Source organism: Acomys minous, assembly GCF_964271855.1.
Source record: "Acomys minous genome assembly, chromosome: 4".
Classification (NCBI taxonomy): domain Eukaryota; kingdom Metazoa; phylum Chordata; class Mammalia; order Rodentia; family Muridae; genus Acomys; species Acomys minous.
This window is the reverse complement of record NC_140486.1, coordinates 123532088-123779115: the sequence shown is the minus strand read 5'-3', so window position 1 is coordinate 123779115 and position 247028 is coordinate 123532088. Positions and strand designations below refer to the sequence as shown.

Genomic DNA, 247028 nt, shown 5'->3' with positions numbered 1-247028 from the left:
ACAATCAATTAAGTTGTGGTTAATTTGATATTCTTAAACAGATGTATCTCTAAATTCCAATTTAATGAACAGGTTGGTTTCTTTATAAGAAAAAATATCTAATATTACGTGATTAAAATTGCTTCTTAAAATATTATGTGCATTTAGGCAGCTTAAGAGTAGGGGATATTAGGATGATTTAAAACAGGGAATAAATATTCACATAATATTGTAAGAAGAAAGGGTATAAGAGCAAGTATTTTCTAGGTATATTAAAATTATTGCCTATTTCTCTTCAGTTCAAGCTTTTCTAAAATATAATGGATTAGGAAGCACAGGTAATCTTTTACTCAAGTCTGAATTGCTTCTTTTATAAGCAAGATAGAGGGACCTGGGAAATGAGCTTTGGACTTCAAATTTAATTCAAAGAAAACTATGGACCTCATTATTATGTCCATGTTATGGTGTTACATTTTATTTTTATGAGGTAGTTTGTCTAACATACTTGTAATTGTATGTACTGTGAGTAGTGGTATATGTCCCCTGCTCCTTTAAGTATTTATGGAGTGACCAGTACTTGCTAGACAGGACTGGAGACACAGATAACACAGCCATGAATTGAAGACAGATGAGGTCTCTGCATCATAGAAGCCACTTTCTATGGGAGAGATAAATAACTGTGAGTGACTAAGTGGCATAGGAGATAGCTGTACATGTACAGAAATTTTAACTGAACGGTAGAACAAGAGTTCCTGTAAGGTGGCTACACGGTGAGTGACCTGGGAGATGTACCAGGGTTTAGCACACGCATGTCAAAATATGGAACACTGGAATTTCAGAAATAGTAAAAGAAATACTCTCCACTTCTTGTCCTTCTTGGACCAAATCATGAAACTTGATCGCTTCATAACCCTTTCCTTCCATTTCCCCCTCAAGACCCTAATACACCTGGTATCCTCCGTCACACCTATGGAGAAGGAACATCACATAGGAATGCCAAGGAGACTGACTAGACAGCCCCTGCTGAGCTCTCAATTTTCATGCAATTAGACCTTAACACAGTTCCTGTTTGCCCAAGTCTTCACTTCCAAAGACTCCTTTTGACAGAACATTTGTGTTAAATACATTGTGATGCTTTTATCTTGTTAATCTGCCTTTTGTGGAAGGAATCTCGGCCAGAAGTCTTGCATAAGCCACTACTTCCCCCTTGCCTCAACTGTGATATCAGGAAAGAACTGTACACATATTAGAGCAGAATCTATGAGGAAAGAAGAGGCACAAAGGCCTGGTGATGAGAATAAACATGGCACTCAAGAAACAGAGGGGGGCAAGCTTGTTTGACTAAGGCATTATTCACTAGAACTGTCTTTGATTATAGAAATGAAGTCAGCATGTCAAAGAGACACCTGCACCCCTGTGTTTATTGCAACACTATTTACAATAACTAAGACAAGGAATCAACCTAAATGTTCCTAGATGAACGGATTGATAAAGAAAATGCAGTATAATTACACAGTGGGGTGAATAGTCATCCATAAAAAGGAATGAAATCCTGTGACGTGTGACAACACAGATGGAGCTGGAGGACATTTACTAAGTGAAGCAAATCAGGGACAGAAAAACAAAAGCCGCATGATCTCACTCATATGTAAAAATCTAAAAAAGCTGATCTCAGAGAAGTTGAGAACAGAATAATGATTAGCAGAGATGGGAGACATGATGTGGAGATTAGGGCCGGGGAGCATGGTCAATGGGTAAATGCTGTGTTCAAACGGAATGAATAAGATTTTGATTTCCATGGCACAGTATAGTGAACACAGCTGATGGTAGTGCCCTGGGCTACTCAAAATAGAAGAGAAGAACGCAACTGCACTTATGACAAATAAATCATGGAAAGTTGAGGTGATAGAAATGCAAGTTACCTTAATGCAATCATTACTCCTTATATGCACATGTTCCATTGTAACTCAAGAATACTATCTGTCAATCAGCAAAAACAAAAAAGAAGTATCTGAGTTCCCCAACATTTCCTAGCAAGTAAACTGGCAACATGAATACAGAAAGGTGAGTTAGTTATTATTATTCTCTTGTGAAAAGACACCACCAGCAAGACATTTACAAGAGAAAGCATGTATTAGGGTGCTTGCTTACAGATTCCGAGTGTTAGTTCGTAGTTGTCATGGTAGGTAGCATAGTGGCCAGCTGTCATGGCAGAGTAGCTGTGAGCTTACATACCAATCAGCAGGTAGGAGGGAGAGAGAGAGAGAGAGAGAGAGAGAGAGAGAGAGAGAGAGAGAGAGAGAGAGAGAGAGAAAGAGACAGACAGACAGACACACAGACAGACAGACAGAGAGACAGGCAGAGAGAGAGACAGGGAGAGAGAGAGAGAGAGAGAGAGAGAGAGAGAGAGAGAGGACCACAGAGAGATAGAGCCTCTAGGCATGGCATAGGCTTTTGAAACCCCAAAGTCCACCCCCAGTGAAACAACTCCTCCAACAAGGCCATACCTTCTAATCCTTCCTAAACTGTCAACCAACTAGGAATCAAACATTCAAACATGGTTTGAGCCAATGGGGGCTTTTCTTACTCAAACCACCACACTCCACTCCCTGTAACAATACATTTTAATCCATTTAATCCATTTCAAAATGCTCTGCAGTCATTCAGTCTCAAGACAGTTTAAAAGCACAAAATCTCTTCTGAGACTCAGGGCAATCTCTTAACTATAACCCCTTTAAAATAAAAAAGCAAATTATGTACCTCCAACATATAATGGCACAGACTATACACTGCCATTCCGAAAGGGAGGAAAAGGGACATAGTGAGAAGATACTGGACCAATGTAGGACCTAAAACCAGGGCAAATTCCAAGTCCTACAACTTCATGTCTGATGTTAAAGGACTCATTCAATGGCCCTTGCCTTCCAGTTTTGCTGACTGCAACACACTTCTCTTGGAATTGTTCCACATTGCTTTCAGCACTACTGTCTTCCAAGCTTCTTAGAATGGCCTACGGGAACACACAGTATTCAATCACTTTTCTAGTCCAAATTCGAAAATTCTTCCATATATTTCCAAACAGGCATAGTCAGGCCAGTCACAACAACACCCCAAATCTTAGTACAGACTTTGGTCTTTAGCTCCTGATCTGCTGCTTTGAAGAGACATCATGACTAAGACAACTCATAAAAGAAAACCTTTAACTGGAGGCTTGATTACATTTTCAGTGTTAGTTCATGACCATCCTTGAGGGAAACATCCTAGCATGCATGGCACTGGAGCAGAGGCAGAGAGTTTATATTCAGGCAAGAGTCAGCAGGCAGGAGGCAGAAAGAGTGAGACTGAGCATCATCCCATGTGCCTAGCCCCCAGTGACATTCTTGTGCCAACAAGTCCACATCTAATCCAGCCTAAATAGTCCACTAACAGGGGACTAAACATTCAAATATATGAGCTTATTCCATTCTTATTCCAGCCACCATATTAATATAACTCAAGGAATTAAATTTTTAATGTTAGTTTGTTAAACTGAAATTGAAATTCCAGCAACCACATACCCTTAGTGACTGTGGGCAGAGGTGGGCGGGGGGGCAATCTGGGAGTGCTGAGTCATAGGCTTTGGAAAGAATTGGATCATGTAAGACTTTATGGGGAAAAAATATAAACACTTCTCTCCAGACACACTATCCCAGAGAGGTGAGAAGAAAGACACCCAAATGCCTGCTCCAGCACCATTATGATGGCCTCATGTGTAACAGAGAGATAGGAAAGACAGTGTATGTGGTGGAGAGATCGAAGAGAAAGTGAAGCCAAGGGGTTCATAGGCTGTGGGAAAAGGTGGAGCTGGAGACTCAATGGTGATGGGCAACGGGCAAATATGAGGAGGCCAAGGTGAGGTCCTGGCCCAGGCTGCTGCCAGGGTTACTTCTGGGACTGTGGTCCTGCTGCAGCCTAGGTTTATGTCAATGTCTCTGGTCCATGTTACCACCAAAGGGCAAGCTGATGTCCTTGGTCTGGGCTGTCATCACTGACCATGCAGACATCTGAGAGTTGTGCTGCCGTGGGAGACATGCTGATCTGAGTGGCATGAGCTGACATCTGAGACCATGGGGACACTGGGCCCATGCTGCAGCTGGGGGCCATGTCTGGGTCAGTCTTTCTATGGCACCTGGGGTCTGTGTTGGTGTCCCAGTTCTGTGTTAGCACCAAAGGCCATGCAGATGTTCCAGGTCTAGAGTGCTGCCTGAGGCACTTGCCAGATACCATACCTAAGAGAGTTGTCCCCACCTCTTTTCTGGGCAGCACAGTAGAGTCAAAGCCAGCCCCCAAGGGCATGGGCACTATAGAGTTGGACCTGCCTTTTACCTGCTGTGGGCTGGCATAAGCAAGGGAGAGATGCCCTCTCCACCTCTGCTCCTAAAGCCTGTGGCAGGTGGGTAAACTGGCCTTGAGGTCAAGAGAGCTGGCTCTTCACCTCTCCTGGGCAGTACAGTAGAGCTGGCTCTGGTGGCAAAGGCATACGAACTGGCCTGGGGGACACTAGAGCAGGAGAACTGACCCTTTCCAACTGCAGCATTGGATGAGGTGGCTGAAGCAGTGCTGGAGAGCTAGTCCTGGTGGTTGAGAGCCCAAAAGAACGGGTGGGCTGACCAACTCAGCTATCTCCCTGGCCCAGATTTAGGGATTTGGGTTGGCGCACCCCAACATCTACCCCATCTATGATCTGCTGGAGCACTTGATAGGGCTGGTTATGAAGATCTAAAGCTGCAGGACATCCACCCCACATAGGGGGACCACAGGATATCTGAGAGGAGTTCCGTGAGGATCCAGTATTGATAGTGTAGCAGAAGCCAGAGAGGCCTTGAAACAGACCAATGACTCATTGCAATTAGAGTGTGGGACACAGGTTTTTGTTTGTTGTTGTTTTGTTTTGTTTTGTTTTATTATATTTTGGGAGGGAGGTTGCAAGGGTGAAAGGTGATATGAAAGGATGGGAGATAGGTGGGACTGGGGTGCATGATGTAAAATCCACAAAGAATCAATGAAATGTTAAAACACATAAACACTTGACTGGTTTTTCCAAGTGGGTTACAAATTATCTGACTATTTTAATATGGCAATGACATGTTCTGGTTTTTATATTAAGATAGTATTTTGGTTGCTCAGTGGAGAATGGAACATAAACAGTGAGAATGGAGAAAGGAGATCTGGTAGAATAGCATCATAATAACTCATGGGGATTTACTACAGTGCCAAGAATTAGAATTGGACACACATGTTCTAAAATTAAACATCTAACAGATGTGCGTACACACACACACACCACACCTTTTTTTCCCCAGTGTTGTGTACCAAACTCAGGCCTCATGTATGCTAGGAAAGCTCTTTATTGCTGAGCTATATCCTCATCCTTACTAAGTCGGCTTGATCTACATTTATATTGTTGTTATTTGAAGCCACTCTCATTATGCTGTCCACATATTCTCCAGTGGTTCTCCTATTTCAGGCTCCCAAGTTGCTGGGACTAGAAGCATATGCCGCCATGCCTAACTAGGAATATCATTTTATGTCTTAAGCTTTAGTATGTGCTGGCAGATTAGATGTGAAATAAAGAATAAAATGAATAAAGAAAAATATTTAGTGTTTACTTAGCTGAGTTGTCATTGTTGCTATAAAATGAGGAGGTATGAAGTTGTGTTTCTGTCTTGTTTCTTTATTATTAATTTTATATTTCTATGGCCGTATTCTTTGAGATTTCTCTCCTAAATGGAAGTAGAAATGATATATAGTCAAATATACTACATTTCTACCATCTAGCTTCATCAAGAGGACATAACTAAGAAGATGAGGTATCACATATTTATCACTTTATAGGTATATGTATGCATGTTATATTATAAACATTTGATCTATGTGCATGTACATAAATATAATCATGACATTTGAAGGGAAAGAAGATGGACAATGGAATCCATTCCTATAAAGACAGGCTACTTCAGCATAGCTGCTGGAGTCAGGATTACTTACAAATGAAGAAGCAGCACTTCCTTCTACTTTGCTTTTCTGTCGTTATGGTTATGATTAAAACTGACCAATAGCACATTGGGGAGGAAAGTGCTTATTTGTCTTACAACTCCCATGTTATCCCCTGTCATTGAGGGAAGTCAGGCAGAAACTTGAGGCAGAAACCTGAAGTAAGGAACTGAAACACAAAGCATGGAGAAACCCTACTCACTTGCCTGATATACAACTTTGGACTGTCTAACTGATGATGGCACTGCAACAGAGGGCTAAAAAAAAGTCCTACGAAGAAAGACTGGGCTCTATATTTACCTGGAAAATTTTAAGAAACAGATATTGTGACCTATGGTTTGGAAGTCAAACAACTCAAAACATCTCTTATTGCCTTTCTTTCATCTCCCAGTTCCTTGACCCTCTCCACATGTGTTGTATCAAAGCAGTCCTTGAAATAAATAAAATATTATAGAGAGACCCTATGATATAAATCTCCACGGTTCTATACCAATGATAGAGCCAAGGCACTGTTGTGAATAGCTACCATCATCTGTTATTGCAAGGACATCCTTTCGGTGTCCTTTCCTCAGTGTTTAGTTGAACTAAATTCTTCGGTCTACAGAGTCCAAAGTTACTTATCTCAACTTTGCTAAGCACTAGAAATCACACCAACATCAACAAGGTAGATTCTGGTGTAGTTCAATTGTATTAAAAAGTTGAAACTGAGTAAAGGAAATTGGACTTTAATATTATAGTAGATTAGCTTCCTGTGACCTTAAATGATCATTACATCTTCTCATTGGCTGTAGTCCTAGGAACAGCTGAACTTTGACTAACTGGCCTGCTGTGATCTGTGACTTAAACCCCAAACAGGACTGTTAATAAAGTTACTAGAGAAGGAATTGCAACATATAAAGAATGGGAAAGCCGAAGAAGTAAGACGAAATTCAGCTGGCATCTTGGAAGGTAGAGTGCATTTCTCTGGAACTTGTATCCAAAGTTCTTTGAGTGACTAAGTACTCCTTAATGGAGAGAGAGAGAGAGAGAGAGAGAGAGAGAGAGAGAGAGAGAGAGAGAGAGAGAGAGAGAGAGAGAGAAAGTGTGTGTGTGTGCGTGCACGCACGCATCCCTTAACTGGATACATCTAAGCCCTTAAATATAAACATAGCCTTAATTATAATAAGTCGAACTGTATTCAGGTCTGAAGATCTGGTCAACGTGCTGTTCTCATAGTTTCACACTCATCTCTGGTTATCAACACTGGTGTAACTGTGGCTAACTAAATCATGATGTGGCAAGAGCTCAAAGCAGCAGTCTGAATTTTCCTTGGTCAGAAGTAGCTCCTTAGAGGAGCTTTCACGTGAATAACACTTCGAGATTCACCAGCCTCCTGTCAGCCTCTCTCTAGTTCAGGCATAAATATTCCTCCCAAGATAATTGCAGCAATCTCCTAAGCATTTGCTTTACCCGATGTTGGTCTTCCCTCTGGATCATTGCTCATTTTACGAAACAAAATGATCTTTGAAAATGTGGTTGCTGTACCTCTGACAAAATTCTCCACTGACAAAATTCTCCAAAAAACGAACAACGGTAAGCTAAATAAAAGGAAAGGTACTTTAAAACATTTTCGACCCCATTTCTTGACACTGTGCCTTATATTTTTTTGGCTCCATTCACACTCAGATTCCTGTGAGTACATAGCCTCTTTCTTCATGATGCATGCACACACTCCTGCTTTTCATCTTGGAGAGATCGATTACTCTATACAATGTATGTTTTCTCCTAAGATATTCTGCCTTCTTTGCTTGCTACCTCACTCCATACACTACACTTATACCTGTGTATGTGTTGTAACCATCCCTTGTGTTTACTATTTGTTTACTTTATTGCACGTAAAGGTTGTGTCCTTTTTGAGCTCCTTGCATATAGGGACACTGGCTGCTTTTTTTCAATGGACCCCGGCACCTAGGGCCGTCCTCACACAAAGCAAGTTGTCTATAAATATTAGCTAATTGAATTAGTAAATCAGATTCTATATTTTGAAAAGGATTATCTGAAGAAGCCTTGCTTTTCCGGGAAAATGGCAACTCCTGCTCTCGCGCCAGGGTCGCCGTGGGCCCCCCACCAGGGAAAACTGCCCGCTGTGCCAGCCGCAGCCCGTGTGCCATCTGCTCACTGCCCAGAGCCTTTGAACCCCCAGCTCCCGAGAACTTGGGGCAGCCGAGTTCGGCGGAGCTGTGGTAGATAGAGGTTAAGGCGCCAGCAGAGACTTTCGTGCAACGAAAAATTCGTTTGTAAATTGCCTGGCAAAGGTAAAAAAGATCTCAGACCCCATGCTAACCTGAAAGCTGCCATTGCAGAGCGTTAAGAGGTTGGAGGGAGACGTGAACTCTTGAACCCTGTTAGTGTAGACTGTAAGCTAAGGCAAAGAGCAGCCGCAAGAGCTGATACTGACGCGGACAAGGCCCAGAATTCTGACCTGATGCCTGGACCTTCGCCATTAGTTCCTGGATGTTCCTCTGCAGACATTAAATCCCCTAAAGCAAGCTCCGAAACCCCGGGCCCTGCGCATCTCACTCACAGAGGGAATGAGGAGACTTTGGACGCTGCTGTCCATTGAACACAGGCCCAGCGTCCAGCAGCAGAGCCAGGGCACGCTCGCCTGAAGTGAACCAACATCCTCCCCAGCGCCCTGTTTCAGGCCAAACGGAAGACATTTCCAGCAGCACTGACAGTCTGTTTATCACTAATTTGCAGAAGACCACAATCTCAGCCCAGCCTGAGAAGAGAGCACCAGCGTGGACAACATTCCAGGCCTCAGAGCGAGACTCCAGAGAAGCCGAGAACACGGAAGTGCTAGAAACGCGAGCCGGACACCAGTGCCCCCTCCTCATAAGTTTAAGACCAACGTGTTCCCCACACAAGAGTGACTCACCAAGTCTTTGCCAGAGGGGCGAGTCTCCCGCTTCCTCAGAAGGGCGAGTCTGATGCTTCCTCAGGAGAGCGGCAACGCAGACTCAGGGCTAGGCAGTACCTTTATGACGTCACGGCTGCCGGGCCGCCTACTTGTGCTCCACCACCTAGCTGCACAGCTGCTCTCTCAGTCCTCAGATGAATGCTGAAGATGAGCGCTGGGAGACCTCGAAAGCTGACTGCTGAGCCCTTACTGTCTCATATCAAACTTGGTAACAAGGATCAAGATCAGTGTCAGAGCTTGTTGAGAACAGCATTTTTTAAAGTTACACAAAAGTAGCTGTAGAGTAAGAGCCCAGTTTGTCCTTCAGAAGATGATCTTCACGTGCTTGACCAGGTAAATATTTGAACACTGTGTTTGACCGTATTGTATTACAGTTTTACAGTATGCCGTGCATTGTTCTGATAGTTTAGTGTGGCAGAGCCCACTTTTCTTTAAGATAACTGCTTTTTCCTTATTCTTACTCTCATCAAATAGCATTGCTTACATCCTCTCAGGTGAAATCCTTTGTTATCCCAGGCACCTACAGTGAATTAGGAAGACCTGGTTCCTTCTAGGGAGCAGACTAAAGAGTGGTATGCGTGATTGCATGGAGTTCCTGAGGTGCTGGGTGTGAAATACTGATTAAGACACTCAGAAATGTAACAAAGGTGTATATTTGCTGCTGCTGTTTTGGGGTGATGGCTGTCTTCCTGAGATGAGGATGAGGAGCTCTTTGACGAGGTGTTGGATGGGGGAGGGTCTGCACTGGTTTGATGAATGTTCTTGGCTTCCCGTGGCTTGAGCTCATTGCTGTGTTGGATGGTAGGTCCCTGTACTAGACTCTTGGGTTTGGTAAGGAAACTGGTGTTTTTCTAAGTGTTACAGTTGAATCGTCAGTATGTTGCCTTTTTCCTTTTTATTTTATTTATTTTTTTATTATTTTTTTTAACTTTTTAAATTTAAAATTTATTTTTTTCCTTTTTTAAAATTAATTTATTTTTGTTACATCTCAATGGTTATTCCATCCCTTGTATCCTCCCATTCTTCCCTCCCTCCCATTTTCCCCTTATTCCCCTCCCCTATGATTGTTCCTGGGGGGGATTACCTCCCCCTGTATATGCTCATAGGGTATCAAGTCTCTTCTTGGTAACCTGCTGTCCTTCCTCTGAGTGCCACCAGGCCTCCCCCTCCAAGGGACATGGTCAAAGGTGAGCCTCCACTTACCAGGAAACTGAGACAGAGGGGAGGACATTCTATTGGGACTCTAGATGAGAGAAGCATGGGAGAATGGCAAAGTAGAAGGATCCAGAGGGTCCTAGAAACCTACAAGTAGAACATTATGATAGGCAGATTTGGGCCCAGGGGTCCCGCTCAAACTAAGGCACCAGCCAAGGACACTACAGGCCGTAAAACTTTAAACCCCTACCCAGATCTAGCCAATGTTCAGAACATTCTCCACAGTAGAGTGGAGAGTGGGATATGACTTTCTCATATACTCTGGTGCCTTTTTCCTTTTTTAAACCCAAAGAGGTATTTATAGGCTACAGAAAGCTCAGTCCATGTATGTGCACATTTGTATTGTTTAAAACGATTATATGATCGTTTCCAGCAAAGATAACAATATGTTATCAAAATAGCCCTTTGTCTATTATGTGTAACTTGTAAAGGAGAAATAAAATACCAATCAGAGCAACAACAAAAAAGAACCCCCCCCAAAAAAAAATAGAAAGAAAGAAAGAAAAGGACTATCCTGTCTATATGACAATTACATTATCCCTTTAAGGACAGAAACATGTACAGTCTTTTCAAGGAAACACTCATTCTTAAAGTAAAAATTTCACACAGTTACCTTGAGGAATTACCTTGAGGGCTTGTTAGAACAGATTGTTGGACTAACGAATGTCTAATACGGTAGAAGTTTTAAATATGACAATTTCTTGCTAATGCCAATTGTTAATCCCAAAAGGAAACTCTGAAAACCACTGTCCCAGAATAGTCACTTCCATCTCGGTCTTGAAACACATGCAGTCTACATCCTGTTTTGTGGTTAAGAAAAGGGACTGTCAATCATTTCCAAAAACGTACTGACGATTCTAACACTGCTGTTCGACAGTCTGTTCCTCAACAGGTCTTGAATGCTAAGACTATGCAAATGCTCCAAGTGAAAGCAGTCTAGGAATCATGTCTTCCTAATGTTGCCTGTGATGTAGCTCTTCTTCTTTTTTTTTTTAAAATTAGGGCACTATTTATTTAAAAAAAAAAAACCTTCTAAAACCCAACAAAATAATTTATTTCTAGCAGAAGCACAGTTTAAAAGTTCTTTACATAATGAATATGGCTTTGATTTGGAGTTAAAAACCTATACGTTCCCAATTTAGCAGTTTCAAAATATACACATTAATATGTAATAATAATTATTCATTTAAATGAAAATGCAAATAGGCTAGATGGTCTAGACAACATTTCTCTGTAAGTTATTTTAGAGTTGAGAGTGGTGGTGTGGCCTCTATTCTACCACCTGGGAGGCTCAGATTGTATGATACTGAGTTCAAGGCTTGCGTAAAAACCTCCAAAGACAAAACTGAAACAAAAACTATTCACCATTAGAGTTAGTTCTTCAGTGGTGAAATAGACCATCTAGAACAGGACCAAAAACGAACCCAAAGAAAATAAAATGATGGAATGTTGATCTTCATTAATGTCAAACTCTCTATCATCCTCAGTAACAATAATTTTCAGCTTGTATTTACTTGGACAAGAGCCAAGCCTCTTCCAACTCAATCACTCGTTCAAGCCTCCAGGTTCTCTCACAGTCTAGGTTTGCTTCCGGTGGGAAGAGAGTGAGGCTGCCCTGCCTTCTGTGGCTGCGAGGCTTCTTTGTTCCGTGGCATCAATGGTTATCTGGAAGGTTCTTGAACTGCAGGTTTCTGGACAGGGTTGCAGACTTTCTGCTTACCTTATGCGGTGGGACCAGCTGACTTTCCGCATCACAGAACCCTACTCTCTGTGCTGCTGGGATGATTCTGATGGGATGGGTGTACACTAAAAGACCCTCACTACAGCTGCTGAGAGAAGTGCTCTGGAGATTTGAAACCTTGCGTGCATAGAAATAGAATCTCTTTCTCTTAGCATTCCAGAAACTGCCTAAACAGTTCCTCTTCTTAGTCTAGTACTCATTGAGTGTAGACTGGACTTCCTAGCTTGTGCTCTGTTCCTATCTGGACGGAGCCCTTCCTTGCATATGAGAGCAGGCTTTCTGCCATTTAAAACTCTCTTTGTAATTTGGCAAAATAACAATGTTATCTAATCTTTTCTTTTACTTTTATTTTGTTCTGATCTTTTAAAGTTCATCGTGAATAGAATTCTGAGATGTCTAGCATGCTTATAAGCATATAGGCCGTATTCTCAGTAAAGTATACATTAACAAGGCCTAATGAAATGTTTGGCAGGCCAGCTTTACTACTGTGGTATCCAGATCATCTCAGTCCATTCTTGGGCCCACTCCTCATTGGCAAACTGAAGTCTGAGAACACAGGCTTAAGTGAATTGAGAGACATGGAAATGAATCTAAGGACAAAGGTCAAATGGAAAAAGGCTTGTTCCAATTAAGCAGAGAAAAAGTTAAGAAAACAACAACAATGAAAATCATCAGACTGTAGTTAGTGTGGAAGGAGTTTTAAACTTTAAGCCCGTCTGTGCTCTTAGTCTGTGTGGTACTGAGCGATTCAGGTTCTACTTTAATTGCTTTAATTATTAGTGGCCTAGATCTCCACTGCTACTTTGCTAAGTGAATGTTACTTGTGGGTCTCATAAAATCCTCTCGTGATAATTCTTCCTCAACACAATGCAAGCCAACTGAGCAACTCATTTTTTGTCCATGTGTAACTGGGTGTGATTTCTCTTTCCAGGAGGTGGGAGAGATAGACAAAGGATAACTGTCTTTCATTACGATGAACTATCATAAAAAATAATGTGAAGCCAGAGTGATGCATAGATTTTATTTACTCTTTATACTGGTCTAGTTTGTGTTGGATCAGGTATAGTTATGATTAATATGATTTTTATAGTTTAATTTTCATTGGCCAAATATAGCTTTATTTTATTAAAGTGATATATTTATTAATTTTCATATACGTTCATAAAAAATAATTGAGATCTGCTAGATTTGGGGATTTTGTGGTTGCTTTAGCTTCCATTTTGCACTTTGCTTGGAATCCTTTTAGGCATCAGTATAATTGTAATTCCTTTACAATCTGTGATAGCTTCTTGCCTAATGATATAAAGTATATTTAGTTCCCCCTGAAAAGGCTGAGGCTCAAAAGCCTGACTAAGAAAGGTCTTCGGAGCTCCCCATTGTATTTCTATCCTCTTAGTAAATAAATGCCTTCCCCTTTATCTGTAGGGTAGAAGATGCCGTATGTATGTGCATTATAGTATTTGTTTCTTTCTATATTTGTTTCAAATATAAAGAAAAAGTTGAAACCAATAAAATTATTTCTGGCATCAGTCCAAATTGAGGTGATACACTAATGACATAGATACTTATGAAACTAATATGTATGCCTAGTTTACCATGCCTTGTGCTATTCAGGGTTATCATCATCATAATCATAGATTTTGTGGTGGATGACTTTGAATTAATTTCCACAAAGACATTAAGTAAAGGCATGTATTATTTTGCAATGGGAGAATGTTACCTTCTTTGGGGTTTCACGTTGGCCAAAGAGAAGGCACACTTGGCTTATAGGTAGTAGTCATCCAGGTATGCTAGTGTAAAGTTGTCTGAGCGTTTGAAGGGAGGCTGAGCAGCTTCACCCAATGCAGAGAGAGCTGTTAACTGCTTAGGCATTTTTTGACCTTTGACCTTTGAATGATACTGTCTCAAGGGTTGGCATGATGTTTTTGCATTCTCACTTTATCAGACTCCCTGAAAGTGGAGTTAAACCTAAGAGAGCTCCAGTTTTTTGCTGTAGTTGCTGTACCTTTGTTCCTAGTTTAGAGGTTACCGCCATACTTATGACAATAACACAGAAAGATATTGAAGTCTAATTGTTTCACTTTTTTTTAATCTCTGAACCAACAAACAATGTGAAAATCAATAACCACTGTCATGGAACACTAAGGCGTAATCACACTCTGGTTTTAAAGACCAAAGGGAAAGTTTCTTTCTCTTCTCTTCAGGGAATTTCCACAAGTACTTTACTAAGGGTCTGGTTGCTTAGAGCGCAAGGAAGTCAGTTCCAAATGAAATTATTGCTTTTCTTTCTTTAAGAAGACAAAATCTGCCTGCATCACTTTAGCTAGCAACCTGCCCCACAACAACCAGTCAGCTCTGAAACAAAACAAACAAACAAACAACTCACCTTATTCCCTTTTCAGCTAGAGATAAAGACATAAGTTGCAAAAATATAAAAATTTCAAAAAACTCATGTGGCCTGCACCAAAATAAAGCCAAGTCATCCCCACTTTGTCTGTACAAGCCCATCTGCTTGATGTCTTATTTCTACATTTTCCTGTTACTTACTGTGATGGCAAGTTTCTCACTGTGACAAACCTGTTGTTTAAGGAGTGAAAATTCAGGGAAGATTTTTCTTCTGTCTCCCAGGTCATAGCAGGTGCCAGGGCCAAGACTGTTCCTTCATACATGGTTCAGAGAAAAGGAATCAAAGACCTATTTTATTTTTGCCCATATTAATGTGTGAGGGTGAACACCGTGACTAGAATAAGTTGGATTTTCCTTACGTGAATACATGTGGGTGAGCAGTGCGGCTACAGGATGTTGGATCCTGGAGCTTGAATTACATGTGGTTTTTATTCACCTGATGTGGTTGCTGGGCACAAAACCTGGTGTTCTGGAAGGGCTCTTTACAGCTGAGCCATCTTTCCACCTGTCAGAGGAAAGCTTTCATAGCTACCAATTCAATGATAAACATTGATTTTGGTTTTATGTACCATTCTCTGATGGAATGTTGGTAATGACTCTCCCCTTTTATATGTGCATTGCCATACTAGAAACAAACAGCTTGAGTATACTCCTTATATCTATTTTTCTTATACCAACACTCTTATAAAGTAAGCTTGAGGAGGAGGCACTGTCCGGTGCCTCCAGGAGGGTGTGATCATTTATGCTCCTTGTTGTAGGCCTCTACCCACTCTCTTTAATGGAAACACCTGTATAAATACAGCAAAGTTAAATTATTTCCACTAGCGAGTGCATCTATTAGTTGATTTTACAGTTTTATTTAGAAAATGTTTAAAGGATTTGCAAATTTGAAATAATGCACCATTTAAGTTACGTTGTTCCAATAGAGTTTATTCTAATATTGTATCAATTCATGTCTCTGGAATATCCTAAGGTAGAAAAAAAGGGGAAAGGAGAGCCATTATATGAAACTAAGGAATTTGAACAGCAATTTAGGGAAAAAATAGCTTGGAAGCAGAAAGATTAACAAGGCAATAACGGTGGGTGGCCTTCAGGTCACAGGAAAAAGAAAACTTTTATAAGATGAATACATTAAAAATAATATTAAACTTTGCTTAGGTAAAGAAATACTATGTGTATTAGAGTGGGTGCACATGGCATATCTTTATTTTTCCAAATATGATTATTCCTCATAAGGTTCCTATAATTATTATTTTTTGTTTGTAGAAGACATAGAGCTGTGAGAATATAATTTCATAAATACCAATTAGTAAAGTTTGCAGCTCAAATTAAAGAACTCAGACAGATGTGTTCAGTCTATTTGAAGATTAGGTCTGCTTCCCTATCCCATTTGTGGGTTTTGTTTAGAAGTAGCTCAGTGTACAAGCCAGTCCTTTGGAATAGTATTAGTCTCCCTGAGACATTCATTGGCATATTTTCGTTTTTATGTACTCCACCGGCACGTGAAGTAATTGCTATCTCTACTTTAGGTCTTGTGCACAATGAATGTGGAGTAATTATGCACCAAACTGAAATCATTGTGCTCGACCTATTTATAGAGAACAGAAGTAAGCGATGACAACTCATCAAAGCCGAGTAGCTCGTGAGGAGTTTGATCTCATTCACTTATTTGCATTTAATTATTAAAGATTCCAAGACACATGTGGTCATCATATGCAGAAGCATCTAAATTCGAACTGACTGCTGCTTTTTAAACTTCAATCAGGACAAAGCGTATTCCTGGCATGTCTTCTACAGCTGTGAAGCAGAGGCGGCCGTTGCACACATCTATCTGCAATACTAAAGTCTAACTCATGGTCTAAGAATTTCCCAGCCAACAGCTTTTGGTCATGCAGCACAGCCTTTTCATCCCGTCCTTACCTTTACTTACTAGCTGTCGCTCTTCATATTTGTACACATTTTTTTGGTTTCAGATATTAGCTATGATTTACAGTGTTACATATTTATCAACTTCGTGATCCATGGCTTGTGACTCATTGTGTCCTCTGTGGCTTCCATCAGGTGGTTCTGTTTATATGAAGTTTTCACATAGTGAATGGATAAATAGGCATTAGCCACTGGAGCTATACATGGGAGACAGCACTGGGGAATAGCAAAGAAACTGAATTCTAGAAGTAGATCACCACCACTTTTGAATTCTATCTTCCCCACCTTCTGCCTGCACAGCCTTAATCACCAGATCCCATGTGAACTTCAAGGACTTGCTCTGAAGGGTCAGCATGATGCAATATGAGTCATTCCCGCCGCTCTGTGTCTACTTGTGTTCTTCCTTTTTTGTGTAATTTACCGCCGACTAGATAGATTTATGCTGATGGGTGTGTGAAAATCTGGAATTTTAACTTCCTTCCAGATTTCCGCCTAGAACTTTGGCATTAATGCCACATATCTTCCCACCATATTTTTGTTTGGCAAATAGTTCTTAGCTCCGAATGCTCTTCTGGTTCTCTTGCTCTCACTTCACATTTGATATGGAGTTTTGAAAATTGCTAAAAACTGTTTGTTGTTAAGATTTTCTGTTTCGTATCCCAATGAGAGAGAGAGAGAGAGAGAGAGAGAGAGAGAGAGAGAGAGAGAGAGAGAGAGAGAGAGAGAAGGAAAGTGTGTGGATTTGGGTGAGCGAGGAAATGAGGAGTTGGAGGGAGGGGAAACATAATAAGAATATATGTTACTAAAACTTTGTTTCAAGAAAAAAGAAATAGGAAGAATATTCCATTTTCATAAATGTTTTTAATTAAAGTCTCTCATAGTCTTATCTATGATACATGTTGACGAATACCAAAGGGAATGTTATAGTATCCTGTCTTACCCTTAGGGAATAGAGAATGTCTGAGCAGAAGAAAGAGGTTGCTCAGTGTTAAATAAAATATTTAAAGAAGGTCTTAAGTTCCATGCTCAGCATCCTCCAGCCACCCTCACTCACGGCTCAAGTGAAGTCCTGTCAGTCACTGTCTATGAAGTTTTTGAAGAAGCAGTGCACACCAGGCACACTAAGAACAATGACAAGTGAGGTGGCCTGGGCTGATTGTGGGAAGCTGGCCACCAGCCCGATGTTCTAAAGCTGAACTATCTACTCAGCATAGGTAGAGTGCTTGCCCGGGGCTCATGTATCAAACATCTTATGGCATACTCTTTGATTTCATTCTCACTCAGCTGTAGAGTAAATGTTGGTGAGAACTCCCCAGGGACCAAGTTTTCATGTAAAATGAGTAAGAGCATGATACTTTGGCTTCAGTGATCTTGGCTTTGTTTTCTTATTCCATTCCATGGAGGTTCACATGTTGTAGCCCATTGGTAAATGGACTGGAAGTCCTGCATATGAATAGCCAGAATAGTTTTCTGCCTTTCAGGAGACGAAATGGAGCAGGAAAATGGCAGATGAGGAGGAAGCCATTTCTGGTTTTAGAAACTGAAAGACATAATTTTCTTTTCAGTAGTGATTAAATGCACATCTTCTTGAAAACATTCAGGCTTTAGATATTTAAGTTGCTTAACCACACATGTTAAGTGAACAAATAATAAGTATGTAATTTAAGGAACTCATGAAGATTAAGCTCTCTCTTGTCATTTCTAATAATAACAAATATTTTTTTAACAGGTAAGTTAAGTAAAAGGGAATCTTTTATAGTTCTTAATTGTGGAAAAAAATCAATTAAAAGTATATTGACTTCAGATTCAACCACAGCATAAATTAAGTATCAGATGGGATGATGTTAAATATTTTAAGTTTATTTTACATACAAAATGACTTTTTGTCCTCACCACTTGTTCATAAAGTAGGCAACTTCTCTATTTTGGATGACTACACTAAGATTGAGAATAGTTAAGTAACTTACCCACAATCACACTTAGCAAGTGCAATTATCAGGTTGTGAAACCTCTTGGGGAAAGTTGCTTTTAAAGAGCTCTGAAGAGAAGACATGGGGTAGCAGAAGGAGCTCTAAAACAAGAGGACGTTTACAGTCGGGGTGGCTTGTCGAAAGCTGTCCAGTCAAATTACGAGCACCTGTCACTTTCTGATGGGGCAGGCTTTATTAAAAATGATGGACTTGGTGGAAATACCCTTGGTAAAGTTCAAGAAGATTATAGATTATATTAGAAAAGTGAGAAAGTCAAAATGATAAGGGGAGTTAAAGCAAGAAGAATATTGAAAAAGAATTCTCAACGACAGTTCTTATTTCTGCGTGCAGTATCCAGGCTGAGGAGTGCAGAGGGGTGTAGCACATGTCATTTTGACAGTCCCACCACTGGATTTAAGACCAGAAGAGTGGACATGGCTAACAGATGATAAAAACGATGAAGTAACTCAGTGACATTCTTGCAGCACCCATCATCAATCTGGATGCTTCCTCTTGGTCCATTTAAATTCATCTTGTGCACGATAGACTTAAACTAATTTTGCCTAGATTATTATGAGCAGATGTTCATGTCCTGTATTAACTATGATAAATTCACTTTGTCCCTCTTTCTCTTCCATCTTAAAGGACTCAAGGTAGTATTGACAGAAATCTAACAAGTTCGTAGCATATGAATGACCATGAGTTTGCAGTTGGTAATCCTTATGTTATACAGTACAAGCTGTCTTCAGTGCAAGCATTTCAACTTGAACTTTGCACACAGGAAGGAATATGTCCATCAGGCACGGCATATTTGGATCATAAGTACCTTAATATGTGTATAATGGCAGCTACCTTCTCTACTGAGTAACATATGGGTAGATAGTCCCTTAACCAATGGGTAATATGGCATAAACAAATTAAAAGTGGTGTCTATGACTTCACAGTCAAGTGGCCAGGATGTAATTAGTTTGAATTAATCAGGAATAGCTAAGACAGTGACTCAGGGCTCTGTGCTAAATGAACGAGATGTGAACTGTGAACGTTTGACAGTCAGTTTACACTGTGCATTTTTGTAAAATGCTCACACACAGAAGAAATGCCCAAAAACTATTTAAATTTCGAAATTAGCTTAGAAGTCTAGGTAAAAAGAAGAAAAATAAAGCAAATAGATTTTGTAGTAATGATGAGAGCTGAGCACTTACTCTATGGAAAGTAACTGTCCCTGTAGTAGATTTGTCTGTCACCATTAGTTCACAATCTTCCTTGCTACATTGAAGAGACTAATGATTTGGGTACCATGTGGAATAACTTAATGAAATACACATGTTCAATGGAAACAAATTCATTACAAATCTTAGTATTTTAGAATCTTATATAGAAACTTTCCACTATCAAATCTACTGAGAAAATACATGTAAAATTAAACAAAATAAAACACTAACTTTTACATTTCCATAGTAAAACATGATGATAAGAAGTTTTTAAATTTGTATAGTTCTTCATATTTTGATTGTATTTATGTACTGGCACATTTGATTTTTATTATACTAATCACAACACAGTGAGAGCAGAGAATTAAGGGTTAAATACCTTGCTTATGGTTATTCTGATTATAATTTAGGAAAATAAATTGAAAAAAAGGTTTCTGGTTTGGGCAGAATAATTCCTAAACTATTTTATATTGCTTCTTATTTCTGGAGTGAAATGTGTATTATGTTCACTTGATCTAATAAGAAAGAAAAGATTTACAAAAGAAATATCTAAAATTCGGAAAACAAATAGGGACATTCCTAAAATGTTGCTCAACCTCCAGTATTACTTTTGAACATACAAGCCTCATTCCAAAAAGAGTTTTCAATATAGAAATAAGTACATAATAACAGTAAAAGTAGAGGGCGTATATTTGAAAGATGCTAAGGAGGGGTCAATGGTAGGGTTTGGAGGAAGGAAAGGGTAGATAGAAAGGGTGTATTATATCACAATCATGAAAATAAAAATAAATTAAAAGTTATTGATGTAGATTTAAAACAGAATTTTTAAAAAGGATGCTACTTTATCGATTCTAAACTGCTGAGTGTTTATTTACTAGAGCAAACCAAATGTTTACATGTTTAGAACAGGGATGAAATCAGCCTTTCCAGGAGGTGTCAAGGCTGACCCATTACATCAGTGTCAGGTAGTTGCTTTAGAAACAACACATGAAAGGCAATCTATAACTGGCCACTGCTATAACATGAATGCTACATTTCCTGTGAGGTAACTTATGTGGTTGGCATTTAATACTCTTATTACATGAAACAATAAAACACTAGATAATTTACCAGAGAGTTCTTCAAATCAACAGTTTCTAAGACTCCTGATGACTTTGACCAGAGACTTTATTTTATAGCAGTAAGTCTATAAAAAAGTTGATGGTACACTATGGTAACTACTAAAACACTGTCATTTACAATATAAACTTCATTGTGTCCAATTCTGAACTCAGATAAACACTTGCTGTAGAGATTCATGGAAATTGTTCTATGGCAATGTCTCTATGTAAACAACATGGCTTGGAAATATGTTTGGCAGTTTGGAGAAAAGATTTAGGGCTATTTTGGGAAGCTAGTCATAGTAGTATATATATATATTGGTTTTTCGAGACAGGGTTTCTCTGTGTAGCCTTGGCTGTCCTGGACTCGCTTTGTAGACCAGGCTGGCCTCGAACTCACAGCTATCCGCCTGCCTCTGCCTCCCGAGTGCTGGGATTAAAGGCATGCGCCACCATGCCCGGCTCAGTAAATAAATTTTTTGAGGAATCCAAATACTTATAAAATTTCTACAGTCCAATCTGGTTAAGATATTAGCAATGCCATTGCATTCAGGGTTGTCATACTTTTTGTCTTAGTTATTTTTCTGTTGCTGCAAGAAAACACCATGATCAAGGCAACTTGTCAAAGAAAATGTTTAATTGAGCATATGGTTTCAGCGTGTTAGAGTCTGTGATACTGGAGAAAGTTGTGAAGGCAGGAATAGCAGAGAGGTCACATCTTTATCCACAAAAATTAGACAGACAGACAGAGACACACTGAGGATTTTGTGTGTCTTTTGAGAACTCAAATTCTACCCCCTCCCCCCCAGCCCCGTGACAGAGCTCCTCCAACAATGCCACACCTCCTAATCCTTTCTGAACAGCTTACCAACTGTGGACTTATGATTTAAAAAAAAAAGCCTATAAGGGGCATTCTCACTTAAACCACCATACTTTTCTTATGTATTTTATTTATTCCATAACAAGCACAAAGTCTACACCTGGAAAAATTCTTAAGATGCAGTTTCTCACATACTCTGGTGCCTCACCTTTGACCATGTCCCCTGGAGGGGGAGACCTGGTGGCACTCAGAGGAAGGACAGCAGGTTACCAAGAAGAGACTTGATATCCTATGAACATATACAGGGGGAGGTAATCCCCCTCAGGAACAGTCATAGGGGAGGGGAATAAGGGGAAAATGGGAGGGAGGGAAGAATGGGAGGATACAAGGGATGGGATAACCATTGAGATGTAACAAGAATAAATTAATAAAGGAGAAAAAAAAGTATTTTTATACATTTTTATTGAAAAATACAATAATTCATATTACATCTCATTTGCTATCCCATCCCATCCATCCTCCCATTCCTCCCTCCCTCCCGCTTTCACCCCATTCCCCTTCCCTATGACTGTGACTGAGAATTTCTTCATATAGTACTTACCAAAGTTAAATCAAGATGAAACAACTGAAGAGTGGATAAAGAAACTGTGGTACATTTATACAATGGAATACTACTCAGCTATTAAAAACAAGGAAACCTTGAGATTTGGGGGCAAATGGAACTAGAACCGTTCATCCTGAGTGAGGTAGTCCAGACCCAGAAAGACACTCATGGTATATTCTCACTTATAAGTGAATATTCTCCTAACATAGATGTCTTCTGAGAGACTCCACCCAGCAGCAATTGGGACAGATGCTGGCACTTGCTGCTAGTCTCCCGGTGGGGAACTGAGAGTGGTTTGGGGGAAATGTGGGGATGGAAGGACCCAGAGGGTTCAGGAGCCCCACAAGGAGACCAGCAAGGCTGCCAGATCTGGGCCCTGGGAGTGTGGAGGGGAGGTTGAACAAACTGTGGCACCAACCAAGGGCAATGCATGCAGTAAACCTAGACCCCAGTTCATTCTCCGGGGTTGTGGATAGAGCAGGGACTGCCTCTGACATGAACTCTGGTGCCCCAGATTTGATCATTTTCCCTTGATGAGGAAGCCTGGAGGCACACAGAGGAAGGGAAGCAGGCTATATGGATGAGGCTTGATAGGCTGTGGTCATATGATAGGGAAGGAGGTCTAGGGGTGGGGAATAGGGTGCAAGAGGGAGGGAGGGTTGAAAGGGAAGATACAAGGGAAGGGATAACATTCAAGATGTAATCTGAGTACATTTTAATTAATTCAAATTTTAAAAATTTTCTAAAAAGATCAGATAACTATTTTAAGCCGACTCAGAACCCCTAGTGAAACAGGAGCAGTGTATTAAAAGTAAATTAAAAGTATCTCAGTGAAAATTAGTCAAGGGCCACATGCATCCAGCCTAGTTTTCTATCAGACCATGAACGAAATTTTAATGCCTATCCTCCTCAAAGTATCCCATAAGAAACAGAACAAACATTTCCTAATTATTTTTAGGAGAGCACTGTTACTCTGATACCAAAACCACAAAAGGATCTAAAACTATTATTATTAGTCAATATTCCATAGGAAAATTGATAGAAAAAATTATCAATAAAATTTCAAATTGAATCCAAGACTGCATCAAAAGGATTATACACCTTGATCAAATTGAATACATCCTAAAGATGCAGACATGGTTCAACGTATGAGAATCAATGCATTCATTTGACAACATACACAGATTGAAAGACAAAGACAGCGTAATCGTCTCATTGGATATAGAAAAGGCCTTTGACAAAACCCAACACCACATAAGCTCACAGACTGTGGCAGCATGCCCGAGATGTGCACAGATTCAAGTCAGCCATGCTCCTGGAACAGAGAGGGAGATGTAGAAATGGATCTCTACCCCTAACTCAGAAGTGGTCTGGAACTGATACTTGTTGGCAAGTGGAAAATTAGTGTCTCCAGGGGAATCTTACTCAGGGCCTGCCCCACGGACAAGAGTAATTGGACGACACAAAAAGAACTCAGTGGTATTTCTATGGACATTTTATTTCATTTATATGTGTGTGTCTAGGTACCTTTTGTCGTACTGGTCTTTTGTTGGTTTGTTTTTATTTTTCATTTTTGTTTATGTGGGATTTTGGGTTCTTTGTTTTTTTGGGGGGAAAGGGGGTTGAATGAGAGTGAGAGAGAGAGAGGGAGAGGGGGGAGGGGGGAGGGGGGAGGGGGAGGGGGAGAGGGGAGAGGAAGAAAGGAAAGGGAGACCAAGATAGAGGCTAGAGAGGCAGGGGGACGTGGGAAGAATTAGAGGGGGGGGGGAACATGATAAAAAATATACTGTATTGAAACATTTAAAAAATCCTATTTCTGAGATTAAGTTTTGAAAATTTTGTTGTTGTTTGTTTGAGACCAAGTTTCTCTATTATTGAGTTTTGGCTATCTGTGCATCCTATACATAGTTTATCGCTATGTAAAGTAGGCTGGCCTCAGACTCACAGAGAGCTTGCCTGCTCCTGCCTTCTCAGTGCTGATATTAAAGGATTGTCGTCCCATTATGCCTGGTGAATCTTGGAATTCCTATTAAAAAGAAAACTAGAGCAAAAACAAACCCATAAGGTGGAGTCTGTAGAAAGCATGACACACACATCTGGCCAGTAGGTGTTCCATAAAGGGCAGCGCAAGGCTGGGAGGTTGTACTTTGTATCACCAAAGAAAAGCTGATGCTTTACCTTGAGTCTAGTTTCTGTGCTAAGTAGATTGATTGCACTTTAATTTTTCATAATCAGTGATTTATACATGGAATTAAGTAGACTAATAATCTATTAGCCAGAATATCTGATTAAGTGGAACACATCATTTCCCGGTACCCTAGATAACAGAGTTATTTATAGGCAGAAGTAAACAAATTAAGCCATGACTCTGAGCTGCTTTTTGTTACCCTCAATTTCTTGGAGGATTTGATGCTAAATCAGAAAGCTGCAAATGTATTTTGAAGGCACAGAAATCCTTCTACTTTACCTTCAAGTTATAGACAGTTATCAAGCACCCTTTTCCTGCCACTGGACCCTGGGAAGTGTTAAATGCATTTTTTATCTTTTGTCCAAACTTCTGCCAGTTCATCTGAAACATGCCATAATTGTACTGTATCATATAGTCAGTAATTATATGATAAACTGCTTAGAGGAATATGGTTTTGATGGAGAGAAGTAAATATTTATTTTAAATATGTATGTTGGTAGCGTAAGAAACATAACAATGCTAAATAAGCCTTAGGAGCACATATTTAACACACATTTGCATTATTAAGTATACAAAATTACATAAAATCATGACATAGAATTCTCAAAAAATTACCTGTGAGCAACTTAATCATAATAATAGCCCTACACAGACACTGGGCAGATCTTGCGAGGTACCTGTGCTAAAAAATAGAATTCCTAAGTTCCACACTGAGGCAGACACATTGTCTCTACCATTCTTCAAAAGTATTACCTTATCACTTCTTGTAGATCTAAAAATGCCTTTAAGTTATAATGCCAGTGTGCTTCACGAATGCCCAATATGATGCACTGGAGAGTGAACACACCTGCAGAGAGCACAGCACTCAAACTTGCAAATATTCCTTTAAGTAGAGTCTAGAACCCTGAAGGGGACTTCAAGAGGAACAAACCCTTAAAATCGAAGATGGAAGAGTAAGTGCCTTCATGTTTTTCAAACCTAGAGGCTATTACTTATGAATTATGACACAAAAGATAAAAATTGATAAGTTCAATGTCATTTTTATTGAACAATGTTTCATATGGAACGCCAACTTATTATTGAATATGTGCTCTTGTCAAATCTAAAATCCTCATATATGATACTTTTAAATTTAGTCTCTTGGTGTGTCAAGAATTCTACTAGTCTTTTAAAATAAAATATCTACTTAATAATGGGAGCATTTATCTTTAGTTCAGCATTTAAATTACTACTTTGAATGACTGCCAAAATTAGTTTAATATCAAGTGTATATACCTTTATAATTTTTTTTTATTTTGACAACACAGCCTCATAAGCTATGATTAGTTCAGGGATTTTGTGGGCGTAATGTACAAGATAAGCAGGTTGAAAAGTTTTTGACTTATCAAAGCCACAGTTTGAGAAGCGAGGAAGTGCAGCTCTCTTGACTGGCATCTCCATAATTATTTGCACAGCTTTCTGAGCTGTTTGACAAGTTCTCATTTGTCTTTGAAATGAAAGGGCTACAAGGAGAGCAACTTTAGACCTCTGAGATATTTTCAAATTCTTTCATGAATAAACAGTGCTCTAGACAGAGAGAAAGAATTGACACCTTCTTGGTTTTTAGGTCATATCATAATGCTACCATTGGAAATCCATGCAAATCTGGCTTTAAGGGACACTTTGACATCATTATTACATACTCTGAATTAACATTTAAATATTTATGCAGTTTCTCAGTGTAGAGGAGGAACTGCAAGACTTTCCTGAAAGAGAGGTTAAGCAAAGGTTATGGTGTTACAAATTAGAACTAAATAGGACACTGATACAGGGAAACTGAAATCCTGTTAGTTATACCAATAATGAATCAAGTAAATGAGACAAAGGGTCCCTCAAGGTGAGGCTTGCTAGACTAGGAATATAAATGGAATATTATTATTAATACATCCATTCACAAAAGCACTATAATACTAGTTTATAAGTCTTGAAAAAGACAGAATGGGTCTTTGTGAAAGCGTAGGTAAAAGAGAATTATTCACACCTCTCAATTTAAGGAGTTTAATACAGAGTTAAATAATTTTTTCCTAATTCGTAATGTAGTTCCCTATGGTTTTCTCATGAGGGATTAGAATATGTATTTCTTTTTATTTCCTGTTGGCTGGTATGTTAATGTGTTTTAAAAGTGAGGGATTATAAAAATAAAGTTAAAAATTCTAGAAACCATTTTAAGTTTTTTTTTTTAATGCTTTAAAAGTTCTATTAAGTATTTTAATTGTTCTGGTAAATTTCTGCCTATGAAGGCGGAGAGAGTGGCATGATGTAGAGAATAATGATGTTTCTTTTCTCTACACACAGTTTTTATGTCAGCTTCAGGGTACACGTGAAAATGTTGTTTTACCAACAGTCACTTTATAGACATACTGCAGAGATAGAAGTAAATTCAAGTATGTTAATTATATGTAAAAATGTCTTCATTATCTTTCATATTCAAATTTCAAAGAATGACTCTGTGCAACCGATAATTATAAAAATAATATATACTGATTAAATATGTTGGGAGCCACATATCTAAGATTGGCACTAAAGAGAAAGCAGGCAGCTAAGAGGACCAGTGTTGACATAAGTGTGTTGAGTGAAGTGATTTTATACAAAACTTAAAATAAAAATAAAACTGCTTAACCCCCAAATTTGGTTATGTTTGTAGTGCCGTAAGAATTCACACTGAGCTTAGAATGGTATTGCTGCACTCTCATGTAATGCTGTTTACTGAAATCTGAAGTTAAAAATTGAATTAGATCCACATTATTCCGCTTTAGCAAACTTTATAATACAATGCCACTAAAATGTCTACAAAGACTCACTTATACTTTTTGTTGTTTTAGTAAACAGGATTGAGCACATGTGAGTTTTAATACATATCAATTACTTATCTCACTCTAAAGTGAAACAATTAAATATATTTAGCTAGTGTGAAAATGGGTATGTAAATGAACAGTACAGATGATTCAACAACTGTACATATTTGCCATGCACTTATTTCACACACATCTAGAACTTGGTCCTCTGTCATGTCATATGAAACAAACACTGTATTGAACATAGAAGCTTTCTACTTCCATATAAAACATTGTCTAATATTATTGTTGATGTTTCACTAGATTATTTGTCTTGAAGAGTATAAAAAAGAGAGGATTTTTAAAAATAATAAAACATTTACACATTTCTCCCAATCCTATGATTGATACTCTCATTCTTTGAGAAATAATAAATTAAAATACATTTTAAAAAATTAATGCCTGTTAAAAAAAAAACACCATCAAGAAAACTGTTTGCTGGTGGCACACACCTTTATCCCAGCATTTGGGAGTCAGAGACAGGTGGATCACTGTGAGTTCAGGGCCAGCCTGGTCTACGAAGTGAGTCCAGGACAGCCAAGGCTACATGGGGAAACCCTGTCTTGAAAAACCAAAAAAGAAAAAAAAGAAAAGAAAAGAAAACTGTGTGCCAGGAGTGGAGAGAGTTATAGAGAGCCACAAAGTATCAAGTGCAGAGTGTGGCGTTCAGTCTCTCTAGTACATCTATAACACAATGTCTGTGCCCAAGGCTCCAGGACACTGTGGAAGAAGAGGTGGAAAGCTGTAAGAGTCAGAGATTCAGGATATTTGCTGTGAGATTGTGTCTCCTATAAATGCTAGGAGCTATACTCAAGAACTTGAACCAACACACAGACACACACACACACACACACACACACACACACACACAGACAGACAGACACACACACACAGACAGACACACACACACACACAGACAGACACACACACAGAGACACACACAGACAGACAGACAGACAGACAGACACACACACACACACACACACACACACACACACACACACTTATGCCATGATTTTGAATGGCACCAAGGGGCAGGGAGGCTGGCACATAGAATGGGAAAGGCAGAAATGATGTAATTATATTATAATTTCAAAAAACACCTAAAACTAAAAAGAATTAATAAAGAAATTCTGCTGGAGAAATTTACACTAAAATTAGTAAAATATATATTCTGCTGACAATGATTCCGTTATTATTATAAACATTTTCACACATATTAAAATTGATGAAGGCTTTCATTGGAAGAACTTGTTTATGTATTTGGAGTTTGTCCTTAAACTTCTCACACTGTGAAATATCTGAGTATTGCTTATAAGCTCTCAGCTCTTTTGAAAAGTGGCCCTCAGCTCTATTAGCAGATGTCTTTGCAACTTCCACGCCTCTTCTTTTTTGATAGAAAGGTTATTTCTCCTAAAACTTCTTTACTTCTGTCTCAAATGCTCTGCAATATTGCAAGATTATAATGAAATTTAAGGGAGTATTTTTCATTCCAGCCTTTCAGGAGTTTTGATAGAAGGAACAATTCCTAATCTTTTGAAAAATCTCTCTTCATGTAAGTCTGGTACTGGATGGAATGGCGGGCTTTGCAGAGGCTAGAGAGATGGTCTACCACCAAGCTATACTGACCCAAGACTTCACTTGAATAATTATTTTCCCATATTCATTCCTTAGTGTGTGTGCATATGTGTGCACATGTGTGTGCTTGTGCATATGTGTGCTTGTGCACATGTGTGCATGTGTGTACATGTGTATGTGTGCATGTGTGTGCGCATGTGCACATGTGTGCATGTGTGTACATGTGTATGTGTGCATGTGTGTGTACACGTGCATCCATGTGCACATGTGTGTGTGTGCATGTGTGTATGTGTCTATACATACACAGTGTTGTGTTCATGGAGATCTGAGGGCAATCTAATGGAGTTGTATTTCTTCTTTACCATGTAGTTTCCAGAGGGAGAACTTAGGTCATCAGACTTACAGTGGGTGCATCTACCCTTTGAGACATCTTGCTGGCCCTAACTTTTTTGAAGCAGGAAACTCAGCCCATTCCACCTCCGAATCCATGGCAGGCTCTGCTATAGATAGGGAAGACCCCATGGCCAAGGAAAATCTTGATTCTATAGAATTGAAGTCTAAATGTGGTATAAGGAACACAGTCTCCTTAAACAGAGGAAACGATTTAAACTGATGGTCCTTTCCATCCCTCATTCGGTCTGTCGCCTCTAATATTGCCATGAACACGTACTAACAGGTTTTGAGACTTTGAATGATCTGTGAAAGTTTCTGCCTGTAAAAGCAGTGAGTTCCACAAGCTCTCAGCACACAGCATGTGACCCAGTACACAACAATGCTGCCACTAGGCTTTGTGGAGTGAATTTATATGCTGCCCACTACTGTAACCGATGAAGCAAACTCAAATGTGAGTAATAATCATAAAGACAACCCTCACTGATGGATGGTACTTTTGCTGTGTCCTTTGTAAATACATGAATGTTATAAAAGGAGTGGATCTAGGCGAGACAACTATGTAGACATAGCATAAAGTGTCCATTCAGTAACTTTGGCCTTTTTGACGTCACAGAATCCATGGAGCATCTGAGCTCTCACTACAGAAGGAGCACAGTGCAGTGGTGCTATTTGGCAGAGTTAGTTATTTAATTAATGTGTTCCTGGATTTTGATATGACTATCTGCTTTCCTTACTAGGAATTTGTGGGAAAGCTTCTGTCACATGTGTTTAGTGAAATATTGTTTCTTATAGTCCATTTTATACTTCTTTTATTGGGTATTTCCAGCATTTGTGGATTCTTGATATTCATGAACAATTTGACTCTCATGTTATTTATAAAATATTCTCTAAATATACTCAAGAATTTTCTTCATTCTTTGTACATAGTTTTAATAATGGCGTCTCTAAGTAGTTGTTATTTCTTTCTGATAATTGTAGTTAACTTTGAGCCTTCTGCCTTGTTCTTACAGGGTTTCTTTTCATTGATAAGGGAATATTTAGCCTGGAAGAAAAAGTAATTTAAGGATCACCTGTATAAGAGTTAAGCTGAAAGAGCAATTGAACTGGGCAGAAACCTAAGCTGTGTCTTTTTGCAATCATACAATCCTGTCCTCTCTCCCCAGGGCATACTATATTACTATATGACTTTCCTCATCACAGTCACTAAAAGGTAAAGGAAGAGATTCGGAACATTAAGAATATCTTCAAACTGGAAATAGTAAAATTAATGTGATGTCGTTCCTAGAACCAAACACTGAGGAAGAAGGAGAAAGTTAAAGGCCAATGTCAACCAAAACCTCCACCTTGAGAGGCTCATCTGTTTGTATTTATCTTGTTCTTTTGTTTTTGGCCTCTAAATGTACCTACCTTCCGCTCACCCATTTTTCGAGATTTTTAAAAAATGTACAATTAGGAAAGACTTAACTTAAAAATGGAATATGATATGATGTGGAACTTGAGGGCACTAACCTGGCCAGAGTAAACAAAGAAGAGAGAATTAGGGGGTGGACATTGTGAAACAGCAGAGCAAAATCTGTGCAAAACCACACAGGAGCTTGTGGGGTCAAAGGTAGACTTGTCTACCAAAGACATAAATCTTGAGACAGGATATTTGATTATGCATATTTGTCAACTAGAAAGGGAATATTCTTCAATGATGCTTTGAAGTTTGAGATAAATAACTGGTTTTCATTTTTAGTCGTCTTATAGTTGAATTCTGCTTCCTTGACTTTTACTCTATGCAAGGACCATCTGGGACTGTGTATTATGTTTCAGTTCAATAAATATATAAAGAATACATCTTTTGCTAAGAATTGAATTGCAGAGAGTCAGGCATACCAATCTTTCACTTTCATCGTACTAGCTGAGCTGTGGATAATAACTGAAATAAAACAGAATAGAGTAGAATTGGGATTCTCACCCCAACTGGTAGATTCGTCACTTCTACTTAATAAGAGCTACCCAGTGAAGGAACATGTAGATATACATTCAGGACATGGGATAAACATTACTTCTTGTAAGTCACACCTGTGATGGCTAAAATCTTGCTTGTCAACTTGACTGCATCTGTAATTAAGTAAAACACAAGCTGTTGGACACTCCTATGACGGGTTTCTCACCATAGACCTGGCAGCACCTGGTGATGTCCCAGAGAAGAGAACAAAGGACAGTTTACTTTTTGCCTTTTTGCCCTCACTCTCACTGGCAAGTCCATCAATCTACCCTGTTCTGTAGCATTCCTTCACTGATATTAGAGCCAACTTCTTTGAGATTCCAACATAAACATAAAACATGCAACGCTCCAGGATCCTCTTAGACTTTTAGTGCCTGCTTAGGAATGCTGAGTCAGGCTCTCAGCATCTGTAGTGTGAGAAATCTATTGTTTGACTACCCTTCTTCTTCTTAGCTATCTTCTTAGCTAGTCTATTAGATCTCATTCCATTAAATGTTCCATTGGTTCTGTTTCATTCAAAATCTCGATATCAATTATTAGTTTCGGCAGTGTGTTGAACTTGGCCCTTCTGAAGAACAGCTGCATATATGCTGATGGCCACCCAGGGAAACCTCACCAGCAGAGTCTATAGGATCAGTTGCTCATATGTCAAATCCTCCCTTATAATATTCAATGTGAAAACAATCATTGGCTGTGATTTGTAAGTAGAAATTCTTCTTCCACACCAGAAATAGGAAGGTGTCCATGAAGATGATGGGAAACAGACGCTTGTCTGCAAATAGCTAATTGGAAATGCTAAACAGCCTTTGTCCTTATTTGAGCCTAGATTTTTGGAAGCCATGAATTTCCCCAAATGCCTCCCCATTCCTGGGTATAACCAGTTTTGGCCAGTGTTAAATGCACTTAAATATTGTTGGAACAGAAACAAATTTTGTTGTTTTTACAGGATTGCCTTAATTTGCATTATTTTATCAAATCAGATGTTGTGATTCAAGACCCTCTGGAAATACAAATAGGGACAAGCAGAAAGGTAATGAACCCCAAAGAAAAAGAGAGGAAAGTAAAGGAAGGAATGTCTGTTTGGGGTTAGTGAGGAGGCAGTGGGGAAAAAAGAACCTTCCTAATTCGATATAGAATAAATCCTATAAAACTATCAATCCTACAAACAAGTGGGAAAACATCCAGCTAATTTTTCTTCTAAATTAGTGACAGAAATGCTTTTATATTACAGAGTTTTAAGATGAGAATTTCTGTTTATGACACTTAGGTTATTTGAAGTCAGCAGGAAGACAGGAAGAATAGCCACCACCTCTCCCTCAATTCTTAATGAATCCAGTTGTTACACTGATAGGTAGATTTTAAAGAATTTATTCCAGTGGTTTCTTACATTTTTGAGATGTCTGAAACTAGTTTCTCATGTTTTAGTGGAAAGAACGGCAAAAACAAAGCATATATTATGTTACGTTTTTTCACACAGAGTTCATTTTACACATATAGAAATTCAGTGTTAAGCTCTGGTTTTCCAATTGAAAATAGAATCGTAGAATGCATGAAAAAGAAAGCCACACATTTTATTTAATTTGATCTGAAATCCATATGCTGTCGTTTTGGACAGACGAAGTATAAGAACCTGGTGGGTAAAAACTGTGTGCTCCACATGGGTCACATTTGGAGAGACGCCTCAAACGCGAGTTTCCACACGTTCCACAAAGCACATTGTCACACTAAATTTGACACAGGCATGTATTACAAAAATTCCCTGTTGCTATTTGAATATAGAACGGGAAGGTATCCCTCACATTTGTGTTCCAAGTACAGGCAGGGAACATAGAAGCTATGCTAACGCCTGGCATTTGAAGCTGCATGGAATTGGAATTTTTCTAAAGGCCTGTAAGAAAGAATACGACCTTCCTTAATAGACACCCAATGGAAATGTACACATAAGAGAGTCTATAATAAATCCTCTCATTAATTCTTTAAGTAAGTGTGACTTTAGCTGTGTGTGTATTGCTGTTATCCCTGGTGTACAGGGTCAGGAGGGAACATAACCAGCTGGGTCTTGTACCAATATAAACGTTCTGTTCATGTTGTACAATTCTAGGAAACTGATACCTGGATGAGCATTGGTTGCAGCCTACACATACTTTAGTTTATGTGACAGTATACAGGGAATCTCAGTCGCTCTTGGCTGAGTGCTGGAGTACCGGCAAGCCCTGCTCCGCAAAGGTGTTCCTACACCAGTGTTGGTGTATTTATTTATGCTACACTATTTAGGTTCTTATATCTATCACCTGTCTCCAACCCCCCAATACCATGCAGCACCCCAACACTCTGCAGGAGAGACAGAAGGTTAGTGGGGAGAGGGGGCACTGAGATCTTTTTAGACTACTTCCTGCTGACTAGGGGCATTGAGTTCCTTGGGGTAAGTCCAATCTTCTTATCAAGATGGCTCCAATTTCTTCTTATCATGTCTTTTCTCATGAACACTTGACAAAGAAGCAACAGCAGCAGGAGGAGCAGGAACCAGCAGGAAGAACAGCCGTGCCTCCTCTTGGGGCTCTGGTCATTATATACCCTCCCTAGAGTCCCCATAACTAAACTACCTTCAGCTGGCAGACTCACGCCCCTGCCCGAGCACGAATGAGGTGAACAGTTTGTTGCTGTGGACAACCTGAAGCAGCCCCATATGCTACACCTGGGATTGAAACAAAAACATGTTTACATAACTGGGTTTTACAGACACCAAAAGCTCTCACTACACACCAGCTCATTTACTGACATGGAATGTTGACTGATTTATTTTCCTCACCATAAGCAATTGCAGGCACTGCCTACATACATGTTGTTAAGATTGCACAAGAAAGTAGTGGTTTAAGTTTTTGTTTTAGGTCTTGAGAATTACTTACATAACTTCATCCAAAGACATATACAGGATAGCCTCAGGTAAATGAGAGGATCTTTTAAGCATCCTCACGCACTTCTAAATTGTTTTATCTTTGTTAAAAACAGATTTTAACTTTTTATGCTTAGGAGGCCAGACAGGTATGTATATGATGTGACTTCCTAGAAATCCAGGTTAGGTTCCTGTAATGGTGTGACAGAAGTCTCTCTTGTGGAGAAATGCCTCTGTGCTTGTGACTTTTAGACTAACACAGCTGTGTGTAGAACCCAGAACTCTGATGTGGACATGACTTGAGTGATTCATTGATAGCAGACATTGACATAAACCAATTAGACTTGAGGGTACACATGCTACAAAGCACAGGGTCGTGTCACGCACAGGCAGGTGTCTGTGAAATCACGAAGCTCTCCAAGGCATCCTGGAGGAGAGGTGCATCTGTTGCAGTGTCTAAGGTTTCCTCAATTACATCTTGGTTAACTAGCCAGCCATTCAGCAAGTGCTAATTTAGCATTCGCCAGATATCAGGAGAACAACTGCCTGGCTCAGATCCAGACTTTTACGTGGCTCACTCTGCATAATTCTCAGCCTTGTCAGTAACAGCATTTCCCCCAAGATGGAGATAAGCATGCTGTCCAGGCAGACAGCTGCTCTGTCCTTCATGGCAAGGCAGCTCTCATTCCAGTACTAGGTCCCAGTCATAGGCAAAGAACAGAGGAAGCTGTTTCCAGAACGGCACTTAGATATGTCTTCAAGGTATTTTCAGACCGAAACAATCAAAGACTTCAATCGGTTGTGGTCCCGTCGGATTGTATTGGGATTTTGAATGCCACCACCCTTGGAGGGTATAGGTTAGTCTACAGAGTAGGGTAGTCTCTATAAATGATTTGTACCTTAAGTAAATCATTTATAAAGATCAGAATCAGTAGAACAAGAATCAGAAGTCATTTCTAAATAGAAACAGTTAATTTAACCTCCCCCCCCCGAGAGTATAAAATATAACAATCTCATCTATTAAGTTTTTAGTTGCAAGAATGACGAGTCTCATACTGTAAATATTAGTTATATTGTCTAGTCTTCTCTCTAAAACATGCCTGTAGCTGTCTCTTTAATAGTTAGTATTTAAATTCTGTAACCCTGAAGTTTATGGAGACTAGTAGAGGCCAGGCTACTCAGATACTGCTAGTCATGCTCCTGTTCCCAGGTTATTACAGAGTGATGACTTTTGTCAGTCTAACCAATTCTGTAACACCTGAGATGAAAAACTCTCCAGTTCTACTTTATGTACTTGGCAGAGCCAAATAGTTTTTACAGTAATATGTCATGTGTGTATGTGTGTGTGTGTGTGTGTGTGTGTGGGTGTGTGTGTGTGTTTGTAGACATGTATATGTATATACAGGTGGACATACTCTACTTTATATTCCTCATATCTAAGGATGTGCCTACCTAGGAACCATGGAGCTCTTTCAGAATAGTTCATTTCCCTTGGAATTTGGTATGCAGCAGGTTCAGATTGCGTTTGGTTTCTTTTTAATCAGTAGTCGACATAGTACCTAGTTTTATTTTTAATAAGGCACGTTCATGTTACGTGAGTATGCACTTTACCTCCCAGAAGCAGAATCTCCTGCTAAAGGATTGAGTAGAAAGAGTGAGAATGCTTTTCTTTGATCCCAAGTTGCTGTTCATACTGAAAGCATAGACACTCACATTGTGGAATTTACCTTTGCTTGTACTAGGATTGGCAAAAACCTTATGTAAATAGGTACATTTCATGGACCTACTCTCTGAGTCTTCAGATAAACGATGAATCCTTGTCTTACCACTGTGAAAAGATCACTCACTCCAGCAATACTGTGCGGCTCACAACATGACTTACTCTCCTGATCTAGACAGTTTCTGATCTCAGATGACCAGTAGCAACCATCTTCTTTGCAGACACTGTGGTAAGATTTACTTACTCATGGCCTTTTCCAGATATTGAGTTAAAGCATATAGTTATGTAGTTAAGACTACATCCTTCACACATTGGTTGATATACTAGGTTTTCTGTACAGAGGAGCTAATTTACTGCTTAATTTAAAATGGATTTCTATCACACTTTGTACAAAAATCCAGACTCCATTGCAGAACACACACAGCCATATACAATGCCTCTATTACGAGCCTGTCTATTAGTGACTAAACTGTTCTTGTTTGTGCTTTAAATTCTGTATCAATTTAATCCTCGCAGCCACTATGCAACTGCTAGGATTAGTTCTCCAAGCACACGAGGAAGCTGAAGCTCAGCTAGGTTACACATACAACACACATACAGGAATTTCGTGATACAATGATTCATGATGAGAACAACAGTTTGGAAGAGTGAGTTGTTAATTATGAAACTAAGCAATGTTGTCACGTCTCAATAAGGTTTTATTTTGATAGCACCCTTGTCACAACACAAGGGTGATCTCAAGGGCTTCTAAGCAAAAAGTGGGGAGATAAGGAGGAGTCCTGTACCAACCCTGTGTAGACGGCGGCTGATGTGAAGGCAGATTACTGAAGCTGCAGCTAACGCAGTAACGGAGTCATTGGGCAGATGGAGCCAAACCTTTGGCTATTAACGCAGTTGTTTACAGGGTGAGCATTTGGTTGTGAATTACCCCAAAGGTTCTGTTGTCCCCTGCAGCAGTGTCCTTCACTTCGACTGAGGAAAGAAGAAGAAGGACCCAAGCTACCGTAAGTCATCTTTCCAAAGAAATAAGACTTAGTCAAGAAATTTACCAGTTATAATATAGTAAAATGGAAAGTAGAATTTTATACATTTGGAAGCCCTCAAAACAGAAGAAATATAATTTTCTATATAGTTTACCATGTCCCACCATAGTTCTACTTATGGTAGCATCACACAGTTTAACCACGGAACAGGAATATCTAGGTTAAATAAAATTGTGATAGTTGTTTAAAAAAAGTCTTCACTTAAAGAACGCCTTCACTGTGGAGTCTATGAGATAAAATCATTAACCCTATTTGTTAAGAAAATCTCTCTTATGCTCAAAATAATGTGACAATAGAATCCAACTACCTTTTAAAATAATGAACCATAGCTGGAAACATTGAAGATCTGGGGGAACAGAGTTCAGAATTTGAAAAATCCAAATCAGCTTTCTAGGAATCTGTCTTAAAACCACTCTGTAATGCTAAAACTGATATTAATTTTGTACAGCTAAATTTAACAATTTCACTATTTTTTGGTAATAATAATAATAATAATAATAATAATAATAATAATAATAATAATAATAATAGCTCATTTTTAATACATAGACAAGTAACGGAAGGATAAAATGACCTAGAGGTGACAAGAGATCCATAAGAAGACGAACAGAGCCAACTAACCAGGGCCCAGAAGGGATTGTGGAGACTGAAGCACCAACGAAGGACCATGCATGGACTGTTCATAGGTCCTCTATATAGACATAGTTGATGGGCAGCTCAGGCTTCATGTGGGTCCACTAGTAAGGGGAGCAGGGGCTATCTCTGACATGGATCTGTTGTCCGCTTTTTGATCACTTCCCCCTGAAGGGCCTGCCTGGCCTGTCCACAGAGGAAGAAGCCAAACTCAATCCAGACGCGACTTGATGAGCTGGTGGACTGCGTGGGTAGAGGGCTCCCCTTTTCTGAGGAAAAGGGGAGAGGAAATGGGGTAGGGAGGGTGGAGCTGGAAGGAGAGGAGGAAGAGGGCTAGGACCAGGATGTAACGTGAATAAAAAATAATTAATTAATAAGAAAAAGACATATACAAAATTACCTATGATAAATACTAAATCTTTCTGACCAGGTAAACCCAATCCCATTAACAATATATCTGCATAGACTTTTTTTTTTTTAATCTTCAAAGATGACATCAGTTCACCTGGCCCATTTCATCTCCTTATCATTGATGTCTTCCACACCACCAAAAATTATTCTTTGAATAATTTTAATGTCTTTAGAATCTGCTGTGTGTTTCACTTTTATTTTGAGAGCACACATTGTTGAGCATCTAATTGTCATCCTAAGCTTTTTCATTATAAAGAAGATTAAATGAACACTTTTATGGAAAACTTTTATAGACCTCTGTGTGCATATTTACTAGCAATGAATTGGCTGTATCTGAAATTTATGTACATTTTTAAGGCTTTTGAATCTGGCTACTAAATTTTCTACCATAATTCTTTGGTCTGCTCTTTGAGCATGATTGTTTTCTATCAACAAAGAATAGAGTTTTATCAGAATGCCACAGAGCTTATGGCAGGATGGAAGGAAATCAAAGTCATTTTGGAACGCTGAGTTACTTGGTTGAGCTGTGTAATATTACTCACATATTCACTATGTGCCAAGAACTATGTTAGCATCTCGAAGTTGCTATCCCATTTGTTCCTTTCATCAACTTTATGAATCTTGATTATCTTTTGGTATAAATGAGATATCAAGACACGTTAGCTGATGTATATGATACCATTTAAAGTGGCTTATGTGGGCTTTGAACCCAATGATACTTAATTGATTGGAAACATATCTCCCCAGCAGTACATATCCCAACTCTTCCCAATGAAGAGAGACTTGGACGGTATAATCAGAGTATAGTACCAGTGCCTGGTTGACCTTAGAGAGAGACAGGAAGTGAGACACTGAGAAATCACTGCCAGCTACAGTCAAGTTTTATCTAAGAGCAAACTTGTACTAATTTGAAAAAAAAATCCACTCTCAATGTCAAATTCATAATCAATCATCTCAAGTGATCACAGCTTAAATTTGTTGATCATTTTGTGTATATAGAATGTGTAAGCTCTATAATTTTTAAGTCTGTTCACTAATGCTAAATATACATCTCAACAGAGCTGGAATTAATGAGGGACCCACAAGAGACACTTATGCTTATATCAATGTTCTGTTAGTCTTTTCTGAGGTGATGATTAGAATGTGTCACTTAACATTGTCATTTTTGGATCCAACGAGCTTGGTAATGAATGACTGCTGGCAGTGAAAATGAATTCTTATCATATTTGTTTCCTGATGACCACTTAGTGGATGAGTTTAATAATTACTCTGTAATTTTCTCTACCTTTTTCCTTTTCTGTATCCTCACTCCTCTCTTGTATCTGAGTGATATATTAAACTCTTTGGAGTAAAAGACTGTTTATAATGGAAGATGAGGTTTTTAAGTTTGAATCCAAACTTAGCAAAATGTAAGCCTGTACCTTTAAGAACATCATTTAGGTTGAGTGCAAACTTGGCATGTAATGGATGTTTTACTCAAAGCCCACATCATGCCTCCTTATCTACTGCTACTTGATATGCTTTGAAAACATAAACCAGACATAAAAAATGAAAAATTGCATGACTCTAAAATTGCTTTTGGATACTACTCCCAGAAGATAATCTGCACTCATTTAGTTTTAAACTTGTTAAACTCTAGCTTGAAGTGTACTATTAGTTTTGAGCACCTGCCAGTCATTAAGTGCTTTAGTGGCCAATAAACTGTGTCTTTGAAACTTGCTGTTTAATTCACTAATTATTTGATATGATTTTAAAGTAGCAGCCTTAGAAAGAAAAATATTTGTAAATATGAAATAGCTTAATGTGCATAGTTTATATGAGTGACCAAAATTCTGTGTGGGCTGTAAGGCAAGCCTGTCTGTCCATGTGGTTTTATCATTTGGAGTTTTCATAAACAATGAATATTCTGACTTGGTTCACTTTTTTGAGACAGGATCTAGATTTGCAATTTATGCTGGCCTCAAATTCTCTCCAGGTAACACAGAATGGCTTCGGACTTGCAATTCTCCTGCCCTTTCTGCCTTAGCTCTGCAATTATGGATGGGCATGCAGCACTGTGCTTAGTTTTAGCTGATGCTTTAACGGTGGATCATTCATAATTGAATAGAACAGGAACATTCCTGCAGCCTGATTATCAGCACTCCCAAGCCCGTATTTTTTTTTTCCTCTAGCACTCAAAATGGATCTGTGCTCTCCTACACTGAATGTCTGGGTGTTTTTGTTTTGTTTTGCTTTTAAATAGTATGCTACACTTATCTGAACATGGACAACTTGCAATGCCCTAGTCTTGCCTGGCAATAGGTGGTGGATATGTGCACCCTCATCAAGCAGCTGCTTAGCCAGGTACAACAAATGCTTGCTAATTCTTTGAGATCAGCCTTATGGACAAGTTTTAATGTAGGAAGACTTAGAAGAATAGTACTCTCGATTTCCTTTGTCCTTTTAACTGCTCTACTCAGTACGGTGTGTACCACTCGATATTTATTTGTGATCAAAGGAACTTGAATTTATATAATTATACTGTTTTCTTTATGAGTTTCCCAGTTTTAGCTATACAGGCCCCAGTAACAAGAAGGCCAATTATCTTCTTTTTAATACCTTCCAAAGAAATTCAAATTTGTTTAAGAACTTCTAATTTGTTTAAGAACTGCAGGAATACATATAATTGGGAGTAGGTAGGCAAAATTTTGTCTTTAAAATCCAGTACAGTAATAAGTAGCGCATTGAAACTGTTTGGTTTCTGTTTCTACAGATGCACAGTGTGTGAAGAGTGACACGGTTTGTGAGTACTGGTTTGTTCTGCTGTGGCTGTGGGCCCTGTCGGGCTTCCTCATTATAGACCAAGACTACATAGCCTTTGTTCATGTTTCCACGTTAAGCATGCCTTCCACAAGCAAAAACACTATCCCAGCACCCTACGTCTATCAGGAGACCGTCACTAGATGCCCAAATAAGCAACTCACTTATATGAAGACAACTCCAGGCCTCACTTCTGTTCCATCTCTTTGCCTGTTTTGAGCCCTTTCCCATGAAAACACTTTTCTCAGGTCACAGTGACCTGTATGCTGGCTTCCTTTACATTAGTCACTGGGATTAGACCCCTTTACCTGATGGCCCTCTTCTACGTCAGCTCAAGGGCATCTTTGTACCCAACTTGCATGCCATCTTTGTCTCACTAATGAAAGTTTCCTAAAATTAACGGAGTCTCATTTTTGGTACATGGAAGAAATCTGAAAAACTTTTAAGTGCTGGTTCATAAAGAAGTCACTTTAGTGTCTTTCTATGTCGTTGCAGTCTCACAAAGTGAGTGGGGCATCTGAGAAAATCATATTCTAAAAGACTAACCATACAATGGTTAACAAATATTTTCCAAGGTGCACTGGAAGTGTTCCATTCCTTAGCCATGCCTTACCTCTTCTTTGCTCTCTGTATCCTATGTCCTTCTGCATGTATCTTCTCATTACTGTCTCATTCACTTGATCGTTTACACTGCCATCTTTGTGTATTTTTGCAAGTGTTTCTTAAGAACCCAAAACAAGGTTCCCTTCAGGCTCCTTGTCCTGTTGTGTTTTTACTATTGTTTCTTATGCCCAGCAGACACTGAGAATGCACTTACGCACAGTGACTCTCTGGCATTTATTATTCATGATTTAAGTTGGAAAGGTGTCTTTATACTAATACTGGAAAAAAAGAAAACAATGGAAGGTTCATAGAGACCTTTCCCAGGGTTAACGGGCTTGCAAGAATTTTCATAATGGCTACGAGTAACATGTCAATCAAGAACACTGATGAAAAATTCTAGCCTTGTTTACTCTGCTTTCTGAAAGACGTATATACACAGGATAAATATTATATGTTTGGTAGAATTGGTCCTTTTCTAATGACAAGCTGTTGATTAAGAACTTTATCGCCACTTGAAAATTTGCTAGAAAGCTTTCTTTGTGAACTACGATGTGATCAATTTTGGAGACCTGGTGGCACTCAGAGGAAGGATAGCAGGTTACCAAGAAGAGACTTGATACCCTATGAACATATACAGGGGGAGGTAATACCCCTCAGGAACAGTCATAGGGGAGGGGAATAAGGGGGAAATGGGAGGGAGGGAAGAATGGGAGGATACAAGGGATGGGATAACCATTGAGATGTAACAAGAATAAATTAATAAAGTAAAAAAAAAAAAGAAATGACACATTTGTTAGTGTCATGAGACAACTATACTATCCAATTATAAAAAAAAAAGAAAGAAAAAAGAAAATTTGCTAGAAAACAGAAAGTCTGAAGCTCAACGCTGTACTTCCGGAGTTAGACAGAGGTCATGTATTTCCCATGCTTCCTAAACTTGGCAACACAGTTGGGGAAAATCCCACGCACATCACTTTATCACTTCTGTCTCGTGTACATAACCATTAGCCCTACGCTCTGCCTGATACTAGGGAGACTAACTTGTAAAGAGTTGTATCTTCAAGAGAAATGCTTTCCGCGTGTCATTTAAGCACAGCATGTACAGTTTTCTGAGGATTCATCGGCATGAAAGAAGAAAAATGAAATGCAATATAGTTCAAATGATGTAAAAGAACATTATTGTTGCTCATACTGTGTTGCATTCTAGAATTCAATATGTTACTCCAAAGGTCAGAGAATATATCTAAGACATTCCCTAATGTTCTGAGGGAGGATAACAGCACTGGCCAGAAACCAATTCCAACACTCGCTGGTGCCATTTAATCAAAGAAACTTAGATAAGGTAACACTCTGTGTAATGTGTAGGCAAAACATTTCATATTAAAAATTCATTATCTGCTCAAATTAACCAAATGTCTTCATTCATGCTTCTCAGCATCAATTTAACATTTTATTTTAATAGTAATTTTCCACAGAAAAATGGAGATGTGACATCTCATGATCTTACAAGGAGCTTATTTGAAGTTGTTCCCATTAAAGTCTCTGTGCAAGGTACAGCTCACAGGCCCTGTTTTTCAGTCATATTTAGGGACATTTATCCAAAAGTTAGTGTCTGCATTAACAGGGCCCACTAGACTTAGAATCAAATTAACTGGAATATTGTGTTACCATACAAAAAATATTTAAACTTGTTGCTATATCTCAATTAAAATGTTTGACTGTTCCTGAGGGAGATTTCCTCACCCTGTATATGCTCATAGGGTATCAAGTCTCTTCTTAGTAATCTGCTATCCTTCCTCTGAGTGCCACCAAGTCTCCCCCTCCAGGGGACATGGTCAAATATGAGGCACCAGAGTTCGTGTGAACATAGAGGAGGGGAATAAGAGGAAAATGGGAGGGAGGGAAGAATGGAAGGATACAAAGGATGGGATAACCACTGAGATGTAACAAGAATAAATTAATAAAAAATTTTTTAAAAAGATGACAAAAAAAAATAAAATAAATAAAATGTTTGACCCTCCAAACCATTGAGTTTTAAGGCAAAGATGTTGTAGACTTAGCACTGGAAGGACACTTCTTAGTGTGCAGCACCTAGCCTTCTTGAAAAGTGAACGTCACTTAAAATGACTTGGTCTACCCGAGTCAGAATATGTTGATCTAAAAGAGTGATGTAAACACAGACTTTATTGCTTTAAGATTCCATTTTAAATTTCAGTAAGTAAAGTAAAATTCAATATCTGATACCCAGTCTAACTGGATGTGCTATAGACGTTACACAGTTTGCATGCATTCTCTTTAGTAATTTTGTGAGAATTTACTGACGAAAGACTGCTGCTTTAGTATTTCCTTATTTCCTAAAGACATGGAGGAACAGAAACATGACTATTGTGTGGCTGCTTAATAAAAACGTATCGTGTGAATTTCTTGTGGCAATGATTTTATGTCAATGCTGAAATAATTGGAACAAAAATATATGTATTTATACTCTTACTTATACATTCATACGATGTGTCAGACACAACTATTGGATACAAGTCTGAACTGCATCTTTTAGAAGACATTGTAAGCGTATCATAACTGCTTCCTGGGGTGTTGATCCAAGAGCTTTTGCTCCCCTAGGATGCCAGGGCCCAACGCACAGCAATTCCTAGCAAAGGCTTTGTGAAATCAAATGTCCTGCTCCTTAGCATATTCAGTTAAATGTTTCACTGCACTCTCACTGCATTTTCATTTGCTCAGTATTGTTTTTGCCTCTTGCTCTATTTTAGAGTAATGTATCTTTCCAAATCAGTAAATGTTTGTTTTCCTTATTGTACTTATTTTACCACTCACCGGCTTTTATTTATTTGTCACAATTTAGCAGAATTATAATATTTGTATATTATAAAATAGTTTTATAAGATGTTAAGATATTCATGTTACAATTGTAGTCCCTGTTTTCTCCTTATTTAGCAAACAAGTCCACAGGTTTGCTGTTGCTAGTGGACAGTTTCTGAAAGCTGGCTGCTCATTCACACTTCCTCTTTCTCTCTCTCATTCATTAAAAGTCTCCTAAATATAGGCCACATCTTAGCTGTTAGTGCACTTCTCCACCATAGTTGTGCTTCTGATAGATTGAGAGTGTATCTTCTCTGACTTCACTGTTTCATTCTTAAAACTCTTAGATTTTGTAGAAAATAGACAGCTAATCCCTCATCTGGACTAGAGTTTTGGGACAGTCTCAGGTGGAATGAGCAGAGTTTCATTGTAATTAACATCTACTTTTGTGTTACATGTAGGATTTCATTCAAAATAGATGCGAAAAAGAGGGGAAAAAAGGACTGGTAATAGTTTATCCTCTTTGAAAATATTGTTTGTTACTAATGGGCCACACATACTTTGGCCCATGTTATTTTGTGGTACTGGGAATTGAACTCAGTGCTCACACATATTAAGCAGGTTTTGTACACTGACACAGGCAATGTTACTGTTTCTTTAATGCTGAATTTCTAAGATTCCTTGGGAAGCGCTGAAATATCATGTGTTCCTCAAGGCTAGAAGAGGCTAAGGAAATAATTTAAAAAACATTATTGTCGCTAATAGTGGTATATTCTGTAAAGAAAACTATAGGTCATTATATCAGTGACCAATAGTGGTAGTTGTTCTAAGAACCTCACATTGTTTTGTTTTTTTTTTTATGTTGTTTGATTTCCAAAATTGCACAGTATTTATTTGTGCATATTTAGAACATATAGTAACACTTTCTAAGTGTATTATAAAAACCATTAAATACTGGAATATCAGCCTATTCTAAACATACATAATTCATGTAAATTTACCATTCTATATCTCATTATCTATTATTTCTACTTTAAGAATAAATATATGGTGATAGTTTTCTCATTTTATGTGGTGGGATGTCAGTGCTGACCCTGTCGTAACCTCACACATGATCAATTTATTCTAGGTACTGGTCATTTTTCATGATTATTACTATTAGTTGAATATAAATTAAAAAAATAAACACACACGGGATTTTCTAGCCTTCTGTATAAGCCACTAACTCTCTTCATTAATATAAGTAGTAAACATTTAGTGGGCATTATGAATGAATGACCAAGTGTGCTTGTCATTTCTTTATTTCTTATTGAAAATATTTGCCAATAAGTGTGACAGATATTGAATGACCTAACTGAAAAAAATGATACCATCATTTAAAAGCGTGAATTATTAAGTCGCCTGCAATTTAAGGTACGTGTGAAAGGAATCATATGGATTCCAAACTAGCTTCTAGAGTATAAATAAAGACAGGAAGAAAGTTGCAGTGCAGCGAAGCCGTAGGAGGGGTTGGACGGAGCGCAGCAGAAGGTGGTATTTAAGCTGATCATTTTTAACATTTATCATTTATTAAGAATTCAGAAAAATCTGTGAATAGCACATCGGAAGAACTTAGCAGCTTATGCTAAATAGGGAGTCATTGCAAACAACTGTTAATAAGAAATATAAATGACCCGACATAGGCATTGTAAACATAGAACACTTTATGAAGATTATAATGATGTACATGCCAGAGATAATAAAAATTAGCTTTTACACAAACAAAGTGCAGAGAATGATAAACAGATTTAGGGAAACAGATGGTATTTAGTATTCCTAAGGTGAGGGTTCAGGGGTGTTCATGGTGCCTTCTTCTGGTTATCTTCCTTGCTATATCGGGAGTAAGAGAGTTTGTCTTAAACCACCCCTTCCTTTATTGTCAGCTTAACCAAAAGGAACAAGGATTGCTACATTAGAAGTATTTGTATTTAGATATTCACAATATATTTTGGTTTCTAGGCCAGGTTGTCTGTTTGATTCTTGTCTCCACCAGTTAGGTATTCAATTTTGGCTAGATTTACTCAATTTTTCTGTGCCTCAGTTTCCTCATACTCACAGAAAAAATACTTATTAAAATTGTCTCTGATACTGCTGTGAAAATATGTGAGGTACTTGACATACAGAAATACTGTGTACTACTGTTAATTTTGCTTTTATGAATTTAGTTTCTGGAAAGAAATTGAACAAGCAACATCCATCACAAGTTCATGTCAAAGAGGACTTATATGACAACTATTAATTTTTCAGGCTTTGTGAGGAGTGTCCTCTGTGTACTAACCTTCTTCAGTGATGCTCTGAATTATATGCACGTATGTACCTCTGGTTGTATTAATATTCATTTTTGAATTAGGATATTTTAAACACTGAGTTCCCTTTCCCAAGTAGATAAAAACTATTACCTAAGTGAATATTGGGTCACGCTATCAGGATAAATGTCAAAGAGTTCATGCTGTTTGAGGCATGGCAGAATACAGTTTAACGTGCCATTGTTCAGACAGGCATGTCGCTGCCCTGACACCATGGTGTCAGGATGGGTGGAGAAGTAATAGCTCTTTCTCATGAGCATTACAAACAAAAATTAAGATGACCTGTCCTATTATTGCTGATCATTATGCACTAAAATGAAAACCTATCATAAAATAAATATCAAGATGAATCAAGTCAACCGTATCATTAGATATGAATGTTTGTTTACCTTAAATGTTCATGTGTTACCTTAAACACATGCTTCCATGAAGTAAAATATAAAAACAGTGTCTATCATGCTTTCAAACTACCCTCTAAATTCATTCTCTCTTCCCATATATTAGCACAACTCTTGCAATTAATCAGAGAAGTTTATGTAGTAGGATGCTATTGGTGCAGAGACTCATGACTCACAACTGGCCACAGTGCAGAAAATAAGAAAATAAATGCTAAGCCATAAATATGACATTTATATCACTCTCCCATCCATGGCACAGCACCTGCGGTCGCTTGCACAAGACTGGCAGAAAAGCAAGCCAGACAGCAGTCTATCATGGGGCTCATAAACCTCTACCCCTAGCTGAGGAGATTAATAATGGGTTTTGAGGGACAAATAGTCAGTTTCCTATAAAAGTATAGTCCCTGATAGGCCACATTCTAGTGATGGCCTCACACCCAGGAGTATGTCAGGAGCACTAATTGAACTGGAGTTTTAAAACAGTACAGAAAGAGGGGGTAGGAAAGCAGGCAGATCTAGGAAGAGTTAGGGAAAATTGTTTGTGTAGGTGAATATCATGACTGTGCGTTATGCAAAATTCTTAAAGAATTATTTTTAAATTATGTTAATGAAAGAAAAGTCAGTATTTCCTTTCCCTAGGATTCTCATGAACAAGTCACCATGTATTTAGTCATCCCTGTTCCAAAGGCACGGAATGTAGGATATATGTGTGCTTGTATGTGTGTGTTTCCTCAAAAAATGTCCTCAAAATATTTTTATACATTTAAGCTGTTAGTTTTCCCCCATTACGGTCTGGTTATCTCATTAGCAGATCAGACTTTCAGCCTCTCTTAGTGTTAGGTGTCCATAGCCTTGAGTTTAGGCTCTGCTCTTCTCCCTGTCTCCTTTCTGCTCACTGGAATAAAGGCAAGCTAGCGAGAAAAGTAGCAAGCACTGAGTCCCCGAAGCTAAAAAAAACCTTAGGTTTAAGAGTATAAAAGGAGACTGAGAGAAGTCGATCATTTGTCAGGTTTGTGGATGAGAATGTCCCATATTGTCATACACTTTTACGTGAGTGAAAGAAATTAGCTTTTTATCCTGTTCCTTGGTGTTTCATCTACATTCACCAGAGTGACATCATAAACAGGTATTCATTGCCGTCCATTCTTTCCGATACAAAACCAGGACAACATACTTCCTAGAGAAGTTAACAGCACATGGGAAGACGTGTCTAAGACACTCATCCATCCATCATATCATACCCACTGAAAAGATGCTGGTGTGTGTTGATCATAAGCTTTTAGGTGAGCATCTTCACTATCTCTCCCCTGTCTTGTGTGTTTAGTCTTCTAACTCTTAATTTGAGTCACGTTATCTATCTCCATGGTGCCTACAGTGTGGACAGAACAACTGAGTTATACAAAAGGACAGTGCAGCCTTCAAAAGAGTCTTTTAGACAGTTGGGATGGATAGCAATGTCTGTATATGTTCCCAAGTCTTCCTTTTATTATTTTAGGCACTGACAGGCATGCTTACCTACCAGAAGGAAGAATGTCATGAAAAAATAATCCTTTAATTTCCTTCCTTCTTATTTCCTGCTTAAATCTCTACACTCTGAAAGCTATTCTCCTTTGAGTCCAGATTTAATTATTTAGCCCCAGTGTGCTTCAAACTTGTGATCCTCTGGTATCTGTCTCCAATGTGCTGAGATTACAGGCGTACCCTGCCAGGTCCACCATGCCCAGCTGTCTTGAACCTTTCTTTTGTGTCATTTTGGAGGTAGAAGTCTTTTCCTGTGTTCATGGCCTTTATTTTTAATTTTTCTTTATTAATTTATGTTTGTTCATTTTTACATTCCAATTGTAGCCTGACTCCCTCCACGCCTCCCAGTCTGACCCTACCATCCACCTCCTTTATATTGCCTCCCGTCCACCCACCTGTGCACCAACCCTGCCTGGCACATCAAGCTGCATCAGGACTGAGTGTCTCCTCTTTCACTGAGGCAAGACAAGGCATCTCTGCTAGGGAAAAGGGATCCAGAAGGGGGCAACAGAGTCCAAGTCAGAGACAGCCCCTGCTCTAATTGTTAGTGGACCCACTTCAGGACCAAGCAGCCATCAGCTTCATATGTGTAGGTGGCCTAGGACCAGTCCCTACATGCTCTTTGGTTGGTAGTTCAGTCTATTTGAGCCCCCATAGGCCCAGGTTCGTTGACTATCTAGATCTTTTTGTGGTGTCTTTGTCCCCTCCAGCTCCCTTAATCCTTCCCCTAACTCTTCCACAAGACTCCCTGGGTTCTGCCTAATATTTGCCTGTGGGTCTCTGCATATATTTCCATTATCTGCTGGATGAAGTTCCTCAGTTGACAGAAAAGCCAAGTTCCTGTCTGCAAGGATAATGGAGTATCATTAATAGTGTCCAAGGGTTGTGTCTCTCCCATGGGGTGGGTCTCAAATTGGGCCAGTCACTTTTCAGCAGTTACCCCAATCTCTGTTCCATATATTATCCCTGCATATCTCATAGCCAGGACAAAGACTCAATCCCTCAATAAAAAAAAAAGACACAGGCTAACAGAATGGATGCGAAAACAGGATCCATCATTTTGCTGCATACAAGAAACACACTTCAACAAAAAAGATAGACATTATCTCATAGTAAAGGGCTTTAAAAAAGGTTTTGCAAACAAATGAACTCAAGAATAAAGCTGGAGCAGCCATTCTAGTATCTAATAAAATAGACTTTCAACCAAAATTAATCAAAACAAATGGGGAAGGACATTTCATACTCATCAAAGCAAAAACCCACCATATCTATCCATCCATCCATCTATCTATCTATCTATCTATCTATCTATCTATCATCTATCTATCCATCCATTAAATATTATTAGCACAAAAGCTAGGAATTCTTTTTATGAAAATCGTGTGTGTGTGTGTGTGTGTGTGTGTGTGTGTGTGTGTGTGTTGTGTGTGTGTTAAGCAAATTATTAACTATTTTTTTCTTCTAGGACTTTTTTGTTATCATTTCAGTCTTTTACCTCCCTCTATGTCTTATATCTTTTAAATACTGACATTTTTGTTTTTGTTTTTAGATAGCTTCTCTTCACTTCCTTGCTAACATCTCCTCTAATGCAATATGTTGTGTTTTACTAATATGCACCATGAGTTTCTTATTCATCAATTTTAACCTCATTCTAACTCATGGCAGATTGTCATACTGAAAACCATTCCAAACTCCATTTTAAGAGGCTCTATTTAGAGGCCAGAAATATAAAAACTGTATTTCTCAGCCACCTTTACAATACTTGGCACTTGTGGGGTTTCTGAGATGCAAATACACCCAATACAAGCTTCAAGGTCAATGTGAGAAAGAGTTTACATATGTTGTTCATCAAGGCCGCTGTACTTTTAATTTACTAGTGGTGGGTTTGGTATTTAGTCCTTAACTTCATGGATGTCTAAAGGTAAGACAGAGAACACCTGGTTTCAAGTAATTGCTCTAGTATGAATTGGCAGAGTTCTTCATCTGATATGTGTTCTGGCAGCTTTCTCTCTGTATTTCTTCTCCATTTTAGGAGATTAAACAGCTCCACCAGTTGGCTTTCCCCCCTCACTCAGAGCGTTGTTTTTAGAAGCTCTGAGTATAGACTTTCCAGTATGTCTGCTCTAGTTCTGTACGTGCTCTGCAATGCTGCCTGCTGCTTCTCTTTCTACTTTTAATTGTCCTAGCCAAGGTGAATTATAAGGTCTTCAATAAGAACCTTGTCCAGATCAACTCCTCACTCCATTTGTAGCCTGTACTTGTTATTTTCTTCTTGAATCCTTAGGTATAACTGATACAGAGTAATTCACCTTGCCATATCTATAACAATGGTAGAAACAATGAGCTAAAAGCTAAGCATATTGTGTTTCCTTATGTAGGTTTCTGAATTCCCAAGCATTTGATTGATAGCCATGCCTACAGAGCCATGGAATAAATAAGCCCATGAGACAAATTCCTTTATGTCTCTTCTAAATTTTCATGTCTTCCGAGTCCCTCATTGCTCTCATGCTCAGCTCCCTATTTCTTATTTTCATTATTTGTTTTAGGTTCTGATCCTGATTTGCTTTCAGGTTCCTTTTACCTCAGCAGCCTCAGCACTCTTACGATCTACAGAGCAGAGTCTAAAAGTCCCAAGACTTAGACACACAAGATTTAAACATAATGCTCTCCTTGAGCCAGCTTGTTACTGTTTGCTTAGAGTTATCATTGGCCCCTAATGCTGTAACTTTAGCTGTTATAATTGCTGATACTTCTGTGAAAACCCCATCCCTTCCTGTACTCATTTTTCTCTTCTATCTTCCTCTTTTTTTTTATCACATTTCTTGAACTATAAAATGAAACTTAACATTTATCATATACCAAATTATTTATAGACAAAAGTTAATATTCCTTTTAATATGTAGGCGAAATGTATTATTTGAACAAGTTACTGATAATTATATTATCTATGTTAGAGTTTTATAGTTTTTAGGTTGTCCACCATGGAAAAGCTGCTATAAGATATGAGTTTCTTATACAAACCCAGCACTTCTTTTTAAGAATACTGATGGGAAGACAAAAGAACTGAGGAGGGAGGAGTTTTTAAAATAACAAATTGAATATACATTCAATTCTTTGGGTATATAAGCTCTTGGAATATGTAGCATTTGCCTCTTTGAAATATTTAGAGTAGACTTCTCTTCCTAACTGCATGTAATACAAGTACATCTATTTTCCAAAGTGAAGACAAAGTCTCCAAAATATATTATCTTAAAGTTTTCTTTTAATACCAGGTGATGATTTAATTCAAGGACAGATAAACAGATAACTACTGTCACATTATCTTTTTGCAGAGATGGAGAAATTAAGGGAAAGAGAAATGACTTGTTCAAGGTTACAGAGGTAGAGTAGACAATAAAATTACTTTTCTTCAAGAACATTTGTTATTTGCCTTATATAAAAAGTGAAATCAACAGCTTCACATCAGCCACTGATCAGGTACCAGATGGTAGAAACTTTCCGATGCTACCACCTAGGGCTATGTTCAAACCAATGAAAGGCCTGTATCTCATTATCCGTCCCCTGAGCGCTCCCTTCTCCCACATGGCACTGTCCTTTTCAAGTAGAAAAGTGACATTATTTTAAAAAACTGCCCTTGTTTTAGATAACCAAAAGATTTGATAATTTAAACAGGTTTGTCCTTTTAGTTTTTCTTTTTATCTTCCACGGCATTATTAAGCTCATATCCAATACTATTGCAACAGAAATTAACAACGAAATGCCACAAATCAAACTATAAAACATCACCCCCAAATCTTGCTTCAGAATCAACGGTTATGTGATCAAAGTACATCAAATAACGTATAGAATATTCATCTGAATTTTCAGTCTAAGCAAACAACATTTTTACTGTGAGTATGGCCCAAATAATTGAATGATATATACTCTAACAACTCTATGGATGAATAAATGATAGCTTAAAGTATTTTTGCGTAGATGAAATTACAAGAATCTGCAAGTTGCTCAGGAAGATGTGTTATGATGTCCATGAAGCCATCTATTCAAAACAACAATGTCCTGTAATCATTTTAAGTTTGAAAATCTGTGTGTAACAAAAGGAAAGGTTACTATTGTTCAAAATGGGATTGTATTATGCTTTGCTCGTATGAAAGAATTTAGCAAAATGAAAATTTTGTCTGTCCCTGCTATAGCAAAAGAACAAATGAAATTGATCTGAAATAGTTTTCTGATTTTTCCAAGTAGCAAAACCTACTCATCCTAGTTGTAAAACAGCCTGGTATGTAAGTTTCAGAATCAGCAGTTTGTTTTCTGAATGAAAAACTCAGAACTGGTGTGTACTTACCTACACCAGTCTCCATCTGGTAACTCTGTAAAAGAAATGTGCATCTGATCATAAGAATGTTTCATACAAATTTGTAATTAAAAACTAATATACATATGAAAGAAATATGTATACATTTATGTATAATTTATTGAAAATAAAATACTTTATACAATATATTCTATTCGTGAATTCCCCAACCCCTACTTCTCCCATGTAGGACTGAGTGTTCCAAAGTCTCTTTACTCTTTGAACATTGTCCAGTCATGAACTTTATGTCATTTCTCTCCTTCAAGAGGGAGCTTCTCTGATGACGGCTGAGCAAGGTACTGGTCTATGGTAATCACAGAATACCTTAGGATTCATTTTCTTGTTATGTTCCTTGAGCAGAACAAGAGTATTTGGGGTTCCCTTAGGCCTGTGGCCTTTCTAGTCTCAGGGCCGTGGCCACCTGAGCAGTCATCTCATGGTGTGGGCCTTAAATCCAGTCAGGTGGTGCTTAGATATTCCCACAATGTTTGTGCCGCCATCACACCATCATATTGTATATTCGAGTCATTGTTGTAGGTTGTAGGATTAGAATCAGAGTTGTTATTCTTTCTCTACCTTTCAGAAATCATAAACCTAGTCATCAGGGATGAAGGAGTCACCAGCTCAACTGTCATGTTTGGTTAGATGTGTTTGGGTTATCTTCAGCAATGTGTCCTTACTATCAGTTTGTACAGTTTTGCCAGTAGCCTTGGCAGTGGCGTGAGATGCCTGATGGTTTCCATGGAGCCTCTATGGCCAACTGCTCAACTAGATGTAATTCCTGGCACTGGAGGTTTTACTTGGAGGTGAAAGATGTTACACTGGGGTTTTCTCTCCCAATTATTTGGTAATTCCATATAGATTTCTTTCATATATGTATATATTGTAAGAAACTTCTACACGAGTTCATTTGCATATGACCTCTCAAATGGACTTAGTGTTAGTTGTTCTTCCCCATGTTCCATACTTCGCATTTAATCCTCTCACTCTAGTCTACCCTAATATCCCCATAAATATATATTTTATTAACCCTTCCTTGGGAGATCAACATTTTACCTAAGTCACTTTCTCTTTACCTAAATTCTCTGGTTATTCAGAGAGTAGCATGGCTATCAAAGGCTTAAAAGCCAATATCCATATATAAGAGAATACACACCATATTTATCTTTGGGGGTCTAGGTTACCTGACTCAGGATGGTTATTTTCTACCACAATCCATTTACCTGTGAGTTTTATAGTTTCATTTTTCTCTTAACAGGTGAATAATATTCTATTGTGCAAATGTACCACATTTTATCTGTTTACCCATTAATGGTCATTTAGATTCATTTTAGTTCCTGACTATTATGAGTTAAAAAAAAAACCAAAGAATATGGATGAGCAAGTTCCTTTGTAGTAGAATTTGGCATCCTTTGGGTATATGCTCAAAAGTGGTACAGTCTGATCTTGAGGTAGGTCTATGTTCAGCTTCCTGATTAACTGTCATCCAGTAAAAGTTTATGTTTGACCAGCAGTGAATGAGTGTTTTCCTTATGCTACATCTTCACCAGCATTAGATGTCATTTAATGGACTGCTATAAGATGAATTCTCAGAACAGTTTTGATTTGAATTTCCCCAATGCCTAAGTATGTGAGCCATTTCTTTAAGTGGTTCTCAGCCGTTTGTGTTTATCTTTAGAGAGCTCTGTGTTTAATTCTGTGTTCCGTTTTTAAGTGGTTGCTTTCTTGACGTTGTTTTTTTTTTTTTTAGTTGTTTATATATTTTAGATACTAGCTCTCCATTGGGTGTGTAAATGGTACAGATAGTTACCCTTCTATAGCCTGCAGCTTGGTCAAAAAGGTAATGTTCTTTGCTATATGGAACTTCCAGTTTCATGAAGTTCTTTTATTAATTGTCCACATTAGTGTTTATGATATTGTCATTCTCTTCAAAAGTCTTTTGTTGTTGTTGTTGTTGTTGTGCCAATGAGTTAAAGACTATTCCCTAAGTTCTTTTCTATTGGATTCAGAGCATCTGTCTGTATGTTGAGGTCCTTAATTTTCTCTAATTATAAATAGACTATTTAAAATTTATCTTATTTCAAGGGCAATGAAAGAAATGGCATGTTATCTCTCTTATTTTAAAAATTAATTTATTTTTCAAAATGGATCCACTTTATATCTTGTCACTTCTAATATATACATATAACCTCAAGTCACATAGACACAGTAAGGATGATAGGATTACAGTACCCTTTATATTTATACTTTTATCTCTATCCATAGAGATTTGTACATCTAACGCACTTTAACATTGATGAATATAAATTGGTCACCGAGGAAAGAACACAAACCCCTGTAATTCAAAATATAAGTGTTTCTACCTTTAAATGTTTGTTTTATGAAACCAATAAAAGCAATAAAATGGAACATCCAGGGAGCTGACATTATGTTCTTAGCCCAAGGTAATTCAATCTAGATACCAAAAGATTTAGAATTTAAGCTAACAATTTTACTAATTGTTTTGTGGACACTGCTCCTATGAATTATGCTATATAGCCATAGGTAATATTTTAACTCAGCAGTTATTCCAAAAGTGAAGTTATTTTGTTGTACTTTTCCCTTTTCTTTTTGAAAATGTTTGTGGGAAATTTTTTTATTTAATGGGTATCTGTGTGCATTTCTGACTTCGTACTTAAAGTTAATTGTGTTTTATTTAAAGGCCAAGTAATTGGATTTATATCTGCAAATTTATGCTATATTTTAAAATTATATTTTCATTAATTCTCTGAGAATTCCATACATGTATACAATATACTAAATGGTGTTCTAGAAGCTGAGACACAGAGTGAGTGACTGGTTACAATTTGGGAAAGAAAGGAAACAGGGAAAATGCATCACTTCCTCACTGCTTCTCTTGTTACCAAATTGACTTGTTACTAAACACCTTGACATGTGAATCTTAATATTCATAGCAAGGGAAATTATTGTACTTCCAGAAACCTTTGTTTTTTAGAACTCAGTGATGCATGGACGGTGGGGGCAAGGTTTTGGTCAGCAGATGGGAAACAGTTGTTCTGTATTGACTGTTAAAGACCCAATGCTATGGTTTGAGTGTATCCCCCTCCAAAAAACCTATGCAGGAACATAAACTCCAGGTAAGGAGGAGGTTGCCAGAGGGACTCACCCTCACACGTGGACAGTGGTTTTTGTTTTTTGTTTGTTTGTTTGTTTTGGTTTTATGGTTTTTTGAGACAGAGGTTCTCTGTGTTAGCCTTGGCTGTCTTGGACTCATTTTGTAAACCAGGCTGGCCTCGAACTCACAGCAATCCACCTGCCTCTGCCTCCTGTGTGCTGGGATTAAAGGAGTGCACCACCATGCCTGGCTTTAGATAGTGTTTTTAAAAAGGCATGTGGCTGAGTTCATGCCTATTGGTTTCTACTTGTGACCTTGCCGCTCTACTTTCTAACACAACAGTAGCAACAGTAGCAAGATACTATGCATATGACAGTGATCTTGGGCTTCCAGTCTCCAGAACTGTGAAAAATAAATCTCTATTTTTTATTAGACGACCTAGCCTCTGCTGTTCTAGAGACAGCCATCAAAACTGAATCTCCTGTGACGTGTAGCTGAGGCACAGAAGAGCCAGGATGGCAGGACTTGTATGCACACTTCAAAATAATGAAAACTGGTTATTGGGAAAGTGTCATGTACTCACAGCTCGCTCTACAAGATTCTTCTAATCTTATTTGTACAAGTACAGGCAAAAATGCACTAACAACACATATTGTCTCGTTCTTTGGTTACGATTTAGTATTGATTACTGTGCAGGCGGGCTGACATGAATCCCAGAATGGGTTTAATTACAAGTATATACTGGGAAGTAAGTGACAGGGTGAGTAAGATAGTAGTAACGAGGTTTAACAGAACCACAGTGTACTACCTGATCGGTAGGAATAATAAAAATGAAGAAATAAAAATAAATAAATAGTTGAGTTGAGTTAAAATTCAGCTCCTCCTTCTCCCTTCACTGATCCCTACATGAGCATTTCTGTGGTACCTTCATTATCTCATGACACATCAGCACTGACTCAATAAATGCCTAACTAGAAAATGAAATCGAATGAGTCACAGAGTAAGAGTGAGCAGCACGTGTTTTCCCACTCAACATCATGAGGAGGCTGCCTCCCAAATGTGTTGAAGTACGTTGGGAAGGGCATTGAAATAATGGATGCTGATATTTTTCTGTTGGTACAGTTTTCAAACAGCAATTATAGTTTATCTCGGCGATACCTTCCTGTACTGATGGTTTCTATATCGTAAAGAGTGGGCATCCTGGCTGTAAGATTCAGAAGCTTTGTTTCATAATGTCTCTTTTTCCTCATTGGTCGGTTACATCTCCACTCTCTCACTTTCTTCCTGGGATGAAAATTGGTTTCTTGGGTCATGCTGTTATTAATAAGATTTTTTAAAAAAATAATTGAATTTAACACCAAAGTCAGTTGGGAAAACAAGCAAAATGAAAATGATAATTCTCTGTGTGAAAACTTCAAAAAAAAAAAAAAGGGAATAAGATACAGTGCTCTTTGCTTATTTCAAAATTTACTATGATATTTTGTGCCTGTTAATGGTATAATACAGCAGACATAGGCTTGCTGTGGCATTCCTGTTCATGAGGATGGTTCCTGAGAAGATATGCTAGGAAGACAAGATGTCATTAGTTACAGTTGGCTTTCATTTGTTCTAAGCTTAGTGTTTGGTGTTCTTTGAGCTACAAATTTCTTTCTTCTAATAAATTAATGTAATACTTTGTTATAAAATCAAAAATCTTCCAGTTATTGATTGCTATTTTCCCACCTTCCGCCATCTTGTGTTTCTTGTGGCATTATATGAAAAGTCCCCCTTTTCCTGGGATTGGGATTGGGATAAGTGATTCTAATCTCCATTTTGCACAACTAATGCAATTTGTGTATCCTTATAAAAATGGAGATTGGACTTTCATTTACACGTTAAATTTTGCTGAAAGCACAATAGGTATTTCTGAAACTCTTGATTAGCATGTAGAAATAATGGGAAACAAAGAACATTGTTCTGAGTTTTACCCATACAATATGTGGGTGAAGAGAGAGTACATGGAAGCTTCAAGACATTTTTCCTTTGAATACATAAACCTTAAAGAAAATGCTATTTACCTATATTTTAAAGTCCATTGCCTGAGAATTTTATGCATTTAGGTAGTTTGTTTTGAAAAATCCATACACAACCTCCTTCCTTACCTCTGCTATCCTGTTTCACCATTTCTCCCTTCCAACTGCATCTACTATATATATTAAAATAGTGAATCAATTTAGTGGCTGGAGAACGTGCATGTTATAGGGGCAACCACCAGAGAACCTAGCAAAGGATGTATCATTAAGGAAAACTGCCTTTCTCTTCCCCAATAGCAATCAACTGATGATAGCTTCTCAGACTGGAGTGGAACTTTGTAAGACTCTCTCTCATCCATGCTGGGATTTTGGCCATCTTGACTTTGGACATGTCTTGGGTATGCAGTCACAGATGCCATTAGTTCCTGTGTACAACTGTCTTATTGCGTTCAGAAAACACTGCCTTGAAGCAGCCCTTTACAACCTCAGGCTCTTAAAATTTTTCCATTGAGCCAGGTATGGAAGTAGAGGACTTGAACTTTGAAAATTATCCTCTGTGAATCTCAGAATAACTGATGAGCCTCATTGATCTTAAAATTATCTGATGGTTTTTGTTGTTTTTGTTTGATTGAATGATTCTAGGTCCAAAATCTGTTTTCACTATGATGCGTGCGCCTCTCAAGAAAGAAATGTGTTATATAACCAATTTATGGCTAACTACTCCACAATCTCTCATTCTTAGCATGGTCCAGTTGGGAGGACAAAGTGAAGCTTCTTTGATAAGGGTTTAAAATACTACAGTAATCTGTGTATATGAAGATAAGTGTTTAGATGGCAATTTGATAATACATCCATTTGCATAAAAAATGTAGTATGTTCTCTCTTTAGGCCTATGGTGTACCCAGCTGTGAGTTCTTGGTCTAGTTAATAGCATCAGGCAAAAGTTCTGTCTTATGGAGTGAGCCTTAAATTCGTTCCAAAAGTACGTGGTCACTCCCACAACATTCAGGCCACTACTACAGCAATGGACATATCTTGCCAATGTTGACTATTGTAGCTCACAGGATTCACAGCTGAGTAAAATTTGATTATTTTCTCCCCAAGCATCCTCATAGCAACTTCTGGCTCTATGAAAATCAATTAGTAGGAATAAAGATCCAGGTCAGCACCAACTTAATTTCCCTTTACCCTATGACTCATGTGTGGTATAGTAAGCAATAGTGTCTTGTCATCTGGTTCTGGTGAATAATCAAAAGCCATGACAATAGCTTATATTGTTCGGTGCAGGGATCCATGGGATCTCTTGACCCAACACTAAAAAGGATATGACCCAAACTCAGCATTGGGATTTTAGTTTGAGAGCCTATGGCATCTAGAAGATGCATTATTCTTCCATATGATATAAACTCATTACTGCGTTGGAAGTAGAGTAGGCATTTACGAAACTCTAGTAGTGGGTACGTGCTTACGATGAGAAACAAAGGCAATTGCTTTGAACTTTTTCTCTGTTGACATCATGACACTAGGGACAGAGAGAAAACAAACACATAGCTTTCCTTTGAGTAAATATACATCTTTTCAAAGAAAAATGTAACATTTTGCTTACGTTTTTAAGTTTTCACACAAATATATACTATATGCTGAGTTTATTTCCTCATTCTTGATGGCTTTCTGCTCCTCCCCTGTCAACTAGCATGCTTCATTCTTGTTTACTGTCAATTACAGCAATAAATACTAATGTGCAAGCTTATGTGTTGTGTTGACTTAAAGTCCTTTAGGTAACTCCCCTGGAGTGGTACACTTGGTTTTCTTTCCTGAGAATGATCTGTGCTGACTGCCACAGTGAATGCATGACTTTACATATCCTCCAGTGGTCTACCTGTTGGCCAGTATTTGTTGTTATTTTCTTCCTTAGTGACTGGAATAACCTTGGATCCCACTTTACTTTTGATTTGCATTTCTCTACCAACTAGTGTGATTATATGCTTTTCCTATTATCTTAGGTTATTTGAATTTCGCCTTTGAGAAATATCTGGTCCTTTCGTTAGCACATTTATTGACTCTGTAGATTGACTTCCTTTGTTTATCTTTTAATCTTTTAAAATTTTTCCATAATCTTGACTTTAATCCTTCATTAGTTGTAAAGACAACAGACAAGGAAAATTATTTTGATAATATATATTAATTATATAAAAATAATGGAACCATAAGGGCATTTTCATACATGTGTATGAAAATATTATCATTTATCTCCTTTTCTTTTATTCTTTCCATTTCTCCAATAGTTTTTCTTCTTTCAAGAGATTTTTTTAACCCTCTAGATGACAAATATCTTCTTGTTAGAGTGCTCAGTACTATAATGTGACACAATTAAAGCACAAGCCACACTATCTGGTTAAAAGTAAAAAAGGCTTTGACCAAGAAGTTTGTGCTGAGTAGATTGGGATGTGTATGACAGAGGAAACAGGAGAGCAGTGTGTGTCAGTCCTGCTGCCTGTCTGCCTCGGGCCTTCTGTGAACTCTGACAGCAGGCTTAGGTGCAGTGTAGTCAATGAGTAATTCAATTTTACACAGGAATAACAAAATGTATTTCCTAAATTTCAGCCTGTGAAGGAAGCCTGGTCAGGGTACCTTTCTCTGGAGGTGTAGCAGACAAATATTTAAAGGCATAACTTAAGAGAATTTGGGTTATATCAAATGACAACTTCCTAAATTGATTAGAACAATGAAAATTTGAAACACAATTAGAGAAAACATGATTCAATCTTATCCTTAGAGCCTAGTGTATTTACAGTTCATCAGGACTTGCACTCACCAAAGACAAACTGCAACATCAGCTGTCAGAAATGTTTTTATAGCCGCACCAGACAATTATTTTGGGGTACTCCTCTTGTGCAAAAGGATATTCAGCACTTGGCTTTTAAAAATGTATATAAGTAGAAAATCAAGATCATTTTATATAATGCAAATAAAAGATAATAGAAAAGTAATTTGTATAAAATTTTACATACAATACACACATAAATCCAAGTTACTTTAACTAGCAAAAGAGAGATCTTAATCCTTCCAATTCTCAAGACATTGTTTTGGCCCTGCTACCTAGGAGAGATTGATGTCTAGCAGTAGATTGCATATCAATCTGTGTTTTAAAATGATGTAGAGAAATTCATTGCTTAGTACTATTTATCCCTCTATAAAAAGCATGGATTCTAATTCCCGCTGTGGTACTAACCACGTACAGTAACCCTGTACTGCAGACAAGGCACTGAGACCCAGATAAAACAAACGAACAAAACTAATATAACTTTATAGTTTTTCTTGACTATTTTGAAAGCCAGTAGTTTTTTGGGTATATAAACATGAGGATTTCCTACCACATTTTTTTTTCTTCTAAGTGGACTATTGATCTTAAAATACACACAGTGCAAAATGGGTACCAGTGAAACATGGGGGATGGGAGATGGGAATGGCAGGATGCATCCAACCAATTAGCAAAGTACCGATGAAAAGCACGTGCAGTGCCAAGATGAAATCCATGGCTGTGCTGACTGACTGCTGGACCTAGAAAAGCAAGGCTTTCAGAAAGCTTCAAGAGTGAAAAGCCATTCAAATTGTTACTTTAGAAAAGTAAGGTTATTCAACTCATGAGGTTAAGTAGAAAGATTTGTGGTGCTGAAATAAAGCAAACTAAGAAACCAATCTTTCAACACACTGGCTATTAGGTTCTAATCGTATTTACTATGACTAAGATTTGCAGATGCCATTCAAGGTGTGCCAAATAGTTAATGGAAGATTTGAAGAAGGCAAACGTAAGACTGTAGTCTACTCTTGTATTAGAAGTTCATAAGGACTTTACCAGAAAACACTACTGAAGGAACAGGTGTTTTCATATGAACTTGAGTCGACCTCTTGGCAAATTCAGGCTTCATGGACATCTTGTTCTTGTTTTATTTCTGTATATTTGAAATCCTGAAATACTAGACAACATTCTACACTGTCAGATAGGCAATGAGTCTAGGCTGGATTAAATCTTGACAGTTTCAGATTATTTTCAGATTTATAAACTCCAGTTAGGACAGAAGTAACATAAGATGAAACAAGAAACAATATCCCTCAGGTTGTTTCACGTGGCAAGAGAACCCACAGACATAAAATGATTTTTCAGCACTCTGAATTTTACTACTTTGAAAAGGAAGAAAACTTGGATAAGGTCAGTCTTCAAGTTGAACAGTTCATCAGCCTGTAATTGCACTCATTATTACTGTAGCCAGCTCTGTATTGAAGTATGATTAATAACGATATGCACTACAGTAACGCTTCACGTTAAGTGGCTCTAATTACACTGTAACTGCTGTTCAACAACCAAGCAAGTGTAACTACAATGCCATTTTTTCGGAGGAACATTTGCTCCTTTGGGTACACTGATGACGCTAATGTGCAAGGGAAGTATCAAAGTGTGGTGACAACACTGTTATTGCTTTAAATTCCACAGACATAAAAAACATGGCATTCTGAGGTTTCCATTGATAGGAGAAACTTGATACAGACTCCGTGAAGCCCATTGAAACATAATTAGTGTCCATTACTTGCTGGGAACTACTTTCAGAACCAAGAAGCCCAGCTGTAATATAATTACAGCATTTAATGGGAGGACTGGGGTCAAACTTTTGCCAGAGTCTAGGCAAATTACTTATCGCTTTGATGTTACTGCATATGTTTAATGATGTCGATGTCATCTCCTATATTTGTGATGTTAGCCTGTGTGGTAATGACCAATTTAGTTCTTCATCCATAAAGGGACTCTTTCCATCTTTTATGATAGAGCGCTGCCACTCGTTCCATGGCTCAAAAGTCAAGAATAGGCCCTTGCTCTTTCGGTGAACTTTCTACAGGAATCAAAATTAAGTACAAATTCCTCACTGATGCACACATATTGATGTATATTGCAGAAGAACTTATGAAGTTGTAACAAAAAGACAGCAAATTGGTCAACTTTGAAGAACAAAGATGAAGAGTCACAGAAAAACCCAGACTGTTGACTCCCAAGGCGGGATAGTACAGAGAACAGAATCCATGTTAGAGAAGCACAGGTTAAAAAAAATGTCCTTGACATCCTAAGGAAAGTTAAATGTTTGAAAATAGCACAACACTGAGAAGGCTTGTCATTTAAGAGTGTTGGGCATTTCCTGTGACCCGTCTGTTCTTTGGACCACTTTCTGACTCACAAACAACAATTAGAAGCTATCTAGCAGAAATTGTTACTACGCAGAGCAGGAGACAAGCATAAGACCCAAGGAATCCACAGTGTTTTAGTGTACGTCACAGGATAAGGCATGCGAGGTTACCAAGTGAGTATTCTTCAGAAAGCTCTGATGAGTGGTCAGATAACTGAAGTAGGCTCACTGTATCTTTACATGTCCTGCCCCTCTTGCTTTTAGAGTTTTAATGAAACTGGCCATTTATTAGTCAAAGGCCCAAAGGCCTACGTACTGTCACTGTACAATTACTTCTCCTTGTTCTCAGGCTGGACTTATATCCTGGGTTTTCCACATGTAGGTATAGACTATAGGTCTTGTCTACACGGGGCCAATTTCTTATAGCAAATCACATTTGCATATGGCATTGGTTTTGTTCCTCTGGAGAAACCAGATCGATGTAACTGGTGACTTGGTAGATTAGTAAGAGAAAGTGCAAGGAAATTCATTTCTCATGGTCTAGATGCTATCTACGTACAGCCTACCTGGGACCACTTAGGGCTGCAGGGGAAGTGATTCTATTTAAGCAACTCCTAGATGGATTTTATAGTTTTATAGCTCTTTTAAAAATCTAATCTTTTCACCAATACTATAAAGCCAATACAATTCCAGTCTCCAGTGTCTTTTTTTTTTTTTTTAAATTGGGAAAGAGATTTTCAGAGCACTTCAGTTTAAGTCAACAACACTGGCATCTGTCTAATTCTAATTTTACTGCAATGGTGAATTGTGAACAGAAAGTGGACTAGTTTCAGAGTCTGAACTCTATACCCTGTGCTATGGTGTCTATGATATGATTTCCACAGTTGTGTGCTATCTAGTCATCTCTATTTCTATTTTTAATATAATGGATTCATTCACCATTCATCAACGGGAGCGTCTTTAAAAATAAATCATTCCATGCCATTCCTCTGCATAATTCACAGTGCTACCCATCATACACCAAGTGCATTTAAAATTCTTTACTGGTTTTTGTGGGAGGTAGCTCTTTCCCTGGTCCATTTTTTCCCTGTCACTACGGTTGTCCAGTACTCTTCAGCTATACTATCTTTCTATCTAGCTTTAGATGCCTCTGCTTTCTAGCTGCATAGTCTTGATTGGCTTTTCTTTTAAAATTGTATTTATAAAAATTTATTTATTCTGTTTACATGTCTATCGCACCACCCTCTCTCCTTTCCTCCCTGTCCTACCCTCCCAACTTCTTCTTCCTTTTCCCTCTCCCCCTTCTCCTCAGAAAAGAGTAGCTGCCCACCTTGCCCAACCCACTCTGGCACATCAAGCAGCTTCAGAACTAAGAGCATCTTCTTCCAGTGAGGCCTGGCAAGTCAGCCCAGCTAGGAGAAAATGACCCCAAGGCAGACAACAGAGTCCATGTCAGAGGCTTCCCCCGCTCCACTTTCTAGGGAACCTACATGAAGACCAAGCTGCCCATCAGCCATGTGTAAGGGTCCTGAGTCCAGTCAATGCATGCTTTTTGGTTGGTGCTTCGTCTCTGTGAACCTTCATGGTCTCAGTAGGTTGGCTCTGTTTGTCCCTCTATCTTTCCTCCAACTTTTCCACAATATTTCCTGAACTCTGCCTAATGTTTGACTGGGTTTCTGCGTCTCTTTGAGTCTGCTTCTAGGCGGAGCCCCTCAGAGGACAGCTATACTAGGATCATGATTGCAAACATCGCAGAGTATCACTAATAGTGTCAGGGGTTGGCTCTCTTCCACGGAGTGGGACTCAGGTTTGGCCAAGAATTGCTTGGAAATTCCCTCAATCTTTGCTCCATCTTTATCCTTGTACATTTTGTAGGCAAGGTAAATTTTGAATCAAAGGCCTCAACTGGCTTCTAATTGTGTTCGCCAATCAAGTTAATTGTCTCCCTTTTTCTGTTGAGTTCCCCAACTGCTAAACCGGAAGTTCTTACTTCACTAGCAATGATTACAAAATTCATACAGATAAAGCACCAAAATGTTAATTAATATTTGTATTAAAAAAGAACATGTCCAAAGTATAACAAGTTAATGCTAAAGCAAGACTGTTGAGAAGATCAGAAATGCTAATCATTGACAGAATCCTTCTTGTAAACAATTTAGTTAAAATTGGAATGATAACAAATGTGCATTTCTGGGATGGACAGAGGAAAGAAATGTGTGGATACTTTGAGTGTTTCTAATAGCATTTGAACCATTTCCAAGACATTCTTTGAATTAAAAAAGCCTTGGTTTTTTTGTACTTATTAATGATTATTTGAAAATCTGTTTTCCTAAGCACAAAAAGATAAATGGATAAAGAAGATAAATTGACATAAAAAGACAACAGTAACTATTAATAAATAATTTTAAACTTATTTTATCTTACATACTGATTGATTGTTTTATATTATCTCAAAGAAATACTAACCATATATTCCAAATTTGTTACAACACAATAACCCAAATATAACTGTAACTGTTGTTAGTTATTTGTGAATCAGTAGAAACTTCTGGAAGCTTGACCTCTTTTTGGTATTAAAAGGACTTGAAGCCTTTGCTGTATTTTACTATTTGTGCTACTCCTATTATTACATGCCATGTCTGTGTTTTAGTTAACTAGACTGATCTTCTGACTCATAAGGTCAGTTGGCTTTGCAGAGATTGAGATCTTTCAGTATTATCCCCTAAAGCTATCTCTGACTTGATACAGTGCCTGCTAACTATTGCTTATGATCAGTGAAAACTTGTTATTCAAGAATTGTGTTCTATGTTATCTAGGATACAAGGAATGACCTCCTTCTAGAAACTTTGTGCTCATGTTTCTTTCTTTCTCCTTTTCGTGCTGCTGGAGATTGGACCTTGGCACTTGCATAGGGCAGGCAAGCACTGTACCATTGACCTACATTCCTAGCCTGTTCATGTTCTTAAATATCTCTAATCCTTTGTGAGATGTAACACAAATCCTGTTGGGATATATGACTGTAACTATAAACAACTATAACATATGTGTCTGTGTTTACATACAAACGTTATACATAATTATATTCATTTTATTTGTATCTGGAAAGGAAATTACACTTATCTATTTGTAGATTGTATTTCATGTAGTTAAAATGAATATTGTACGTATGTACTTCTTATAGAAAGTAGAGGGTGAGAAAATATGTATGCTTAGCCAGGCGTGGTGGCACATGCTTGTAATCTCAGCACTTTGGGAGGTAGAGGCAGGTGGATCTCTGTAAGTTTGAGCCCAGCCTGGTCTATAAATCACATCCAGGACAGCCAAGGCTATACAGAAAAACCCTGTCTCAGAAAACCAAAAAAGAAAAAAAAAAAGATCTAGGAGATATATGGCCCCAAATATGTTCAAGGTTCACATGTTCACATAAATGATTACTCAAGCCCATCTCTGACAAAAGCAGCATATTTATAGCTAAATAGATACATACTACTTAGTAGATTATTCCAATTGTAAGCAATCAACTTATTTGTATTTGCCTTTATTTTTTTTTCCCAACAGTCTTCCATTATAACTTATTTTACTTAGGCTCATTTTCATTAGTGGAATATTTATCATGGATTTCCTATGTCTGAACAGGAAACTAGACATGAGATCTAAAAATGATGAATACAATAATCCTTTGTTCTAATGGGTTTTAGTCTTCTAATGTGGTCTGAGCACAGAGAAGCATAGCCTCAGGGTGGATGGTTTAAATGAAACTTAAATGAAGGATAAACATACTCATTTAAGTTAAACAATATAATTAAGTAAAATCTTAAAAGAGACATGGGAGCAACCATTCTGTAATGAAAACTGAAATGCAAACAAATAAACAATAAAAGACCTGCTCAATGCCAAATCCAATATTTTACAAGGCATAAGTGTACATATTTACATACATACTACTACCTTAGAAAATAGTGTGTGTATATGTGTGTGGGGTGTATATGCGTGTGTGTAATATACAGTTATTCTGTATATTGTGTATTACAAGTTGGATCAGTATCAATATTGAAAGATCTGAACTAAAACAGTAGAGCAAATGATATGAGCACCCAGAGGAAGCCATGGCAGGTGTACATTTGAAAGGTGAATGGTTTTGTTTCAATCAGGAACAGACACTTGCTAAAATGTAAACTGATTTGAAGAGAGGACAGAGAACAGAGTCCTTGAGGAAGTATACCAGTATGCTCTGTCTGCTTAGCAGAGTAAGATGCATGTGCAGCGGCTGTCGGCTCCTCCCCATTCCTGAGCTTCTCTATCGTTCCAGATGCTACTGAGGCCATTGTGTCTCCACACTCCATCAATCAGTGGCTGATTATCAATTTGATTCTATAATAATTTTATCCAGAATATTCTGAGATGTCCTAGACTAACTTGTCCAACTGATACCCAAGCTCCCATGAGTGGGCCTGGCCTTTTTTTGTTGGGGACGGGCTACATGGCCAATGTTCAGGCATCTTGTCAGAACCTAGGTTCCTATTACTCGAGAAGTCTGCCATTCACCAGAAACTAGCTGACCTTGTCATAGGTCAGCAGTTAGACACCTGTTGTGGTTTATTGTGTTGGTTGGTCATTCCAGACCACCGAGCTACTCCTTTTCCGGTGGGACTACTGATAAGATCAGATTAAGGGCCAGCTGCCTGTGAACAGCAGTTCCGGGAGCTTTTTCCTGACTAACCAGATCCTTCACGACTTTATTGGAATTTCTCTCCTGCATTTATAGCAGCTGTAAAGGTAGATACCTACCTGCTGGAGCATTCCAGAGTTAGGTATCCATAGCAACCCTTGCTTACGCAAATACCTATGTCTCTGTGCCTATATAAACACTGAAAATTTTCAATAAACGGGGTTTGATCAGAATGCAGCCTTACCCCCTTCTTCGTGTCTAGTGTTCTGTCTCCCTACAGGAAAATTCTCCTCCCTAGCTTTAGTCGAACCCCAGCAGGCCGGGGCATTTTTTCCCCCTGTAGGTATTTATATGTGGTAATGTAAAGATAGAGGTGACACCTACAAAGAACAGTATGATACAAAAATTGAATTATATTCAAAGAAGAGCACATGTGGGTGATGTTTAATCTCAATTGTCAACTTGCTGAAATCAAGAATCACCTGGAAAATAGACCTTGGGAGTACAGTACATTTCTTTGGAGTACAGTAGTCTTGAGTGCATTCATTGAGGGGGCAGGACCAAGCTACTACAGGTGACGCGCAACTGTAGAAATGGAGAGCAGGGCATGGTGGCGCATGCCTTTAATCCCAGCACTTGGAAGGCAGAGGGATGCAGATCGCTGTGAGTTCAAGGCCAGCTTGGTCTACAAAGTGAGTGCAGGACAGTGAAGGCTACACTGAGAAATCCTGTCTTTAGAAAGAAAAAGAAAAGAAAAGAAAGGGAGAAAGAGAACTGAGCACAGGTTTCACATTTACCCCTGTGTGTTTTGTGGTTGTCATGTGACCAGCTGCTTCCAGCTCCTGCTGACTTGACTGATGCTCCATGACAGAATGTACCTTGAACTTTGAGCCAAAGACACCTGTTGTATCTTAAGTTACTTTTGTCAGAACAACTTAGTGTAGCAATAGGAAAAGATACTGACAATGCCGAAGGCACAATCCAGAAGAAGCTGTGTAATTAAAAGGCAAGAAGCACTCAAAGTCTTGGATAAAGTCTTCCAAGAGATAAGATTAAGGACTGTGAAAATGGGTTCTAGACTACGGCTTGGGGTATGGGCAGAAGCAAAAACAGATAACGTTTTCACTTTAACTGTGAAACCTGGGGACAGAGAGCAATGATGCCTCCTTTTCATAGGCACTAAACTTGATGTCACCATAAGGCCAGCAGGTAACAACCTTTACTGATTACTTCTGTTGTGGTGATAAATTGCCATGACCAAAAGCAACTTCCTGAAGGAATAGTTCTTTCTGGCTCATGGTTTAATGGGGGATGGGGGACTCATAAAGATGAGGATGGGAGAAGGAAGCTAAAGGATCAGAGCTCCATCTCCTCACAGGGAGCAGGGAGAACAGTAACAGGAAGTGGAATGGGGCCATAAAGCCTCAAAGCCTGCCCCGAGAAGTGTCCTTGTTCCTGCAAGACTTCACCCCTTCAGAGTTCAGCAACATCCCCGATCATGGGATCATGGCCAGCAACTGAGGATAAACAGACCAAATACTTGAGGATACGGGGGATGTTTCTCACTCAAATCACCACACGTCCTCTTATTTATATTAATGTAGTGTGTGTGTGTGTGTGTGTGTGTGTGTGTGTGTGTGTGTGTGTGCATGTGTGTGTATCTCTCTGTGTGTGTGTATATCTACAAGTCCTCATCTTCAAGCCACAATCTGTATGGAGATCAGTTCCGGTAACCACTTGGGAGAGTGTCAGTTCTTCCCTTTCATCAAGTGTGCTCCAGGGATTAAGCTTAGGTTGTCAGGTATGATAGCAAGTGACTTAGCCTACTGAGCTTTCTTGCTGACCTAACTTCCTTACTTAAGAAGGACCATGTCCAGTAATTCCACTGAAGGAGAGTGGAGACCTGAAACATGTTTTCCTCCTGGGTGGACTAAAGCACACAAGAGAAACAGGTCCTCGAATAGAGGATTGGTCACATGAGAAAGTGGGTTAAAGCTTCTTTAAAATTAATTACCTTATATTATATCTACTTGCAGAAGTCATCTTTAGGAAGAAGATGGCAAATTCTTGTTATTTGTTAAGCATCTCTGTCTTTAGAGGAAGAGAATTTGACTAGTGAAGACTTCTGTCTAATTATACTAGGCATTTTGATGTGACACCATCACAACCAATTGCTTCTCCTTATGCAGGGGAAAAGACCCTGAAGGCCACTCAGCCTTTTGTCTTGGGAGTGCTTGTGTCTCAGAAGAAGCATCTTTGAATGAGATATATTGCTTATTCTCTGTCGTGGTAACAATAAAGAGTAAAGAAATAATCTTGATGAGGAGAGTGTTCCTCATAAGCAACACTGGGCACTCTGGAAAGCACCAATGTGATGCCATTCCAGATAAGGGCATTGGGAGGGCCTAGAGACAGCCCCCTTTCAGGGATCCTACTGAATACCAGTCAAATACTGTTCTCCATCCTGTTGTGCCTGTGTCTCATTGAACTGGATTATGCTACATTTCTTGTCTTCTACCTTTCATTAGATAGTTGCCATTGTGTTCCATATGGATGCCTGTTTCTTCATGCTCAACATTCTTCAAGAGGGAATGCTCACTGTTCACACCTAGCACAAGCATTCCCAGATAGTAACACTGCATCTCAGCTATTTGACCCCTAATAGCACCCGCCCAGTCCTGCCTTCCAGAGGACTGATGCTTTATGGTCCTTACTGTCTCTCATGAGCCATCAATTATTTGTCATAGGTTTTCTGTGATCCGTAATACTAAGAGTGAAGGTGAGACAATGAATATTCACAAACGCTTTAGGGCCAGGAGGAAAGAAAGTAATGCTAGGTTGCTTCCATTCTTAAGTTAGGCTCACAGAGGAAAAATTGGGACAGAATGGGTAATAAAGTTTGGAATTGCTCCTGTGAAAATATGGCAGGAAATCAACTAGTGATGAATAAGAAAATTGCAATAGGTTCAAGAGCTGATGGATAGCGTGCGTTATCACAGTGATTTGCAGGGCATTTTCCCCACTGAGTCATGACCAAATGTCCTTTGGCGGAAGTCCATGGACGAGAATGGAAAAATTTGCATCTTTATTTTCAGCAACCTTGAGCCGAAATTTACATTTCCTTCAGTTGTGAATTTAGTCCACAAAACACATTAGTATTAGTATTTCTTTTGACATTTTACCCAATTGAAATATTAGATATTTTATATTATATTGGAGAAATAGAATCTCAAAATATCATTATTGTGCTAGAAAGACATTGCTTTTTTATTTAATATATCAAGGCAGAAGCACATGCATTACTGAATTACAGTTTCAAATATTTTTGAGTAATTTTATTTTAATGTAATTGGCTTTCTTTATATTATATAAAATTATTTTCTGCTTGAATTTAAAATATTTTTAGAAATGTTTTATGATGTTAACCGTCATCACAAACCTGCAGGGATTCCTGGTGCATGAGGGGTTAACAGAGTCTGTAGTTTGGTGTTTCACTATTTGTCACACATTATATAAAACTTGAAAATGTGGGAAATATGGTACAATTGAGTAAAATATCATCATTAAAATGAACAGAAGATATGAGCAATTCACTGGGTTTGTCAGCTAAAATGAGATGCTGGTTTTGGTTATGTCATGTTTTCAATATTAGGACTTTAAGTGGTGTTTTTTCCTTTACATTTGTCTAGGACTTTTTGTTACAGTCAATTAAACCTGTCTCCTTAATCCTGTCTAACCTTCAGTTCGAATGCACACATAATGCAGCATTCGTATTTTAACACTGTCCATCCAATGGCATGATTTAAGGCTGATGAGGGCTTTTCTATATGGGTACTTTGCTGAATATCCATTGCTGCCCTTTAGAAGCCCTCTGGTTGCTTGCACAGGGATTTTTTTGCAGATGAGTATTGATTACATGCCTTTGCCTTTGGTTTTCTTCCTTTCTGTTTATATTTTATTGCATTGATAAATGGGTGCCTACGGGGAGATGGTTGGAGAGGACTGAAACCTTAGCATCGTAACAAAGAGGGATCATACTATTGCAATGGCCATCTGTTCTTGCTCTTTTAAATTAGAAAAAATTTTCAGAATTTTATCCATGAGTACCATGTTTACATCATTTATACCTCTCTCTCTTTTCTCTAGCTCCTGCTTGGTCCCCACCCACCGTCTCTAAAATGCATGACTTCTCTTGTAATTATTTTTATACACATATTTACTTGAGTTACTAGATCTACTTAGTGCCTCTTTTACATACCCGTGTGTTGGGCTGACTACATGGGATTGTTTAACCTATCACAGTGCTAGTCTCTGTACAAAATGGACTCTCCGTCTCTTTGCAGCAAGAGTTTGCCTACGGCTGTTCGTCCAGCTCTTCATACTGCATTGGTATGCTGACTGGTGTTGTCGTTACGTAGCTATTGTTTAGGTTCCCATACTGCTGAGATTGCATTGGTACCTCTTTCCTGTCGCGTCTGAAAGACACAGTGGTCCTCTGGCTCTTACAATCTTTCCTCCTCTTCTGCAATGTTCAGTGACCCTTAAGGTTGCGTTGTAGATGTACCAATAAGGTATGGATTCCCCACAACTGCTTATTAGGACTCTGATGAGCTGTGGGTCTCTGTAGTAGCCTCTATTTGTTGCAATCTGAAGCCTCTTTAATGAGGAGTGAGATGTTCATTTAACTATGGGTATAAGGACTGGCATTTAGAATGCTTAGAATTAATACTGGCTTAGGAAAGTAGCAACAGTTGGTTCTTCTCTAGAGTTTATATGCTCTTTCTTCATCCTCTCTCTCTCTCTCTCTCTCTCTCTCTCTCTCTCTCCCTCTCTCCTCCCCTCTTTATCTCCCTCTTTCCTCCTTCATCTCCTTTTCTCCAAGCCAATACCACTTCTTATCCTTTACCTGGAAAGAAAACAAATTTTCATTTTATCAAAATGCTCCATCTTTTATTAATGCCCATGATTCAGATGGGGGTGGACTATTACCCACTTTTAGGATAACAATGTAATCCAGAGCGAACAGAACTCATTTTGAGGGTCATTCACTGGGACTTCTATGGGGAAGTGTGATCCTGAGCCACAGAAAAAAACCACAGTTATCTTGTTGAATAGTTAACTCTTTACATGCCTTGGTGCTCAGCTAGCATGCACATTCCCATTTCTTTACACCTGCACATTTGGCACTGTGAGCACTAAGTCACTCTGATATTAGGCTACTTATAACAAAAAGCGTTTCAAGGAGCACAGAAACATTTGCCAAACTCTAAATTCTAATTAGCCTGAAAAATGATTATTAACCATGAAATACTTATTAGTGATGCATGAAACAGTCAAAATAAGAATAACAACAAAATAATTATTTCATACTGTTGAAAATCTTGCTTTAAATTAAGTCACAATTAAAAATGGAAGGAAGAAAAGAAAACTCTGAATATTTCAGGGCATCAGTACATTTCATACATATGGTTTATTTTGTTGAGAAAAGTTTTCATCTATTTTCTCACATGCTATAGTTTCGGAACTGGTAATTCTTGATCACTTGCATGCTTTGAAATCATTCTCATCAATCTTCCTCTTGGATGTGTACTCATACAGAAATGATAGCCTCTGCCAGAACAGCCAGCATTGCCCAGCCTATTGTCCTAGAGAATAAATGAGTAAGAGTCTTGATTACCTTACAAATAAATCTGGTTAACAGTTATATTAATTAAAATGCCTGGTTCTGCGGCTATTCTGAACTATTTATACGTGATTTAATTCATATCAGCAGCTAATTTGTATTTAATGCAAACTAATGGGTTTTATGTAAATGGAGCATGTGGCAGTCTATTTAAAAAACAAATTATCTCTAGTTTCATTTCAGTTATTTTAATTAAATTTAAAGTGTGTGTGTGTGTGTGTGTGTGTGTGTGTGTGTGTGTGTGTGTATGTGTGTAGTAGGGATATGAAGAGGAAAGTGATGTGTTATAGAGGAAGTAATGATCAAATCCAATTTAAGTCTACAGAAAAAGAAACAAGCTAATCTCTCAACAGACACATTAGCCTTTTTGTGAAGTTCAGAGAGGTCAACAGGGTTGGCATAAAGAGAAGCCAGGGAGAATCTAGTGTCAGCTTATGGTTTTCCTTGGGTCATGTTTTACACTATTCACAAGAAGCGACTACAAGGTCCTGGAGAAATGAAACTTGATACTTTAAAATTTTTGAATAGAAACTATGACATATATTCATACACACACACACACACACACACACTCACACACACACACACACAGACAGACACACACACAGACACACACACAGAGGTATATGGTTTATATTTTCTTTAAGAGTTTTGAAAGCATTGTATATGTTCATTCACATTTCTGTATTTTGCATCTTGTGAATTCCTTAAAACCGTATAAATTAATATCTTTAACTATAACACCATTTTCTCTAGTTCATGGGTTATTTCTACAAATAACCTTTCATCTAGATTTTTAAATTTTGCAATTTTACATGTTAAAAGAGCAGTTTTATTTTATTTCTGTAAAACAAAATGCTTTGGGGATTCTTTTGGATATGAGGAAGATTTGGCATTCGTTTCCTATGCTTCAATCTACTCCGAGAACCATTTTTTTTTAGCTTAAGAAACAACACATTTGGTCTGCTTATCACTCTCTGCTGCTTCTGTTCTTCACTTGATTAGAAACTCTTTATTGAGGCTGGAGAGATGGCTCAGGAGTTAAGAGCACTGGCGGCTCTTCCAGAGGTCCTGAGTTCAATTCCCAGCACCCACATGGTGACTCACAACCATCTGTAATAGAATGAGTCTCTATTCTAGTGTGCATCAAGATAGAACACTCATATGCATAAAATAAATAAATCTTTAAAGAAAAAAAGAAATTCTTTATTGGGAGGAACTTTGCACACTTACCTCACCTGTGCTGCATGTAGTAGCAATAGTGACTCAGATGCTGTGTGTCTCTTCAAATCTTTTACTCTGAGCAGAATGTAACATCTAGTAATCCTCCCTCTCTGGCTGTCGGCTACTTGATAAAAGCTAACTGTAATAATTTGTTTAAATCTATAACTAATTTCCAATTTACTCATTATTATGTCTGATTTGATGTATGAATCTTATGGAAGGATAATATAGCCTCTTAGCTTCTAGAATTTATAATGCCACTAAGGGCAAGCAGAGACTGGTAGTTTAAAAAGTCTTTCTAGGTAAACACTGGGAAGACTGGGTTTCTATGATATAGAGAAACACTATGTTCCTTATAGAATATGGTGAAGCATTGGTCCCCCAAATTTTGCCCTTGAGAAGACATTAAATCATAATTGAATTTAAAACTCTTTCCAACTTTGCCTTTGTTAAGCCTTTGCCATTTCAAGAGTCCCCAGAAGTTCCTTATTACTCAAAGTGTAATGTCAAATATTAATTGATGTTTAGAAAATGCAGTATTAGAATATATTCATAAGTAGAGACTATTGTCACAAGCTTGTACAGGAAAACACAATACATTTTTAAACTTTATTTTTGTCACATAAAACAAAATAAGCCAATTCCAACAATTGCTCGTGGATGTTAAACGTGCTAGCAGCTTCTGCAACTCCACTGGTCATCCAGGGAGCACAGATTCCACAACCAACTTGGTAATTTCTCCTTCAATAAAGCTGCTGGCAACTTGGAGCCATACACAAGCACAGCAATGTATATTTAAAAAATGTATGTGGGTATGCATGTATATGCATACACGGAGGCCAGATGTTCACTGTCATACACTTCACTCAAAGGCTCTCTAACTTATTTTTTGAGTATTTAATACTAAATCCAGAGCTCAGAGATGTGACTAGTCACCAAGCTAGACAGGAATTCATTTCTCTGTCCCTCCCAGAATTGGGAGCATAGGTATGTCTCAGCTTTTGTACGTGGACTAAGGATCTGGGCTCAAAGTCTCATGGTAGCATCACTTTCCTCACTAAATTTTCTCTCCAGATCTCCAGAGAGAAACGCTGATAAAAGTAGCCATATTTAAACAGGACTATTCCGTCTGTCAAAAACGATTGGAAGTCCACTTTTCTTTTTTAACAATAGAGTGATATTCTAACAAGCTATTAATTTCATCATAATTTACGTCAGAAACATTATAACTGTTCAGATAGAATAATGATGCTTTGCTCAATACTGTGTGACGCTAGGTGCTCTAAGATGAGATGGCCATTATTTAATAAGATATCCTGGCAAGTTGCTGTGGTACATAGGAAAGTAATCCTAGCATATATGGAAGATGTACCTTGCTTGCGTAAAGGGTAAATTTAGGGGCACTTTCAAAGAGAAGGAAGAGAAGAAATGAATGTACTCTGGACAGCTTCATGCTATGTTGTTTTTGTAAAACAAAAATGAATCAGTCATATGGTCTGACTAGTGTAGTTGCCAAGTCACAGGCTCTTTTTTCTCATCACCTTCCCGTTCTGGTCCTTGTCCTCTGCTTAGCTCCATTAGCGGCTACCTTCTACATCGATTCAATTGGCAGGTGATTTATCAGGCCTGCATTTCATCTTCCTTACAAAGCCAAACGTGCCAGTTCAGGCTGCTACAATGGGAAACAAATGGATATTACTTTGATGCCACATGAACACCAGACTGATAAAAAAAAATTCCCCCCTGCATTGAACTGGACGTGGGAGTAGAAGACTTTAACTTTGAAAAGTCCGCTCTGTGACTCTCAGAGTAATGGATGACTCTCATTGTTATTCACACTTCAAATGCAGATAGGCCCAACATCCTCCTTTCTATACATCTGTACTCTGGCAAAATCCTCTACCTGCTGAGTCACCCCCTCCATCCAGTTATTTACTTATATTTTTTTCCCCACAGGAAATGAATGTAACAGTATTGTTATTTAAACCAAAGTCACCTGCTTTTGGGCCCACTTGTCAGGAGAGTAATTTACAACTGACAGAAAATTCTGTTTAGAAAAGTGGCAAAGTGGTCCTCCCTTCCTTTGCCACAGTGAGGCAATAGAAAATGCGTAAGAAAATAAGAGGAATCCGGAGCTCTTGGTATCACTATAGGAACTGAAGAGGAGCTCACAGAAGCCAGTTCACTGGTGACTGAGCTTTGCAGCTGTTCAGTGCTTTGAAGCAAGAAGGACTCCAGACAAGATCGGGCGAGTTCAGGGTGTGATACCGTATGAGCATATTCAGGGGGAGGAGGTCCCCCTCAGACACAGACATAGGGGAGTGGAGGGAAGTAGGGGGGAAGTGGGAGGAAGGGAGGAATGGGAGGATACACGGGATGGGCTAACAACTGACATGTAATATGAATAAATTAATTTAAAAAAATAAAAATTAAATAATAAATAAATAAAAAAGGACTCCAGACTTAGTTTGAACATAAGCTGTTTCTCTCTAAAAAATGCATCATTTTAAAAAACCAAGATACCTATACTTCCATATTATACTAGACAATATGTAGTTAGTCTTTCTGATGGTTTGAGTAAAAACGACCCACATAAGCTCATATGTTTGAATGCTTGATCGTTATAGCATGGTACTACTTGAGAGAGATTAGGAGGTGTGGCCTTGGAGAAAGTGTGTTGCTGGGATTGGACTTTTTGGGATTTCAAAATCTCAGTCCAGGCCCAGGGTCTCTCTCTTTTCCTGCTGCTTGTGAATCAGGGTGTAGACACTTGGCTACCCTCCAATATAATGTCGGTTTGCCTGCTGCCATGATGACACCTCTGAACTATAGGCAATCCCCAGTTAAATGCTTTCCTTCTTAAGAGCTGCAGTGGTCATGGTGTCTTTTCCCATCAATAAAATACTAAGATAGGCTTGGCATGCTACAGTTCTCTTTAATGTGGCTGAAATCTTGAGTTCAAAACCATGAGATGTCATCAGAACCTTCAGGTACATGTTCTTAGCCAGCGCATACACTACAGAGCAAACAGTTCTGATCGAGTTATAAGGAATCCTTATGATTTCAAACATTACACATTGATCAGTTATATGTTGACAACACAGATTTTTCTCAACAACAAGAAGTAACTGATCTCAGTTATTGTCAAAAACTTTTATTTATTTATTGTTCAGGATACCAAACTGTAAGAATTATTGTCATCAGAAACAAAGTTGATTGACAATACATATTACTTATCTCAATTTTCAAACTTGTTATAATTTTCACTGCTATCTAAAGAAGTTTTTATTTGAATGGGAAAGTATGGGATAAAGAAAAAGTAGTGTCAATGTCAGAAAATTTTTATATAAGCAGCATTCAAGGAGGGACCATGACTGAATTATAGTTTAACATTTAGCTGTCACTATCCAGTATGTTCCATTCTGACTGGGAGTCACTGGATATTCCTGTCAGCTGCTTGTCATCAACCACAGCTTGATGTGTCTTCTCTACAGAGACTCCCCATTGGTTCCTCTCTATCTACAGGAATCTTCAAAGTGAGAGCATATGGCCTGCAGATATTGTCAACATACTGAAACGTAGAGAGAAGCATAAACAATCCTTGCATTTTGTTCGCTAAAAATAGCAAAGAGACCCTTAGTAATGATGTAGCATACAATTAACTGGAGGATGCAAATAGAACCATTCCTTTCCACTCAAGTAAGCAAAATAGGTGAGAATTACTTTAAAGAAACTATGAAAATGGCAGATTGAATAGAAAAGAATAATAGTCTCCCTTATTTTTCTCATGCATACACTGAGATGAGAAGTTATTTCTCATCCTAATGAGAGATCAATTGTAACATCCAGCTTTAACTATAGAAAGCACACATTGTATGCGGGAGTTGACATGCAATAGAGACTAGAGGCTGGGTGAGCAGTTAAGGACGTTGGCTACTCTTCCAGAGTACCTGGGTTCCATTCTTAGCGTGCACATGATTGCTTGGATCAATATGTACTTCCAGTTACGTGGTATCTGACTTCCTAACTTGGCATTCAGGGACACCAAAAACATACGTGGTATACAAACATGGAGGCAAGTCACTCATACACATGAGACAAAGTTAAAAAATGCAACTAGAAAGAAATTTTGGGTTGAAGGAATCATAAATAATTTAAGTGCACAAGAAAATAATAGTGTTGGTGCCTTCAGTTATTTTCGTGAGGATTTTTTTTTTGCCATTTTTAGAAAATAAGAATGTTTTCCAATACAGCACCTCAAGTTGCCAAATATTTAAAAATGTGATCAGTGAGATTATTATGAATTGAATTTAGATGAACTCTTTGAAATGACAGCCCTTATACCATAGATATTTACCTTTCACTAGTGCTAATGGTGGTTATGGCCATAACCATTCTCTATCATTATAAGTACCACACAAACTACTTTTAAAATTACTTTCAAAGTTTCATCAGTCTTTTAATTTTATTCTAATGTTCGTCTTAATTGAAAATACTTATTGAGGGTATTTGGTCAAAAATCTGTAGGCTCTTGACTCATAGGATGAGGTCAGAGTTCCTCGGTTTTCAGTGTTTCTGGTATTGGATCCTAACTTGATTTTCAATTACAATTTCCCTTTCCTTTTCCTTCACGCTTAGTGAGCTCCTGCTCCACGGAAAGAGCTGCTGGCTCTTTAGCTTGCCCAACTTCTCACACTTTCGGAAACTAATCTCAGCCAGGAGTCATTTCACCTTCTCTGAACCCCCATAATGAGAGTTGCTACTTTATAGCCCTTTAAGTTCTTTGAGGGCAGAATTCATTATCCAATTCATTTTATGTCCCCTGTAATGCATGGGATATACATTCCAAGGAAATGTGTCGAAGGAAGGAAGAAAGGAGGAGAAATATCAACTCTGTGAGAAAAAGGACATTTCTTCACCTTTGCTGTCTGAATGTCCAGGCGGATGGGGAGGCACCATGCTACTCAGATTAATTCTTTTAATAATCTCATTTGAAAATGTACTTCTTTCGACACTTTATTTCATGACTACAGCTAGCTTAGAGTAGCAGAGTACTGTTTTTATGTGATATCCTAACATGTCGAATTTTACCTTGGTCAAAAGAACATCCTCAGATTACAGAATGACTAAACTACAACAAACAGAAAAACCAGAGAGCAGGCATCAGACATAGGTGTCAGTCCCCTGCTCTGGTCTTTATTTGCTGTACGTTTGCAGCTTTTCTGTTATTCCATTGTTTAAAATGTTTATATAAATTAAATTGAATGAAATTTAAAAATATAGTGCCTGGACATAATGAATGTCACATACATTTCTTCTTCTTCTTAATCTATTTCAAGTCTTCTGAAGGCCAAATTACAATGACCTATATAAACAACATGTCTATCTTTATATATGTAATTGCATCTCTAACTCTTGAGGTTATTTGATTAAGGTTAGTACAATTACTTTGCATTTTATCCACAGCACAATAACTTTATAATTGGTTTATTTTTTTTATTATTTCTTAAGACTTTCTAATAAATTAAAACTAAGAGTCTGAGTTGATGATTCCTTAGCTTAAGTTTGCTCTGGAGCTCACCAGATTGATCGATAAATATTCTGGAAATTAATAAAATATGTGCATATTTACATATAAAAGAGCATACAGTAAAAGGAAAACACAGAAACAAGGGGTAGTGTCAAGTGAATAATGGAGAAAAATCCCTTAGTTCTGGAAAGTCATTTGAGAAAAGTTCTACTGACTGTCAGTAAAATAAAGTTGAAAAAAGAACCAAGAAGTAAAATCACATCAAGACATAACACAGTAGAAGTGAAGAGCTAGTTTTAAAAGACATAGGAAAGAAGGATGGAGTTCTGTTAGCGTGGCAGGAAGCAGGTCACTCATCTCTCAGTGTTAACTCATATCCTTTAATTCTTTTCATTATGCCCCTACAATTCCTAAAGCAGATGATTTGCAACAGGAAAGCTAGTAAAGCAGTTGAGAGTGTCATCTCAAGCATGTAAAAGCTCAGTGATTTTGCTGTCATGTAATTTGCCATATGAGGGTTTACACAGCATCCTGGAGGAAGCATATTTAAAAACACACACAGAAGCCATGCTCTTCAAGAAAGTCTAACCAATGCAGGCTGTAGTGGATTTTGTGTTCTGTGGAGAGAAGGCCAGATAGAGGCAATCATTCTCAAGAGTTGCCATTAGAGACGTGTGAGGAGATTTCTAAACATGGTTTGAAAAAACTGAGTAGTTTAGAGAACTGCCAGTGTCCACTAGGCAATGCTGAAGGCACATTCGGGTAAGTTCTAATGGGGATTAGAACCCAAGGAACATTTAAAACGGAAGAGATGTACTCAAAGGAAATCGATTTTGGGTATATTTTGCATAAGAGTAAATAAGAAAAAATGAATAACAAGACTTATATAAAATTGATTATTCAACTTTTAGTATAGTAGTGTTCTGAGATCTAAATTTAAATGAAAGAATGAAGTTAAACTTTAAATACAAACTAATAAAATACACTCAGCAAGTTGCATTTATACTTCATATATGTAAATGTATTTATATTTTTAGTCACACATATTTGTCTATGCATTTATATTTATGTAACAATGGTTAAAAGGGTGGGCCGTAAATTTGAGAAGTGGGGGTGATATGGGAGGAATTGGAGCAGGTATAGAAAGGAGTGGAAATGCTATAATTACAATTGATATTGCCTGTCTGCAAGTGTGGTTAGGCCGGGCCACCTAGAAATGAGAAGATCCTTTCTGGAAGAAAAGAAACAATTAAAAAGGAATGTATGTACTCAAAGGAAAATATATTTGGATAGGCTTTGGATATCAGTAAATAAGTAAAATTTGAATAAGTATAGTTAATCCAAAACAATCCAACCCCTATCGGACGGATGGGGTTGCCCTGTAGAAGGCTGAATCATATTCTCTCAGCATTTGCTGTCTGTCATTTCTCATTTGGAAAAGGGAATTGTAATCTGCCCATGCATGCTGGTCTGTAAATGGGTATTATCACTGTGCAGCTCTTCTTGAGAATCTATGCATGCAGCTTTCCTGTCATATAGAGAAGACACTATCTTGAAGCTGATGTCCTTGTCCTCTGGATCTTAAAATACTTTTACCCCTTCTTCCTTGATGTTTCCTGATCCTTCAGTTGTCTTATACAGATACCAATAGGGTCAAACAGCCTGGAGTAGCTGTCCTTTTCATTTTAACCAGTTGTTGTTGTTGTTGTTGTTGTTGTTATTGTTTAATGCTCTTTGTTTGTTGCAAAAAGTCTTCTTTGCTGAAAGGTTAAAGATATACTTATCTGTGGGTGTAAGGATACATATTTAGAAGGCAGTTATAAATTAGAAGGTACCAAACAGTGAGCTGGAGGGTTGCATTAGATACTGGGGGCAAATTGTATGATAAAAACTTTAAGACACTAGCCAAGTGTGGTAGTGCATTCCTTTAATTTCAGTGCTGCGGAGGCAGAGATAGGCAGATCTCTGGGTTTGAGGTCAGCCTGGTCTGCAAAGTGAGTTTTGGGTCAGCCAGGTCTACACAGAGGAGCCTTGTCTTGAAAAAAACAAAGCAAATGAACAAACCTTTAAGATACTGAATAAAGAAATTGAAGTACATATCAGAAGATGGAAAGATATACTATATTAATGGATAAACAGTAAAAATGACCATCCTATAAAAATCAATCTACAGGTTTAATGCAATCCACATCAAAATCCCAACACAATTTGTCTTAGAGCTTGAAAGGACAATTTACAGATTAACATGGAAACACACACACACACACACACACACACACACACACACACACACACGTCAAAACAGAAACCTGAGAGAGCTAAAACACTCCTGTATGATAAAAGAACAGCTGGAGGTCTCACCATTTTCATCCCAATAGTACTTCAGAGCTACAGTAATAAAAACAGCACGGCACTGGCAGAAAAACAGAAACACAGATAAAGGGAATAGAATTGAAAACCAACAGAAAAGTCCATATATCTATGGATACCTGATTTATATAAGACTAGAAATATGCATTGAAAAAAGAGACAGCATCTTCATCAAATGGTGCTGATCTAAGTGGCTAGCTACGTGTAGAAAAACACAAATAGACCATACTTTTCACCCTGCATAAAATTCAATTTCAAGTGGATCAAAGGCCTACAGATAGGGCCAAATACACTGAACCTGTTAAAAAATAAAACAGGGATAGTCTTGAAAAAAAGTAAGTTTCAAGTCTTCCAGGAACCAGCAACCATTAATAAATCAGACCTCATGAAACTGAAAAGCTTGGCAAAGGACAACATCATTTGGATGAAGTGTCAGCCTACAGAATGGGAAAAAAAGTTTTGCTTTTTACCTACTATACATTTGATAAAGAACTATTATCCAAAATAGATGAATAGTTAAACAATAAACATAAAGAAAACATCTCAATTAAAACGGATTACAGATTTAAATAGACTTTTCAAAAAAAAAAACTCAAATAGTTGAGAAACAAAGAAATATTCAACATCCTTACTAATCAGGGATGCAAATCAAAACTACTTTGAGATTTCATCTTATACCATACAAAATGGTCAAGATCTATAAACCAAATGGTGGCTCACTTGTGTGGAGTAAGAGGAAAACTGATCCATTGCTGGTGGGCTTTCAAATGCTTATGGCCACTATGGAAATCAATGTGGCAGTTCATCGGAAATATGGGAATGGATCTACCTCAAGTTACAGCTATCCCACTTTCGGAAGTACACCTGACGGATATACGTCCTACTACAGAGACACTTGCTTAGCCCTGTTCGTTGTAGCTTTATTCATAATAGCAAGAAATAAGAAACAACCTAGATGTCCATCAACAGGTAAATGGATAGAGAAAATGTGGTATAGTTACACAATGAACTATTACTCGGCTATTGAAAAATGAAATTGTGAAATTATCTAGTAAATGGGTGGAACAAGAAAAAATAATCCTGAATCATCTTCAGACTAAGAAAAGCAAATATGGTATGTATTCTCTTATATGTAGATGTCAGCTCTTGAGTCATATTATCAAGTCATAGAACTCTTGATAAGCAAGACATACCCACAGAAGTTGGGTATAGAATAAGGAACTAGGGAGCTAGGGATAGATCTCTACAAGAAAGGAAATAGAATATATGGTTATGGGTGGAAGTAGGGGCTGGAAAGGAAGGTTACACATAATGGAGGAAAAAAAATGGCCAGGGTAGAAATACAGGGAGAGACAGTCAAAACTAAGGAACATTGAAAGAGTCATATGGAAACCTAATAAAGTAGAAGCTTCCTTACATCAATACATATATTAAGGTGCCCTAAATGATGTGACCAAATAACTGAGGAAAGAGAGCCCAAACTGTACATCTTTTGTCACTAAATGAAGCTTCTAGTACTGAGAATGGGCTGCATCAAGTCTAGTTTTCTTCCAAAGGTATCCCACAGAAACACTCAAACAACCCAGGCTGTTGTCAAGGCTATTGGCGACCCTCCACATACTAACAGTAAGGTCTTGAAGACCATCCCTTCACAACTCATGGGACATGGAGAAGTAGAGATGGTACCTACTATGTAGAGCCTTCATCCCTATGGATTAGTATTCATGGTGCTAGAAAGTACTCTTCATGCTACCAAAGGAGAAAGACAAACATCAACCCAGCTACAAAACTTTCCGTCTCTAAGAGCTAACTGTCTACAAGAGGCACTGATATCATAGTGGCCTAGGGCTTGTGGGGGTTGTCAACCAAATCTGATCTGCGTTAAGGCCCACTTCAGGAGATAGAAACCATACCCAATGATATTTGGATGGCCAAGAACTTGACACTAAATAGGCCAGGGACCCAGGAGAACACCAAATATTGAGGTTCTGTTAAAAAGTCATAGCAATAAAATAATATCTAATGACACTTTGCAAATGTCTTTGCTCATGTGAGATGCTTCCTCTTTCAGTAGATGGGAAAAAATACAGATATCCACAGCTAGTCCATTTGCGGAGGGTGACAGGTCTTGGAGCACTCAGCCCTTAAAGAGATATATCTACATAGCATTCCTCTGGGATCAGGAAGTTTGGTATAAGAAGAAGTCGAAAAAATAGGGGCCAGAGGGCATGGAGGACATCCTAGAACTAAAAGGAGAAGCAGACACAGATGCCCATCCCTAACAAACCATGTTTACTAGTAGGCTCTATGGCCACTAGTAGATACCCACATAAAACTAACTCAATGGCATCCATGGAGGTTCTTTGTCTCCTAAAGTTAAGCTAGTGCATTTCCTTTTCTCTTTCTTTCCTTCCTTCCTTCCTTCCTTCTTTCTTTCTTTTTTTCATTATGACTTTCATTTTTAGATTTTTATGTGATGCTGTGTGTGTGAATGTCTGTGTATTTCTACCTTTATATATATTTCTTGTGCTTTTTTGTTGGCTCTTTTTTATTGTCTGGTTTGGTATTCTTTCATATTATGTTTTGCTTTTTTAAAATTTATCTTATTTTATTTTGTTATTCTCCCTTAGATGTATGTTTGTTTTTTAAGGAGAGACAGAAAGGATTCAAGCCTGGGTAGGAAGAAGTGTGGGGAAAAAACTGTAATCAATATATTATATAAAAATGTTTTTGATAAAAGAAACAAAAAGAACAGAAAAAATAGCTTATCAGAAATTCTGTTATATAGCAAATGCTCTAGTTTACAGCTAAGAAGAAAATTTGTGCCTATTAATAATTACATTAAAATATCAGAAAAGGGAAATTAGGGAGAATTAGAGAGGTGAGAGTAACAAGAACACATTATACATATGGATGAGAATGACCTAAATTTGATAACTATTATAAATAAAAGTGTGATGATATGTACAGAAGGAAAACATTCAAAGTATTCTATCTGATTTTGAGAAACAGGAATAAATAAAAATGAAGAGGAAATAGGCTAAGGAAAGTAAAATCTGTAATAATATAAAAATATATCAGAAAGAATGAAATAAGGGATATTATTAATTATACTAAGCATGAATAGATGGAAATCATCTAGTAAGACTTGTTCTTTGAAGTAGAACTTTAAACACATGCAATTTTCAAAATATATCATATGACAAACAATGGTATAGATAGGCAGAAAATATTAAAACAAAATGAAAATTAAAATTCTGATTATTTTAAATATGGGATTTGTAGTTGAAAGCACTAACTAAAGCAGATTACGAAGAAAAGTGCTGAAATTAAAATGAAGAAGATAAAAGATGTAAATGTATATAAACAAATAGAAGAACTGCAAAAGTTAAGACTGAAAAACAGTAAACATATATAAGTTCAGAAAGTGAAAGTACACTAAAAATTTTGCTGGTTTCTCATCATTCTCAAGGATCGTTCAGTATGGTCTGGGTATCTGTGTCTTCTCAAGACTGTGATATAAACACCAGAATATAGGAGGCACTATGTATCCCAAGCCTGTGGGTTCTCTTTAATGCTTTCAAATTACACTCTCATGTTTGCAAAAATCATAAAAAACATGCACTAGAAACCATATGTATGAAATTCTTGAATGAGGGGGAACATGGGGCCCTCCTAGGTTCAGCAGTGCAATACACAGTGCTAAGTGTGAGTATGGGCACCTGTGCATCCTGTGCCCGGAGAAGAGGATGGAGTCTGTCAGCCTTGTGCTCAGCCACGCTCATTGCAAATAGACACCTAACATGGACTTCATAAAATATTTTAAATTTTAACTTTTCATTACATTTGTGGTGAGTTTGTTTCAAATGAGAGATAAAAATTAAAACCATATTAAACTTCATATTTAACTTGATAATTATAACTTTATAATAAAAGCATATGAAACAAAACATTAAGGAGTTGTCTTTTAGAAGCATCTTATTTTCAGAAAATAGAATAATATGGTTTTTTTCTTGATAAAATAACATAATTTTTTGGAAATTTTCAATTCAATTATTCCTTTCTATAGGCAGATTCCTAAAATTTCTGCCAGAGTTAATGAAAGTGCATCTGTTTCTCCTCTGTCTATGTCTACATTGCTTGTGATGATTCTCTTTAAGCACCTAACATTTTCAGAAGTAAATCAATTTTCTATAAAATACAGGAACCGAAAGAAAACGCTAATTCTTTTGGTCGGCCTGACAGGTCTATTTTAATTGTAAAGTCCAACCACATATTTTGTATGAGAGGTATGTATGAATTAATGGGACTCTAATTTGATCCTTATTTTTCTTTATGACTTTTATTTTACAAAATTCTTCTCCTTAAAAAATGCAGTTTTATAAATTCAAACTGATTTAATGAGGATTTTAATTGGAATTATGTTGAATTGGAGAAAATTACCATATTTATAGCAGGCATAATTTCTATCCTGCACATTTCATGTCTTTATGAATTCAAATCCACTTTATATATGTTAGTTTTTCATATATCTTTAGGCTTAAGTAATCTTAGTATATTTGTGTATTATTATTGATATTTTATTAAATATAGTTTGAATTTGTCACATTAATGTTTCTATTTTTCATCAATGAATCAAACTTTTAATATCTAAATTTATTTTAGTTATATTTTATGTTTTAAGCAAGGAGATAATTTTGATATGTATCTTCTATTTTGATTTCTTGTCTTATTGCACTGGATAGAATGAAATTAAGTTTTAACATGGAAATCCTTGCTTCTTGTTTCTTCAATATATATAGTACCTAACATATCTGTAAATTTACTCAGGAGGTAACGTTTCACTGTTTTTTTACTTGTGACATATAAAATTTATCATTTTAAAGGGATGCACTCGGGTTGCTGTTTTGCTAAGCATCTTCCCTAGTACAAACCTGGCTTCATATAACAGTCTAAGATGGTCTAGACATTTAACCTGCACTCTGTATATAAGAAGAGGAGCTGAATGTGAGCTTGGAAGCAAGCCAGGAATCAGCATTCCTCTAGGCTTTCTGCTGCAAGCTGCTGCCGCAACTTCCTGTTTAGGCTTTCCTTGCTGCACTGTGAGCTGTAAGCCAAGAAAATCCTTTCTTCCCCAACTTGTTTTGGTCATAATATGTTATTACAGCAACAGAAAAAGCAAACTAGAATATCGCTAATTAGTTCTTTAGAGAACTGAACATGATTTAATAGCTTTACTTAAAGCTCATTTATATTTTCATTACTGGCTTCTTGATATTAATATTATGATGTAATATTAATATATAATATTACTAATAATATGGTATTAATAACATGTTTGCATACCTTGTATATTTGTACTTGTCAAGTTTTGTGTGATCATTAAATCACAAAAAATAGTTAATATGGATGAAAATTATATAGTATACAGGACCATAATGTATGTATTTCCATTTAAATTTTGTTGTGTTAACATTTTGCTTCTCTTTGTACATAGTATGTGTCTCTGTGTTTATGCACACACCTGTACACACGCATGCAGACACAGATGGAAGCCAGAAGCTTTGCAGGAGGGCGTGAACTGCCTTACATGTTACTGGGGACTAAACTCCAGGCATCTGCAGGAGCAAACACTCATAACTGCTAAGCCATCTCTCCAGCCCCATACTTTGTCATAGCTTACTATTGAAGAGTTAAAAATGGCTACAAGTGCTGTGTTCCAAGTAAAATCATCAAAGCCACAGATTCCTAATACTTTAGTATTCTGTGTCTACTGGGAATGCACTAGAAAACAGGTGTGGAAAAACTTGTAAAGTGGAATAAATTGTAATCAATACTATCAATATTAAGACAAGAATGAGAGATTCAATTACTTCAAATATGCAATGTGAAATATTATACTTATAAAAGAATAAAAATGGAAAGTTGTTTAATTAATAACATTTACTTTACTCCAATAATGCTTGTTCCAAGATACAAATAATAAATACAGCACTTATTTTAGAATTGCTGAAATCGAATTTTCAGATTAAATGCAAATTTTAAGTAATTGACATTATTCTGATTTATATTTCTGTGATTTAAATTTTCTATTTGATAGTTTTAGCAAATACTATATATGAATTTATTTTTATGACAGAGTGTTAATAATTTTCAACAATCTCTGAAAGAATTGGAAGAGTGAGCAGCCTTCAGATGGAGAATGTTTTTGTTTGTGTGATCTATGTATGTTACTGTTTATTCATGTGTATGTGGAGGCCATTGGTGGCTGTCAGATGTTTTCCTATTGCTTTCAGTGTTACTTCATGTTAGATGTATGTATTTGTGTATTTTTAACTCAATGTCTATGCATATGTGTGCATACGTGTGTGTGTGTATGTCTGTGTGTGCACATATGCTACAGTGAGCTTGGAGGTTGGAGGATAACTTGCTAGAACCAGTTCTGGTTCTCCGCGTGTATGACCCGGGGACTACACTCAGGTTGTACGTCTTGACAACAAGCCCCTTACCTGCTGAATGATCCTATTGCCTACCATCTTTGTTTTTGAGATAGGACTTCTCACCAGTTCAACGGGATTGATTAGCAAGTGAGCCTCTAGACTCCTCCTGCCTCTGGCTCTTTAATGTTAAGATCACAGCAACCTAGTTCAGAATGAGCCATCTCCCCAGCTTTTAAATAGAGAAACATGGGTGTTTAAGACAGATGTGTGTTCACTAGATTCTTAGAATAGTGATACAACAGTTGAAGCACTACATCGAACTAAATTATTTTTGTCTTGATTGTTTTTCTATCTTTCTACCTTTTAGTTCTTTACTCTTAGTCTCAATTAGTGAGAATGTGTGTGTGTTTGTGTGTTTGTGTGTTTGTGTGTGTGCCTGTGTGTTTATGATATGTCAGCTATGTATGTCAGAGATTGATTCATTGGTGCCACAAAATAAAAATCTTATTTGAACGTAAATTTGATGCTGACAACTTTTTTTTTGGGAGAATGATTTACACATCTGGCAACTAAATTTTACCCACACATTAAATTAGATATGAATGCTTTTTTTGCTCTTTGTATTCTATAAACTCCTGAGTGGTAATATGCCTTGATTATACAAATTATATTTTTTAAATAGAGAATCTATTTGTCTTAATCTATGATAGATTTGTGATAAGTTATCATAGGAATTATGAAGAGTTTGGTGGGTAAAAAAAAATCAAGTGATTCTCACTTCTTTCTGGGAACACACACACACAAAAATTACATATCTCAACACCTTGCAGTTAGTCGGGCCTATTTAATTAGCTCTAGCCAACAGACATGTAATTAAGTCACAGCTGCTAGCCTAAAAAATCTGCTCCCTAATAGTGCTTATGTAGTGGTTTTCTTTGCATGTGATAATCGTGAATAGTTTATACTGATGTGCTAGAACTACAGGGCTGAAAGATTATGGAACCCATAGTCACGACATGGATTTCAGGTGTTCCAGGAAGTGGCTTCCACCCATATGGACTTTATATAGATGAAGAATGAACTCCTTTGTATTCAATCATTGTATTCATTACTGCATTATGGTCACTTCTAAAAAAACGTACCATGAACTCTATCAGGCCAGGCTTTAACTGTACAGAAGTTGTGAATAAATTCTTATAGTTATTCAGATACTATTTGATTGAAATTACTGTAAAACTTACTTATCTAGGTCCATATGTCAACATTTTGTCTTTAGGCACATTGTCCTATCTCCTGTTTCTATTCATTTAATTGTTTTCAAATACATAAGTGCATGGTGGCAATTATATTTGACCCGTAAATGTTGAACTCATCCATTTTATTTGTAACACTTGTCTCAGGACATGATTGATTATGCAAAATGTGCTCCACCCGTTGAATTTTGTTGTTATATTTTGTACTTGTCACTAGAATATGTAACATGAAATATTTATGTCTCCTGAGGAGCCTTAAATATGCTTCTCAGCATCTGAAGTAGACAATGGAAGTAGTAAATATTTATTAATTGCAAGGAATGACACTAGAATTTGTGAGATGAATTGCACAAATATGGAATTTCCATACTGAATACCAGTGTACACATTGATGTGTAATATGTAATAAGTTTGACATCTCTGAAAATGATTCTAGGCTTCTTTGCAGAAAGAATTCTTAAATGTTTTGAAAGACACTATTGGCTTTTTCCCCCCTCTGCTTTTTGTTTTTCCTCTCAAATATTGGGGGCCTAGAAAAGTAAAAATTTTTGTCAGATATATTCTTCTTGAATGTACATATGAAATTATTCACTCATATGTTGAATAACTGTTAAAATTTTATTCTCTAAATACATAGAAAAAATATTTGACTATGTTCCTGACCTCATAGATCTTAGAATTGCTGTGAGATGATATTCAAAATGAATAACATGTAAGGTAATTTCAGAGAGTAACTTCTATGAAGTTAACATCACACAGGAGATGGTATTTGCCTTGAGATCCAACTGACGATATCCCATACCCATAAAGATCAGGTGAATACTTACTTTGGAGCCCACGGAACTAAGACACAACTTGATAGCTCTCAGCTGATGTTTCTCTTTACCTCCCGGATGTGGGGTCGGTGCTTTGCACTGAGCATACTCCTCTGGTAATTAAGAAGTAGAAAATATGCTTCAGTGCATATTTCTGGTGATAATATCCAGTTGAGACACACTTTTATCTTTTATTTTTGGTAGTACTTTGCATATTACAATAAATGCATATTGATATCAAAGATCAGTCTGTATCTTATTTAATTTGATAAGTTTGTAGTTTTCAGTGGGCTTGCTGCGAGGCCTTCCAGAATGATCACCCATACCATTGTTGCCCTTCAATTCATTTCTCATATCAAGGCTTTTAAAAATAATTTATTTATTTTTAATATATATATTATTTATATTAAATTTAATGCCTTTAAAAGAGTCAGCTCAAGGACTGGCATTAACCCTATAGTTATATGACTAAAGCTCTCTACTGTCTTCTCTTGGTCTTATAATGTAACCTATAACCTCACAGTTTTCGTAAGTCCGTCAAGGTCCCTTCACATACATGCATTCTTTGTTTTTGGCGTATCCCATTCCTTTTATTGTTTATGACATATTCCATTTATAAGCCGAGGACTGTTCCATTCCTTCTGGAATGCTCTTACCTCTACTCATTCCATTATGATTCCCTCACAGTCCTCTTCTGTGAATTATTTCAGTTACAAGAAAAGCATATAGAGGTTCCACAGCGAATATTACAAATTTTATGATCTATATATTGTTATCAAGTTAAATGTCTTGTTAAATTTGTTTCCAGGGTTTTTAAAACAATGAATGGACTACAGAAACATTTCAGTCCTCTCAACTGTTATTTCACTGTCCTTCTTCCTAACTCCAAATCAACCACTACCGTGAACGTGGCGCTTTCCTTCTAATGACCTTATACCAAACCTCCCTCTGCTCTGTAATTATAACATCTATCTGAATTTGGAAAGCGAGAGTTGGTAAAACTTTATGGAGCAAAAAATAGACTATTATCTGAATCTGTTTGTTTTGAGGATTTCAATAGCAAATAGAGTTTGGACAGAGAAAGATTTATATAAGAATCTCCCAAATTTCTGAAGTATCATTTGAGCAGAAACAGATATACATTAAGTATCTCTATGGTTTTATATTAATTTTGAATATTTTAAATTCATATAGTTTAATTTCTAGTACTTTAATAATAGGGTGTATGTTTGCTCACTTTGGCATGATTTACTACTTTTATAACTATATGTTATTACATGATTAAAACATAACTTAATGATAAGGTCTCATTACACACTCTTTCCTTATTTTATATATGTTCGCATGTAGGAGTTTCTCTAGATTTTAAACCTATGAAGAGATTCCTAAAAGAGATATTTAACATTATTATTTTATAGAAGATGATTTCAAATTGCTTATGTATAGTCACAACAATTCACACTCCCTTTATTGGAAGAAACCATTTCTCTACTTTCTTCCCTAAAATTGGTTAGTCAACATATTCTCTATGTTTCCATGTGCTTTTCTGTAATCACTAATGAAATTCAGCATTTTCATATCTTTGGGTTAATACTACTTTTCTGGGAATCTCTCTTTGCTCCCTCCACTCGATTTTTCCCCGAACCACCTCTCCCAAAACCTCTCTCTTCTGTTTTTGTGTCCCCTCTCAAGACTTTTACTTATTACATTTTAATCCACTGAGTGCAGTTAGTGATACCTGCATGCGCGTTTGTCTATATTCTGCTGGTTGTAACTGTATTTTACACCTAGACATGGAAACACTGATATTCAACATTGTGCTACCTTGGAAGCCACCCAATTTCATGTTTCCTATGACTGGATATCTCTATTGCATATAACTATCATGGATGCTATCCTTTTTTTCATTATTAATTAACCAAGGGCCTCTTTCAACAGCCTTTATACTAGAAGCCATGTTTGTTTCTAGCCATCTTCCTTATATCTTACAGAAGACTTTCATGTCAGTATTCTATACGCAATGGTTATCCCGTTTTTTGTTTTGTTCTTACTTTTTGAGTAAATGGTTGCATGAATAAACACGTGCTTGGTTTAGCTGTGTCCTTTTTAAAGCAAGTTAATCATGCTTAGATGCTTAGAGGAACTTATCTTCAGTCCTCAGTGCTCATCGCATACTCCAGACAGTTGAAGTTGTAAATTATCAGCACTTTAAGCTTGCCTTTATGTCCTCCCCAGCTCCTGTCTGCTAACCATAACAACTCTGCCGAAGCAGTACAGGACATAAGGACAATGATGCTGGGGAGCAACATCAGTGAGTGGATGCTGCCCTTCATTTTAAGTGTCCTTTCGCAGCAAAGCACTGTGGGGCGTTTATGCAAATCTATGAGTAACATAGAGAATCATTCTGATCACAACTCCCAATGAGAATGCTCAGTGGATTAATTGTAAACAATGTACAGCTCTTTATGGTGAAAGAACACGTAAGTGGTTGACTGTAGTCTGGTAAACTACAGACTGGTTTAAATATAACTTTACCCTGGTAAACTAACTAAAGTATTAACAATCTGTGCTTTAATTTGCAATACATAAAAGAACACATTAACAGCTATCAAGAGGATTGTTTACAACTTGTATCTATAGGTTTTCCAATGTGGAAAAAAAAAGACTTTTATTTTTTTAATCAAATATTTGAATAGTACATTACTGCTGAATATATGACATAGATAATATTGATTAACATGATTATTTTCTGGATCACTTATATTTCTCTTAGTGTTCTATCTCATATGCAACTTTTAATAATTTTGAAAAAGTCAAAAAATAGTAACTGAGGGAGAATTCTCAGTTTTGCACTTACCACAAAGTTATATACTAAAGATAATTTATGAATGATTGACAGCACTACTAGGAAAGTTAGTGAAAAGCTCATGCTCACTGCTCAGCCAAGGTGCTGCTATAGTTCTTTGGAACTCAATACACAATGGACATATGGCTCTTTTCCTCAATGTCTGCTAGAAATTTAAAGAGGTTTTCTGACAGAGTAGTGAGTTAAAGGTGAGCATCCTGACTTGAAAGCAGATACAACAAGATAAAGGAGATCAATGAAAGGGGGAGGAGCAAAAAATTGGAAGGTAGTGGAGTATGAGAGGGAATACGATCAATGTAAAATACATACATATATGAAAATTATTTTAGAAAGTTTGAATGGAGGCTCATTGTCTGGGATGACAAAGCCACTCTCAGAAATAATATAAGGTTTTAAATATAAATCTTGGTGCTCATAGATTAGTTGACAACTTTGGTCAAAGAAGTTTCTTTCTGCAGTGGGTAGAGATTACAGCATATATGAATATTCAAAGTGAAGAGAATGAATGTTGAATGCTCAGTTCTAAACAGCTATACACCTCTTGCAAGGTTCAGGGAATATCACTCAAGAGTCTATTGAAAAGGCTGGAAAAGAGGAGTTACGGAGAGTATTGTTTTCTGACCATGATCTGTCAGCAGCTGTGGTGCCTGCACATGATTGGGCCTATGGACATCTCATAGCAGGAGGAGAGGCCCTCATGGATGATTAAAATCTTTGTCTCTGTTACAGGAAATGGATAACTCGGAGAACCAGATGATAAGGCTTCGGTCTTTTAGGTCAAACTTATACTTCTGTTAGACATGAAAATTGTAATTCAATGGGTGGAATAGAGCAGGAAAATCCTTAAGAAAGGACAGTAACTTCAGAAAGATTTTCCACCATGCAGAACAGATCACTGCTTGGTTTGTAGTATGATCCTCCCTTTTAGCAGGATGCATGTGGGACAGAGTCTATCTACAAGAAAGAAAAGTGACAGGAAGAAAGCTGGGCTCACCCATGGACCTGGTCTACGGTAAGAGTACTCCTGTGTCAGTGGAGCCTTCACACAAAAACAGAGTCTGAAAGGGTGTTACTCAGGATGAAATGAGAGCAAAAGTGTGGACAAATAAAGGGTTGATAGAAGCTGGAAAGGTAACTAAGGAAGTAAGAACAATTACCCTAAAGAACCATTTGCAGAGGCTAAGAGGCACTACAGTGGCAGGAACGAAATGTGAAGAAACAGAACAAGCATGGCTTTGAATTGGGTTTTCTGGGCCTGGTATGTAAAAGACACATGATTTCATTGTCATGGGATAGTAGCAAAACAGCAGGATCATAAACGTACACAAACATATGAGACAGCACAGAGGGCACGCCACAGAATAAGATCTTAAGGAAGAAATTTGTGTTCTACATCTTGGGAGCTGACTGCATGTCAAACTGAGAATGAGTGATATCATTCTAGGTAGATGGAGCAGCCAGAGCACTGTCACAAAGTTATCAGTCCCCTTTGCCGGGGCTGTGGCTTGTCAGTTATTTCTAGAGGTACACTGTCTGACAAAGGAAGTTAAACTGGGAAGTTTACATATCTAATTCATGGGAGGACCTACATGTTATTCTGTTGGTCCTTTGCATCTAATACTTGAATGATTTTGAGATAAAAAAAATTGCAAAGTTACATATAAAAGTTAATCGTGGTAAACTGAAGAGATCTGAGTGTGACATGTTGAAAGAAAGCAGAGAGAGAAGCAAGAAGACTACACCAACAACCTAATGAGAACAAATCTTGGCCTGGACTAGGGAGTAATAGTGGGATTTCAGTCGGAGGAACATAGGTGAGGGGTTGGATTTAGGAGGCAAATATAATATGAACCACATCAGTGTGTGCTGGAATGATGAACTTTGTGCCATGGGAGAAAGTAAGGACTAAATATACTCCTCAGACATAGGGTGAATTCACACAAGGGCCATGCATCATCCTACCTAGAATAGGCTATTGCAATAAAAATAGCCAATACTTTCATTGGATTATTTAATATTTTCATTCATAGTATATGTCCTAAATAGATTGTGAGGGGTGTATGTTCCATTCAAGAACTCAGGGATCTGTGTGCCAGTAGTACCACTTTCCCACCACTGGTTTGAGACATATCCCAGCAATTTGAGGAGGTCAACCTGGATACCTGCCTGGGGACTTTTATTTCTTCAGGTAGGAACCACACATTTCCTCCTTCACATTTCCTTGGTTAAAAATTAGTAAATTAACCTATCTATAATTTATACAAAATATTTTATATTCAAATATCAAGATAAGAAGGAACACACCCAGCTCCCATAGAACCTTAAATATTGAAAAGTATAAGTAGAAAAAATGTGTGTGTACAATGTAAGGAACCTACACATTGGAATGCAAATTTTCTACAGTGATTCTTATACAGGAAACTAATATATCATGAAGACATCTGGTCTACCTAATAATGACTTACATAGAGACAAGGACAGTTTTCTTCCCACTTGCAGAACCATCTACAAAAGTCAGATTAGGAGGATCTAGAAAGCGTTTTCATGTCAATAAGAAGGCATTACTGACTTACGATTAATGTTTTTTTTTTAACATGTTCATATTATTCACTTGTATAATTTAAATGTTTAATTATTCTTTCAGTTTTTTTAAGAAGATTTATTTATTTAATGTGCATACAGTGTTTTGCCTGCATGTAAGTCCTGAAGATCGGAAGAGGGCACTAAATCTCATTGTAGATGGTTATGAGCCACCATGGGGTTGGTAGGAATAGAAATCAGGACCTCCAGAAGATCAGGCAGTGCTCTTAACCTCTGAGCCATCTCTCCAGCCCATCGTTTCAGGTTTTAAAAGCTTGTTCCTACTCATGCTTTCACTCTCATTCCTATTTTACCCTTTTTCTCTTTCCTGTTCCCACTTAATTTCACTTCTCGATTTTTAATTCTGTTAGCTTTAAAAATGTTTAAATTACAGTTATGCAAATAGTACCCAAGTTCTGCAGTTTCAAAATCTTATCATGAGTATAAGTGTTTCTTATTGCACTAATGGCACACTTGTTAAATAATTGTTTCTGACACCACTGGCTGCTTCTCCACAGAAACAGAAATGAGGATCATAAGCATAGACAAGAAAATGTACACCATGAAGACTCACATAAAGTAAAACACAACAAAAAATGGAAAATAGAAAAGGAAAATAGAAGGGAAAAAGATTTCAGATTCCTTCAGTTTTTAATATTGTTTGGGCAGATCTGACTAGTGTGGGAAAATGTCACTGGGCATAGATGATATGACTCCATGATTATCATGTTCATGTGGTGCTAAGAAGATGGGCTTTTGCAACCCTCTTCCCTGTCTTCAGGTCCTTACTGTCTTTCCGCCCCCATTTTTACAGTATTCTCTGAGCCTCATTTGGCTAATATAAATGTCTTGGTAATCAGCCACATTTATTTTAAAGTTAAAAAAAAGCACCATTTGAACTTCAGTTTTCTCCCCACTAAATAAGAAAGACAAAACAAAACAAAACAAAACAAAAAACAAGAACCCTCCTGGTTTTGGAAGATCACTCAAAATTTTCTCTGTTTCACTCAAGCCATTTCTCTGCTCACTACCCACAACATGTCACTCCATGGCGCATAATACCAAATAGCCACCCAATATCCTCTTTTCTACAGCAACAATAACAACAAAATGTCCGCACTTCCAAACTCATTATTTGAGAGCACAGCTTACAAGGAGTACTGGAATTGGAAGTGTTTATAAGGGGCTGAATCCATAGAAGTCCGCTCAAAGCATTGAAGCTCCATGAACCCCTGTGTGCCTTACTCTAGATAGGATTGTAACAGCAGTTCTTCTTATATAACTATAGATCGGTTATTTTATATTTTATAAATAGAGGATGAATTATGCAATGTTGTAGGATACCAGCAGTTTTTCTTTTCATTGATTTTTCTATTCATTTTTTTTTTTATGCAAGAACCTACTAATTTGTTCACCCTTTTTCTTCTGCGTGCTTTACTTTCTTGTCAAACAAAACGTGCCTGCTACTTGTTTATTTGGAACACTTCTATTTATATTCATTGACAACAACAGCAAAAAGCCTGAGTCATAACAGTTGTTGGTCTTCATATATAAATACCTCTGTTGCAAGCAATTTAAGCTATTAGTGCTTTGAACAAATAAGAAAAATTAGAAATATGTAACAATTTACTGTCTATAAATAATTTTAGGAGCTTTAGAGAACTACTTCACCCCACAGCTGTCATGCCTTAAACACTCATTACAGAAAGGATGAAGACGTGAATGAATGGTCCGAATGGTAACTGGAGATTGTCTATAGGGACTAGCTCTTAGATATTTTGGCTGACTACACTCTTCTAAACAGAAAACTTATGATACAAGGACATGAAAATTGCCATATGTCGCTTAGCTTTTGATTACAATGTCTTCTAGCTTACATGGAGAGATGGGCTGTGCTACATGTGGCTGTCACCACCAGAGTGAATGGGTGGGAGTGACTTGGGTCGTGTTTGTCTTTCCATATTCTCATAGTTGAAAGAACTAACATAAGCTACATCCACTTGCAGACAAAGTCTTCAACTCTACAAAGAACATGTCACCACAATACAGATTTGTTCTGATGATTAAATATATAGTTTGTTTTAGAACCGCATGATCAATATTTTAAAACACAATATATACATTTTTAATTCATGTCTCTGCCCTACTTGGCAACTGGGGAATTCTTATTCAATTTACATCTTTGCAAATACCAATGAGGAATATATTTATTTTCTTGTAAATTGATTTTATCCTCAATTTAAAACATCTCATGTCTATTATTGTTTCACTCTTATTTTGTGGTCCTTTTATCTATGGTCTACCACATAGAAAGGAATTCATATGTTTATAGAATATAGGATAAATTTAGTCTTTAAATAATGTTATAGTCTCCCAGGTTATGGAACATATTTCTTCTTAGTGACATGGAGTTACTACATCGCCATTTACTGTTGCCATAAACCCAGCTAGCATGGTATTTTGGTTATTATTTTATGACTCCATTCCTCCACAAAATTTCTTCATCCTTGATATATGATAAAAATCACATTTTACTGGGTGGTTTTATGTGCCAACTTGACTTAAGATGGAGTCATCAGAGAAGAAGGAGTCTCAGTTGAGAAAATGCCTCCTAGTTATATGGCATTTTCTCAGTTAGTCTTCAGTGCAGGAGGGTCCAGCCCATAGTGGTGGCATTCCTGGGCTTTTGGTCCTGGGTTCTATAGGAAAGCAAGCTGAGCAAGTCATGTGAAGTAAGTCAGGAAGTAACACCCCATCCATGGCCTCTACATCAGCTTCTGCCTGCGGGTTTCTACCCTGCTTGAGTTCCTCTTCTGACTTCCTTTGGTGATAAACAGCAGGGTGGAAATATAAGTCCAATAAACTCTTTCCTTAACAACTTGCTTTTTGGTCATGTTTTGTTACAGCACTAAAACCTTAACTAAGGCATGCATGCTTACTGAGAAATTGCTTTTAAACAATTTTCTTGGTAGTTTATTGTCAGTAAATGTTTGATTTACACACAGAGTTTATGTATGTGTATACCCAGGGTCATGTAAAACCTACTCAACTCTGAGTAGAAAATATTTGTCATTTTCTACACTAGACCATCCATCAGGTGAATGCCACTATATCATCTAGGTAAACACTAGGTAGATATTATACAGATAAAAAGCCTAAATGGAATATCTTCATCAAATCTCTTCCTTCACAACTCAGGGAACTATGAGAAAGAGGTGGTGGAAAAAGTCTAAGATCCAGAGGGGTTAGAGGACACCAGGACAAGTAAGTCCTCCCAATCACCTAAGAAAGACACATATGAACTCATGGAAAATGAAGCTACAAGCAGAGGGCCAATACTGATCTGGATTAGATCCTCTTCTTATATACTATAGATTTTGGCTTAATATTTTTATGAGGCTCCTAAGTGTGAAAACAAATGAGTCACAGATTCTTGTGCTTGTTCCTTGGGCTCTTTTCCTCCTTTTGAGTTGTCATGTTGTATTTTAATATGATAAATTTGCATTATCTTAGATATTTTATTTTGCCATGTTTGGGTATTCTTTTCTAATGAGAGAAAAAATGGAGTAGATCCAGAGTGGATATGAGATGGGAATGAGCTGGAAGGAATAGAGGGAGAAAAAAGTATAATCAGTTTATATTGATTGAAAAAAATCTATTTTTAATAAAATAAAAAATGGATCTGTGACAAAAGTTTTCCTAAGGAGAATGACTGTTCACCACAAACTGGCTATTGATAGACTGAAGAAATTATTTTGTACATGTCTAGATTGATAAGCCAATGGGTTTACTGGCATCATTATAGGAATATGGGTAAAGACTTGGTTTCAGAGAGATTTCCATTTTTATGTTAATTCTAGTATATTCACAAGAATTACAACTTAATGTGTCCCTCAGTGGTGACACTATACCAAAACAGTGCTCACTGGAATCCTCTTTAGTCATAGGGAAAATTGAAGTTAGGCCCCCTTGACAACATCAGTATAGATCTCTATGTTGAATAAAACAAGTCTTGCAGAGAGAAAAATCCTGCATCATTTCAACCATGTAGAAAGCAAACAGTGCTTATATAATGAAGTTGAAAGTAGAATATGATTTCCTGAACCTAATGGAAAGGAGGAGGAGGTAAGAGAAAGTCTTACCAATGTAATGTTGGCTCAAGTTATGCTTAGGTAAATTGACAGAGTACCAGTGCAGTATTACACAGTTGGGTAAACACAGATAACATTACACATTGTCTTTCAACAAGCCAGAGGAGGAAATTTGAGTGCCCTTTAAATAACGAAGTGACAAATATTTCAGGATATAAGTTTACCATGATTTAAAATTTAGATTATATGACATAGCCAAGACTCAGCTATACCACTCCTGGACAAAAGATGCTCCACCATACAAGGACATTTGCTCATCTATGTTCATAGCAGATTTATTCACAATAGCTAGAAATTAGAAACCATCCAGCTGTCCCTCAACTGAAGATTGGAAAAAAAGAAAATGTGGTACATTTATACAATGGACTACTTACTACTCAGCTTTTAAAAACAAGGAAATCATGAACTGTGCAGGCAAAAGGATGAGACTAGAAAGATCATCTTGAGTGAGGTAACCCAGACCCAGAAAGAGACACATGGTATGCATTCACTTATAAGTGGATATTAGCCATGTAGAACAGGACAGCCACAACTACAATCCACAGACCCAAGGAAGATAACTAACAAGGAGGGCACAAGGGAGGATGTTTGAATCTCATTCAGAAGGGGGAAGTAAAATAGAGAGTGGAAATAGTTGAAGTGAGGGAACAGGAAGGTAGAGGGAGTGCTGAGGAAAATGAGGGTGGGAATCAGATGTGGTGAGGGGGAGGAGGGAGGGCAGTGGGTGAATCAGATGTGGTGAGGGGGAGGAGGGAGGACAGTGGATGAATCAGATGTGGTGAGGGGGAGGAGGGAGGGCAGTGGGTGAATCAGATGTGGTGAGGGGGAGGAGGGAGGGCAGTGGGTGAATCAGATGTGGTGAGGGGGAGGAGGGAGGACAGTGGATGAATCAGATGTGGTGAGGGGGAGGAGGGAGGGCAGTGGGTGAATCAGATGTGGTGAGGGGGAGGAGGGAGGGCAGTGGGTGAATCAGATGTGGTGAGGGGGAGGAGGGAGGGCAGTGGGTGAATCAGATGTGGTGAGGGGGAGGAGGGAGGGCAGTGGGATTGCAGAGAGAAGCAAAACCATGGGCAGGAACATCTCTGAGGCAAGCTGGAGACCTACGACAGGGTAGGCTATTGGAGGATATGGGGTGGCTCTAGATGTGACCCCTAGTAGCAAGGGTCATGGAGACTGAAGAGGCCATGCTGTAACCAGGCAGGACTCTGGGTGGAGGGAGAGGAATACCAACCCACCCATAAAAACTTCCATCTAAAATTTATCCTATCTACGATATCTGAAGCGATAAAGATAGAACAGAGATTGAGGGAATATACAACCAGTGCTATGCCCGACCAGAGACCCACACCAAGGGAGAGAGCCAACTCTTGACACTATCAATGACACTCTGCTATGCATGCAGATGGGAGCCCAGCACAGCTGCCCTCTGAGAGGCTCCATCCATTAATAGATAACTACAGATGTTGAATAGAATGCTGGGAGCCTTTTGGAAGAATGGAGGCAAAGATAGAAGGACATAGAGGGAACAGGTACTTCATAAGACGACCAACAGAGACAGCTAACCTGGGTCCAGAGGGGCTAGAGGAGACTGAAGCCCCACCCAAGGACCCCACCCATGGGCTCAGCCTAATCCCCCATACACATATGTGCCTGATAGGCAGCTTGGTTTTCATGTGGGTCCTCTAATAGGGGAGCAGGAGCTGTCTCTGACAAGGACTCTGTTGCATGCTTTTTGATCACTTCCACCTGGTGGGGCTGCCTTGCCAGATCTTGGAGAAAGAGGATTAACTCAGTTCTGATGTGACTTGATGTAATGGGGTGGGCTCCTCTTTTCTGAGGGCCTAGGGAGGGGAGATATGGGGAAGAGAGAAGGAGGGTGGGACCAGAAGGAGATTAAATTAAATTATATAGTATGCTCATATACTAAAATATTAGATAATACCTAAACAATATGCATAATTTCTTTTTATGTAATAACATATATATGCATATTAAACTTTTTCACAGTAATCAATGTATTTTTCCATAAGTGATGTACCCTCCGCATATGCTGAATAAGTGACCCATTTTAGCTTTAAAATATATTTTATTTATGAAAAGTGCTGTGTTTTCATGCTGCTGAGAATATTACAAATTTTAAAATTTCTAACTGCCAAGATCTTCATGTTCATGTTATCACAATTTCAAAGACTCACAATGAACATATTTTATTAGATGAATACCACTTCAATAACAATGATCATATTTTTCAATTATTCTAGTCTCCTTTCATTTTTCCAACTATAAATGCAATATTCTTGAGAATGAATATTTGGCATGCCTCAAGAGGCTTGACTAGGTTCCTTTAATAACTTCTGTTTGCCAAGAACAGGGATGCTGACATGGACCTGCTGGAGAAGTCCTGTTTAATATTAGCTTTCCATCTCTGTCCAATGGTCTCACTGAGTCTCAGAGCTACATCGCTTTAGGCTGGCTAGCAAGAGGAAACCTGTTTAATTACCTGCCCCAGCTGTACTTACTAAGTGGGATGATTATTAAATCTGTCTCTCTGTTTCACAGTTTCAGTACACAATTCAAGTTTATGCCAAGACCAAAGGAAGGTACAGGTTCTGTCAGGGAATGTGAGGTTGAATTCAGCATCATGACAGGTGTCTTAAGAGAACTCTTGCCTGGGGTGCAGCCAGTCCCGTGTTCTTTGTAGACACTCTGCCAACACTGAAAGAGAACATATCTTCACCTTAATGAGCCACATTAGCATCAATTCATGATCAAAGGAAAAGAATTCTTAGAGATTCTTCTCTTTATATACTGATAGACAACTTAGTTTATTCTTAAGAACAAAAACAAAAATTACAAACGTACGACAGTTAATTTTATATGGCAACTTTATTTGGCTACTAAATACCTAGAAACTTGGTTGAACATTATTGTGTTTACCTGAAAATAATTTCACAATGTAAGTATATTTGAATATATAGATGGCTATTTTTTCTGTACCTGGGTGACGAAAGTCTGAGAGATAGGAAACCTACTTTGCCTTACTGTCCGAGCAGGTGTGGTAGCAACTACCTGCCTTTTTACTAGAATTCACACCATTAGACTTCTCAGTTAATGGGGCTTTGGATTTGGATTGGAGTTATTTATTTGGTTTTATATCACCAATTTTCAGCTATTTCTCTTTTTTATTTTTTAAAAAATTACTCTTTTAAAGCTAGCACACAAATAATGTGTTTCACTGTGGTGTTTTCATCCGTGTAGCTCACTGCACTTGCTCCCAGTTGTCCTCCATTTCCTGGCCTCACTAAGTCTCCTCCTCTTTGGCCTCTTTCCTCCCTTCACACTGTCCTCCTTCTTTCTTCTAGATTCAAACGTGAGAGAAATCATAATATTTTATCTTGCCTTCCTCAGCATGTTTCTTCTAGATTCAAACGTGAGAGAAATCATAATATTTTATCTTGCCTTCCTCAGCATGTTTATATGTTAACATGTTGCTTGCCCTTCTGGCTCACGAGTCTATAATCATATAGACCAGTTCTATGTTACATGTGTATTTCTCCTATAGTTCTGTGTCTCTAGGGAATTCTCCTTAATACACTTATGCACTTCAGCGTGCAAATTCTCTTCATACCTTCCTTAAGGCTTACTACTATCCTATCAGGTAATGCTGGAGTAAATCAAGGCAAATAGTTGGAGAAGACAAACGTGACCAGCTTCCATTACACGTGCTTCCCTATAAAAAGCTGTGAAGTTTTGAGTTCTAGGCCATAATGCATGCCAACTTCATCATCATCATCATCATCATCATCATCATCATCATCATAATAATAATATTGAACCTGAAATGGTAAAATACCCTCAGTCTCTTCTGCAGAGGCATATGTCACTATTCAGGATACAGTTGCTAACAATCATCATTGCTCTTCTAAGAACTTTCTGTTAGTAGGTAGACGATGATACATTGCCTTCAATCCCAGCACTAGGGGGAGGTATTTAGAGGAAGAACAAGAGGTCAAGGCTATTACGGAGTCTGCATCAAAAACAAGGCAAAGAAAACTTCCTCTCTCTTTTTTTTTTAGTTTAAATACTTTTTTTGTTGTCATGATTTATCCTTTTCTCACCGATACATGCCACCTCTATAAATCACAAATGTATCCGTCTTGTTCCTGACTATAAACCTTAACATAGTCCTTCTTAACTTCTGCAATAAGAAAGTAAATATTTCCCCTAAGTGCTCATGTTTACATGGTGGGGCATGCCAGCCAAACTCCAGTTGGAGTACACCTAAGCATCTGTGCAGTGTTCAGTGTTTCAAACACATTTTTATTCTGCAATCTTTGAAGTTAAAAGCAGAAACTTGGTGCACCAGTTTAGCAAACATTAGGTCAGATGAGTAACGAATTTCCATTGCAGAGGCTGTAAGAATTCTCTGGAAATGAGTTGCCTTTCTCTTTTGCCAGCACAACCAGAATTCGGTATTAAAAAAAGTCTCAAATGTGTTTCTAAATAGCAAAGTTGGAACCATCAATATGCATTTTGGGGCATTATTAAATGAAAAATATTGTTTCTTCCTTTTCTCATCAAATCTCGACATTTCACCCTAGTGGAACACAGATCGTACTAAGCCCCAATTGAGCAGCCGTGTTTCTTGCAAACCATGGGATGCTCAGAAAACAGTGAATAAAATACACCAACTGAAGTAAGCCTTTGTGCTCTCCAGGAGTCTGCCTACCTGATGGAATGCCACTGTGCTCTCCAGTCATCCTTGAATTACAGGCCATGGGGCAGAGTGCAATAGATGAGGAATGCCCTTGGAAGTCGATTCTAAAGCCTATGAGTCATCTTTATATTAACTTAGTTATTTTACTCCTCATGGTATTAATTTCTTTATCTGCAATGTAAGGCATTTGTTACAGAATATTCATTTGAACCTTTTTGTTGTTGTTGTTCAAGGATAAACCTCTAAAACTCACTAAGAGTTTCTACGATGTTACAGTTACAAGGTTCAAATGAACCAAGTCTTAGAATATGGATGCTTGACACAGAGTGCAGCTCAAAGGCAGTCTCCGTAACACGACTGTTCCAGTCATCTTCCTACAGTTGAGAAATTCCAGGCTTAATTCGAGTCCTGTATAGGACAGTCTAAAATGCTGGACCAATAGGGATTGGAAGCTTTCTTTGAAGCTGTCCTGGGAGCTGTCCTGTTTGGATAAGGCACAGCAACGGAAGCACTTCGTGCTGGGAAATGAAGGATGCAGGATGTCAATGTCAAGCATTCTGCAAGGAATGAATCCTATCAGCGTCAGTATCTGGTTCTTTTGTTCTGAAAACATAATTTCTCACAAGCATTATACAGTCCTAAAATTGTAAATGTATAAGGTGTGTGTGATGCAAAGAACACTTAAAGCTGGTTCTCAGCTCTTTGCATAGAAAAAAAGACATTTGGAAACTTCATTCATGCCAAATGAAGAATGGCATCTAATAATAATTCGTAGGGGTTCTGTGGCCAAACAAGAAGCATTGTCTATGCCTAGACATTCATGTCTCAGCCAGTCTCAGAGCTATTCCAATGTAGTGGGATTAGCAATATAAGTTACCTGCTTGTTCTGCAGTTTGAATTTCTTCCCATCCTGATTGTATCCATGTGCCTCATCCCCACCCCCAGGTCTCTTCTCCCTCCCTCCCCTAGTCCTCAGAAAGGGGGACCCTCCTCCCCTAACCTCTGACCTCTACCTATCAAGTCTCATCTGTACTACCTGTGTCCTCTTCCTCTGTGACCTGGCAATGCTGCCCTGCCAGGGGGCAATGATCAAAATTGGGAGGCCAGAGTCCATATCAGAAGTAGTCTCTACTCCCCATATGTGGGACCCACAAGGAGGCTGTGCTGCCTATTTACTACATCTAAACAGAGGGTCTAGGTCTACATTATATGGTCATTGGTTAGTGCATTGTACAATACAATCTCATATTGTAGTGTGATTGTCCTGTGTTATGTGCCTAATATCTGCTTATGAATGAGTATATATCATGCATGTCTTTCTAGGTCAGAGTTTCCTCACTCAGCATGATCTTTTCTAGTTCCATCCATTTGCCTGGAAATTTTGTGATTTCCTTATTTTAGTAGCTGAGTAGTATTCCATTGTGTAAACGTACCACAGTTTCTTTATCGATTCTTCACTTGAGGGACATCTAGGTTGTTTCCAGATTCTGGCTATTAAAAATAAAGCTGCAATGAACATACTTGATAAATGTCCTTGTATGGTGGATCATCTTTAGAGTTTATGCCCAGGAGTGGTATGTCTGGATCTTAAGGTAGAATTATTCTCAATTTCCTGAGAAAGCACCAGATTGATTTCCAAAGTGGTTGTACAAGTTTGCACTTCCACCAGCAATGGAGGAGTTTTCCCCTTTGTTTCCATCCTTGCCAGAATGTGCTGTCACTTGAGTTTTTTATAGGTGTAAGATGGAATCTCAGAGTTGTTTTGAGTTACATTTCCCTGTTAACTAGGGATGTTGAGCATTTCTTTAAGTGTTTCTCAACCATTCGATATTCCTTTGTTGAGAATTCTCTGTTTAGTTCTGTACCCCATTTTTAATTGGATTATTTGGTTTGGTGGTGTTTAATTTCTTGAGTTCTTTATATAGTTTAGGTATTAGCCCTTCATCTGATGTAGGGTTGGTGAGGATCTTTTCCCAGTCTGTAGGCTGTCGTTTTGTTCTGTTGACTGTCATTTGCCCTGCAGAAGCTTTTTGGTTTTTTAAGGTCCCATTTATTGTTGATCTTAGAGCCTGAGCTGTTGGTGTTCTGTTCAGGAAGTTGAAGATAGGGCATTTCTTATCTGCTCTGCTTTCCAGAAGGACTAGGCCAGTAAACAGAAGTGCGTGGGTGCCCCACAAACTTTCTTGAGGTGGTAGCAAATGTGAATTGTTGCCCGTGCCAGACTCAGCTTTGCTTATCTGCTATTTCTCAGATGGGACAGGCTGGTAGGTAGTTGGCAGGTAGAGGGGGATTTGAGCCCAAAGCTGCTGGAATACTCCACTGGCTTTCTCAAGATGCTAGAGCTCTGCTTATCTGCTCTGTGATCCAGATGGACTAGGCTGGTAAGCAGCTGGCCAGCGGAGAGAGATCTGAGCATAAAGTTGCTCAAGGAATGGCAACTAATATTGAGTGTGGCCCGTGGAGGTCTCTGCTCTGCCTGTCTGCTCCGTAACATAGATGGGTCGGGCCAATAAGTTGCTGGTGGGCAGAGAGAGATCAAAGTTCAAAACTGTACGAGGTGCCAGCTAAAGTGGAGTGTAGACCGTGCATGTCTGCTCAGCCTGTCTGCTCAGTGTCGTAGCTGCATCTGACCAGTAGGCTTCAGGCAGGAAGGGAGAGAACTGATTTGGAAGCTGCCTACAGGATGGCTGCTAATGGGGATTGTGACCATCACCTGCGCTCAGCTCTGCCTGTATGCTCTGTGTCACAGATGGACTAGGATGGTAAGCGGCTGGGCGCCTGAGAAAGACCAGATCCCAAAGCTATCAGATGCTCCACAGGCCTTTTCCAGATGGCAGGGCTCTGTCTGTCTACTCTGTGACCCAGATGGGCTAGGCCAGTAAGCAGCTGGGGGGCGGAGAGAGTTCTGAGCCAGGATTGCAGCTAATGTGGATTGTGGCCAGTGCCAGGACTCAGCTCTGCCTGTCTGCTCTTTGTCTCAGATCTGGTAAGCAGCAGATGGGTGGAGAGAGCCCAAAACTGCATGGATGTCTCACAGTCTTTCTCAAGAAGGTGGCTAATGTGAGTTGTATCCTGGAACTTTTCTGTGGGTTAGCTGGGTGGTCAGGGGTCAGACCCGCCTGTGTTCCACACAGTGTGCATCCCTCTCACTTAGGAGCCGGTAGTACTGGTGTTGTGTAGCTTCAGCTTGGTCTTTAGGTTGCTGTGCAGTCCTGGTTGTCCTACTGATCAGAAGTGGTGTGTGATCAGTGCTGCCATCTTGGATCTCTCTCTAAGCCTGATTTTATTTATTCCCAAGAAAGCTAAGTCATGTTGAAATAGCCTGATTGTTAGATATTTTTTTGAATTCTCCCCTGGTGCCCTTTCATTTTGTGCTATTTTTGAGAATTAATAATTGCCAATTTTAATGGAAATTATTATTTTATGATAATTGTTCTTTTTTTACTTTCTTGTTTACACCATCAATTTCAGGAAATTATTGTTCCTGGAAAGAATTTAGCATCTAGGTTTGAAGTTGATTTACAGAGTACTAATTCACCCCACTGAATATTGTGTTCTACCGTGTGGATTTCCAACAGCACAATTGACTGCACCCTTCCTACCAATTGTAAATTGATTGCTTGTTTCTGACTTCCTCTAAGAAGTACATTTAAGGTTTATTGCTTCATTAGCGTGCTTTGATTTGAGAGAAAGTTTAACTTTAGCTTTTGTTGTCTTAAATTTCTTTTTACTTATTATCTGCACCTCTGTTGAGTGTCTATTTAGTCCAGTCTTTCTTCCTGGCTCCTTAGAAGATTTCAGACTTTGAATATGATTTAAGGATTTGAGCAGGACTTATCCTTAGAACACACATGTGATATGGAATAGTACTTTTTACCTTGTCTTTCCTAATGTTTTATGACTTTTAATACTGTTTGAATCAAGAGTTAAAAGGCTATCTCTCTTATACTATGAGTTATTGATATTAATAGCTATTTGTTTTGTTATTTTTAAATTTTAATTACATTGGTATCAGAAAATAGTGTCTTGCAATATGAAATTTTAATGTAAATCCATCAATTTTCACTGAATATTGTTACTTTAGGAAAACTTCATTTGTCAGTGTTAATTGAAATGATGTGTTTTATAGATTTATGTTTCAAGCCTCCATGACATACTATCAAAATTGTAGGTGGACACAATTTGGTAATGTGGTATCAAAAATTAAGCTGGAGGTGAGCTGGAAGCTTTATAGCACTTGAAAATGCTATGTTGCTTGCTGGGAGAGAAAAGTGATCAATGGTCTTACCAAAAATCGTGTCCAGATGTGACTCCTGTGAGTTATAATCCTGACCTTCCAGGGAAGATGTGTCCTCCAATGAAATGACAGTATGGCATCAAGTATTATGTTAGGAACTAACTACATTCTAATTAAGTTGGAGGCCTATTACAGAAGAGGGAACTTAGGGCCTGGCTTTGTAAATCTGGTCAAGAGTTTGTGGTTGGGGATTTTATAGGCCTTAGGAGGGAATCTATTACAGTTGCTTTGTTAGACTAAACGGTCATGTTACCAAACTGCCTTCTAAATACTCTTGCTTATTCCTGGAGGTTATCAGAGGACCTTCTTTCTGCAGAGGCTATAAATGAATTTAGGAACCCACTGACGACCAAAGTATCTGGAATAAATGACAGAGTGCTCAGCTCTAAATGGGATGACTCTATCATCCCCTCCAAGGTGTCGAGATCACTTGGAAAAAGGAGTGGGTGGAAAGAATGTGAAGCTGGTTGATACGTATCAGAAGATACCTGTTATACCTGGTGTGACCATTGCACTCAGGAACTGATTGCAGCAGGGGTTCTCTGTACAAGTCCTTGGAAAGATTGTACCCCTCAACAGTTCATCATGCATGGAGGTGTGCTTACTAAAGCCCTTCCCCTCTCTGAAGGACTAATGGTTGTTGAAAGAAGAGGTGTCAGTTTCTTCAGTTGTATACCTACTCAGTTTTTGCCTTTACTTTAGCAAATCATCTAGGATACACAACAGGATAAGATATAAAGAGGATGGAAATGAGAGGGGGATTGTTTAGAAAGGCAAAAGGGATGAAATGATTAAGGTCATTATATAAACAGATGAAACTGTCAAACAATAAAAAATTGTAGATGGAATTCCCCGTTTAAGATTATGCATGTATTATTCCACCATTTCCTGGTAGTATGTTTTTCTTTTGTATCTAATCTAGCGTTAATTTTTCATTGTACGTTGGCATAGTGGTGGGCTTCATCAAGACTGTTTTGTGCATTCATCTCTTGTATTTACATTTACTTCCCCTTTAAGCTCACCTTTTCTCTTCTTCCTTTCCTCTTCATTAAAGATTTCCCATTATAAGTATTTAATTTCATGGAAAATTTATTTAGGTTGTACGTATAAGAGAAAACACTTGGCATATATTTTTCTGAATCTGGGATATTTTTCTTGATATGATGATCCATCCATCTTATTGCACATAACTTAACGTATGAATAAAAAAGCTTGTCCTAATCTAATACATTTTCCATATCCATTCTTTGATGTTAAATATCTAAGCTAATCCCTTATCTTGGTTATTCCTTACACAGCAATAAATGTGAATGTGCAAGTAGCTTCTTTATGTTGACTTAAGTTTAAGCAAATAGTGAAGATTTTTAACATTGTTATATGGTAGTTCAATTTCTTTTCTCTCTCTCTCTTTTCTTTCTTTCTTTCTTTCTTTCTTTCTTTCTTTCTTCCTCTCTCTCTCTCTCTCTCTCTCTCTCTCTCTCTCTCTTTTTTGCGAGAAGCATCCGTTCTGATTTCATAGTGTTCACACTAATTTAAATTCACTTAGACAGGGTATAAGACCCACACATACCCCCAATACACACACCTTTGTATCCTCACCAAGTTTTTGTATGTTATTTAGATAATAGCCAATCCTACTGGAGTGAAGTGGAATCTTTCCGTAGTTGTGTTCTGCATTTTCCTGCCTAGCAAAGGGAACATATGCTCATCTATTTTTGGACATTTATATTAGTTTGAGAAATAATTGCATAATTATTTTGCCTATTTATTGATTTGATGAGTGTTTTTTAGAATTTACTTGTCTATTGATTTACTTATAGATATCTTATCACTGCTTTGGGCCTGGCTGGCCCAGAACTCACTGTATAGATCAGAATGGCCTTAAATTTGAAGAAATCTTTCGGTATCTTCTGAACACTTGAGTTAATGGCATGTATAAGCTACCATGCTTCAGTGTAGTTAAGTTTTTTGAGTTCTTTATCCATCCCAGATGTTGATATGAGATTTAGACTTGGGAATTTTTTCTTACATTCAGTCAGCTTTCTTTTCTCTACATATTTGTTTCATTTACAAAAAAGCTTTTTAGTTTTACGCTACTATATTTGTCAAGCTTTGAGATTATTTCTTAGGCTATTAGAATCCTTTATAATAATTCCTTTTCTGTGGTGTTGGCACAGAAAACAGACATGCAGAGCATGGAATAGAATAAGGGATCCAGAAATGAGTTCATGCAACGACAATCATATGATTTTTTGTAAACCCATCAAAATCCTAAGTTAGAGGAAAGAGAGACCAGAGCTAGGGAAATTGGATATCCACATGTAGAAAATTAAAATTCAACCACTATCGTTTACTCTGTGTGAAAATCAATTCAAAGTAGGTCAAGACCTTAGTGTAAGATCTGAAACTTGGAAACTGATAGACGAAAGCATACAGAATTTGAGAATCCTGTCCATTCTGTTCTGGAATAGCTATATATTGATGCTGTATCATATTCTTTTTCCTTTCACATCATTACATAAGTGAGGTCTTCCTAAACTAGCTACATGTAGGCTGTTCTGTGAAGCTGAGTGTAGAATTTTGTATGTAGCATTACAGACTATATACTATAAGTGCTGCTGCTGCACACAGACTGATGCTTTTTACAAATAAGACTTTTGCTATACATGTGCCCTTGTATGACACTACTTATCTGATATATATATATACATAATTTGGTAAGCTTGCTCCAGATTGAACTCTTCTCTGTTTCCATGATGGAGTTTATTAGGTGACAATGATACCTTCTCATTTGATGCTTGTATCTGAGAACCACCCTTCTGTTGGTGTTTTTTTATTTTGTCCCTTCCTACAAGGCTCGCTTTGGCAGCATTGGCTTATGTATGATAAGGGTATTTTATTATGTTTGATGTTCTGCTTCCTCAAAAGATTTTTCTTAGAGAGTGTTGTTCTATTTCTTATTATTTTTGTTGATTTTCAGGTGAAGAAGGAGCAGATAATGATTAAGGTAGTGATTCAGTTTTGTTGCTGTTACTGTGGTGAAATATCCTGGCAAACGCAACTTTAATGAAGGAACGGTTTACTCACCTTACAACTGCAGGGAAAGTATAGTGAAGAGCAGATAGAAAAATGAATATATTAATACTCACTCATGCTAAGCTTCTATTGTACAGTTATACACTCTAGGACTCAAACAAAAAGAATGGTGTCACTCACAATGGGTGGGTCTTCCAGCCCCATTTAACATAATCAATACAGACCTCCACAGACACACTTATATGCTGTATTAGTTATCTCTCTGTTACTGAGCTAGAACAGCTTGGCCAAAGCAACTTATAAAACACAGAGGATACTTGGAATTACAGTTTCAGACTTTCAGAGTTTATTTAGCGAAGGTATGGCAGACGAAGCTGAGAGATCACATCTTGATCCACACGCAGAAAACCCATCCCCAGTGACATGTCTCCTCCTCCTCCTCTTCCCCCTGCTTCTCCTCTTCCTCCTCCACATCTCCTCAACCTTCCTTAAACAGTTCCACCAATTGGGGACCAAATATTCAAACATATGAGGGTATGGAGGTCAGTCTTTTTCAAACCACGACACAGGACAGCCTGATCGAGACAATTGCTCATTGAAACCCTCTTCCCTGGTGTTTCTAGATTATGCCAAGTTGACAATGAAAAGTAACTATCACAGGGGCACAGGTATACTTATATTGGATTGAGCAAGCTATGGTGCCAAGTTGTCCGGTCAAACGTCGGTCTATGCATGAGGTGAAGTCATTTAGATGTTATTAATAATTACATTAGTAGACTCTGAATAAATACACTGAGTTGATAACCATTAATTAAAATATTGATGTGTCCTAAAGAGGCACGAGGTTTGCCTATGGACTAAATTTATACTAAAAACTCACAGTATCTTCAAAGGTTGATGGCACATTTTTCCAATTTTAGCAATCAGGAAGCTGAGGCAAGAGGATCATGAATTAGAAGTCAGCCTGTTATAAACACTATGGCATTGTCTCAAAAATAAATAAATGAACTATTATAACATCAACCCCTCACAGAGTTGCCAGCATACTGAACTGCCTGCAAATTTTAGACTTGACAGTCATATGAACTTAATCCATTATATGTGTGTCTGGCTGTCTGTATATCTTTCTATCTTTCTCTTGGTCTTGCTTTCATTATCCCTATCCCAACACCTGTCTCTATACCTTACTTGTAATGAGATTTCCATAACTAAAATGATCTTTTAAAAAACAGAAAAATTTGGTAGAGACTTAATTTACTATTTTGTATGTATACAACATATATACACATATATATTCAAAGATGATTGTATTGTTGTGTAATGCTGTAGAAGTTGGTGGAAATAGTAGTTTATAAGAGTGATGCTGTAGTCTTCTCTTTGTTGCTGGACTACTCAGAAAGTATGGTGTTAGCTGCAGAGAAGAAAATGTGTCCTTTCTCATGGGTAAAGACTCTCTGTAAGATGTTTATAATTTGTCCTGTCAGTCAGAGTACAAAAAAGCATGCATATAATCTCTGAATGAGTTTGGAAGTATCCTAAATGTCTTTCCTACCTATAAACATTCCTTCATATTGTAAATCACTCTTCAAATACAGTATGCACATGTAAGGAAATATATTGAAAGGTAGTTTAAAATACTGTCACCCAGTATGCAAATTAAGGTACTGATATATGTATTCCAGTCACCATTTCAAGACATTTTGTGATATTTTTGTAAATGTCAATAAGGCAGACTAGATACGTTGAACTTGAATCCAGATTGGAAGAGACCATATTATACCTAATTTAAACAGTGAAAATATAGTGGTCATTTACAACTTGTGTCCCAAGATTTTGTTTTATGTATTTTGTGTCAATCAAGAAAATTAACATCTTCGTATCTGATATAAGATAGTTAATACACAATTAACTTTATTGAAACAAATTTATTCAATTCAGCATGTATTAAAATCATATTTTTAAAGAATATATGCTGTTAGGATGACCAGAGAGTACTCATATTGCTTTCGAAAGAAACTTTCTTTCTTTAGTGTATCTGTAATACATATTGATTTGGGAAACTTCATTATATTAGTTTTGGTGTTGTTCTGTAAGCATGGGTATTCAGTTCACTCCTAGGAGTGCTTTATTACCTTATGACCATAAAGAATATTTATTCTTCCCTAAATGCATATAAACATCTATCTTGAAATGATCCACCATTCTGGAAATGAACATAAGCATTAATGATCATGTAATTAGATAAAACATAAAGAACATTAGAGAAGTCTTGGAACATACTGGGCAATACTTTAAAGATCCTTTCCCTACATATATGAGAATTTAACAACCTTTTAACTCCTTAGATTCATACCTGGAAAACGCTTTAGTTTGTAAAATGCTAAGGAAAAGCCATAAGTAAATCCTAAGACCATATTCCATTAGACAAACGCAGAAGCAATCCTTTACAGGAGCTAGATAGTCAACATTTGATTGTGCTATCAGCACAGATCCTTGCATAGCTAATCAGAAGAGTGAAGCTACATAGCAAGTTATCCATCAAAATGGAATGAGTCTTAACACAATTCAAAATAGAGAGTTTAATGTGCTCTAAGGAGCAGGGTTTTTTTTATTTTAGTTTCTGACTTATTCAAATGTAATTACAAACATGTTTAACTGGATCTGATCTGATCTCCTTAACTACCTGTGTTCATGTTTGCTCTTATTCTAATACACCTTGTTCAAGCACACAGCCTTGCTTCGGTGAAGGATACACTGGTTACACAGAATGTTTATCTTTAGCTATGCCAGACATCACAGACTTGAAAAAGATCAGAATTTAGTAGTGATAATTTTAGTAAAGGGAAGACTCATAACTCTAATGTATTAGTTAGGATGAACTAATTTATTAGTTCAGTGGACACATATCTGGAAAGGAACACAATTAGCAGTTAGCATAGCCACTCTCTTATGCACATCTTAAAATCCAATCTATTGATTCCATTAATCATGGCTAAGGCTACGGGAGTGTTATGTCTACACTGGCTGGCTCCTTTCTTGTCTAATACCTAGAATAACTATGAAATCATGGCGTCCTCACTTGATTTTCTTGGATTCTTCTACTTAGTTTACTTTTGTTCTGCTCATTTTCAAGACACTCACTTGGTGTACCAAAAACAAAACACAACAGAAATACAAGCCTGTGCCAGTCTCATGTCTCTACCCCGCAGTGGCAGCTCAGCATGTTTACTCCTTAATCACTTCATGCCAAGGAACACGAGGTCTGTACTGAATGAGGCTTGTAATCAACTGGTAGAACTCTACTTGATTATCATTCACAACAGTAGCCCAATACAGGATTTTTCTAATTATCTCCCCTGTGGTGGACATTAGCCCCTATTTCGTTTTCAATTATAACATCTTCATGTCTTATTCCCCACACATTCCTAAGGGATATCTATTAGAAGAACCAGGGAGAATTTAGTCAAATTCAGGAAAGAAAGCCCTCTGATGACTTCCTTTTTCTTCCCTTCATGGTAAGATGGAGTATTGTGCTTAAAAGAGCTGCAGGAGCAAGATGAGGCAAATAAGTCAGTTTATTACTTAAAGATAATTTTCAAGTCATTTCCTAGACAACAGCAAAAAGTAAACGCCCCATTAGATTCTTTCATTCATATCCCAGATGAAACACATTCCTCATTTTCCATTGAAGGAATGTTCTAAGACAACTTATTTCCTACAGCTATTGAGATTATATTAAAATTGCATTTATTGAATTTAATTTTTAGGTCCATACTTCTATGTCAAAGTAGCTATAATAGATATAATGCTATTATGTTGAAATAATTGATGTAATTGAAGATTTTTCAGGAAGTATTCAAATGAATATTAGTGTGCATCTTGTGGTTTTGTAAATAATATCATGTAAGTATTTTTGCAAACATTTTACCACTTTCCTGACAAGTTGATAAAGGAGAAAGTGATTTCCTGCAAAATATTGAATTTGGCAAAATATGAATATTTTCCTCATGTGCTTTGTCCCCAGAGGAGATACTATGGAGCCATTTTGCTTGAGTGTCAAGTTTTATTAATGGTCTCAGTCAGAATCATTTATATTTTGCAGTTTCTTTGCACATGTCATTAATAGGGAGCTGCTTCTTTGCTTGCATGAATGTCTGATTTCTCTTTCTAGTTAAATAGTGCTCCAAATGCAAAACGTAATGCTTTGGGTAATCATGTGAATTTATGACTGTCTCTAGGATGCTAGGCTTTCAGAAATGAAATTGAATAGATCATATTTCTCTATAAATGTAGGTTTTACAGCTGAGGTAGATCTAATATTGATAATCTCTTTATTTAACAGTTTCAAAATGCCATATGTGACTGAAAGCAACAGAATGGAAATAACTATGTTTATAGCAAATAGAACAGGAAATGAAAGCAAGATATGGAGAAAGCTTCGCACTGAAGTGAGCATCCTGTTAGTGTGATAGTGCCACAGCTTTAGGAGCAACCATCAGTCTGGAGGAAAAGATTTCAGTGCATTCAGATATAGGATGAGGAAATTAAAATGGGGAAAATATGATGATTTTCAGATGTTCAGAATTTTCCAGGAGGGATAATTTGAAGACCAATATAAATCTCTCTTAAAGTTGGGGAAAGTGCTTGTTCATTTTCTGAACAAGTTTACATTACACAGGGACAGAAGAAGAGGCCATGTTGTCCCAGAATCTACCACGGTCAGGTCTGTGTTACTGTAAATCTAATACCTTAAACCAAGGTGAAAAACACTAGATCATAGTCTGTAAGAGGATTCTGACTTTGTATTTTTCTTAGTTTTTGCTCATGTATTTTTTCTGCATGGTTTTTGCAATTTAAATTAGCAAGACAGTATATCTGACATACATATTTGTGAGACAGGAACTATTGAGAACTTGCCTACCTTATTTTTGCAGAGTTTGGCTGTCAATTCTGCCTACATCCAAGTGTGCCCATTTTTAGGCAAAATCTGTCAATGGCCAAAACGAAGAAATTTTGCCCATTAGCTGATTTACCACATTTGCAGCTGTCTCCATAAGGAGGTTCTTTGATGCTCATCATCTTCTTTGAACTAGGCTAGGTGTTGCCAGGAGTTAAACTGTCTTATTGTAAATTAATCTTTAAAATAGTAAAAACATCTTTAAATGCCATATTCTGTACGTCTCAGAGGTTTTTGAAGACATACAACTATGTATGTCTGATATACTGAGCCAGAGGCTGAAGATGATGCCTCAATGTTATGAAGAGTTTTGGGTGACTGTTCAGGCAGCAAAGTGTCTCTGTCATCTTTTTTTTTTCACTTTGGAAGCTGCTAATCTGCCCTTCTGTTTATCCAGGTAATCAAGCTTATTCCTTCTCAAGTTCTGATGGGGTTGAAGACCAGATAGTTTAGTCTTATAATTAAGCTTAGTTGTTTAGGGGTTAAGATGTTTTTAGGTCTAGATAGATATTTTAAGTTGATAGAGATGAGATATGATAGATATTGATTTACATTCAGAACTTTAGGCTCACCAAGATAGGAAAGATGTTCTTGTCAAGGCTGCTAAATACAAATAGCCAAAACACTATGAATGTAACATTTATATAATTCCTGAGTGTTTCATGGTTCTTCTTGCTAAATGTAGTTTATTTTACGTATGTGTTATAATATAACTATATATAAAATGTTTAAAAAAGAAATTAGCAAACCAGAAACTGCTATGTTCATTGTATTATGTCACAGTGCTAATGCACTGAAGACCTTGGTCCTGATGTAACTTCATTCTGCGAAAGGAATTCTAGGGAGTAACTAAGGTTGAATGAGATCGTAGGGACTGCTGATATGAAATCCTAGCACTTGGGAAGCTGGGGAAAGATGATAGTAAGTTCTGGCCAGCCTATGCTACATAGTGAATTCCAGACCCACTGAATCATATAATAATACCCCATCCTACAAACAGATGCCAAAAAATAGGGCATTCAAGGAAAAAGACAGAGGATACTGAAGTGTGACTGTTAGTTGCAAAGACACAAACAGGAAGCAGGTCTAGAATGGAAAACCCCTCCCCACACACTGTATCCAAAGATACTCTATATTTTACTTTTCCCTGTAAAGCTGTGAGCAAAGCAATGTCATTGGTCACTCAATGCATAGCTCTTGATCCTGAGAAACTGAGTGGACAAAGATAAGGCACACTCACTTACAACATGGACTTGTCCAGAGAAGATGATATAATTGCTAGGTGTTTCATTTAGGGTATTGTTAGTGTGTTTGTTTGTTTGTTTGTTTGGGAGGAGGGACTTAATGAGGGATTTTCTAGATCAAGTTGGCTTATGGACATGCCTGAGGGGGACCTTGTTAGTAATCATTATAGAAAGATCCGTCCCACTGTGGGAGGTACCACTCCCTTAGCAGGTGGTTTATAGCCATGTAAGAGAGGAGAAAGCTTCCCTTTCTGTTCATAACTATGGATGTGATGTTTTGGAAGCGTGCTTTGACTTTCCTGCTGTGGTGGACTTTACTTGCACTATAAGCCAAATAAAGGTATGGGCAATTGTGAATTAGAAACTGTCAAAGTGATTTCTACTCCTATTTATATGAGTATGCATAAAGTAAGTAGATTACTTAGGACATGCTAATAGAGTACAGTTTTTTTTAATCTCCATAGTAAATTTTGAAGGAATTATAAATTTTATAGTAGGGTTAATTATTGCTACTTCTAAGCAACTTTAGATACCATAGTAACGAACTGAGAAAACATACACAAATTATAATCATGAAAATTATGACAAAATAAAACTACTTCAAAAGAAAATCAAAGCACTTAAGCTTTATAACATTTAAGTTTGTCAGTTTTGTTTCATATGTATATATTATATATGTTATATATATCTGTTATCTTGTTTCTATTTCAGCATTAAAAAAGTAATAAGATAGTATCACTGTTTTTAAATTCTACCATTACAAAATTAGCTGATGTTTTCTAGATCAGTCAGAAGCAAATTTGAATTTACATTAAACAAAAAACTTGTCTGTTTTAAAGTTCAAAATAATGTGTTTTATGTAAATGGAAATTTGTAATAAATTATAATTGGCAGCAAACACTAATATGCTAACTATGGAGTAAAGATTATCCTATTAATCCCAAGTTTCTGCCTGTCCTTTTCCATGTTCAGTGTCAGCTCAGGTTACCCAGTGAGAACATGTCTGAAACAAATGAACAAACAATCAGAGTAACAAAGACTTTCCTCCCAAAGTGGTTTATCTTTAAGGAAATTGCATTACTTAAGGTATGGAGTATTTCTCACTAACGTGAAGGACAACTCGATGAGTCCTTTGCCTTGCCATTCTCTTTTGCTTTCATCCACAGATTCAGAGTGCTGTTTCTCAGTGTCTCTGAAGACTTCCGTGTTTTAGGTCAGCCTTTGCCTTCTCTTCTCCCCATTGCATTATTTTTCACTCTACAGCCAATGGATTCCTTGAACTGACGTTCCTCAGAGAGTGACTTGACGGAGTAGCTTTTAATCTATCACATTTTCTTAATTTAATGAAAATACAGTTTTTAAAAAATGCACTCGCTATATTGTGAAGCACACATTAATAATATCCACTGCTCACTGATTATGCATTTGTGACACATGTATATGCTGCACTAATTGATTTCTGTGGGAACATCTGTCCTGCAATTTTAGCCATGTTAATCAAATCTAACACCTCAATGAATCATCTAGCATTGCCAATACCAAAAACGCATGTCTGACTATATTTCTGACTCATTAAACTCATTTCAATTTCTTCCCTCTCTCTGTAAACTTATTCTATCTTATTAACACGCCCCTCCCGTTTCTTGGTTTTGGCATTGTGCCCATCATTCTTCTGATAAATCCAAATAAAATCAACTACAATCTGTTCACTGGAAGACATTACTTTTCTCTTGCCCTGGTGTATTATGGAATCTGTTCTGCTCTGTGCTGTGGTTATGTACAGAGACATTACAGAAAGGCTGGCAAATAGTTCCTAGATGGCCATGGAATTAGACATAAGGCCACATTCCTGTGAGAAGGTTTTATCTAAGGAACATAAACTTCTTGGATTCTAAATCCCTTGTAAACTTCTGAGTTTTTTGAACACTTGGATTCTATTTTTCAGATACTGGTCTTATAAAGGGCATCATATTACAAAGTTAATGATACCACAGAAAATGCATTGGTGGTTTGGAGAGACAGCTCAGTGAATAAAATGCTTGCTACACAAGTGTGAGGAACTGAACTGTTCTGCGTAGTCCACATACGGTCAGCTGCAGTGTCTATGTGTATAATAACACAACTACAGAGAGACTGGAACCAGCGACAGGAGGAGCCCAGAATCTCAAAGATCACTTAGTGCACACAGTGACACAAAGCAAAGAAACCTTGTCTCATACAATGTGGATGATGAAGTGGGAGAGTAGAGGTTGTTCTCTCATCCACACTCACGCTGTGCACATGTGTGCAAGCACACATAGGCACACTCACACATGAGCAGAAGCATAAACACACAGTGGGTGAAATGGAGAGAGAGAGAAGCAGAAACAAAGGGAGGGAGAGAGAAAGAGAGAGAGATAGAGGGACAGACAGAAATACACAATGAGATACAGACGGGGAGGGGGGGGAGACAGAGATGGGGGTGGAGAGAGAGAGAAAGAGAAAGAGCAACAGAGATGGAGGAGAGAAGGAGGGGCCAGGGAGACAGAGAGAAGCAACAGGGTGAGAATGAAGGAAAGTAAATGACTTGGAAAACACACATTCTGGGGGGGGGGGCCTATCTTCCCTTTGGTACTAGCAGGGTTTGAGAGAACTCAGCTGTCTCTGATTCTTTGTTTGTGAGTAGCACTTCTGCCCTGTTTTGGGTTAGATTTCTTCCACTTGTTCTCTTTTGAAGAGCAGCGAAAATGAGCCACTCCTTATAGCACAGTTTAGGCCTTGTCAATTTAGAGTGAGTCACTAGCAAGCTGTGTGGCAGTGTCAGCTGGCACACACTATTGTTCATTTTGCTCCTCAGTTGATAAGGCATGGCTGTTACATAAAACTTGAAAGATTTGTTAGAAATAGCATCTTGTCATATGGAAGTAAATGATGCTGCAACCTCAGCTTCTCCTTACGGCTTCTTTTATGTTTGACTCTGCTGTAAGTATTGGTTCTTTTCCATATAAATTACTTTGAGCACTGATTTGATTTTTACTCTTTAGCTGTATTATTCAAGTTGAATAAAAGTCCCTTCAAAATGCTAATATAAACCATCCTTGATGTTATTTTGCTTTTTTTCCCCCTTGAGATGGTATATAGATAACTTGTTTTCAGGGGAGATAATTCTCAGCCCACATCTTCCCTTGTAATAGGATATTACAATTAACAGAGTAACAATGAATTCTCATTTCTTTGATATTCAAAATTTAAAACTTTCACAAAAATTAATTTGGTGTGTATTTTAATGTCATTTCATAATCAATGCATCCCAGTAAGAGGGAATATAAAAATATGAACATGATAATATTCAACCAACTCTCCTATTGTGACAAAAAACTAAACCTTGAATAATTGTTTCCTTTGTGAAAGAGAAAGCAGAGAAATCCAAGCATTATTACTATTGAATTATAAAACAACAAACTATCTCTTTCCCTGTGGCTTTCATCCATACAATTTACACTGTGAATGCAATTTTTGGTATACAAATGCTGCTATATTGAGAGAAGTGTGGAAGATAGAATGCCCAGTTCCAATTTTCTTGCCAAACAAAGAAAACAAAATCCTTCCTCATCTTCTGTATTATGCGAGTGCCAATAACGCCTCTTTGATGGTAGCTTTGTGTTGTATTGTGTTTTGCTTTTAATTAAGATATATTGGGTAAAATAGTGCTTCATTGTATTGTGCAGAATACTGAAGCATAGGCTAATTACAGCCTTCAATGGGATTCAGTGTAGACCTCATGCTACTGTTTCCTGCCCATTTTGTTTCCATTTAGCTAAGTGTTTTGATGTTATATTTTCTCCTGGGATTTTCTTTTCAGCTTCTTGTCATCTAAATAAAGCAAAATATGACCCCTACCTAAAATGTTAATTAAATAGCTACATCACTTGGTATAAAGTTAAGAAATACTCTTATGTTTTAGAAACCAACACTCAATGTTGTCCCATATACCCTGTGCATTACATTTGGTTTTAGAGGGTACAATTTTAACAGAAGACAATATTTAAAGTTTGCAGAAGCCAGGTTGGAAGCCAGACAAATATGGAAGAAATGTTTCCCTCATCTTTATTTAAACCTGATTAACCTTTTAAATTTAATAATTAAGTTTTATTGAAAATAAACTGAATACAGTCATTAGTTGTAATGAAAGAGAATGGAATAAATTAAGTCATTAAGTTAAAGGGTAATCCAGAACTTCTAGGTAAAGATAAATGTAGATTGCGCATGAAAAATCATTATACAGCAAAGAAAAGCAGTATTATGATATTGAAATTGAAAGCTACTGAGATGCAAACCTACTCTAGAAATTACAATATATGATAAAATAAAAATGGTGCTCAGAATACATCTTAAAAAAAAACAATTCAACACTTACTAATTGTAGGGTCTACTTGATTCCTGAGCAGGGGTTAGTTTTCGGGTGAGACTGAGAATGTACAGAGTAATTTTATCTCTTTTTACATGATTTTAGTAAAGCACCTTCTTTACTAAATGTACTAAATGGATATATGTACAATATAAAATATGTACAATATAAAAATACATAGCAGCTTAATCAAACTGAAAGAAAAAATTTAATGTACATTGTAAAGGAATACTATTAATAGCACTGAAAGGTTCTGTTTTATATTATTTTTTGGACCCTATTTTCTAGATTCCTGCAATTTTATTTTGGTATGCATTTTTGCAAACATCATTAGGGTTCATGCAAGTATCTAATCTTTTGTTGAAGTGCATTGGATTAAAATGTTAATTGTAATTGTATAATTGTCATTTTCATTTTGCATGCAAAATCAGCGAAGTCTATGAAATTATTGCATGAAAATGCATAATGTTTAATAATGTGTTTTGAAAGTTGGTTTTGCCAACAGTAATCATAGTTACTTATGCTAATAAGTAATATGCTAATAATAATTACATACAATATGGAGTACTTACCATGTGTGCTTATTTGGATTATTTCTTTAATCCCTACAATTGCTGTATGGTATCTCAGGATAAAAGTGGCTTCCTAGTTGGCCCCAGCATGATACTTTTGTACAAGTTCACACTGACTATTCAAAGCATCCTCTCTACTCTCCATTCAACGGTGGAGAATGTTCTGTCCATCGGCTATATCTGGGTAGGAGTTCGAAGTTTACTGCCCGTATTGTCCTTGGCTGGTGCCATAGTTTGAGTGGGACCCCTGGGCCCAGATCAGCCTATCATAATGTTCTTCTTGTAGGTTTCTAGGACCCTCTGGATCCTTCTATTTCCCCATTCTCCCATGCTTCTCTCACCTAAAGTCCCAATAGGATGTCCTCCCCTCTGACCCACTTTCCTGGTAAGTGAAGACTTCCATGAGACATGCCCCTTGGCATGTGTCTAGATAATAAGTGAGTATATACCATTTGACTCTTTCTGCTTCTGACTTTCACACGAACCCTGGTGCCCCTTTTTTGACTACATCCCCTTGATGGGGAGGCCTGATGGCACTCAGAGGAAGTATAACAGGCTACCAAGAAGAGACTTGATACCCTATGGGCATATACAGGGGGAGGAGGTCCCCCTCAGTCACAGTCATAGGGGAGGGGAGTAGGGGGAAAGTAAGAGAGAGAGGGAGGAACAGGAGGATACAAGGGATGGGCTAACAATTGAGATGTAATACGAATAAATTAATAAAATAAGAAAAACCCAAAGCATCCTCTTTGTTTACCAGGAAGTACAGTTCACTTTTATTATTACTTCAGGGGTGAGTGTGGTAGTTTAAGTAAGAAAATCTCCCTTAGGCTCAGAAGTCTGCTGGTTGGTCTTCATTTGGTGCAGATTTTTGTGGAAGTGGCATGTCATCTTGGGAAAGAGTATGTCACTCAGTTTGGAATTTTAGAGTTCATAGACTCATCCCAATTCTAGCTTAATCATGCTGCTTCATGTTTGTGGACAAATATGTGATCTATCAGTTTCCTGCTCCAGCCTCTGTACCTGCTTCTTACCTCTATGCCTCCTTAGCATGATGTTCTCTTTTCCCTCTGGAACCATGGGCCACAATAAACTCTTCTGTAGGTGATCTTTGGCCATGGTCTTTTATCTTAGCAACAGGAAAGTAATGAATACAATAAAAATGTTAAAATTTGAAACTAGCCAAGAAGTGTATTGGTATTTAAAACAGTCAGCTCATAGGCAAGAACAACACTGCACCAGGTTTGAGTGGAGAGGAAATATTTGTGTCATGTTGTGCCTAAGGCTCAGTTTTGTCTACATCAGATTAAATCCAGGGCTGTTCTCAACAAGAACTTTGAGGATCAGTATAGTCTGGCTTTCTACCACCTTCCTGAACTCGCCTGTTCTTTTTCTCCTGACTGAGTTTGCCGTAGCTTCTCTTCTCTGTGGCTTGTATGCTCACGGATGTGTTAAGTCTCATGTTGTTTTCTGTAGAACATGACAAAGGTTCTCCTAGATTAGAGGCTGCTTTGTCTCAGCTAGATAACAGAGACATGCTAAGTGTTGCACAGCTTCCATATCCTCCCTCAACGCCACGCTCTTTAGTATGCCTACTGAGAGTTAGAGTTGGTAATGCATCTTTCGGAACCCTGATTCTCCTCAGCAATTCTGCTACCCCTCAGCCCCTCAACATATTTTAGTTTTCTCTTCTCCAAAAGGCTTAATGTCTTACAATGAGGCATTTAAGATTCCTGGTTTTTCCCTCACGTTCCTCGGTGCTGGAATGGGGGCAGGAGGCATGTACTCTCTTTAAGGATTCTAGGGCAGGCTCGCTGAGCTTCCGGTATTGTCTTAGACATTCTTTGCTCTGTAGGGACCTCACTCCAATCTATGCCTATGTTGTCCCTTAACATTCTTCCTGCGCGTCTGAGTCTCTTGTCTGTTTATGAGGAAGACGGTCGTATTGGGTTGTGTCTACTCTGCGTGAGGACAACTTTAGCTGGATCACATCTACAGTTCTGGTCTAAGGAGGTCACACTCACAGTTACTGGCTGATAGATACTCAGCATTTTCTTGAAGATTACAATATCTCAACACATACCTCTGCCACAAACAAGCTATTCATTTTCTGTCTGCCTCCGGATGTATCTGGCTGTCTTCACAGAACTTTCCTCTTTTGGCTATAAACATGGAGCAATGTCTCCCTGCATGCCAGGTTTTTATCATTGCATTCTATCTAATCATGAGCGTGTCCATTGGATGTGGCTTGTCATTGCACTATAACTAAGAATTAAGCAGTATGGTTTCATTGGAAAGATTATTAGTAATATATTTTCAAAAACCATAACTATCTGGATATTTTTACAGCATAATTCCAAAATTAACAACTATTCCTTTAAAGATATGTAGAAACCAATTACATTTCTCATATAAGAAATCTTGCTACAATAATTCTTTAGCATTGTTCGTAGGGCCTGGTGCCAGAGAAAATTATAAAAAATTATCTTTTTTTTTCTTATCTTAAACAATTTACTTTATTGACATCTTAATATTTTTGTATTCTCAGACATAATCAGAAGAAAATTTGCAGTGCATGCTTTATATATAATCTAAGTGAAATTAAATGTATTTGAGATGTATAATCTTCTTTGAAATCTAGTTGTCTCCTTCCTCGCAGGTCACATAGAATTTAGGTCTTTGCATATTGTAAAGGCCACAGATCCTGTTGGCACCACTACTGGCTATTATTTGTTTTCATAATGCAATCAGATCACTCTTTACTATTGCTTGGCTTACCACTTCCAGTTAGCACTTAAATGCATTTTCTCATTTCTTAAAAAGTTAGAAAAACAAATGTACAGTATGGTGGTACATACTTGTAATCTCAGCACTTTAGGAGCCAAGACAGCAGAATGAGGATTTTTTGTGTGTTGGGTCTGATTGAGGGTTTTTCGGACAATTCAGCTGCCTCCTGTTATCCTCTCATGGAACTTTCCAAAAAGGAAAAATAATTCTTAATTGGAGAACACCCTCACTTCCCAGATGTCTTCTGAAATTGTTTGGCTTTTGCAAATCCCTCTTGCAACTATGAGGCAAAAGTCCTAAAACGAGGCATTAAACAAGAAACAAATCTCCCTAACTCTGAGTCACAGAAAAATTTTTTTAAAATGTGATTTGAGTTTTCCTTCTGCCCTCTCTTTTTATGTTTTTCACTTTTTATTTCTCAAAATGGTAGGAACAAAAAAATCATTTTAATCAAATAGCACAATTGTGGAGTAAGTATACTGTTTCATAGGGGTTAATAACAGTTTTACTTTGGTGCTTATTAAATAATATTGGTGGCCAACATGAATCAGAAAGAATTTATCTAACCTTTGATTTTATATGAATGTCAGTATTTAAACCAACAAAACACATTTTATGGGAAATTATTTGTTTACTCATTGTTTTCTGTAAGTCTACTGTCTCATACCAAGATGAACATCATCCCAAGGCAAATAATTGATTACAGGTGTCTGTTTTCAATTACACTTTATTTTTATTGCTGTCCTTTGAAAATATTTTAAAACAAATATGCTAGGGAATCCTTGGAATAATTGCAGTTTTTCTTTTTATTTGCTGTACCAGAAGGTTGTTCCTATTAAATGTTGGTGAGGTATAATATTTCCACCAAAACTGAGATGCTTTACAATGTGTTTGTTACACTGTAGTTTTTTGATAGCCATGTTATAAGTTCACTAATTTACTTGAAAAGTGTTATAGTCATCTTTACTTAAAATAAATAGTAATGTTAAACAAATTTGGATAAAGAGGAAGACAACCAAAACAATTTGTCAACAAAGGTTACTTTCTGATGTTTCTTACATAAGAAAGACTTATAAGAAAGAATTAGTGGAGACTGCCTAATGTTAAAAATGCGTAAGATGGGAGAAAGGCACATCATCAATTGTAATTGATAGCATATGTAATTGTGTAATTACAAAAGAGAGTATCTATAAATAAGCTCTTCTGGGTGTAAAGCAAGAATGCTCTTCTGTAATGTATTAAATTGGAGGAAAACATTTCATTGAACTAGAATATAGTTAATACTTCGTTTCTCATAAATCAAGCTTTAATGTCAGTAGCACTCTTCATGAATGCTAAAGATTGCTCTCCTGGGTCCTTTCATCCTTGTAACTTTGGCTTTGTGGTTGCTTTTATCTTACTTTCCCTCCCCTTTTCAACCATTTAAAACCTTTTTTTTTCTTTTTTCTGTGTAGTACAGTTGTTTTGGTCTAAGTCAAAGGGAAAAAGTCACTCCGAAGAGTCTGTTTCTGCCTAGGTCTGCACACTGATGTTTTCATGACTCTACTTTGTGAATGTTTTTATTTCCCCAAGGAAGGGATGAGATGAGAGATACTCCCAAGCCTTTCTAGCTCTTTCTGAACTCTCGATAGCCTATTCAGTTTAGCTCTTCTGGACTAAACTCTCCTCCAAGCTGATTGATTCAAACAGGCTTCTTTCGGCTTCTGACTGAATTGCTCTTCCAGGCCTCAAACTAATTCTGGCAATATGTTTTAAATTTTTGCCTCATTCTCCTTCTCTGGCTCATTCTGTCTTCACCTATGCCTGCTTGATCTCTCTACAGCCTGCATCTGTAAAACTGTCCTGATAAGAAACTACTGATTAAATGAAAAGAAAAAAAAACAGAACAAAAAAACTCTCCACATAACTCCCTGTCTCTCTTCATCAATGCCATTAACTAGCATCTCCTTCTTGTCCTCATTTAGTGAAAGTCTGGTGTAGCCTATCTGTGACTCATTCTGTCAGATCTTTCTCTGATTCATCACTTTGCCTGCTCCTCACTTTCAAACATGGCCATTCTCTTATATACTAAGTCTGTGCCAGTTTCCAGAGAGATCATACTGCAATCCAGAGTGTGTCTGGATTCCAGTCAGATCACATAAAACTAAAAGGTCTTGTGGTGTGATCCCTTGCCAAAGAAGCCATGTTGCTCGGTTGAAAATTATTCTATACTTCTTCCAATTGTGATCTAATGTTACTTGGTTTGACAATGAAACAGACCTAATTCCAAAAGCCACTATATGAACATGTCTATTTGCAGTCTTTGCTCATCTCAGTTATACAATGTATATACAGAGCAATTCACAGAATCATCTTTTAACTTGGGATTTCAGGAAAATATCAAAGACTATTTTAAGTACAACCAAAACCAAAACTAACAAAGAAAAGCAGAAGAGCTATAGAGAATGTATGTGTGTGTGTGTGTGTGTGTGTGTGTGATTTGTATCTACAAATATAAAACATATATGCACATCTATATGCATTTTGAATAAAAAAGTAGTTCATAGTATATTTTAATTACTGTATACATGTTGGTGTGATATGTGAGGGACATAGGTTTAAATTGGATCTGTCCTAGGTGTAGTATGGGTTACCATCCTTGTGAAAATTTGCCTTTTGCTTAAAGCTGACTAGAGGGATTTTATAAATTTTCACTGATGAAAACTGCTTTGTTCATATCATTAGCATATCTGTGATTTGATTAATCAAAAAAGCTTAGTTAATTAAAGTGTGTTCATTTAACATTGAAAAAGTGTGAGCTGGAAATGGAATTGTCTCAGTGGCTCATTTTTTATTTTTATTTTTTGTAGAAAGTAACTTCAAGAAACGGACATAATTATTTATAACAGTTAAAAAAATAAGTCTGTGGGCAGGAGCAGAATGTACTTTATACAAGTAATAGCTTACTTTAAATTATTTTTTAACCTTGACTTTTAATGGCTTATGCCTCAGTGTATGACAGCTGGGTAGGAGAGTCCTCTCTTGGTTTGTATGTAATTTTTGTATATATTGTTCAACTTTAATCCACCTTTGTGCTATGTTTTGTAATGCTGATATCCATATTCCAAACCTCTAATGATAAGGATGGCTTCTCGTTTCTTGTTGTTATGTTGGTATTCCATTCTTTTCTTCTGAAAATGGCACCCATGAGAGGCCATAAAACAAATGTATGAATCATGGATTTCTATTAAATATTACTAAATATTGTTCTGTGCTATTCAATGAACTCTTTTCTTTCAACAGACTGCTTAATATTTATGAAATGACTACATGCCTACTCTATTGTTTGTTGCCTAATACAGCAAATGATTTTGTTGGAAAAAACTCTCTTTATATGAACTAAATTGCATATGTTATCACTGTAGTGAATACCCAAGCATATTGGTGAAGGGAAGAGATATTTATGTTGACTTAGATTTTCAGAGATTTTAGTCTGTGGGCACTTCATCTGCGTTAGCTTGTGCTGAGGTAGAGATGATAATGGGGAGAGTGTGGTGGAGCTGAATTTTTCAAGCAGTGGATATGGGCTGACAAGAAGGGGCCAAGGGTAAGACATGCTTTCAGTAATCAATGTCCTCTGATCAGGCCCCATATCCCGTCCTCTATTAGCCTTGATATTCACCATCTTGCTAATCCACTGGTGAGACATGAACATTTCCATTTTATTTTATTTTATTTTAGCTTTTTTGCTTTTTCGAGACAAGGTTTCTCTGTGAAGCCTTGGCTGTCCTGGACTTGCTTTGTAGATGAGGCTGGCCTTGAACTCACATCAATCTGCCTGCTTCTGCCTCCCAAGTGCTGGGATTAAAGGCATGTGCCATCACACCAGGCTGAGACATGAACCTTTTAGACCCAAACACTTTCCCAGAGCCCTGTCCTCTGGTAACTTTAAGCACGAGCCTTTGGGAAGAGATGGTCCAATTCTAGACCATAGCAACACCCTTGAAACTAAAGGTTCTCCAAAACCGTTCCTTTATTGCATTTGTAGGAGTCAACAGTGGTCTTAAACACACAATAAACTTGAAGTTAAGCTGTTTAAGAACTTAATCTCAGAAAGCCTGTTGTGTACTTCTAATGTGCTGATTTTCTATTATTATTTTTGGATTGGCCAAATGTCATTATGTATTAAGCTATTTTGAGTAAATAAAACATTATGCAAATTCTTAGGTTTTCTTTCCTGTAGAATCTGGATTGTTGTGTATTTATATAATACTCTCTCATTAGGTGCTTGGTAAACACACATGCTAAAGTCAATTTTTTTCACTGAAATTTTGTTTCGCTCACCTAAAATTCAAATAATTATCAAATAAAAGCAAAGTAAAATGAGCACCCCATTTCTACATAAAAGCAAAGGACAAGTTCAACTTAATAACAACAAGTTCACAATCAGTTATATCATTAAGTCTAAGTTTCATGTAACAACCGTTTTGTTTCCCAGAGACTGAATGGTTCTCTTGGATGATACAAGAGTGGGAGCGACAAACAACTTCAAGTATGAAGTCGGATCTCTGACTCTTCAACCTAGCTGTGACCACTCATCAAAATGCCACGTTCAGGCTCCTAAGCCATTTGGAGTTCAATAAATCAAATTACCTCTTAATACCCTGTGCCTTCTCTGACATATTGTTATTCTACAAACAGGTGTGATCGGATCTCCTATTGTCATATTCTCTGGATAGATGGATTATATCTAACTCCTTTGTCAATTGTTACAAATTAACACAATAAATGACACATCCTTCATGCTCGGGGATAATGCTGACTTTTAACTACAATATTCTTTTTGTCCACATGTCCAATGAAGTATATAGCTCCTTTTAACATTTAACAAATTGAAATATTCTTTTACTTTTCTCAAGAGGCGCCTAAAAATCCATAGGCAGAATGCATATATTCTTTCTTTTTACCCTGAAAATTGCAATGATATTGTAACATATTTCACTTTTGCTCCATATAAAGGTCATAAATCTTGGCATTTAACCGAGTTTTGTTTGGTCGAAATAGACTTGAAAAGAGGATAACGGATCCTCCCTGCGGGCTTTGGTTTCAGAGTTAGCTGTCCAATAGCATCTGATGATAGGTTATAGTGATTTAATCCAGAGTGCCTGAAATATTAAGAAACTGGGAGATGCCAGTTTAGTTGTCCAGTCTGTCACTCTAGCAGTCAGGAGGGAGAGGTTGGAGCATTCCTACACGTTCGAGGCCAGCCTGGTTTCCACAGGGTTCGCTAATCCAGTGAGGGCTCTACAGCCAGGTACTGCTTCAGAACAGCAAGAATACCAAGGGTGGACAGAACCCAGTTCCTCCGCTGAGCTCCACTTTCTCACCTATTTTGGAGCTGCATTCCTAAGAATGCACTCTTATGAGAGCACTCTTGTCCTGCTTTCCTACTGACATGATATTAACTTGGAAAGACAAAAAAAAAATCTACTGTATAACAGTATAATCCTGAAACAAACATCTAGTGGCTATATGAAATAAATCATAGATAAAGTAAAAAATTATGAGATCTGAAGAATTACTGTAGTATACACATTATACTCAGCGCATTGAAAATACCGTATTGCTTAATATTCAGAAAAGCCTTAAGACGGGGACCATCCCATTCCCATTTCAGATGAAATTAGATGTACGTAGAAGCTAGGATCTGATCGAGTGGAATTAACTTCGATTTGACAGCTTCTAAACACTGATATTTATCCATCAGTAAAATTAGCTTCTTAATTAGCACATTGAGTTATATTTTTCCCAAAAGGAACAAATAGAACATCTTAAGTTGTAAAGTTTAAATGTTTTAAGTTAATTTATAAGAAAAAGGACATGTAGCTTTTTCTTTACTCTCTTACAATCACCAGTCCAAAAAAAATTTTTTTTCTCTCTTCTCAGGCAGAAGTGAGAAAGGTTCATCTGGTGGGTTTGTAGAATTTATAGATCCATAAATGGGAAAACTCTGACCTGGACTGGATGATCATTAAGGTCACTGATAACAAATGGGCCTGTCACTCTGGTATACAGGAAGTGGGAAGTTTGTGTCTGGAAGAACGCAGGGGGCTAGGCAGACACAGCAAATAAACACCTGAAAAGATGCCTTGCTGGTTTAGTTGCTTGGTGTTGACAGTCAGGAGCACTCACTGTCTCCAAGCACTGCGCTTTGCCAAGGAGCTTGAGAAGGCAGGACATACAGACACACAGTAGTGAGGATTTCCTGCCGGATGCTGCAGACCTCTTCTCTGCCTCATCACAGACAGAATGAGCTTATGGCAGAGTTTTATTCTCCTGACATGGTTTGATATTAAATGATTTGAGTTTCTTCAATAATAAAATTGAACATAAGATTTAAAAAAAATGGATTATTCAGAAATAGCTCTTTTAAGTCTCAGGGAAGGAAAATACATAACAATAAAAGCAACAAAGAAGTTTTATGAGGCAGAATGAAACAGGAAAATAGGGCATGATGGAATAAAGTGCTTATTCTTAGAAACAAAGATAATCTGACTAAATTGATTTAGATATTGAAGACAAAAAAGAAAATTGCTATTCAGTTTTTATAACAACGATTTATTTTAACTTTACTTAGTATTATGTACTTCAAAGCTCTAAATATATACTTTAAATTGTATCAGATATTATAAGCCCAACACATACCTACAAATTCCCAGACAAATATTTTATAAAATTTATAATGGAGGATAAAAATATATTTTTAAAAATTAGAATATTACTTATGAACAGAAAACATGATTTTAATTAATACCAATGTACATATTTAATGTTTAATTATCCATACATTTTGTGAAAATTAATTGTTACTAATTTTATAATGAAAAATTAATTGCTAGTCATTAAAATGAAAACTGGCCATTTACATATTTTGATTTTTATGATTTATTTACTTTTGTTTTATGTGTATGAATATTCTGTCTGAATGTATGTAAGTGCACTAGATGCATGTTTGATTGCTGTGGAGGCGAGAGGAGGGAGTTGAATTACGTGGAATTGGAGTTACAGGTTATTGTAAGCTACCTGGTGGGTGCTAGGAACTACACCCAGGTCCTATGCAGGACCAACAGTGCTCTTAACTGAAGAATCATGACTGCAGCCACCTGAACATTGATTACAGATATTATAAAAGTGTGCAGAAGAGTAAGATGACAGCCTCATCTCTAGGGAGTATTTCCCTTTCTGGTAATTTGATCCTTTGTATAAATCATTTGTCATCAGCAAGTGTATGTCTTCTTGAGGTAAAAGGTTATCTGTATAATATGGATTTTGATTGGCTTCAAATAATGTGGAAGCTTGCTATGTAATGCTGGCAAATGCATTTGTAACTAGTAAATAAAAAATACATAAGGCTTGAAAAAGAAGAGCAAAGATGTTTTTACCATTGGCAAATGACAGAAAATATAATCCAAAGGAAAAACACAAATATGAAATTAATTATACAGTTTGAGATTTACTAAGCAAACTCTTTGGTATGTTGTGAAAGATGATGGAATGCTCCCTATTATCTGGAAGAAAATTTAAAAAGTTCCATGCCATAGTGTTGATGTATACAATTCCTGCTCTTCGTCAATGACTATTCAAGCATGACTCTTGTTCAGCCTTGCTCCTGCATGATCTAGGAGATGTACATACGTATTAGAATTTCAGAGAGTAGAAATGACTTAGATTAGGAAAAAGATGGAAGGAGTTTTTTTTTTTTTGAAAAGGATTTTAAATTGCCAAAGAACAACAGCAACAGAAAAAATAAAATAAAAATGGTCTTTGAGTAAATAGAAAGCAGGTAATTAATTACTGAACACACCTGAAGGGAATAGTGGGATAATATTAAACCCAGAGTGAGACTTGTATATGATGAAATCTGTTTGTATTGAATGTATAACAAAGGAAGTGCTGCTGTGAGGAAAGCTACCTCATTCTCCTGTTCTAGCTGAAAATAGGGCTTAGACCAGAGGTTAATGAAAGTACATATAGAATCTGATGCAAGTTAGGGTAGAACTCTATCTGTGCTGGGATAATATCCATGGCAAAAAGGGGAAGGCCCACAAGGGATTTATGTTGTGTCAGCTGGGCGGGGTCAAACCTCATTAAGAGTTGGGTTGATGAGGAACTCAGTAAAAGATGGCGCTGTAGCAACAGAGAATATCAAAGAAAAGCTGCAGAATATGTCTGGTTGAAGACAAGGGGAATGTATTCTTTCTTAGTTGAGTAGATTATAAAAGCCTGCACACCACTACTGAATTGGTTTGCCAGTGTTTTGAAAGGGATTTGTTAAGAGATGCTGGGAGAAAGTCTACAGGTGGGTGGCAATGCTCTCATACATCTCACATTCAAGTGACATGAGCAATGAGAGGATTCATTCACTCAACCATAGTAAAGGGAAAAGAGGAAAGGAGAGAAAGACCAGGGAAAGCTTTAACAAGAATGCAGATCAGTAGGTGGCCTTTATCTCAGAAGGAGCCAAGTGGGGATTGGAGCTGAAAACGAAACAAATAAATAAGCACTCATTTGCAAAAGGGCAGAGATGTCTCTGCAACCACAACTGCCCAACCCAGGCCAGCAGAATAATGACCATAGGAAGGCAAAAAGGTCCTTCCATTCAGCAAAATTCAGTAGCCAGTGTGGGTTTCAAACAACCTCAAATAGTTTATTATAGGTACATTTAAGCACAGAACAATTTGGAAAACGTTTTCTGGTAATAGCTCAATCCCATATGCACAACAAGCAAATGTGACCGTGGTTGGCTCTCTCCCATGGGGCAGGTTCCAAGTTGGGCTAGTCATTGGTTTGCCATTCCCTCAATCTCTGCTCCATCTTTATCCCTACAAGTCTTGTAGAAAGTGTTATGGGTAGGCTGTTGTCCCCCTCCGTCCATTGGAAACCCCACCAGGCGAGAAGAGTAGTAACCTTAGGTTCCTTAACCCCTGCTGCTAAGAGCCTCAGCTAGGCTGACCCACATAGACTTCCAGGAGCCTCCTCTATCCTAGAGATGGTGCCTCACTGATTTCTGTTCTCTCTTCCAGTCCTCCCCTCCCCACACCTGATCCTACTCCCATTATCCTCTCTGTCCCATCTCCCACCTGGTTCCTTCCCTCCATCTACTTCAGATGTCTACTTTATTTCCTCTTCTGAGTGAGAGTCAAGCATCCACTCTTGGGCCCTCCTTGGCTTCTTTGTGTCTATGGATTATAGCATGGTTATCTGTACTTTTTGGCAAATATCCATGTATATGTGTGTACATATCAAATATATCTTTAGAATCTGGCTTACTACACTCAGGATGATCTTTTCTAGTTCAATCCATTTGCCTGCAAATTGTGCGGTATCCTTGTTTTTAATAGCTGAGTAGTATTCCATTGTGTAAATTTGCCACATTTTCTTTATCCATTCTTTAGTAAAGAGACATCTAGGTTGTTTCCAGTTTCTGGCTATTTTTTTTAAAAAAGCTGCTATCAACACAGGTCAACAAGTTTCCTCGTGGTTTCAGGTATATGCCCAAGATAGTATGTCTGGGTCTTGAGGTACCACTATGTCCAGTTTTCTGAGAAACCTCCAGGTTGATTTCCGCAGTGATAGTATAAATTTGCACTCCCACCAGCAATGGAAGGTCATTCTCCTTGCTCCACATCTTCATCAGTATATACTGCCACTTGAGTTTTTGATCTTAGCTATTTGGATGGCTAGCTTTGATTTGCATTTCTTTGACGACTAAAGACATTGAACATTTCTTTAGGTGCTTTTCGGACATTAAAGATGCCTCTGTTGAGAACTCTCTGTTAAGCTCTGTACTCCATTTTTTTAGTAGGGTTATTTGGTTTGTTGGTGTTTACTTTCTTAAGTTCCTTATACATTTTGGATATTATACCTCTGTCAGATGTAAGGTTAATGAAGAACTTTTCCTAATCTGTAGATTGCTTTTTCATTCTATTGACAGTGTCCTTTGCCTTACAGAAACTTTTCAGTCTCATGAGGTTCCATTTATTAATTGTTGATCTAGTGGCTGAGCTGATGGTGCTCTGTTAAGGAAGTTGTCATTGATATCAATGAGTTCAAAGCTTATTCTCACTTTCTCTTCTACTATATTTAGTGTATCTGGTATTATATTGAGGTCTTTATTCCATTGCCTTTCTAGTCTGTTTTTAATGTGCAGACACTGAACCTTTTCACACATGCAAGGGATATGGTATATATTTTTGCATGTGTGTGTGTGTGTTTCTTGATAAACTTTCATCATTTTTAACTATTTCACTATACTCAGTAATTCACAAAGTACATGTGAAGCCCCCTTACTATGCATTCCATATAGCATTAGATGCTTAGTGTGTATTAAAGAACAACACAATTTTGCAAAAACTTGATCAAAGTATAAGAAAGATTAAAGAACTGTATACCATAATGTTACTAAAATGTGTAAAGAAATATAGAGGGAAAAGATGTTTGTGATGATGGTTTAGGAAAAATGCTTCTAGTTGTCATCAAAAAATCATTTATAAAATGTGATATCTGTGTAAAGAGATTAAACCTGGTTAAGGAGCCATAATGGAAAATGTGAGCACCTTTCTTTTCTTCCTTCCTTCCTTCCTTCCTTCCTTCCTTCCTAAAATATTTTTGTTTAGTTATTCTCCTTACAGTCCAATCGTAACCCTCTCCCTCCTCTCCTTTGAGTCCCACCCTCCTTCCCACTTTCCCCTGTACTCCCTACTCTACTCTCCAGAAAAGGGAAGCCCCTTTACTAACTCACCTCTACACATCAAGTAGCTTCAGGACTGAACACATTTGCTTCTAAAGTGATGTGGCAAGGCAGTCCTGACAGGGGGAAGTAATTGAAAATCATGCAACGGAGTCTATGTCAGTGACATCCCCTGCTCCACTTACTATGGGACCCATATGAAGACCAAGCTGCCAATTGGGCACATACGTGTAGGGATCGTAGATCTAGTCCACACATGGTCCTTGGTTGGTGCTTCAGGTTCCAAAAGTGTCCTCCGTGGGGCCAGGCTAGTTGACTCTGTTGGTCTTGTGGAGCTCTTGTCCCCTCTGAGTCTTCTATCCTTCCCCCAACTCTTCCATAATACTCCCTGCGCTGCTCCACCCAGTGTTTGGCTGTGAGTTTCAGCATCTGTTTTGATCTGTTGCTGGGTGGAACCTCTCAAAGGACAGCTATGCTAGGCTTCCATCTGCAAGCATAGCAGAGTGTCATTTATAGTGTAAGGCTTTGGCTCTCTCCCTTGGGCTGGGTCTCAGGTTGGGCTAGGCATTGGTTGGATATTCCCTCCATCTCTGGTGAGTATCCTTTTTAAAGAATAGACTTTAAAAATACTATATGTATTTTTTTTTGTATATAAGTCTGTGTGCCAAGTGCATGCATGGTGCCTTTAGCAGCCAGAAGAGGGCATTGGATCCCCCTGGAACAGAAATTACAGAGGTTTGTGCACAGCCACAGAGGTTTGTGGGTGAACACAGCTGAATAGGTTCTCTAAAAGAGAAGCAAGTGCTTTTTAGCTGCTGAGTCATCTCTCCTTCCCAGATATGGACAATAAGTTTGGGATATCTTGAATGATTCAGGAACATTACTGAGGTGTCTTGTGATGTCCTTGAAGTGAATGGGTAAAAATTTGCATGGTATGTGCAGCTAAAATAAGTCACATACACTGCATGGGCATAATAAGATTTTACTAGAGATATTAAGGTCTCTGGACAGTCCTGAGCACAGAAAATGAATGTGTAGTGGTTTGGAGGTTTTTACATTCTCTAAAAATGCAAGATCAAATAACCAGAATGTTTTTCCCATCTAGTTTTTTTCATGATTTTTATGCAGAAACCTGTGGCAAAGAAATAAATACCTCAGAGATGCTTGTAACTCATAGATTAAGGAAGAGCACTTGAGTTCTACATACGTTGGAACCCCATGCTCAGAGATTCAAAACAGCTCATACCCTAATGTGCTCCATATTGATGGATGGGATGAGACTTACCATGTCATCCTTCTATTTATGAAGAAATTGGGTTTGGGAACTTGAAGAATTAGTTATGAAATTAAATTAGTGATTTTTGATATAATAAGCTGTCCATTATTTGGCACCAGTAAGACTCACTAAACACATTAAAAATAACACAAGGATGTGAAGAAGAAAGCATTGTCTGGTGCTTGGTGGAAACGCAAACTGGTACATTCATTGTTGAAAATGGTGTGGCATTTCCTTAAAACCTGAAGGCAAAAATAGAAGTACCCCAAGATCCAGATTGATACACTGCTGAGTATGTGTACAAAGGGAATGAAATCCATCTTTCAAGGAGACATGTGCATTTCCACATGCAGCTCAGCACCATTCACAAGAGCTAATAAATAGTAACAATCTAAGTATCCATCAAGTAATAATTGGTACATACAAACAATAGATTACTATTCAGTAATAAAAGGGGAATGAAATTATATTTGTCAAGATGGACAGAACTAGAAACAAAACACAGGAAAACTGGCACTTGATGGCCTCAGTCACAATAGAAACTAGCAGTTGATTTCATAGTAGTTGAGAATAGTACTGTAGTTAAGAAAGGCTGTGCACAATAAAGCAGTTGATGAACAGGTGACAAGATACAGTCAGATAGGAGTAAAACACCCTGGGAGACTACAGTGGCTGAAGATATTATGTAATCAGAATTATGAAGAGGTAGAAAGGATTTTAAAGGCTTTCTTCACCAAGTAATTCATAAGTATAAGGAGTGATATATATTTTTAACTTGATTTAAACATTTCCTGCACAAGGTATACATGTATTGTGATTATCTGGCATACCATTAACATGAACGCACTTCATCATTTTGGGCATGCTTGCTAACCACTGCATTCCTCAAAGCTTCATCAAAAACAACAAGATGATTATTCAGATCAGAAATCAGCAAACCTTATTTACTCAGGGCCAGATAGTGAGTATTTTGGAGTTGATGGCCCATAAAATATAATTAATGTGCATTCGGCTCTGGTTGTTGCTCAAGAGCAACTGTGGACAATATAAATGAATGGGTGTGGTTGCGCTTCAATAGCATAGTTTACAAACTGTGCAGAGTCAGACGTAGCCTGGGGGCCATGGTTGCCAACCTCTGATCTAGACTCCACAGTGAGAGCAGAGGGGAGAGCAGAGCACAGTTGGCAGAACTTTGCTGATTCTTTCATGCTCAGTAGCTCCTGGGTGACATTGAGCAGGAGAAAAACTATGCAAATAAGAACATGAATATAATTAGTTTCCAATTGTACCGCTTCTATCGCCTAACCAAGAATACCTTTGGGAGGAATTACAAGTTAGTTTTCTTTCCTAACAGAAAAAAAAATATTTGGAAGAATCCAGCATAGATAGATGAAAATCACTTATTTGTTTCTCAGAATATTGTAGATGATTTCCTGCATCCCCAAGGCATTCACAGTTTAGAAACAGAAGTTGGAACAATGAATAAATGTTTATCAAATTTTAAAATGGTATTGAAATTTTGATAATTCCAGGATTAATCTATTTAAAAGCTAACATCAATATAAACGTGGGAACATCTTTATTCTCCCATTTCATTTGCTGCCCTTGCTTCTGTAAAATATACACATATGTATAATGTATAATTCTGTATACAATATCATATACAATTTCTAAATACAGTTCCAAACAGGGAACGTGAATTGTGATAAGGATTATTAAAAGCTTAGGGCACCATTTAAACACAGATCTAAAGAATTCTGATCTTCTAATACTTAGAAATATAGTTGTTGCTATTACCGCTAAATTAATGTATATATGTTCTTATGTGAATTTGCCGAAGGCAAGACAATAGAAATGCTAGACATGTTAGGGTCAGGCACGAAGGATAGATTGCAAGTATCTAAGTGAGCAGAGGAGGACGTATCTGCCACTCTCTATAAAGCTGAAGGCTGGAGCTCATGGGGTTCACTAATGGGATGCATACTTCACCTTCCTAACTTGTAGCAGTTAGAAGATTTACAGAGTAAACAAGTTTGTTAAGTCTTTTCCATATAACTTTGTTAGGGGAGACTCTCACTACTGGTACAGATCTTAACTTGCTCGTGGCCTTCTACAACACTTAAGAAATCCAGAATGATATTTGTTATTTCATACTAAAAAAAAAAACTTTGTTGTTGATAATCATACAGACAATGGTACAAGAAAGACAAGCAGAACTGTCTTTCCCCTCTTTTTTACTCACTAATTCCTGAGAGGAGATATTGTGGTTTGAGTGAGAAATGTCCCTCATAGGCTCATGTATTTGAACACTCTGTCCCCTTCTGGTGACACTGTGTGGAAAGGTAATTGAGTTTTAAAAAGTGGAAGCTTCCTGGAGGAAGTATGTCACCGGAGGCCAAGTTTGATTGCTTGCCTCCTCCTCCTCCTCCTGTTCTGCTTCCTGTATGTGGAGAAAAATTGTCATCTCCCTGCATTCTGACATGCAAAGCTGGCCTCACACTCCTGTTGCTATGCTGCTCCAGCCATAAAGTAGGGGACCCACACCCCTAACCCGGAACTGTAAGCTAAAATAAGCTCCTTCTTCCTGAAGTTGTTTTTGTCAGGATCTTTTATCACAGCAACAGAAAAGTAATGATTAGAGAGGGTTTGTTGGAGACAGATGCAGGATCAATAGCTACACTCGGTGAGCTGAATATGCATGAGGTCACTGATGCCTGAACTGGGACAAAATGTTGCCTTCCGACACGGTTTCACAGACACACATGGATAGACATACATATATTTCACGTACATATTTGAGTAAAATAATTTTATACATAAAAGATTACAATATAAGTAAAAGAAGCTATATTTTTTCGCTTTCTTTTTAAGTAAATGGACCTATTAATTTTCCATGAACACAGGAGTCTGAAAGAATGCAGCTTGTGTCTGGGACAGAATAAAGGTAAGCACAAAACAAAAGCAGGGAGACACACTAGAAATATAACACAAGCAAACAGAGCACACGACAGATGAGATCACGTCACATGCCTGCAAGAACTGGTGCTGAGTGTATCTTGCTAGCTTAGTGTTTTGTACTTGAGTGCACAGGCCTGTTTGTGTTAGCAAGTAATACTTAGAAAGTTGGGCATGGTGCTATGCATCTATAATATTAGCACTTGGGGACTGAGATAGGAAGATCAGGAGTTCCAGGTTAGCTTGGGCTTCATGTGAGTTCAAAGTCAGTCTGACTACCTAATAATGAAGCTCTGTCTCAAAAAGTAAGAAAATAAAACAATGCAATAGGAATATGCCCACTCTAAACACTTCTTATTATTCTGACTACCCATATATTAAATAGCTATTAATGTATTTTTGTAATATCTCAAATTTATGTACTTCAATAAATATTTTGATATATGTTTGACTGAAAGTCAATAATTGAACATATAACCAGCTGATAATGTAAGATGTATATGAAAGCCTTTGCAAGTTTGTTTCTCCTTCTACCACGTGAGTTCCAAGGGCTGTTGTGAGTCTCCTACAAATATTTCAACTGACTAAACCTTTCTCTAGCATCCTCACACATTTTCATTTTACATAACATTGCATATACAAATGTTCAAACAAGTAACATTATATAGACTGAGCAGGTCATATATAGGAATGTTTACCTATATGCATATTTGCATGTAATAACAATGAAAATGAGGTCATACATTTGACATGGAACATACATGAAAGGTGTGGAGAGAGGAGAGAAAGGAATAAAGGTTGTGACTTAAAAAGCATATGAAGTTGGGAGGGGAATTCATTGGGATTCACTGGGTGAGTCACAAAGAGAAAGCAGGGGTGAAAATGATCATGATCTAACTCATTGTATTCATGTGTGAAATTACCCAAGGATAAATAAATAACTGAAAAGGGAAGTTATGCTCAGATGGGAGCAAGGGATGCTTTATGATTCTTAAGAAATAATTTGAGTTGAGTGTGTATTCATACATGGCAGTACACAAAGATAACAATCCTTGTTTGCTCTCACTCTGAGAGGGAAATCAAAATCTCAGGGTTAGTTTCCTTTAGTCATAGAGTCATAAAGGACAAAACATTGATCAAGGGAGTGGCCAAGGAGAGAGAGAGGAAGAGGAAGAGGAAGAGAGTTTTGAACAATCAAGCCTAAAAGATAGAACTTCATCTCTGTATTTAATCATTTATGTTAATGCAATAAAGCAAGAAGCTAACATTTCCCAAGCACCATGGCAGGACACAGTTAAGCCCCATGCCTTGATTTAATCATCTTAATACTTAAAAACTGAGACTCTTTGTATCACAGTGATGAGCAGGCTGAAATGAGAAGCACTCCATCAGGGAACAGTGCTCTGGAATGCTAAATATAGTTTGGGATTGATCCGGAATACTGATTCACTTTGTTAATGAAAGGAGCCTAAAAGTGCATTTTAGAACCTACTGTATACTTCTTGTAATTTATGCAAATAAGTTTGCATGGCTACAAGTAAATTGCTGTAAGGAAGAGGAAATGATGAATATTCAACAGGTCTTTTATTGATTTCATAACTTTCAACGTGAAAAAGCCACACTGGGACATTATATGCCCCTGACTATACAGATTCACTTAAAAGATAGTCTCTGATTCCGAGTTTAAAATAAAAAGCCAAGTGAATCAATGCTGTTTCCTTTGTTCATGAAGTTCATTCCTGAATGATTTCCTGTCCTCAGGAGTGTAGCACACACACTTATTCCCTGAAGTATAGGCCATTGTTAGTACTATAAAATTGTGATTTTAATTAATTCTTTTACAGCAATTATAAGAGATTAAAAATACCTGGTTCTGGGGAGATGGCACAGTGGTTAGGATACTATGACACTCTTGCAGAGGGCTCCAGTGTGACCATTAGAACCCATGTCAGGTAGCTGGTTCACAACCATGTGTTACTTTAGCTCAAGGGGCATCTGGCTGCCAGGGGCTCCTGAGTTTCTGTGCTCACAAGTAAAATAAAGTAAATCTTTTAAAAAGCCTATTTTTAAATATGTGATGTTTTCTTTAAGTTAACTATACAAATTTTCACATGTAACCAAATGTGGAAGGCAGAAGCTTTCAAATATTAGCCACTGATGCACATGCCTTGTATGTATTCTTGGCTTCCACAGTCATGAGCAAACTGATATGAGAAACAGCCCTCCGTCAGAGGCAATGCTATGGATACTAAATGCAGATCTGGACTGATCCGGAATATTGATCCACTTGGTTAGTGAAGGAGCCTGACAGTGTATTTCTGCGTCCTGTGTTGAGTTTTGATGACATGTACTTCCCCGCTCTTTTTCTTGCCTCTCACACTGCTTCTACCAGTTCTTATGCTTCTATAATAGATCCTCCTTTGCATTCAGGTCATCTTCCTGTTTATAACTAACTTCCGTATATGAAAAAAAAAAGCAGTGAGGTACTTGACTTTCTGTAACTATCTTATTTTGCTTAGTACATTGACTATGAATAACACATTTTCTTTCTAATGATGTGATGTGACTAGGCAATATTACCTTGTATGTTATGCTGTGTTTTATTCATTCATCTGCCGAAGGCACCTTTACTGATTTCATTGTTTAACAATTATGAGTAGCATTTCAGTAAACAAAAGTATGTTGATAATATGTCATATGTGTACTGACTGGGATTTCTTGATAAAATTTGATAGGGGTCGTCTGGCTGCATCCCCTGGTCATTACATTGATACTGTCTTTTTAGGAACTTCCTTCCTAGTTTCCCTTGTGGTCCCACAAATTTATGGCTCCTAACAATGGATTAATATTTTGCTTGTTCAAGCCATCACCTGATTTTGTTATATTTTATTTACTAATGGCCATTGTGATTAAGCTATATCTTAGTCATTTTTCTAATACAGTGGTAAAACATCATGAGCAAGGATGTTTATAGAAAAAAAGTTTATTTGGGCTTATGCCTCTAGTGGTGTAGAATCCATGGTGACAGAACAAAGGCATTGTGCCTGGAGGGGCAGCTGAGAGCTCACATCTTGAGCCATGAATGGAAAGTGAGTGTGCCAACTCAAAACGACATGAGTCTTTAAATTACCAAAGCTCATCCTGCACTGACATACTTCCTCCAACAAGACCACACCTCCAAAACCTCCCAGATGTCATTATCAGCTGAGAACTAAAAAGTGTCAAAATGCCTAAGACTATGGAGGACAGCTCATTCAAAATACCGTAAGGTGAAATGGAATCCTGTTGCAGTTTTTATTTTCATAAATTTACTGGCAATTAGAACTTATTATAATAGCTCTTCAAACTACTTTTATGTTTATCAACTGACTTAATTATTGTTGTTAAGTTTTGTCTCAGAGCTCTTGATGTATTTGAGTAATATATTTTGTCAGATAATAAGACTGGAAAGTGTTTTATCTGATTCTGTGGGCTATCTTGTATTCCTCTGGTTGGTTATTCTGCTATGCTGAAGCATTTTATATTGATGTAGTCATGTATATTAAGTTTTACTTTTAATTTATTTTGTTTTAAATTTATTCTTCTCTCATGCACCACATCCCAGCTGCAGTTTCCCATCCCTGCACTCTTTCCTGTTATTTCCCCCACCGCCCTCCACCTTCCATCTCCCCTAGTTCTACACCGTTTGAGTTCAGTTGAGAAAAGTGTCACTTGTGCTAGCATCTTAAAGTATGTCTTCTGCTTTACTACTGCAATTGAAAGTAACATTTTCACTAAATGTCTTGGAGTCATCGTCATTGTTTTCCACACATGGTGAGAGGTCGAGTCTACTCTCAGTCTTCTCACGTGGGTACACAGTTTCCACTACTTCATTTTTAATAGACTGAATTTTCTCCAGCATATGTCCTGGGGACCATTATTTGAATCAGCTGGATATAGATATGCAGATTTCTCTGAGAGCTCCATTTTTCTACATTGGTCTGTGTTTCTGCCAGTATCATGCTACTTTTGTCATCGTGACTCCATCTTTTGTTTCAAGCTGGTTATTGTAGGGCTTCTAGCACTGTCTTTCTATTGAAGAATAATTGAAGTGTGAGAGGTCTTTAGTGATTCCATGTGAATCTTAAGGTTGTATCTTGCAATTTTGTATAGAATGCCATTGGCACTTTAATGATGTTTTGCTTGATGTACAGATAATATCTGGTCATACGGTCATTTTAACAAGTTTAATTCTCTCTATCCATAAACAAGATTGTTCTCTCTGCCTTCCAAAAATGCCTCTCTTGTGTTTTTTCTTTTGGGTTTTCTGGTTTTCACTACAACGTTTTTCTTTTCTTTGTTAGGTATATCAAAGATCTTAACTTTTTTGTGTTGTTGTTGTTGTTGTTTAACTTTTAAGGACATTGTGAGTGAGACCGTTTTTCTCATTACATTTTGAGAGTATTCAGTGCCACTGTGCAGAAAGCTACTGCATTCTGTATGCTGGGATCGTGTCTCACTTTACCGAAATTCATCAGTTGAGATTGGCCGAGTGGCGTCTAGTATTTTCTAGGCACAGTTGCACCAGTGCTTTACGAACACCTCTAATCAGACTCCCTCCTTTCCTGTTTGTCTCTCTGTTATTTCTGTCTTTCCCCTATTTTTTCTGATTAAAATCTCAAATAGTGTATGGACTAATAGTTCAGAGTGAACACCCTGTTCACTTCTTCTTCCTGTTTTTACAGAGAATATTTCATCTTTTCTCTTTACATAGATGCTAATAATTTACATGTGATTCTAAAATAAGGAGATATTACAGTTTCCAAATATCTTGTTTTTAAATTTTTTCTAAGATATTACTGACAGATGCATTTTAATAATATTTGACTGTATTGAGAACTTTAAAATTGGTTTTGGGGATATTAGACCATATTTTCTGATTTAATTTATACATTTGCAGTGAAAGCACCTGGAAATCATTGGGAAGAAGACTCATTAGATTCCTTTCTTAGCATTCCTGTTTGTGGAGATAGATATTTGGTTATGTCAGTATTTTCTTTTTATTATTGAGACATTTGATGTTAGTATTGAAACATAGGCAATCCCTTTAAGTGTATAAGGTATATAATCTTCCACTGGTAAATTATCCTATTTTTTAAACTCTATATCTATCTATCTATCTATCTACCTATTTTCTTTCTATCTATCTATCTATCTATCTATCTATCTATCTATCTATCTATCTCCTCCAAATATATTTGCATGAATATACAAGATCATGTTTGCTATATTCTACTTTTTCTTTAATTTATAACTTAAACTTGTCAGTCTTATATATGGTGTATGTTTTAATGATTAAAATATACATCATTATCCAAGAAAAAATGGATGAATGTAGAACATTGTTTTATATCTATACTAGAATGAACCAAATTATTATTTAATATAATTAGTTTTGATAGAAATGTAAAAAGATTCCATATGAAAAGACAAAACAAAACATACATAACATGGTAGAGAAAGAAGATTTAGCAGAAAAAAGTTTGAGTTTGACTTTCCTGAGAGGATGTAAATATTTCAGAGTTTGCATTTATGATTATTATTATAATTTACTCATTCATGAAAATGTGATTATCAACTCTCATAAGCATATATTCTGTTGAACAACTGTTTGTGATATTCACTCTTTTAATATAGTCATAAGTATACAGTAAAACCAAGTGATAATAGATATAGAAAAAAGGTGAAAGAAAAGCAAAGACCTAGTAGGTTATGCCTAAAAATCAAGTGAGAAACTGAAAACACAACAGATTTTCATTAAAATATGCTTTCTGTATAAGTTGTGTATTGGACTCTCCAGCAACCCAGTACCACCATCCTAGATCTATAAAAAGTTTTAAATGAAATGATATGAAATTTACATTTTTAATCAGGAAGCCTGGGAAGTACTATAAACTGTGGAGAACTACGTGGAAATCTACAAAAGACAGGAGGGTAAATTCTATTCCAAGTCAGAAGACATGAGAACCATTGGTACAGCTGGTGTAGGTTCCAGTCTAGATCTGATGTGTGAGCTTAGATAGTCAACACCTGGCACTCAGTCTTCTTCAGTGCTTTTGTTCAATCACAGCCTCCAAATGGCTCCTACTTACATTTCAGTCTAAGCATTCTTCGAAGATAGAATAAATAATAATATAACCTTCTAAATGATCACCCTGTGACCCCAATTGGACTTATATAAACTTCAATGAGGAGTGGGAAATGTGTGTTTGAAAAAAGATGACAAACTATTAGATAGATGATATATTTAAATTTTAAATGAAATATAAAGTAACAATAAAATAAAAGACAGTTCAGGGCATTGTACAAAAGCATATGGCAGATAAAGATTCAGAAAGTTTACAGAGAAAGAGACAGCAGTTAAGTCATCTTACATAATTATTAGTTGAACTAAAGAAGATGAAAATATAACATATTAAAATTAGTTTCCACTTTATCAAGCATATATAAACTGCAAATATATCATTTTCTTGCTGTCCCACCCTCTTTCTCAATCTTTACAGAAATGGGATTCCTCAAGGGAAGTAGGATAAGACACCTTTTGTATAGATAATTAAATATGATATTCATATATATATATGGTGATGGTGTATAGTACATTCTTACAGCCATTGTCAGACATCTACACACATCCTTTGAAATTTTAAAATTTAACTCATAAAATTTTAAGACTGAGAACAAGTCATGGCAAACCATCAGGAAAGCAGGAGGAACAGTTATAGCTGTTATACAATACACACAGTGAAAACTGTTGGAATCTCCACTAAGCAGGGTTCGTATAATGCAGCAACTTTGGGGAAAGTCTCTTCAATTGCAACCTAACACTAAGACAGGACTCAACAGCACACATACAGTGACCTGCTTGATTGACTTTTCTTCATAAATTCATTTATGAAAACCTAAAAGTCATAAAAGTCCTTAAATAATCTATCCATAGCAGAACAGAAAATGAGAAAAAAAATTGTGTTTTAGGACACATGAAAGATGCATCATAAACATTGATTAGAAAATGTAATAGAGACAAGATAAATGAAATAAAACAAGGTAATATAGGGCATTAGGATAAAATATGAGTAACAGAAAAGGAGAAGATGAAATACTCTGCCTTTTATGTGCAAGGTAGTGACTGTGGCTAGGGAAAGTTTAGCCAACAAAAGATATCCTCTAAAAGGGTAAGACCAAAGGGTCTGTAGAAAGTCCCAAGATAAAATACATTTTAACTTTATTATATGTTAGAAAGTTATTTTATAAAATATGATAAGATTGAAAATAAAATTTCCAGCAATCAGAATTTGGTCTCCATTACAAATGTTCTGAATTGTTAAAAAAAAAAATCCCTGTTGATGGGAAATATCATTATACCTACAAGAAAAGGATCTTGCATTAACAGCATAAAGCAACATTTCTCAAGTTTCAGCTTAAAAGACTTAAAGAGAATGCACACCCACAAATCCTACATACTAACAATAAACAAATCAATGTTACAAATATGACCCACTGATTGGTAGATACACCAATGACATAGATGCATACCAATGCACACTTAGGTGGAAAGAGAGACATATCAAAGCAATCTGGGACTACAAGTACAACATATTTCAACATCATAAGAAGCAGTAGGAAAGTTATCAGAACTTAAAGATACCTCTAAGTGGCACTTTTCAAAGAAAAAGAATAGGTATCCATCCACATCTCTATTATTTTGAAATCTCAGGAATATAGCAAAGTGCCAGAAGGTTGCAGAAGCACTGTGTTGGCTCTGTTTCTGGCCTATTCCTGTCTTTTCTGCTTGCCATGGACAAAGTCCAGGATTTAACTTTCCCTATCCCTAAAGAAAGCCTGAAACTTCCCTAAGGGAGCCAGTAACTACAGGAAAACAAGGAAGGAATTTAACCTTTCCTTGTATGCTTTGTTTTGCCCTAATTCATCGTTGAACATAAAGTCATTGGGTATAGAGAAATCAAAATTCCTCTACATTTTAGAGAAAATATAAACCTTAGACAGGATTTCTTTCCCTTTCTTCACTCTCCATCCATTTATCCTAAACCCTTACTCTTCCCACAGATTAAGCGTCCTTCCAAAGAGTGTCCCAGATTGGGAAAGGGTGGGGTATGGATCACAGTTTTGCCCAGAATATCTGGGAAACCTATCTTGGAGGAGCTGTTTTTGGAAAATTACATGTGCAGTTGTCTAAAATGCCATTCCACAGTGTAAACTACAAACATGTGAGATTGAGTAAAACTTATGGCTAAAAGTCTATTAAATTTATACTTCACTTGGATGTGTATTATGCTACATTCCACAAAGAAGGTCATGATAGTGTTACAGGCTATTGTTACAATTTTTTTTTTGTTTAGCTTTCTTTCAGAGAACAAGTTACACTCTGATAAATTATTTGGAAAGTTCCAAAAGTCAGTAAATTATTTTCTATTTCATATTTTTACCTCGCATTCAAGCTTAATATAGTAGGCTGTCAAAAATTAAATTGCTAGAAAGACCATTTCAATATTAATATATTACTAGTCTCTAATAGCTAAGCTAAGTGGACCAACTTTACAGCTGTCAACTAAATGAATATTATGACATAGCTGACTTTTATGTGTGTGTTTTATTTTCACAAGTATTAATGTTTTAGGGAAGCATTAATATAATTACAAAAATAGCAAATTCTATAAAGAAAAATCAGCCAGAACTCAAGATCAAAAGAAAATAACTTTATATAGAAAATTTATTGAAATGATAAAACTGTAGATTACATACAAGACATAAAACATTAAAATTATATAGTACGTAAATGCACTTTTATGTTAAGCTTTTACAATGTAAAGTTGTATTATATCTCTTCTCTACGTTGTTAAATATTCTATCACATAGTCATTCTGTAAATTATTTAATTGGCATTCTAGTCTGCGTATTGACATATTTTCTAGTTATTTATTATGAATGACGTTTCCTATCTAGTGGTAGAAATACTAAATCAAATGCTGTGGTCACTAATGTTTGTTAATAATTAACTACAAGCTCATTATTTCAGAAAACCTCCTATTTTATTTAACATTTGTACCTACAAATAGCTGAGTTAGATATCGGATCTCATGGCACATCCGTAGGTGTTAACATTATTCTTCTTTAGATTCAGATTATACTATATTAATTTCAGAGTGTAGAATTCAATTTGAACAGAACATAATCTTAACTGCAAGGAAAACTTCCTCCACAATTAATATTTAAAGCAGAAAAAACTAGAAAATACTATTATAAGGGACTGGCCAAAGAGAGATTAGTGCGTTTCAGAGAAATTAGGCCTATCAGCAGTGAAGTGAACTTTATAAATTGCTAGGATAGGCAACCCTTACATTCAGTGACGAAATTTGTAATGGATTGCACATTCAGTCTTTTGTTTCTTTTTGTAGTTGGCTACTTAATCTCTTATAGGGGAAAAAAACACAGACCTTCCTTTGACAGACATCTTTTATTCTTTTAGTAGTTTTCAATTTGTTTCCAGTACAGAGAGGGTTTAGTAGAAGTATCTTAAAATTACATATATATTATATAATGTATAAATATATATATTCATATATTTTACTATATATAAAAGAATTACTCAAGCTCTATATAGTGGCTTTCCATATGACCACTTAAGTTTTAGCAGTAACTCCTGCAGTGTTAACAGTCCGTCCTTGGATCCCTTCTCTTCTTCCTCATTTAACCCTCCGTTTCCATCTCACATCCTGATTATCCATAACTATATAGTATATTTTCTCTACCTTAGTAGTCCTTTCCCTCCCCTCTATTCCTTTACCCTATTTCTAACCTCTGTGGTTATACTGATATGACTGTTCCACATATAAGTGAACACATACTGTATTAGTCTTTCTGGATTTAGGTCACTTAACTCAGAATTATTTCTTTCTAGCTCCATCTTTTTAATCTGCGAAGTTTACAATTTCATGTTTATAAACAGCTTAAATAATATTCCGTATGTAAAAGTACCGTGGTTTAATTTCAGTTCAAGTGTTAAGGGGCACCTAGGCTGTTTGCAGTTTCTGGCTATTGTAAATAGAACAGCAGTGAACAGGGCTGCACAAATGCCTCTGTGGTATGCTGGAGCATCCCTTGGGTATGAGCCCAAGCGTGGATTGGGTGGATCTTGGGGTAGATCATTCCCAGCTTCCTCAAAGTAGCTAAGTTTGCACTCCCACCAACAACAGACGAACATTTCCCTTACTCCACATTCTTTCCCTCATGAGCTGTCCTTTGTTTTGTTAACCTTGGTCATTCTGACTGGTACAAGATGAAATCTCAGAGTAGTTTTGATTTGCATTTCCCTGATGACTAAGGATGTTGGACACATCTTTAAGTGTTTCTCAGCCATTTGTATTTCAATTTCCAGAATTATAGTTAGTACTGTACTGTGTTTTAATTGGACATTTGCTTTCTGGGTGTCTAGTTTTAAAAACTGTTTATGTATTTTAGATGTTAGCCCTTTGTTGGTTGTGTAATTGACAATGGTGTTTTTCCATTCTGTAGGCTGTCACATTGCCTGAACGACAGCACCCTTTGCTATACACAAGCTTTTCAGTTCCATGATGTCCCATTTAGGAATTGTTGATCTTAGTGCTGGTACTAATAGTATTTTGTTCAGACAGTCTTATTCTGTGACAATGAATTCAACATTATTCTCCATATTCTCTTCTATTAGACTCAGTGTATATGGCCTTAGATTGAGGTCCATGATCCATTTAGAGTTGAGTTTTTTGTGGGGTGATGTGTGTGGATCTATTTGCTGTCTTCTACATGTATACAATCAGTTTGACCAGTATCATTTGTTGAGACTGCTACCTTTTTTTCCAGTGTAAATTTTTGGCTTATTTGTAAAAAACCAGATGTCCATAATTATGTGTATTTATGTCTAGGTCATCAATTCATTTCCATCAACGATCTTCCATGTTTTTATCGTTATAATATACAGGTTTTTAATACTACAGCCCTATGGTAAAATTTGAGATAGGGATGGTGATATCTCCAGAGTGTTTTTCAAAATTATTAATCAGAACCTTTTAAGCTATCATTTTTGTTTGTTTGTTTGTGTGACAGGTTGAAAATTGTTCTTTCAGTTCTTGTGAAGAATTGTATAAAGATTTTGATGGGGATTTACTGAACATGTGTGCTATGTATGACCATTTTCACTGTACTACTTCTACAAATCTAAGAGAATGGGAGATCTTCCCTTTGTCTGATATGTCTTCAATTTCTTAAAGTTTTTATTGTCAAGTCTTACACATGCTTGGCTAGTGTCACCCCAAGAAAAAATTTTTAAGGCTATCATGATTTTTTTTATCTGAATTCTTTTGCAGTTTCTCATCTGTATATAGGAAGTGCTACTGACTTTTGTGTGTAGTTTTGTAACACAGTACTGTGTTTAAAGTGTCTATCAGCTTCAGAACTTTCCTGGTGAAGATTTTAGGGCCATTTATAATTATACCATTAGCAATAAAGACACTTGGCCTCGTCCTTTTCTAATTGTATCCTCCTTGATCTCCTTCATTTGTCATATATGCTAGCCCAAAATCAAACACCGAATTGAATATGCATGGCGGGAGTGGATACTCTTAGCTTGTTCCTGATTCTCGTGGAAATGCTTTAAATTAATTTCCATTAAAGTTGATTTTGGCCGTGGGCTGGCTGTAAGTCACCTTCATTACATTGAGGTATGTCTGTTATATCTCTAGTCTCTCCAAGACTTTTATAATGAAGCTGTGGTAAATTTTGTCAAAACCATTTAATACATCTAATGAGACGATCACGCCAGTTTTGCCTTTCAGCTTGCTTAGGTGCTAGATTTTGGGGGAGGAGGTGGGAAAAGTTAATTACTGCTTCTATTTTTCTAGAAGCTGTGGGTCACTTTAAATTCTACTCATCTTTTTTAAATTTGGCACATTATATGTCAAGAAACTAACCAATATTTTTTAGATTTCTCAGTTTAGTGGAGATTGCTCATATGTTTTTATGATTCTGTGGATTTCCTCAGTGTCGGTTGTGATTTATCCCCTCTCAACTCTAATTTTATTAACTTGGATCCCCTCTATCTTTGGGTAATAGCTTAATAAATCTTATTTATTTACTCAAAACACCAACTATTAGTTTCATTGTGTTTTTTTTTTTTTTTGCAATTTTTGTTTCTATTTTATTGATTTCAGCCCTAAGTTTATTTGTGGCCATCTATTTTTTCTGGATATGATTTTTTTCCTTTTGTTCTAGAGCTTTCACATGTGTTGTTGAGTTGCTAATATGATATTTAGTCATTATAGAGGCACTTGTTGCTCTTATCCTTTTAGAATTGTCTTCATTGTGTTCTTTAGGTTTGTGCATATTGTATTTTCACTTTCACACCATTCTAAAAAGTTTTTAGCTTTCTATTTAATTTTTGTCATGACTCATTTTTCATTCAGTAGTGAGTTGTTCCATTTTCATAAGTTTGTAAATTTTTTGCTGCTTCTGTTGTCCCGATATTCAGCTTTTAATCCACTGTGGTCAGATAGAACACATTAACGTTTTAAAAATCAAACTTAGTTTTAAATCTGTTGAGACTTGCTTTGTGTCCAAGTATGTGATCTGTTTTGGAGAAAGTTCCATGAGGTGTTGAGATGTTGCTTTAGTGTTTGGGTGAAATGTTCTGTAACTATCTTCCAGGACCATTTGTTTATGACATCATTTAGTTCCAGAATTTTTATGTTTAGATTTTATCTGGAACGACACATATATTGATGAGAATGGGGCATTGAAGTCATCCACTACGCCTGTTTGAGTGTCAATATTTGGTTTTATCCTTAGTAATATTTCTTTTGTGGACTTGTATTTGATGCATAAATGTTTAGGATTACAATATCCTTTTGGTGGACTATTTCCCCTCTATTTTGATAAGTTTGTGTTTAAAATATCTTGTCAGATATTACAATGTGTCCATCTACTTGCCCATTTGTTTGGAATACATACTTACATCCTTTTCTCCTTGAGGTGATATGTATTCTTGATGGGAAGTTATATGTCTTGTACACAGCAGACATATGCATCTGTTTTCTAATTCAATCTGTTGGTCTATGTGTTTTTATTGAGGTGAGGAAATTATTGTTAGGTGTTATCCATGAATGGTATTTTCATTCCAGTTTTTTGTTGTTTTGGCCTGGGTTTTCATCCTCTATTGGTTTGCTGGTCGGGGATTATTTGTTCCCTGTGGTATTGTGGGTTTAGTTAATCTCTTCAAACAGAAGTTTTTCTTCTAGTGTCTTCGATACACTTGGATTTGAAAGTATATATTGTTCAAATTTAGTCCTATCATGGAATATCTTTTATTTCTACATCGACTGTGACTAATAGTTTTGCTAGTTATAGTGTCCAGGACCTTTTGGTGTTCAGAGTCTCTCTAAATTATCTTCCTATATATGTTACTTGGTCTTTTACCCTTGTAGCTTTCAACATTCTTAATTTTCTTTGTGTGTTTAGTATTTTGATTATTCTGTGTTGTGAAAATTTCTTTTCTGCTCCAGTCTATGTGCTGTTCCATATGCTCCTTGGACGTTTATAGGTACCTCTTTCTGTAGACTAGGAAATTTTTCTTCTATGTTTTGTTTAAAACATTTCCTGTGACTTTGACCTGGTTTTCTCCTCCAGACTATTCCAGTTATTCACGTATTTTATATTTTCATAGTGTACAAGAGTCTGGATGTTTCATGCTTGGGTTTTGTAGATTAAACATTTTTTGAGTTATTCATTTCATCTACTTAGACTTCAGCACCTCAGACTCTTTCTTCAGTGTCTTGTAATCTGTTGATGTGGCTTACCTCTCAGATTTCTGTTTAACTTCCTAGATTTTTCACTTCCCACTCTCCTTCTGTTTGCATTTTCTTTATCGATTCTGTTTCCCTTTTCATGTCTTGAGCTTTTTTCCTTATTTCATTCTACTGTGTGTATGTGTCTTCATAAACTTCATTAAAGGATTTGTTCATATCCATTTTAGGGTGCCTGAACATATTCATAATTGCTTTGTTGACGTCACTCACTTGTGGTTCAGCTGTATCCCCGTCTCTAGGCTTACTATAGCAGTGCTACAGTACTGGACTTTGGAGGAGACTTACTGTCTTAGATGTTAATGATTGCATTTTTGCTTTGGTTCCTTGACATCTGTGCTTGGGATAATTGTGATTCTAAGCATTGAAATCTAGCCTTGTCATTGGTTGGTAGGTGTTCTATTTCTCGGTTTCTATGGTCCCCTCTGGTTCTTAGGAAAGTGCCATGTGCATGGCTTGCATGAAGTGCAGGTAGTGCCTGAAGAGGTAGGTGGGTGGCCGAGAGCGAAAGGAGTTGGCATGTAGACAATTCTGTGAGGTGTTTCTGAAAAAAAAAAAACTAAGTGGATGGGGCCCACAGGAAGTTGGAGTTGAGGCAAGAAGAGAGGATAGTGCAAGGAGGGTACAGTGTGGCAAAGAATAATCTGGAAGGACAGAGAGGAAAGGACTGGTGGCCCGTGGCTTGGGTCTGAAGCAAGAGATACAGTGTCCAGTGGTTGAAGTTAAATTTGAGCATGCGAACATGTGAGCGGGTGGTTACAGGGCTGAGTATGAGAATGGAGAGACCTTAATGGAAGACAAGGGGAATAAAGTGATTCATCTACCCTAGGCCCTGCAGGGTGTGGCCACTGGTGGGTGGTTCTCAGGCAGGAAGCATTTCTAGCTATCCAGGGCAGACGTGAAGGAACTAGAATGAGCCAGAAAGAGGGCTGGGTGAGAGGGCCCACTGGAAGGATGAAAGTTGGGTCCACTCCAAGCTTTGGCAGAATCCACTGGGCCTGGAGGTAGGAGGACAAGGCCTCAGCAAGCAGGATACTGCTGAGCTGGCAGGAGACTGCAGCAGTTGTGAAGAGAGAGGTGAATTGAGAGTGAAAATTGCCTACCTCTGTCTCAGTGTGGCCAGTGATTTTTCCAGATAGAGCATGCTGCTAGGTTTAAGTAGCTGACACAGGAGGTAGGGGGTGGGGAGGAAACCAGAGTCGGCCTCAAGGTTCCACTTACCAAAGTTCCCCAGAAATGGAGGTAGCAGGAGAGGGCAGCCCCCTGCAAACTGTCTGCTACAGTGATGGAGGTGAGACTGGAGGAAGTGTGATGGTAGAAAAGAAGTAGAAGGGAAATCACCTATCTCCATTTGCCTTTTCTTTCTTTACCTTATGTTACAGAATTTTGTTACTCAAGTTCTGTGATTCTGATTGGTGATGTCTTGGACCATGCATCTCTCTCTCTCTCTCTCTCTCTCTCTCTCTCTCTCTCTCTCTCTCTCTCTCTTTCTCTCTCTCTCTCTCTGTCTCTCTATGTCTCCTCTCTCTCTCTCTCTCTCTCTCTCTCTCTCTCTCTCTCTCTCTCTCTCTCCCTCTCTTTCTACCACCTCTCTCACTATATTTGTTCTTAACATAATTAGTACTATTGTTCTCACCTCTAATACACCACACAACATAATCTAAGCATACATATGTTTCTAAATGCTAACACTTTTTTTTATTCCTTCCTGTCTTGTCATTGGTCTTTCACATAGAAGAGACTTAAACAAAAGAATATTTGCCTTTCCTGTTTTTTTTTTAATATCTTTTCTTCTTCCCATAAACGTTTAACAAACGTGCTGTACAGTTTTACTTGTTAAATTATTAAAAGACCTTTTTCTGTTAGCATTTTATTGCAAAATTATTTTGTCTAACAATTAACCGTAATTACAGAGAGAAAATAAGGGCTCATTGGAATAAATGCCCACTTAACGGGGTTCATCAGTTAAGAGTACATACTGGTCTTGGATCCTAATATCCACTTTGGGTGGCTCACAACCACTCGTACCTCCAATTTCAGTGGAATCCTATGCTTCTGGCCTCATCCACCAGAACACACACTTTTGTGGATATACCAACCCAATAATGTATGATACAAAAATAAAATCTAAGAAATTCAGCAAGCATCTATTGATATTATCATTTTTAGCAACTGGCCTTACAAAGATGCTGCAATGTGTTCCTTGAGATCGGTTCTTTCTTGAGAGAAAAAGATTGTCTGACAATAACTTAAAAGTGAAGAGTAAGGGAAAAGGGGGTTTCCTGGAAGAAGCGACATGATTCCAGGGATGTTTGGAATCATATTGTAATAAGATATTTGAATGAAGGAAGGCATCTGTGTAAATCTACTGATTTGGAAGCAGCAGACGATCAGATAAGAAGACATTGTGAGGGGTCAAGTTGAACCAAAAGGAGGCAAAGCTACGAGATTAACATGAGTACTGGCGGTTGGCAGTTAGGGGATCATGGAGAACTGTAGAGGCCACTTTCAGCATTAACTACGCTGTAGATGCTAAAGATTCTATAGAAGTGGTGACTACTGGAAATAAAAATTAAAAACAAGCAATTGTCTGGGATCAGACAGCCTGTTTTCATATAACTGAATGAATTATGGTGCTACTTGAAGACAAGTAAGAAAAAGAGTAGGTAGGGGAAGAAAACAATCTGTTCTATACCTAATATATACTTTACCTACTTTCAGCAGAAATCGAGCTTTTATTATAGAATTAGTTAACAAGTGTATAGAAGAATGGTCTGATATTATTCATATTTCAGTATTTATACAATATGTGTGGCTTTTAAACACATATGTTTCCCGTTTTTATCTCTTCTGAGTTCTGAATTCTGAGTTTTATGCAATGTGAGAACATTGCATAAAATGGTCAAGAAATCCCACTGAATGAAGTATTATTTGTGGTGAGGGAGAGACCCCGGGGCAACCTGAGTATCCAGAGATTGATTCACTACCGAGAGCTGTGAATATGTTAGAATAGCAAGCACCAGGCAGGCAGTGCCTATCTGTTACCTGAGTTTTATACAGCATCCTGGAACTCTATATTCTTATCACAGAACTAGCCAGATGTGACTGAATTGTCTAATCCATGACATTCACTCATGTGGAGTCACTGTGCTCCAAAATCTCATTATTGCAGAGTTTTCCTGCCATTTGATGTTAGGCATAGCATGGATATAATTTGTCTGGAAGCTTCAATGACTACTATGGCAGGTCCTGGCCTCACACTCATACCCTTTTTTATAACCCAATCAGTTCACATACAACAATCTGCCTCTTTTTTTTTCCCTGAGCTCCACTTCAGTTGTTTGGTGTCTGGTTCTCATAAAATTATTCTGACATTCACAAAGCAAATGTCCTTTGAATTTTGACATCAGGGTTAGGTGACCCACCAGATGTGGTATTCTGGTGTGGTTTGAAAGAAGCAGACAATGTTTACATTAACCTTTTCAAGCCCTTTCCCATGCAAGGTTAGTAGCATGGTGGTTAAATAAAGATGCTTAGTCATCCAGAAGCCTAAGAGCACTTGACACCATGTCAAGCAATCTTCTCTAGCCCACATGATCTGGCAGGCCAGGCCAAGGTGCAGAAGTGGCTTCGTAAGGGGAAACTCAGTGCTGTGTGAGTGCTTATTTCTGTATGAACATTAAGCTATTTCCCTTTCCTTTTGTTAATACGCCCTTACCAAACCTCATTATGTGAAGATTGAGCACTAATAGGAGAGTGATGAAAATGTCATCCTGATTTTATAAAGTTCTGGACTGCAAACAGGTTTCTCAATTATTTTATTTATTTCCTGGATTATGGTCTGGTAGACAGGGAGTTGCAGATGGAGAATACTGGCAGTGTCTCTTCAAATTGTTGTCACTTCTCTGAGGAAACCCTGAATTTGCAGGACTCTCTTAACTGTATTACATCTTGAAACTATATTTAAAACTATTAAAATGCGGCAGTTTTAGTCGCATACTCCAAAAAGTGATGGAGCTACATATGTAAATTAAAAGGCTTAAATCTTGCTTCTTATTTGCACTTTATTTTATTTTATTTTATTTTTTGGTTAAACTTCTGCCTTCTTTTAAAATACCATATGGTTTCCCTAAAACTAGGCATTTTCCTCTTTTAATTTATGAAAGAAGAACATTGCAGCTATTAGGAGATTTAAATGTTCCAATAGCTTCGAGGCAACACAAACACCATTTTACAAATGGGGAATCTGCCATGATGTTAAAGTAATAGTTAAAAACTGCCCGACGAGTTTCCTTCATAAGCATTTGTGACAGCTAAGGAGTAATAATTCCTATTAATAAGTGATTTAACATATCTCAACATGTGTCCAAGCCTGCAACTATTATGTCAATAACAAAGCTAATCAGTTTAACATGCTGTGGGCAGAAACTAGCAGTGCATTTAAATGCAAACGTAACAAGAAGCTAGGTCTTATCTGTTCTGTTGTGGGTTTTCCTCGGCGGTGACCACGTGAAACATCCGAGGAGGGCTCTCTTACATTTGTACCTGTCCAAAAGGTCTGGTCTCCAACTCCTTCTTATCACGGGAGTATACTGGAGCCATTTTTATTCCACCCTAATCTTTCTAGTGGATCTTGCTACCCCTGCAGTGTCTTGCTGTGATTAGGGTGTATACTCCAACATTACTGACAGAAAGAGGGAGGGTGTGTGCCAACAATGGGATGGGATAAGGGAGGAGGAGAGGGAGGAGGAATGGATGTTTTCTGTTTCCTGATCTTGGTTGGAAAAGAGTGATCTACAAGTTTCTGTGAATAAATGATGTATATTTGTAGAGACACATTAGGAAATAGCAATATTGTGTACATGTGTGTATATTTCTTTTATATGCATTTCAATAGCTAAGACACATGTTTCATGCCAGGCGTGCCAGCATATGTTCTATGTAACTCAAGAAACTGAAGTCTTTGGAGGAGATTAACGACAATGAATGAGGACAACACACCTAAGTCAATATTTTCACTGTGTCACTTACTCTATAGATTGTTTCTAGCCAGCCCTCCAGACACTTCCCCGCCCCTGGGAAAAGTATGGCTGTGTCTGTAGTACAGATTACAGGAATTTAACCATTAAAGATGATCTCTTTGTATCTAACATTTTTCCTCCATCCCCTAAATTATACAACAATTTAACAGGAGTCTGTTAACGAAGGCAAGCCCCAAGGGCATCAGGAGCAAAAGCATCTTCATGTGGTGTCATATGTGGCTGACAGCAACGCAACAGCCACCCTCCCTTCAGAAATATATACCAAGTATCCTCCAGTAACTCACACCAAAGCTCTCTGTAGAACAGTGGCTTGACTTTGTTGATGAGGCCTCCCAAGTCAGAGCGTAATAATGAGAAAGAGGGTTACAAATAAGAGGAAATATCATGCCTGTCTTTCTGGATCTGGGTTACCTCACTAAGGCTAATGTTTTCTAGTTGCACTCATTTGCCGGCAACTTTCAAGATTTCATTGTTTTTAATATCTGATTAGTATAAATGTTCCATAGTTTATCAGTTCTGCAGTTGAGGGTCATCTAGGTTGTTTACAGATTCTAGCTATTACAAATTAAGCCACTATGAACATAGTTGAGCAAATGTCATTGTTGTATGGTGGAGCAACCTTTTGGTATATGCCCAGGAGTGGTATAGCTGGATCTTTAGGTAAAACTATTCCAAATTTTCTGAAAAAGCTCCAGATCGATTTCCAAAGTGGTTGTACCAGTTTACACTCCCACCAGCAATGGAGGAGTGTTCCCTTTTCTCTACATCTTCCCCTGCATGTCCTGTCACTTGAGGTTTTGATCTTAGCCCTTCTGATAGGTGTAAGATGTAATTTCAGAGTCTAAACTTGCTTATAAGTGGATATTAGCCCAACATAGATGACCTCTGCGAGACTCCATCCAGCAGGGGATCAGGACAGATACTGGGACTCCATATGGGGCTCTGGACATAGTTCTGAGAGTTGTATGGAAGAGTACTTTGATGGAAGGACATTAGGGATCAGGAGCTCCACAGGGAGACTATTAACTGGCAGATCAGGGCACAGGGGGGCTTACACAAACTGATGCACCGAGTAAGGACAATGCATTCAGAGGACCTAGACCCCCTGTTCAGATGTAGCTGATGGACAGGTAATACTCCACGTGAAGGTGGGGAAACTGCCACTGAACCTCTGACATGTACTCTGGAGCTCATCCTTGGCAGAATACCCTTGTGGCACATAGAAGAAAAGGATGCATGCTATCCTGATGAGACTTGATAGTCTGTGGCAGACAGTGGGGAAGGGGGGTCCCCTCTGTCAGAAGTCTAGGGAGGGCAATAGGACAGAAGAGAGAGGAATACTGGGATTTGGGTGATAAGAGCAAGAAGATAATAATCCAAATGTAATGTGAATAAATTATAATAAATAAAAATTTTTAAAAATAATATGAACACGCTTTATCCCAATTAGTAAGCACTTTATTGGACTGTAGAAGGACTTAGCAGTAAGGATTTGACAAAGGGCGTTTTAGCAATGTTTTCTGGTTACTGAATCATTTTTTTTTAATCTCTAAGAACAAAATCATTTTCTTTCTAATATGGATTATATTTTGGAAAGTGTTTTTGCATGTTGCTAGCATAACTTAAATGTAACAGAAAGAAGTGAAGCAGGCTAACTCTGATTCTACTGTACGGATAATTTGTCATTTCAACTCTGGGTTGTCTCATTCCAAAGTACACTGCGTTAAAGGCAGGCTGTGGTACTTACACACAAATGTTAGTGTATGTCTGTGTTGATAAAGTCTACTAGGGGAAGTCAGGATGGCCTGGCATTTTATGACCAAGTATAGCCCTAGAAAAAATCTCATGACTTAAAGAAATACACAAGATACTGAAATACACACACACACACACACACACACACACACACACACACACACACACACACACACCCTAAGTCTATTGGGGTTTGTTCAACTAGGAAGGAGAATGACCCAGATCTATATCTGTGTGCATATCAACAAGGTCAGATCAGAATGTGGTTGGGCCCTGGGTAGTTTCTGAATGTCTGTGGGTCAGATGTCTGTTTGTGTAGAAGTAATATTTCCCTTGATTGAAATCTGGTATTTCTTCCAAGACATAATGGACTGACCTACATCTGTCATTAACCTTTAAGTGAGTAGACGTCAGGGCAGAGGATACAGTTACTAACTTTGTTGTTAAAAGGAACACCCTTGAAAACCTCAGTGTTTTTCATGTTAAATGTACAGCTGTATATGTAATCCATAGACACATTGGAGTAGGTATGTATGTGGGTAAGTTACAGAAGTAGCTGTGAAGGGAACACATATCAGGAAAAGGAGTAGCACGTGCTACTCCCCAGGCAGCAGGCATGAATGCTCGTACTACGTCCACCTGGCTAGACACGCATCTTTTCTGTTCCAGACAAACTTAAATCTGTTTTGAACTTGGGAGCTACATTTTCTTTCCTAGAAATATTTTAATACTTTATAGTCTTTCCTGAGAATGTTGTCAGATTCCCCACTGATAGATTTTTTACTGCACGCTTCTATTCTTTAACCAAGGTCCCTCTTTTTCACATTTGCCACTTCTGATCCCACTACTGCTTTCACTAACTCTGAACAAAAGGCTTAGTTATAATAATGTGAAAAATACCCGAAGAAAATGAACTGAAGCTTCAGAGTTCTCATTTAGTACTGGCAGATAGTCATTTGTAAGTTATGACACCTCTTAATCTTTTGCACAGTATCATATGAGAATATGTCCTCAATAAATATTGTATTATATTCAAACTAAGGATGTGATCCCCAAGTGAATAAATTATAGCTAATGAACAAGATAGCTTAGATTTCGGTGATAAATCCTGCTCAAATGGCACAGCATACTTTGTGAAAGTTGTTCTGGAACATTTAATAATATAAATTTCTTTATAATTTCCCCAAAGTCACTTGGCCAAAATTAGTTACAATGCAGTTCTCTGGATGTGCATGAAGGAACACATCAGCTTTGAAATGTGTATATTTAAGTATGTCTACAGCTTAGAATATTTTCGTGAGGTAGATAGTATTCACTTACATAGGACTTAACAATAGCCACTTACTATTGTGGACATTTAGGAGAATTTTGTAATGTATTTTTAAAAATAAAGATTTTTTTTAAGTTTAATTGAGAAGTAAACAATGTAGCTAAGGACAGTGAAAGGAGTGATCATTTAAGGTAAAGCCACATGTATCTGTATATCTATGTATAGCTATCTATCACCTATCTATCTAATCTGTATTCTATCTACGTATTTATTTTTCTATCTTATCTATGTTCTATTTATCCATCTATCAATATACATATTATCGATCATCTATCCATCTCTTTATTACCTATTATTTATCTCTCTAATTACATGTCTATTTATGTAATTTATTTTCTATTTATATTATTGATCATCTATTTATCTACCCATCATCTATCACTTATCTAATTATATTCTGTCTACTTATCTAACATATCTATCATCTATTTTCCCATCTATCCTGTATTTCTATACCTATCACCTATGTATCTATCATCTGTTTATCTGCCCTTTATCTATATCTACTTATCATTTATCCACATTGTCATCTATCTATCATATTTCATTATAGAGCTCATCTGTAAGTTAGCTGTCTATCATCTTTGTAGTTTTTTTTTCCTTTTTTCTTTTGAGAAAGGTTTTCGGTACATCTATGATGACCTTTGTCATTCTTCTTCCGTAGTTAACCAGATGCTTGGGCTACAGTCATAAACACTCAGCTCAAATAAAAGAAAGAAACAGAGAGAAACTCAAAGAAGCTTCTTCTGTCTTAGTCTTAATATCTGGACAAACAGCAACTCTGAGTTTCTTCCCAAGCATATTTTTCTCACAGGGGTTGTTTGTTTCAGGATACAGATGTACAAGATGAGCCGCACTCGGGGACCAAAGGTGTGGCAGCAGCACGTAAGAGATGATTTTCCTTCTTGGCTTACTTGTATAGCTTCTGAGAGTAAGTGGCAAAACTAGAAACTCTCTACTCTGTTCCAAACAATCTTTTAAAACAAGGTCTGGCATTTGCAACCCCACAGTCCCTTGTGGTAATGCAGCCCTCTTTCCACACCACCATGTTGTTCCTTTTTGCAGAAACATTAAAATGTTATTTTGGATACAGATGCAAATTAGGGCTTTGTTGCTGTATGTGATCATGTATATTATTTACTCTAAGCACTTAAGACATAGACACATTCTTTAAATAAGACAATGATATAAAGGAGACTAATAACTGAGTATTTAAAATGGTTAAATATATAACCGAAAGTACCATGTCAAAAGAGGGCAGACTGAACAAAAATAAAGAAGTAAGCTATAGCTGAGTATAGACAGTAACAAACATCACTGTTCAAGAGCTCATTATAGCTTTATTTTATATAACATAAAACATGATGCAAACACTTATTCTGTAATATCCTTACAACTTCACAGTTATTAACATAATTTCTGCAGCTCAAAGAACTAGACATTTTATGTGATATATGATTATTCACATATAGCACTTCAATTTTGGATTTTGTTTTTTAGGAATTCCTGAAGTAAATTTATACTATCAAGTTTCTTCAAAATCTTTCTTTCTTTCTTTCTTTTTTTTTTTTTTTACGAATTTCTCTAGCTGGATAAATCTGTCTTTCAATCCAGGACTAAGGTCTCTTTATGTCAAGGACTACATTTTAATCTTTCATAAAACCTTAAAGAAATGTTAGATTTTTTGTTTTTACTGAATTGAATAATTATTTTTCCTGTACAGTATAGAAATATTTTAATATTTAAATATCCTTTGCAAGAGATATACCAGAAATAACATATTATAGCTGAAATATGTTGCTTAGCCATATTATTGTGTGCAATTTTACCCCCAGAATATTATTATAGTGCTTGAAAATACATCATATTCTAATTACTAATTGATTTACATTCTAAGTGAGGCACAACACCTTGCACTGAATGCAAAGGAGATTATTTAGGCTCAACAATGCTGCTCTTGTTGAAGCAACAGTGCTTGATCAGCCCTCGAAAACATTAGTTATGCTAGTCTCAAAGAATTGAGCCTATTTTGGTGATTAGGGGCTTTAATTAGTAGGATTTATTCAGCTTGAGTTTATAGATATCTTACTTTCAAGAGCTACACTGTTGCTTGATGCCAGCTGTTTTAAAATCTGCAGGTACATCATTACCATCTGCACTTAGTATGACCTCAAACACTCTGAAGCTCAACGTTAATTTTTATATAAGCATCTAACAATATATCTAGCAGCAATGTAAAAAAAATTACTATGAAAAAGGAAAAATTCCTCCAGAATCATATGTTTGTATCTTGATTCTTTATTCATAGAGTTTTAAGTGTGTGTGTGTGTGTGTGTGTGTGTGTGTGTGTGTGTGTGTGTGTATGTGTTCAACAGTCTCCCTAAGTATCTTAAGCTGTCCTCAGATTTGTGGTGTTCCTATTTCAGATTATGAGGGTAGGTAATGAAAAAAATTAGTCTAGCTATTATGAATAAGGCCGCTATGAACATGGTTGAGCATATGTGTCCTTGTGTAGTGGAACACTTTCTGGGTATATTCCAAGGAGTTGAATAGCTGGGTCTTGAGGAAGTCCCACCAGAAATGAAGGAGTGTTCCCCTTTCTCCACATCCTTTCCAGCATATGATGTGGGTTCTGCACAAACTACTGTACCAACCAAGGGCAATACATGCAATAAACATTTAACCCCTACTCTGATCTAGCCAATGGACAGGACATTGTCCACAGTTGAGTGGAGAGTAGGGACTGACTCTGACACAAACTCTGGTGCCCCATATTTAACCACTTCCCCTTGATGGGGAGCCCTGGTGGCATTCAGAGAAAGGATAAGCAGGCTAGCAAGATGAGACTTGGTAGCGTACGATCATATAGTGGGGGTGGAGGTCCCCCTTGGTCACAGGTCACAAACATTGGGGAGGGGAATAGGGTGAAAGCAGGAGGGAGGGAGGAACAGGATGATATATGGGATGGGATAACAATTTAGATGTAATCTGAATAAATTAATTAAATAAATTTAAAAAATAGTCTACTAATGAGGCGCCTACTTTTCAGGCTTTTTCACCTTTCCCAATTGCTTCATGGGGTAGACAACCTTTGAATGGTCCATGTTAAATTCTTTGGCAATTTCTGTATTTGTAGAAAGATCCACACAGTTAGTCATTGTCAATTTATCATGACAAGCACTGTGCTGCTGGTCTTCAACACTCCAGTCCCCCATGTAAAAGTTCTTCAACAACTGTTACACTGAACCTTTGTTAAGAGTTCCTGGGACAAATGAATAGTTGATGACATGAGCTGTCTTAGCTGCTTTATGAGAAACTTTGTCTAATGCCATTTCTGTAGCATTTAATAAACTTAAAACCAACAGCACACATGACATTAGTAAAAAGAAAACCATCTGAACCAAGAAATACATATTAAATGATGTACAGCATAGCCACATTTATCAATAATGTATTCTAATGGCAAATGAAAAATATAAGCAATGCAAGACTACATATGAAATAGAGCTTCAGTTTTATAAAAATAAAATAATTTCTAGTCCTGTAATATTAAATTAGTGTTAATTCAACAAGTTTTATGTACATTTAGCATAATGTAATTCCATTCTGAACAAAAAAGGAGTGCCTGCCTTAGGTTAAGAGAAACAAACTAATTTTAAAGAAGTGGTGTTGTCTGAGGTGGTAATGTGAAGCAGGCAGTGTCCAGCTGAGTGACCTTCGTCCTTCACATTAGTCTCTCAGAGGTCTTCCCTTCATCTGCAAAAGGATCGTCTGAAGTCGGTGGCTTTGAAGTCACTTCCCACATTCATGGCGTGCATCCATTCTGTGGATTTTCCATTTATTGAGGCTGACTGAGGTTGTTCTCAGGAGACAGGTAATGCTGTGCAGACGGGAGCCGGGAGCCTGCTCTCCTCACCTCCTCATCGCTTCCTGCAGGGCCCTGAGGAGAGCTAACTGACAGTGGAGATTATTTTTCTAATATTTCAGCCAGTGTGCTTTCATATCTGGAATATTGAGAGTTAACTGTAATTTATCAAAGACAAATTATTTTACTACTCGCACTGAATCTCGACTCACACCTAAATTGCACTGAAACCCAGTTGGCTAAAATGTCCTCAGAGAAGCATCAGAGAAAAGTTATTAAAAGTCAATATCCTGATCCAAAAGGGAAACCAGTCTTTTGGGATGTTTTCTTTAAACCTACACTTAGTGTTCAAAGCAGATTTTTTTCATTGGAAAACAAAACCTCCAAAACTATAAATCTATGTTCTTAAAAGTCATCAATCTAATATATAATATAACTTAATATAATGCATTCTAATAAGCTTAAATATGGATTGTTAAATATATTTATGTTGGATCTATAATCTTAAGCAAGTAACATGATGCACAAAAATAATTGGGTTCTTGGGAATCAAACAAGTATTTCAAAGTTGGAATTCTAAAGATCATTTATATTTAATATTTTTATAAATGCTCTAAGTAAAAACACAAACCTGGATAATGTTGCCTGCACTGGAAAGCATGAGAAAATAATTTTAATAAAAAAAATCTAGAGGCATTGGAAATGTAGCAAAGAATGGATAATACCAAGATTTAAGTAGCAAAAAGCAAAACCTTGCACAAGGGAAGAGAAAATGACTCGATTCAGCTATGCAGAGGGTAAGATAGACCCCATTAAGGAATGGTTAACAAGATAAATTTCTGGGTGATAGTACATAGCATATGGCATATGGACCAGAAGCAATAATGTCCTTTGTGCTTTTGAACCACAAAGAGTCATTGTGGCACAGGGAGATGTAGGGAACAGCACCTACTCATTAGGCTTGGTTTCAGCCACACAGCAATTCTTGGTTGATACCCAGCTGTGACCTGTAGGATTCTGATTGCTGGCCCAATAGAATGAATTGCTGTTCATGCGTGTTTCTTCTAAGTTAGTAAACTGACAAGGTGTAGCACAAGATATGGTGGCTACCCATAGGAACAATATTTAAGTGCTGGAAAGTGTAGAGAAAGTCTATATACTTTGTGTGTAAGCCTTATTCTAATTAAACACAACCCAGCTTGCACAAACTCAGGCAAGAGGGGAAAAAAACTTTTTTTTCCTCCTTTATTAATTTATTCTTGTTACATCTCAATGGTTATCCCATCCCTTGTATCCTCCCATTCTTCCTTCCCTCCCAATTTCCCCTTATTCCCCTCCCCTATGACTGTTCCTGAGGGGGATTACCTCCCCCTCTATATGATCGTAGGGTATCACGGGGAGACCTGGTGGCAATCAGAGGAAGGACAGCAGGTTACCAAGGAAAAAAACTTTTTAACACAAGAAGAGATTTGTAAAAGCTGAGTCAAGAAAGCTGCTGTCTGATTTTTAGTTCATATAACACATAGTAATCACTGAATTTATATTTTTAAATAAATAGATTAAATTAATTGAAGAAAAAAATTTTAATCCATTTCACAGATGAGAAAGCATGAGGTAGAACAAAATTAATCAACTTTTCTAACCTCTCCCAGGATATTTGCGGTACAGCAAGAATTTAAATGCAAGTATACTGAAGGTCAAAGCCCATTATTTTTTCTCAGTATTGAATTTGTTAATCGATTCTGTAGCTAACCCACTGGCCATCAGTCCTGTAGAGCAATCTTACATCTCTTTATTTACTTGTAGAAGAATTCTTTGGCTTTAGTTTATAAAGCCTTCATTAAGATTTTTTTCACTGTTCTAATCATACTATAGAAATCACATCTGGAAAAATACTCAGGTCCTTCCAAGGAAATGGAACACGTGTATAAATGGAGATGAGCTGAGTGTGAAGATACTGACCACAACGGCCGTTATCAATGGCCAACGTCGGGATGCTTACTCTGTGTCTTCATTGTGACTCACACAAGGAGTTACACCTTGAGTTAGACAAGTCTTGTGCTTATCGACCCACAGAGCAAGTCTATGACAAAACCTAGAAATCAAGAGCCCTGAATTTAGGAGTAGAGACTGGAAGGAAAAAGCTTAGGTAAGATTTACAATACCAAGCTATGAAACTTGACCCGCATTACAGAGGATTTGCCTGTAAATGGTAAGCTCCATAAATAGTTATCACTGAGTTACCAGGAACCAGGAGTGAAAATCTGCCTCCAAAATCTCCTTACACTCATTAGGGTCTGCAAGAAGGAAAAGTGCAGAGGGGTGGAGCATGCATTTAGTCCCTGCACTTGGGAGGTAGAGGCAGAGGATCACTGAGTTGCAGGCTACAGAGGGAGTTCAAGGACAGCCAAGGCTTCACAGAGAAACCCTGTCTTGAAAAACAAACAAACATACAAGATAGAAAAGAAAATGTGCAAAGCTTAAAAGCTGATTTACTCCAAATAGTTGGTTTTCTTCTTTTCTGACAAGTGATTAAGTATTTACCTGTATTTCTCTGGGTAGAAATAATAAGATTGATTTAAAAGATATGTAGATAACAGAATGATATTCCTCACTTATCCTGATAGCACATACAACACAACTACTTTTATGAGTTGAGCAATGTTCTATGACTCACTCAGTTTAGAGATTAGGATTGTGTGGGGGTGGTGAAAATGCAAATATGTTTCTTTCCAGGATTTAATCTGCATGTGATTATAAACATTGCTGAGTAATTTAGGCTTTACTTGTAAGTCTGCAATGCTCACTGCCACTCCGGAACATCAGCAGGTACTTTGTTTTCTCCATTGGTTTAAACAATATAGTACCATTTATAATTACTCAAAATTGCAAAGTATATTATTGAATATGATCATAATTTTATGAATAATTGCCATAAACTAAAAGTGAAAATTATGCTGAAAAAAAAAAAGACTCCATAGTTTCTTTTTGGCACTGCTTTTCCTTCAAGAAAAAGAAGAGAAAATGTCAAACACTTTCACATATCAAGCAGTTTTAAGGAACCAATGAGCAAATCTTGACATTTTATACAAAAACGTTTTGAAGGAAATTTCAATAAAAATAATATTTTCAACTATGAACCAATGAATTTATGTCTCTGTTTCTAGCTGCTGCTTTAGAGGTATTTATATATATATTCCTGATATGCTTAGGATGAACCTGTAGAATGGCTCATCCTATGTTTTCTGATACTTTTGGTTTTGAGCACATTTAATTCAAGGTAGTTCAAGAATCTGAAGATGGAGCTGAGGAGTAGTCAGGTGAAGTCCCAGAGGTGTGACGAGCATCACACACATCAGCAGCAAATCCATTGTGAAGGAAGTCAGCTGGAAAATCGGAGTATTGTATCTTGTTAACAAGATTGACAGATAGAGGAACAGCATTTTCTTTTCTTTTTCTTTTTCCCTTTGTCTATTGAATTCCAATATTCTTGCTTTGCTGTATGAGCTTGTGATGTGATTAAATCAAGCTATGCATACACTATTAGAAAATGTAATATTATGTCGTAGCTTTCAGAGGGCTGGAGTATGGAACATGTAGGATTGAGGCAGGAAAGTAGAGCAGATAACAAAGTCTAGAAGGCATCACATAAAAATTTAAATTTTTTTCTTTCTTTTCTTGTCATTTTTGGTTTTGTTTTTATTTTATTTTATTTTTTTATGAGACAGGGTTTCTCTGTATAACCATGGCTGCCCAGGCTGGGCTCCAACTCATAGAGAACTGCCTGCCTCTGCCTCCTCAGTACTGGGATTAAAGGCATGCGTCACCACTGAAGACAGAGTTACTGCAAAGAAACCATCCTCTGAGATGCACTAGGTAGAAGCAGAGCCTTCCAGAACATCTGAAGGTGACCAGAGATCATTATAAACTACATGTGTAAAAAAAAGCCCATGCTATGCTAGTGACACCAGAAGCTTGTGAAATGTATCATAAAAGCTCCATCCTTTGTATATCATAGTTGAGTTTTAATAGCACCTATCCTTCCCACAGTGTCTAGCCTTCTTCCTCTCTAGGAAGTGTATCTTTTCTAATGAGCTGTGTCTGCTTCTAGCTATCATCCAAGCGTCTCTGTCTTGGAGTATGTGAACTGGAAGTCTTCCAGAATGCCCGACAGACACCCATACCCACCAATATCAGGACAACTAGAAATGGGAAATTATATGAAGGTAATTTCCAGAGCAAGAAAATGCTGGAAGCAAGAGTCAGAAGAGAGGGAGAAAGTCCGAGTCCTTAGGTGCGTCTTGATTCTCACAGACAAAGGTTTCTGTTGTTGCAAGTCTCTGTTGCTGACACAGTTCCTAGAGCCTTGGTCAAGGCTTTAATCAAAATTAGTAGTAAACAGCCCCAAAATCAAGGAGAAAACAGATGGACCCAAGAACAAGCAACAACTCAGAACCAGTGAGGTTCTCCTCCTACTCAAGGCTGCTGAAGCAGATTACAGTGGAATCAGGGGGTAGACACATCTGGAGAGACACAAACATGTCCATTTCCTGAGCAGGTGCCAGCGGGTTATTTCAGATAGCACCATTGACATGTTAAGACAGCTGTAGGCTGGCAAAAAACATCTATATTAAGCCAAGAATTTTTTCAAACTGTAAACCCTCATATAGAGAGAGTTAGGAATGAGGTATTATACCCACTCACATCCTTGAAACTATCCTGGGACATAATGAATGCAGTTTTACTGTCTTTTGCTGTAACAATGTTAATTAAATGATTGTGCAGATTTAAAAGATGTAGTTTCAAAACTGGAAGCAATTTAGTATTACATGTGCTTGTATGTGTGTGCTCATGTGCATGTATGCTTTTGGTTTGGGTGTGTGGATATATTTATCAACAGTTAAAATTTTCTCTTGAAGGCTCAAATTTAACAGATATTGAATGTGGCCTAGTATTGTGAGTGTTTTTAAATAGCTATGATTCACATTGATAGGTAGCTAAGCTTTATTATTTCACTTGAAAGTTGTTCATGGAAGCTGGAAGAATGACTATAGTCTGCAGATTAAAATAGTTTCAGTTATCATTTCTGAGGTGTTTTTGTATTAGTACTCTTATAGCCTGAGGTATATTATATTAAAATTGTGGTGTTGAAAGAATTTATTATATAGGATGGCTAAAAAAATGCAGAGGAAAAAGTGATGCAGAACACAACAGTTTTCTGCACCAAACATGCGTCAAATGATTATTTCTTGAATGATGGAATAGTAATTAAAATATTTTAAAATAAGAATAAATTGAATTTGAATATGTATTTTTATTTGACACATAATTACTATACAAATATATAGGGATATGTGAATCTTAATACTTGTATAAATTGTATAGTGTTCAGACAGGGTAAATATGGTGTCTCCTCAAACATATATTCTTCATAGCATAGTAAAACACATTAAAATATTTTCCTTTGTGCCATGTAGAATTAACTATTACTCTTTTTATATTAATCAATACAGTAAATTATTAAGGTGGTAGTTTCCTTTAACCAGCTAGTTCCCCAATGACTGACATGGAGAGGCTATGATTTATTATTAAGCTGTAAGCACTATGCTGGGCAGATTCTAAAACCTAGATAAAAACCAAACACTTGCCAATCTGATGACTCTCAGCACAGCTTCTGCCCCATTAGTCTATTCCTATAGCCACATGGCCAGAGCCGTCTTCTTTCTCAGCCATGTGGCCAGCTGTCCTACCAGCATCCAGGAACACACCTGTCTTCTTTCGTGTCTCCTAGCCAAAAGGGTTTTCCTTTCTTCTCTTCTGAGAGTTCTTTTCTCCCTACAAGGAAGCTTCACCTTCCACTTCCTTCCTTCTGCCCAGCTGATTGGCCAAACAGCTTTTTATTGACAGCTGTCATATCCGCATAAGACATTCCTCTACAATTCCTTTATTTTATGTTTTGTGCAATGCACAGTGGGATGGCAGTTACCCTAACCAGTCATCCTACTGTGTAATACCTCACCCAAATGACTTAGTCCCTTGTTGAAGTAGGGGTGGCCTTGGTAGAGGAAGCATGTCACTGTGGGGAAGACTGTGAGCTCTCTTATGTTCACACTACGTTCAATGCAACATAGTCTCTCCCTGTTGCCTGTGAATCAAGATGTAGAACTCTTGGCTTCTCCAGCACCATGTCTGACTGCATGCTGCCATGCTTCTTGCCCTGATGATAATGAACTAAATCTCTGAAATTGCAAGCCAGTGCCAATTAAATATTTTCCTTTACAAGAGATGCCTTGGTCATAGTGTCTCTTTACAGCAATGAAACACTAAGGCAGAAGTTAATACCAGCAGTGGAGTATTGCTGTAATAGGCCTGTCCATGCTTTTATTTAGAAGAATGTGGATTTTGGGACTTTGGATTAGGAAAGCAGTAGAATCTTTTAATCGGGGCTTAGTGGGCCATCCTAGTAGGAATACGGAAGATGGCGGCGCTGAAGATGATTTGAGCTGTGGAAGCCTGGATGAAGAGGTTTCCTAGGAGAAAAATTTTAGTATGTTGCCCAGATATGCCTCTTGTGATTTGTGTGTGTGTGTATGTGTGTGTGTGTGTGTGTGTGTGTGTGTGTGTGTGTGTGTGAAGAATGTGGCTTTTTAGTCTTATACAAAATATCTACTGGAGGCTAAAATGAAGTGTTTTGGATTAATCTAGTGGGCAGGTGAAATCTCAAGACAGTCAATTTTAAACTGTCAGGTGGCCATACTTATGAAGACCTATAGCAAAACAAACAAACAAACAAACAACAACAAAAACCAAGCCAAACTAGGAAAGTCACAAATTGTATAATTTGTGGAGAAAAGGGGTGCCAGGAAGAATGGAGCTAAACACAGGTTCAAGGAGATAAACAGATAATAGAAAAGCCATGGAGACTACTCTCTTGACATGAACTCTTGTGCTCCCAATTTGATCACTTTCCCTTGGTGGGGAGGCCTGGTGGACACACAGAGGAAGAGGAAGCAGGCTATCTGGATGAGACCTGATGGGCTGTGGTCATATGGTGGAGGAGGAGGTCCCCTCTGTCAGAGATCTAGGGGAGGGTAATAGGGCAGAAGATGGAGGGAAAGTGGGAACAGGGAAGATACAAGTGAGGGGATAACAATCGGGATGTACTCTGAATAAATTATAATTTAAAAATCCACCCCAAAAGAAAGTAAAAAAAAAAAAAGAGTAAAAAGAAAACAAACAAACAAAAAAGAAATAAAAGATAGATGTTAAATGGCATAAATGGAGTGGTGGCCTAGTTAAGCTTCCATCTTGTGAAAAGGAATTAAAGAAAAACTTAGGTCTGTATGTGGTGATACAAGCCTTTGGTGCCATCACTCAGGACACAGAGGCATGCAGGTCTCGGGCTTGAAGATCATCCCAGTTTACAAAGCAAGATCCAGGACAACCACACCTGGGCAATACAGGAAACCATGGAAACCAGAACACGGTTGAAGATGTAATTGAATGAGGGGGCCATGTTCCATCCCCAGCAAGCAAGCAGCAGAACTTGGCAGCTTTGGCCACATGGTTCTGGCTTTAGAGTCAATAATATATGAAAAGGGTTGTAGAATCTCCCCTTCAAAACTAGCAAAAGTTGCTGGGACCAACTGTGTGGCAGATGTGTGCCTACATGGAAGTTTAGTAAGGCCAATATGTGAAACTGTTAAGGTGAAACATGTATTTCCTTGGAGAAGCCAGGATGTTAGAGATGTCAGAGTCATGGGATACCTTTGAGGAAAGCTGCTGACAGGGAGTAGGACCTGTCTAAGAAGAAGAAGTGTGTTGCAGCCAAGAAAGCTGGAAGATGTTAGAGATCTGAAGAGCCCTTTGACATCAAACAGGAGATGCAGAGTTTGGAGTTTACCCCAAGTGCCTTCCAGTCTTCCTTTGGTCCAGTATTTACTCACTGTTACTGTGTTTCCTCCATTTTGGGACTGTAGTGGAATCCTGTGCCATTGTATGTTGGATGTATGTGATATCTTTTGATTTTGATTTTATGTTGGATTACAGTTAAGAGGTTGTATAAATCTCAGAAGAGACTTTGAACTTTGGACTTTTAAACATTACTTGAGACAGAGATAGACTATGGAACTTTTGAAACTGGACTAAATACATTTTGCATTGTGTTACAGCTACAAGACTATAGGGGCTAGAAAGTAGAATGTAGTGGTTTGAATAGGTATGTCCCCTATAAACTTATGTGTTGGAAGGCTTGGCCCTTAGGGAGTGGCACTGTTAGGAGGTGTGGCCTTGTTGGAGTGGGTGTGGCCTTGTTGGAGTGGGTGTGGTCTTGTTGGAGTAGGTGTGGTCTTGTTGGAGTAGGTGTGGTCTTGTTGGAGTAGGTGTGGTCTTGTTGGAGTAGGTGTGGTCTTGTTGGAGTAGGTGTGGCCTTGTTGGAGTGGGTGTGGTCTTGTTGGAGTAGGTGTGGTCTTGTTGGAGTAGGTGTGGCCTTGCTGAAGGAAGTGTGTCACTGTAGGACAGGCTTTGAGGTCTGTGCTTGAATGTGATACAGTCTCTCCCTGCTGCCTGTGGCTCCAGAAGTAGAAAAAACTCTCTGCTCCTCCAGCACCATGTTTTCCCACATGCTACCATGCTCCCTGCCATGATGATAATGGACTAAACTGTAAGCCAGCCCCAATTAACTGTTTTCCTTTATAACAGTTGCCTAGGTCATGGTGTCTCTTCATAGCAATGAACCACTAGGACATTGCCATAGATGTTAGAACTTCATCCTTTTGAGGGTGGTGAATAGTTTTAATAAGGTAAGTATACTATAGTTTATTCATTATTCAGGCCTTTCTTTCAAGTTTATTTCATTTTTGAGACAGGGACTGCAGGTTGTCCTGGAACTCACTCTGTGGCACAGACTGACCTTGGATTTGAAGCAATCCTCCTATCTCCTAAGTACTTGGATTATATGTGTGGACCACCATGCCAGGATCCATTTTTCAGCTGACAGCACATTAATTCTATTTCTTGGCTATTGGGAGTAGCGCTGAAATAAACACAAGAGTGCAGGTGTCTCCTTGGCAGACAGATTTCATTTTATTTGGAAATATTGTCAGTAGTAGGATTGCTGAATCAAATGATGGTTCCATTTTTTATTTTTTAATTGATGATGATGATGTGCTTTCTCTTAAATTTGTGACCTCTACATCTTTAAGTGGTTTGATTTTTTGATCTATGTATTTTATTTATTATAATTAATTCACACATTACATCCGGATTGTTATCCCCTCACTCTTCCTATTCCCACCATCCCTCCCTCCTTTGCCCTATTTTTCTCCCCTAGACCTCTGACATGGGGGGCCCTTCTACCCCACTGTCTGGCCACAGTCTGTCAGGTCTCATCAGGTTCTCCTGAACCCCCTCCTCTGTGTGCCCACAAGGCTGTCCTGCCAAGGGGCAGTGATCTTTTTTTTTTTTTAACAGAAATAAAAAAGGGTTATAGTTTGTTTTTGTTTTTGTTTTTCATGTAGATAACCAATTTTCTTAGTACCTTTTTATTAGAAACTATATCATTTACTTAAATATGAACATGCATGTGCATGCACATACATGCACAGCACACACATACACACATATGCACATACAAAATCCCCTTATTCAAAAAGTTTTCAAGTGGTGAGATATTTCTACATATGATAAAGTTTTAAAGTATTTTTTTAGGTACTCTAAGTAGGATTGTATTTTTGCTTGATTTAATACACACATACATACATGTATACACACACACAGCACACACGCACACACACACACACACACACACATATACCACATACACAGCACACACATACACATCAAACAATACACATGCACACACATACAAACACACATTGAGACAGCATCACACTATGTAGTTCTGGCTGTCCCGTGTAGACCAGGTTGGCCTCAAACTTCTAAAGATCTGCCTTCTTCTACCCCCTGAGCACTAGGATTAAAGTTGTGCATCACCATGACTGGCCCTTGATCTCAAGATATTAGTTTCTAATGAGTAAATAAAAAATAGTAGAGAACAGAAAACATATAGCAGTAAACTGTTTGAGCAAAGTACTGTGCTACTCATCCATAATTTAAAATTAAAATATTAAAATGTATTCTCAGTATAATATATTTTATAATAAATTCTGTAAGAAATTAGTAATTGCTCCAAATTGTCTTTACTTCTCAAAATCATTCACTGATTTAAGAAGGGAAAGATCTGATAGGAAGGATGCTATAATTTAAACATGTTCCTATATTTTAAAATGAAGTAGGAGGCAGACAACAGTGGATACCATTTGATGTAAAATTTTAAATTTTCAAAGTTTTGAAAAAATCACAGTTTCTACCTGTTTTTGATGTTTTAGCCATTTAGTTGCCCAAAATATTTTATAATGTCTGTCAGTATTTTTGTAAATGGTATTTACAGCTATTTCTTTTAAGTGCTGTGTTTTTAGCTTTGTAACAGAAATACACAACTTATATGTACATTTTAGCTGATGTTCTTCACCAAGAAAAATGTCCTCTTCCACATCATGTTTTACCATGAATTAAACTGAGGACTATCTCCAATTAATAAAAATATAGTTAAAGATTTTTCTCAATGCAATAAAATGGAAACCAACCTGGAAGAGCCAGGTGGAGTAAATTCATAGATCTTCTTTTGGGGTTTGTTTAGAAGAAGTAAGTTAAACAATTTCTAACAAGACTTTTTAAAGTGTGACCCAACCTCTAATTAAACAAATCCCTGGGACTAGTACTTTGGTATGAACAGAGGAAGGGTCCATCCTGGCTCAGAGGGACTGTCCCATGAAGGGCTCTAGGAACTTTGCTCTAAGCCCCTGGAGACCAGTAGAAGCAAATAGGTACCGGACTGCTTACACCCTGCACAAAATAACTCTTACTCACTCACCCTTTTGTCAGATTAGGCAAATCATCCTAGATCAAATAAAGCAATGATATCAAAAGCCAAAGCAGAGCAAGAACAACAATATGAATATCCTCAACGATAACGAAAGTTTACCGGTGAAAACAGTGCCACTTCCAACCTTCCAAAGATGCCAACGAAAAATGGGGTCCATTATTTTTACTGTGGGAAATTTTATGAGAGGGTTATCATTTTATTAAAACAATGTAGTCCTTGATTTCCTCCCTATAACTCAAAATGTTAACCACTAATTAATATAAATGATTAATACCTAATAATGAAACTTTTGTTTAAGACATTCAAAGAATGCTTAGGTGGATAAAAGGAAGAGTGACGGAGACTCCCTTCATTATTCAGAAAGTACTGAAGGCTCAGAAAGAATGCACTTAAGAATTTAAAAAAATAACACAAGCAACAAAATCAAATATAGAATTGAAACTTACATAGTTCCTATTAAAATATGTGGTAATTTGTACTCTTTGAACGGAGAAAACCAAAGTAGAACTATTGTCTTCATATGATAGGCTGTAGTCAATCCTGTAGGGTGAGGGGGGCCCAGACTATTTGGGGAGGTGCCAACTATAGGTCGATATGTCTTGTATGTTATAGGAAATCAGGCTGAGCAAACTATGAGGAACAAGCAAGTAAGGAGCATTCGTGGCCTCTGCATCAACTCCTGTATCAGCCCCCACAATCCTGTGCTGTTTGTGTTCCTGCCCGTTTTGTTGATGAATTGTTATATGGAAGTTTTAGTGAAATAAGGCCTTTACCTTTTGATTTGCTTTTAGCCAACTCAACTATGTTTGATGTTGGAGTATTCCAACACAGCATTTTCCATTGCATAAGTATGGATGCTGAAGCATTTTTAGTTAAGAGTTGTTGTCACTGGCTTATTGTGTTGAGACATGGTTTTGCTATGGAGCCCAGGCTGGCCTGAAGCACACATTCCCTCTGCCTCTGCCAACTTGCTGTTTGAACTACAGATATGTGTCAGAACTCCTGAAATTAACCATGAACTTTTAAAATGAAGACTTTTATTTAATATATGTGTCTTTCTTAAAAATTTACTTTAAACATATTTCAGAAATAGATGTGTCCAGATAAAGTTGGCTTGCTTTCCAGCTTTGTTATATTGGCAGCACAAAGCCACATGATGTAACACAGCATACACAGGAGTCGAGGCTCTTGTAAAGCATCAATACTTAGGGAAAAACCCACAGTGTTTCCACTTTAGGTTTAGCTAGAAGGCCATAAAACATTATGTTTTGCTTTCTAACAAATCATCCACTAGAAAAGTAGATTAGCCTTTCAGGCAAGGAGTGGGAAGCTTGACTCATTTTTAACCTCAATATCTTGATTTGGTAGAAAATAGAAATGAAGGATTAGAACAAAATTAATGGATCGGGGTCATAAAAATTAGCAAAAAAAAAAAAAAAGCTTTAATTTGATAATGGAAGGGGGAAAAAAGCTGGTTAGTTAGCTCATGAATCATACTGTTGTTATCCGAATGTGAAAAGCTCATAGTAGCAATTGTAACATCATTAGTGGCTCTCTTGGCCTTTTGTTTGTTTTTCATCTCTTGCGTTCTTGCTGCTCATTAAGATGCAGTTTGTATTCATTGCTTGTATTTTGGTTTATAGATACATAATTGTTCAGAAAGAGACATGTGCTCAAAGTGACTAGAATTCATGTCTTTTATTAAATAGTCAAGACAAAAAACCTTTCATTTTTTAATTTTATGATAAACAAAGATATTCCTTTTATTCTAATGGCCTCACAGTAGTTTACAGTGTTTTCTCTTGTAAAATATAGACGTATTATAAAATATGCAGTGTTAATACTTTTAATCATACCTACTTGGCAGCAATTTATAATAGTAATTTGAATAAACTTTAAAGCACATTCACTTTTATCAATAATCACAATTATTTTCACAGTAATAATGAGAATGAGGAATTTTTTTTCCAAGTTGTATGAAAAATGTTAGGAAATGGACTCAGATAATCATTTGCATTGTGTTTAAATATGATCTTTATGCTAATGATTGGTAAATTTGTAACTGTAGTTTGTTATACCTCGGCCAACCCTCTATGAGGATTAATATATGCGGACAGGTTGAATAAGCTTAACTCAGGGCTTTAGATTTTCAGTGAATTTCCACTCATGGGGGTTTTTCTAGGAGTTGTTTGCTGATGCTTCACTAATAGTTTTATAATTGCTTACATCCGAGCATACTTATTCAATTTGCAAAACAGTATGTGCAACTCAAAACAAGAACTGAAGGTCTAACTTGATCTTTGTGCATCTTGTTCTGCCTTACCTCATCCTCTTTTAGCCTGGAAGCTTCCAATGAAACAGCGAATGGCAGTTCAACTCCGTTTGCCTCTGAGTTTCTGGCTAGCGGAGGTTCAAACAGCTCATAAAGAGATGGGGCTATTTGCTGAGCTTGCTTGGAGAGCCCATAAATGCTGCTTCACTTTTGTTCCCTTCCCCATATACTTGGTAGACAGTTCCTTGCCCCTCATTTCTCTAGTGTTCAGTAGTGTTGTTGTTTTGAGAATTATTCTTCTGAAGTTGAATTATTCTCGTGTGATATTCTTAGCTCTGTCACTTTTGATGAGTCTTTTGTTCCTCTTGGAAGAACTACTTTTACAAGACCCGAGTAGATCGATGCTAGCTCTCCAAAGAGAAATGCACATTTGACCCAAGACAAAACATGTTTTTATCTTTTCATTGAATAATTCTGGAATTATAAGAAAGCTGCAGTGCAGTTGCCTGGTTCCAAAAGCTCAGGCTTACCCTCTTATTATGTGGCCTGCTTACTAGAAGTGAATCCACTGAACAAAGTCTAATCTTGCTATTTACTATTATTATTATTATTATTATTATTATTATTATTGTTGTTGTTGTTGTTGTTGTTGTTGTAGTAGTAGTAGTAGTCGAAGTAGAAGTAGTAGTTTTTTGAGTTGGCTGTCATAGAACTTGCTCTGTAGACCAGGCTGGCCACAAACTCAGAGGTTCACCTGCCTCTGTTTCCCTAAGTGCTGAGATTAAAGGCATTGCCACCACTGCCTGGATCTCTACTCTTGCTTTTATAGGCAGGATTTTATTCTAGCATGTTAATTAATTCAACTCGTGGAAAACATATTACTTAGCTTGTCTGGTGTTTCCTTTGAACACTTGACTAAGGCTGGAGTTAGAAACGACCTCCTGAATTTGGCCAGTTGTTCTAAGACAATGGTACATTTAAAAATTGTTTTAAAATTATGTTAAATTAATTAGTTAATTATTACTGAAATAGGCCTTAGTAAGTATCCCTGGAGGCCCCGAACTTGAATGCAGACGAGACTGGTCTCTGATTCACTTAAATCTGCCTCTGCTTCCAAGTGCCAGGACTAAAGCTGTGCGCGACCATACAACATAATTCTTAGCAATAAGCAATGTGTTTTGCCTGCATGTTTGTGTCTGATCCACTTGTGCATTGCCTATGGATGTCAGACAAGAGTGTTATACTCTGTGGATGGAGTTTCACATATTTGTGAGCCACTGACAATCAGACATGGGTCTTCTGGAAAAGCAGCGACTGACTCTTAACTGAGCCATCTCTTCTCTCTCTCTCTCTCTCTCTCTCTCTCTCTCTCTCTCTCTCTCTCTCTCTCTCTGAGAGCTGAGAGGTGAAAGCTACACTTATCTGTGAATGGTAGGACATGCCTTTAGAACTGAGTTTGAAATTATAGTGGATCAGGAAAGTAGCAGTAGTTGATTCTCCTCTAGGTCCATGACTTCACCAGCTATATGTAGCTGACTGTGTTTACAGTACAAGACACAAATTCACTCTGAGTGAGTAGGCTTCAAATCAGCTGTTAGTTACTATGATACCTATGTGCCATTATTTCAGCCTCACTGTGCTAGTCATTGTTGGTTCATAGGTCTTGGAGCTGTGTAGAGCTCATGATGATTTTCCCCTGTGGCAGCTTGCATAGCACCTTTAGATACTATGAGAGGCAGTAGTCAGGGAGGACGCATCCTGGTTACTTCCAGCTTGACTCCACCAAGTTCCTTGCCTGAAATATGTGTTGTCTTCAGTACTGTGTTCTTACCTTCAAATTCTTAGAGAAGGTCAAAGGAAACAGCAATAACTCTATGATTTGGGGCTTTAGTTTGACTTTTCTGATTATAACTTGAAAGAAATTTCCCATGCCTGGCACTGTGATTTTTTTTTTGATAGACTAAGTCTTTTGGGAAAAATTATTACCTCAAGTATTGTAGCTTTATTTAAAAAACATACATATATATTGAATGTGTATTTAAGTAAACATGTTTTTCTCATAGCTTTATCAAGCATCTCTGTTGTTATTTTACCCTCCTTCCTCATCTGTGTTACCCTTCCTCTCTGTTCATGGTATTTGTGCCTCCATATTTCCTTCCTTAGCACCTAGGTCCTGTCGTGCTCTTCTGTGGAGCTCCTGATTTCTTTAGTCACTCCTGGTTATAGACTCGCATCTACAGATTTGGAGCTAGGATCGACAACTACAACACGAAAGGAACCATTTGTCTTCCCGAATCTGGGTTACCTCACTTAATATAACATTTTCCAGTTTAACCTATTTACTTGGAAATTTATGATTCCAATTTTCTTTACGGCTAAATATAATTTCCATTGTGTTTACATAACACATTTTTTTCTACCCATTAATCAGTTGATAAATTTATTTTAGGTTGTTTTCCTAGCTATTTTGAATAGAGCAGTGATAAACATGACTGAGCAAGTATCTGTTGAGTAGGATATTGAGTCCCTTGTGCAAATATCAGTAAGTGGTACGGATAGGTTATGGAAGGTCAACTGTTAGCCCTTTTAGAGTTCTCCATCCGGATTCCCATTGTGCCTGTATCCGTTTGCAATCCCAGGGTGAATGAGGGTTCTCTTTCAGATGGGTTCCTGCAGATGCCATACACTGAAGTAAACCAGGTGAGGAGATAAGAAAGAAATCCAGGTGCAGCTTGAGTTAGTTCATCAGCCTGGACAAGACTTGGGGGAATCTATTGCCAGGCAGTTCATTGTCAGCATATGGTACAAAACATGGTACAATTTGGGAAATTTTTCTGAGGCAACAATCAGCCCAATCAGCCCAATTCCAGGTGCACAATATATTTTAAAGTGTAACTCCATGTCACCATGAGGGTGAGTTCTGTAGCTGAAAGGCCTAGAATCTAATGTGTTCTCTGACTAATAACATTGAGGTCATAACTACTTGTGACACCTACCCTAAGGATGTTTAATAGTGTAGAAAGGGAAAAGTTTGGAATAATTATTCTTGGAAATTTAGGCAAGTTCTGCCTCCACAAACAGCAAAAGTCACCCGGTCATTAGCAAGCTCCTCTCTCAGCTTTCTGGATGGAATACAGGTATTTGGATTTATCTCCTCCATTGAGGAGATATCTCTTCCTGATAGACACTCCTGCCTTCTTAGTGCTTCTCTGTGAGTCTAACAAACATCTCTGTGTTCAACACACACCTTTCCACACATCCTTGCCAGTATTTGTTGTCAGTTAATGTCTTGAACTTAGCCATTCTGACTGAGGTAAGAAGAAATTAAAAAGTAGTTTTAATTTTTATCTCTGTAATTGATAAGGCTGTTGAAGCCTTTTTTTTTTTTCCGAATCATAGTTTTAAAAGGCCATAAGCTCATCTGAAAAGCCAACTATAGTACAAAACTGCAACAGAAGCCCACTTACTGACTCTGTGACTTCTCTCTTCCCAAATCCTGCAGCTCTGCAGCCATAGCCGGGAGCCATCACATGGGGAAGGTACGGACTGTGGCCTCCTGTCATTGGGTATTAAACTGGGTGGGGAAGCTAGCAACAAGAAATATCCAGCATGAAAGGAAGGTGCAACACTAACACCCTTACTCTACTGAAAGCTTCAGATTCTGAATATGAGTACTTCCTGGGAGCAGTGCTGAGCTCTTGTAGGAAAATATTTAATATCTACCCCTGAACAAAGAAAAATTGTGGAACTAAGCCTTAAAAGATTGTTTTCGTTAATAATCAATGTGAAAAACAATGTAATAATTATTGAAATCATATTTCTTAGCTGCTTTTACTTATTCTTCTGAGAATTCTTCCTTTGGAGTTGTAGCGGTTTTTTAAAAAAAGGTTTTTGTGTCTTCTTGACTGTTTGTTTTTTGGGTTCTTTGTATATTCTGGGCATGAGTTCTTTGTTAGATGTATAGATGGAAAATATTCTCTTCCACCTTATGGGCTTGCTTTTCACCTGATTGATGGTTTCAATGACTGTAGAGAAGTTTTGGCTTTGGGATGTTCCATTTGTCAATTATTGATTCTGAGCAGATTCCTAATCAAGAAATTATTTCCTACACCTATATCTTATAAGGTACTGCCAATGTTTTCTTCTAGCATCTTTATCATTTTAAGGTTCTCATCATCATTTTAAAGATGGATAGAGTGCACTTTGATCTCCTTTATACCCTGCTTCTCCCTCTTACTCCACCTAGAAGGATGAAGTGGGGAAGTATCTAAAGAGTCTGAGAGAAGCTTTGACTGACTCTGGGATGAGGTAAAATTTTTGGAAATAGAGGTTGGAAGATTGTTTTCCTTGAAATTAATGTAACAAAACAATCAATATTTAAAACACATTTTTAATATGTGAGCACTCATAGAGTGTTCTGTTAATCACTGATGGTAGATTAATAATATTTTATTTATTCTTTGAAATTTTAATACTTTATATAATGTATTTTTATTATATACACCCTCTACTAATTTCTCCAGCATCCTCTAGTATCACCACCAATTAAATTTTACTGTGATTCAAGATGGTATTACACAAAACACAAGTTCCTGGTGCTTCTAATCATAAAACATTTTAATTGGCCTATAAGTGATAAATGTAAACTAGGTTTAGATATAGATTTGTCATGTCTTCTAATCTTTCAAATGAGAATAACTTGTTAAAATGTGTATTTATTTTTTTCCTTGCTTTCACCAATGAACTATTTCAACTTAATCACAGATTTAGAAAAACAAATATCTTCCAAATAGAAGCTAGTAGATAAAACAGCAAATGTGAACTGTGTAACATGGATATCTTTTGTACATATAACTCTAAAATAAATCACCAAATAATATATACTATATCAAGTAGATATATTCATTTTATAGAAAGTGTCCAATTTATTTATATTTCCAAAGCTATTCCAGGTTAGCATAAGCTGATAAGCAGAACATAAAGCCAAACAGCAATAGTTTGAATTCTGTCATCTCAGTATCCAGGGAGACTTAATATTTCATTATAAAGTAGTTTATTTTGACGAGCTGAATACTGGGATGTGTGTGGCTCACACAACTTTTATTTGAGTATGCACTTAGGGTAAGCAGGCTTCTTATCCACACAGCATCAAGCAACTTGGTAAATTACTCAGTGATTTCTAGTAACCTAAACATTAAAAATGACAGTTTCAGGAACTATTCATTTCGGCTAAAGTCAAATTGAGAAGGATGTTTCTAAATTACTTTGGAATTTTATTGAAAGAAGTTAATGATGTGGAAATCAGAATGGCTTGATAGCTGATCAGAATGACTGACATTTTAGGAACTTATCTAGTTTTATTTCTTTAGTTATTTGGTATCACTATTTAAGTTTGCCTGTAAAACGCTGACTCACGAGTGACATTTACAACAATACTGACGTGATAAGTCTTATTCTAGGTGGCCTTAAATAATTAAAAATATTTATACATATAATTTTAAATATTAGTAACAAAAATCTAGGTTTAAAAAGTATAAAATGCAAGGCAGGGTATAGGGTTTGGTAGATGAAGCATTTATTGAGCAAGTGTAAGGACTACTGTTTCTGTCCGTAGAATCCATGAGAAATGTAAGTCAGTTTGTGGCCCAATGCAATCGTGTTGGTGTGAAGATGGAGTCAGGGCATCTCTGGCTAAGCTGCTTAGCTCTTCTAGCTGCCTCAGTCAATAGCATGGACAATGTTAGTTAAAGAAAGATCCCTGTCAGTCTCTGGCCTCCACACATACTTGCAAACAGATTACACACACACCATCACACATGTGTGCCCACACACATGTAAGCATGCATACACACATGTAGTGACTTCACATATGAACATATACATAAAGCAAGCGATCAAGCAAACAAACAAACAGAAAACTCTAAACCAGCCATAACACAAAAACTCCAAGCAAACACAATGAAAAAATGAATTTTAATTTGACTGAGGAGAAACTCTGAGACATGATGAGCATTGAAGAGGATAGGTTTGAAATGGTTGACTTTTAAAGGAATCTGGAATAGCTTTAGACATTTACTTTGAGGAGGGTATATGTAACTCCAGCGGAATATTTTAATAGCATGAGAAATCTGCTGAAGTATCAGAAACTAAGAGGCCTGATTGTAGAGGGTACAAAGAAACATGAAGACGTCTTTAGTGCTATCTGTAGACTTATTTACTGAAATAAGATTCGGTACATCAATTGAAGAAGTGGGGTCTTTCTGGATAGAAGGAAGTTTCCAGAAGGAGCATAAGCGATTTTAGGAGCTGGGAGGATACATTTTGATACAGATGTAGCCAACAATGTCAATGAGAAAGCATTTGTGTGGCATTTAATCAGACAGGCTTCCAGGATTTCCCTCAAAGAATGAACCAATTATGAGACTTCTGGAGGTGAGAGAGAGAGAGAGGCGAACATTAAGAAGAACTATTTCTACTTTCCAGTGTAGCGTATGGGTCTTGGCAGCAGGGCTCTTTCTGAGCATGCTCAGCTTTTAGCTTGATGTCTTGGAGACTTCCGCTTCAGGAAGTGGAATCAACGAAGTGAATCAGAGGCTCCAAGCCTTCTGAGAGGGAATATCCTGATTCTACTCAGGGCCTTCTATGGTTAGATTCTAAATATTACCCACTGTCTGTCCGCCCACCAAAAGAAGGGCAGATCATTGCTAGATAGCTATAATACCACGGGTTTAGAAACTAATCATGTTCATCATTTCATCTTAAGATGTATTAAAATGACATTACCCAAAAATAAGAAAAGAGACAAGTTTTTCCAAATGTCAAAGTTAATAAAAATTTACAATAAATATGAGTGATGACTAAAGGAAGAGCGTCAACAGATAAGTGGATGAGAGCTACCGAATTCAAACTAGGTCATCAATTAATAAGGGTTTAAAGGGACTTCTAATTGAAACCCTGTAATAAATATCTATAATAATAAGTTCAACTGAGGTGAACGGTGAACAGGACACACACACAAATACATACATGCATGCATACATACACACCATACACATTTCTATATGTGTCTGTGTGTTTCTGAATACTAGGTATAACATTGTATATATAGACTGTTTTTAAATGTTTTATATATAAAAATTGAAGTTACAGAGTGAAAAAATGAATACCTAAGACAGATCAGCCATTATAAAAACTAGTTGATGAAAGATTTCAAAACTAGACAACAAGTTATACACCCCAGTAAGATAAATACAGACCACCTTAGACTTAGTAACATCAGAATATAACAGGGGAATCCACATCTGAGAAAACAGTGTAAGTTGCCAAATAGATTGAACACAGCCAAGTCAGAGAAAAAGCAATAATACTGGCAGGCACTTTGGTGAAATTTTATCAAATAAAATACCCTCAGATTGCAGCTGAGGGCCTGCAGAGAGAGCTCAGTGCTCTATCAGAGGACCCGGACTGAATAAGGACACCCACACTACAGCTAGCAACTGTCTGTAATTCCAGTTCCAGAGGACTAGACACCCTCTTCTGACCTCCGTGGGCACTGCAGGTGATGCTTAGCCAAATAGGAGGGCAAAATGCCAAAACACAACGTAAGGTAAAAATAATAAATCATTAAAAACACAGTTGAATCAAATATATTTTCATGTCACAGTAAACCTGTATTATGAAGTAAAGGGAACATTTATTTTATTTATTTTAAAGGAAAATGGTCTCAGGATACCCAAGTAAAAAAAAAAAAAAAAAAAAAAGATAAAGAGACAGAATGTTGGCTAAACTTCATGAGAATGTTAGTACTGAAAATGCTTTATATAAATCTAAAGCTTGAAGACACTATAGCAAATGATGGGATGGCATGATAGATGAAGTAAATGCCTCTTTCCAAACACTTTAGAGCTACTAGGAATTCAGAATGGGTTACAGCAAATATATAATAACTTTAAAACAATGAGAAAGATTTCACAAATAACAAATTAGTACTAGCAAATGAAATGGAAAACTAATGAAAGACAAAGGAATCAGATTTTATGTGGATCTAAATATGTTTATACAGCATATTCATTGTGCAAAATGATGGGCTTCAGTGGTATGGGTATATCATAAACTTCTCTCATATTCCCCACTGTCCTCTCTTCTCTTCATCCACCCTAGGCCTCCTCTTCAACCCCATTCCGATTTTATATATATGTATATGTATATGTATATGTATATGTATATGTATATGTATATGTATATGTATATGTATTTGTATATACTTACGTATTTACTATAACATAATATATAATAATACGTATTTAAATCTGCCTTCTACACATGAGAGAAAGCTTGTGTTATTTGCCTTACTGAGCCCAGCTTGTGCTTCTCACAGGATTACACTCAGCTCATGAATCTCCCAATGAACATCCAGCTGATTCCAGAACTTAGTTCTTGTGAACAGTGCCACAGCACAGTGAGGACAACTGTGTTTTTTAAAAAATGCTAATTGCATTATTTTCATTATATATATATCAATATATATCAGTGTGGCTGCATGTCAGTCTGTACACTCATGGGCGTGAATACTTGTGAAGGCCAGAGTCACTAGTTCCCCATGGTTACAGATAACTGTGAGCCACCAAGTGTGGTTGTTGGGGACCAAAATTGGGTCTGTCTTCCTTTAGCTGGTTATCTTTCTATCTCAGTGTCAACTAACAAATTATTTTAAAATAATACTGTTGCATTGAATTAGGGAATAAGCCTCAATCACTTGCTACTGTTAAGAGTAATATCATAGTAAAAACTGTAGTGACATGAAAATCAAAAAGGATTGAATTAAATATTTCCCATGCAAACATAAAGTAAAAATTTTACATGGCTTTATTATTCTTCAAGAAATTTTGAAGCCAAATTATGGCTAGAATTTAAGACTGGCATTCTATTGACACTAAGGGGTATGTTAAGGATAAAATGAAGCTTTTATAAGTCTTTTATCAATAATACCACATATGGCTATCAATATGACATTTATAAACATAATATATTATATATATATATTATAATCCACTAACCAAAGATTTCAAGAGTTGATAATAGATACCTATTATCACATCATATTCCTGTGTTCTCTTTGACCACCTCATTTAGATTTGATTATAATTTTCCTATAATCACCACTCACAGCATCGCAGGAGTAGATAATAAGTAAAGGATAGCAGTGAGGAGACAGACAGTATGAGCTGCACAGTGGATAGGTGTGACCTAATTGTCATACCACACATACTATATTCCACAGTGGGAAGATGCACATTATTTTAAGAGGAACTACAAAAGGGACAGGGGATAGTCTTTGTAAAACAAAATGCTACAAACTTAAAGGAAGTATTCCGTGTTTAATGTGCTATGTATTCTAAGAATTTTCTATTAACTTAGAAATATGATCTATGCAAGGAAAATGAACAAAATACCACTGCTCTGTTCTATTCCATTAGTGACTGCTACAGCCTTGTGCAACGAAGAGAGCTGCAAACCTTGTGATGAACATCTTTGGCTTGCTGTTCCCAGCAAAGATGAATGCCCTATTTTTAGTTAAAAATGTTATTTTCACACATATGCAAAAAGACAAAGGATTTTTTTTTTAACCTTGACAAAGCTTTCTTCCAGGTATTTAGCTTGCTGGTCTGTCCTATGAGTTGTACATATATAATTTATATTAACTCAAACAGAAATTCTCCTTGATGTTGACACTAGGATTAATGTTCTTAGCAGGCAGTTAGCCCAAGTTGCCATTAATAATGTCAGGGTCACAGAGGCTGCAGTTCATTGGCTAGTGAGTTGTATTGTGTTTTGCCTACAATAAACATCTAAGCTCAGCTGGGCATTTTACAAGATTTATATGCCTAAAATGGGAAATAAACTGCATAATGTGGATGGATCCACAGAACAATTAGAAAGAGTGCTTAAAGAGCGTGCCCTTTGAATCAATAACATCATCTTTGCTTAATAAGCACAGCCCTTTGATTTATAAGGAAAGACTCAGATTCATCCCTCATTAACAGGAGACTGCTGGAGGCTTTGTTTACTTAGAAAACTAAATTGGAAGATATGTTGCTGGGTGGTGCTTGTATGTGGCCCTAACAATTCAGAGTGAACAAATATGTTTGCAGTCTTGACAAAAGTAGAAATTATTTCATATGGAGTGAATCACAGACAAAATAAAGCCAGAACGATTCCAAGAAAAATACATAATTACTTGTTTTTAAGATAATTAGCCACAAAGCATGTTATTAATGTGAGAATGAGCAAAAACAGAGTTTATATGCCATTTTCACTGGAGCTTTCCAGTAAGAAACTGTAGTCAGCAGACATCGAAGGTGGGGGGTTATACACACTTTGGCTAAACTGGCAAACAGGAAAAGTGGGGCATGCTAGTCAGAGTGAGGGTGCAGCTGATGTCGAAGGCTAATAATTAGCTATAATTTGAAGCTAGTGGATGGCTCCAAGAATTAAACTGTACAAATCTGTCTCCAGAAATGCATGGATATGGTGAAGACCCGATCCTCAGTTCCCCGGCTTCTGGTTCATCCATATCTTTGACTAATGCACGGGATTGTGCATAAGGCTTGACATTTTAGTTTTTAATTAATTACTCTGCTAAATATCTTGCCTGGATGTAATACAGAAAGTGAAAGTATGTGCTTCTTTGACTAAAATGTCATTATTTTCGCAAACTATACCAAAGGCCAGCTTAATGGGTTACAGTTCCATAAATAATGAGACTAAATTACAAAATGTCAAAATAAATGATCATGCATGCCCTTTAATATGTTTTCTTTATTTAAAACACTACTAATTTCCATACAGACCAATTTGCTAAATTGGAAATATTTAACTATTCTCATTAGCATTTGTGAAAACCATCTTGTTTGACTTATTCATATGCTATATCCAATGTGTAAAGTTGTTGTTTTAAAGACATGGATCTTCATAGATCTTCTTTTTTCCTGAAGGGAAGTGTATATTTTCTGATAATGTCCTGCTGTTAACAACTGTTGTTCCAGTAGAACATCATGTAAACTAACCAGTTTTCTCACTGACTTGGTGTGTGTGTGTGTCCTACCATTGTCTGCATAGGGTATGAGACCAAGCAATGCTTCTCTGATACCTAACATCTAATACCTAGTCTTACAAAATTTAGTATCCAATTTTTTCAGCCGTGCAATGTCCAACTTCCCTGCCTTTTTACTTTCTCATTTGTCTTTCAAGGCATCAATGTCTCATTTGTGGCCTTCTAGTATCTGGCCAATGATTCTGCTAAAGCCAACAATGCCTTCTGTCAATGAAGCCTTGCTTCTCAGTGACACAGAGCAATGTGAAAGTATGCAGATTAGTAGCCCTGTTGCCTTTGGCTGGTACTGGGTGGAAGCTCTCAATGTAGCCCTGGACAGAATTGTCCCCACCAAGTTTCCCCTTTTATACAGATTAGTGAAGATATCTATGGTATGACTTGCTCATGTTAATGGCAAGGTTTCGGCAAGACGAGTGGAAGCATGTTAAGCCCTATTATCACTCACTCTCAGGGTTGGTCAGTTTGACGTCTGTGTATCTTCAGTTGGCCAAAATAAGAGCCTCAAGCTCTGAGGGCTTAAATTCTGTATTTCATATCAGGAGCTGTAAAATTATAGTGCAAGGAGCATTCATGAAAGAAAGAATTCATGAATTGGGCCAAACAAATAAAAGGATTTTAAAAAAAATCAATCAAACAAACAAATAAGCCTGTTGTGGTAGCCCATGCCTTTAATCCCAGGAAGGCAGAGGCAGGCAGATCACTGTGAGTTTGAGGCCAGCATGCTCTATACAAAGGGAGTCCAGGACAGCCAAGATTATACAGAGAAACCCTGTCTCAAAAACCCAACCAAACAAACAAAAGAATATCCCTAACATACAAACAAACAAACAAAAACCTCAACCCTCTCAAAAAGAACCCAAAACAAAACAGTTTCTTGCAAAACTTTTCTTGTCTCCATACTCTTTTGAACGCATCGATTTATAGGTCTCAATTAAAAGATTTTCCTCTAGTGTCCTTTCTTAGGTCTTGCTTTCCACAGTCCAGCCTTTTATGAAGTTGCCTGTTAACACGCTTAGCACCACCTCCCTTTAACTTAATTAATGTGCCTCCTGAGTGATACCATGTACTGGCACATGGAAACCGTGGAGGGAGGTTCGTGGGATCGGACACACACTTCACATGTATGGGAAGGCTGAAAGTCAAAAGGCTCACACGGCTTCTTCTCAAGCTTATAGAAGCAGCAAAGAGCTGTTGAGAGAAGAGAATCTCTTACCTGTCCAGCTGCCTGCAAGTCTTCCTGAGAGATCTGGGGTTCCAGCTTCCAGGAGCTGTTGCTCAAATCATGTAGGTGCCCTTTAGTTGTTGATGCTCTTGTACACTTACCCACGTTGCTATAAGTAGCCTCAGTAGAGTCACTGGCTCATCAATTTGGACTTGGTGGTATTGCTATTATAGTCTCTCATAAGTACTTGGGCTGCAGTGGGCAACGTTTGTTACCATTTTCCCAGGAATAGTGTCGCAGAATACATAGTCTCTATTATTATGCTTGTTTGGAAAATCTTGTCTAGATTTTTAGATGTCTCTCTTACTTCAGACTCAGTTTTTTTGAGTCACCATTAAACTCGCCAATGTAAATGGACACTGAGGACTCCAAACTCACTGTACCCACAACTAAATTATTGATATTCCAGTCATCAAGACTGTTATTTCTATTTTAGTTAAATAGTGTAATGACATCATTTTGTACCTAGATACTCAAGCATGAATTATGAAAAACAAACAGCAAGTTCCCTCTCTAAGCCTTCCACATTTAATCAGCTGGTAAATCCTGTCGAGTCCACCAAATCCCTCTCCTAATATTTCCCCAGCTCTTTCTCTAATTTATTTGACAATTTTTATTATAGCAATTGTCATCAAGTTAGCTTGCTAAGCCATGTTAAATGCCCAGAAAGAACTTACTTTCACACAGGATGTAAATATTAAGTTATTGATAAAGTACTAAATAGTGTCCAGAGGATGAGTGATAATTCAGAAAGGAACACATTAATTGACAGTGTAATGTTCTAACTAGACCTTGAGTTATCTGAGTAGGATTTAGACATGTAAAGAAAAGGATAATGAGGGGAGAGAATATTCAACAAATCGATGAGTAGGAAAAAAAAATGAGAGTGCTTAAGTTTGCATGCCAGAAAATTTTGAGCTTAGATAAAACATGGTCCTCTCCTGGCATGAGCCTTGTTGACGTGAAGCAGGCAGCCATGTCTGGCCCTGTCTTTTTCAAGTGGGTGAGCATGGTTTAAGTTGGAAGTGTTAGTGCTGAGAGTCCATTGTGGGGACTGTGCCTTGCAAACCTTCTAAGCTATGTGAACAGGGTGAGAAGTTATTAGTAATGAGGCTTGTGACTGGGATTCTAGTGGGGGAAAAAAGAGAACGTAGTCTCACCATTTTGAATAATTTCATGGCTTTCTGCCCCTATGAGGGAGGTTTCTTTTGTGCAGGTCAGTTTGTTTGGTTTTTGTACCTAACAGTAAGTTCCTGTTTCTACGAAACCAGGCTTATTATTGTTTCTCCAAAATACACTCACACAGGGTGGGTCCCTCTGCATCTGGGTACTGCAAAGCTCAGTAGAGATTGAAGCATCCACTATTCCCCAGGAAAACACCAGTCACAGAGGCTGCAGAAGGCTGCATAGGCACCTACCATGTAATTCAGAGAGGGAGGAAGGGACATCCTAACCCGGAATAAACGACCCAGCCCCTTAGACTTGCTGTTCTCCCAGGCCTAGCTCCTTCTCTACAGAGTGCTAATGATTATGTCAATGTGTGAACTTCTAATTAATAATTAAATATTCTATAATGTGATTTTGATCATGTTAGACTTCTATTCATTTGGTTTTATCAGTTTTCTTTCTGGGGTCTAACGTTATTGTCAGTTTGAAGGGTTGTTTAACATACCTCCAATGAAGTGTATTAAGGTAGTGCACTGCTTAAGGTAATAAAGTCTAGTGTTTGTTTGTTTGTTTGTTTGTTTTTTCTGATATCTTGTTATTGGTCAAGACCAAATTCTCTCGAAGTAGATGCTAAGATGATCTTACATTCTGTGCTAGAAAGTCATTGGCACTAGCTCTCAATGATGTAAGCTTATGACAAGCATGGCTTAGGAAAAGAGAGACTAAACGTGGACATGCTTCCAGGCAAAACACTATGGAGGATTTTTCCTTCTTCCTGAGGGGAATCCCAAATTGAGAGACAGTCATTTTCAAGAAGTAGTAGCATAGGTCTTCCTATTTGGGTCTACAGCCCATGAAAGCTTTTGAACTTTTTGTTCACAGTTTTTGCTTGTTTTTTAATCATCATTTTTATGCTTTGAGATTATAATCTAAACACACCATTCCCTCCTTTCACTTCTTCCCTCCAAGCCTTTCCATGAACCTTTTTTAAATCCCTGGTCTCCTCCACTCTTGTAATTGTTGTTTATAAATACATAAATAAACCTGATCAGTTCTGTGTTTTCAGGGCTGACCATTTGTTCATGGCTCTTCTTTGGGGAAGGTGATTCTTCCCACTCTCAGTATCCTTTAGTTGCCTGTAGCTCCTTGTGTAGTGCTGAGAGATCATGGACTTTCTCCTGTTCTCTTTAGCATGTCAATTTTTGTTTTCCTCACTACTCAGTCATGTTGGTAAGACAGATTACATACCCTGGAGTAACTGCAGAAACCAGGTAGGTAAAAGAGACCATTGCAGGGGTGAGGGGTAGGTGGGGAAGCAATAGAGAGATGCCGAGCAGGGTACAAGTGACCTGACTGGGGAAGGAGGGCTTGGGAAAATGGGTTGCTCTGATTAGGGAGGGGGATGGAGAGAAATGTAGAAGCAAGGGAGAGGAGAGGAGAGGAACAGTTATGATGTCTTAAAAAGTTATAAAAAAAATCATACTATGAGCTATCTTTTCCCCAAAAAAACTACATTAACACAAGTCTGTGCATATAGACAAATTTATAGCTTAAATAGAACCTTGGCACTTAGACTGACAATGTTCCCTCTAAGAGACAAAGGCCATCCAACAGTTGTGAGATTATAATAGCATAATATATAAATCTTCAGCAAGATATCTTTCTTGTGTATGCAAGTGGTAGAAAAAAAATGTTAGTACCAGGAACTTGCCATATAGAGAATCATACCTTGCAGAAAGGGACAGCACAGGACAAGGACTAAAAGCAAGGCCTATGATACCCAACTGTCTTGTCTTTAATTTTCTGGAGGATGACCACTGATAAATTATATGACTGCTTCTGGCCCTTCATGAACTAATTCATGTTAATCACTGCATCTATGCTTTAAAATTTTTTCAGTATATTAAAACAGCTGACAAATACATAAAACTCAGGTAATTACCAAGAGCACGCCAAATGCTAAACAGTAAACGTGATAGCCATTTGCGGCAGTGAAATAGCTCAAGGTCACCTGCGGTTTCCTAAAACTATCTCTAGTATAGACCATTACAAACTGTGTATGATCACTTCATGTGCATTTAAATGCTAGAAGATGACGATTTTGACTCTCAAGAAACATTATATTTTGATCATGAGGAATCAAAAAAGTTTTCTCTCATTCTCTCTCTCTCTTTTTTTTTTTTTTTTTGAAGTGGATTTTATACTACGTGAAAACCTTTCTTTCCATTTCCTTTTCTTTGATAAGGTCCTAGATATCATTTAGTTCCAACTCTTACTTTATTTTGTGGGACAGAGTCTCACTGAACATGGAACCTCATCTGTTACACCGGGTGACCAGAAAGCCCGAGGACTCTTCCTCTTTCAGCCTCCCCAGCTCCTGTGTTCTGGGATTAGAGGAGAGTGCAGTGGATTCTCATGACAGTCATGTTACCAGCTAAACTATTTCCCCATCCCCTTAATGTATATTTTATATGGTTGTTTTTGCCTTGATTCATCATCAATGAATCTTATGCCATGAATGCATTTGTTATGCTATAAAGGAAGTTAATATTAAGTAGGACTTTAAATTCATCACAAACATATTCTCATATTTTATCCTTAAATCTGAGATCCTCACTTCAATATGTTTATCAATCTGTTAAAGTAGTTGATGTCTAAGTAGTAAGTGCACAGATAATTTGTATAATTCAAAAGAACAACACTTTTTGGGATACAGTATACTATTTTAAATTTAATAAAACTTTAAACAAATTTTAAAGAAATGTTTATTACTATCTTTTATAGCACCAATTGTAGAGTAATGATACAATGCAATACAGTTAAAAAGCTGACTGAAGTTACATTATACCAATAAAGATGGAAAAATTCTGGTGGAAGAAACAATTTTATCCAGTTAAAAGAAAAGTGCATAGATGGATCCAAGGTTAGAATTTACTCTAGTTTCCACTTCCAGCTGTCAAGTAGCATTTGCAAACACACTTAACAGATTTATCCAGAAGAAACACAAATCCTTGAGCAGGAAATATTTTCAATTCACAATGCTGTATCAGCTTCAAGGGTGAAGTATTACAAAACTCTTCTGAGGACAGTGTCCCCGCCTTGAAACTTAATGACATGTAAAAATGAAATAACACCATCAGCATTATAAGCAAGATAGGGTGGTACATAAACAAATCATGTTTCTAAACAACCAAGATGTATTGCTCTTCACATATTAGATCATTGTCAAAAGAATATCTCTTTTTCAAACTTCTTCTCACTGTTGGTGATGGATTAAATGACGCCATTTACTCAATTAGCTTCTAAAATGTACGCCTCTCCCTAAGACAGAAGTACACAACCACACAAAATAACTAAGGTGCAGCTCTTCAGTATAGTTTTAATTTTTTCTGCTTTTGACAAAATACAAAATTTACATGCTTCTGTATGTAAAGTTAAATGTGGGATAAAATAAAAATTGAAATTAAAATTTTTAACATATTCAAATTTTAAAGTATTTTTATATTATTAATTTATTCAGACTACATCTCAGTTGTTATCTCATCACTTGTATCCTCCCATTCCTCCCTCTTTCCTGCTTTTACTCTATTTCCTTCCCCTAGGACTATGATCAAGGGGGACCTTCTCCTGCACTATATGGTCATAGGCTATCAAGTTTCATGTTGGTAGCCTGCTTATTCTTTCTCTGAGTGCCACCATGCCACCCCACCAAAAGAAAGTGGTCAAATATGGGGCACCTGAGTTCATGCCAGAGTCAGTTCTTGCTCTGCACATAACTGTGGAGAATGTTCTACCCATTGGCTAGATCAGAGTAGAGGTTCAATGTTTACTGTATGTATTGTCCTTGGTTACTGCAGGAGTTTGAACAGAACCCCTGGGTCCAGATTTGCTTGTCATGATGTTCTTCTTGTAGGTTTCTAGGACCCTCTGATTCCTTCTATTTCCCCATTCTCCTATATATCTCTTACCTAGAGTCCCAGTAGAATAGCAACACATCTATCACAATCTCCTGGTAAGTGAAGACTTTCATGGGATATGACTTTTGGGCTAGTGTCAAATTATGAGTGAATATATACCATGTGAGTCTTTCTGCATCTGGGTTAACTCACTCAGTATGATCATTTCTAGTTCCATTCATTTGTCCAAAAATTTCAGAATTTTCTTGTTTTTAAAAGCTGAGTACTATTCCGTGGTGTAAATGTACCACAGTTTCTTTATCCATTATTCAACTGAGGGACATATTCATATTTTAATGGGTGTCATATAAAACTGAGACATTATTCATACCTCTTACATGTTATAATACTTTTTCAGTGCATATTTAAAATGCAGGGCAAAGAAAAACTAGAGTGGGAAATCCATGTGATACAGAAATATCTCAACTCATATCATACAGAGCATTATAACGTAAATTAAATGCCAGCTAAGATGTTATAAAACACCACTGCAATATCATGTGCTGTGGTGATAACAAAGGAAACGGCTTCCGTCCTGACAACAAAGTATGATGTCCAACCAGAAGATGCAGATTTCCTGACGTGCTCATATCTCAGTTCGACTTTCTCCCATTTCTTGATGAATTAATTTGTCCTTAATACTTTTAAAAAATACCTTTACAAATCCACATCACTTTATTTGATACTGGTGAAAATGTAACATGCTGCATTCGCTATGGATATCTGTATAGGGGCATGGCAATCAAAACACTGAAAGTAGAACTCCCACATGACCTTAGCCCATTATTGGGGCTGTACCCTAAAGACTCTAAGTTCCACCTCAGAGATACTTGTACATCAATGTTATTTTTTCTTCTTAATTTACAGTCATGGTCCTTAATACTTAAATGCTATAATCGTTAAGAGTTTTAAAGCACTAATGTCTGTCATATCATAAGTATGGCATTGGTAAGCATATCTGTACATGAGACAGATAATATTTGCAGTGCTGCTGCATTGTGGATATTGTAGAAGACTCCCTGGAGAGGCCATTAGGGTTTTATCAGTGCATATGTCTGATGAATGCTAGTTTATCCTGTTAGAAGTTGAGAGAAATATATTTTATTACATAAAACAAAATCTTTTAAAACTTATTTAAAGAAAGATAATTTTCTCAGTTTGGCAAAAGTTCTTTCATCTTTTTAAGAAAATATTTAATTGGTATTAATAAATACAGGTTACTACTATAATCCTTAATATTTATTTTCTGAGACTTATAGAAAATAAACTAAACTATCAGAGCAAGTGAGATACAATGGAGAAAGAAATACACGATAAACTGTCAATAAGTTTAGGCAGCCAGGAAAATAATGGGTGAATGGTAGACTGCATTCTGTTGTTTCTTCAATTGTTTGACTGCGTTCAAAGACTGACAGCAATGACACATTACCATGTGATGTCTGTTTGATATATTTAAAAAACATATTAATCATCCTAGCTCCTCAATCACAACATGTATTCCAGAAAAAAAATAATTACAGATGAAATTATTGCTCTATCATAACAACAAAAGCCACACATAGTCTAGCAGTGACCTTTTTAAGAAGGTACAAAGTAATTCTTTAAGTAACACAAATGTAGTCATGGATGTAAAATAAAGACATGAGTAGGAAACTTCTCTATTCTGCTCATACAAGGGAAATTCCAATAGTACTAGAAGGGTAATAGTTATTGAAGTATGTAAGCCAAATTGTACCTGTTGATCTGAAATTGAAAAGATACATAAAAGAAATGCAAGACAATTCCCTCACAAAACAATCAGCAAATGAGAAGCATTCTGCTATCAGTCAAAATATTATGAAGATGTAGGCTTTCAGAGACAGACGGCATTAGTGCAAACATGGTTACTGTCCAATGGGACAGAAACCTGGTCTATAACTAAAATTCTGTATGTGGGCTTATGATAATATTATTATCTCAGGTAAGTACAGAAAAATATTATATTTAGAGTAGATGATATTCACATAATTTATTTTGAAAATAAATCAATTTCTATTACATATATTTGACAAAGTAATTTTAACTAAATTATAAAAGATAATGTATAAGTATAAAGTATAAACTGTTCAGGAAAATACCTGAAATGTTTAAAAAGGACTTGCTTTCATACATTACAGATACGTTTACCTAAAATCATACACAATACATATATATGTAAGTATGTGTATTTACATGCATAACTTAAAGGTAATGGTTTTCGTCAGATGGGAACTTCTTTCACCTATACACAAATTCTACTTTTTAGTTTCTTTCTTTCTTTTTCTTTTTCTTTCTTTCTTTCTTTTTCTTTCTTTTTTTTTTTTTTCCGATACAGGGTCTCTTTGTGTTAGCTTTGGCTGTCCTGGACTTGCTTTGTAAACCTGGCTGGCCTTGAACTCACAGTGATCTGCCTGCCTCTGCCTTCCGAGGTAATTTAGTTTCAATAGAATATTTTTTACTTTAGAGAAATTACAATTACAAAGAGTATTATGTGGAATGTAGGTTTATGAATTTTTCTTGATTTTTTTCATTAATAGATTTGAGTTTGGCCTATTAAAATATCCAAATTTCAAATTTAATTTGCAAAAATAGTAGTAAAATAGCTTAAAGAAATAGTTTTAATTTTGGTTATACTATACATACACTATATGTAGTATGAAGTTACAGTATAAAATTAGACAGAATTGGTCTTCTATAACTATTCAAGAAGAAATTGGTGGTATTCATGGTTACAACGTATTGGTAAATATATATAGTAAACAGCACAGCTTCGTCACTTGCTCAGTATAATAATTCTCAACCTGAAGCACAGAATTATTTGATAACTTTAAAAATTGCCATTGCCTATGGATTCCTATACCATTCCAGAAATCTGGTGCCTGTCCAAACCTCCCTGCCCCCCCCCAAAAAAAAAAGGAAAAAATGGTACTTCAAAAAGACATCAGAAGATATATCAGTTGGTACTGGACACCACAGAATCACAGGGTTCATTGTGGAAAGGGGACTGGGAAGATTGTAAAAGCTAGGAGAACAGTAGTTTTCCTGTGAGATTGAGTCTCCTAGAAACATCAGAGTGGCCACGCCCATGAAGCATCATCAGCCTGGATGACTAAACCTGAACAATGAAGAACCCAATAGGCATGCCAATGGCAAAGAGAAAATACTCTCTGGATCTCAACCCTAGACAAAGAACTAAGGTCCATGAAGAATGCTGACCTTGGGCACAATGGTGTTCGCCAAGGAAGAGCGTCTCAGCTAATAATCTAACATCAAATGGTCAGCCTTGAGATCATACACACAGGTACACACAGGTATCATTACATGAACTGAGATGGTTGTATTCATGTATTTAGGAAATAGACAGTAGGGTTTGTCGGAGGAGAGACAAACGAAGAAAAGGCAAGAAGAAAGTGAGGTAAATATAATTTCAAGAATATAATTTAAATAAATACATCACAGTATAATTCTGTGATCAATGTGGAGAATCATAGCCATGTGGGAGATGTCCATGGAGTGTTCTATGTGATAGGTGTCTCTAATTGTTAACTTGAATAGATTGAAATGGGTCTGAGTTGATGGGTAAGCTCATGCCTGGATACATCTGTGAAGGTGTTTCTAGAAAGAAGACACTTAAGGGAGAAAAGATGCCCTGAATGTAGGTGGCTACCTCTGATGGAGAGGTGATGACGCTGTCTACAGGGGGAAGAAGGAGTCGGCAGTTGGCATGAGCATTCTTTCTCTACTCTGTGACCCATGTGGTGAGATGCATTCCTGCACCAGGGTCTGTCTACCATGATGGATGGAACAAAACTTCTAAAACTTGGAGCTAAAAGAAACACTTCCCCTTTTAAATTGTTTGGTGCATTTGTGACATTAGATGACACAAGCTCTGAAACAATGACCTTTGGCCCTACCATAAAGATATTAGTTATAGTTTGTTAATAGCTAATGTGGGTAAGAGCTCCAGTTGGTTACCTCCAGGTTACTATTAATAACCACATAATTTGATTTTCAAGTAATCTATTATTCAAGATCACTAAATAGAATGCTTTTATTTTATTTTTGCTAAGAAGGTATAAAATTTCTCAGATTGTGAAGCACAAATATAAGTACATAACTTCTACAAAACCTGTTTTAAAAATTCCTATTTTACCATGTAGAAAATTTATTATTTCATAGTCAGACCCTACAATTTCAAACTTAAGGTACAACTAATTTTATCAGTGGCTTATAATTATTTTAATTCAATCAATTAAATGCATTTGTAGAAATGACTGAGATATTATACATGTATTATAGGAAATGAATTTTAAGGTAAAGCACAAAATAACTATAGTATAAATATTAAGTTGGAATATTTTAATGCCTTTTTAAGTATAGCAATATACTATAAATCCAAACTGGCTAATGCTATCATCATTATTCCTGATTCAAATATAAAGTTAGCTATAGCCAATAAAATCATACTTAAAGTTTAAGAGGATATTTATTCTTATGGTTTTTAAAGGGTCCAAGTAATGGAGGAGGAGTTATAGAAACAGAATGCTGATTTGATTTTAAGAGAGAGACACTTATGCTTGTTCTGTGATGCTGAAATAATTACCTGAATTAGTACATTCAATATAGCCGTAATTTGAGTTTCAAGTGATGCTTTCTTCATTCTTATGATTCTCATAATCAAATCTTTCTCTTTATTACTAGTAAATTCTGTATCTAAAACAACAAACTCCCAGAAATACTTTATATCAGTGCAGAGTTTTATACTGCCTACTATTTCATATGTACCCTCTCATGTATGAAATGATGGCACAAAAATATCAACATCAAAATTCAAAATGTCCAGAACCTTTGAATATATGATTTTATGTGGAAGAATGGATGTTCATGATGTGATTAAATGAAGAATGACCCCTGAGAACTTTATCTTCAAATTTCTAGGTAGGTTGATTTAACCATAGGGTTCTTAACAGACAGTGCCAGTGAGGTCAAATTCAAAGGATGCAGGTGAGGGGAGGACAGAAGTTGAAGTGTGACTTTATACGGAGAGGGAGGCTTGCAGACAGCATCTAAAGAAGGAAGGTGACTTCTTCACAGGGCAACACTGCCAACTCGTTGGCATCAGCTCTGACATTTCTTTCAGAGAATTCAACCTCTACAACTGGAGAGTGTTAGCTTATGCCATTCTCTGATATAGGGTTCTATTAATGTGTTACAGCATTGACTGCAAAGTGATACAGGCTTCCAAATGTGTTTTAAAATTTAATCTTAAGGACATAGAATAGGAGGACACGTATTGATACAAACTATCATGGCCTTAATTCCTTTTCCTAATTGCTTAAAAAACATTGATTTTTAACTCATGTATTTAAGTAAGTTATCTATATCCTAATGATTTAGTAATCTGATTGTAGGTAGGTGGTAAAGAATTTATAGTCTTAAATTACATTACAAATTTATTATTTTCCACAATAAGATTAACATGATGTCAATATTCTAGAAACTACAAAAAAGTTATGTGTGTTCTCTTTAAGCTATGAGAAATCAGCATGATGGGTCATATGCTGAGCATAATATTTTAAATGATGGTAATCATGTTGTATATATAATTTTGCATCTGACCTTTACTACTAAACTACCACTGGTGTTTATTTGAAGATTAAAATCATCTTTGAAATATCTCCATAATATATTTATTCATAATTATAATTTCTTCAATCCTTGTTTTTTTCATCTATGCTCAACTACCAATATTTACTATTTTAAAAAATGCAAAATGTATGTTATGTAATTTTTGCTTTTAGTTTCATTAAGTGAAGATATGGTTTGATCTTTCCAAGATATTTTGGTAGTATCAAATATATGGGTCAAAGAAAACATGATAATTGTTATAATAAATAGCATTGTATATTATATCCTGGTAGGCATTATTATTTCTTGTTTTATTCTTTGAACTTGGGCTTATTTGTACATGTTTAACATGAAACATAGTATATGAGACAGTCTTCAACCGAGTTCAACATAGCTACTGTGTGCTGCTCCTCACGAGGATTCAGATCATATCGGCACAGTTCTCTGTAATGAAGTAGTTAATATATATCTTGCTAAAAAAAAATCTAACATACGTAACTTATACTACAGGGTTTGCTTGGTATGTGTCCAAAATTGCTTCAAAACTTTTCAGCTCTCTCTAAGTGTTTATTATATAATAATAGTTATATATGAGCATTTCTATAAAATTAATGACACTTATACTATCTAGTTAAACTCACCATTTAGCTGTTTGTTGTTATGGTTATTATTTAGAAAAGGGCATTTAGGATGCGATATGTCAAGCAAATTACTCAAAAACATAGAGTCACTGATAGCAAAGTGAGGTAAGCTTGCAATATCCCTGATGTTAATCCAAGTGCCTAGAGCAGGAGTTCTCAACCTGTGAGTAACGCCCTTTTGGCAAACTTCTATTTCCCCAAATATTTATATTAAGATTCATAATCGTAGCTAATTTAGCTATGATGTAGCAACAAGAGCGATTTTTTTTTGGATGAGAGCACCACAGCCTGAGGAGCTGTATTAAAGGGTTGCAACATTAGGAAGGTTGAGAACCACTGGGCTAGAGGCTGTCTCTCCTGTCTGTATTTCCTTTCTTTCCTCCTCTTCCTCCTCCACCTCCTCCTTCCCTCTCCCTCCTCCTTTCTCTTCCTCTTCTTTCTCCTCTTCCTATTCCTCTTCCTCTCCTACTCCTCCTCTTCCTCCTCATCCTTCTTCTTCCCCTTCTTTTGGTTTTCAATACAGGATTTCTCTGTGTAGCGTTGGCAGTTTTGTACGTGCTTTGAGACCAGGCTGGCCTCCAACTCACAGCAATCTGCCTGCATATGCTTTCTGGAGGGCTGGAACTAAAGGCATGAACCACCATACCCAGCCTTGTCTATAGTTTCAAAAGCTGCACGTGTGTTAGTATATTTGAGTCCTTTCAGTTTGTGCCCTTTTGAAATATTATTTTTATTTTTTATTAATTAAACATTTTTGTTATACACACACACACACACACACACACACACACACACACACACACATTGATATTATTAAACACATATACAATAGACTACCTAAAACAAGAAAAACCATGACACAATCAGGAATTATATAAATGTTACATGTTTAATGTTTTGACTGTTTGCGTTTGACAACCTTGAAGAAAACATCCTTCCTATCTTGGTGCATCTAAAATTCTGAATGTAAATCAATCTCCATCACATCTTGTCATTATCAACTTAAAACATCTGTCTAGACATAAAAACATCTTAACCCCTAAACAACTAAAGTTCATTGTAAAACTAAGCTACCTGGTCTTCAACTCCATCAGAGACTTGAGAAGGAATAACTTGATTACCTGAGTATGCTGGAAGTGCAGGTAATTAGCTTTCCAAATGAGAAGATGACAGAAACAGTTTTCTACCCGAATACTCTTCCAAAACTCTCTGTTATATTGGAGCATCTTCTTCATCCTTCTAGCCCAATATAGTTCACAGACATATTTGTGAGGCAGGAACTATTGATGACTTGTTTACACTTAAGCTTAAATTTATTGTTTGTAATTTACTCATTTTACATCCTGATCTTAGCCCTGTCCCTTGTCTCCTCCTGGTCCCACACTCTCTCCATCTTCACCCCCCCCCATCCCAATCCCCTAGTCCTCAGAGAGGGGAAGCCCTCCTCCCATGCCAACTGACCCCAGCCTTCTTAGGTATAATCAGAACTGCCTACATCCTGTTCCTCTGTGGCCTGGGAATGCTGCCCACCAAGGGGAAGTAATAGAGGAACAGGTAACAGAGTCCATAGCAGTCCCCCTCCCTTTACTAGAGGACCCACAAGGAGACTGTGCTGCCTATGGACTACATCTGAACAGGGGTTCTATGTCCTCTCCATGCACTGTCCTTGGTTTGTGCATCAGTCTTTGCAGGCCCCTATGGGCCCAGATTTGTTGGCTCTGTTGGTCTTCTTGTCCCCCTGCCCCCTGGGTCCTTCTGTCTCCCAGTCTTTCATAGGATCCCTGTCCTCTGCCCAAGGTTTGGCTGTTAGATTCAGTTCCTGCTTTAAACCCCTGCCTTTTTGTGTCATAACCTGGTGTATAATGTGGACCTATATAAAAAGACCAAACCATGGGTCAAAACCTTAATTGCGAATTTGATTCTATTTGCTGCAGGTCTTGTTCTCCTAAACAACAGACACAAAACAATAGAGTTTGGTAGTTTGGGAAGTGTAGCTCCTTAAAAGAGTCAGAGGTACTTTCAGGTTACAATAATGTCTACAAACATCAATTATTACCCATCAGCAGGTCATGGAAAAGACAAGACTTTTGAAAACCCACTGAGAGTGCCTTGTTTTGAATGGACAAGCGAAGAGGGAAAGGATGTCAAGACAAGAATGAATCTATTGGTTAAGATCCAGAAAGACCTCAGATCATCAGGTTGGGATGAACTATGGGAGGTGCATGCACATAAACACACTGTCACACACACACACACACACACACACACACACACGCACATACTCATGCATGCACATATGTACACACACATGCACACATAAACATGCACGCACACACACAAATAAATAACTAAATAAACTTAGAAAAACTTTTAGAAAGAAAAAGAGTTTGGAAAAAAAGCATATGTCTATATAAGCCCCTGTCCCTAACTCAAAAGCTATCTCCAACTGACAACCACTTGCCAATGAAAAATGAGTTTTTGCCAACTGAGTCTCAGTCTACAAGCCATTTTTAAAGGCAGGCCTAATGAGCATCAGTGGATGGTCAATACAAAACAAACTCAGTGGCATCTTTGGAAGTTCTATGTCTCATAATGCTTTGTCAGGGCATTTTCTTTTAACCTTATGGGTCCTTTGTGTACATATTATGGTCTCTGGTTTTGTACTTTTATTAAATTTCAGTAGGTGAATGTGTGTATGTCTCCATCTATACAAGTGTCATGAGATTGGTACTTTTTTCTGTTTGTATTTGCTATTTTGATTTGTTTGTTTTTATTGTAGCTAAAATTATTATTATTGTTATTATTATTATTATTATTATTATTATTATTACTACTACTACTATTACATTTTAGATGCCTGTTTATATCTTAATGTGTGTGAGTAAGAGAGAGAGAGAGAGTGAGAGAGAGAGACAGACAGAGAGAGAGAGAGAGAGAGAGAGAGAGAGAGAGAGAGAGAGAGAAGATTACTGTGGGTGGAGATCTGGAAAGGACCTGGGAGGAGTTGCTTGAAGGAAACCATAGCAATAAATTGCATTAAAAAAATACAACTTTCAAAAAATAAAAGAAAACCTTTATACTGATTCCCAATTAATTGAAAAGCTCCCTTGGTTCTCAATGGAAATATTATGCAGCAATAAGGTGCCTATGTGTGTCTATGAGGCCTTGAAGGATATTTAGACTAAACTAATATGCAAAACAAAGTGATTTATCCAACAACTTAGTGCAAACAGGCATTTTATGAACAGGCCTCAAGTCTAGCAATGGGCCATATATTAGAGATCAGGTGTAGTCTAAAAGTAGCAGAAAAAAAATTATTTATGGACTTGCTTGATTATCCATACCCTTTTTTATTTTCTGACATTCTTTCTTTTCTTCATTTTTTTTCTTTTTCTTAAGAGCTCTGAGTAGCAAGCAGGGGAGGCATTTGGCTTGCAAGCTGCACAGAACTGTGTGGCACTTGAGAGAACACATCAGCTCCATGGCTGTCTCAGATTCTGGCCAAACTCAATGCAGATACGCAGATTAATTATGTGCTCATAGTTTGCATTTAAAATGGCTGACAAGAATCCTTCTACTATTTCAACATTTGTATAGTCTGCTACACTGTGGCAAAAGAGATTGTCTGATTGCTACTACACATGACAAGTGTGATGAAATAAAATCCCCTTCTCATCCCTTTTCTCCTCTTCCTAGTTCTTTCTTTTCTCAACCATGATAAATGACTGGTAAATGTAGTTCAGAACAGGTCCCATCTTGGCCTCCTTGGCTGTTTCTGCTCACTGTGGTTGCACAGGATCTCTCCGTTGAGGGAAAGGCAACTCTCATGCCCAGAGGCCACTGAGGAATAGAAAATCTTTCTGTGAAGGACTTGCTTTGTCTGTTCAGTTTCTGCTGAGGATTGTTGGAGACGGACTCTGCTCCACGTTATCTTTTAGGAAACTGGCTGTGCACAAAGTACACCTGTACCCTCGTAAGAAAGTCACACTCAGAAGCTCCCAGCAATGCTATTCTGTGATTATGATCTACAGTCATCACGGAATGATAAAAGTTCACCGCTTTAAGCCATTATATTGTGTGTGTGTCACTTGTTATAAAAGTGTAGATGATGACTGCAGCTGTCTTTGCTGCCATAAGTATTAAGGAAGAAGTAGGAATCTATATTGGAGCTGTTCAAGGAGGAAGTGTAGAGTTTTTGGGGTTTTTTTTGGGGGGAAGCACTTTTCAACTATTAGCAGTTCTATTTCTACATGTGTCTCCTGCTCATTTTGGTCAAGTATCTAAGAATGTAAATCACTTTTCTCAGAGTATGTGACATGTATTTGCTCACCCTGTCCTCTCCCTCAGTTTCCTTCTTTCACAGTTGTGGCACTGTACAGCTTCATGCATCTGTGAACCGAAGGCTCATTCCTAATAATCTCCAGTAGAGGCACCATATTCCCACTCATACGATCAAATGACAGAACAGATGTACACTTTCCATATCAGGCCTTCTTTTGTGAGGGTCCAGTTCCTGTTTTCTCAAGAGGATTTCAAGCTTTCTAATAAAAAAAATCACAGGAAAATAATAGTTTTCTCACCTTAATATGTTAAATGTATTTACTAAATTGAGCTCTGGATGTGAAAGAACAACATAGTTAAGTCTGGCATAACTTTATCATGTTCAATATAATGTAAACAAAGACTCTGCTTTGATGTCAGAAGGGCATATTATCATGTGCAATGATCTGATAGTTATTAGATAGCCATGGCTTCATATTTTTTGTAATATAAGAAATTCAGATCTATTAATCTGCATGATAATACCAAGCACTCTCAGACAGAATGATCAGGCTTAGTAGTAGACATATGAAATTATCTCACTTAATTTGTATGTATTTCAAGAATGCAATACAAATTAGAAAAAAGTAACATTCTAGTTGAGTCTCACAAAAGTACAAATAGACCAACATGTGGTGTTAAATCTTTTAGATTAGCCATATTATCTTGTCTGGACTCTACATCAAGGCTCCTAAGCAATTAGCATTTGGCTCTTAGGCAAAACAAAATTTATCGTTCATTCATGTTCAAGTAGGTACAGCAGGGAAAGAAAATGCTCTATGTTGTGTAGTATTCACATGGCTTGAATAGCTGAGATTGGCGCCTAAGAGGACTGGCCATCTTTTAAGTGGAACTTACAGATAATGATATGCAAATGCTTACGCTGGCCAATGAGCTCTGACTTCCTCCAATTAATTTTCAGGAAGATACTTTCCCCTTTAAATAAAACACTATAGATGCGCAGCTGTAGAGTGAGTAAAGGGTTTAGTGATATATTTAAGTGTGCATATAGCTTCGCTTTGTAAACGGCCGTATATAAACTATGAGAATTTGAATGGATACCGGTATTTACAGAGTTCAAAATAAAATCAACCATCCTGCTGAAACTGGTATGAAGACCTCCCAGTAATTAAGGTCAATTTTTCTACTCTCGGGATCCTCCGTCCTCTATAGAGACAAAGGCAGCCACCATCCAAGGGAAAGCCGTTCAGATAATGGCAGTACTCATGCTGGAAGCAATAATGAATGATACTGCTACTATTTAAAGAACACAATATTCTGCGGGCAGATAAAGAGCAAGTGGCGCATCTTTGAAATAGCCACGACTGATGAACATTCCTTTCCTTGAAGAGCTTACATCATGTGAAGACACATTCAAAGGATGCTTGTAAATACCTTGAGAGTCTGCAGCAGCAACCAAAGCAAAGCCGTGATAAAAATCTGCCACGCTGGCATCATTTTTCTGTCTGTATTGTTTCTGAACCACCTCATCATTGCTGCTCTTTTAATTAAAAAAAAATATCTTGGACAATATATTCTGATCATTTTTTCTCCTCCCTCTACTCCTCTACATCCTCCTCCGCTCTCTGATCATTAACTTCATTCTACTCCCTCCCTCTTTCCCTCCCTCCTCCTTTTCCCCACTTTCCCTCCCTCCCTCCTGTCTCTTCACTTCTTTTCCTCTCCATATCCTGACTCCAAAAACCAAAACCAAACCAAACAAACGGTAAGTCGAAATATGCCAAAAAAAAAAAAAAAAATGAAGCAGAAAAATCCCCCTGCACCCCCTCCCCCAATATGGGGAGTCTGTTTGGTCTTCAATGGGGCCTTCCCTGGAGTGTGGTTGATAGACCTTATAACACTCCTTTGGAGAAAACTGATTTTCCCTGTCCTAGAAGGCGCCAGTTACAAATAGTTTCCTGCTAGGGGTGGGACTTTGCGTCTCCCTTCCTTACTCAGTTTTGAGATTTTGTCTGGTTTGAACTTGTGCAGTTCTTGACAACCACACCACCCTGGACAAGCCCCCATCTCATCTGAGCTTGGCTGCCTTTTTTTTTTTTTTCAATCATGCTCTGAAAATGAGATGTATCTAGAAGACACTTTGTGATCTTGCATTGCAGCTGATCCACTCAGATTTTTCCATTCAGTTTTCGTGTGTTTGTTTAGACTACATTAGCTGAACCGATGCTGTGGGGAGAACAGCACTAACAGTGCTGGTGGGGTTGTGATCCTGCCTTGGAGTTTGAGAAATTTTTGGTTCTCTAACCACAATGGTCGCTATTCTGGTGGGTCCATTTCCAGGTACTCTGACTTTTACTTTATCAGAGGTACGCTTCGATATTTCTACTGAAAGATCTTTTTCTTAGATAGACAACTTCATCAGGAGAGCGTTGACACTATTTTTAAATTATATACAGAGGATAAAGTTACCTTACTTTTGCTAAGTAGAGTTCAAAATACATTATATTCTGAAACATACTCAATTATTTCTAAGTGGGGAGTTCTGTAAAGAAGTAACTTTTACTGACTGACACTTATTAGGTTTTCTTAATTTGTGCATTTATTTGTTGCTGGTTGTTCCTCTTTTTTTAATGTATGTGTGTATATCTCTATGTATGCACATGTGGGACTTGTTGTCCCTGGAGGCAAGAAAAGAATATCAGATCCCGAATCCTGGGCTTTCAGGCATTCGTGACCCATTCAGCATGGCCACTGAGAACCAAGTCCAGAGCATCTGTGTCAGCAACAGGCACTGTTAACTGGTAATCCATCTTGTCAGGCCCCAACATTCTTCTTAAATTAAGTCTATTTATTTATTCACTTTAGATCCAGGCGACAGCCCCTCCCTCCTCTTCTCCTCCTCCCACCCTCCCGCTCTCCCCCCCCTCTTTCCCCTTTCCCTCATCCCCTTCTAATTAGACAAGGGGATCCCCCATATCAACTTACCTCAGAACATCAAGTCTCATCAGGACTGAGTTCATCCTCTTCCAATGAGGCCAGGCACAGTAGCCCCACTTGGGAGAAGCGATGCACTAGATCCCAACTTTTTAAATACGTGTTAAATTATTATTTTTTTCCCCACTCACTTATTATACAAACTGTAGCGATCCAGGCTTGTTATCTTGCATTCAAGCATCCAACCTTACTGAATGCTTTAATCAGATAATAATTTTCTCATAAAGTTAATGACTTACTTCCCTTTCTTTTATCTAATTTTCCATGCCTTCAAAGCACATAAACAAGAAAGGCCTTGTGAAATAGAAAGAGAAATATAGCCACGTATTCAACAATGCTAGGCTAAAATAAGCATCTCATATTGACATAACAGATTTAAGTTAAATGCAAGCAAAGGAAAAAGAGGAAGGAAGCACAGCATGGAAATTATAGTTCTGGCACTATATCTCTGTTTGGGCTGGGGGAGTGGAAGTGGTAGAGAGGGACAGGACCATTTTTTTTAAGATGAGTCCCCCATGAGACTTGACTACAGGTGTGATTGGTTCAGTGTTGCTTTAGCTCTCTGCTCGCTCCTCACACTATAAGCTTCAGTGTTAATAATGATTAAAGAATAATGCCTGGATCCCATCTGAATGGCTTTTGAGATTTAACTCACTGAACCTATTCACAGGCCTGAGCTCAACTGATCTGCACAACTAATTGTGGAATATTACACTGATACTTCCTCTCCCATATCAGTCCCAATTACTGAGCATCACATATTGTTGTAACAGGGCAAGAATTTTTAACCCAGTCAGGTGGTTCCGGATGGATGTGCTTGTACATCTGTTATTAAAATTTGGGGCCTCATGCTGCTCCAGACAGACACATTTTGAATGTTTGAATTTTCCACAGATGTTATTTATCCACCAGGATATAAAATTTCCTACTCTCTTCTGTATAAAGCTTGATTTATTAACATAAATAAAAAATAAAGCATAGCAACAACAATCTTGCTTAATGTGTACACACAGAAACATTGTCAGAGGCATCTGGCAGTCAGTAGGAGAGGATGACAATTGCTAAATGAGTGAAAAGCAGAGAAGCTAGGAGAAGCCTGGGATTCCCTTTCTGGTGAAAAAAGCTTACTGTTCAAGAATTTCTCCTATCTAATATGGCTTAAAAAAAATAAGGCTTTAGGGTCAGTGTGGATATTCATTTAAAAGATGCCTTCACTAAATTTTGAGTCATTGATATTTATTGTTTAAAAATTCTTGATTGAGAAGTGAAGTATTTCAGTCAACACAATTTGATTGAACAAAATCAGAAGCAAGAATGCAAAATTTAAACCTTAGTACCTATGTTTCCCAGCTCCTCCCAGACGAGCATCAAGATCTTTATCTTCAAAAAAAAAATTAGCTAGTACACAGTAGACCCTGTTATCAACAAAATCTTATCAATGTTTGATTATTACTTCTAAAATTTTTTTTTTTGGTTCATTGAAAAATTTGCTCTGAAGTTGTCAGTAAAACAGATTTGGTATGCATTTGAGTAAGTGCTGTTTGTCAATGCAACATGTATTGTTGATGTACTGAAAGTAAGAACCTGAGTGCGCAGCCCTAAATGAAGCATCTATGTTAATAGCACCTCAATCAACAGCTCAGTAAGCCAAAGGGAGAAGGTTAAGAGCAGGAGAATGCAGTCGACAGCTGTGCAATACTGTCCAGCACATCACTGTGGCAGATGTGGTTATGTGATTGGAGACACAGAAGATCAAACTAACCAACAACCTGCCATGGTCAGCTGGGATAGACGATCTCATGGCCGGCCTCCATAGGGAGTGCTGTCAGCAGGGGACAGCTGCTGGGAGAAAGTACAGTCTCTGTCTGCTGAGGATATGGCCACTCATATGTCTCAAGTTCCAATGGATGGCCTCACCACCAGGCAGATACGGGTAGTGGGTTATAAAAATCAAAACCACAAACCCAGAACAAACAAAAACACTTGAATTTGTTGAGGCACAATGTAATTACACCATGAAACTGTGAAAAATGAAAACATAATAAAGCTTTGGGAGGCTTTTATCATAGATCCAGATATCTTCTCCAATTATTCTTTAGACATTTTTTTTTTCAGCAAATCTATGCTAACTCTTTACACAATTACCTTCCTAATTAAGCAAAAGGCCTTTGGTAGCTGGGATCACACCTAGTATATGACTTTATAATGATACTAAAAACACACTGTTAATTTGTTTTGCATGGATATGTTACAACTCTTATGTTTTGTTTTGGTTTTTGTTTTACATCAAGTTATGCTAAATTACCTATTTGAATTGGCATGAATTAAAATCTTAAATCAGGTTATAAATTCTACAACAAAATATTTGGTCACAGTAACCCTGTGTTACATAAGCATGGAATACCTTTAATACCCAAGAAAACTAAAATACAATAAGCTAGCAACAAGCAAACAGTACAAGGAGTTTTACACACACAAAACTTAGAAGCCACTAAGATGTAGAATGTAGCCAGACATGCGCGACTTGTAGACAGGGTAGTGTGGAAACTCCTTACTTTTTGTTTGTATTTTCTTGGATCCTAAAACATCTTTGACATAAATTTTAAAAAATAAGATTAAAATTTTATGAAGCAAACAAATGTATACCTTCTGTATATCTAAGCAAATTAGTATTTCGGGTCTTTTATTTTTTTCCTGACAGGAAAAACTTTTGGTTTGCTTTTGGAATGACTTCCCGAGGTATAAATAAGTCTTTGCTGCATGAAGCAGGACAGGCGGCTTTCTCTACCTGCGTATAGACAGGAACACACTGTTGAGAAACTGCTGACGAACACCAGAAGCCAGCTCGTGGGAAGGAAAAACGAAAGGACGTAACGAAGCTCACGGAATCTGTGGGTTGGGGAAAACTGAGTTTGGAAGCCACATGGCCAGTAGCACATCCTCAGATCTCTCCGTGGACCGGATTGCTATGAAAACAGTGTAGAAACTGCCTGTGGCTACAGAAGCTGCAGCTTGCATCTCTAGCACCACAAACTCTGGACGCACAGTGCCTCTTCATGAACTGCAGCCGCAGATGCCTCTGGAAATTGGATGTGCTACAAGATACTCCCACAAGGGCCCTTCGTGTTGTGATGGGTTCTCCTCAGATTCTGGTCCTTCTCTTCATCTTTAGTTTTCTTTTGAATTCCCGGGGAGTGGAGCCCCTGGAGGCTTCAAGGTTAGCTAGACACTAACACTGTGCTTTGTCCTCGATCTAAGAAACTCTCTGAAAATAAACTCACTTGGACTTTCTATTTCTCCATAGAAAACACTTCATACCTAATCAACTATTTATATACATGTGTCACCTGCTAAGTAAATTATAGTTACATGAATTTTTAGCAATGAAATCGCACAGGTCTATCCTGGTCCCTTCTAATGCTCTAAGTTGAACTATTCTGTAGAATGCTATCGACCCTGTGTTTTCATCATCCTTATTTCAAATTATTCTTATTGGGGAACCGAGTGAATACCACAGCTGCGTTGTCACTTGTGTTCCCTATAAATCCAGGGATTTGTGAGACCAGGGGCTGAACAAACAGAATCACGTAACTAGAAGTGGGAATGGATACAAGATTTTGTAATTGTTTTTTTTAACTACGTAGCTTATAATCTCCTGAAAATTTGCTAAATATTTGGAAATTGATGCCTGTGAAAGTACATACAAAATGAAACAGCGTGTGAAACGGAAAACACCCTGAATCAAGAGAAATTGAACTCATCAACCAAGGCGACGTGGAAAGCAGTGACAGCAAAATGATTGGCCAACTTTTTCAGTGCTTTCTTAATTGCATATATATTTTTTTATTTTTACATACACATTTATATTATAACACCTATACACAATAAACTACCCATAGCAAGAAGAACCATGAATTATATAAATCAGGAATTATATAAATGTTGCATTCTTAATGTTTTAGCTATTTGTATTTGACAGCCTTGGAGAGGAACATCTTTCCTGTCTTGGTGCATTTAGAATTCAAGGATTTACCGGAGGGAGCTGAACAGCACTGAAGAGGACAGGGATTTTCATGGACTGGATTATACATTTGGACTGCCATACTGTCACTCTTTACCTTAACATTGAAATCTGCAGTGTGCCTACTGTAAAATGGTTAATGAGCAGCATGGCATTAATACTGGTGTGCTGGTCAGTGAGGGAAGCAGGGTGCTGAGGCAAGGCATTTTGTGGAGAGCAGGCATGCGAGAAAAGTGGCCGCTGAGCTGGGACATCGGAGTGCAGAGAATGAAAGGGAAGCATATGTAAAGTGCAGAAGCTCCCAGCCTCATAGCCCTCGATATATTCAGTATTCTTAGTCAAAATGATATCTTTTTGGCCTTTAAAGAATTTCAAAGTTATTTCCTAATAGTAAATTAAGCTCTATTGAAAATTTGCTTCAATTTTTCTTCCATGTAGCAATAACCCCTGTCATTGCTGAAAGAGGTGAATTTATGTAGCTTCAGCCATGACTGGATTTTTATTATATCGGATTATCAAGAGAAGAAATGGAATAATCTTGTTTCAAGGTCATTTACAATAGGATGAGATGCCATCAATTTAGTGAGTTTAGTTGCCAGCCTCATTATAAGTTGAAAGGGACAAGCTGACCTCTCAGCTACTTCTCAAGATAAATTCATAAGCTTTTATGAGCTAGCAATCCCCCAAACTCATTACAGAGGACTGATGTCTTTTAGTCTTTTCCATTACTTATTAGAATATGGAAAAAAGTATCTCCCAAATATTATTTCCTCCTTCTACTGGGATGAGAATTAGCAAGTGTTATAGAGATGGAAAAGCTAAAATTCGCAAACAAGATGCAATGGCCATTTCATGGTATCTGTATAAATCTTCTCGTGGCTTGACTCACTCTTTGCACCAAAGAGTTTGAATTCAAGGTATATGATACATATGCATTTTCTTGAGATACTTAAATAATTTTTGTTACTTTTGCTTTGCTTAAATTTTGTGAGGTGTTACAATATCTCTAATTACTTTGGCAATCATATGAATGTTTGGTTTTTGTTTTTGTTTGTTTGTTTTTTTTTTTTTTGTATTGTGTGGATTCTTTTTTTTTTTTTTTTTTTTTTTTTTGGAAAAAGGTTTTTCTTGTAGTCCTGACTGTCCTGGACTCATTTTGTAGACCAGGCTGGCCTTGAACTCACAGAGAACTGCCCATCTCTGCCTCCCAAGTGCTGAGATTGAAGGTGTATGCCACCATGCCCGGCTATATGAGGTTGAAAAAGGAGATCTTAATTCACACATTCATTGGTGGCCATGATAACTAATCTTTTTATTGTTTATAATAAAATATAGTGAGTTTTACCTAATGAAGGATAAAAGGGTCATAGTTCTTAAGTTTAGTGAGCAGAATAGGGAGCAAGGACATGTCTCCACAGAAAGTTCCTCAGTCATAGCTTTAGAAAGCAAGGTACTTCATCCTTAGTTGGGTATTCTTGAACATTAATGTCTTTCGAATGACTGACAGGAAATTTTTCCAAGGTAATACATTCATTCAATATAGATAAACACCATGCATCTCACTCTTCCCTTATTTCTCATATGTGTTAAATCATTGTTTCATCACATGATTTTTTTTCTGGAATTTTGTTTGTGTTATCTATTGACATTTACAGGATTTAGCTTAGACAAGATTATAAAGTGATTAGAAGGTAGTCATCACACTGATTAAGTTAATAGCTGACATTTTGAAAAATCAAAACACCAGATACTGTTTTTAATAAAAATGAAAAAAATTTTACCTGAAAGTATTTACCAAAGGACTGGTCCTTTGGTGGATAATTTCAGAGTTTATGAGGAAGGCCAGTTTTTCTGAGTCATATCTAAAATTGGAGACAGGAAAAGGAATTCAGAAAAAAGCAAATACCAATTAGTCAGTTTATTATTGAAAAATAGACTAATATTATTTTATTTGCATTTTATATATGTTTGTGTTCGTATGTATGTATGTTTGTATGTATGTATGTTTAAGTAGAGGCGAAAGACATGAATCTTTGGTTAAGGAAGCCTTCTGCTCTTCAAGAAGACTGGAGTCCAGATCTGAACACCAATGTCTAGTATTTCAAACTATCTTACCTCCAGTTCAGCATCTCTGAAATCATTTTCAGGCCTCTGGAGGTACCAGCAGACATGTAGCTTGCATTCACACACACACACACACACACGCGCACACACACACACACACACACACACACACACACAAACACACACTGAAAATAAATTCTTAACTTTAAAAATCTTTTAAGTGATGGTGTGAGTTAGGATAACACAGAAACAGGCTTAGTGATACAATGACTTAGAAAATTTCACTTTCATTTTGTTTGTATTAGCTCTGTATATACAACTTCTGTTTCACTGTATGCTATTCAAATATAAGCTAGTTATGTAATTTAGGATGTTTATTGGTTACAAAATATTGTCAACGTCAAGAGAAAATACGTGGTTCTTCTGTTAAAACAAGTAATTCTTCCCCTGTATTGCTACTTATAATAATATAAATGCCATGGAGGCAATATGAATGCATCTCCTTTTAACTCATCTAAGAAATCACAAAGAGATAAAAATGATTTATTTCTGCATACCCTGCCTTATGTAGTTTTTCCTATCATCATGGTTTTTAAAATCTCATATTTATCTGTTTATTGAGAAGAAACAAAAATAACAAAATGAAGTATTAAGTTAAAGGTGAAAACATCTTTAAATGTACTAAAACACAGTTGAGTAAGATACATTTTATCAAAAACATTACAAAAGATGAACGACTCAGATTCAGGTGCAAAATGCTGGGGTTATAATCTTTATGGCAATTTTCAGAACATGAAGTAGCTTGAAGGATTACTAGGCCTTCTAAGCCTGTCTCTTCACTATCAAAGCGGAAATGACCATAGACCCTACTTACTCTGTTTTATGTGTAAAAGTTAAATACATATGTGGGTATATATATGACAAAGCGTGTGGAGCTTGTTCATTGCTTCTGATATGTAGTAAGGTCTCAATATTGTTTTTTTTGATAAGACTTTACCTCTAATGTTTAGAAAGGGACTACCTCTCAAAAACAGGCATCTTTGTGGTACATTTTATAATAATTGTTTACATTTTGATAATAATTTATTTCTGTTCAGAAGGAAGAAATATTTTTCATTGTTTTTATAGAGCAAATAATGCTATCACTGAGCTACATCCATAGGCCAGGGAGGAGAAATTTGAAGGAAATCCTTTGTATTTAATATTTAGTCATATTTTGGAGAATCTTTAAGTAGTTTACAAGAACCACAAATTAGTTCTAACATGAAATAGTTGTCTCACGTATTAGAGGCTGCATTTCCTCATGGATGAATGGGCTCTTTTGATCTCTATAAACCCAGATACAAAGAGCTGAGGACCTTAAAATATGGTCAAGACTTCAGTACTCACCTGAAATAATAAACCCGAATCCTGGTAAAAATTAAACTTTCACTTTAATCTTCTTGAGGTTATGCTCCATGGAATAAAGATACAATTTTCCTTCACTGTAAAGGGAAATTGGATTTATCCTGCAAGCTTAAAAATGGTGGTTCATTTACATTTCTAGCATGCATTTGACTATCAAGACACAAGAAATATGCTTTATTATCTATGTACAGTCCATACATAACATTTTTCCCATTTCTTAAAAAAACAAAAAAATAAAATAAAAACAACTCTATAGTGGCAAATGACACTCTAGTCTCAGTTTAAACTACTGAATATATAGAGTAACTTTGTGCCTAGTTTGTATGGATGCCCTTTGATGTAGATCAAAAACTATGAAAATTATTTTCTGGTATAGAAGTCAGAATGGAGCAGTGCTTCCTCAGTGGTGAAGGAGTATTATTTATCATGTGGAAATAAGATTGAAAGTTTTAACATCTATAATTATTTTTTTAAAAGATACATTCATTGTTCTTGCGGGCACTAGGGAACCAACATCACATACTCTTGTTAATTACTCTCTCTGAGGCTTTATCTAGGAACTTAGAAAATGAGTGAAACTTCAGATTCAAGATGTAGGAGACTGGTTACTCCCACAACTTATATTTAGTTAAAGGAAGAGGTTTTAGGCCACCTCTTCTTCTTGAAGGTAAACTGACTTTGCCTATTGATAATGGTGAAAATTGACAGCTAAATAAGGACAAATATTCTACCTGTATCAATTATTCATAATGTTTATGAATTGTAGATTTCATAACCTGATAATATTGGTTCATTTTATTTTACAGTAGTAAATAGTGTTTGCCCATAAAATACAGAGAAGTATGTCTTGGAGGGTCTTCATGATCTGGAGGCTGTTTGTGAGATGTCAATACTTCAATATGTATGCATTAAAATTAAAGTGTAGTGTGGTTTTTCTCCCAGGTGATATACAGCAATGTTTTTTTTTTTACATTCATGTGATTATTAAAATTTTCTCATTAGCTTATTTTTTCAAAGTCATTTATTAACCAATCAATTTGCTCAGTTCATATATGTGATTGAGCATACATATGTGTAGTTGAGTTGTCTTTAAGTCCCTACAGGTCAACCACTGGCAACTAAAATGATACATTTTCTGTAACTTTTGGTTAGCATTTGATAGAGTCCTTTGCCAAAACGGATATCAGAGTCCTCAGTAACAGCTAGACTCTGTAGGATACTGATGATAGGAGGACAGAGGCACAACTAGTGTCTCCAGGTGATAGACCACGCCCTCTGCCCCTAACTCACTTGTCCATTTAAAACATAATCTCAGTGAACATTTGTAAGTGGAAGAGATTCATATACTTAATGTTGCAGCAAACGAATATAGTACCCAACATTTTTAAAATATGCTAAAATTTCATCTGGGAATACATAGTATTTATTTGCAATTTTATGTAACACATATGTACAGAATGTATACATACATACATACATACATACATACAAAGAACAAATATACAACATACAGAATATATATGTGCACACATCGAGACTAAAAAAGGATCACAATTATCTGTGAATAGAGATCAATCATAGACAGTAAAATAATATTTAGATAGGAACCTACATTTTGCCTGACTGGAGGAAAAAAAAAAAACCACAATGTATTACACAAACACTTACTTTGTATTCTGCTCAGATCCTTTACCATTATGAGGAAATGACATTGAGTGAATTTAGACAATTGACTTGGGGATGAGCTTATGAACTACTATCTCTTAAAGTACACCTCAGTTATTTACCACCGTGTCTTTTGGGCATCCTTGTCTTCATTGATAGTACCAGCCTATAATTACTGTCAAACAATTTTTAATTCTCATGGATATTGTACTTACGCTGAGATTTTGATATGTGGATTTTTAATAGTAGTTGTTTTCTTAATTCATTTCAGAAATCATCTAACTAAATTTAGTGGGGAGTTTTTGTGCGTTTGTTTTGTTTTTGTTTGTTTGTTTGTTTTTGTTTTTGAGACAAGGTTTCTCTATGTTATCTTGGCCATCCTAGACTCACTTTGTGCACCAGGTTGGCCTTGAACTCTGCCTGCCTCTGCCTCCCGAGTCCTGGGATTAAGGGTGTGCACCACCACACCTGGCTCATTTAACCAAATTTGAAGGACTAGGTATATACAACAATAGTATGGAATTTGTCTAGAATAAACAACCCTTTCTAATCAAGCCACATCGCCTAAAAGTAAAGATGAAGCCATGGTTTTAGTACTGAGAGTCATTGTACCAAGTGGTAAAAGAGAAAAAAAATCTGTTCAAACTGAATATTGAGTTTCACTCACAAATGTTTTAACATAAGGCACAAGCCTCACTGTTTTCTAAAGTGTCTGGTCGTTTTGCTTAATGACAATTCATTGATAATACACAGCATCCTGTTGACTTTGGGAGAAAGAGCGTATAAATGCCAGCCTGGGGTCTTCTGTTTTTCCTTTGCGTTTGACAGAACTTGGAAATGATAAAGACGTTCCAGGATGGATTTCTGCTTGTTTATTTCTCAGTAAATGTGGGCAGTTGAATTTAAACACAGCATGAAATGGTGAACCAGAAACAGTCTCAAATGTACGTATCTATTCTGAATTGACATGGGTTTTTTATATATATCTCAATTCGTATATTTTAGTTTAAAATTCATGATAGGTTTTTCTATGTTTGGAAAATATGGCAGCTAGCAGGTTCTAATTCCCATGATTATATAAATTAATCCTAGTAATATAATACTGGGAATTTGTTTTATTTCATAACAATTGTGTCTGCTCTCTTCTTCTTGGAAGATATAGATGATCAGCTTATTGAACTCATCCTATAACCATTTCCTTTGTGAAGAAAGTCACATGTGTTGGAATCTTAGGCATTTTCTAGGCAATTTGTCTTAGAGTTTTTAAAAAAAAAGGATTACAGTAGAAATTCTTTAAAAATGGACACAATAGATTGCTTTTGATAGTGCTTTTAACAGCACATGTCAAACCACAAACATTTAAAACAGCATCTCATCAGTTCAAAGTGATGCAAAGGTTTGTGTACGATCACACGCACATCTATGTTTTCCTGTTTCTTCTTTCTATATAGAAAAAAGAATTCAGATTTATTTGCAATTAATTTTGGAATCCAAAAATTTACTTAGTCACTGTCTGGCAATTATTTTTAATATGAAATGTAAGCTACATGGGGGTGGGGGGGAAGGACTATTGTGTACTTTCCAACATGAAAGTCAGAATCAGAGAATATGTCAGCGTTTGAGTGGCAGGCGTGAAGACTTTCCCACCATTGAATTTTTTTGTATCTAGGCTCAGAATCATAAGATTCATAAGTTCCTTTTCATTGTGGTTTTATTTTCTTCTCTAATTTTTATTTTTTAAAAACACTTACAATTTTCTCACAATAAGTATGATATTTCAGCTCTTTATTATTGCAGTACGAAAACTTTCAAGTGTTAAGAATGTTTTGCCCGTGGCTCATCTTGCGTCTCTTTCCCTATGCATCAAACACTAGCTACCTGCCAGGAGGTGCCAGCGGAGACTGCTGAGATAACAGCCTTTCTCACAGTCTTATCAGATGCACAGCAATTCTCCTGTGCTGTGTGATCAAGGAAAGAAAGACAGGTTCATGACTTGGAAAATTTAAGTATTTTTTTCTTCTTCTTGCTTCATAACAAGTAACAAATCCCATGGAAAGGACTCACGTGAAGCTTCTCTTTCTCATTTAGATTCTAGAAGAATGTATTCCTGAAGGTTGCAGGAAGACACAACTCCAATGTGACTCAGCTTGCATTAATCACTTGAACATTTTGTAAATATTTGAAAAGCACATAAAGTATATGTTATTTGTGTTACAGAGAAAGGTGTGGTTACTACAACAAGAAAAAAAATACTAAACAATGTGGGGAAAAAAAAGGACAAATAGAACAGGGATGGAAGGGATGAACGGCGCCACTCTCCTTATTGTGGGGATGCCGTCTCAACCCGATCGCTGATGTACATCACTGACAGGAAACTGGAAAGAGTAGATCGCTGTCCATTTAGTGGATATTGAACAAGTAAGCAAATGGGGACTTCCCAGTGCTGATTAAGGTCCAGCATAACCACTGAGCATTAGCAGGTTTGTGGCACGCAGCTGAATTAGATCAAGCTTGCAGAGGCAGTGTGCAATCACAGCGGAGGGAGTGGGGCCACACCAGCAAAGCAAGCCACCTGGTGACAGGTGCCACCAGCCTTTCAGTCAGAGTCTAAAAAGTTAGTATGTGAGCAAGGTGCTTGGAAATGGAGTCTTAGTAAGAAAAGAGTCCTTTCAGTCCGCTTCTTAATCGGCAGAAATGCTCTGGCATGAATGTGCTAAATTCTCCACTATTAAAGTGTGTACATGAGAATTGTGCTTAGGTTACTTTCCTGTTTTTCATGAGCTTTTCTCAGCGCAAGTTTCGCTGTTTCTGCTGTTGTTGGACACATCACCATTTTATTCCTTTATGCGGCTGAATAATATTCCGCTGTGTGTAAACAGGCCATCTTTGAGTAGTTTTTTGTTAATGGATATTTTAAGTATCACAGATATGTGGATAATGCTGCGGTAGGCATCTCTATGCCAGTATAGACTTTTAGTTCCTGATTTCAGTGCTTATAACTAGAAGCAAAGTACTGAATCGTAAGATAATTAAAGCACACATGTTTTTAAGTCTATATGACAGTGGGTGCATCCTTTCTGGCTGAAGTAAAATGAACAATCTAGCATAAGCCACAAATTAGCTACGTAAAATTTAATTTTTAGAAGAGTTTTCTGAGCTGTACATACTGAGTTTCATTCCGACACTTTCATACATGTATATGATGTGTTATTATATATACACTGAGGAAAATATATCTTTCTCACCCAGAAACCATTCAATAACCGTTCATTGCTATGGAGAAACTGAGCCTCGTTACCTCTTCTGTGACACAGGAAATATGTTGATCTTGCAGTACTAGAAAGCTCTTGCGTAGGGAATGGAAGTCACTGAGAGTTCAAAGTGGAATGACCTATAGTATGGCCACACCTGGGAGACGGAATTCCAGACACTCTACCCTTTCCTCTGGCTCTTATACTCTTTCCTCTAAGTATCCCATTTAATACAACTCAAGGAAAGTCACTTTCTGTAGTTGGAGGAGGGTGGTCTGAAACTATTTGGGAAACAGATGCCTAATATTTTTACATAGGAATAAAAGAGAAATGGTATTCTGACAAAACTTGTATTTGAACTTGACCATACATATTACATACAGGGATTACAATACACATTGGGAGGAAAAGCTGAAGTGGGAAGAGATAGTAAATCATAAATCATAGGTGGCGTGGGATGGGGGCGATGCAATTGCCAGTCTTAAGTGGAGGGGGTAGAAGAGCCAAGCAGAGCCGAGGACAGAGGGGAGAATAACTAATACTAAAGGTGTTTGAAACAAGAAGTATGGAAGCCTTAAAGAAGTTTAATTGGACTTACCCTGCTCGGGGCACTGCACTATGTTATCAACTGAACAGCCAGTGCCTCTCTTCAAGGCGTTGATCAGAGGGCTAGGATACCACAGCCAGAGCACACAGACAGGCTATTGCCACTACTGATTATCTACCAGAACGCAGTAGTAAGACCCTATGGCTGAAGACACTACAGCTTTGGTTACAGGAGATGGCAAAAATCAAGCATGGAATCTTTCCCCCGGAAACGTAGGTTTTACTGTTCTGAAAGGGGCTATTTAGGCTACTGGGGGACCTCCTCCCCCTTTATATGCTCATAGGGTATAAAGTCTCTTCTTGGTAGCCTGCTATCCTTCCTCTAAGTCCCAGCAGGTCTCCCTATCCAGGGGTCGCGGTCAAATATGAGGCACCAGAGTACATGTGAAAGTCATATCCCACTCTCAACTGTGGAGACTGTCCTGTCCATTGGCTAGATCTGGGTAGGGCTTTGAAGTTTACGGCCTGTATTGTCCTTGGCTGGTGACATAGTCTGAGCGGAGAAAAGTCATCAACAATGCTGGCTGTGAATCCTGGAGCTACAGGGAAGACCACCTCACAAGAAATGCCAATTGGGACAAGAGTGGCATGTGGCTCCTGATAGTAATCAGTAATCTTTTAATTGGATTTAAGGCCAGTCCACAAGAGGAAATGCTGGACTATAAACATGATCAATATCCCATGGCTTCAGGAGGCTGTGCTAAGTCCTAGAGGAAAACCCAATGCTATTATTTTGCTAAATGTATATAGCATCAACTGCTTCTGAATTCAGGCCTCTCTACTTTCAGATTATCGTGACTCTCACCCTTCATCAGAGAAACTTTTTCATGTGGTAGGTGGTAATTAATGCAGAGACCCACATCTAGGAAAAGTGTAGATAATTAAGTATGGATTGCCAGGTCTACGTGGGGCTCAAACCACACAACATGAGTCAAGGATCGGGGAACATGAATGCATGAGGGGATAGAAAGGTAGCAATAGCCAAATGTTGATATAAATGCTGTGAATTAAAGTGTCTGTGTTCTGTCTAGGCTAAGCACACATGAACTCATATCAGGTGTTGTTTTTTTTTTTTTTTTGTTTGCAAAAGACCTGTGCAAGACCAGGCTATTGGTAACATTACAGCACAGATGGAGGGGAGTCTCACAGAACACCACCCCTAGTTAAGAAGCTATTGACAAAATGGCCAATGCACAGTGGAGGGTCAGGCTTTTTTTTTTTTTCATGGGTTTGCCCCTGCTAGATTTTCCTCTCTTTCTCTCATATCTATCTATCATCTATCTATCTATCTATCTATCTATCTATCATCAATCTATCTATATCTATCTATATATATATATATCTATATATATATATAGAGAGAGACAGACAGACAGACAGACAGACACACACACACACAGACACACAGAGACACACAGAGACACACAGACACACACATACACACACACATACACACACATATACACACACAGACACAAACACACACACACACACACACACACACACACACACACACCAGACAGACAGACAGACAGACACACACACACACACACACAAGAGACAGACAGACAGACAGACAGACAGACAGACAGACACACACACACACACACACACACACACAGAGTTTGTAAAGATGGTTGAAAAAGGTAGGAAAGACCATGAGGGACAATAAAAGTGTATAACATGTTCTCATATACTATATTATCAGCAAAAGCCTTCCTCAGCCTTATCCACATTCTCTGTAATCCCTCTCCATCTACACAGCCATTGAATTCACCCTGCTTTCTTTGTGTTTTATTAGGTGTACATTTCCAGTCACTATTTGAACCTGGAATGCCTCAATTAAATTTTAAGTTGTAGCCTCCCATTGAAGAATCGAGTTTCTCACTTGCTTTATGAATAATTAAGTGATGGTTCAGAACAACATGGCTCAGAAGACTGAATCCAAGAGCAGCAGCAGCAGCTATGTGTTCCCTGTTGCCTCCTGTCACGCCGCCGTGTGAATTAGCACAGTGTGAGGTAGCTGTCTCTCCCAGGCACTCTCTTCATCAGCGATGAAGCTGAGCAGACTTAGTCAAGGATGACATATTTGCTCTCTATAAACAAACACATTAATTTTGTGTCTTTAATACTCTTAGTTCAGGTTTGGGGTGATGGACTTAAGTCACCCCTCTGTGGAGATAGGATTCAAATGTGATCTGAAATTGGGTGAATGGAATTCTGTTTCTGCAGTTCCTTATGGAAAATAAGTTGTTACAGAAACAAGTAAAGCTAATTTTCTCAGTCTAAAATAGAAGCTATTATGTATCTAACATTTGATATAAAGTAAAACTTCACTTTTTAACATCACCAATAGCTATTGAATTATTAATCTTGTTTCTTATACACTGCTTTCTATTTTAATATTTAATTTGCCAAAGTATACACATAAGTACTGACAAAAGTAAACAAAGGATTTTGAAAATTCCAAAAAGGACTCAAAAAGTGCAATAAAAAATTATCCAGAAAGTGTAGGTTGTGATTGTCATAATTTTAGTGTACTTTTGTTATGTTATTGCTTATAATAAATATCACATACCTTAGAGTTTTCTTATCTTTCTTTGTGTTAAGACCTCATAAAGCTCATTTTATATATTGTCACAATACTTCAAAATATAGCGCAAATAATTAGGTTACTAAGTTCTATACTCTTAATCACTCACTTTTAATAACAAATTTTAAATTAATTTAACTATATTTTAATAGTTAATGATAATCCATTGATATAATTCAATATTATGAAATTGATTGTTTAGAGAAAAATATGGCTATGCATTTGCATTAATGTATCCTAAGCATTTTATTAAAATGGGTAATTATCCGTTCACACGTGTTCTCAAATTTTGACAACTTCTGTTGTTCCTCTCATTTACATTCATACACATACACCAAAATCTCTCCTACAACTATTTATGTTACAGGGTAAACAAGCCTGGGTTTAAAATGCTTATCAAACAAAGCAGTAATTGTAAAAAAAAAAAAAATGTTAATTTTATAGGTCAAATTTTACATTTTCATTGGTTTTGTTGTTTTTCCAAGATAAGGTTTCTCCGTGTAGCTTGGCTGTCCTGGACTCACTTTCTAGACAAGGCTGGCCTTGAGCTCACAGAGATCCCCCTGCCTCTGCTTCCCTGTGTACTGGGATTAAAGGTGTCCGCCACCAGCGCCCGGCTCCCTATTTCTTTTTTTTTTTTTTTTACATTTTTTTCTCCTTTATTAATTTATTCTTGTTACATCTCAATGGTTATCCCATCCCTTGTATCCTCCCATTCTTCCCTCCCTCCCAATTTCCCCTTATTCCCCTCCCCTATGACTGTTCCTGAGGGGGATTACCTCCCCCTCTATATGATCATAGGGTATCAAGTCTCTTCTTGGTAACTTGCTGTCCTTCCTCTGATTGCCACCAGGTCTCCCCGTCCAGGGGACATGGTCAAAGGTGAGGCACCAGAGTATGTGAGAAAGTCATATCCCACTCTCCACCCTCAAAATTCCACCAGAGAACTCCTACAGCTGATAAACACCTTCAGCAAATTGGCTGGATACAAAATTAACTCAAAAAAGTCTGTAGCCTTCCTATACACAAATGATAAGCTTGCAGAGGAAGAAATTAGGAAAACTACACCCTTCACATTAGCCACAAGCAATATAAAGTACTTAGGAGTTACTCTTACTAAGCAAGTGAAGGACCTGTTTGAAAAAAATTTCAAAACCCTAAAGAAAGAGATTGAAGATGACATGAGAAAATGGAAGGATCTACCTTGCTCATGGATAGGGAGAATTAACATAATAAAAATGGCCATCCTACCAAAAGCAATCTACAGATTCAATGCAATCCCGGCTCCCTATTTCAATTTGAAATTTAGATGTTTCACAGTTCCCTCAGTTGTAGTTGATTCCTTCATGCTATGAAAATTTAGTATGGGTGAGAGAGGAACACTCCTTCACTGCTGGTGGGAATGCAAACTAGTACAACCACTTTGGAAAGCTATCTGGCGTTTTCTCAAAAAAATGGGAATAGGGCTTCCTCAAGACCCAGCTATCCCACTCCTTGGAATATACCCAGAAAATGCCCTAACAAACAACAGGGACATATGCTCAACCATGTTCATAGTTGCTTTATACACAATAGCCAGAACATGGAAACAGCCTAAATGTCCCTCAGTAGAAGAATGGACTAAGAAACTATGGTACATTTACACTATGGAGTATTACTCAGCTATTAAAAACGAGGAATTCCCGAAATTTGTGGACAAATGGATTGACCTAGAAATTATCATAATGAGTGAGTTCACCCAGAAGCAAAAAGAGACAAATGGTATATACTCAATTATATCAAAACACTAGTCCAAGGGATACGTCCCATGAAAAACCTTACTTACCAAGAAAGTGGGTCAGAGGAGAGGACATCCTATTGAGACTTTAGGCGAGAGTAGCATGGAAGAATGGGGAAATAACAGGACCCACAGGGTCCTGGAAACCTACAAGAAGAACTTTATGACAGGCAGATCTGGGTCCTGGGGTCTTCCTCAAACTAAGGCACCAGCCAAGGAGAATATAGGCAATAAACTTCGAACCCCTACCAAGACCTAGCCGACGAACACGATATTCTCCACTGTTGAGTGGAGAGTGAGATCTGATTCTCACGTGAACTCTGGTGCCCCTTTTCTGACCATGTCCCCTGGATGGGGAGGCCTGGTGGCACTCAGAAGAAGGATAGCAAGTTACCAAGAAGAGACTCGATAATCTTAGAGCATACATAGGGGGAAGAAGTCTCCCTCAATCACAGACATAGGGGAGGGGAGAAGGGGGGAAGTGGGAGGGAGGGAGGAATGGGAGGAAACAGGGGAAGGGCTAACAATCAAGATGTAATATGAATAAATTAATAAAAAAAATTAAAAAAAAGAAAATTTAGTATGGGTTTATATTGGGTTCTTTTATTAGAAAGTCAAATTTTCAATACACAACTTTTTTCTTCTCTCTCTGTCTCAGTCTCTTTCTTTGTCTCTCTCTCTCTGCCCCTCTGTCTCTGTCTCTGTCTCTCTCTCTTGTGTGTGTGTGTGCATGTATGTATGCGTGCGTGTGTGTCTTTCATGTACAGTACTGATAAGGTCTTGGGGAATCTACACGGGCAAGTACAAAGAAAATGTGCTTTCATTTTTATTCCCGTGATCATCACCTAAGTCACAGAAAATTACTGTGTAAATAATATAGGTGTTAAAATATCCTTCGAGGTGATTAATCTTATAAATAGGATATTTTGAGCTGTATAGGCACTTTTGCTTATGGGAACTTTCTAGTTCCTTAGAAGACATAATTATTGTCCAAGATCTCCTTAATGTTACCTTTGATGACATTCCTAGTGTTGTATGACCATAATACAGCAAGATTTTAAAAGGACCATTTATTCAAAATGCCAGAAATCAGGAATGTGAAAGTCAAGATGAAATAATCCAAACAAAACTTAATCAAAGCAGTTAGAATCGTATCTCAGGGTTAAAGACTATGGAAGTGTTGCCAGTGGCTGTAGATGGATATACACTGATGAAAGGTGTTCTTGAATATGTGTAATAAACAATAAAATAAACACTGATACTGAAGATCACAGGCTGATGAATTTATTGTGAATAGATGAATATTGTACTAAAATACAAGATTCTTTGGGATAACATAGAACAATTATTGGGTACAATTAAAGTGTACTTTAAAAAGCAAAAGGAGAGCATTGAAAGTATATCTGAAAATCTGAGACCCATCTGAAATCACAAAGACTAAACCATTTTACACAACTGATATGACATATTATTCATTTCATATATTATTGCACAAGCAATGGGAGATTATTGAGGCCTGTATAGGCTTATTATAAAATGTTTATGTATGATATAATCTTTAAATAGTCTAGAAGAGATGACTTTGTTTTTAATACACAAAAGTGATGAAGACCTAGAGTAAAATAAAGAAAAGAGACAGATTGATTACCAATAATGTGTAAATGTACCAGTCTGTCACCTACTCCCATACAAACAGACAGTTACACTCTGCAAACTCTTAAAAACTTTAAAACATACTAACAGGGCTTGATGGTACAAGCCTGTAATTCTACCTTCTCTGGAGACGGAAGCATCAGAAGTTCATGGTCAGTATTGGATTCAGAGTGAGCTCATGAACAGCCCGGGCCACTAATCCAGGCCATGTCTCAAAAGCATAAATGAGTGAATGAATGAAATGAGGTAAAAAGAGGGATGGGTATAGACCTCAGTGGTAGAACACTTCCCATGAGTGTGGAAGATCCTACATTCAGTTACAAGCAATGGGAAAAAAAGTTAATTGAAAAAAATATTCAAAAATAAGCAAGATACTTTAGAAGAAAAATTTTAAATAAGGAAGGTACAGAATACTGTCCAAGGTGATACATTTTGTCAATAGGTTGGAATGTAGCATCAGGCAAATTATAAATTTTGGTTAATTAAAGTAAAATTCATGGAGAATATAAGCCTTAACTATGCTATGTGTGCATGCTAATAGGGATAGAGGTTTATTGAATGAAAACTATGAACTGAACTATCACAGTAGCATAGAGAGATGACTAACATTAAGATGGTAATTTGTTCTTTTTATGAGACTGAGTCTCAGTACATAGCTGAAGCTAGTGGAGAGCTTGGTTTCCTCATGTTTCTGAGTCCTCAATGCTGGGATTATAGGCATGTGCTATTGTACCCCCTGTAATGATGGTCTATAATTTCTCAATGATCTCTGTCAGCCAAGCACTAAGTTTCCCCTCTTGTTTGAGTCTGGTCTTCCTTGCCCTTATTCATAAAACTTAAATTTTTTACCCAACACTGACATAAACTTATAACTGCCAAAATAAAGTTATTTTGTCTACTATTTCTTGAAATTTTTATTATTATGCTACTTTTAATTTAATTTTTATACATTTATTATTATACAAAATTAATATATTTATATTTAGACAAGAGAATAATTTTCCACTTATGAGAATTGTTTTGTTCATTAAGTTCATTTTTAACATTATCTTCATTTAAAATTTAAATTTTTGAGTTCCTGTCTTAGCATACTACATTTTCTGTTAAGGTCATATGCATGGATATTTACCCACTGTAATTCTTAATTGATTTTTATTGTAATATAGGAAAGGGATTTGGGTTTGTTGATTTCTCAAATTGGATTACCATGCAATTAGTCTAAGTCAATTTTACATTAATTATCTTATTTTTAAATTGGTAATTTTGTTTTAAATATGAAACTCAACAATGTTTTACAATTAAGTCTAATACTGCATTTAGAAAGAGCTTCAGATTAGTGGTAATTATGAAATGATTTTATTACTTTAGCCACTCTAGTTATTACTAATTATTACTAAATGTGTGACATCATTTTTGAGGTTGGCAGTATGTCTGTGAGCAGACAAACATGGCCTTCTTTGTATGCTGATGTGATTGTGACAATGAACAATTCATTGCTATAGCTCATTTCTTTTATTGAACATAGATTCTTTTCATACGACATATTTGGTTAGAGTTTCCTTTCACTTCACTTCTCCCACTTCTTCCCCAACTCTTCTCTAATCCAGATCTTTCTGTTCTTCTCCTTAGAAAGTAAATAAAAAAATAACGTAAAATAAGCAAAATTGAAAATTATGAAATCACCAAGGAAGAAAGAGATCCAAAGAAAAAGCACAAGAAATGCATATAGATGCAGAGTCACACATGTTTGCACACATAGGAATCTTATAAAACCCACGCTAGTCTGGGCATGATGGCACGCTCCTTTAATCCCAGCGCTTGGGAGGCAGAGGCAGGCAGATCAGTGTGAGTTTGAGGCTAGCCTGGTCTACAAAGTGAGTCCAGCACACCCAAAATAACACAGAGAAAACCTGTCTCGAATAATCTAAAACAAAACAAAACAAAACAAACAAACCCAAACCAGCAGACTGTATATACTCCAAGAACTGTAAGGTTAAAACAAATCCTGATTTAACATTATGAGACAAAAAGCCTTCAAAGACGCAGGAGTTGGCTTCATGTTGAGCATCTACTTCTGGTCATGGAGGCCCACACTTAAGAGTGGTTTGCTGCCCCATTGAGACCCCCTTGGAGAAAACAAAATTTTCATTTTTAATCAGCTATCAATTGGATATAGCTTCTAGGATAAGTATTATGGCACGTGCTCATTTCCTCTTTCAGTTCCAGGACGTGATGTGAAGACCCGCGTGTCCCTGTGCATGCTGCCAGAGTATGAGTCCATGTATGTGCCATCCCTGTTGTGTCTAGAAGTCCTTGTGTCCTCCCCTCCCCTCTGGCTCCTACAATCTTTGTCTTGTCTTGAACAGAGTTCAACAGAGATGTTGTACAGAGATGGAGACAAACTTTCTCGGGCTTTTTGACCTGAGTGTTCCAAGCTCTTTCACTTTCTGAATGTTGCCTGTCTGTGTGCCTCTGTGTTCATTTTCATCTCCTGCGGGAGGCGGCTTCTCTGATGCTGCTAGAGGAAGGCACAGACCAAGGAATATAACAGAGTGAGTGTCCTTAGGAGTCACTTTATTGCTTCATTCCTTTACCAGAACAGTAATGTTTGGTGTTTCCGTAGGTCCGTGGCCTATCTAGTTTTAGGTTCTTGAACACTCAAGCAGCATAGGGTATGGGTTCCATCTCATGGAATGGGCCTTTAGTCAAAGCAGATGTTGGTTGGTTACTCCCACAAGCTTTGAGTTACTATTGCACCAACATACCTTGCAAGGCTATGCTTCTGTACCATATATTTTGTGAGGCGAGTTTGTATTTAGCTTTTTCCTTTGTTAGTATGTAGAGTACCTTCTAGTAAAAGGAATGACAGTCTTTAGGGGTGAAGGCAATAGTCAGCCCCCAGCTCAACTTCACCATGCTTACTGAATTATGTAGGTGGTATAATCAGCAATAGGGCTGCACTGTCATTATGTAGAGAGCACCAAAAGCCTTGGTAATAGCCTGGACTGTTAAGGGATTTTTGTGACCCCTTTGGCCAATGTCTAACACACCTCTCTCCTTAGGATGTTACCAGTCCCTAGTAGTAGGGGCTCTGTCTCCCCCCTTATTTGGCAATTTTATTTAGGTTGTCTTCATATTTGTATATAGTATAGAAATACTATACTGTATTAGTTTCCATACAACCTCTCAGATGGCCCCTAGCTTTAGGCGTCCCTTCACACATCGGTTCCCTCACCATCCTCTTCCTTCCTGTTTGATTCTGGTCTTCATCTATGTCTAAATATCCTTTCTGTATCCGCTTCCCAGGGGCATACCTGTCAATACCCTAGACCTTAATTTTGGTGGGTATATAGGCCATAGCTTGATCATGGAAGAGCTTTCCACCTTCTGATGTCATCTTCATTTTCTTTTTTCAGTGTCTTAAAGTTTTTTTTTTTTTTATAATGCATGTCTTCTTTTACTTGTTTGAGTAGAGCTGTCCTAAGATATTTTATGTTTTTGAGGCTATTGTGAAAGACATTTCACTGATTTCTTTCTCAGGCAGTTTGTCTTTTGTGTATGAAAGGGTGGGGGAAGTTCTGAGTTTTGTTAAACTTACATCTTGTTACTTTGCTGAAAGTATTTATAAGCTGTAGGAGTTTCATAGTAAATGGTACTATTATACTAACTGCAAATAAAGATGTTTTGAGTGCCTTCCTAATTTTATCCTCTTAATCTCTTTCAGTTGTTTCATTGTTCTAGGTAGTTCAAATACTATATTGAATCCATATGGAGAGAGTGGACAGCCTTGTCTTATTCTGATTTTAGTGGAATTGCTTTGAGTTTCTCTCCATTTAAGTTGATGTTGGCTATGAGTTTGCTGTAAGCCACATTTAGTTTGTGGAGTTATGTCCTTTCTCTCCCTAATCTCTTCAGGATTTTTTTATCGTGAAGGTGTATTGGATTTTGTCAAAGGCCTTTTGTGCATCTAATGATACAGTTTTTGTCTTTCAGTCTGTTTATATGGTAACAAATTTTTAAAATTTACATATGTGGAAGCATGCTTGCATCTCTGGGATGAAGTGATCATGGTGGATAATAGTTTTTATATGCTCCTGGGTTCAGCTTGCAAGTACTTTATTGATAGTTTTGCATCTATATTCATAACGGAAATTGGTCTGTAATTCTCTTCCTTTGTTGAGTTCATATGTGATTTAGGGATCTGTGTACCTATATCCTCATAAAAAGAATTGGGCAATGTTTGTTCCATTTCTATTTTGTGGAACAATTTAAGACATATTGGCATTAACTCTTCTTTGAAAATCTGGTAGAATTCTGTGTTAAAACCATCTAGCCATGGGCTCCTTTTTGTTGGTAGTGATGATGTTTTCCTTGTTGCTGCTGTTGTTTTTGCTTTTCTGTTAATTTTTTGGCTGGGAAAATTTTAATATTTTGTTCTATTTCAATAGTCATCATAGGTCTGTTTAAATTGCTAATCTGGTTATGACTCAACTTAGCTTATTAGTATGTATTAAGGGAATGATTAATTTCTTTTATATAACTTTGGTAGGTGGTATATATTAAGAAAATGATTAATTTTTTAGATATTTCAATTTGGTGGCATTTGGGTGTTAAAATATGTCCTTATGATTCTCTGGATTAATTTGGAGGTGTTGCTATATCTTGATTTTCATCTCTAATTTTCTTAACTTCTTCTCTCTCTGCATTTTAGTTAATTTGTCTAAGCTTTTGTCAATATTACTGATTTTTCTCAATGAATCAACTTTTTTGTTTCATTGATTTTTTTCTATTGTTCTGTTTGTTTGTTGTTTTTTATTGATTTAAGTCCTGAGTTTGATTATTTCTTGATATCTGCACCTTTTGGGAGTTATTTCTCCTCTTTGTTCTAGAACTTTAAGATACTAATATGATATACCTCTAATTTTTTTATGTAGGCAGTTAGCATTATGAATTTGCTTCTTAGAATAATATGACATACCTCTAATTTTTTTTATGTAGGCAGTTAGCATTATGAATTTGCTTCTTAGAACTGACTTTTTTGCGTCCTGTAATATTGAGTATGTTGTATTTTCATTATGTTCTAGAAAGTTCTAAATCCATAGTTATAACATCTGCCTTACTGGACAGAGTTTCCTGTGGCTTCCCAGGAAATGCCTGCTAGATATAGGTACTAGAATAAAGCAATAAGTGGGGAAGAGGCAGACTAGAGGAGAAGATGTGAAATCCGTTGCAGGTAGGGGTAGGGAATAAGAGAGGTTGTAACCCTTAGTTTCATACAGAACTAGGGATATGACTGAGGGATTCAATTTGGAGTTACACAGGGTGTAGAAAGGTCTGAAGATTGCCTACTTGTTTCCCTAGCATGTGTAGTCAGTGTGTTCCCAGGGAGTTCCTGCAGTAGTTGGCAGCTGAGACAATGGATGATGTGATGTGGGATGTTGTAGGAGTTTTGTGTAATATGCTTGAAATGGGACAGAGTGGAAGAGAAGGCTGCAGATGACAGTCATCTACAGCGCTCTATTCTCATCTTAGGAAGCGAATCAATTGGAAACTTTTGACCAGAATTAAAAACACAATGAGGTGGGTTTTTTTTTTACCCTTTAAAAGTGCACTTTAGTGTCATAACACAACATTGGCACAATGAGCTGTGCTTGGTGAGGGTGCAGACAGTTGGGATGCAATGCTAACAGTCTAGAACAAATGACCAAAGATACTAGGTGTTGTTTCACAACATTAAAGCATATTGTAAACTTTCTATGAACTCTGTGGTTTATTGATTATTTTTTTTTATGAAAACCTGCCAAGATTTGTTACAAATAGCTCAGAGAATGAGAAGTTCAGAGAAGTGGTTTTGTATAAATCTGAGTGCTTGATACACATAAATAAGAGTGATCACTATAAGACTATAAAGGCATTTCTTGTGAAAGTGACTATAATAAATATCACCTCTTCATCTTTGAGTGTGAGCTTCTCAAAGAGTTGTAGAATAAATGGATTCTTCCTAGAAGAGTATCTATGGGATTGTTAAGCATACTGAACTCAAATTCTGTGAAACAGACTTTAAGGAGCATTTGATCTTTAACATAATGATTTGGAAACTCAGATGGGAAATTATAGCTTTTCTAACCAGAGTGTGTCATGCAGAAGAAACATTAAGCTTTAAAAAATGTTCTTGAAGATGTTGAAATGGTACTTGGTGAGTTGAGGTTAAAAGGGCATTTTTTTTTTTTTTACCCACAATGTATCTGGGCTGCTATTGGATGCCTATTATTTATCCATCATGCACTTTGGTGAGGTATTATTTTATTTAAGATAGTAAAACCTGGTATAGAACATAGCATCCAGAGATATTCTGGAGGGATTCTTCTGTTGAGTGTGGCCATTTTAATCTAAAATCTAGACCATTCTTTAAAAAGAAAAGGCGTGAAGGCTCCACTTGGATATATAGAATACTTACAACCAGCCATGAGGTTTTGTGGTGGTTCATTGGTGGTTTTGATTGTAGAAAGACACCTTGACAAAGTGGACCAAGCTTGCAAACTCATCCCTGGGAAGGAGAGAACAGATGGAGCACTGGAGCTTGACTACCAGCATAGCCAACTTTACAAGCTTCAAGTTAGTAAAAGTTGGATATCTCAAAAGGCACATAACTTTATCATTGGGTTAAGGCCTTGTTAAGCTCCTATTTGTGCCTGTTTTCAAGAAGGAAGTTAGTAAGGTTGTATAGCCGAACAGCCAAACGGTGTTCTGTGTTTTGAGAATCTTCTCTCTGTCTGCTCAGTGCCCTGGTCAATTGAGCACTATGCTTCTATAGTGTTATGGTACTCTCTCATTAGATTCTAAATCCAATAGCCCAGGATGTAAATCTCTGAAATCTTGAACCCAAAGAAGTCTTCTTTCTCAGGTGACTTTCTCAGCCTTTGCCTGAAAGGTAACACCCCTTACAAAGATAAATATTCAGTTAAAATGATGCTGATTCCAGTTTTTTTTTTTCTCCATGCTATGTGCGTTTTCAATGAAATCTCTAAGGTCTTTTAGTCTGTGGAAGACTATTCATATACTCCTATTTTCTGGTCATTTTGTGTAGCATTGTTTTCTTCTTCTTCTTTTTCTTCTTCTTCTTCTTCTTCTTCTTCTTTTTCTTCTTCTTCTTCTTCTTCTTCTTCTTCTTCTTCTTCTTCTTCTTCTTCTTCTTCTTCTTCTTCTTCTTCTTCTTCTTCTTCTTCTTCTTTCTATTCAAGACAGGGTTTCTCTGTGTAGCCTTGTCTGTTCTGGACTCGATTTGTAGACCTGGTCTTGAACTCAGAGATCTGCCTGCCTCTGCTTCGCAGAGTGCTGGGATCACAGGCATGCCACTGCCCAGACATAGCACCTCCTTCCTCTCCTCCAAGTCCCACCCTTTCTCCCCCATCTCCCTTCCCCTATTCCTCAGAAAAGGGGAGCCCTCCCACCCACTCACCACAGCTCATCAAGTTGCACCAGGACTTAGTTTGTCCTCTTCCTCTGTGGCCTGGCAAGGCAGCCACATGAAGGGGAAGGGAAAGTTAACTCACCATTCTCATGTTTCACAACAACAGTTCTGCTACATTGATTTGAACATTGTGTTTTGAACAACTCTCTGGAAGTGATCTTTCCAATTTTATGTCTCTGAATATTTTAAAGTAGAATATTTTTATTGATTCTTTGATAGTTTTACACACACACACACACACACACACACACACACACACACACACACACACACACACAGTGTATATTGTTTGTATTCACTCCTTGTTCCTCACCTGAACCATGCAGAGAGTCATTTCTGTCTCCTCAGCCACTTCCTGATTTCCTACACATTTTCTTTAATAACCAGTTAAGTCCAATTTATGCTTCCTATGCTCATGGGTGACCTCAAGGGGCCATGCCCTTAAGGAACATTGACCCTCCCTTCCGCAGATGTTATCAGCTGTCAGTAGTCCCTCAGCTAGGAGCAGAGCTTCGTACGCTCCTTCTTTCATCAAGCTAGAATACAGACTGGCTTGATCTTGTGCAGTTCTTCTGATGGCCACCATGACAGCTGTGAGGTCATGGGGTCTAATGTTATTGCCATGTCCAGAAGATACGGTTTAGTCCCAACCCCAGCTGACCTCTAGATCTTACAGTCTTTTAACTGTGTGTTCCTCAAGTGTCCCTGACCTTCTGTCAAAAGGATGCTCTACACAAGTCCCATTTTTGTCTAATCATGCCATAGACACTTACTTTTTGTGCTTTGACCTGTTCACATTAACTATCATCCGTTGAACAGAGAAATTTCAAGGATGAGGCTGAGAACTACACTGATTTACTAGTCTAGACTACAAGTTTAGAGGGCATTTGGTAATATGCTCAATTGGCAAAATATTGTAGTGGTTTCATAGTTTTACCTCTGGGCCTTATGATCTCCCCACCCATTGAATCTTGACCAGATTTTCAGTGCTCCTTAGACTGAGCCTTAATTCTAGTCAGAAACTGGCTGATTATTTAGGCCAATCATGATCATAACTTGCTACACAGGTCACAGGTTATGTGGTTCATAGCTGGGTAAAGAGTTGATGACTTTTCTGTCCCTGTAGCCTATATATCACCTTCTGATGCCATAAAAGTTATTCAGCAGGGAGGATAGCTCCTGACTGGTAGCAGCCTGGTGTAGGAAATTTGAGTATGCAGAGAGATGGATAACTCCAAGAATGCTTGTAAAAAAACACATAGAAATATATTATTTTGTAAGTTTCATATATAGTCATATAAGAGTTTCATTGGAGTTTCCCTACACATGATATCATGGTCTTCGCAGAAGCCAAATATGCACGGGACTTGTTCAGATTTTGATTAAGGGTGTCCTGCCCAGATATTAAACATACCAGCCATTGCCATCACTCTTGGTTGGTCATCAGAACTTGATGGTAAACCTTGTTGGACATACTTTGGTCACAGATACCAGCAATATTAAATGGCTTTTATGTGCAACAGACATTACTTTTACCTTGGAAAAGTTTTCACTAAAAAGAAGTATGAAACAACTATTTTACTTCCATATTTTTCTCTCATATACTACCTCCATTATGCTATATGTCTTTTATATTCCTACAGTAACTTTATCCTGTTTTCTGATCTAGTTCATTGTTACTGTCATTATTACTAGCTGCATATACCTATTTTCATTTTTATTATAAATTCTACTGCACAGAACAGAACATAGTACTTTAGATCTCATGAAAATAGATAAGATCTATCTCAGTGTTGTTGTATCTATTATTATATTCATGAAAAGAATTGAGCTCACGATGTTGTTGTTGTAGTTGTAGTTGTTGTTGTTGGTTGTGGTGGTGGTGGTGGTGTGGTGGTGGTGGTGGTGGTGGTGTGTGTGTGTGTGTGTGTGTGTGTGTGTGTGTGTGTGTGTGCTCAGGCATTTACATGCCTTATTTCCCCCCCATTTTGGAGATTCTGGTTTAATTTTCCTTCAATTCTAGCTTCAAATCATTCAGCAATCTCATCAATATTCATTAGGATCCTCATTTAAGTTTCTGGATAAAGTGCTGTCTTGAGGCACAGAATGAAAGATAATGCCCATCAAAACTGGTGTGATCCATTAATTGGAAGCCTCTGAGTGTAGTTGTTCAATCAGACACAAGTTCATCTAATTGTGTAATCATCCCACTCGTATTTCCCCTTCTCATCCAGGAGGATAGCCAGAGAGACTTGTAAGCATCACACTGAAATAGGCATATATCTAGTTTAATGCATTTCTCTGATTTTCCATCCTGGCAAACCTCTCAAAAAAGTGAGTCTAGTCTAACAAGGCTTATTATTAGCACACCCTTAATAGTGATTACTTCTATCTCTTCTAGGTTGTTGCAAACTACCATGGTAACACTCAGTTCTGAATTCTTGCCGAAGTTCATATAAATCTCTAATTTTCTGAAATGTATTAATGTTTCTTAAAATAAAAATGTACAAGGTATTTTCTATTTTCAATGACATTTGTTTTTTCTTTGTACAATGAACATTCCAGAACTATCAAACAAATTAATAAAATTTTTTTCTCCTTTAATAGATTTACTGATACAAACTTAAAATATTAATTTTAAAATGTTGATTTAAAAACTTAAAATGTTATAATAAAACTTAAAATAGAGGACTACATAAGTTTAATACATACAGATATTAATTAATGCTTATAGAAGTCTAAAAACATATACACATGTTTCAGTTTTTAATATAGTAAGGATGAGAGTATTAAAACAGTCTCATTTTTTGAAGTATAAAGCACAAAATTATTCATATAGTCAACATACTGTGTGATGGAATGCCAGCATGTCTTGTCCTATTTAACCATATCCTAGTAAGCACTGATCATCCCTGGCAAACACTTTTCCACTTTCTGTTCTACTCTCAACTATTTTGCGATCAGGTTCTTGGAATACTCTCCATGTAAATGATATCATGTGGCACTAGGCTATGGTCACTTAGCATGATGACCTATTCTTCCTCCTGTGTTGTCATATTCTCTCTCTCTCTCTCTCTCTCTCTCTCTCTCTCTATATATATATATATATATATATATATATATATATATATTCATATTACATCTCAATTGTTATCCCATCCCTTGTATCCTCCCATTCCTGCCTCCCTCCCATTTTCCCCTTGCTCTCCTCCCCTATGACTGTGACTGAGGGCGACCTCCTCCCCCTGTATATGCTCATAGGGTATCAAGTCTCTTCTTGGTAGCCTGCTATCCTTCCTCTGAGTGCCACTAGGTCTCCCCATCCAAGGGACGTGGTCAAATATGGGTCTAATATCCAAAATATATAAAGAACTCAAGAAATTAAACACCACCAAACCATATTCTTTCTTATGCTTTTCTTCCCTAATGCATGTGTCTGTGTTAGCTTTATCATTTCCTCAGTTGATGGAGACTTAGGCTATTGGTTCTCTCATTATTGTCTATAATGCCACAGTGAACATGGGAATACAGAAGTGTTTTTGAATACCAATATTAAGGAGATGAACATTTTCCATCAGTCTCAACATCTTAGCAAATAATTCATAATATAATAAAACTGAGAGAAACCCAATGGAACAATACAAAAGTAATGTAGATATTTCTTAAACTAAATGAAAATAACAGGATGATTACATCCTTTATTTGAATGGCCCAGATGCAAAATATTTCATAATTAACAATATTCACATTTTGAAATATTTGCATGTATATAAAGAGATAGCTTAGGTATGAAACACATTCAAACACAAATTTACTTATGTTTCTTATAAACCATATATAGGCTGGGATGGCTTTATCTTTCATTTTTATTGATTAGTTTTTTATTAATGTTTGTTCACAATACAAATATTGGTTTCATTCTAAAGGTAATTTTAACAATATGGCCATTGTACCCACAGTCAACATTAACTTATTTCAGGGGGCCAGGAGTGGAATTTTCCAAGTGTGATATTACATTGTAGATATACATATTTAGAAAAAATATTTTTAGAACCTTTTTGAATTGGCACATTAAAATTACCTAACCCATAAATAACTTTATTAATATAAAATAACATTAAAACCTTTTTATCTCCTGCATAATTTCACAAAATTCATTATTTTATTTCATTGCTAAATATATTATTTTGGAGGGGGAAGGAAAGGACTTATTTCATTCACAAGTTCATAATGAAAAGCAGTGAGAGAACGCACTCATGCAGGGCAGAAATATGAGGGCAGGAGTGATTCAGAGGCTGTGCAAAGTTGCTGCTTACTGGCTTGCTTAGCCTACTTTTAATAGAACCAGACACAGGGATGGCCCCATGGCCAATGGGTTGTACCCTCCCCTATCAATCACTAATTATGGAAATGCCTTACAGGCCTGTCTGCCGCTAAATATATTCTGAATTGTGAACTTTATACTGATTTCTATGCAGCGATTAGCAACTTAGTGGTAAAGAAACATATTTTTTTTTTCTCCCTAGAGATTCAAATTATAATACAAACCCCAAAAAGGGTAAAGCATTAGTTCTGTTGATGGAGTTTTGACATCTTGGTTGTGAGCCTAGCCTTTAAGGGATACTGATGGAAAATATGAAGAGGCCACATGTGTTAGAGAACATTCAGTGTCTGGGTTATCTGTGCTGTCTGACAGAGAAGTACAAAATTCAGCTAAGGTGCCATTTGTGCTCTGAGGAAGAACATTGCAGCTAGAGTAAAATAGTTTAAGTCTGTAAGACTGAACCACATTACATGAAGAATTGCCTCGAGCTGTGTAGTAAATACATAAACACTAGAGAATTCAGATGAGGAACAGAGAATCTGTGCATAATGTCTTGATGACCAGCACTACAAAATAATTCCCCAAAGGAAAAAAAAATATCCTCATAAAATCTGGTTATGTGGTACCAACTTTGGAGAGTCTTCCAAATTCATCAAGTTCTAAGATAGCAAATAGTAATAAAGGAAATGAACACTTCTCGGTATTTCCCTAGAGTTTAAAATATTTTCATTATAAAAGTAAAAGACAGGATATTTGATATTTGACAATGCTTCTATGAGCGGTGTTCAGGTGATAATCAGATATTTCAATTCTTTTTTTCTTTTTATTTAGTTCACTTCATTCTCAATAATAGTGTTTACAAATGTAGACACTGCCAAAAAAGAAAAAAAATGACATGAATAAGGTGTGATTGTGAAGTCAGGAATATTTGCCTCTGGGGAGACATGACCTATAAAAGTGTAGTAAAGACATATGACTCATGGCCACATCTTTTTTTATTTAATGTCAGATTACAAAAGCATGAACTCTCATTTGAAAAGGGGACTATAACTCATTTATGGTGACTAAATATGGAGTCACATATGTACCAAATAAAGATTATTTTCCCACAATTTTCAGTGGGTTTTCAAATTCTTTTATCAAATTGAAAGCCAAAGCTACAGGTTTCAGTGTTCATGGAACTGTGTTTAGTCAACAAGCGAAAGTTCATGAGTGTATTTACCTTAATTTGAGCATTATGACTAGTTCTAAAGGCTCCAGCCCTTTCTTGGTACAAGATACACACAGGACATAAATGCATATGTGTAGGTAAAATGTTTATATATCAAAATATAAATATATCTTTAAAATGAGTATTAAAAGGAAAGAAAAACCTTTTAAAAATGGTGCACTGAACTAAACAGAGGGTTCTCAGAAGTAAAATAAAAATAGCTATGAAACCTTTAGTCTTTTTTTCAACATCTTTAGCCATGAGAGGAATGTAAATTAGAAGTACTTTCATGTTTCATCCAATTTCAGCCAGAATAATGACAAATGCTGTTATAAATATGGGTGACAGACTACTTTTCCATTTCTCTTAGGAATGTAAACTGGTGCAACCACTATAAAAATCACAGCATGCCTTAGTTACTGTTCTATTGCTATGAAGAGACACTATGACCAAGATAATTTTTTAAACAAAGTATTTAACTGGGGGCTTGCTTAAAGCTGCAGAAGGCTAGCCCATGATCATCATAACAGGGAGCATAGAGGCAGGTAGACAAGGTACTGGTGCAGAAACTGAGAACTCACATCAGGTCCATAAGATCAGGGTGGAAAGAGAACACGACTGGGCCTGGCATGGGGTTTTTAAACCTCAAAGCCTATTCCCTATGACACGCTTTCTCCAACAGCATCAAACTTCCTACTTCTTCCAAAGGTCTTCCACTAATTGCAGACCAAGCATTCAGATGTGCAAGCCAAGAAGTGACATAAGAATCCTAATTCAAACCAAGACACTGCAACAGTATATAGGTATATAACTTAAGTACATAAATAAAACATTTACAAAATAAACCATAAGAAATTTACTTCCCTTAGATACAAGGAAATGTGTACACTAATGAGATGATTTTTCTTATTTTTACTTACACAATCAAATTGTAGCTGGTAAAGAATATTTCTGGAAATAGAACTATAATAAATTTCATAGTTAATTGATATTTTCATTTATCATTATGAATACTTGGAAATCTATTTATTATAAGTAAGTAGTGCAATATGATGCAAGTCTGTTTAGAGAGATATAAATTTTCCTATCCTCAAACCAAATTTTACTTTATGATTACCTTGTGAAATTCAAGCCAGAAAATCAAACAGCAATTTTCAATTTTAGAAATCAAACCTTCTGACAAAGTACAATCTAAAGATACACTAGTTTGGTACATGCTGAGGAATGATGGGAAGAAAATGTTCAATTCTTTGCTTTTTATAATGAAAGGATCATTTCTCTCACATACAAAGCTTTGTGTGTAGAGACAGTGCTGCACCTCCCACCACACGGCAGTGTCAAGTCCCAGCACATTTGTGTCATCACTCATTTGGCATGGCCACAAGTGCAATGAAAAGTGTCCACATATTCTCAATAGGATGTCTCCCCTCTGTCCCACTTATCTGGTAAGTGAAGACTTTCATGGGACCTGCCCCTTGGGCTAGTGTCCAGTTATAAGTGAGTATATACTATTTGACTCTCTCTGCTTCTGGGTTAGCTCACTCATCATGATCATTTCTAGTTCAATCCATTTGTCCACAAATTTTGGAAATTTCTTGTTTTTAATAGCTGAATAGTATTCCATAGTGTAAATGGAGGCCCAATGGCACTCGGAGCAAGGATAGCAGACTATCAAGAAGAGACTTGATACCCTAGCATCATATTCAGGGGGAGGAGGTCCCCCTCAGTCACAGTCATAGGGAAGGGGAATGGGGTGAAAGCGGGAGGGAGGGAGGAATGGGAGGATGCATAGGATGGGATAGCAAATAAGATGTAATGTGAATTATTTTATTTTTCAATAAAAACGTTTTAAAAAAAGAAAAGTGTCCATATATTATATTCAGAACCGAAGTTGCAGTTAAGACATGAGACACATTTGTAGTTAGTGCTGCTAGAGAAACACCTCAGATGTATTAGATACTTGATTTTGATTCGACATTTGGTTGTTGTGCATTCAGAAACTCCTAACTTTCATCAAAATCTTCATGGCCCTCAAGTTCAGTTATGCAACCCCATGGGGAGTTCGGATCTGTAGTTTAGTGTTGTAGAAGATACTGAAATACCTTTGTTCTCTATATTATAGATGCCATCTGATGTCACCACTTGACACCAATCTATATGGATATTATTATTTTTTCATTCATAGAATAGAGGTTTATTTAGCTAATTGTTATGGAGTCTAGGAAATCCAAGTGCATGACACTGGCAATCGATGAAGAACTCTTCACTCTATGTGGGTACTCTTGCTACCCTTTTCATTCATCTTGTAGTTTAACTTCAGGACATTGCAGGCACTCTTGTGTCACCTCTGACACTCAGATTTTTCCCTGCTTGCTTTGGGCTTATGGAATTTCTTCCAGAAGCATACCAAAAGAAATACTGAGATTTTGGTCTGTGATCAATAAAGCAATTATTCTGCCTTGCAATGTTTAAAAAATATTGTGCTCAGATATGTTTTATTTTTCTGGTTTTCATGTTTGATAACAACACGCTTTTTTATTCATGGGGTAGTATTTAAATACATAGGGTAATTTCTTCAGGGATTTTTCATGTTTTATCAGAGTTTCATGACAAAGAAATTTCTGTGTTAGTTGCTTTTAAACTAAAAAAACAAACCTTTCATATTATTCACAAAACAGTATTTCATTATTTAACATTGCACCTACAGAAGAAAATCAAAAGTATCAAAAACCACAGTATTTAATTGAGAAATTTAATTAAATTTAACTAATAAATAAAAAGAAGTGTTTTCTTGGTGCATTGATATTTTATTTTATAATTACATTATCTATGAGTACATCAAATTCTTTTTGTTTGTTTCTAAATTTCTAACTTTATAAAATACTTTTTTCTTTTTTTTATTATAACTTATTCAGAATACATCCTGCTTGTTATCCCCTCACTTGTATCTTCCTGTTCCCCTCTCCCTTTTTCACACTATTCCCCTCCCCTAGACCTGTGACAGAAGGGATCCTCTTCCCCTACCATCTGATTATAGCCCATGGGGTCTCATCCAGATAGCTTGCTTCTTCTTCTTCTTCTTCTTCTTCTTCTTCTTCTTCTTCTTCTTCTTCTTCTTCTTCTTCTTCTTCTTCTTCTTCTTCTTCTTCTTCATCTCCTCCTCCTCCTCCTCCTCTTCCTCCTCCTTCTTCGTGCACTGTGCCTCACCACCAAGGGATAATTGTCAAATAGGGGCACCAGAGTTCATATCAGAGTTTATATCATATGCTCCACAACTGTGGAGAATGAGCTGTCCATTGGCTAGATCTGAACAGGGGGTCTATGTTTACTGCATGTATTGTCCTTGGTTGGTACAGCAGTTTGTGCACTGCATCCACAAGTCCAGATCTGCCAACCTTGATGGTCTCCTTGTGGGGCTCCTGAACTCTCTGGGTTCCTCTATATCCGGATTCTTCTATACCCCTCTCACCTGGAGTCCAATAGTGAGTTTCAGAATCTGTCCCCATCTC

General features: G+C 37.2%; 1 pseudogene across 1 annotated transcript; it reads left to right on the top strand.

Annotated features, from left to right (window-relative positions):
- The first annotated feature begins 7508 nt into the window (after positions 1-7508).
- On the top strand, positions 7509-131086 carry LOC311596311 (DNA-directed RNA polymerase II subunit GRINL1A-like; annotated as a pseudogene). The gene is made up of 6 exons (XR_014783624.1): positions 7509-7584; positions 8042-9304; positions 46195-46256; positions 47816-47934; positions 77926-78099; positions 130880-131086. The product of XR_014783624.1 is annotated as a DNA-directed RNA polymerase II subunit GRINL1A-like (transcript).
- The last annotated feature ends 115942 nt before the right edge of the window (positions 131087-247028 follow it).